At 47.5% G+C, this 264,168-nt stretch overlaps 13 protein-coding genes, 1 long non-coding RNA gene and 2 other non-coding genes across 35 annotated transcripts; 9 read left to right on the forward strand and 7 right to left on the reverse strand.

Annotated features, from left to right (window-relative positions):
* The first annotated feature begins 327 nt into the window (after nucleotides 1–327).
* On the forward strand, nucleotides 328–11,040 carry LOC113267877 (NXPE family member 3-like). The gene is made up of 4 exons (XM_026516151.4): nucleotides 328–1,118; nucleotides 5,266–5,339; nucleotides 5,446–5,658; nucleotides 7,714–11,040. The coding sequence occupies exons 1-4, from the start codon at nucleotides 328–330 to the stop codon at nucleotides 8,244–8,246; spliced, it is 1,611 nt and encodes a 536-aa protein (XP_026371936.3). The 3' UTR covers nucleotides 8,247–11,040.
* A 6,514-nt stretch (nucleotides 11,041–17,554) lies between these two features.
* LOC113267886 (paired immunoglobulin-like type 2 receptor beta) lies at nucleotides 17,555–28,070 on the forward strand. Of its 2 annotated transcripts, XM_057315226.1 has the most exons (4): nucleotides 17,555–17,783; nucleotides 18,098–18,490; nucleotides 22,306–22,500; nucleotides 25,591–28,070. In XM_057315226.1, the coding sequence occupies exons 1-4, from the start codon at nucleotides 17,729–17,731 to the stop codon at nucleotides 25,593–25,595; spliced, it is 648 nt and encodes a 215-aa protein (XP_057171209.1). In that variant the 5' UTR covers nucleotides 17,555–17,728; the 3' UTR covers nucleotides 25,596–28,070. The 2 variants fall into 2 exon arrangements, with proteins under 2 accessions (XP_057171209.1, XP_026371949.3); XM_026516164.4 differs by lacking the exon at nucleotides 25,591–28,070 and having other exon boundaries at nucleotides 17,556–17,783; nucleotides 22,306–23,957.
* On the reverse strand, nucleotides 28,071–31,491 carry MBLAC1 (metallo-beta-lactamase domain containing 1). The gene is made up of 2 exons (XM_044390147.3): nucleotides 31,156–31,491; nucleotides 28,071–30,916 (listed from the first exon to the last, which is right to left on the reverse strand). Exon 2 carries the CDS (start codon nucleotides 30,898–30,900, stop codon nucleotides 30,148–30,150), a length of 753 nt encoding a protein of 250 aa, XP_044246082.1. The 5' UTR covers nucleotides 30,901–30,916; nucleotides 31,156–31,491; the 3' UTR covers nucleotides 28,071–30,147.
* Nucleotides 31,098–44,877, forward strand: TAF6 (TATA-box binding protein associated factor 6). Of its 5 annotated transcripts, XM_044390145.3 has the most exons (16): nucleotides 35,872–36,154; nucleotides 39,934–40,149; nucleotides 40,251–40,337; nucleotides 40,464–40,617; nucleotides 40,809–40,865; nucleotides 40,975–41,094; nucleotides 41,303–41,448; nucleotides 41,555–41,632; nucleotides 41,735–41,836; nucleotides 41,942–42,124; nucleotides 42,582–42,656; nucleotides 42,790–42,915; nucleotides 43,440–43,613; nucleotides 43,840–44,034; nucleotides 44,141–44,269; nucleotides 44,831–44,877. In XM_044390145.3, exons 2-15 carry the CDS (start codon nucleotides 39,994–39,996, stop codon nucleotides 44,240–44,242), a joined length of 1,755 nt encoding a protein of 584 aa, XP_044246080.1. In that variant the 5' UTR covers nucleotides 35,872–36,154; nucleotides 39,934–39,993; the 3' UTR covers nucleotides 44,243–44,269; nucleotides 44,831–44,877. The 5 variants fall into 5 exon arrangements, with proteins under 5 accessions (XP_057171199.1, XP_044246079.1, XP_026371943.1 ...); XM_057315216.1 differs by lacking the exons at nucleotides 35,872–36,154; nucleotides 44,141–44,269 and adding an exon at nucleotides 31,098–31,143 and having other exon boundaries at nucleotides 44,312–44,877; XM_044390144.3 differs by lacking the exon at nucleotides 44,141–44,269 and having other exon boundaries at nucleotides 35,871–36,256; nucleotides 44,312–44,877.
* CNPY4 (canopy FGF signaling regulator 4) lies at nucleotides 31,586–35,856 on the reverse strand. Its single transcript, XM_026516163.4, has 6 exons — nucleotides 35,600–35,856; nucleotides 33,645–33,771; nucleotides 33,450–33,546; nucleotides 33,107–33,229; nucleotides 32,488–32,605; nucleotides 31,586–32,394 (listed from the first exon to the last, which is right to left on the reverse strand). The coding sequence occupies exons 1-6, from the start codon at nucleotides 35,712–35,714 to the stop codon at nucleotides 32,234–32,236; spliced, it is 741 nt and encodes a 246-aa protein (XP_026371948.1). The 5' UTR covers nucleotides 35,715–35,856; the 3' UTR covers nucleotides 31,586–32,233.
* AP4M1 (adaptor related protein complex 4 subunit mu 1) lies at nucleotides 44,782–48,616 on the reverse strand. 2 transcript variants are annotated; one of them, XM_026516159.4, is made up of 15 exons: nucleotides 48,513–48,616; nucleotides 48,325–48,413; nucleotides 47,902–48,008; nucleotides 47,727–47,823; nucleotides 47,485–47,595; nucleotides 47,323–47,403; nucleotides 47,049–47,111; nucleotides 46,878–46,944; nucleotides 46,721–46,774; nucleotides 46,467–46,573; nucleotides 46,271–46,365; nucleotides 45,977–46,021; nucleotides 45,681–45,731; nucleotides 45,439–45,550; nucleotides 44,782–45,299 (listed from the first exon to the last, which is right to left on the reverse strand). In XM_026516159.4, exons 1-15 carry the CDS (start codon nucleotides 48,568–48,570, stop codon nucleotides 45,078–45,080), a joined length of 1,359 nt encoding a protein of 452 aa, XP_026371944.1. In that variant the 5' UTR covers nucleotides 48,571–48,616; the 3' UTR covers nucleotides 44,782–45,077. The 2 variants fall into 2 exon arrangements, with proteins under 2 accessions (XP_026371944.1, XP_026371945.1); XM_026516160.4 differs by lacking the exons at nucleotides 47,727–47,823; nucleotides 47,902–48,008.
* A 6-nt stretch (nucleotides 48,617–48,622) lies between these two features.
* On the forward strand, nucleotides 48,623–56,325 carry MCM7 (minichromosome maintenance complex component 7). 4 transcript variants are annotated; one of them, XM_026516152.4, is made up of 15 exons: nucleotides 48,623–49,025; nucleotides 50,210–50,289; nucleotides 50,577–50,741; nucleotides 51,125–51,249; nucleotides 51,324–51,504; nucleotides 51,804–51,941; nucleotides 52,243–52,392; nucleotides 52,580–52,694; nucleotides 52,790–52,921; nucleotides 53,155–53,238; nucleotides 53,489–53,882; nucleotides 54,179–54,262; nucleotides 54,790–54,958; nucleotides 55,704–55,813; nucleotides 55,935–56,325. In XM_026516152.4, the coding sequence occupies exons 1-15, from the start codon at nucleotides 48,995–48,997 to the stop codon at nucleotides 56,134–56,136; spliced, it is 2,160 nt and encodes a 719-aa protein (XP_026371937.1). In that variant the 5' UTR covers nucleotides 48,623–48,994; the 3' UTR covers nucleotides 56,137–56,325. The 4 variants fall into 4 exon arrangements, with proteins under 4 accessions (XP_026371937.1, XP_026371941.1, XP_026371938.1 ...); XM_026516156.4 differs by lacking the exon at nucleotides 48,623–49,025 and adding an exon at nucleotides 49,548–49,595; XM_026516153.4 differs by lacking the exon at nucleotides 48,623–49,025 and adding an exon at nucleotides 49,827–49,895.
* Nucleotides 56,326–57,217: 892 nt separating this feature from the next.
* COPS6 (COP9 signalosome subunit 6) lies at nucleotides 57,218–62,647 on the reverse strand. Of its 2 annotated transcripts, none has more exons than XM_044390155.3 (10): nucleotides 62,544–62,647; nucleotides 59,415–59,540; nucleotides 59,073–59,204; nucleotides 58,661–58,749; nucleotides 58,504–58,566; nucleotides 58,154–58,201; nucleotides 57,963–58,077; nucleotides 57,779–57,871; nucleotides 57,583–57,683; nucleotides 57,218–57,478 (listed from the first exon to the last, which is right to left on the reverse strand). In XM_044390155.3, exons 2-10 carry the CDS (start codon nucleotides 59,524–59,526, stop codon nucleotides 57,338–57,340), a joined length of 894 nt encoding a protein of 297 aa, XP_044246090.1. In that variant the 5' UTR covers nucleotides 59,527–59,540; nucleotides 62,544–62,647; the 3' UTR covers nucleotides 57,218–57,337. The 2 variants fall into 2 exon arrangements, with proteins under 2 accessions (XP_044246090.1, XP_026371946.1); XM_026516161.4 differs by lacking the exon at nucleotides 62,544–62,647 and adding an exon at nucleotides 59,762–59,900.
* An 18,174-nt stretch (nucleotides 62,648–80,821) lies between these two features.
* Nucleotides 80,822–139,480, reverse strand: LOC113267890 (zinc finger protein 3). 8 transcript variants are annotated; one of them, XM_057315219.1, is made up of 8 exons: nucleotides 139,153–139,480; nucleotides 129,403–129,918; nucleotides 129,005–129,158; nucleotides 126,907–126,998; nucleotides 126,501–126,627; nucleotides 123,558–124,302; nucleotides 96,431–96,973; nucleotides 80,822–83,289 (listed from the first exon to the last, which is right to left on the reverse strand). In XM_057315219.1, the coding sequence occupies exons 2-8, from the start codon at nucleotides 129,826–129,828 to the stop codon at nucleotides 82,500–82,502; spliced, it is 2,877 nt and encodes a 958-aa protein (XP_057171202.1). In that variant the 5' UTR covers nucleotides 129,829–129,918; nucleotides 139,153–139,480; the 3' UTR covers nucleotides 80,822–82,499. The 8 variants fall into 8 exon arrangements, with proteins under 8 accessions (XP_057171202.1, XP_057171201.1, XP_048080686.1 ...); XM_057315218.1 differs by lacking the exons at nucleotides 96,431–96,973; nucleotides 123,558–124,302; nucleotides 126,501–126,627; ... (2 more) ...; nucleotides 129,403–129,918; nucleotides 139,153–139,480 and adding exons at nucleotides 85,203–85,329; nucleotides 85,601–85,692; nucleotides 86,717–86,853; ... (2 more) ...; nucleotides 92,347–92,515; nucleotides 94,879–96,146 and having other exon boundaries at nucleotides 80,822–83,569; XM_048224729.2 differs by lacking the exons at nucleotides 96,431–96,973; nucleotides 123,558–124,302; nucleotides 126,501–126,627; ... (2 more) ...; nucleotides 129,403–129,918; nucleotides 139,153–139,480 and adding exons at nucleotides 85,203–85,329; nucleotides 85,601–85,692; nucleotides 86,717–86,853; nucleotides 88,922–89,042; nucleotides 90,229–90,500 and having other exon boundaries at nucleotides 80,822–83,569.
* Nucleotides 132,845–132,951, reverse strand: LOC113268020 (U6 spliceosomal RNA). The gene has a single exon (XR_003320996.1). It is a non-coding gene; the product is annotated as a U6 spliceosomal RNA (small nuclear RNA).
* A 176-nt stretch (nucleotides 139,481–139,656) lies between the features above and the next one.
* Nucleotides 139,657–146,612, forward strand: LOC113267904 (uncharacterized). The gene is made up of 3 exons (XR_007191266.2): nucleotides 139,657–139,745; nucleotides 142,876–143,104; nucleotides 143,636–146,612. It is a non-coding gene; the product is annotated as an uncharacterized LOC113267904 (long non-coding RNA).
* TRNAK-CUU (transfer RNA lysine (anticodon CUU)) lies at nucleotides 140,773–140,845 on the forward strand. Its single transcript has one exon. It is a non-coding gene; the product is annotated as a tRNA-Lys (tRNA).
* A 26,825-nt stretch (nucleotides 146,613–173,437) lies between the features above and the next one.
* AZGP1 (alpha-2-glycoprotein 1, zinc-binding) lies at nucleotides 173,438–217,260 on the reverse strand. 2 transcript variants are annotated; one of them, XM_057315223.1, is made up of 5 exons: nucleotides 217,123–217,260; nucleotides 185,198–188,424; nucleotides 176,837–177,097; nucleotides 174,641–174,916; nucleotides 173,438–174,017 (listed from the first exon to the last, which is right to left on the reverse strand). In XM_057315223.1, exons 2-5 carry the CDS (start codon nucleotides 185,250–185,252, stop codon nucleotides 173,695–173,697), a joined length of 915 nt encoding a protein of 304 aa, XP_057171206.1. In that variant the 5' UTR covers nucleotides 185,253–188,424; nucleotides 217,123–217,260; the 3' UTR covers nucleotides 173,438–173,694. The 2 variants fall into 2 exon arrangements, with proteins under 2 accessions (XP_057171206.1, XP_026371996.1); XM_026516211.4 differs by lacking the exons at nucleotides 185,198–188,424; nucleotides 217,123–217,260 and adding an exon at nucleotides 178,856–178,991.
* On the forward strand, nucleotides 207,644–214,064 carry GJC3 (gap junction protein gamma 3). The gene is made up of 2 exons (XM_057315225.1): nucleotides 207,644–212,620; nucleotides 212,933–214,064. The coding sequence occupies exons 1-2, from the start codon at nucleotides 211,843–211,845 to the stop codon at nucleotides 212,938–212,940; spliced, it is 786 nt and encodes a 261-aa protein (XP_057171208.1). The 5' UTR covers nucleotides 207,644–211,842; the 3' UTR covers nucleotides 212,941–214,064.
* A 33-nt stretch (nucleotides 217,261–217,293) lies between the features above and the next one.
* TRIM4 (tripartite motif containing 4) lies at nucleotides 217,294–237,865 on the forward strand. 2 transcript variants are annotated; one of them, XR_003320966.4, is made up of 7 exons: nucleotides 217,294–217,911; nucleotides 223,051–223,146; nucleotides 223,770–224,000; nucleotides 228,172–228,194; nucleotides 228,431–228,528; nucleotides 232,017–234,092; nucleotides 235,128–237,865. XR_003320966.4 is itself a non-coding variant. In XM_026516208.4 (6 exons), the coding sequence occupies exons 1-6, from the start codon at nucleotides 217,519–217,521 to the stop codon at nucleotides 232,598–232,600; spliced, it is 1,425 nt and encodes a 474-aa protein (XP_026371993.1). In that variant the 5' UTR covers nucleotides 217,294–217,518; the 3' UTR covers nucleotides 232,601–237,865. The 2 variants fall into 2 exon arrangements, 1 of the variants encoding a protein (XP_026371993.1); XM_026516208.4 differs by having other exon boundaries at nucleotides 232,017–237,865.
* Nucleotides 237,866–250,515: 12,650 nt separating this feature from the next.
* On the forward strand, nucleotides 250,516–252,298 carry LOC113267896 (olfactory receptor 2AE1). The gene has a single exon (XM_026516209.3). The coding sequence runs from the start codon at nucleotides 250,663–250,665 to the stop codon at nucleotides 251,620–251,622; it is 960 nt and encodes a 319-aa protein (XP_026371994.1). The 5' UTR covers nucleotides 250,516–250,662; the 3' UTR covers nucleotides 251,623–252,298.
* Nucleotides 252,299–264,168: the final 11,870 nt, after the last annotated feature.

Consider the following 264,168-nt stretch of genomic DNA (forward strand, 5'->3'; position numbering starts at 1 on the left):
AACTGGGGATGTACTGTATGGTGACTAATATAACAAAATAAATATTATTTTAAAAAAAAGAAAGAAACATCTCAATTTCCTGTTCACCTTTAAGTTCCATGGTCCTGATATCCAACTGCTGTGTAAGGTGTGGGTTCTGTAAATGACACAACCTTGAGAAATATAGCAAAACCCACAGATATATGGTTTTAAGCCTAAGTCGGTGTCTGCATATGTGTGTGGTGGTGGCTCAGACACCAGCTTTGGTTCAGAAGCAGCATGAAGTAGGGCACGTAGGATTCCTGCCTGAGACCCACCAGGTAGAGAACTAAGTTCGGTTAACTGACAATGCCTTCCCAGAACAAAGGTGAAGGGACACAAACCATTGACAGATTCTTCTTTCTCTACCCACAGATCTTATACATCAGAGTTTCCTGGCGTGACAGCACCGTTCCTCTGCCCCCCCAGCCCCACCCAGCCCGTAAGTCTTCTGGCTCTCTCCTCCAGGAGCTCTCGGACCTAACCCATCTTCTGCACTGGCCTCCCACCCCGAGAGATGGGGGGGACCTTTTGGCGTCCACCAGTCCCCAGACCTCCACCTACCACCTGAGGGGAACTTTCAAGGCCAGCTACACCCTGGGAGGCTACCTGGAGGCCATTCTTATCGCCAGAGACCACCAGGGCAGGCCCAAGACCCATGGTGGGGATCTGTTTCGGGCACAGCTCCTGGGTCCCTACCTGAAGGCAGGAGTCCCTGGAGACATCCAGGATCTGGAGAACGGCACCTACCTGTTGTCCTTCCCCCTGCTCTGGGCTGGACAGGCCCAGGTGCAAGTGCGGCTGATCCACTCCAGCGAGGCAGTCGGGGTCCTGCGGGGAATCTGGAGAGACCAGTGGGCCACGGTCGATTTCACGGGCTATTTCCGAGGACCCACAGGATATGAAGAAATCGTGACTTGCAATGTTAACCCCCTGCTGACTGGGGAGGAAGAATCTACCTGTCACTACAGGGATGAAGATTCTGGTGAGCTCTGGTTCTGTGCTCGACCCCCCACCCTGCCCTGCAACTCACTGGTAGGGCATTCAAGTGGACATTATTGGAATGTGACCACACCACACGAGGAGGCCCTGCTGGCATGGTAAGAAACCCAGCATCCTCTGGGATGTCTGCACCCCCACCCCTGAACCCTGATCCCTGTGATTTTTCTGCCTGGGCCGTTACCCTTATTCATCTAGTCCCTTCTATTAAACACAGTTCCTACTGTGCGCCAGGTCTCCTACTAAGTGCTAACAACTTTTATGTAATGGTTGTTATCCCTGCCCTCTACAAGTTTTCAGTGAGGAGACTCATAGCCTTTGCAAACACATGGTGTGATAAGTACTTATGTGCAGTATGCATGGAGTGCTGTGAGGAGAAGGGACCCCCCACCTGGCAGGTCAGGCAGGTGGCAACTTAGCTAAGCTTAAAGGAGAACCATGGACCTCTGGCAAGAGGGAAGTATTCCAGGCCTCACTGCTCTTCTAATGGCCCTAATGGTAAGGAGAAATGTAGTGTAGAAATCACCAGCATATGTGGTCAGGGAGTATGGAGGATGGATGTGACCCCCCTGAGTGAGAGGGGAGCAGAGCCTGCAGCCTGGAAGCTGGGAATGGCTGAGAACTATCCTCAGTCTTGGGGGAGCAAGCTTCCCTGGGGGGACAGAGAATGGGAGTCAGGGAGGGGAGATGCGGCAAATAGCCTGGCTCACCGTGAGCCTACTGTCCCTGAGATCAGAGGCAGCGTGGGGGCAGAGAGATCCCAGGGAGGAGGGAGACATTTTGAGAGACCCCAAGGAGGAGGAGGCATTTTTTAAGGCAGGAGACCTGGGCATCTGGTAGGGGAATGGAGTAGGGGATGGAGGCAAAAACAGGGTCCCAGAAAATGGCTGGGTAGGGGCAGAGCAGGGGTGGGGGGTCACACACTGAGCAGGGGAAGAGAAAAGCCAGAGGTGTTTGCGGGGAGGGCTGGCAGCTGGGATGAATGCTGCTCTGCGGCCCCAAAGAGCACGGAAATTCTCACTTCTCTCTGCCGTGAGGATGGGAGGGGGTGAGCCAAGCTGGAGATGCCCGAGGTGCCAGGGTGCCTGCCGGCCCCACAAGATGCCCATCTCTGGGAGGCTCTTGGTAGCTCGATCTAGGGAATTCCCACTAACACTGACTTCCTAGCATGAGAATTTAGCTCCAGGAAACCGTGGTCTTACCAATTCTTATGCTCCCATTGGTCAGAAAAGGAGAACCACACATCGTTTTTGCATTGGTCCATTAAAAATAACTCTAAGGCTAAATGCAGAAGCTGTCTCAGGACGTTGCTCGGGGTACAGCCCTGAAGTCTCTGGAGTGAGAGTGTGTGGGTTCTGATCCTGGCTCCACCTGCTCCGACTTGCCAGCTCCTATCCGTGTGATTTCTGGGAAGTCACTTAACCTCTCTGTTCTCTCATCCGTAGAGGGCAATAATAATAGTACTTCCCTCATAGACTTGTGGTAAAGAATAAATAAATTAATATGTGTACGTGCTTAGAACAGGGACAGCATAGAGCGGTTCTGCTGGCTCTTACAATCGTGTCCCAAGTGTTTTGCTGCTGTTGAGTGGCCCCTGCTCTGTTGGACATTGTCCAAAGGCCTGGAGATCCTGGGGATGGGAGAGCAGGGCAGAAGTGGCCCCGTCCACGGGAGCCAACAGTGTGCTACTAGAAAACGGGTGTTAAAGAGATAACCACACATGTGGCGAATGTGGACGTGAATTTGCAGCCCCAAGGTCAGGTGTCTGCTTTACATCAACTTTAATCCCGTCTGAGGACCCCTGCAGCTGGGCTAGTTACCACCAAAGGTCCTAGAAAGAAACTGATACCTTGGTCATCTGGGATCCGTCCTTAGTCTTCCGTTCACGTTGGTCACCCCAAAGTGCCCGCTGTCCCAACTTGTGTAATCTTGGGCTCTGCTGGGAGGGCAGGCATCTCCACCTGGGTCCAGAGTCCTTGGAACCATCCTTCACCTGCTTCCTGAAGCTGTCACTCTCAAGGAAGGCCAGACGCAGGCATTTTTCTAGATTGTAGGAATGTTCTCATCCCCTCTCCCCCCAGGAGCAAATTCCCCTCTCCTCCTCAGACACAACCCCTTCAAGCAGTCCGTTCCTTCATTCAAATGCATGCTGAGCACCCTCCAGATGCACGGTCCTGCGGGAGGCACTGGGACTGCGTCAGTGCTTCCCTGCTCCAGTAAAGCTCACTTAAGACAGGAGGGAGGGTCAGAAACAATAAACATGGCATAAAATGTTAGAAGGAGATACGTGCTAGGGGAAATTTAAAATACACGGGAGGTGAGGATTAGGAGTATGGTGGGGACAGATTGCAGTGTTAAATAGGGGGTCAGGGTAGACCTCATTAAGAAGCTGACATCTGAGCAAAGGCTTAAAGGGGATGAGAGAGTTGACCCAGGAGGTACCTGAGAGAAGAGGTTCGAGGCAGAGGAGATGCTGCGGTGTGCCTGGTGTGTCTGAGGAACAGCAAGGAAGTCAAATAGCTGGGATGGCGCGAAGGACAAGGAGGTGGCAGGTGAAGACCAGTGGGGTTGGGGAAGGACATGTCATGACCAGGAAGGGCTCTGTAAGTACATTGATTTTTGCTATAAGTGAAAAGGGAGTCACTGCAGGATTTTGAGCAGAAGACAGGCACTCCTGATCTCATTTTTAAAGGCCCTCTCAGACCATTGTATTGGGAATGGATTGCAGGTTAAGGGAGAATCAGGGAGACTGAAAGGTGGGAGGCCTTTGCTTCGAGTTGCGGTAGTAAAAGTGTCTAAAGTGATTCATTTCTGGGTATGTTCTGAAGGCAGTACCCATAGGATGTCCGGGGAGAACACGGAATGTGCCAAAAAGTGAGAGCTCGCAGATGAGTGTGGAGTCTGGGGACCGCTCACATGGAAGGACAGTTGCCATCAGCTGGAATGACAAAGCGGTGGGTGGGGGGTAGAGAGGGGGAGTTTGGTCATGTGCATTAGACACCAAGTGGAGAGCAGATGGCTAGACTCACAAACCTGGAATTTGGCTGAGAAGACTGGCCTGGAGATCTTGGCTGAGGTGAAACCACAGAGGGAGGGAGTGTGATCCAGAAAGAGGAACAAGGGCTGAGCCCGGAGCTGTGGAGAAGGGGGCTCACACAAGGGGCTGCTAGGAGAGGGGAGGGAGGCGTCCCCAGGATCAGGGAGTGACTGCTGGTCCAGTGATGGTCAGGAGAATCCAACAGGAGTGGGCTCAGTGAGACCAAGAGAAGAGTCAGCACTTCTTGCAAAAGGCTCCAAACTTTTCCCGTATGAATCATGGTTTTGTTGTTGTTGTTGTTTTCAAAAGAGAGAGAGAGAGTGAAGGGGGGGAGGGAGAGAGAGAATCTTAAGCAGGCTCCACCACACTCAGTGCAGAGCCCGACTCGGGGTTCAATCTCATGATCCTGAAATCATGACCTGAGCTGAAATCAAGTGTCGGATGCTTAACCAGTTGAGCCACCCAGGCGCCCCTGAATCATGTTTTTAATTTCCTGTACTTTTGTGATGCTTTGACACCTAGGGGCCTTGTGGACCTAGGGAGGGGGTAGCTAGCACCGAGAGATAGCAAACAACTTGCCTTGAGCTTACCACCCAGTGCTGAGCTCCGCACCACCGCCCTGCCTCCTTTTATCAGGCTCCCACAGTCGGGCCAACACCCCCTACCTGAAATCACCCCAGGGCCAGGAACTGACAATTAGAATCTACCTCTATAGCCCAGAGCCCACTGAAATTATTCAAACGATCCAATCCTAAGCCTCCTCAGCTGCTTACCCTTCCTTGCCTATTCCTTCCTGTGAAAGTCACAACAAAGGTTTTTGCCTCTGTCCTGTGACCCCGTGGGGTGCCCTTGCTCTCAGGAACTCTGGGTAACACCTTATCTTTCTCACGTCCATCATCTCCTGATCTGTTGGCCTCCCCATACCTAAATAAAACCAAAATCCTGAGTACATTTTAAAACAGCTCTGCTTTCTGCACTGATGGAATCCCCAAGGCAAAGAGCCTGATCCCTGGATCCCTGAACTCCAGCTTCCAATCCATCTCCCGCTCCCAGGCCCTCACTCTCTCCCAGGAGCCCTGACACTGAACAGATGCCCTTGACTTTGAGAACTTCCTTTCCTCCAAGAAGCCCCATCTCACCTCAGCCCAGGATTGCTACCCATCACACATTCCCATTAAGGGCTCCCCTCTTGCCGATTGGTTTCTCTTCAGGAATGTGACAGACAAGGTCCTCCCTCAGGGTATTTCTCCAATCTGGGTGGCCAAGGAGAGCAACAAGAGTCTGGGTAAGTGACACTGGGGCTTGCAGAAAAGGCAGCGCTTACTCCATGCCTGTGGCTTTAGACTCTTCTGTACCCATAGATTGCTTTGCTTACAAATAATTATTTACAGTTCTGTCCCCTCAACAACCATGCCACCCTGGGATCCCGGGCCCAAAGCCCTCTGGCTTCTACCACCGAGCTGTGTGGCACTCACTGTCCTGCTCTGGCCGCTCCTTCTCCACTGTTGACAGCATCCTGGGCTGCCTTGCTGGCCACATCGTCCACATGATGGGGGATTCCACGCTTCGGCAGTGGTGGGAGTACCTGTGTGACACCGTGCCCTGTGAGTGGCCGTGAGGGGAGAGGGCAGGGCTCCTAGGAGAAAGAGAGAAGATCCAGGGCTTTGAGCAGGCAGAGAACATTTCAGGAGAAGGACCTAAAGGATACCTGTGGAAGGACCAGATACCTGGGTTTGAGGCAGAAACAGGAATGGGGAACAGGGTGCCCAGATTACACATAATCTCATCAATTAGGTTGATGATGGGAGGCTCTAACAGGAGGGGGGATGTGTTTGAAGAATGATGAGCGCATAACCTTAGCTAGAAGTGAGGATTTGCCAGGGGGCATACTGGAGGAATACAGTTGGAATTTAAGAAAAGTATTGTAGGGAAATCTGGAGTTTATTTTGTGACATTGGGGAGACGCGGAATGTTTTCAGAGTTTTCAGTTTGTTGGATTGATTGGACTGAAAAAGGGAAGTCCAAAGACCAGTTATAAGAGAACTGTAGGTCAGCATGCAGACTGGTGAGAGACTAAATTGGGGTCAGCAGTAAAGGAACTATTATACCGAAGGAACTGACAGCTTGTTGACTGATTGCTTCTAGAGAGAAGGGAGATGACCAGGTAACCAGGGATAACAGGAAATGGACTCAAAATGGGTCACTTGTGCCTGACTGGATGTGGGAGCAAGGGACAGCAGTGGGAGAAGATGGTGTATTTATTTTATATTCTTCATACGGGGTTGAAGAGGTGCGGGGTGGTCTTCTGGAGAGCGTGTGCGTGAGGCTTTTGAACACATGCGATTGGAACTGAAGTGAGATGTCTGAGCTCCAGACAGAGTTTTGTATTTATTCTCCGGAGGATAAAAGTCAAAAGAGGTGAGAGTATCATGCAGGCTGAGTCCCATCTGAGCCTCCAGGTTTTGTGCACAGATTCGACCACATAACGTAACATGGGGTAAGGAGTATGCTTGAACAGGGAGTGGGGGCAACAAGACAGCCAAGGAAAGAAGGAACGTCCGCACCAAGCCGCCTCCCCTACCTGCCCTGCCATCATCCCACAGAAAAGTGTGCAGGGCCCACAGAATGGGTCTGTGCTCTGGTGGAGGAGAACCCCCTCAGGCTCTCCCTTCTCACCTACAAGCATGAGAGCAGCCTTGTTGGGCTTCTTGGCACAAGATGGATGTGGGCTGCCATTTGTTCACAGAAGTTCTAAAAGTACCCACTGCCCCCACCTAGACACTTTGAGATCTGCGGGATGTTGTCTGCCCTCCTGCTGGAGGAATCGAAACCCCTTGCCTCCCAGGAGGGTGAAGGGTAAAGTCCCTTCCTTTGGGGAAAACGAGAGCTCCAGTTCCAACTAATTTGATGTTTAGGCAATCTCAAGTGACCTCCCAGGGTCACTTTGGGACAATTCTGCACATGGCAGGTGGAGTAGGTGACTTTCCTAAGCAAGAGGTGTTTCTAAAGATGAACAGCAGCTCATGACAGAATGTTGGGAAAACCAGATCTTCTGCTAGCTGATTTGACACCTTCCTGTGAAATAGAAAAAGGTACCCCCTGTGCCCACAGAGCCCTGAAGCACAAGGTGGGGCAAGCAGGCAGGGACTTCATGCAAAGAAAGGAGGGGCCTTTTCCTGCAGGTGCATCTAGCTCTCTGTCAGGGCACACAACTGAGTGAACACACCAGATGTCAGAAGCCCCTGGCCACCAGCTGGCCACCATTGCACAAGGACATAAACTGGACAGCCTTGACTCTCTAGCCTGGGGCATGTCTTCATCCAGGGCTGGCCGAAGGGAGCCGATGGACAAATCCGAGTTGAAGTGCTGGGTCAGAAAGGAGACTGCAGAGGGTGACAACATACTGCTAAGAAGGGCAGGGGCATCCAAAGGGACTTCAATGAGACAAGATGCTCCAGGGCGCCAGGGAGGCTCAGGACTGAGAATAGGTCTTGGGACTTGGTAACTGGGAGGTCACCAGCGATATTACAGATTAGGGAGAGCAAAACCAGAGGCTACTTGTGTCCTAAGAGGAAAGTGATGCTAGATCTTTCGTTTTTTTAAATGAGGAAGTACAGTCCTATGTTAACCTCTAAGCCTCCCTCTTGTCCTCCCCACAGCCCTGAAGCCTGTGGATCTGCACGCCACGTATCAGACGGGGCCCCTGATGGCAGTGGAGACCACTCGGGGCATAGTGCTGCACTGGCGGGCCCACAGCTGGCCCCTGCGCTCCCTGCGCACCCCGGTGGCCTCCCTGCACTCTGTGGTCCGGGAGCTGGGAGGCCTGGCCGGGGGCCCCCACACAGCGGTGGTGCTGGGCCTGGGTGCCCACTTCACCACCTTTCCCCCATCTGTCTTTGTGCAACGACTCGCAGGGATCAGGGCAGCGGTGGCTGCACTGCTGGCCCGGGAGCCCCGCACTCTCGTGGTCATCAAGCTGGCCAACACCGGCTACAAGTCCGTGTATGGAAGTGACTGGTTCACCCTGCAGGTGAACCGGCTTCTCCGAGCTGCCTTTGCTGACCTCCGTGTGGCTTTTGTGGATGCCTGGGAAATGACCTCCAGTCTGGCCCTGCCCGACAGGATCCACCCAGGGCGGCTTATCGTCCGCAATGAAGTAAATTTCTTCCTGTCCTTCATTTGCCCCACTTGAGCGCCTCTGCAGGTCCTGAGCTGTGTGGATGGAGAAGCTGATAGGATGATCAAGCTTGGAAGCCCTTCGCTTTGGCTCTCTGTACCTCTTCTCTTACTTTTTTAATGCCCAGGCCGTATCTCAACCAGCAAGAATGGTGGCAGGTGAAGGAAGCCTGGCAGTGGTCCAGCAACATCTATCATATTTGTGCATATAAGGATTGTCATTTTATGTGCTGGGGTCTCCATTTAGAGTGTCAACAAGCCGTGCAAAGATATGAGAGGGATTCTATTTCAGTTCATCAGAGCCACCCTACTGGAGAGCCCGACTATATATATATATATATAGTCTTTAATGGATTGATTAGTAAAACAAAATATTTCTCCTCATTGTAAAAGTAATACATGTTTTTTGTAGAAAATTTGAATAAGTACCGAAAAGTTAACAATGAAAATAAAAATCACCTAGAATCCCATGGTTGGGAGACAATCACTGTTAAAGTACATATATTTTCAACGATTCCTCAATGCGTAAAAAAATCTATCCCTCCTCCTTTTTTTTTTTTTTAATTTACTTGAGATATACATGATGGGTTTATTCTGAGGTTCTAATGGACATTAAAGAGGATATTGGTATGCCCCTTGGTCAGTCCAGGTCCTTCAAGAGGCAAGTGTCAAGACAGGATTAGAAGAGCAAATATGTTTAGAGGAAACACCTTTGAGAGATAATGCGGAGGAAGCCAGGTGAGGCTGGGAGAGCTTGTCAGACTGGATGCAAGGTTGACTTGGAGTAAAGGAGAGAGGGAAGGAGGGTTGGGTGGAAGCATCCTAGACCACAGTGCAGTCTAAGGGAATTTTGGCATCACCAGTGCAAAGTCCTTGAATCAACGTTGACCGTCAGAGGAATCCTGCATGTCCCAGGAAAGCGCCAGCCTCAGTATCCCTGCCATACTCAGCCTCCGGCTGGCAGCAACCCATGGGAAGTGCGGCCTCACTGTGAGAGATATCAGGGGATAGCAGCTCGGGCCCTTGGTCATGTACGAGTCCTGTAGTCCTCCACAAAGGGAACAAACATTTCAAATATATCATAACTCAGGAAATATAGTTGATTTTCTAAAAGAATGGCGAAAGTCAAACTTCAGTCAAACAAGAGATTACCGATATGATCCAGCAATTCCACTTCTGGGTATTTATCTGAAGGAAAGGAAAACACTAACTCAGAAATATACCTGTACCCCCACGTTCACTGACTGCGGCATTATTTACAATAGTCAAGCTACGGAAGCAACCCAAGTGTCCGCCAGCGCATGAATGGATAAAGAAGATGTGGTGTATCTGAGACCCTCAAGGACCCTGGGAACAAGGCACTCCCTGTGGACTCTCACCCTTTTCCTGCACAGCACGAACCAAGCAGCAAAGCCAGACCGCTTCAAAGTGATCCGAGACAGGATGGTCGCCAAAATTGACCTTTCACTGACTTTCCTTGTTAAAACATACCCAGAGCCGGAGACTTAACATGCAAATGAAACGTCCAGTGTATGAAGAAACGTTCTGTCAACTGCACCTGTGCGCCCACGTTCCTGGGGTTCCTGCCCCTGCATGCTTGAGCATCTTTCCTTTTTCCCCCTCAGCCCCTTTAAAAGTTTCCCTGGCTGTTGTTTCGAGAGCCAGTCTGACACCTTAGTCGTGACTGTGTCTCCCTTCAGTGGCAGCTGTTGCCCCAATAAAGCCTTGCCCGTACCTTTAAATGTGGGGTCCAGCCTTGGGGTAGCTGGGTCCGAGGACCCAAGTCTGCTAATGAGTCTGGTAACGTATATACACCGTGGAATATTAATCAGCCATAAGAAAGAAAGAAATCCTGCCATTTGCAACAATATGGTTGGATTCTGAGGTCGTCGTGCTTAGTGAAATACACCAGACACAGAGAGACAAATGCCAAATGATCTTCTTTACATGTGGAAGCTGGAGAAAAACAGCAACAACAAACAAACTCATGGGTAGGGAGAACAGAGCGGTGGTTACCAGAGGTAGGGAGGGGGCACCATGAATGGAGGGGGTCGAAAGGTACGAACTTCCAGCTATAAAATAAATAAGTCCTGGGGATATAATGTATAGCATGGTGACTATAGTTCATAATACTGTATTGTATATATGAAGAATATATGACTCTTAACAAGAGTTCTTCAAGTTCTAACGGCAAGAAGAAACTTTTTAGCTCAGCTGGAGATGGGAGTCAACTAGACTTATCGCAGTGATCGTTTCAAAATAATACAAATATCGAATCATATTGTATACCTGAAGCTAAAACAATGCTATATGTCAATTATATTTCAATTAGAAAAATTAAAAGTAGTGTTTCTCGAGTTAGTCATGTGTTAGACTTTCCCCCAATGACCTATTTCTGTTCTTAGACAAAGAAACATTGTCTAATTTGGCAGTGCTGTTGATAGAAAATAAATTATTTGGAAATTTTGATTATAACAACATATTTAGTGATTTTGCTGAAAGAAAAAGTAAATTTTACAACATAAATATATCATACTTGAAATTCCACATGTCTTTAAAAGTTCTGCAAATATCACCAACCCAAAACAGATCATCCAGCCTCCTGTAATAATAATCAACACAGTCGTATTTGTTTGGCTAACTTTCATTTGTGTAAAAACACGTTTCTCGGGGCGCCTGGGTGGCACAGTGGTTAAGCATCTGCCTTCGGCTCAGGGCGTGATCCCGGCGTTATGGGATCGAGCCCCACATCAGGCTCTTCCGCTATGAGCCTGCTTCTTCCTCTCCCACTCCCCCTGCTTGTGTTCCCTCTCTCGCTGGCTGTCTCTATCTCTGTCGAATAAATAAATAAAATCTTAAAAAAAAAAAAACACGTTTCTCAATTTTGTATTAGGAAGATATACTTCTCAGGGCAGAGAGATATTATTGGGCAGATTTTGATAACTTAAATATTTTGACATAAGGCATGGGGCTGTGGCTGGGCTCTGGCCCCCGTCTCACAACTTATAGGGGCAAACCCACCATCCAAAAGGAAGGTGGCCAGCCCACAGTGAACCTGACCACAGCCCTGCAGGGCGCGCCCCCACTGGCCAGAGGAACCCGAGGCGCCCCATGTGACTGCACCCTCCTCGCTCCCCCTGATCAGGTTCCTGCAGCTGCTCCCATTGGCTGAGCACAAGGGGGTCTCAGCCCATCAACCTGGGAAGAGCAGGTGGGACGAGCACTTAGGCGGGTGTGGGAGGGAGAATGGGCCCCTAGGTCCAACAGGAGGACTTGTGCCCTGCTTTGCTGCAGGAAGCCCAACTGTATGACGCCGCCACCGTAATTTTAGTATCCTCTCTGCCTTTCTTAGAATTGGCTTAGAATTGGCTTTCTTGGGGTGCCCGGGTGGCTTAGTCATTAAGCATCTGCCTTCATCTAGGGCGTGATCCCAGGGTCCTGGGATCGAGCCCCACATTGGGCTCCCTGCTCCACTGGGAGCCTGCTTCTTCCTCTCCCGCTCCCCCTGCTTGTGTTCTCTCTATCACTGGCTGTCTCTCTCTGTCAAATGAATAAATAAAATCTTAAAAAAAAAAAAAAGAATTGGCTTTCTTGAGCAATTCATGAATCAGGCAGCATCCCGTCAGCAAGTAGAGATGCTCCCTCTTCTCCACCTTCAGAAACAACATTCACCAATTGGTACGGAGGAACGTTGCCTTTTGCTTGTACCGGATAATTACTTTTCTCCAGAGACCGCAAGTTAATCAAGTCCCGTGACAGACTGTGTGCTGGGGACAGGACTGCGGGTGGGGTGATTTCAGCTATCGTGCCTGGACTCTGGAGAAGCTCTTCCTCCTGGGGTCCTTGCTGCGCTCGCCACCCCCCTGCACTCATCTCAGATGCAAGCTTCCCCTGTCTCGGTTCTCCTGGGTCTCACCCTCGGCACATGCTTGTGTTGTCCCCATGCGTGTTTGTTAACCACTTCCTCACAGTTATTTACCCTCCAGTGAACGCCCAGGGCCCTGAGGCACCCTGCGTCTGAACTGGGAATACAGTGAAGCCAGGCTTCACGCTGGAAGGCAGACGCGAGGGAGGGACTGTCAGGTGCCAACAGGCCAAGGACCCAGGAGACCCCTGTGAGCTCCAGAAGCTGGCAGAGGCAGGAGGGACCCTCCCCAGAGCCTTCGGGGGGGGGGCACGACCCTGCTGACACCTTGAGTTTAGACCTCTGGCCTCCAGAATGGTGAGAGAATACACTTCTGCTGTTTCAAACCAAAACCACATAAATACCACAGCCGGTGACACGCAGTGACACGAAGTTTTGGGGCTGATGCAAACTGCAGCCCCACCTCAGCTGAGATCCATTTGCCACCTCCCTTGTAAGCACAGCTCAGATGGCTAAAACCATTTTACAATAAAGGAAGGAAAAATGAGGAAGAGGACTTACATGTCAATCATAGTTCATCTTAAGTCAGAATTCTGTGAAATGCGCATAAGCAAATTCATTTCATGGCTTTTTTTCTAAATCTGCTACGTCACCTAATGACCACCCAGAAACCCCCACAGAGGGAAGTGTGCTGGAGCTGATTGTTACATTTTGGGGAATGTTGTGAGCCCTCTTTCAACACGGCCATTATTAAAATTTAAGTGTGTGCACAACACTCTAAATGTACCCCATGCCACTGAACTGTACACTTAAAAATGGTTAGAGTGGTAAATTTTTGTGAGGTACGCATGATCACAATGAAAAAATTATAATCAAGAAAAAATTAAATATAAACTCACAATACATTATATTACAAGAGAAGGAGGCGCGTCCCTCCTCCTCATTTTACCACATATTACTACTACCTGTGCTCTTGAGGTTGCTCGTGCTGCCGTGTCTGAGCGGTGGGAGTGATGGAGAGCACCTGCTGCTGCGCGCTTCCTCCGGACTCAAGTTCAGTGACTTCACACTGGGAGTGGGAGTCGTCTGCTCGGCCACCATCATGAAGAGCCACAGACCCGGTGGCTTAAATAAAAGGACTTTCTCTCAGTTCTGGAGTCCAGGAAGTCCAAGATCAAGGTGCTGGCAAGGTAGGTTGCATTCTGAGGTCAGCCCTGATGAATGGCCTTCGTAGGAAGGGCTGTGGGAGGACAGACGAGGTGGGGGAAGCTAAGCTTCTGGGGCAGTTGGGAAGAAGGACAATCATTTGGGAAAGCACCAAGCTCACAAGGCACACAGACCTGAGCGTTGTCCAAACTCTAGACCTGCCCGGTGGAGGGAACTGGAGTGGGTGAGGTGACCCGTCTGAGCCTTTGTTTCTTCCTTTGTTGGGTGGGAATAAAATTCCTTTACCTCACAGGACTGGCCTGAAAAGGAAAGGTAACAGACAAGACAGGTCCTCAACATCCGTGTCCTTGCCCCAGGGCACTGGTTCTCAAACTTCAACAGCTTGGAGTGGGGCCTGAGACCTTTCACTTTCACAAGGTCCCACTGGCGGCTGGTCCACACTGTGATACGAGGTACGTGTGTGTGTGCTTGTAGTAGGTATATGTTTAACTTCGTAAGGAATGGTGCAAATAATCGCGCCTCTGTACGTTCCCACCAGCAGTGTAGGACATGTCCGGTTGCTCACTTCCCTGCCAACAGTTAATATGGCTGGTCTTTCAATTTGAGCCATTTAACAAATATATGATGTGACCTCACTGTGGTTTTCATCCACATTTCCCTAATGATTAATGCTGTTACACATCTTTTCATGTGGTTGGGAACTGTATGTCTTCTTTGACAAAGTATCTCTTCAAATCTTTAGCTCATGTTTTCAGTTGGGATTTTTTTTTCACAAATTTTGGGGGTTCTTCATATATTTGGGATACAAATCCTTTGTCAGTTATGTGATTTGCCAATATTGTCTCCCAGTCTGTAGTTTCTTTTCATTTTCTTGATACTATCTTTTTTTTTTAAGATTTTATTTATTTATTTGACAGAGACAGCCAGTGAGAGAGAGAAGGCACAAGCAGGGGGAGTGGGAGAGGAAGAAGCAGGCTCCCAGCAGAGCAGGGAGCCCGATGCGGGGCTTGATCCCAGGATCTTGGGATCATGCTCCGAGCCAAAGGCAGACGCTTAACGACTGAGCCACCCAGGTGTCCCTTGATAGTATCTTTTGAAGAACAAATTTCATTTGAGGGGCTCCAATTTGTCAATATTTTCTTCAATGCTTTTGGTGTTGAATCTAAGAAATCTGTGCCTAACCCAAAGTCACAAAGATTTGCTCCTGTTTTTTCTTTTTTTCTTGACTTCCATAATTTTAGGACTTACATTTAAGCTGATGATTCATTTTGGGTTAATTTTCGTAGATAGTGCAAAATATGAAGTGAAGTTCACTTTTTAAATATAAATTTGTAGTTGTTCCAGTACCAATTTTTCAAAACAAATTACAATTTCTCCACTGAATTGCCTTTGCATCTTTGTTAGATATAAATTGACCACATAATTGTGGGTCTCTTTCTGTACTCCGTTCTGTTCTATTGATCTATTTATGTCTTGACACCAATACATTTTGATTACAGTAGCTATACAGTAAGGCTTAAAGTCTGGTAGTGTAAATCCTCCAACTTTGTTCTTCAATTTCATTTTTTAGCCATTCTAGGTACTTTGAATTTCTGTAGGAATTTTAGAATTGGCTTGCCAATTTCTACAAAATAGCCTACTGGGACTTGGTTGAGGTTGTGTTATATCTACATATCAATTTGGGGAGAATTCACTTCTGAGCAGTATTGAATACTGTTCATACATATGTATGAAATCTCCATTCATTAATCTTTAATTTCTCTCAGTAATGTTTTATAGTTTTCGTGTTCAGATCTTGCACATCTGTGGTATTATTTCTAAGTATTTCATATTTTGAAGCTATTATAAGTGGAACTATTTTCATTTGACTTCCATTTTTTGTCATACTTGTCATAGAAAAGCAACTGATTTTCATGTATTGCTCTTGTATCCTGTGACCTTGCTTAAATCACTTATAGCTCTAGTAGCTTTTTTTTGTTGATTCCATTGGATCGTCTACATAAACATTCAAGTCCTGTAAGTAAAGAGTTTTTCTTTCTTTCTTTCCAATCTGGATGCCTTTTGGCTCAATTCTTATACTCACAGGGTTTTAATTTATATGGGTGACTGAGTGATGACACAGAGAGGGTAGTGACACTGAAAGAAGGTTTTTATAACTTACATTTCCTGCAGAGAAGGAAAATGCCATGCCATAGAGGGCCATCTGTGGAAGCACTAGAGGAGGCAGAGGCAAGACCAAGGGGAAGGCACAGACCATAGCCTATAGTGTGTTTTCCCCTGGCAAGACAGGGCAAGGGAGGGGAAACAGCTTAGGATTGGCTCGTTTGACTAATTCTGGTAGGCTTTGGGTTACACGTATTATCTCTAGTTGTCTGGCACCTGGCATAGGACTGACTCAGGGCTGAGGAAATATTGGCTTGGTGGGTGAGAGTTAGATAAAGGAGGTGGTTTAGAATATGGGCCCTAGATTGATTAGTTTCCATAGGAAAGGCATGCTCCTAGAAATGCCCTTTGCTCTAAGAATAGGCTAGCCTTGGGAGTGGCCATCTCTCCCCAGTCAGCAAGGCCACACATGTCAGAGCATCAATAATGCAGAAAAAAAATTTTTTTAAGTTAATAAATTGCCCTGGTTGGATGAATGAATGCCAAAAACATAAATACAGAATCTAAGAAAACACAGAACAGTTTTGTTTCTTTGTCTTGCCTTATTGCATGGGCTAGAATCTCCATCACAATAAATGGAGGTAGTCAGACAGGCATCTTTGCCTTACTGCTGGTCTTGGGGGGAAAGCAGGAGCAGGGTGAAGTACTGTGGAGGAGGTAGGGACTGGGGTAGTGATGGATATAGCTAATGAGGAAGGGAGAACAGAAACTTAGGAGAACTTGGGAGAAGATCTAAGGCAGTATTCTCAAAATGTGGTCCACAGCTCATAGGCCTCATTCTGTCTCTGCTCCTGATCACGTGCTTCTGACCCCTCCCCCTTGGCCACCCTCTGAGCTATAGAGCTGCATTTAGGCTCTGTCCATCTATGAATCACAAAACTCCAGGCCCTTCTCCCAACAGAAGCCCCCTCTGTGAGAGCCACAGCTCAAGGCTGATTACTGGTCCCTCTCATTGGTTCCACCTCCAGAAGATGAGGCCACTTCCTGTGATGAAATCATGCTCTCCCATCACCATCTACTCAGTAAGCCAATGCCAACCTCATCCAGGGAAGGGAGGGAGCAGAGCCTCCTAAAACCTGCCCAGGGAGTCACCAAAGGTCCCAGCCCCACTCTCTCACCCCCACCCACCACCAGTCACAGGCTGGCAGGGCCCTCCATTGGAGACTGTCCAGGGACTGTCACCAGAGTGACTCATTACTTCTGGTCAAGGACAGCTACGGATTAGCCAGGGCTCTCAGAGCTGTGGAAGGAATCACCTTAAGAGCATTATAAAAATACAGCTTCCTGGGGCTCACCCCCTAGAACTCTGCTCTTGGGAGCTGAGGCCCTGAGGTTGTATGGGGCAACAAGGCAGAAGCACCCAAAAGGAATAGAATGCTCTGTGGACTCAGCAAGACTGGAGTTTGAATCCTGGACCTACCATCTGAGAGTCATGTGACCTGGGACAGGGCTTCCCTGAGCCTTGGTCTCCTCATCTGTAGAGTGGACGACAGAAGGCAAATCCAGTCTTGCATCCAGGGGGTCAAGGAGTGGCCTCCAGAAGGCCCGCCCTCATCTCTTAACCCCGGGGAGGGTGTGAGACTGCACAAAAGGGACTGATCAGGGCAGGGAAGGGGACTGGTGGGCCTGGGTCCTGCACAGGACTGCAGGGGAGGGACTGAAGGGGAGCCCCTGCTGGGAGAGGGAAAGACCAGGAGCAAGCTGGGTGTCCCTGGTGCTGGGGCTGGAGGTCGAGGGCATCTGACCACCAGTGGTTCCCTCCTCCTTCTCTCTAGGGGGCTGAAGCTGGGCAGAGACTCATGGCTACCTGTCCTCTTGCCGGAAGAGCTGGAGCTGGTCCTGCTGCCTCCCCTTCATCTGGGAGGACAGACAGCATCCAGGAGATACTCAGCCAATGAAAAGGGGAGCTAGAGAGACAGACACTGACTCCTAAGGAGAGGTAGAGGGATGGCTGTAGCCAGGAATCAAGGTGGGAGGGAGAGGCCACACATGGCCAAGGTCAGAACCATGGCCCTCAGGGTGAAGATAGAGGCTGGGGGCTCTGTCATGGCTCTCTGCACTCTGACCAAAAGGAAGCACTTGTGCAATATAGGAAAAGAAGAAACCAGATTGATAAAGGAAGTGCTGGTTACTCTGGGTGCGGGTGAGTTTGGGGAAGGCTCTCACCCTCCCTTGCTCTTCTGAAGGGGCCTGATCCACGCTCTCCGGGTGTCCCCTGACTCCCCGAGGAGGGGTGCCTACGGCCTCCCCTCTGGCCTTGACAGAGCTGCTGTCTTCTCCTTCCCTTAGAGGAGGGTGAGGCAATGGGTCTGTCCCTGCTGCTGTCTCTGCTGCTGCTGCCGACTTGTCTGCAGGCTGGTGAGTGTCCGGGACACCCTGGCTCTGCCCCGGGGCCCAGCGAGTCCCCAGGAAGGGCTGTGGCTGGGAAGTTGGAGAAGGGGTCTGCTGGGGTAACTGGTCAGGCCTCCCAGCCCCAGCAAGCAATGGTGCTAGGTCAGTGCCAACCCTTCACCCTCCTCCCTTCCCCAAGCCTGGCGAGGTGCACCCAGGCCAGAGAGCCAGTCCTACCACCTGTCACACTACTGGCCGTGGGTGAGGGCGCAGAAGGTCTGGGGTTATCTTCTTCATCTCTCCCAGTGGCTTGAAAGTCTCTCCTCTCCCCCCTCCTGCAGATAGCTCAAAAGAATGCGATTCAGATCCTGACTATCGTCAGATAGACCAACCAAAGCACCTCTCAGCCCCCATGGGTGGCTCCGTCCACATCAATTTCTCCTTCTATTACTGCTGGGAGTTAGCCAAGAATTCCAGAGTGAGTGTGGCCTTGAGACGGACACAATTCCATGGGGAGTTCATCTACAACAGTACTTGGCCTTCCTTCCATAAGGACTACAAGAACCGGATCTCCCTGAACTTGCCAAAGGGTCAGAAGTCTGGCTCCCTGCAGATATTGAACCTGCGGAAGGAGGATGAGAATATATACTTTTGCCGGGTCCAAGTGGAAACACGAGAAGATGGCAAGAAGGTGTGGCAGGCCCGCCACGGGACCAAACTCACCATCACCCACGGTGAGTCCAGCTGCCCTGGCAGCCATCACGCCCACCCTGCTGAGGCTCTTAAAGGCCATGGTGCCCTCATCCCCCAGGCCTGGCCCAGGCCCCAATCTTCCTGCTCACTCCTTCTCTCAAACTCCTCTCCCCACACCCACCTCCTCCCCAGGCCTCTGCCAACTTTACTCTTTCTCCTCCATCTCCCCAGGCCTGGGCTGCCCTCCTCACCCATCCCCTTCCAGGCCCCAACCCCACTCCCCGGCCTCAGCACCTTCTGGGCTCCCCAGTTATCTTCCCTTCTTGCTCCAAGCTGGGGCTCCAGCCCTGCCTCCCTACCCTCATCCCATGCCATCCCGGTGGACTTGACTTCTTCAGGATGTGGGCTGCCTTCCCTTTGTCATATGTCCGTCTGTGCGGTCCCAGCCAGCCCCGAGTCTTGCATCTCCCCACAGCCATGGGCTCAGCCCAGCACACACAGCAGGTACCCAGTGATGACCCGAGAGCCCAGGTTCCCTGGCAACACCCCATTACCTGTCTTTCCAATCTCCCCACTTCCTTCTCCTTCTCTGTTCCTCAGAACCCGACCCACAATGCTCCCTGCCCAGCCCCAGCCCTCCTCTCCTTTCCCATCTCCCTCTTCCCCTGCCTCCATCCTCTTGACCCTCCTTGCTCCCCCATCCCTACTGCCCACCTCTGCCTGTACTGTCCCCATTGTCCACTCCGATCTCGCTCCTCCGTGCTGGCTTTGAGAAGCACGTGTGCAGCAGAAATATGGCAGCTCTCGCTTACTGTGCACTGTTGGGTTGAACAACTTGGTATGCATCACCCTAGTGAACCTTCCCCATGACCCCACAGTAACAGTAGGTACTGCTGTTGTCTTCCTGTTACAGATAGGGACACAGGCTCCAAGAGCCCAAACGCCTGCCCAAAGCCACAGTCGTGGTGCAGGCGGGACTTGAACCCAGTTTAAGCCAGAGCCTCCACTCTTAACCAGTAGCTGCTCAGCCTCACCAGCTGACCTGATCATATCGTTGTCTTGACCTATCTTTCACCCAATGATGGGATGTGTCACATTAATGGATCTTCCCAGTCACTCAGCAGGCCGTGGGAACTTGAACCTAGGTTTGTCCCCAGAGCAGTGTGGGGAGGGCGTCTCTCCCAGGAGCAGGCACTGGGGGATGCACTGTCTGTAGGCAATTCCTTAAAAACTAAACATCGTAGGTTTGCCTTTTACACCCACTTGCACCGGCAGTTCTGAGCAATGCCTCACTGCTCTTGGTGGGAAGGACGCTCTCTGCGGCCCCGCCCTCGGTAACCCCTGCCCCGTAGGACCACCGTGCTGGTTTAGAGCAAATAGACAGTGGCTCACAACCTGAATTAGGCAAGACAGCCTTGGATTTATATTTCTGGCACCTTCTCCATCTTCCCTTAAATGGCCTTTCCGGGGAGATTTTGGCTCTCCTCAGACCCCTCCTTCCTCCTTCCTTAATCCTCCTAACTTTTCTCATTTCTCAGTTTCAGTCACGTTTGCTATGAGTTTCATCAATAAATTAATTTTTTCCATTAATACAATTAATTGGATATTCATGCTCATATATTTTTTTAAAATACAGGAAAGTAATAAAAAGAAAAGTTTTACCTAAGTGAAGTCCTGCCATGCAAAGACATCACCCCAAAGGGATGTTTGCAGCTAATAGAACTGATAAGTTTGTGGTTGGCTTAATAATGTTTTTTACATACAGATGTTTTCGTTTTGTAGCCAAATCTCACTGTATTCTCCTTTGTAAATTCCCGTTTTATTTCTTAACCCAAAATCCTATGTTCCATTAGGGGCTGAAAATATTTTAATTTCTTCTGACTTTTTTAAAGAATTTATTTATTTATTTATTTACTTACTTGTTTGCTTATTTGCTTATTTATTTAAGAGAGAGAGAGAGTGTGTGTGTGTGTGTGTGTATGAGCACAAGCAGGAGGGGAGGAGCGGAGGGAGAAGGAGAAGCAGACTCCCCGCCGAGCAGGACCCTGAGATCATGACCTGAGCCAAAGGCAGACACTTAACCAACGGAGCCACCCAGGCACCCCTAATTTCTTCTGATTTTTGTATGCTTTCTTTTGACAGTAAAACTCATTAATGTACTGAGGATTTCTTTTAGTATATGGTATGAGGTAAAGAACTAAATTGATCTTTTTACCAGGAAACAAATCAATCATCCCAACTGCGTTTATGTAATCTTTTTTCTCCTCTCCATTGACTCATAGGCCTGGCCTTTTTGTAGGATGGCACCCACTTCTGGTCTGTCGGCTCCATTTCCCTGTTCTGCCTTCTCTCTTGTTGCCGCCACACTGTTCTAGGGACTGTAACTTGGTCATGTTTCAGTGGCTGATAAGACTATGTCCATCAGAACCATGTTACTTCCTCAAAAACCTTATTATGGTTTTGGCCTATTGCTTCACATAAATACTAGAATAAGTTTGCCAAGTTCTGAAGAAAACAGCTATGGGTATTTTTAAAATCAGAATTACATTAAACCTATAAGGCAATTGAAATGGAAATCAGTGTAATGTCCAGTCTTCCCACCCAGAAATGGCCCCTGTTCTATACCCCTCAGTAACCTTGGGAGTGTTCTTCTAAAGACCACGTAAATATCTCACAAGATGCTTTCCTCTAAATCTTTTATTTTTATTATTAATATGCAAGATTATTTTTGAACATTCATTTTCTATAATTTTCACTAGAAAATATTGCATAAATTCTGGCCAAATGGTGAGTTATATGCACATTTACCTCCCCTCCCTACCAAACCCTACTAAAATGACAGCAAAGAGAATTTTTTAAGACAAAATCCACACGGACAAGAAATATGTGAGTTATGTGGTTAAAAACAATATTTGGGAAGCTGGAAACACATAGACTAACGTACCTGGCCTAGGAGACCAGGGGAGCTTAGCCCTAAACCAGCAGTGGGGAGACCCAGAAGAAAGGCAATTTTTACACTGCAAAACCCCTTGATGGTTCATGAAGGGTGACCCCAGAACCCCCGACAGTGGGAGTGAAAGTGGGTCAGAAAGCTGGAGGGCTGGGTGAGAATCTGTTTAAGAAGCAGGGAAACCTCTATGCCCCCTTCCCCCCGTCCCCCGCAGAGACTGGAAATTTGCTTTCCAGAAAGGATGGACCAGAGGGACTCTGGGGGCAGTACCCCAGGCATACTGGGGGCAAGGATTCACTCCTTGAAACTGAAGATTTGGTGAACTGATGAGACCCTAAACGCCTTGCCCCCCCCTTAGATGCCTCCCAGGACTCAGGCATCCCAGCTGGTATCTCCCACACAACCAAGGGCAAGAAATCAGCAGATTCTTCTCTGGGAAATCTATCTGATGGGCCCCAAAAAGAATCTAGAAATCCTAACAGATCCTACAGCCCATTAGCTGACAAGCACTTTCTCCCAGACCACACACACAGCTTCCAATCAGCTTGGCTTTGTGCACACTGGTGGCCAAGGGGGCAAGGACTTGGATCTCCGTCTTCCACAGAATCCCCCAGCCCTGAGGCTTGACCCCTCCCCTCTGCTGTGCCTGGGATGCCTGAGGCTAGAGATTTAGTGATCCCTATTTGTCGGCGATGAAATGAGGTTCGGAGGTCACAGCGCTGATGGGAGGTAGAGTCAGCATTTAAGCTGGGTGATGTGGATTCTTTACCCCCTCCCTGTGAGAGAGCTTCAGAGAGTTGCTCCCCTCCCCCAATATTCCCCAAACTAGGGAACAAGGTGACAAGTTTCATCCAGAAACCTCCAGTCCTCCAGGAGAGAATCTGCTAAATTCTCATGTCTTCTCAGCTGCCATGATGACCACCGAGGGCCCCACCAGCACTGCCCCCACCACCACTGGCCTCGGTGTCTCGGAAGGCAATGGGAGCTCAGCATCTTCACCCCTGAGTGTGGGAGCTGCAGTCGGGGTGGCACTGGCTGGTTCCCTGATCAAAAATGCAATTTTGGGACTGATACTCTACCACAGGTGGAGGAGAAGCAAAGGTAAGTGGTTCTGGGCCACGCCCCCTGCCGAGCATCATTCTGCATTAAAAAATGCAGATCCCTGCTGGGCTTGAGGTCTGGGCGTGGGAATCTGCATTTTTAAAGGTCTCTTCAAGTGGCGTCTGTGTGTGATCAAATTTGAGAACCACTGCTCCAGACCAATCCTTCTCCACAAACTGATCATTTTCCAGTTTTTGTCTTTTGACTTAATCATTTCTCATCAATCCTCACCTTTTGGTTCATGGGGATGGGAGGGTCAGCCCCGGGCAGAGTAAGGAGAGAACAGAAGGGACAGGAAGCAGCTCAGCAAGCATTGGTTGAGGGCCTATTTTCCAGGGTCTGGCTTGTAATTGGAGATAACAAATGTAAATAAAGCATAGGTCCTGCTCTCAAGGAACTCAGTGGTGGAGGGAGGGGAGAGGGAGTGACTGCCTCATTTGGAAAGAGCTGTAGTCATTTGGGTGGAAGGAGGGGAATCAGGGAGGGCTTCCCATAGGAAGTGTCCCTGCAAAAAGTCTCAGAATATGAAAATTAGCCTGGCAAATGGTGAGGGTGGTGAAGAGGTCACTATCCATGCAGGTGCAGGAAATCAGTGTGCGAACTCTAAGTAGCTCAGTGCTGTGGAGGAGGCTGGAGATAGGAGAAGAGCACCTTGTAAATGAAACCCAAAGCCTCTGATCCCAGAGGCAACATCAGCTCTGCCTTACAGATACATCAGTCTGCGGTGGAGGGGCCAGAGGGGGCCGGGTGGGGCCAGTCTAATGTGGTCGCGGTGGATGGAGGGAGAGAGCCAGATCCTGAACAGTTTAAGAGGGAAAACCAGTAGGACTTGGTGATTGGACTGGTGTAGAGGTGAGGGAGTGGGAAGAACCAGGGTGAATGAATCCATGGTGAAGCCACCGAACGAATTAGAGAACACAGGGGTCAAAGACCATGTTTGGGGGAGAATGATGGTTCTCTAGTTTGGGATATGTTAGAGATGCCTGTGTGGCATCTGAGCAGAGATGTTCATCAGAAATGTGGATGTGTGCATTTATAGCTCAAGAGGAGAGGGCTAGAGACATTCATTATTTACACCCCAGCACCCTCCAATATTGATTTGAAATTCCTCTGAAGAAGATTTTCAGGGAGAGGAGATTAGCCCCAGCAGATGTTAAAGCACAGAGGTGAAGCGCACAGAGTCCGGATGGCCTGCAGTCAGATCCTGGCTGAGTCAACTCTGGGGCAATGATACTATGACTCTGTGCCTCAACTCACTCATCAGGAAAATGGGAAGAGTAATTATACTTACCCCGAGGGTTGTCATGACAATTAAGCGTAACACACTGAGAATAGATCCTGGCACGGAGTAAGGACCATATGAGCAGTAGCGCCTGCAGTTACTAAGCTGTAATAATTAAAATGATGTGACGCTGTCATACTAAAACACAGATAAACCCATATATGAAAAGAGAAAAGCCCACATATAGGCAGGATGAAACAGATCAAAATATATTCAGGAATTTAGTAGGTTAATAAGTAGTATTTCTAATCAATGGGGAAAGATGAGTCATTCCACACACGGTGCTGGAAGAATTGATTAGCCATCTGGAGAAAATAATATTATCTCATAATTTGCACCAAAATAAATTCCACAGAGATCAATCAAAGAGTTAAATGAGGGGGAAAATAACCCCAGTACTAGAGAAAGCATGTGAGGCCATCTTATATCCATGGAGTGGAGATGGCCTCCCTAAGTATGACATAAAACCTAAAAGCCATGAATAAATATATTGATAAACTCAATGATACACAAATTGTTTTTAATTCTGCAGAGGAAAAAGCACAGCAGTTGTTTCTAGAGTGAGGATGAGGTTTGGAGATGAAGAGCTGTGACAGTCACTGGGGGAATGGAAGATGGTATCTCAGGATTGCACCCAGATGAGAAGCCAGAGCTCTGTAAAAGCATCGCTGCACATGATCATGTTTCCCCCAGCAGTATTAGCCATGCAGATTTAGAAACTTCTAGAACTTGTTGCTTAGAAGTTACGTTCCCCTGCTGGCACCAGAGACCAAAAGTAACAGGGCTTAGATAAGACAGAGTTCTTGTTTCCCCTCATATAAAAGGATGAGGAAGCAGATGGCAGAGGCCACTGTCCTCAGGCACTCAGGCTTCCATCTTCCTGCTCACTGTCCTGCCTACTGGCTTCTATCCTGAAGGTTGCCTCGTGATCCAAGACAGCTGCTCAGGCTCCAGCCATTATTTCTGAATCCAGGCAGGAAACAGGAGGAAGGAAGAAAGGATGAAAAGACCACAACTTCCCCTTGAACCATATTGGCAAGGATGTGGTCATAGGTCTCATATCTATCAGTAGGGGAGCATACGGCCACCCCAGATAAAATCAAGGTGCTGTAACTGAGTAAGAAGAAATGAATGGATATTGGGTAAGCAAATAGCATCCCCTGCCATAGGCTGCATCCAGAACTAAAGATGTGTCAGCTAAGTGTGGCAGAAAGACAGGAGAACGGGAGAGGTCAAGGGGCTCATGAGAGGGGGAGTGGAGAGTAGAGGATCAGCAGGGAGCTTGCACAGCCCGAAAGAAAGTGGATTACTAAGGGATAAGAGTTCGGGGGCTCAAAACACAGGTATAGCAAGCAGGATGATGGTAAGAGAAAGCTGGAAGGAAAGAAAGACGTAGCATAAAAATGATGCTGGCATTTAATATTTCCGAGTTCTCAGTCCCAGAGAAAAAAAACAAAACAAAACACCCCAGGGTATGGCAGAGTAGAGGGCACTGGAGTTTGGGGGACATGAGTCCCATGTGTTCAGAGGGCTGTCTCTGTGGATGACAGGACCTCCCAGGATGGTTTGGGTGGCAGGGGGGATGTCTGTGGAGCAGGGGCCAATCCTTGGGAAATGTCGCAGAGAAACTTGGGAGGATGAAGAGGGAAGAGGGCGGTGGGGAGACCGGCGGGTTTCAGTGGCGCAGGGTGGAGAGGAAGAGGCTGCAGCACAGACCCTGGTTCCAGCCATGAGGTTCCCAAGTCAGGAGAAGAATAACCGCCACTCCCCTTCCACTGTCTCACGTCCTTCTCCTTCCTTCTCGCCAGGATAAAGCTCAGGACAACAGCGGCGTCCTCTATGCCTCCCTCTCCCTCTCCAGCTCCTTGTCACCAGCAGCGCCTCCCTGCATCCCTCCCAAGGACAGCCCCCAGGAGTCGTCCCTATACTCTCTCGTAAAGGCCTGATGAGTGGGACTGGAGGATGACCTCCTTGACTAAGCTGCCCAGCGGGTCACAGCTTTGATAATAATGCCAGCCAGACACAGAAGACTCAGAGCCAGCGGGTGTGGAAGGCCACCAAGGACCGCAGAGCCATCTGCTCCACAGAGCCATCTGCTCCAATTCCCTCTCCACCTTCCCAGCCCTTGCCCACAAGAATAAAAGTACCCGCAGAATCTGCCCAAAGGCATCTAAGGAGAAAACTGATGGCATCTTCCACTTCTGTCTTCTCCTTCTCACCAAAAATGAACTATACTAAAGAGCTCACACTGAGATCCCTCCCCCAGTACTGGAGTTCGGTGACTGCCTCTGGGGACCAATAAGCCTGAAAGCTGGTAGCCAGCCCAGAACCCAGGGTCTGCCCCTCCTCTACCCGTTCTCCTTTCCCGACCATCAGAACGAGCATGTGTCCAGCGCACCACCTCATTTAAGCATCTCCAACAAGCTGACCCGGGACTGGACGCACTCACCTGAGGCGTGAAGAGAACCACAATGGTTAGCGCTTTTCTCCAGGCCACGCACCTAGTAAGTGGCTGAGCTGGGTCTGAACCCAGACCTGCCCTTCCCGACAGCCTTCTCCCAGGACTCCGGTGTCCCAGCCTTCCCAGATCCCCACGCTGTGCCAGCCTCGCATAGAAACAGGGGTGTTCCACAGGAGCAGAGGGGAGGGAGGTTAGCTGCAGGGAAGCATGTGGTTAGAGACCGACTACAGAAAGCTGGAAAGCTGTAACCTGTTTTATTAACTTGTAAACCGCACAGCTGGGACATTAGCCAGTTAACCTGTAGCCGATGAACAAGCCCCACATGTAGCAGCTTCTCAGAGACCCTCTGAGGGTCTCTCCCTGCTGCTGGCAGGGAAGGGGGTGAGAGAGGAGCAGGGAGGCAGGCGCGCACAGCTATTCCTCGAAGAAGGCCAAGGTGAACTCGCCGGCCGCATCTCCACACCGTGGCTCCTCCAGCTGCTCCGGCTCTTCTCCAACATCTTCCAGGAGTTGCTCCAGGTCCACGTCACTGGAGGCTTCATCGTCAGGGGGCACACTTCCAGCCTCCCGAGGACACTTCCAGCCTTCTTTCCCCACCACAGGACAGGCCCCGCGATGAGCTGATGGGGTCAGGTCCTTGGGCACCATTCTAGCTTCTTTGTCCTCAGACAAGCTGGTTCCTGCGGCCTCGCTTGGAGGAGTTCCTTGTTGTGTTCCTTGTTGTGTGAGCCTGTTGTGTTTTTCTCCCTCCTACAGCTTTGACCCATCAACTCTCATTCCACCCTGGAATCGGGGCCCCAAAGCCCTCTGGCAAGACACCCAAAGCTTCCTGTAGGAAGAGGTGAACAGGAAGGCCCTTGAGTGGTACCACTGTGTTTGCAAAGTGGACAAGATACTGGAACTTCTCCAGAAGCTGGGCAGGAGTGAAGTCCTGGGCAAGGAGTCAGAGATGGGCCACAGGTAACAGATGCCCAGAGAAATCAGGAAAATTGCACGTGTTTATTTCATGATGTTTACAGACAGACCACCAAGCTCTGGAGCATTCAGAGAGAGGCATTTTTCTTAGTTTCTGCTCTCAAGGGGCACCGTGTGGAGAGGACATTTCCAGAAAAAATGACTAACACCAACCATATCTAGTGCTAAGTGAATAATATAGAGAATGCGTTACAAGCGTCTAAAGTAGTGGAAAATTCAGAGGAGGTTTTTCTGTAGGAGATGAGCTGAGTTGAGCCTGGATGGTTGGGATGGTACAGCAGAGGGAGGACAGCAGGAGGAGAGGGGGATTAAAGGCCTGCGGGAGAAGGGGAGGCAGGCAGCGGGCAGTTTCAGCCAAGCTGGAGCAGAGTTGTCTTAGGACTGGGAGAGAAAGTTTGGGTTATTCTTCAGGCAATGTGGAGCCCCTGAATATTTGTGAGTAGAAGCATGTAACCATGGGTCAAGTTTTCCCAAGAGTTTACACAAAAGGCAAGTTGGAAGAAACTTCTAAGAGTATAATCACTCTGGGCCCCACCCTGTAAGACTGCTTTCCCACGGTTCCCGTGGCCTCTCTAATGGGTCATTTCCACCAGTGTCTGTATCCACCCAGGGGCTCCTCTTGTTGCGACTGAAAGCAGAAAGCAGCTCAGGCAGCAAAGTGGGGGATTAGTCCAGGTGACTGAAAAATGCAGGGGTGGGTCTGGCTTTCAGAGCACGAACTTGTCTTGATCTGTTTCTCTTCACTGCTCATTTCTGCCCCCTACTGTTCAGTTTCAGCCTCAGCCTCCACTCGGCCCCTGAGCCCATGGGCTCCTCCCACAAGGTGGCAAATAAACCTGTTCTCTCGTGTCAGTTTAAGTTTTTATTTAAATTCCGGTTAGCTAACATACAGGGTAGTATTGGCTTGAGGTGTACACATCGTGATATATGTAACTATAGTGATTCAACACTTCCATACATCTCCCAAGTCAGTCTTCCAGGAAAGAACTAGACTTTTTTCCACTAGCTCCAGCAAAACCCTAAAGATGGCCAAGCCTCGACTAGCGAAGGTGACCTGTCCAATTCCAGAGACAATCAGTGTGGCCAAAGACATGTGGTGTTCTAGATGACCAGACCTGAGTCGTGGGCAGAGGACCATGTTCTGGAAAGTAAGTCAGGACTGGAGTTTTTATTTGTACAGGTTGAAAGTGCATAGTTGTAAATAACCCCCATCTGCCCCGTTTTCATCCTCCCTACAGCCCTGAAGCTGTTGGATCTGCACTCCACATACCAGATGGGGCCCCTGACGGCCACTGAGACCTCTTAGGACACAGTGCTGCATTGGTGGGCCCACAGCTAGCTCCTGTACTCTCTGCACACACCGGTGGCCTCCCTGTACTCTGTGACCCAGAAGCTAGAAAACCTGGCCAAGGGCCCCCACACCATGGTAGTTCTGAGGCTGGGTGCCCACATTGCCACCTTCACTCCATTTATCTTTATCTGGTGACTGGCAGGGATCTGGGCAGCTGTGGCCGCACTGTTGGCCCGGGAATTCTGCACTCTGTGGCCATCAAACTGGCCAACACCAACTACAAGTCTGTTTGTGGCAGCTACTGGTTCACCCTCTAGGTAAGCTGGTTTCTCTGAGCTGCCTTGGTGACCTCCACCTGGCCTTTGTGGACACCTGGGAAATAACCCCCCCGTCAGGCCCTGCCCCGTGGCATCCACTCAGGATGGCTCATCATTTGCAACAAGGTGGACTTGCTCCTCTCCTTCATCTGCCCCACCTGAGTGCTTCTGTGGGTCCTGGGACTGTGTGGATGGAGGGCCTGGGACACAGTTGTGAAGAGGACCAGTGCCATAACAGGATTTCTAGGATACGAGCAGGTGCCACTGACTCCTCTTGCCTGGAAGACTGCAACAGTTTCCTAACCAGTCCAGCTGATTCTATTCTTGCCCCACTCCGACCACTTCTCCACTCAGAACAAGAGTACTTATTTTAAATGAGACCAAGTCATGCCTCCTCAGAAGCCAAAGCTTTCTATCTCAGTATAAATCCAAACCCCTAACGCGGTCCACAATGGCCCCGCCGAACTCTGCATCCTCATTTGCTGTCACCCTTCTCTGGCACTCTGCAGTCCAACCCCATGCTCTTCTTGCTGCTCAACCAGGTCAAGCCGTCCTGCCTCAGAACCTTGATATCTGCTGCTCCTGTGGCTGGGATGCATCTGCCAGAGCCCCATATGGCTGGCTTTCTTCTCATTCAGTTCCCTGATTTAAACAGCATCTACTCAGAGGCTTTTCCTGACCACCTTAAATAAAAGAGGCCACCTTTCCATCCAGGCACTCTACTCCCTTCTTGCCCTCCTTTTCTTTCATATCACTAAACACAATCTGTAATTATTTGGTTTACTATTATTAGTTGTCTTTCTGTCTCTCTAGAATGTAATCTCCATAAGGAACTGGGAGTTTGTCTAGCTTGCTCACTGTTGCAGCCCCATGATCTAGGGCAGTGCTTGAATCATTGCAGGTGTTAAATATTTCTAGAATGAACAAATGGATGAAAGTCAGATGACTAAGGTGTTACTTCCACGCCCTGCACCTTCTCTCGGCAAGCCTCCATCTTATGAGAAATAAGCAACTGGCCAAAGTGCCCCCCCCCCACCGTTACACTTGCTAATTACCAAATTTGCATGATTATCACTAGTAAGGATTCATATTTACTTAGGGCTTTATGATTTTTCCATGCAGTTTCCTATTTTTATTTTCCCATTTCACGGGGGCCCCAAGAGATGGCACATGGCTGAGCAAGTCCTTGGTCCAAGTTTGGTTGCAGAACCAGTGATATCCATGACTGTCCTCGCTGGAAAACTGGACTCTTGGAAGAGCTGGAAGCGATCACCCCTGACTCCTCTGACTCGGCTGACTGGGTCCTCTGGTCTTCTGGACATCAGTTCCTTGGCTGCGGGGCTTCCCTGACCACCCTAAAGGCGGCTCCGTGACCAGGCACGACCACGTCCGCAGTGCCTAAGATCCTCTTCCGGCTCCGCTCCTGGGCCACTGGGTCTTCGCTCAGCGCTTGCCATGAGTCCTCGTCTCCGTTGCGTTCAAACACATCGCCCGCCACCACCACGGTGCCCAGGACCGTGCCCGCCACCACCACGCTCACGTCCCGCTGGCCCCCATGGCCCGGCGTGGCCCACACCTCGAGCCCCGGGCCCAGCTGCAGAGGCCGCTCCTCACCTAGCCCGTGGGGGAGGTAGCGGCCCCCGGGGAGGCAGAAGTCGTGCGAGACCAGCAGAGCCGCCCCGGGAAAAAGCCCCAGGTTCCCGATGTGATCCGAGTGTCCGTGGGTGCCCACCACTAGAGTCACGTCTCCGGGGGCCACGCCCTGCCCCGCCAGGGCCCCCAGGAGCGCCTCCCGAGCCCAGGGACCTCCAGTGTCCACGAGGATGGGGCCACGGGCCGCCTCCTCCAGGGCGGTCTTCACCCCGCCGCCCTCGGGAAGGGACTCTCGGTGGCTGGAAGCTGAGCCCCAGGTCCGAGGCAGCACAAGCGTCACGGAGCCGTCAGCGCGTACCGCGTCGTCGACCCCCTCGGGCTCCGCGTAGCCCTGCAGCAGGACCACCACGGAGTAGGGGTCGCCGCACACCAGCAGAGGCAGCTCCCCGCGCAGCGGCTCGGTCCGCACCACACCGCTCATGGCTGGATCGGGACGGCTGGGGAAAGCAAGTGGGGATGTGGGCGACTGTCCAGTCCCTTTGGGTTCCCACGTGCGCCCTGCCTCCTCCAAGTAGCACCTTCCAAGTCTGTTCTTTGCCACCCCCTCGCACCCTTAAGATGGTATCGCCCCAACCCCCTTCCCTAGATGGTATCGTCCAAGCTTCCCTTAGCGTGAACCCGCCAGTCCCTCAGTGTCTTCGGCCGTCGCTACCCTTCTCATGCGGTAGGTCCTCACCCATCATCCCCCAAAGGATATCCTCTTTATTTCCCTCATTCTAACCGAGGCGCTCCCCGCCTTGGACCTTGTTTCCCCGCTTCTCCTAATTCTTGCCTCACTCCAAGGTTAGGCAGTCCTCGGAAAAGCGCGCGAGATTTTGTCCACTGCGAGCTCCCGTAAGCCCAAAGTATGGTGGCCGGGACGCACGGCCGCACGCTGATTTTTAATTGCGGTGCATTCTCCCGCACGCGCCGTGAGGGGTTGCACAGACCCGCGCCTAAATAGTTATCAGCCGAGGGACCCCTGCCAGCCTCCCTGGACTGCAAATTACAAAGCACCATTAGCTTCTAACAGCCGGCGACCAACGGCCGTATTCTCTGGGCGCTGCTGTATCGGCCAGGTATGATGTGTGCAGGGCAGTTGTTTGAAACGATGGGCCCACGTGATATTTTTAAGAAAATTTTTACTAGTGATGTAGAAAATTTGGCACCTGTGAAATTACATGGTGGGCCCTCGGTGAAATTAGTATGAAGTAGACCAAATATCTATTCCACCTAACTTATCAACATTGCCTCATCCTCATAGTGTCCCCTTCTTGTTCAGTTTATTGGCTTGTAGCCTCCTAGATGCAGGCAGTGTGTATAGGTCGTAGAGAATGTCCATGCTGGCTTCTTCCTTGTAAGGATCTAAAAACAGACCCCCGAAGGCAAAGTGCCTTTCCCAAGACCCAGGGCTCCAATGCCTTCACTGACCTCTGGGTGGGGTGGGAAGTAGTAGAGAGATTTAAAGGGGAAAGCCTTCAATACTGTCACCACACACACACACACGCACACACCTGCCAATTAAGGGGCTAGATGGCAGGCAGAGGACTCATCTGTTTGAGCAGGCCTTCCGCCTACTGCTCCCACCTTTGTCCCCATAGCCATGGCATGTTGCACCACAAGTATCCTGCCTGAGACCAGATAGGAGAGAACAGTTACAAGCTCTGGGGTGGGATCACTAACACACACACGCGCCCTTATATGGAGCAGGGAGAGCTCAGACTTCAGAGGGTTCTCCATGATTCCTGCCCCTCCTGGGGGCTCAAAGGCAAGAGTCAAAGATCCTCTGGGTCATGGTTGGAGTGCCCTGGTATGTTGATCATCTCTTCCTCCCCTTCCTCTTCTTCCTCCTCCTGATCTTGCTCCTCCTCCCCTTCTGTCTTCTCTTGCCCATCCGTGATCTTTTCCTTTCCAGTCCAAGTTTCCTGTAGACATGCTAGGTTGGGTGATAGAACACAATTTAGATATTAGTCTGGAGGGTAGAGGAGGTTGTGGCCTGGCAGGAAAGGGGCCAGCCCCACACACTTACCAGTTTCAGCAGGGGGGAGCACATGACCTTCACAGAGAAAATGCTGTAGGGGCTGCTCCTGATGATGGAAGTACCAATCTCCCACGACATCTTCATACTCCTCCAGCATCGTCTCACACTGATCAAGTGGAAGGTTCAGAAGGTTCTGCTGGGCTTTGGAAACCCTCCTCTCTGCTTTCACTCCTGTCTGCCCACCCCACCTTGAAGAGCAGGTAGCCAGGAGGCTAAACTTGGCTTACAAGATGGCGATCCTCATTCAACAAACATTTACTAGCACCTATTCTGCCAAGTAGGCTATTAAACTCTATGTCTCAGCTCCTTAATTATAAAATGGGAAATGTTAACAGTACCTACCACATGAAGTTGTTGTGAGGGTAAAATGAGGCAGCAGCTGGAAAGTATGTGGGCCCGAATCTGGCACATAGTAGGTGCTCAATATGTGGAAGTAGATATTATTAGCCTCCAGTATTACTCCTTGATATGCTCCTGGTCCCACTTCAATCAGTGACAGAGTCCTCACTCTGCCCCCTTCTCCCTGCTCAGAGGTAGACTTCCCAAGGATCTAGGTCTCCCATCAGTTCCCTTCTATTGCCCTGAGCAGTGCAGTATCCTGTCCTACCTGCTTCTTGAGGAACGTGACTTCCACACTGGGCTCGTCCCACAGCTCCAGAGGGATCCCCAGGTCCACCTTCACCCCCTTCTGCACCAGACCTTTCAGCGTTGCCATGGTCTGACTCTGACCCTGAGAGACAGGAATTTGGGATCAGCCCAGCTCACTGCCCCACCTCCTCCTTCCCCTTTCTGCCACAGCAGCATTGTCAACTACCAGAGACTGAGGGGTGAACTTCATGAGGGAGTCTAACAATGGGGAGGGGACACTCTCCAGAGCTGGAGGGAGATGGGTCCCAGGGGATACCTGTTGTTTCTGAAAAGCGGGATGCTGCCCTAGGGAAGAGTCTGACCTTGGCATATCTCAGTGAGCCCTTGCGCTCGGCATGAACACTGTAATCCAGGATCCGCTCACACAAATTCTCCAGGGCCTCTTCCAGCCTCGTCTCTCTGTGGGAAGAGGGGAAACGAAGATTTCTTGGATGCTGTAGGAGCTCCCAAGACTCCCTCAGAGGTTGGGAGGTAGAGGAGCAACAAGAAGAACTCACGAAACACTGTAAGGGATGTGTCTTTTCCTCTTGCCAGTGTCTAGCACCTGCCCCAGCTCCAGCACCTCTCGAGACCGGCCAGTGCGACTCAGCTTTTCCTGTAGCTCCAGGCTCAGCAGCTTACACACTAGAGGTCCAAAAGGATGTGAAAGATAAACAAACATTCCAGCAACTCATTCTGTAGATGAGCAAAAGCAGCAGAGCCTGATGGTTACAAGTGCAGACTGGAGCCAGACTGGCTGGGTTAGAATCCTGACTCAGCCACTTAATAGCTATGTGGCAATTATGCTGTGCCTTGGTTTCTGCGTCTCTAAAATGGAGATAACAATATAGTAGAACCTCCTTCGTAGGGGTGTGGTGAGGATTAAATACATCAACCTCTGTCAAGCTCCTAGACTAGTGCCTGGCATATAGTGACCACTGTGTAAGTGTCTGCTTTCTTTCTGCGGTTATTTACTGAGCTCCTATATGCACGAGAGCAGTAAGACCCATGATCCCTATCCACAGGACATTGCTGATGTAGTTGGGGACAGATAAAAAATAATGACAATGTGGTGTGATGGGCCCTACACTAGAGGTTAACAAGAGATTTAATCTCTAGGAAATGCACAGTTCATTCAATGGTCATTTACTGACTCGCTTCTAGCTTGTGATTTCTTTAAGGAAGAGCATTGCCTATGTTCCACCACTGTCTTCCCGCAACTAGCACCTGACCTGGCATGAGGTGGGTCCCAAGAAAGGGAGTGGCTTGTACAGAAGTGCCAATCAAGCTAAACTCAGGGCAAGTAACAGAAGTGCCTTAAATGTCCCAGGCACTATGCTAGGACCTCGGAGACACGGGTACTCTCCTTCCCTCTGAGGGCTTACAATATAGTGGGAGGTGACAGAAAAGGAAGAAGGCCTCCAAAGGAATTGACATCTAAACTGGGTCTTCAAGCAAATACAGAAGGGAGAGGGTTATTCCAGGCTAAGAGAAAAACTGCTGAGGCACAGAGGTGCAAGAGGTAAGGCAGGCTCAGTAACAGCTGGGAAGTTCAGTGTGGCTGACGCATGGGCACTTTGAGGATGGGAGTTGAGGTACAGAAATATAAGAGCGGTGGGGGCCAAACAACAAAGAGACTTCTATGCTGTGCCAAAAATGGGTGTATTCTGACCACAGCAGGAGGCCTGCAGAGGTGTTACAGCAAGGAGGAGAGGTGAGGTAGGCTCAGGTCATGCGGAACACCAATACTGAAATGCTGGGTGGAGTGGGGTGAAAGGAAAAAGGATCCAGGAAAGAAATTAAAGTCAGGAAGGCAACTAACTAGGGAACCAGGGAACTCAATGGCCCAGCTCCAAAGTGTTCCCCCCTGACCCGGTCACCACCCTCATGGAGCCACATAAGATGCTGCTCACAGTAAAATCCATAAGTACACACCCTCTGCAAAGCCTCACACGTATGGGTAACCTCCTCCATTTGTGGCCTCCTCTTTATGAGCTTCAAGGCCTTATTCACTTACCCCCAAACCCTCCCCAGAAGAGCGGGGGACTGTAATTTGAGAGCGTCTCTGCAAGGGTGGAGCAGAGGACATCCACAAGGTATGAGCCTCACACCCAGCTCCTGCAGGCTCCCCAGGTTTAGGTTTAGTGTCATGGGGGAAAACACTTTAGAAGTTCGAAAGAGTGGGCGATCCTGGGCAGATGGTCTCAACTACAATTCCCACAGATCACCGGGTCTACGCAAGCAAGAAAAAGAGGACTTCCTCTGGGTGCCCTATGGGAATTGTAGTGCCACGGTTGTGGGGTAGCGCTATACATTCCCTCCCTTGACCCCTTTCGAATTCAGCCAAGCTCCACCAGAATCTCCCTCAGGTCTTCAAGGAGATCGAGTGATCCACCCATCACGGTCCATTTGGTCCGGTCCAGACTAAGGACATGGGCAGAGGGATGCGAATAGGAGCCCTCCCTTTAGATACCTTCGCATTTGCTGGGCAAGCGTTCTGTGTCATCGTCTTCCTCCTTCGGCGTCCCAACCCAAGCGCCATACACAGCCAAAATGAAAAGCAACATTCCCAACCGCACAGGACCCATGGCAAAGTGCTGTCCACAACCAACAAGCCCTTGCCTTCAAACCAACTTCGGGAAGGCAGCGGGCCCTTTAAATTCCGAGGGGGTCGGCGGCAATTTCCATCCAGCCTGGCTTGGGAGGCGCACGCGCAGTCCTGGTCCGGAAGGGGGTGGGGCCTCATTGCGCTCCCGGCTATCCCGCCTCGGTTTTGTGGCGCCTTCTGGGGTCCTGGTCGCCGGGTAGCGAACGTATAAACTGAAGTAGTTGCAGCAGGAGGGTGTGCTCCTTGCACGTAGACAGAAAAACTCGTTTTTTTACACCACTTCAGGCCGTGAGCCTAGGAGACTCATTCCGGCTCGGGGAAGGGGCAGTGACTTCCTCTCCGTCTCTGCCAGGACCTGCTCCAGGGAGGGGGCGGGGCCAACATGGCGCCGAGCGCCGGGTGAGCGGCGCTTTGGCGGCGGTGAGAGACTTTTTTGCGTGGGGCGTTCGGCTGGCGGGGGCGGGTCTGAGTGCCCGGGACTAGGCCCTTTGAAGGGCCCGTTTGGGAGCCTGGAGGAGGACGGTGGGTTGTGTGTCCGTGCGCGTGGGGACTCTGTGTGTGAGTGTGTGTTTGCATTGGAGGATGTCGGGGGGCTGAGGTGGGCTCTGAGCGCCTTCTTCCGCGCTGTACCCATTGCTTGGGGAGCTTCGCCTCGCTTCCATGCTGGGTAAGCCACTACCCGCATCTCGTTCAAGTTAACCCTCTTCTGTGAAGCTTTTCTGCCAACTCCACGGACCTGAGGGGCTCCTGAGGTCGTAGCGTGTTTTGTGAGCTGGCAGAGGGTACGGAGGGTATTGAAGGCTTAGTAAGAGTTCGCCAGTGACCTGGGATACGACAGCGTCTTGCATACCCGCGTCAGGCACAGAGTATGTGTTGAATAAATGTGTTCCCTGAACATAAGACTTAAAACAGTGGAGGAGGAGACCAAATTCTCTTTCGCCCCCGTGCTCACCCCTCCAGCACGCCCCCATCAACACCCCGCAGTCAGTCCTAAACACTTTTGACAGTAGTCTTCCTAATGCCGACTTCAAGCGAGCCGCTCTCCTTTTGGTCACGAAGCAGGTTCCAAGCTTGGACCTATATCTTGTTCATCTTGATAATGGTGGTACCGTATATTTATTGAGCGCCTACATCTCTAAGCCTAGTAATTCACTGATTTATTCAACAAATGATTTACTGAGTACAGTGGCTCATGCACCAGTGTGGGATCTTGTAATACATCAGTGAGCATTACAGAGATTTTTGCCCACACAGTGGGGGCTGGAAGGGGAAGGTGTGGTGGTGATAAACAATTAGAAACAATACAGTGTATAATAGTAGATGTTAAATGCCATGAGAGGAAAAAGCAGAGTGGGATTGGAGTGTGGTGTTGAATAGGGTGATGGGAGTAGGCAGCCAAGCCGGCATCTGGGGAAGAGCATTCAAGGCAGAAAGAAAAGAGCAAAAGCCATAAAGCAAGAGCTTCCCTGCGAGGTTTGAACAGCAGGAGGACAATGGGGCTGGATCAAGATGGAAGAAGGAAAGAGCAGATCAGAGCTGTGATGGGGAGAGGCCAAATTATGAAGGGCCTTACAGACTGTAATTAGGATTTTGGATTTTTCTCTGTGGTAAACAGGAAGCCATTACAGGTTTTTGAGCAGAGAAATGACCCAGTCTGATTTATATTTTGACAGAATCACTCTGGCTGCTATGTTGGGAATAGATGTGGGGAGCAAGGGTGGAAGCAGGAAGACCTTGTCAGGAGACTGTTGAAGTTAGCCAGGCAAGAGATGGTGGTGACTTGGCCATGCAGTGGGAGTGGAGGAATCAGGTTGGATCACCTGGCTGATTTGATGTGAGGGCTCACATATAGAGTGAGTGCCTGGGTAGATGGCATTGCCATGAAGATGAAGAAAAATGGAGCAGGTGGGGAGAGAGATCAAGAGTTCAGTTCTAGAAGAGATTTTAAGTCGACAGTTTGATATACAAATCTGGTGTTAGGAAGAACGTTCTGGGCTGAGGATATAAACTTGGCCACCATCAGCCTATAAGTAATATTGAAAATTGAGGGTAGTTGACGTCATCAAGGGAGTGAGTGTAGCTACAGAAGAAAAGGAAAGACCGAGCTCAGGCAGCATCCTTAGGCAGATGAGAAGAGGAAGAACTGGTCAAGGAAACCAAGAGGGGGTGACCAGTGAGGTAGGAGGAAAGCCAGAGGAAGGCAGTGGAGTAAAGAGTTTTCTGGAGGGAGTAGTCAGCTATAGTGTGTGCTGTTGGCAGGTCAGGTATGATGAGAACAGAGAGTGTACCTTGGATTCGGCAATGTGGAGTCATCAGCGACCTTGATGAATGGTTTTGGGGACCTGGTGGTGTCAGAAGCCTGCTGGGAGTAGGTGCAAGAGAGGAGAGGAGAAGAATTAGAAAGTTAAGATAACTTTCAGGGAGTTTGGTTGCAAGGAGGAGCCAAAAAACACGGTATCTGTTGCCAAGAAAGTGGAATGAAGAAAATGTTTTATATTTGTAATTGTGGAGAAATACACATAAGCTCACCATTCTGAGCCATTTCAAGTATCCCGTATAGTGGATTAAATATGTTCACATCGTTATACAACCGTCACACCATCCATCCTACCAGAACTCTTCATGTTGTAAGACTGAATCTCAGTTGCCATCGAACACTAATTCCCCATTCTTCCCTGTCCTACCCCCAGCAACCCAGTTCCACTTGCAGAGTCTATGAATTTGACTCCTCTACGAACCTCATACAAGTGGAATCATACACCATTTGTCCTTTTGTGGCTGCCTTGTTTCACTCAGCATAATGTCCTCAAGGTTCATCCATGGCATAGCACATGTCTGAATCTCCTTCCTTTTTAAGGCTGAATACTATTCCATTGTACAGCTAGACCACCGTTTTGTTTTCTGAAGATGCGAGGAATAAGTCCATTTTGTAGGCTGGCAGGAATGACTGGGTAGGTTGAAAACTTGGTCTGATGTAGGGAGGAAGTGTTGGGAGTTGGTGAGGGACACAAGCGGCTTCTCTAACAGGTAGGGAGTCCCTGGGTGGCTAGGCATCCAACTCTTTTTTTTTTTTTTTAAGATTTTTTACTTATTTATTTGAGAGAGAGAGCACAAGCAGCAGGGAGGGGCAGAGGGAGAAGCAGACTACCTACTGAGCAGGGGTCCCAACGCAGGGCTTCATCCCAAGACCCTGGGATCATGACCTGAGCCAAAGGCAGACACTTAACAACTGAGCCACCCAGGCAACCCAAAAATTCAACTCTTGATCTCAGCTCAGGTCTTGATCTCAGGGTCGTGAGTTCAAGCCCCATAATGGGCTCCGTGCTGCATATGGAACCTACCTTCTTAAAAATAAAATATTTAAAGTAACAGGTTGGGGGGGGCGCCTGGGCAGCTCAGTCGGTTAAGCGTCTGCCTTTGGCTCAGATCATGATCCCGGGGTCCTGGGATCCCATGTCGGGCTCCCTGCTCATCAGGGAGCCTGCTTCTCCCTCTCCCTCTGCCTCCTGCTCTGCCTACTTGTGCGCTCTCTCTCTCTCTGTGTCAAATAAATAAGATCTTTTAATAAAGAAATAAATAAGTAACGGGTGGGAAGGCAGAGGATGTGGGCGCGGGGGCTATTAGGTTGGTGGATATGGTGGGACTCTGTGGAGGTCTCTTCTGATGGCCTGAAGTGAGGAAGGGAGGAGGTATCTGAGTGTAGGAAGGTGTAGTACGATTGCCCGGCAGCATGAGGGGTTCGTTTGAGGTTCACGGCCGTGAATTCAAAGTGAGAACTGGTCGGGATGGTTGTGTGTTTTTTCGTCACGTTCAGTTGAACGGGTGTGTAGGCTCAGAGTGGGAGCGTTGTATTTAACCGTTACTGCACGTTTGTGTCAAGCACGAATAATGGTGCAAGAAGGGGCGGGAGAGATGAAGGTATACAGTTCCTGCGAAACAACCTTAGGAAACAAGGCCTTTCCCACATCCCACATAAGGGGAAGAACCCCAGAGCTGGGAGAATGTCAGTGATTTGCCCAGATAGCCCAGCTAGGGCGTCGAGGACCAGGATTTCAGTCAAGGCCACGTCCATTCATTGTGCCTCACTTGCACAGCACCGGGCACAGAATCCGAGCTCAGTCCTTGTGTCGCACTGCATCGGATTGCTGCCTGCTTCTGTTACACCCTAAGCTGACTCACGTCTCCCGTCCCCCTGCCAGGGTCTCCATCTCTCCACCCTGGGGTATCGCTCTTTGGGGGAGGGAAAGAGGGGCTGCAGAATGGCCGAGGAGAAGAAGCTGAAGCTCAGCAATACGGTGCTGCCCTCGGAGTCGATGAAGGTGGTGGCCGAGTCGATGGGGATCGCGCAGATTCAGGAGGAGACCTGCCAGCTGCTGACCGATGAGGTCAGCTACCGCATCAAGGAGATCGCCCAGGTAACCTGACCCGTCCGCCCAGCCCTGTGTCCAATCGGGTGCTGCTCAGGCCCCCTTCTTCCTCAGGCTGTCAGGCTGGTGACTGTCTGTCTCCCCGCCAGGATGCCTTGAAGTTCATGCACATGGGGAAGCGGCAGAAGCTCACCACCAGTGACATTGACTACGCGCTGAAGCTAAAGAACGTCGAGGTGATGGAGACAGGACAGGGTGGGGGCAGGGTGGCGAGACCCATCCTCCCAGATGCTGCACCTGCCTTCGGCCGTGCCTCCTCAGGCTCCCTTCTCATCCTGGTGTCTCTCTCTCTCCTGATACAGCCACTGTATGGCTTCCATGCTCAGGAGTTCATTCCTTTCCGTTTCGCCTCTGGTGGGGGCCGGGAGCTTTACTTCTACGAGGAGAAGGAGGTTGATCTGAGCGACATCATCAATACCCCTCTGCCCCGAGTGCCCTTGGACGTCTGCCTCAAAGGTTGGGGTGGGGAGAGCAAGGTGGCGGGGAGGAGGGAAAGGGGGTGGGGGTCACAAGTGGAGAAGCCCACTGCGTGAGATTGCTGGTGAGTTGCAGGAAGTGGGAACAGGACAGAAAAGACGTTCCTAGTGTGGAGTGACTCCTCGGTGTCCATGTCCAGCCATTCAACTTGACACCTTCTTTCCTCGCAGCTCATTGGCTGAGCATTGAAGGCTGCCAGCCAGCTATCCCGGAGAATCCACCCCCAGGTAACCTTGTCCATCCCCAGAGCCCCCCCCTCTCTGTCTCGCCTCCCCTCTCCTTCCTGTCCATCCCCTGCCTCTCTCGTCACTCCTGCTGTGACTGCTTTGCCACCAGCTCCCAAAGAGCAGCAGAAGGCTGAGGCCACGGAGCCCCTGAAGTCAGCAAAGCCAGGCCAGGAGGAAGATGGACCCTTGAAAGGCAAAGGTCAAGGGGCTGCTCCAGCTGACGGCAAAGGTCAGTACTGCTAGGCCAGGCCTCTCCTGACTCCTGCCGCAAAGCCACGTGGCGAGCTGTGAGACGGCTGGGGTCTGGGCACTGGGTGAGACCTGTGGCTGGAGAGCCCTGAGAGGAGCCAGGCCCCAGGTCTCACTGGGTGGGGAGCAAAGGTCTGTCTGGTCCAAGGCCTCTCCTGTTTTCAAACCCATCTTCCCAATTCACCCAGGGAAAGAGAAGAAGGCGCCACCCCTGCTGGAGGGCGCCCCTCTGCGGCTGAAGCCGCGAAGCATCCACGAGCTGTCTGTGGAGCAGCAGCTGTACTACAAGGAGATCACTGAAGCCTGTGTGGGCTCCTGTGAGGCCAAGAGAGCGGTGAGGCGCCCCTGACCCGCTTTTATCCCGGCCTCCCTTCTCCCGGAAGTCCCACGGATCTGTCTGCGGTCTCTGCCCCCACGTCACTCGCTCCCTCCCCCCACAGGAGGCCCTGCAGAGCATTGCCACGGACCCGGGGCTCTACCAGATGCTGCCACGGTTCAGCACCTTCATCTCGGAGGGGGTGAGGAGGCAGACGGCCAGGACCTAGGATGAGGTTCCGGGCAGTGAGGAGGCGGCGGGGGAGCTCATCCGAGGGTCTCACCGCCCGCCGCCCCTCCCACAGGTCCGTGTGAACGTGGTGCAGAACAACCTGGCCCTGCTCATCTACCTGATGCGCATGGTGAAGGCGCTGATGGACAACCCCACGCTGTACCTGGAGAAATACGTGAGCACCCCTGCCCGCTCCCCTCTCCGCCCAGGGCCGGGCACCTTGCTGCCACCGCCGGGAAGCTGTTCGTCAGAATCTGCCAGCTCGCCGCGTCTTCCTTAGGTGCATGAGTTGATTCCGGCGGTGATGACCTGCATTGTGAGCAGACAGCTGTGCCTGCGGCCAGATGTGGACAATCACTGGGCACTCCGGGACTTTGCTGCCCGCCTCGTGGCCCAGATCTGCAAGCATTTCAGCACGACCACTAACAACATCCAGTCCCGGATCACCAAGACCTTCACCAAGGTGAGCAAGAATGAGGAGTGTAGGGGCGCCTGGGTGGCTCAGTCGGTTGGGGGTCCGGGTCTTGATTTTGGCTCAGGTCATGATCTCGGGGTCATGGAATTGAGCCTCCCTGCTCCCTGGTGCTCCACAGTCAGCAGGGAGTCTGCTTGAGGTTCTCTCTCTCCCTCTGCCCACCCCCCCAAATAAATAAATCTTAAAGAACGAGGAGTGTAAACAGTTTCACATCTGCACCCCAGGGTGGTGACCAGGACGAAGAGCTTCAGCCAAGCCAGGGGCGGGTCAGTGTGGCGAGAGGAAAGGGACACTGAAAACACAGGGCAGAGGGACAGGGCCTCAAACTCGGGCTCTCTCTATCATGTCTTCATGACCCACAGCAAAAGTGTGTTCATGAGACTTGGTCCTTAACAGCTAGTCTCTCAGGCCCTTTTACCCGGGTTTCTCTTCCTTCCCCTTACAGAGCTGGGTGGACGAGAAGACTCCGTGGACCACACGTTATGGCTCCATCGCAGGCCTGGCAGAGCTGGGACACGATGTGAGGCCCCCGCGGGGAGGCGGGGGGAGCCCTGGGGGAAAGGAGGTATCGTGGGTCCTAGTGGGCAAGAGCCCTACCCGGGAGACCCCGTGGTGACCTAGGACTCCTGGCTTCTCTCCTTCCTTTCCGACAGGTGATCAAGACTCTGATTCTGCCACGGCTGCAGCAGGAGGGGGAGCGGATCCGCAGCGTCCTGGACGGCCCCGTGCTGAGCAACATCGACCGCATCGGAGCTGACCACGTGCAAAGCCTCCTCCTGGTGACCAGAGCGCCCATGCCTGCCCTCCCCCTTCTTCCCATTCCCACTCCCCCACACACACACAGGGGTACAATGTTCAGCAGGCAATGGTTGTCTTTTATTTGCTCATCCCGTCTTTGCCTCGTACGCTCAGAGTCCAATACTGTTGTGCAGACGGAGACCAAGGCGCCAAGAGGTTAAGTAGGAAATGAGAGGCCCTAAGTCTCAGCCCAGGACGTGCCCTAGACGGGACTGCCCGAGGCTTCCACGTCACTGTGCTCCATTTCGTACAAGGCATCACCCTGTGGACCAGCCACCCCTTAGAAATCACCAGTGTATTCAGCGAGTCACCCAGTCACACCAGTGGGTGCTTGTTCTCTCCTGAAGAAAAGCCAGCAGTCCTCACACACACGGCTGTCCCAGCAGTCCGACCTGTGCCAGGAACATACTGAAATTTGGGGTGCTTTCTTTCTCACCCCCTACCGGTCACACTTCCTGAGGGGCCCAGCCCCCCACCTATTGGCTTGTCTTTGCTTTCTCCGCAGAAACACTGTGCCCCTGTTCTGGCAAAGCTGCGCCTACCACCTGACAATCAAGATGCTTACCGGGCAGAATTTGGGTCCCTCGGACCCCTCCTCTGCTCCCACGTTGTCAAGGCCCGGGCCCAGGCCGCTCTGCAGGCTCAGCAGGTCAACAGGACCACTCTGACCATCACTCAGGTCCGTGATGGGGGAGGAGGGGTTTGGTGAAGAAGAGGGATGGGGGGGGGGGGGGACTCAGACATGAGCTCACTTTTGGAAAACACAGGGCCCTCTCAGCAGTGTTGGGGGAGTCTGGCCCCCTTAGTGGAGGATTCCCCAACCCCAGTGAGACCCGCTGAGCAGCAACAGGTGCCCTTCCTTTTCTTAGACTTTGATGTTTTCTTCTCGCCTCTTGTCTGTGCAGCCCCGGCCCACGCTGACCCTCTCCCAGGCCCCGCAGCCCGGCCCTCGGACCCCTGGCTTGCTGAAGGTCCCAGGCTCCATCGCACTGCCCGTGCAGACGCTGGTGTCCGCGCGAGCCGCTGCCCCACCTCAGCCGTCCCCTCCTCCGACCAAGTTTATTGTAATGTCCTCCTCCAGCGCCTCCTCCACCCAGCAGGTACTGGGAGCCTCGTGGGACCAGGGATGGTGGGGAGCACGACCAGGGTTACCTTCAAGTACCCGGGGGGCTCCAGAGTAGAGCCCACTTCCCTCTGGGCCCAAAGACAGGAGCAGGAAGGGGCATTTGGAGGAGGCCCGCGAGGCCACGGCTGGTCATCCCGAGCATGGCTCTCGATACGGCAGCCTCGAGGCTCCTGAGCACGTGAACTGTTACCAGCTGTCCCACTGAGCAGGTGACTCCTCCCCCAGGCTGCGCCTTTCCTTTCTTCCCCCAGGTCCTGTCCCTCAGCACCTCAGCCCCCGGCTCAGGCTCCACCACTACCTCTCCCGTCACCACCACTGTCCCCAGCGTGCAGCCCATCGTCAAGCTGGTCTCCACAGCCACCACCGCACCCCCCAGCACTGCTCCCTCTGGGCCCGGCAGTGTCCAGAAGTACATCGTGGTCTCTCTTCCCCCCACAGGGGAGGGCAAAGGAGGCCCTGCTTCCCATCCTTCTCCAGCCCCTCCCCCATCCTCTGCCCCCTCCCCGCTTGGAGGCAGTGCCCTCTGTGGGGGGAAACAGGAAGCTGGGGATAGCCCCCCTCCAGCTCCAGGGACTCCAAAAGCTAACGGCTCCCAGCCCCCCGGATCTGGCTCCCCTCAGCCTGCGCCTTAATGCCGTTGCACACCTGCCAGTGTTCTGTCCCCGACACATACACACACACACACACACACACACACACACACACACACACACACACAGGTGGGGTGGAAGGAAATAATAGTTTGCTTCCTCCGTGTTACTTTTTTTTAGATATTGTACAGCCAGTTCCTCAGAATAAAAGTTTGATTTGTAAGTTCTGATCCACCTCAGCCCTTCCTGTGTCCGGTGCCACGGGAAGGTCGAACTTGTCGACCAGGACTGGTCTCCTGGACTCCCAGGACTCAGGACTGTTCAGCCAGATCCATCGCCACGGGCCAGAAGGGTGGAAAAGACAGTATCATCCTCTCCAGCTCCACAGACGACCATCTTTGCTGCCTGTGTCCTCGTTTGGGGAGCCTCAGATCCGGATGACATAGGCATCGCTGTGGCTTAGGTGTCGCACCCACTTGTGGGGGTTGGCGTTGCCACAGGGTCTGAACGCCAGCCTGAGGAAGCGAACCTGGAGGCCAGAGCACGTGTGCCGGGGAAGTTCAAATGAGAGGCTGGCGGGGCCCAGGCCCAGAGGGGCCGAGGTGGAGGGTCCTTGACCAGGAGGCCCAGGGAGGCCCGGAACATCCATCTGTAAGGGACAGAGGCCGGGGATGGGTACTGAGGCCCAGAGAGGACGGAGGGCAGGGAGGCCCACCGCATGAGGAGGGGCGGGGTGGGGCTGAACGTGCAGGTGGAGGAGAGGGTCTCCGAGAGGAAGCAGCTTGTACCTGGAAAAGGCCTGACAGCTGGGAGCCGCCCTGAACCCGAGGCAGGTCCCAGCGAAGGGCTCCCTCCCCCAGCTCTGCCTTCTGCTCGGGACCGCTCAGCTCCTGAGACAGGCTGGAATTTGGAGAGGCGCTGCGCTCAGTCCTGCCTTCCTGGGGCAGGCCAGTTCCACCCTTCCCAGGGCCACCCTGTTGTCCAGGAAAGCTGGTGCAACCTCCCAAGCCCCTGCAGCTCACCCACTAACCTGACCACCCCTCGCGGCAGGGGAAGGTGCAGCCTGACATTGAGAGCTTGGCTACAAAGAAAAAAGGAACAGAGTCAGTCCCTGGAAGGCAGTGAGTGACCAGTTCCCACTCTTCATTAGCATCACAGCCAGGGTTCAGCCCAAGTGCTACCCCATCCCCTTCCCAAGCCCCCCTGCCTCTAACTGAACAGGATTCCGAAGCCGGTGGATGCAGCTGAAGGCGGGAGCAATAGGTATGTGGGCCCTGGGTCCTACCCCACGTAACAGAACTAGGCTTGGCTAACCCCCGCTCGTACCTCTTTGGGGGCAGGTCACATCGTAACTTGAGGTAAACCTGGAGCCTGCGTGGAAGGGCACGGAAGTGTTACTGGCTGGCAGCTCACCATCCACCCCCCCCCCCAGGGCCTCTGTGCATGGCTGCTGGGTGGGTCGTGCCCCAGCGAATCCACTAAGAGCTGAGTCCACGTTGAGGGGAGGGTGTCTTTTTCTGACTTGTACCCTATTACCATCACTCCTCCATAATGAGTTTTGGGAACATCTTTGTCTTGGCTTAGACTTCAGAGAAGTTCTGGAACAGGAAATGGTCTCACCTGCCCGAGCCTCGGTCCCACTGCACAGAGGGAAAGAGCCGGAAGGGGAGCGGGGAGGGGAGGTCGTCTGAGAGTTGGTACCGCATCACAGTCAGCTGAGACCAGACAGGAACGGAGGTCAGTTTGGTCTCCTCGCCCCTGAACTAACTCCCTTCCCCATGGTGGATGGAACGTGCAAGGCCAGCCCGATCCTGACCTCGCCCTGTGGGGGCTGCAGGCGCAGAATTCGATGAGACTCAAATTCTTCCAGAAGCACCGAGCTATGAAATGAGACCTCATCCACACGGATCCCCGGCCCGTAACCTGGACGGAGAGAAAGTTTCCTCTTGGAACCCACGTCATGCAACAGGAGAGCAGCAGGGAAGAGCTGGGGGAGAACCTGTCTCTGTGTTCCACGCAACTTCTGGCAGTGACCTCTACGTAGGAAAGGGAGACCTACTTTCTTCTCACCTCTCAGTTCTGACTTCCCCACACAAAATTCTTCGGTCAAGCCGATGCGCATTTCTGTCAGATAAAAGAATGCCAGAAAAGGCTGCCAGATACCACCAAACGGCACCAAAGAGCCTGTCCCAGAGCCCACCCTCGGCCAAGCCTGCAGACTTCTCACCAGAGCCACTGGGAAGAAAGCTCTTGAGCCGGATCTCTCCCTGCACGTCTACCTTCAGCAGCGAGCCCTAAAAATGGCAGAGAGCTCAAGGCCCAGGGACGACACCCACCTCCCCATACATTTCCCAAATGCCATCTGTCCTCAGTTCTAGGGTTGGGGGCCCAAACTTACATTAGATGCTATCAGCACAGACAACCTCTCGACCACATCCAAAAACACTTCGTTCTTTTGGCTCTGAGGAAGAGAGGGGATTTGGACGCTTGGAGGCAGAACAGCCTGTATTCTAAAGTGGACAGGCAGAAAGGACAGGGCAGTGGAGGCTAGGACCCTGGGGTGGGGACACGCGTAAGGAAAGGAATTATCCACATCTAACAATGCCAGGATCTCCATCTCTGGTGTCCCAGAAAAAAATCAGAGGGTCCAAAACCACGACGCCCGCCCTCACCTGGTCAGAGCGGCTGGCCAGGACGGGGCGGCTGGCTGCACTGCTGGGGGCCACTTTGCTCTGTTGCGTCTCGGCCCCAAACTGGAAAGCACCCAAAGCAACGATCTTCAGGTTAGACACTACCCACCAACCCTCCTCCTCCTCCTCTTTCCCTTGACTAACCAAGCCAACGCTGCTGAGGTCAAAGAGGCTGAAGGGCTTGCTGACCACAGCCTCGGTCTGGATGAAGTTCCGCAGCATCTCCATGGACGTGGTCTGTACGTAGCCATAGTCCTGCAGGCAGAGGAAGGACAGTCCTTGGATGGTCAGCGGAGGAAAGGGGTGAAAATGAATGGACTCAGCTCCCCATCACAGCACACATCTGCAGGGCCTGGGGTGCGGTGGGGGAGATCCCCGGCCCTCACCAGCACTTCATCCAGGAGTTCGTAGACAAGAGCCACGTTGCGGGAGATGGTCCCCTCGCTCAAGGAGCCACAGTAATCACCCAGGAGAGTGGCCAACCTGAGAAACAGGACGGAGTGTGCATACACTCCCACGGTCGCATCCCCGCGCCCAGGTACCCAGCCCCGCCCTCCTCACCGGGAGAGCAGCTCTAGGAGGCTGAAGGGAGAAATGTTTTCTGAAGTCGTGGCCACCAAATAGAGGCCGCTGTGTCTGATGTGAATGAAATGACGGTCATCGTGGTGCTGAGGCAGAGGCGGGGAAGAGAGCGTTAGGAAGAGAGTTGTGATTCGGCGCCCTCGAGACTTCCTAGCGGTGGGCCTTGGGGCGAGCGAGGACCCCCCCACACACACCGGGGCCCAGCTGCCTAATGTGTCAGCGGAGGTAGCCCCCCAGTACCTACCCCGGAGTGGCGGGGCTGTGCCCGGTATAGTGTTAGCGCTCGAGAAACTGTCGCTCGGATGATTTGGCAGAAGGTACTCCCCCAAGCAGAAGCTCTCAGGGAAACAGCCTCCCACCCCCGCCCGCTGGGAGCCTACGCGAAGCCCCGCCACTGGTTACCATGACAACCGGGGACTCATCTCCGGGCAGTCCCGTCAGCTTCCGGTAGAAGAGCTCGGCCACATCGCGGCCGCCACTGTCCCCGCGGACTGATCGGTGGAAGGACAGCTAAGGAGTCGGCGACACAGGCTGGCTCTGAGGCACTACTCCCACCCAGGCTCCCCTCCCGCCCCGCAGGTCAAGGATACAATCCTTGTAGATGAGCGGGTCCCCTTTGGAGGACAGAATGAAGAACTGGGAGATCATGGCGGTTCTGGAGAGTAAGCAAGGAGACAGCGAAAGTTGGGCCTGCCCCGCCCTGCGGCCCCGGAACAAAAGGACGCGCGCAGCCTGGCCCTTTAAGAGCAATTTCTCCTCCGCCCCTGCCAGCTCGGACCGCGGGAAACCCGGCGCCCGCCCCGCCCCACTCCGCCTTTCCCTCCAGGTGCCCGCGCCGCTGCCCCGTCACTCAGCCCAGGCTCGCCCGATGATTGGTCGAGGCTGGAGCCTGCGGGCGACTGGGAGGGGCGAAGGGCCTCCTCTCTGATAGGCCCGAACGCAGCGGCGGCGGTCACGTGGGGCGCGACGTTTCGCGCCAATTTCGGTTGGTCGGCAATAGCCCGCCGCGCGGACGCTTTCTGCTGTCCGGGGAGTGAGAACCTTGAACCTGCCAACTGCTGCCACACGGGCGATGGCAGTTAAGGACTACGTGCTCGAGAAAGGTGAGGGTATGCAAACTTGGGCGGAACGTCCTGCGCGGGAAGCCTCCCAGCCAACACCTGTTGGTGTGAGCCGGCGTCCTCGGGGGCCGGACTCGGCGCGCGAGGCCAGAGGCAGGGTCGGGAGGCGGCGGGGCAGAGGCAGACGGTGCCTGGGAGGGGCGCGGGCCACCGAGGTCGGAGAAGAGCCGATGATCTTGTTTGGGGAAGGAGTGGGGGTTCGCGGGCGGGGGGGCGTGGGACACCCGGACTGGGGGCCCCAGACGGAAGGGTCTTGCCCGGGAGAGACCTAGACCTCAGGAGACCCTGTCTAAGGGCTTGCGTCCTCAGGGACGGGCACCCTGGGTCCGCGTTCCTCCGCGCCCTTAGGCATTCGGAGCGCCCGCGTCCTCCGGAGACGCGCCGGAGTCCCGGGGGCGGGCGGGCCCGGGCCGCTGCGCGCCGGGATTGGCCATTTTAGGCCAACCTCCAAGCGGAAGTGAAGGCGGGCGGAAGTTGCGCGACGTCGCTGGAGGGAGTGTCGTGTGTAAACAGTGTCCTTCCGCGCGGCGGCCTTGGAAAGAGCTGCTCGGGGTGGGGGCGTGCCTGGAACTGGGGGCCTTCGCGGGAGCCCGAGAGAGGAGGTGGTGGGGTTGGACGGAGTGGCCCTGAACGAGCCGGCCAATCGCCGGACGGGCTCCCGCCCTGGGCGGAGGAATCCCGGGCTGTGAGGCGGCTGCATCTGGGCCCATGTGCTTCTTTGTTTACTAAGAGCGGAAGCAGTGGCGGGAGAGGGGGTGGGGTGGTGGACGGGCCTAGTGGAGAGATTGGGGAGACCGAAAGAAAAGGGGAAATCTTACACCTGGAAGAAAAGCTGAGAACCTTGAGCTCGGAGTGTGTGGCGGGGTGTGGGAGGTCTTTAGGAAAGAGTCCTGAGATTTTTAAGACAGAGACTGGAATTCCTGGGGCGGGGGGTTTGGGTAATGGTCTTAACTGCCCGGGCCCCTTCTCCTTCCTTAGGTCAGAACAGGTTTGTTAGGAGTTCTGCCCTACTTGGGGAGAATTACGAAGGCTTACTTAGATGTTCATGTAAACTGATTCCTTCATACGTTTTGTAAGTGAAAGTGAGTTTTTTAGATTTATATCAAGGGGGTTCGCGGTAAAGTATCTGGAAGACTGATTCTCGTGATTTTACATTTTCCTTCCAGAAAAGGTTAAGAAATTCCTACAAGAGTTTTATCAGGATGATGAATTTGGCAAGAAGCAATTCAAGTATGGGAACCAGTTGGTGAGTCTAAGATAAAGTGGAGGGAAGGGGTGCTTGCTTAAGGAGCTGTAAGAGGTGGCTTGGTTTATTTCGTTAGATATATGCTCTAGGGTGACCCCTTCAGCGATGTATTTAATCCGGTAAGTGGATGTAATTGTACACGCATAAGATCAGACTGTTCTTTAGGAGTTTGGAGGCTGTCTTTTGAGTGCTGAGAAGCGAGTCTCCCGCTGCTCTCTCCCTTGTGGGTGGCGGATGCTGCCCAGCAGGGTAAACGTGGCTCTGTTGCTGTCTCTTCCCTACCGCAGGTTCGACTGGCTCATCGGGAGCAAGTGGCAATGTACGTAGACCTAGACGACGTAGCTGAGGATGACCCCGAGTTGGTGGACTCGATTTGTGAGAACGCCAGGCGCTACGCGAGCCTCTTCGCCGATGCCGTACAAGAGCTGCTGCCTCAGTACAAGGAGAGGGAGGTGAGCGGTTGCAGAAAAGCGGAGGGCAGGGAACAGGTTGCTTTCAGGAAGCTTCTCAGGTACTGGTGGTTTTCTGAGCTGGCAGAAAGAGGGCAGTAATTTCTGTGTGGTGCCCTTTATCAGCTTTCCTTACTTCGTCCTGCTATTCGTTTTTCTATCTTCTTTTTTTTTTTTAAGATTTTATTTATTTATTCGACAGGATAGAGACAGCCAGCGAGAGAGGGAACACAAGCAGGGGGAGTGGGAGAGGAAGAAGCAGGCTCATAGCGGAGGAGCCTGATGTGGGGCTTGATCCCATAACGCCGGGATCACGCCCTGAGCCGAAGGCAGACAGACGCTTAACTGCTGTGCCACCCAGGCGCCCCCTCTATCTTTTTTTTAAGGTGGTAAACAAAGATGTTCTGGATGTTTACATCGAGCACCGGCTGATGATGGAGCAGCGGACCCGAGACCCTGGGGCAGCCCGAAGCCCGCAGAACCAGTACCCTCCTGAGCTCATGCGCAGATTGTGAGTGGCTTCAGGGGGAAGCGTGTGGGAATTTGTTCTCCAGGACCTTCCTCATGACCCTTTTTTACCCCTAGTGAGCTGTATTTTCAAGGCCCAAGCAGTAACAAGCCTCGCGTGATCCGGGAAGTACGGGCTGACTCTGTGGGGAAATTGGTCACTGTGCGTGGAATTGTCACTCGTGTCTCTGAAGTCAAACCCAGAATGGTGGTGGCCACTTATACGTGTGACCAGTGTGGGGCGGAGACCTACCAGCCGGTATGTATGGAGCAAGAAATAGGAATGCACTTAATTGGTAGTGGTTTCCCCCAGAATTAGTTTTCTCTGCTGATGTTTGTGTTATTTGTTGTGTTCATTGTAAAACGTGACTGTGTTCACGTCTTTTTTTTTTTTTCCGGTTTGTAGTGTTCTTTTCATCCATTTTGTGTTCTTGGTTCTTATTATCAGCTTAGGATAGGTCAAGACCTTGTTTCCAGTTCGTGGTGTGTACTGTGAGCAGGAAGTGTTGACTTGGTAACGGACTCCGTTTCCTTCCGCTTTCCTTTCTCGCTTCCCAGATCCAGTCCCCTACTTTCATGCCTCTGATCATGTGCCCGAGCCAAGAGTGCCAGACCAACCGCTCAGGAGGGCGGCTGTATCTGCAGACGCGCGGCTCCAAATTCATCAAGTTCCAGGAGATGAAGATGCAGGAACATGTGAGTTTGGGGTACGTGGCCCCAGGGAAGGTGGAGCCGGGGGTCCCCTCAGGTTCTGCACTCAGTGGAAGGAAGAAAGAACAAGAGGCTGAGGCAGGGAGGTCACCTAGAGCAGGAGGGAGGTTTAAACTGAACTTTCTATTTCTAGTTGAGTTAGGAAGGAGCAAAGAAGATCTCGGGCTCACTTCCATTGGCTCGTCTGAGGCTGAGAAGTAGGGGGTGGGATGCCTGAGCCCGGAAAATGAGGTCCTCACAGGCTTCGTGTTCCTTCCTCCTTGCCCGTGGGCCTTGTCCCCTGTAGAGCGACCAAGTGCCCGTGGGAAACCTCCCTCGTAGCATCACTGTGCTGGTAGAAGGCGAGAACACACGGATCGCCCAGCCCGGGGACCACGTCAGTGTCACTGGCATCTTCTTGCCGATCTTGCGCACTGGGTTCCGGCAGGTGGTACAGGTAAGAAAGGGGCTTGAAAGGAGGAGGAAAAGATTTCTCTTTCTCCTTGTCCACTCCCGCTGTCCCCGCAGAGAGAACCGTCAATGGTGAAGTAACACAGAGGCTTTTGTCAGGACCTGCTGAGGGAGTCGGGTGAGCGGGCGAGCGAAAGGGCCTTCATCTCTGCCCTGGTGTTTTCCTGCCCCAGGGTCTCCTCTCTGAGACCTACCTGGAAGCCCATCGGGTCGTGAAGATGAACAAGAATGAGGACGAGGAGTCTGCGGCTGGAGAGCTAAGCAGGGAAGAGCTGAGGCAGATTGCAGGTGAGTGGCCTTGGGGAGCCTGGGAGCGGGAATCTCTTCCTGGCACCCACCCCCACCCCAAATCCCACCCTCAAGTACTCTCAACTGTCCCACAGAGGAGGATTTCTATGAGAAGCTGGCGGCCTCCATTGCTCCGGAGATCTACGGGCACGAAGACGTGAAAAAGGCCCTGCTGCTGCTGCTGGTGGGAGGGGTGGACCAGTCTCCTCGGGGCATGAAGATCAGAGGTGAGGGGGGGATGAGGGGGCGGTTGGGAGGGAGCCAGGATGTCAAGGACCGGTGTTCTGTGACACTGATCAAATCTGTGACGTCTGTGTCACAGAGAAAAAGAGTCAGCATCTGGGCTTCGTGGACACGGAGGGATGAGAAGAAATAACGGGTATTGGGAAGGATCTCAAGAGTGTGTGTTGTTGGGCAACTTGCATGGGAAGGTTACCTGGGGGTTCAACCCTTCTTCCAGGCAACATCAACATCTGCCTGATGGGGGATCCCGGTGTGGCCAAGTCTCAGCTCCTGTCTTACATCGATCGCCTGGCACCCCGCAGTGAGTAACCGAACCCAGGGAGCAGTGAATGTACCAGACAGTGGGGCCCCCATGCTTCCCTGTGCCTTGGGGGGTCAGGGATGGGAGGTGGTTCTGGTGCCAACACTCAATTTTCAGCTGTCTCAGGAAGGCCTGGACCTGGTGGGTCGGTAGAGCGGTTCCAGTGCGGGCCTCACGTCTGCCCTATTCTTGCTTCTTCCCTTGTTCTTTTCCTCAGCGTGTTTGCTTTTTTCCTGATCCTGCCGTTTAGGCCAGTACACCACGGGCCGGGGCTCCTCGGGAGTGGGGCTCACGGCGGCTGTGCTGAGGGACTCTGTGAGCGGAGAGCTGACCTTGGAGGGTGGCGCCCTCGTGCTGGCCGACCAGGGCGTGTGCTGCATCGACGAGTTCGACAAGATGGCCGAGGCGGACCGTACGGCCATCCACGAGGTCATGGAGCAGCAGACCATCTCCATTGCCAAGGCCGGCATTCTCACCACGCTCAACGCCCGCTGTTCCATCCTGGCTGCCGCCAACCCTGCCTACGGGCGCTACAACCCTCGCCGCAGCCTGGAGCAGAACATACAGCTTCCTGCCGCGCTGCTCTCCCGGTTTGATCTCCTCTGGCTGATCCAGGACCGGCCTGACCGGGACAATGATCTACGGTGAGTGGAGCTCAGCCCTCCAGGGCACGCACCCCGAGGGTCTGGAGGGAGGGAGAAGGTGTGGAAACTTCTCCAGTACCCTGCTGGCGGGAACTCCAGAGCCTTCTCCTCTTAACACGGGAGCTAGTCCACGGCGCTTCAGGGGATGGGGGTCAGGACTAAAACCCTAGTGAGGATTTCCTGGGAGAGCCTCCCTGCCGCGCCGTGAAGGGATGGTGAGCTGGGGCATGGGTGGGACGGGGCACGGGGTGTGTAGCCCCCAGGAAGACGTGTCCGCTTGCCTCCTCTCTCGCTAGGTTGGCCCAGCACATCACCTACGTGCACCAGCACAGCCGCCAGCCCCCAGCACAGTTTGAGCCTTTGGACATGAAGCTGATGAGGTAGGAGAGCTGGGGCAAGGCCAGGGTGCTCGACCTGCCCCCCCGTGTGGCAGCAGCTCGGGCTGTGTATGTGTCTCCTGGGACGGGGGTTTTTCACTACCACCCTGTGGCCTCACAAGAAGAACCTGGCATCAGCCCCTTTCTCACCAGGTGCCTGTCTTGGGGTGGAGGCAGGTTCCGACGTCAGCAGTGGCTGGGTGCTGCTCGCCGTATCTGATCTGTTGGCTCCGAGGGGCCCCAGCGAGCCCTCAGTTCTCCCCTTGGCCAAGTGTATTCCCCCCGCCCCCCATCCTAGGTTCAGGAGAGGGGATTTGACCATCTCTTGTGACAGATGGACTTATTCTATAAAATCCTTTCTCTGAGAACTCCCTAGAAATCATTTGTAATGTGCTATTTGGAGACCACCACCAGTGATGCTCAAGTGAATTTGTTTTTCCTACTTGAAAGTGCCCCCTCCCCATCCCCCAAGTGTTTGCTTAAATGGAAAATTCCCAGCCTTGCTTTCCCACGAACCTCGTCTCCCGCAGACGGTACATCGCCATGTGCCGGGAGAAGCAGCCCGCGGTGCCCGAGTCGCTGGCCGACTACATCACGGCCGCGTACGTGGAGATGCGGCGGGAGGCCTGGGCCAGCAAGGACGCCACCTACACTTCGGCGCGGACCCTGCTGGCCATCCTGCGGCTGTCCACGGCTCTGGTGAGCGCCCGGGCCCGCTCCGCTGGCGGGGGGCCGTTCCGACGCTCCCCGGGCAGCCCGCCCTGCTGCGCCCGCGGCCGCCTCCCTCCCGCTCAGGCCCTGCCGGTGCTAAAGTGCTGACAGTGCAGATAGCGGTCCTGCGTGCTACCGCACTGTGGGTACTTGCTGCTCCGGTAGGGCACGCACGGCGTCCCCGGAGGGAGAGGCAGGCTCCCGCTTCTCCAGCCTCGTGGGGGGGGGCGGTGAGGGGGTCGCCTTCGCTCCCCGTGTCCTAGATCCTTGCTAGAAACCTGCAGTTCTGTCTGCACACCCTGGACCTTGGTCCCGGGGGCTCCAAAGTGCTGTTCGTGCAGGTAGCGTGATTACCTGACCTACTGCTGAGCCAGCACTTCCCGAGCCCCGGGGACGCGACCTCTGCCAGTCACCTTCTTGGCCAAGCTCCCCCTGCTCTGTCTGTCGTGCTGGGGAGCCCAGGGGAGCTCCGAAGGGTCTGGTCTCCCTCACAGGACAGCGGAAGCCCGGGACTGGCCAGCGTTGCGAGGCGGAGACTTGGGCAATTGCTGGACGCTGCCCGCGCATTGCACTTGTCTCGGTCTGACAGTGCCGGCCCCGCACTGCGGCTGCTGGGCGGGGGGCTCTCCTTGCGTCTTCGGGGCCGCCCTCCTAAAAGCTAGAGCTGGGGGGCAGGGGGCGATGTTGTCCCATCCCCTCCTTCCGTGCCCATCTCTCCCTCCCTTCCCCGCAGGCGCGGCTGCGGCTGGTGGACACGGTGGAGAAGGAGGATGTGAACGAAGCCATAAGGCTCATGGAGATGTCCAAGGACTCCCTGCTGGGTGACAAGGGGCAGCCGGCCAGGTGAGCCGCCCGGGGCTGGGCTTTCCCGCCCCAGCTACTCAACCTCGGGGCTTCTGCGTCCACACGCGCGTGGTGTCTGCCTCGGGGGGCTGAGCGCGCACACCCCCGCTGTTCCCTTCAGGACCCAGAGGCCGGCGGATGTGATATTTGCCACCGTGCGGGAGCTGGTCTCCGAGGGCCGGAGCGTGCGGTTCGCGGAGGCGGAGCAGCGCTGCGTGTCCCGCGGCTTCACTCCTGCCCAGTTCCAGGCGGCTCTAGATGAGTACGAGGAGTTAAACGTCTGGCAGGTTAATACCGCCCGGACGCGGATCACATTTGTCTGATTCCATCCGGCTTGGGCGACGCTGGGGTCTACTCCGAGTTCCTTCCATGTGCTGACTTACCCGTTCCTTGGAAGAGCTCATGATGCCTCTGAGGAGAGAGGAGGACCCCCTCCTTTTCTCCTGAGCTGCACTTGTTTTATTCTTCTTTTTGCCAATAAAGTGTTTGCAGATTGCTTTGATCTCTTCAAACAGGGTGTTAGAGGAGTTTTCTAGATTCTTACCTTGTTCCTTCGTGCATGTCTTATCCCGTCCACCCCATGAATTCAGCAAGTAAGGCGCCCACTCTACCTGCCAGGTACTGTTACTCCTTGCATCCCCAGCCTAAGTCCCGCTGTGCCGAGATGACGTGGAAGCTGGATCTTCGCTCCAGTCCCCTTCTCGGTCCTACTGTGCCCCCCGGCTCTGGAGAGAGCGCGCCAGTACGAACTGCAGAAACTCCAAGCCAACAGCTCTCCTTTTCTACTTCCTAAAATGCCTCAAAGCTCAGACCTTCCCTCGTCCCCAACTCCCACTCTAAAGCTCTGTTCGGGGGTGAGGGACAGCGAGCTAGAGGCTGGCACAGGGAGATAGGACACCTCACACAGATGGCCACAAGTACCAGTCCCCATGTTCGCGCTTGGCCTCTAGTATGGCCACCAGAGCCTCTGCCTGCGAGGGGTGAGGCGCCCCCCGGGTCAGGTGTAGGTCTCCCTGTCGTAAGCACTCAGTGAGCATTAGCAACGAGAGAAACCTCTTCCTTGGCAATGAACAGTGCCCGTACGGTCAGAACTTCGGGGCTATCCAGAAAAGACAAACTCGCTTAGCGTGGACAAACGGTCATCGGTCAAGTGCGTAGGGCTGGTCTCTGCACTGCTGTCCCAGGGAGACCTCAGAGAACAGAGCTTGCTGCGGTGGAAGCCAGCAGCCTTTGGCTCCGTGTAGACGCATCCACCGGACCGGACATGGGGTCACCCCAAGTGGCAGTGAGCGCCCCATCACTGCAGGCTGTCGTGCCTGAGCGAGGCTGGAACCGAGGGCCTCTTTTTAAGATCCAAGTTGAGAAAGCTGTGTGGTGCCCAACAGAGAGGACAGAGCCACTGGAAGGGGTGCTGAGGGGCTGCTCCCCTTTTATTATCGACAGGAGGTTTCTCTAACGGGACTGAGACACCCCTCCCCTGTGGGACCATTGTCCGACCTGTGCGTCGTCCCTTCAAGTACCCTCTCAGAAGAAGAGCCCCCGCATCCGCCTGCCGATGCCTTGTCGGTCATAGAGGACGTTGAACTTGTTCACGAACTGGTTCATGGTGTTGCAGGTCTTGGTGATCGTGCCAAGGTAGGCCATGAGCCCCACGTCATTGCATTGCTGGAAGAAACGGACCAGTTGCCCCGGGAACAGCAGACCGTCCCAGGTCCTGCATACGGAGATGCCCGTAAGCCCCACCTCCCCAGCCTGGGTTTCACACTCACATCGTAGAAGTCTGTCTTGAACTTGTCCGTGCTGAGCACTGGGAGGCAGTGACACAGGGCGTAGGCCTCCCGCAGGATCTCATGGTTGAAGGGGACCTCCCCTAAAGGCACAAAAGGACTGCGTTAGTGTGGAAGCTGTCTCCTCCCCAGGAGGGAGAAGAAAAGTGGTATGAATGCCAGGGAGACCCTGTCCCACCTGCTTCAGAGGCTTTGACATACTCCAAGATGAGCTTGACCCGGCTGTGCAGCATCTTGATGGCGCTGTGCTGCGCAATCAGGTGTTCGGCCACTGCAGGGGGACGGGAACAAGCCAGGTGGAAAAGGCACATGGCGGGACTTCCCAGCGCCACAGCCAAGGAAGCCCCTCCAGCCTTCCTTACCAGTGGAGTTCTCGCCGCTGCCTGTGGCTGTCATTCGGGCCACGTGGTCGACGCCAATGCGTTCAGCTTCCTCCGTGGCCAGAGTGTAGGTCAATTCGGCAAACAGCATGGTGGCCTACAGGGCACCAAGGCAGAGTCAGAAGCAGGAAAGGCCAGGAGCAGAATCAGAGGGTGGAAGGGTAGGGCATTACCTCTCCATTGATTATATCGATGACAGACTCAAAAACACTGACGGGAAGCTGGAAAGAAGCAAAGGAGACAGCTCTCACTGACAGCGAGCGCACCTGACTACCACCGGCCAACAGTTGGGCTTGGCTCTTCCACAATAGATTTTTCCCAACTAATCTCCCCAAGGACCCACTGAAGTAAGGATAATCCCCATCTCACATGGGAGACAAAAAGCAGTTCAGGGGTTCAATGACTAATGCAAAGGCACACAGCTACTGTTGGGAGAATTCACTTCAGGTGGAAGATTCGACCCAACAGAGATGTCATAAAGGACCAGGGGAGGAGGATGAAAGAGGCACGGGGTATTACTCACATCTGTGTGCTTGGTCATAGGGTTCAGCTTAAGAAACAGAGGGCTCTCGATGATCTCGCACACCTGGAAGAGGGGATAGTGGACGTGTCAAAGCTCATCTCTCCCCCTTCCCTCACCCTCGTGCTCTGCTCCAGCACGTAATTGTGAGCACATGTACCTGCTTGTGGACGTGGATGTCGGAGGGGTCAGGCGGCCCCCCAGTGGTATACCAACCCAGAAACTCCAGCTCCTTGAACACCTGTTTGACTGCAGAGAAAGAGCCAGAGCACAGAGAATTTCTTTAAATCACCCTCCCTTAATTGGAAGCTCCTGGTATATTTTTCATCAGCTTCTCCCCTCCCCACTCAACTCCTGGCTCAATTCACAATAATTAATCCCTTCTACTCTCATCCTTTACTGTCTTTGCAGGGAATATCTAAATGTGTTTTTTTTCTGAGATCCTTTCCGCTACTCTCCTCATTCTCCCCTTCTTGTCCCATTCTCCTATTTCTTCCCAACCCTCTCCATCTTCCCCACTCTGCCTTTTTTCTTACTCCCACTCCTCCTCCCCAGGTCTATTCCCCTCTCACACTGCTCCTCCTTGGTGTAGTAATATTCCTTGTCAATGATAATCTTCTCCTCCACCGTGTGGGACAGCAGCTCAAAGGAGTTCATCACCTCGATATTTCGGCCCTCCTGCTTCCCAATCAGAGCCCCAATCACTGGGGGGAGAGAACGACACATAAAACACGAGATTAGGAATCTTGTCCCTCATCATTACGGCCCAAGGGTCGAGGTCAGTGTGAACCGAATGCTGGAGACACGGTGACCTGGGGGAGGGGGAACCGGACTCCGGAACGGAAAGGCCAAAGACCCCTATTTGGGGGAGGTGATCAAGGAGAGGAGGTGGGAGAATTACGCCGAACACGCACCCTGCATAGGCCGCCCCTCCTGGGAGCGCATGCGAATCCAATGGTCTGAAATGTTGAGAATGACGAGGGGATGAAGAGCAACGGAGACGCTCCCCGTCACGCCGGAGGCCATCACGCTGGGGACTACTGAGGGTGGAGGAAAAGGAGGGCGAGTGAGAGTCGGGGCCGCACGTTCTGCCCCGGAGCTGCGAGCGGGAGACGGCAGAGCCGGAGCCATACATCCCTCCCGCAAGTTAGTCCAGGGGGCGGTATTGCCGTCCCGCCTGCTGACTCCTCCCGGGAGTCCAGGGGGGCCTCGTCCCTCCCCGAGGGGCGTCACCAGAGGCCGCCCCCGCGAGGCCCGTTACCTGCTGCATCCACCTCCATCCCGCTGCTCCCTCCAGTCCCGTTCGCCGCCGCCGCCATTTTCCCCGCGCCCGCCAGCCTCGGCCCCGCCCCCTCCCTGCCGGCTTCCGTAGGCCGGCGGCGCATGCTCAGTGGGCGCAGGGCCTCGGCAGGCCGGCGGGGTGGGCGGCCACCGAAACGGCGGACTTTGGAAGACCTGGTCCCGCCCCTCGCCGGCAGCTGAGGGTGAACTGGAACAAGTTATTTAACCCTGTCCCCTCCCAACCCTATCGCCCTCGTCAGTAAAATTGGGATAAAACGGCCTAGTTCCTAAGGCTGTTGCAGAAGGAAAGAAAAATCCTCAGAATAAAATCCAAGCCCCCAGCCACGGCGTGCAAGGCCCTGAAGGATCCGGCCCCTGCTTGCCAGCCGGCTTGTCCAATCCTTTGCCCCTTGGTCCTCGTGCTTCGGGCACAGCGGCTCTCACGGCAGTTCCCTTCGCACGCCCCACTCCCACATGTGGGACCATCTGTGACCAACACGATACCGGACACACGGGCACCCAAATAGTTTTTCAGTGAGTGGATAATTTGAAGTGGTTCACCTGGTGTCTCCTTCCAAATACCCTATTACCTACAGTACTAGGAACATTCCCAGCACTCTCTAACCCTTCCCTCTAACCTGCCTCTGTCCTCCATCTCCAGCAGCCTTTCAAAACTCGCTTCTGGCAAACCTAGCCCTCTGCAGACCTCTCTCCACCCCTACACTCAAGCAAGTTGTACCCTGCATTTACCCCCTCTTGCTGCCCCTACAGTTTGGCTGGCTGGCTTTTTCAGTATGTGTCTATACCACACCCAATGTGTAAACTATCAGAAAGCAGGTGGAACCTGGGTCTTGACCTTGCAGAACCCACTCCAGTACCCACAACCAGCAGGAACCAGGAAATGTGTCTGGTTTATCACCTTCCTCATCTCAAGTCCAGTCTTTTAGTGGCATCTTCAAACCTCTTTGTCCCTGTTCCCTTTGTCACATTGGTTTCTCTAATAAAACCCCCTCCCTGCTTCCTCCTTATAAAGACACCTGGCATCCCATGCAGTGCCCACTGGGATAACCCAGGATAATCTCCCCATCTGAAGATCTGTAACTTAATCAGATCTGCAAAATCTCTTTTTCCCTATAAAGTAACATTCACAGGTTCCAAGGATTGGGACCTGGCTGTCTTTGCGGACCATTGTTCAACCCGCCACAGCACACGAGCCACTGTGAGGGAGCCGGAGAGCAGTGCCCTCAGTCGAATGGTCGTTGTCCTCATGATCTAGAATTATGTCAGTCCATGAAGAGAATCCTGGTGACTGAACCAGAATTAAGTTGGAATTCCCTAGGCTCCCTTTTGGCTGCAACCAGGATGGCCTGGGGTAGCCACGGGATGGGGGGAGGGAGAGAAGTGTCATAGCAAGGAATGGTTAGGGCAGAATCTTGAATTTTCAAAACAAGTCTAGAAAGCCCTCCTTTCATCCTGATCATTACTCAAGAGATGGCTGACCAGGAGGAGATGAACACCTTCAGGGGACAGCCACATTTAGTGACCAGGATGCCTGGTCTGTGGACCAGGAGGAGGTACGGAGGTTGGGATGATTTGGAGGAGGCCATTCCGGCCCTTGGCACTCAGATGCTGCGGACGGTAGGGAGTGTAGAACGTCCACCCACACCTTGACTACTGACCCATTGTTGGGTAGCTTTTGTAAGAAAAAGCTTTGTGCACCCCAATGTCAGACTCCAGATGGTCTGCAAAACCTAAAACGTGACACAGCTTAGTTTCAAGGGCATAATGATGTGGCCTAAGTCAGGGGATCAGACTGGGACATCGGCACCAAGAGAGCCCCTAGAAGGTGTCGAAGGTTCAATGGAGTCGATTTAGGTGTGGGAGGGAGCTTCTGGGCAGTGCAGGTTGATCAGCATCTTAAAAGTGCCAGCCTCATCAGAGACCAGGTCCCCACCACGGGCGTGCACAGGAGTGACTCGACTGTCAGAGCCAAGGTCTGTTCGCTGCCGCCAGAGCGTGTGCCTTTCATCTCTGTCATCCTCAAGTGGCAAACCAAGCAGCCAGGCCATTGGCTGACAGCCCAAGTCAATGAAATGCAACCAGGCTCCTGGGGGGAGCGCTGGCCAGATTTGTGAGAACAGCTTTGAGTTCTGCCCACTGAACAGAGCCCTGACATTAGGTTTTGGTTTTGGGTAGCCGGCCCTAAAGTTGGGCAGCAGCAGCATGCAGCGGACCCCACCAGGGTTCACCTTAGCTGAGCCATCAGGGGCCCTAGCCCAAGCATTCAGGGGAAACTCTGAGACTTCCGGTCCCTACTGATCCACGTCTTGGTGTCAGGTTTCTTCCCAAGCAGTAGTGCGCTTCCTGTAAAACCCCTCTGGGGCCAGACTCACTGTGCTCTTAACTATGCCATTCCTGTCTTACTAGTGAGGGCTGGTAGGCTCTTCCCATCTTGTTATTCATCAGCTCTGACTTGATTCACCCCAAAATGAGGCTATCAGGCTGGAGAGTTACCAAGTCCCCCAGGTCTGGAGTTCTTCGGGAGCAGGTGTGCCCGCTGGCTGTGTCCCGCAGGTGGCGCTGTTGCACCGCCCCTGGCGGCGCCTCTGCGTTAAGCTGTGATTTCCCTTCCTCCTCCTATGCTTCCCACCTGTGTGTCCCACTGTCACCCGCTACATACAGCAGACCCCGAATGGGAAAATCCCCTCTAACACTTACGGGACTGGAAAATCGCGAGCGTATACCCACCGGTTCCTACTTACATTTTTAGCTGTAGAAGCAGCCAAGACATCGGGCTGGGGCGGGGCGGGGCGCGAGATCGCTTGAGCTTCTCTTCTCCACTGCAAACCTTGTCCAGACCCCAGCAGCTGAATTCAGCCACATCTTCCCCTACAGGAACAAGGACCAAGGAAGCTAACCCGTTTGTCAGGGTTAGCACAACAACCCGCAGGAGACCACACTGATCCTCCAGGCCAGACCGAGAGGGCAGGGCCTGGTGGAGGCAGCACGGGGGAACTGAACCCTCAGGCTGGTTTTTTTCCCTTGGCCTCAAGCTCTGGGCTCAGCAGCCCCAGTTCTGTCCTGCCTCTGCCCTCCTGGGGGCTGCCTTCCCTCACAGGCCTGATGAGGATGGGGGGGGGGGCGGCTCCCAGCTGCCACAAACCACACTCCAAGCGTGGCTTTGGGAATAACACTGCTCACGCACCTGGGATTCGACCACGTTCCTCAGCTGTCTTACCTCAGGCAGCTGCCCCAACCCTACAGGATAAACGACCTGGAAGCTGCCCCATCTTTACGGCTTCCGCGCAGGCCGGCACCGTGGATGTAGAGGGGAAAAAAGAGCTCTAACCCATTTGGTTCACCGAGTGACACACGGTGGAGAGGGCCGCTGGCCTGTAGGAGCCGGGTCCTGAGGGCAAGACCCCGTGCTTGTCCCAAGGCCAGCCCAGGAGCAAGGGCCCTCCTCCACTCCGGCCTCAGGCAGGCACCCCCAGCACTAGGCCAGTTTCTTCTCCTCGCCCTGCCCCTCCTGCCCAACATCCCAGTGCAGGACCCAAGAGATGGATCTGAGCACCGGGGAGCCCCAGCCACGTGGAGACAGAGCAGGCTGAAGCTGTGGAGAGGGACAGGCAGGACGTCTGGCTGTGCTTCTGCGGCGCTATGGATGGGAGCATTGACTGGGGACCCCCCCAGAATCCGAACTGAATGAGGCCGATACTCCAGCTAGTTTTTAGTTGTTATTGGAAATGGATGCATGATTCCATAGTTCTCTTTCCCCTTTAAACCAAGAGCTGCACAAGCCATGGAGTAAGAGGGGTCTCTCAGTCCTCACCTTTTGGGGCCCCTTTACCAGGCACTTGCTCTGGGGAGTCACCGTGCTGAGGGCTTGCTGCCAGGAATTGGAGGTTCGGGGTCCAGGGGAGTGGCCGGTGCTGGGACCCAGGGCTTCATGGTGCCTACAACGGAGCCGGAGCCACTCCAGACTAACTCCGGGGAGAAGCGCCAAGTGGGGAAGGGAGGGCGGTGTAGGGCGCAGAGAGATTGCAGAATTCAAAGGCAGGATCCAAGTCAGAGCCGGGGCTCGTGGGACTGCCGTCCATAGCCGCTGTCTAAGCAAACTGGCCCAGCTTTCTCCCTTGTGGGTCCGAGCACGAGCCCCCCCTGCTCACCCATGAGCTCGCACACGGGACCGCAGGCTACCTCCGGAGGCACAGCTCGGGCTCGGCCACACCTTGTCTGTACTGAAGGTTTCTCGAAGGCTAGAGGAATGGAGGAACTACACTCACACCCACAGTGGTTCCCACTGATGGCCTCAGCTGGGCTGTGGGTGCAGCGGGTGGGCTGGCAGGCGAGCCCAACTCACTCGACAGGCAGTATTTTCAGCTGTGGCAAAAATTCACGTGGCCTTTGTGCAAATAATTTTTGTCCTTTTTCTTTTTTTTTTTTAGAGCAGGGGAGAGTGAGCAGGGGTGGTGGGGGCGGGGATGGGGGGGCAGAGGGAGAGAGAGAATCTGAAGGAGGCACCATGCTGGTCTCAACCCACTACCCTGAGATCATGACCTGAGTCAATAATCAAGAGTCGGCCGCTTAACCGACGGAGCCACCCAGGCGCCCCAAATTTTTCACCTTTGGATAAACAGCCACAGCCTCCGCGCGGGCGTGCCCCGTGAGGGCTCTGCGTGCAGACCTCGCTGCGCTGGAGCCCAGAGCCTCGCTGCTTCTTTTCGGTGGAGGGAGTTGCCCTCCTTCTCCCACAGGTCGTCTCCCCGTGGCCACACCTGGCCCTGCCCCGGGCACTTGTCATCTCCCCAGGCCTGCCTGCAGCTGACTGGCCCCTGCAAGGTGTCCCCTGCAACCACGGGTAAGTTTCCTCCTCTACGACCGCAGATCAGGAGATGAGAGGGACGTGCGTCCCTTGTGGGTTAGGTCAGAGGTCAGGAAGTTGAGGTAAATCAGATCAGAGAGCTTTGATTCTCTGTGAAGCAGCAGGCCCGGCAAGGGTCAGGGTCAGGGTCAGGGTTGGGGAGAACGGGCTTCTGGTCTCAGCACCCAAGGGCCTAGCGGGCTCCACGGCTGCAAGGGAGAGGGGTGAGCGGTGGGAGCAGGAGGTTGGCATGGAGATCTCGCAGAGGTAGAAGCAAGAGCGCCTGGCAAGCGATGCAGTGCCCAGGACGAGGGGCACGGAGGATCCGAAGAGAGAATGATTTTTTGACTCTCAGGGCACTGGGATCGGCTCGGTCTGCTAGTTCCTGCAACGCCCGGACCCTGCTCGCTCTCGTGTTCTAGACTCTAACTCCCGGGTGGAGGCTCACAGAGCCTTAATCAGGTAGAAAATTAATGATGGTTACTTTATAGATTGTCCTCTTCTGACCACCTCTTGGCCTAAATGAAGAGGGAACACCTTATCCTCTCTCAGCCCATCCTCCCGGACGGTGAGCAGGGGTGTGTGTGTGTGTGTGTGTGTGTGTGTGTGTATGGGTTAGTGGTATTGGGGTATGCGTGTGCAGGTGTGTGCGTGCGTGTGTGATGGTGGTTGTGATGGTCTGGGTGGAGAATTTGTAATACCTACAAGACGGGGACTGCCCACGGATGACTAGGTTGTGTGTTACAGGAATAGATGGGAGGCCGGCGCCTGAGACAGGGCTTCAGCGACCTGCAGCTGACGGGGGCACTGCCGAAAGGTGGTCTGTCCGGTCCCAGCCGAGCAACAAGACCACTCATTTCCATTAATATGGGCCTGGAGGGGGCCATCACAGGTGGTCGTAGGACAGACATTGCTCCTTTATGCCAGGCAGGGTGTCCAGACAGTCGCCTTAGGCCAGTGCCACACAAGCCAGTGGCCTGAGTGTCCCCTGGGCTGCGCTCAGCACCCAGCTGCAGCACCTGGTTCCTGCTCCGCCCCAGTGTGGCTGGCAGTGAGGGTGGGGAGCTGGGCACGGGGGTGACCCAGCTGCCAGGGACCGCAAGGTGAAATGCAGCAACATGCAATTCAGTGAATACACATAATAAAGTTGGGGAAACTGCAGAAACCAAAAATCAGTTTTAGATTAAATGGACTTTCCTAATTTAAACATATGAGAGGGACACCTGGGTGACTTAGTCGTTGAGTGCTTGCCTTCGGCTTAGGTCGTGACCCCAGGGGTCTGGGGAGCCTGCTTCTCCCTCTGCCTGCCGCTCCCCCTGCTTGTGCTCACTCTCTCTCTCTGGCAAACAAATGAAATCTTTTAAAAAATATGAGAATTGAGTTAAACAAAACAATATTTCCTTTAAAGGTTTTTGAGGAATGTCAATACTATATGATGATGTCTCACACGGCTTGATCCAAGAGCAGGTCTCATCTTTTATTCGGAGTCCGTTTCAGTGGCGGGCGCGTGACCCATAGTAGCAGGGTTGGCCTCCTGGCCAGGCTGGCACCGCGCAGGGAAGCATGTGCTGTGAAGAGGGTTTGCTGGCGCTAAAGAGCCTCATTTAGGAGCCGAGAGGAACGTGACTCAGGTCTTGCTCCTCTTCATAAGGCAATTCATTGGAAATTAACCAATTTTTCTGCAAACCTTAGTGGATTACCTTGATTTGTCTGAAGAATCATTTACAAATGTCAACAGGCCTAAGAGCTACTTCTGTGCTCTGTGGAATCCAGCAGAAGGTATTAAAGCACAATGAGCAGACGCCAGAGCCTCGTTTTGCACATCAAAGGGCCGCCTGCGATGCGAGCTTTCATCCCCCTCACACCCCAGCAGCACCGTCCTCCTGCCAACCAGAATGTTAGCCTTGGGTAGATCCTCAGTCTTCCCTGGACGCCATTCCCGGTACAGAATTTGTAATACCGAGGGGCGCCTGGGTGGCTCAGTGGTTAAGTGTCTGCCTTTGGCTCAGGGTCCTGGGATCGAGCCCGACGATGTCGGGCTCGCTGCTCAGCGGGAAGCCTGCTTCTCCCTCTCCCACTCCCCCTGCTTGTGCTCCCTCTCTCGCTGTGTCTCTGTCAAATAAAAATCTTTAAAAAGAGGAATTTAGGGGCGCCTGGGTGGCACAGCGGTTAAGCGTCTGCCTTCGGCTCAGGGCGTGATCCCAGCGTTACGGGATCGAGTCCCACATCAGGCTCCTCCGCTGGGAGCCTGCTTCTTCCTCTCCCACTCCCCCTACTTGTGTTCCCTCTCTCGCTGGCTGTCTCTATCTCTGTCGAATAAATAAATAAAATCTTTAAAAAAAATAAAATAAAAATAAAAAGAGGAATTTAGAATACCTAAAAAACTGAGGGTTCTTTTTAGTTCTTTGATTTCTGTTCTTAGGGTGAAATAGAGATACGTGAGAGAGGTTCGGTTATTGGAGACGTCTGTCCCCGCTGAGCTCCTTCCAGTCACCGGGGATTCTCCTCCCGAGCTGACATGGCCAACAGTCCTCTGGGCCTTCATTTCTTCTATGAATATCTTCCTAGTTCGTGGGACGGAGAAGCGACACCTCAACGGGATCAAGCACAGGAGCTCTGGGTTCAGTTTCCCCACAGCTAAAAATAGAAGGCTGATCTCATCTCAAATTCCTTAACTTAAGTAGCTCTATAAAGATCCTTCTTCCAAATAAAATAACATTTACAAGTTCCAGGGATTAGGGCTTGACACCTTTGGGCGGCCGTATGTAACCTACTATGGTAGCGTACCTTGAATAATGGCAGATCTATTTTTGAGGTAGGAGATGAAGCTTATTCTCCAATTCTTTTTCCTCATCTATCAAATTGGGCCCTTCTCCACTTCTCCAAATGGTGACTGCTTCCAACGTGCTGATGGCATCCCTCTGTCACCCAGAGACCACAGGTAGTGACAAAACGTGGTTTACCAGTTGGCTGTGGGGGCAGGGGTAAGTAAGACAGGCCATGGCTGGAGGTGAAATATCTTCCTGGGGGAGATGCCGCTGGAAGAGGACGGAAGCATGAAGAGCACGGAAGTGACCCTGATTATGAGTGCGGGACCCAGGGCCATTCTTCTTAAACTCTCCTCTTCCTCTTCTTGGCAGCTGCCAGAAACCCACACTGACCTCTGTGTGAAGGAGAATGTCCTTAGCAAGTGCTTCTTGTTGTTGTTTTTATTTATTTTTAAGTAATCTCTCCACCCAACTGGAGCTCGAACTCACAACCCTGGGATCAAGAGTCGCCCGCTCCACCGACTGAACCAGCCAGGCGCCCCATCCCAACAAGTGCTTCTGGGAGATGACACCAGCTACTGTTCACTGAATTAATACGGCGACTTAGGATGTCAGGTGCAGTGCTTGAGGCTTTCACGTACATTCTGTACCCAGAAGAATCTGTGAACTAGGCGTCGTGTATACCCCTATTTCACACGTGAGGAAACAGATTCGGGGCCCCCGAGAAATTCAGTGGTGGAGCTAGAATTCTCACTGAGGCTCTGTCTGCCTCCAGTGCCCAGGCTGCCTGCCCATTTATCTCAGAGTCGTGTAAACCATTCTAGACTTTTGGTGGAATGTTTCTTTCCTTTACCACAGAGATTAATGGCATTTGCCTTTTCTACTTCCTGTTATCTTAGACCAAAAACTGACAACCAGGAATCAGCTGAGTCCTCCAGGAGGGGGTGACCGTGAAGCAGCAGATACGCACAGAAGACTTGGTAAGTATTCTAAATCCACGAGCTGTTTAGAAACAGCAGAAAAACTCCACAAGAGAGAGAGAAAAGTATCCCCTTCCCCCAGGTCGTGTTCAAGCAGAGGGAAATTCTGTCTCTCTCACCGAGCACGCACACATGCTCTCTCTGTAAAATAAATAAATCTTACAAAGAAAAAAAGAAAAGATGGACCTTGCCGAGCACCTGAGAGTTCACCTAGGGGAACCCCTGAGATAGCCTCCAGGCCCAGGTCGGATTCCTTCTCACATGCAGTCTAGCTGTCATACGGGTTAGGAACCCCGCGCCAGGGCGGGCTGCAGCTGTCCAGAAACGGGAGGCGTGGTCGGTCACCCGAACTCGTACTTCAGGAAACCTGGTGAGTTTGGTGTGCCAAAAAGACTCCAACACCGCGAGTGTACTTCAGGACACTGAACTGTACACATAAAAATAGTAAAATTTATGTGAAGTATATTTTACCACAATTTTTTAAATTGCCCCAGGGGCGCCTGGGTGGCTCAGTCGGTTAACCTTCTGCCTCCGACTCAGATCATGATCCCAGGTGCTTAGCTGACTGAGCCACCAGGTGCCCCTGATCTTTTTTTTTTTTTTTTTTACAAAAAAAGGGCTAACAGATGTTTGACTCATTCTGCAACAGTGGAGTCTACCTTTGGAGGAAATTTAGAGTATGTTAAAGACAGACGATGCTTTATGGTGCCTCAAAAGTATCAAAACTGGGACTTCCTCTTACAACAGATGAGATTAATCTGAAAGTGTCTATAAATGCTCTTTAAAAATGACGTGAGATGTGTCCGTTCTGTCTAGAAAGACACCACAGGACCTGTCTGGGGTCTCTCTAAGCCATGAATTGCTCCTGGTAGAACCTTCTATTGATATGAATGGTTAGTAACGTGTCCTGAGCACACACTCCCAGCAGCCTCTAGGCAAGCTCTTGGCCGCATGCTGGCTTGTAAGCCTCACAAAACTCTTACCAAGTAATTCCTGTTCACAGAAGTGACAACTGAGGCTTAGAGAAGGTGAGTCATTTGCCAAAGGGTCACTCACGGCAAGTCAAGGGACACAGCTAAGAATATCTGACTCTCGAACCCATTGTGTTGGCTCACTGCAGACACGGACCATCTCCGAACAACGAGTCTCCGTGGTGGTGAAGCTGCCCGTCAAAGAATCTGTCTAGGTTTCTGGTAAGATAGCATCTCGAGAACAGTCTGTGAAGTCAAGACAAGTAGGAAATGGCTTGACGGGCAATGGCCATGAGGTCAAGGATCTGATCGGATAAAAGTCTGTGTCAGTTCCAGGGTGCCTGGCTGGCTCGGTGGGTAGAGCATGTGACCCTTGATCTCAGGGTTGTGAGTTTGAGCCCCATGTTGGGTGTGGAGCCTACCTTTAAAAAAAAGGGTCTCAGTTCCACAAGGACTTGATCACATTTTGAGTTCATTATGCTATTCACTCAAAATAAATAACTCAGTAAATACACCGAGTCTCTGTTGCCTTTCCAGTCACAACTAAGTAACAAAGGAACAGCCCATGTTCAGGACACATCAATTTCATTCCTAATCCCGACTTTTCTTTGCTGCTCTCCACCACGACTCCTTGGCGTCAGAGGGAGCCCTTGTCAATGGGGGTCAGACCACAGACCATGGCCACCCTGCTGAAGCCCTCCTGTGGCTCAGGTTCACTCAGGGAACAGGTCAAACCCCCGACGGTGGCTGCCAGTGGGTACATGACACCCCCCCCCACGTCAGTCAGAGGAGACACACAGACCAAGAGCTTTCCTGCGATGGAGTGGCTTAGTGATCGCAGGGGGCTGGCTGGGCAAGTCTGAAATCCATACAGCAGGCCGTCAGGAAGGGCAGGCCAAACTCCGGTTCAAGCCAAAACCACTGCTCACAGGCGCAATTTCTTCTGGGAGAGGAGCTCTGCTCTGAGCCTTTCAATGGATTCATCAGTCCCACCCAGATTACCAAGGATGATCGCACTGAGAGCTCTGACCACAGGGACAAACTACACGTCGTGGCTACACCTCCATTAGTGCGACTGAATGTCTGGGGACTGTCATCTGGCCAGGCTGACACAGGAAGCCACCACATCCCCTAACCTCTTTAACCTTTCTCCTGCTTCAGCCCCTGCTCTTTGCTGACCTGCTATTTCTGGCCCCGTTTGAACAGAGGCTCCAGGACTGTTGGATTCCCTGCTGCCCCCGGCAGGTGCTCAGTAAATATTAACTGAACAATAATGAATGTGCAACCTTTCACGTGAGGCTTCAGCCTCTCTGAACATTCCCGCCCCTGGGGCTGGCAGCTCCCTCTCTGGTCAGGCCTTTACCTCCCGACAACCTGACCACAGGCCCAAACCAGTCCCTCAGCAGCTTCCCCTCCTGGCCGCTGACCCCGTCCCTTCCCTGGCCTAGCCCTTCCCCGTTTTCCACGCGCACCTGCCCGCCTCCGCTGCCTCCCAGCCCCCATGCTCTCCGAGTGTGTCGGCCAAACCAAGTGTGATTCTCCCCGCTTGTCCCTCCTGGGGTGGAAGGGGGCTCCCACTCCCACACTGCACCTGCACAGCCTCACACCCCAGTGGCTTTGCTGTCGGGCCCGTTGTATCTTGGTGCTCAGCGACAGCCAAGCACCCTCGTGTTTTTCACAGAATCGACTTGCTTATAAGCCTCCTTTGACTTCCTGCTACCCTGGGAGAAAGTGAGCCAGTCCTCAGCTTGCCATGAAAGGCCTTTCAAGATCTGACCCTAACCAGGGTCTCCCAGCATTCTCCTGGGGGCGCCCTCTCCTGGGCCACCTGCCCTCCTTCCCCCTACACGGCTGGCCCACAGACCCTCTCCAGCCAGCGATCAGCAAACCCCGCGCTTCTCCACCCTGCAACCTCATCTCCTGGGAGGGGACTCCGCGTTGGCCGGCAGAGCCATTCTTCCCGCTTTGGTGAGTTCACTTCAGTGGTTAGAGGACTGGAAAAACCTGCCATTCTCCCCAGCGGGCCCCGTCAGCCTCGACCAGCCTCTCTTCTCTGACCAGTGCCGGCACTGAAGCCAGCTTGTCTGGCCATAAGGTGACGGCCTTAGAGAGGGAGTACCAGTCGCTGGGGGTCAGGAAACCTCTACAAAGGGGTGCATGTTCTAACGTGCCAGCAGCAGGGAAAGGACTGGATTAACAGACCGGGAAAGCGAGCACACTGTGGCTTTCCAACTTCCACGGGGGCATCGAAATCACCCTCGGATGGGGGTGGGGGTGTGTAAGGAACCTGAGCATTACAGGCCCCGCCCCCAACGGCCTGATCCTACCTGAGCGGGATGGGGGGTGTCCTCAGACCCAGAAACCCGGCTGTGCCCTGCGGGGTCAGAGGCAGCTAGAGGCGCGAGTCCTGCACTGCCGGGACAGAGGTTGCTGGGGAGGGCCACACACCCCCACACACCGCCCCCACCCCCCACCCCATGGGTCTGGAGGCCGGTCTGGCAAGGGAGGGGCTGTCGCGGCTGTCCCTGCGCTCCCCTAGCGTGCAGTAGGTCTAATGGTCGCCGCCAAGCAGGGCTTGGGAGGCCCTCTCTGGGTCGGGCAGGACGCAGGTCCCCGTCACCGGCTCGGTACCCCTCTGATCAGCCCCTCCCAGGGCTTCCCAAGGCATCTTCCCTGCCTGCCAGCCCCCTCTTTCCCATAGCACGTGCTTCCTGTCTCACCAAACCAACCTGCCCGTGAACCTCGGGAGCACACCAAGTGCACTGTCCCCACTGGACATACATGACTTTGTCTACTCAACAATCCATGAAGTAGTTACTTTAAATTTTTAAATGTTTTAAAATGAGGACGCCTGGGTGGCTCAGTTGGTTAAGGGTCTGCCTCCAGCTCAGGTCGTGATCCAGGGGCCCTGGGATCCAGGCCCGTCAGGCTCCCTGCTCAGCGGGGAGCCTGCTTCTCCCTCTGCTTCTGCCTCTCTCTCTCTCTTCCTGTCTCTCATGAATACATAAAATCTTTGAAGAACAAACCTTTTTAATGACTATGCAGTGAGTTTTTCTTCTGTTTTCCAGTTCTATGAATTTTAGCACCTGTATAGGTTCATGGAACCCTACAGAGCGGCCACACGTTCCCAGGATGGCCGCACCATTTTACACTCCCAGCAGCAACAGTTCCTCAGATAGGACACCGGGGTGGTGAATTTTACGTGGCAATGTGCCTGGGCTAAGGGATGCCCAGAGAGCAGGTGAGACATTGTTTCTGGGTGTGTCTGTGAGGGTGGTTACGGAAGGATTGGCATTTGAATAGACTCAGTAAAGAAGATCTGCCCTCACCAACGTGAGCCGGCATCATCTCGACGGTTGAGGGCCTCAACGGAACAAAAAGGCAGAGAACAGGTGCATTCTCTCTCTCCCTCTCTCCCCTCACCCCCACCCAGCCTCTGCCCTCTGCCCTCTGCCATCAGGGCTGTCCTTGCTTCTCAGGCCTTTAGACTCCGGGAATTACACCAGCTCTTTGGACCCGGACTGAATTATACCGTGAGCTTTCCTGGTTCTAGAGCCTGCAAGTGGAACGTCAGGGCAGAGCTCGGCCTCCGCAACTGCCTGAGCCAATTCCCATGATAAATCTCCCCTTCTGTATCTCTCTGTACCCTCTTTCTGGAGAATCCTAACTAATACACCCAGAGCGTAAGGAACCGAAAGACAAGTGGACAAACTGGACATCACCAAAATAAAACATTTCCAGCTTCAAAGGACACCGTTAAGAGAGTAAAAGGAGAAGCTGTAGAATGGTAGAAAATTTTTGTAAATCAGGCATATTTGATAAGGCTTATACCTAGAACATAGCCTATAACTCAATAATAAAAAGCCAACCAACTGAAAGATAGGCCAAGGGTCTGAATAGACATTTCACCAAAATGAAATACACAAATGGGGCCACCTGGGTGGCTCAGTCGGTTAAGCATCTGCCTTTGGCTCAGGTCATGATCTCAGGGCCCTGGGATCAAGCCCCAAGTTGGGCTCCCCGCTAAGCAGGGAGTCTGCTTCTTCCTCTTCCTCTGCCCCTTACTCCCCCCGCTTGTGCTTTCTCTTTCAAATAAATAAATAAAATCCTTAGGGAAAAAAAGATATACAAATGGATGATAAGCAAGTGGAAAGAGGCTCACCATCATAGCCATCAGAGAAATGCAAACCAAACCACAATGAGACTTCGGACCCAGCAGAACTGCTATAATAAAAAGGATAGTGACAAGTGCCGTTGAGGATACAGAGAAATCAGAAGCCTGTGACTTCCTGCTGGTGAGCATGTAAATGGGACGACCACTTGGGAAGACTGGCATTCCCTCAAAAGGAAGCATTTGACCCAGAAATTCCTATCCTGAGTATATATACCCAAGAGAAATGAAAACATACGTCCAGAGAAAAAGTGGTACACAACGGTCACCGCACATTATTCCTAACAGCCCAAATGTGGCAACAACCCGAATGCCCCCCAACAGATGAAAGACTGAACAGACTGGGGAACGCATACAATGGAGCGCTATTCGGCTCTTAAAAAGGATGAAGCGCAGATTCAAGCGGCAACATACACGAACGAAGCCCGACGTCATCGTGAGAAGTGAAAGAAGCCGGACACAATAGGCCACATACTGTGCCGTGGCGATCCCATTCCCGTGAAATGTCCAGAATAGGCAAATCCAGAGACACAGACAGTAGACTGGTAGTTGCCAGGGGCTGAGGGAATTACGGGAGTGACTGCCAAAGGGTATGGGGTCTCTTTTTGGGGGTGACGAAAATGTTCTCAAAGTGATTATGGCGATGCTGCACGACTCTGAAGACTGAAACCCACCGAACTGTGTGCTTCAAATGGGTAAATTGTGTGGTGTATGGACTGTAATACAGTTGGTATTTAAAAACACATGCACAGGGGCACCTGGGTGGCTCAGCGGATTAAGCGGTTGCCTTCGGCTCAGGTCATGATCCCAGCGTCCTGGGATCGAGCCCCACATCAGGCTCCCTGCTCAGTAGGGAGCCTGCTTCTCCTTCTGCCTGCCATCCCCCCTGCTTGTGCTCTCTGTCAAATAAATAATAAATCTTTAAAAAATAATAATAATAAAAATAAATAAAAACACATGCACAAATAAACCCAAACAAACAAGCAATTAAGGGAGCATAAGGCATACAGAGCCTTTGTCAATAGGAGAACCTTGGTGGAGCAGTGAGGGATTCATGCTGAGGAGAACCCTGGACCCCGGATGTCCACACAGGCTGCTTTTTTTTTTTTTAAGATTTTATTTATTTATTTGAGAGAGTGCGCTCAATTGGGGGGAGTAAGGGGCAGAGGAAGAGGGGGAGGAGAGGGACAGAGGGAGAGAATCTCCAGCACACTCCACACTGAGTGCAGAGCCCAACGCAGGGCTCAATCTCACGACCCTGAGATCATGAGCTGAGCTGAAGTCAAGAGCTGGTCACTTAAGCAACTGAGCCACCCAGGTGCCCCACGTGCTGCTTTTTAGTAGAGGCTGCCTGTGGGGGTCAGATATGGCTTGACATGCAAAGATTCATACCACCAGTTACCCTTGTGGGTATTAAGGATAGCCAAATTTTCTATCAGAATTTCAACTGGATTAAGGATCAAGGATTCTGTATGAGAAAACCCCCTCACATCTGATGATCTGACTTTCAGAATGCAGAGCCCTTCCTAGATCGTATTGCCCTCGCTGGTCCTGGAATGTGACAAGCACATTCCTCTCCAGGAGCCCAGCCCAGCTGCTGTTCCTCCCACTTAGAATGCTCCCCCCGCCCCCCCCATATTGACATGCTAGGGTTGTAGCAATCAGAGAGGGAGGAAAGGACACTGCAAAAAGAGGGAACAGCATCAGCAAAGGCAGGATGGTGGAGAGTAAGTGACACGCTCATGAGAGAAGATGCTGCATGGCGGGTCCTGGGGGCGCTGGTGAGCTCACAGGCCCTTGATGCCCGCTCATGGGGTAGGTGATGGAAATCCATGACAAGGCACCATGACCGTTCCTGAACATGTGAGAGGCATGACGAATCCCGCGCTGCTGCGGTCAGGTTTCTCTGGTGTAATTAGAGCAGTTGAGAATTACTAAGAAATTATATTTTCAATTTCAATTCAGGTACAAGACAGGTGATGTAAGTAGCTTGAAAAGCATTTTTGGGGGGGTCATTAGTTACTGTTTATGATTCTGATGGTGCATCAGGTTCTCCCTACAGAAGAGATGATCTTAAGTTCCTTCTCACTGTACTTTTCATCCTGGTGTCCACACTGCAATGAAGCCGACAGCAAGGGGAGGGGTGGCAGGGGTCGTGCATGTTTCTGGCTCAACAGTTTTGTCTTAATGACTCCTACCTGCCCACAGTCTTAAGCATCGTACCACACAGAGGAATTCTAGAGGACTATGATAGAATCTTGAGGGAAAGAGGTCACATGTTTGGGATGAAAAGAGAAATGGTTCTATTTTACCTGTCCACGATTTCAATTTAATGTCATTTCCTCAATGAAGCCTTTTGTGACCGCTATGGGCCTCGCATCTCCCCACGCAGAACACAAGCGAACTTTTTTTTTTAGTTCCCCCACTTCACTTGTAGAGACACTGCCGTGGTGTCATTAAGAGCCCGGGCTCTAGGGCCAGGCTGACTGGGGCCGAATCCCTGCTCCACCACGTATTAACTCTGTGACATCAGGCAAGTTACTTAATCGCGTTAACTCTGCTGGTGTCTCATTCTGTCTCTTATTGTCCATACAGGCTTCCTGTCTCCCAGGGGCCCAGAGTCCCCTTCGGTGCAGGAACCAGGCTTCGCTGTAGCCCCTCCAGGACTCATGGAACTGCCAGTGAAGAGCTCTAGGGACTGGTGGGAGGAGAGGGGCCTCACGGGAGGGTGTGGGGGGGTTCCCTCTGGTGGTCTGGGGAGAGTGATAAGGAGATGAAGCCCTGGCTGGAGGCTCCAAATGCCTTCGTACCTCACTGCGCCACTCACCGTGTGCCTGGGGGCTCCCCTCTCTCCCTCCTTCCTTCCTTCTTTCCTGAAGAAAGGGAATAGAAATGGGGACAATAATAGTAGCTACCTTCACTGAATTGTGATGAGGATTGAATTAAGTAACATAGAAAGTGCTTAGAACAATGCCTGACACATAGTAAGTGTTCAATGGCTGTTACTTCTTGCTACTTCTTTCTTTTTTTAAAAGATTTATTTATTTTAGGGGGGCGCCTGGGTGGCTCAGTTGTTGAGCGTCTGCCTTCGGCTCAGGGCGTGATCCTGGCGTTATGGGATCGAGCCCCACATCAGTCTCCTCCGCTGGGAGCCTGCTTCTTCCTCTCCCACTCCCCTGCTGTGTTCCCTCTCTCTCTGGCTGTCTCTCTGTCACATAGATATATAAAATCTTTAAAAAAAAAAAAAAGATTTATTTATTTTAGAGGGGGGGAGGGGCAGAGGAAGAGGGAGACAGAATCTCCAGCAGACTCCCCGCTGACTGTGGAGCCCGACGTGGGGCTCGGTCTCACGACCCTGAGCTCAATCTCACAACCCTGAGATCATGACCTGAGCCGAAATCAAGAGTCAGTCGCTCAACCAACTGAGCCACCCAGGCGCCCCTAGTTTCTTTTTCTTAGTATTTATCATTTTCTCATTAAGAAAGCAATCCTTATTTGCGGTAGAAAAGTGTGAAAATGTAGGGGGGAACTCAGCACAGCGAGGGAGTCAGATACATGAACAAGTAATGAGCAAGCACAAGAAGGCAAGTACACCCGAGATGCAGAGGAAATGAACGCGGCGCAGGGGGAGGGGGACGGGCACGATTCCTGGAAAGGTGTCACAGAAAAGGTCCCGCTCACAGGGAGATTTGCAAAGGTGAACAGGAGTTAGGTGGACAAGGAGGGGAGGGCGTTCAGGAAGCAGGACAGCATATGCAAAGGCACAGAGGCATGAAACCGCATGTGCGCCCACGTAACCCTAACCGTGGTTTTGTGTGGCTCCAGTGTCAAGTATGTGGGAGAGGCGGCAGGGGGGGTTGGGGTAAGAGGTGTGCTAGGAGGCAGGGCAGGGAAGGAGAAAGGACTAGGGAATGAGAAGCCCTGCTTCCCCATAAAGAATTTGGTCACTGGCCTAAGGAATGAGAAGGGGCCACTGGAAGGTGGGCGGTGCTGTCACACACTTGGCATTTTAGAGGGAGAGCTCATGCAGAGGTATGAAGAATGGATTGAGGAGCAAGGCTCTGGAAGCAGAGAGACGTCTGGAAGGCTGGGGCCAGAGTCCCAGAACGAGTTGAGGACAGCCCAGGCCAACGTGGGAGTCAAGGGTGCGCAAGAGAGGATGGGCTAGATATTGCCTGACAACTGGAGGCTCGGGGGTGGGGGAGGAAGATGCAGAGAACGCATCCAGAACAATTCCCAGGTTTCTGGGTTGGTTGGCTGGGAAGTGGATGATGTCAGCAACCAAAGCAGGAAATTCACACACAAAAAATAGGCTTGTGGAGAAGAAACCACTCCGGTGATCAGACTTATCTTTATGTAAAAAGTAGTCCATGTAATTTTTTTTTTTTTAAAGCAAGCTCTACACCCAGGGTGGGGCTTGAACCTATGACCCTGAGATGAAGAGTCGACTGTTCTACCGACTGAGCCAGCCAGGCACCCCTAGCCCATCTAATTTTTCATTCATTTAAAAATCTTCAGTTCTTCATTACTGACGTATTTAAAATAATACACCTGACTGGGCTTTCTTTCTTTTTTTTTTTTTTTTAAGGAGATAAAAAATTTAAACTCCATAAACAATTTATTTTAAAAAAAATACTAGGATTTTCTTCCCCACCACCACTCCATGGTCATACTCCTCCCGGCTGACATGTTTAGGTAAAACCAAGGTTTTCCCTTAGGAAACTTATCATATAATACGTGTTCTCAGAATCGAGCTGGATGTCAAGAAAGACTCAGAATGCGTGAGGAGCGTTGGGAATGAAACGGCTTTTGTCGCGACAGATACGTCCTTGGAAGTCTTGCCCGTCCCTCTCATTTCACGGATGAGAGGCGAGACCGGAAGCTACCGGTGGGAGGCCGAGCTCAGCTCAGATGAACTTTCGGCAGTGAGAACGCTCAACAGGGAACTGCCTGCCTTTCCACGGGGTCCAGCAAGGAGCCTCTCATCCCGAACAGTACAGGACGGACGGACATCCGTCAGGGCCAGCGCGGAGCTTCTGCACGGAGCAGGAGGCTGCAGATGATTTCTAAGGCCCTCCTGAAGTCTGAGTCTTATTGGCTGAGTGTGAGGAGCCCGAGGAGGACGTGGGACACCAAGTGAACAAACTCGTGGGCATGGACGTAGGTGTGGATGGACCCCGTTATCACCTTGCTACTTGATGGGACAAAGCTTTTTTGCTTGAGCAAACCAAATTCAGGGTCCTGAAACTTCTCCCAGGCCCATCTGCGCATTTGCTCATAAAATCGAGTTTTAGCAAGAACGGTGACAAGTCAGTTTACCAACAGTCCCTCATCCTCCACTGTCACCCCAGGGCGGGATCTGCTCACCCTGCCCATCTTCAGCAAGAATCCTGTTAGGTCAGTTTAACCAAAACCCTTCTTAACCCCATGGGTTTTTTTTTTTTTTTTTTCCCTCTTAGAGATTTTCCATCCCCTGACCCCTACCTTGCCCCTCGGCTGTAAATTCCCACTTGAGCAGCTATATTCAGACATGAGCCCAGTTCTATACAGAGGTCTCTTTTCCTCTATTGCAAACATACTGAATGAAATATATTTTTACCACCCTCACTACTGACCAGCACTGGTTTTTCACAAATCTGGCTCCTCTAAGTGTGAAGAGGAGCAGTCGGGGATACGGCTGTGCACATATGCAGAGACCAGCTCGAGGAAAGCCTGGACTATACGACTGAGTTCAAATTTTATTCTTGTAAGAAGGGAGAAGCCACTGAAGGAGGGACAAGATGGGTGCTGTGCTTTGGGGAGATTGAGAGAAAATAAAAAGAACAATCCATGAAGAGACTATTCATACAACCCGGGGGAGTAGTAGTAAAAGGACCTGAACTCTAGGCTTAGCAGCGACGGAAGCAAAGAGGAACGACGAAGTTGTGTAATCTAAGGGACAGGGCAAGGCGATCGCTTGGGCGAGGGTCACTCTTCACACATGCCTCCCCACCTCACATGGGAGCCGTCCAGGCCGCGGGGTCCAGCCTCCCGCCAAGTAGAGCAACCCAGGGTCTTCCATTCTCTGATCTCATGGTCATGTCTCACCTGGCAAGTTCAATGGCGTGATCTGTCAGACGGGGTTAATACTGACACCCGCCTCACACACAGCTGGCTGTGAGGATTACATGACTTAAGATCTGAAAACCACTTGGAAGAGGGCCAGGCGGAGGACAGGCCATGTGTCAGCTACCATTATTACCGCCACATGGAAATCCCACCTCCCCCACGACCTCAACTCCGAAACCCTCCCCTCCGACAAAAATCTCTCTCCACTCCGTGCCTACTGAACCTGCCCAGGACTTGACGCTGGTCAGATGTAGGATGAGAATTACCGAAGAAAACTCGGAAGGTCTGACCCTGAGTTTGCAGAAATTTTGAGAGGCGGCAGTTTATGCGAAAGATGTATCTGGTTTGAAACACCTAACTTGAAACTTTTAGAGGTCCAAGTTCAAATGCCCAGCAGTCTGCCAAAGACCCAAGACTGGAACTTGGGAGAGACTAGTACCACAGGTGCAGATTTAAAACTTACTTGCATAGATACTAGTTGAGACCACAGGAGTAAGTGGTTCCAAGGATAATGGTAAACAAAGAGACAAACTGGTATCATGACCCAACATTCAGGAATATGCAGGGACTGAGAAAAGAGGAATCATGATGGGAAATAGGAATAATCAGGAAAACCAGATGAATAAGATGCTATGGTAGCTTCAAAGATATCTAAAAAATAAATATAATTTTCATGCAATGGTCCAGATCATTCCCAGGTCTCACGGAGATGCTCTGAAGGAGGGAGTCATGCAGTCTTTGTGGGGTGGGGGGAGTTCAGCTGTGGGTAGAGAAGTGGTTGATCCTTCCTGTGTAGTGACTATCCCTCACCTACAAGTTTTCCCCGTTCAGGGGTCTTTCCCCAAGCTGCACAATCTGACCTCCACATCAGTGGCCATGCTCAGGCCCCCCTCCAACGATCCTGCCTGGAAACTCCTCTAAAACACACAATGCTTTACAAGACCTTGCTCATCTCCCTCCAGAAATATTCTCTATTCCATTACTAGTTCTTCCTTGTCAGTGTAAATTTTTAGGCTCTAACCTCAGAAATTATTTGATAGGTCTGATTTGGGGGTTCAGAAACCTGCATTACTAACAAGCAGCCTAGTGATTCTAACATGGATAGTTCATGGCCTACACTTTGAGACACAAAGTCAATCTGTACGTATGTGGTGAATCTCAAAGAAGAGCCAGAAGAATGAGTTTCATTATAGCTTTAAGAAATCGAAAACATATTAGGTGGTCAATCAAAACATATGCTCCGAGATTGTTCAGAGGCCAGTTCCAGACATTTCCCCCATCTTCTCCATGACTGGAACCTCCTCCCACCAAGGGCCCGAACAGGAAACCTCCATATGCCCACTGCGACCCAAAACCCAAGTACACGCTTGCCAGGGGCCCCACACATCCAGGAACACCTTTCTGGTTTGGGTTGCTGGTCGTAAGTATTGTACCACACACGCACGCCGCACACGCACTCCAATGCGTGGGTATGAGTGGGAGCAACCGTGTCCGTGACTGAGAGTCTGTGGCAGTATCTAGAGGACTACGACAGAGTCTTGACAGTGAGAGGTCATACGCGTGTGAAAAAAAAATAGTTCTCTGTAAAAAAAAATCTTAAAGATTAAATTTTAAAGATTCCAGTTATAGTCACGGTTTCCTATTTTAATTGAAAGAAATTTGGCTCCTGCACAAAAACACACGCAATCTCTCCTTCTAAAAAACTACTCTGTTTAATAGTGCACGTCATTGATGCTACAGGAGCAGGACTGGGAAAATGTAACGCAGGACCGTCCCTTCAGCTGGGAAAACTCAGGAGCTCCACCCTAACCCAGCAGGAGCCCGGCGCCCAGGTCGGCCAGACACTCCCTTCTCTGGGCTTTGCTCTTTCTCTGCATTCATACGTGGCTGCTGAAGTCAGAGGTGGGGTCACAAGAGGTCTGGCTGCTGGGGCCAGAGGTCACAGGTCATAGGTGACAGAGAGCAGGGCAAGCTGAGTGGGCTCCTTAAAAGCATTCTATTCTTAGCAACTGGGGGTTTGGATTAAACCACTTTTCAACGCAGGAGTGGGGAGAGAACAGGGAGAGAGGAGGACAGGAAGCAGGCCAATGCTCAATGCTTTTGATCCTCTCCCTGGGAGACTTCCTGATTATCAGCTGGATTTCCCAATGAGACCTATCACAATGGGAAGGACAAGGAGTTCTCCAACAAAACTGCCTCTCTGCTCTTGGAAGCGGGCTTGCTGCTCCACGAGCCCCCCAAAATACAGTTACCACAGAAAACCTCGTGGGGTCCCCCCCAATAAAATAATAAATCCCTCAGCACCGAACTTCCATAATTAATGAAGTCATGGAACAACAACAACAAAAAATAGCACATTCCTTATCAAAACTTAAAGCTGGATGAGGACCAGTGGCTTTGAAACACAGCCGCCATGTCCCCTTCTTAGCTAATAGCAGGACTCCCAACATTCCTTCCACTGCCTTCTGTGCGGACTATACCGACTCCAACTAGAGGAATCCTTGGAACTTTATTCCTACTGTGCTTCCATTCCCCACCTTGGAAAGAAAGGCTCCTCTGGTGTGAGAGAAATGGTCTAGTGCAAACTCCCTTCCAAAATGGAAGGTGACTGGTCCCAGAGCTTCCCTCGTATTCCCAGCACATAACCTGCCGCTGGCCTCCTGGGTCATTCCTGGGGAAACTGACCGGGTGGCTCGCCACGAGGGTGTGCCAGCATGACTTCCCCAATTTGCCCCGTCCTCTGAAGCGAAGGGTTTGAGTCGGAAGGGACACGGTCTAAGATGTTCGTACTTATACAGTAAGGCAGGAGCGCTTTAGACTCAGAGGAAGCGAGGGAAACAGGCGTGTGGCTCTCCCTCAGGTAGACTCTCTGAGATTTAGTTCAGCAGGGACTCTGAGCGAACTTTTGCTCATTCCCATTACATTCAAAGGCTTCTCTCCAGTGTGAATTCTCTGATGGCGAACAAGAGCTGAGCTATACCTAAATGCTTTCCCACACTCGCTACATTCATAGGGATTCTCCCCCGTGTGGATTCTTTGATGCTGAATAAGGCCTGAACTGTAGGTAAACTTTCCTCCACATTCCATACATTCATAGGGCTTCTCTCCAGTGTGGATTCTCTGGTGCTGATAGAGGTGGGAGCTCTGGCTGAAGGCCTTCCCACACTCGTTACATTCATAGGGCTTCTCTCCAGTGTGGATTCTCTGGTGATGGATGAGGGTGGAGCTCCTACTGAAGGCCTTCCCACATTCGTTACAAGCATACGGTTTCTCTCCAGTGTGGATTCTCTGGTGATGAGTCAGGGTGGAGCTCCAGCTAAAGGTTTTCCCACATTCATTACATTCATAGGGCTTCTCCCCGGTGTGGATCCTTCGATGCAGAATGAGGGCAGAGCTGCAGCTGAACGTCTTCCCACAATCGTTACATTCGTAAGGTTTCTCTCCAGTGTGGATCCTCTGATGCTGAATAAGATGGGAGCTCTGGCTGAAGGCCTTCCCACACTCGCTACATTCATAGGGTTTCTCCCCAGTGTGGATTCTCTGGTGCTGAATAAGGTCTGAAGTTCGATTAAAGCTCTTGCTACATTCATCACACTTATGGGGTCTGTCTCCCACAGGAAGTCTCTGGTGTGAAATAAGGTTAGAACTCACAGTGAAGCTGTTCCCAAAATCACTGTATTTCTTACTTCTCTCTCCCACAGGGGTTAGCTTTTCCTCATCTGTCACTTGACCAAAATCTTGTATCTTCCTACTCAATCTTTCTCCAGAGGAGTTCCCCAGCTGCCGCTTTAGACCGACTTCTTGTTCATAGGTATCTTCAAATTTAAGACCCTGAGAAATATCCTTTTGGAATCTTCCCAACAGCACCCCATGTGATCCTGTATCTTCGGAAAGTTCTTGACCATGCTCAGGTCTGGTCTCACCATCTGGCACAATACAAAATACAAACATCACTTGTTCCTTGTGGAAGAAAGGATCAAAACCAGAGGACAGGATAATTACAAGAAGGATGTTCACGGGGCTAAAAGCACATGCCTCTCGTCTGCGTGCAGACCTGCCCGGGCCGGGGGCAGCTGAAGCACGCTGAGAGAGCTGCGTCGAGAAAATAAGGAAGGAGAAAGGCAGAAAGCAAAATCAAAGCGAAAAGAGCTGGAAGCATAGAGAAGGCTGGAGATGGGAGCAGAGCAAGACAGACCGGGCAGGGGTGGGGAACCAAAACCGGGAGAAAGAACATGCTGTTTAATGAAATGACAAAATCCTTACAGAGGTCAGAGACTGGAAATGCAAGTGGGGAGATGGTGGCTTCCAGAAGACAGGGGAGAAGAAACATAAGCAAGCACAGAAGGTGACGGGAACGGTCGCAGAGCAGGAAGAAGTGACACGGGGAGGCCACAGTGACCGCCACAGCCCCAGGTGAAAAGAACAATCCTACCCGTAGGCCACACATGCCAAACCCATGGAAACAGGCAAAAGACGGAGCTCAGTCCGCCTCTGGGCCCTAGTCCTCAAAGGCTGAGCTAAGATCTGAGGATACATAAATCATCTTCTTGTCTGACTTCCTTATTTTCACTGCTTTGGGGTTTTCAAAGGGAGCTTTGGGCAGAGAGAATGAGTGGAAAGGGTCTAGACAGTTAGCATTTTTAGTTTGCCAATATTTTAAGAAGACAAGGCAATGAGTGTTAGAGACACAAACAGCTGTTTCTCCCTCACCTGAACAGGCACCTCTCAGGAACTTTCCGTTCTCAGTTCCCTTCAAACCCAGGGCCCTCAGCTCTTCCTTTCAATGCAGCCCAAAGATCGCGTCCGAATTCAGAAATGGAAATCCTGCCCATGGGACAAGGTTTATCCTGCTCATACCGAGTGGTCCCAGAGCTCAACTCCGCACCCAGGATTTGCAGGGCCAGCAAGGGCATGTGCAGGGAGTCTCCAGTGGGAGTGAGGGAGACACCCCCGACTGCCCAGACAATGTTCTCACTGACACTGCGTGACAGACAAGGAATTAACAGTCCACAAACTAAAGGTTAAAGACGCCAGTTGCTCTCTGAAACAAGCGGAAACTTCTGCAGGCGCCGCAGCTGCACGAGCCCTGAACAAAACAACAGTTCCCTTGAGGAGGGAGGTGGTACAACAGAGAAGGGAAGGAGGAGGAGTTCCAGAATGCAGTTGGAAAAGGCTCTAAATTATACATTAGGAATCACATGGAAAAAAGCAGCAGACCTGGAGCTGAGAGACCAGGGCTCGAGTCCTGCTACTCACTGGCTGCAGGACCACCCGTGAAGCACCGAAGACCTCTGACTTCTCTTTCCTCACCGAGAACACAAGAAGAATACCAGCGACCTCTATTACTGTGTTACTGGGAGGTTCCCACGAGAGAATGTACAGGAAGGCTCTTTATAAACTGCCAATTACTGCACAAGCAGGAGTTACTATTATTGTTGTTAGAATTTTCTGAGACTACGTCAATCCTTAGCTGATCATTTTGTGACTCAAGTGTCACTAGCCAACAAGGAAACAAAGAAACGCCAAGGGAGTTTCACTGAGAAAGCGTTAACTCCTTACCCAGCGAGAACACATTCCCGTAATTCTCCAGCATCACATCCCTATAGAGGTCCCTCTGAGCAGGCTCCAAACGCTTCCACTCCTTCCGGATGAAGTACACAGCCACATCCTCAAACGTCACCAACTCCTGAAACAACATGGTCTTGCATGCAATTTCAGGGTGAGGGATGGGACCGGCAGTACCAAAAGTAATAACTGGGGATGAGGATGAATAAGGAGTATCTAAGAGGTGGGGGAAAGGAGGTTATGGCGAGGAAGAGAGGGGTCTGCTATTCAGCAGGAAAGGACCACGTTCCTGACGGAGGGAATCACGGCTCAGGGCACTGATGAAGTCATGGCACAAACGTTTCCGTGAAATGGGAAGTGAGAGAAGAAGGATAAAGGGAACCACAGCTCACCTGGGACTTGGCCTTTAGGAGAGCAGCTGCCAACATCTCATCCCCCAGGCTGTCCTTGTCGGAAAATGCAGGAACTTTCGAGGAAGGAAGAGCTGGAGGACAATAAAAGGGTCCATGAGTGAACCCATCTGCTCTCTGGCCTCCCAACCCACAGAAAACTCACCGGGTCCTGGAACAACCTAGGACCCACTCCCTCTTGAGGTGAGCCGTCCAAAGCCCTGCTGATCCCGCTCTCCACCTGCCCCAGGTCCCTTCCTGTCCAGTCACTGCACTCTCCGGGAACCTGGCGCAGGTCCCCGTTAGTGATCAGCACCTTCTGGTCCTTTCTTCCAAGCTTGGCGAGCAACGCAGACATTCCTGCTCGCATCCCTTCCACCCTCTCCACATCTCTGAACTCAAACTCATGCACAAAGGTCTCTTAGACCAGAGGAAACCAGCAGCCTCACCCACCCCCAACGGAACAACACAATGCCCACTCTTCTCTTCACCCCCGCGTCAAATCTAAACACTAGAAATGATTCCTGTTTCTGTGCTTGATCACATCTTTTCTTCTGTCATTCTTAAGTTAACGTATCTGTCCCTTAGAGACTCTAAATCCCTAGAGACACGAGACTGCGTGCAACCACGGGGACAAAGAGATCCTTAAATGCTCTTTCCTGATAAGCATACCCTTTCAACTGCCACTGGCGTCAAAGTCGGTGGCGCAGTCGATGACAGCAAAATACAAATACTTCAGTGGCTTCATCCTTTCGCCTGTGACCTACAAAGTGATTTCCCAAGGGCCTCCCCTAAGCGCATGCTCCTGAAGAACACAAAATAGCACTAGGAGGTCGGCTGCTACCAAGCGCCTGGATTTCTGTGATTGTCACGGTTTCCTTAATCCTGCATGAGGTCCCAATGGCCCTACACAGACGCCTCAGCTATAAAGGCTACCAAGCTGTACGTTCATGATTGGCTTCAGTCAGCTTTTCCACTAGGCTGTAAGCCACTGAGTGGGAAAGACTGTGTCTTAGCCACATCTGGATTCCAGTGGTTAGCCTGGTTTCCGGTGAATGAGACATGCAGCACGACTGCTGAATGCCTGAATAAAAGAATAAACGAATTCCTATTTCTTACCACTCTCAAGCAGGGCCTGAGGTTCCTGAGATACGCAATCAGCCTGAGTTTCCATGGGCGGGGCTAGAAGCTCTGGGTCTCTGGTCTACTAGGGCAGACTCAGCAGGGAGCAGGTTCTGAATGAGAATGAGCAAGCACTGCAGAAGCAAAGTTCAAGGTTCAATGATTTATTAAAAAACAACAACAACAACAACAACAAAACACACACACAAAACCCAACCCCCTGAGAGAAGCATTTGCAGTTAGTAACCAGGACAGGTCTTCTAGATCCTGTTAAACACGTACCCTGTGATGAGATTCCATGAGCACCACAGAAAGGGCCCCTGTTCCTAGACAATATCCCCCCTTTGGCTCCCACAACAGACTGAGTGATATTTATAACAACAAAAGACGTGGAACACTGGTGCCAAATAATGATACTAACAGAATGAAATACTAAGCAACAACTGAAAGTAAAAAGCAATAAAACGAAAAAGTATCTACACATAGATTTGCAAAATGTGTATGTATTGTATCAACTTTTAAGAATGCTTGGGATAGTGCATAAAGCTAACTGTTTACAGATTTTTTATTTACTTATTTATTTCAAAGTAGGCTCCATGCTGGGCTCCAATATGGGGCGTGAACTCACGACCCTTAGATCAAGACCTGAGCTGACATTGAGAGTCAGAAGCTTAACTGACTGAGTCACCCAGGTGCTCCTATTTACAGGTTTTCTTTTAAAAAGCCTCATGAACATCAGAACTAGTAAAAGAAAAAAAATTTATTAGGTTTCTAGCTGTTATATTAAATTTAGGTGTTATCCTTTAAGGAAAAGAGGTCACAAAACAGCACCCAACAGCAGAGATCAAGAGAAACTTTCCATGAGTTCTCAGTCTCTCATTTAAAAAACCCTGGGGAAATAAGAGCTGACACCCAGAACTAGGGCAAATAGCTCAGATCTAGTAATTAAGTTAGATAAATCCTTCCTCCCCTTTCTAAGACAGCTGTCTGCTTCCAGGCTCAGCCAAAGGCAGGATGTTACGGAGGGACGGGGGCCCCTTCTGTGGTCCTCGTGCAGTGTCACCGCAGGGCGCAGGTGAATGGCCTCACCAGATCTAGAGGCCTGGCCCATCACGGAGAAGGTAGCAGCCAGCCTTCTTTCTACTTCCCTTTTCTCCTAATACATTTCCTTGGATCAGAATATAAGTCCCTAACGCAGGGACCAACACTTTTTTTAAAAAACGTAAGATTACGTATTACTCCATTTTTATCCCTACTGACATCCCCATTCCCCAGTTGCCATGACAATCAAGAGAGGTCTGTTCTCTGTGGGTCTAGTGAAAAAAACAGAACGTTGAGTATCTAGACTAAGGTTTGGATCTCAAGTAGAAGTTTCTACTTCACACTTGCACGCTGTGACAGGAATCAACAGACCAAGAATAGACGAAGCAGCCACCAGAGCTTTCTTACTCTTAGGCAAGAGCAAAGAAAAAAACCCCTGGACTTTGTCTACCCCCCTCTTTATTTATTTGCTCGTGTGACAAACTGTTGAGTGTCACTACATTGCAAGGCACTACTGAAAAGAACGTGAAAGATATTTAAGTTCATCATTATAGACCGTTGCATTCACATAAAGCATACAAAGGGGAGGGGCCTTTTCGAGTTCACAGAACTCTAGTGTTTGGGCAACAAGGGGGTACAGAATGCCCACTACCAGTGCCTTTACACAGAGAAAGGCACTGCATGAGGCGTGAGCCAGGCCCAGTGGCAATCAAGGTGACACACCCTATTGCCACCAGTGCCCTCCTCGCTGGGTCTCTCCAACTCTGTCTCAGAGCCAACCATCCTTTGTTCCTATCAACCAATGTGACGATTCCAGGACTGTTTATAAGCAGACACTGCCAACAAATCAGCTCTTGGTCCAGACTCTCTTTGGAAAGGAAACTCAGAGGTTCTGACTCCAGAGGAGAAAAAGCAAGCCTCCCTCCTCACAGCTGGGTTAACCGAAGCTGGAACTCAAAGGCATATTGTTGAGAACAAGTCCCCAGTGTCTGCATCAGTACACAATGTTTCTCATAGAAAGAAAAATCTCCATTGTGCCCCCACAGCTTCAGGTCCAGGCAGGGCCCTTCCCTGCTCCCCTGCCAACACCTCTCCCTGAAGCTGCTCCTGGGGATTGACAAGGATGACCTGGCAGTGAGAACGAGTCAGAGAAAGCTTTACCTGCTGGAATCTTTCCTTCCTTCTTTGGAGTGAAGTCCTATAAGACCAGAGTAGCAATTATCAGGAATTTGGAAGCCTCTGTGCAAGTTCCTGGGAATTCTAACTTAAGGTGCTGCCAGCGCTGTATGATTAAGGGGAGGGGGGAATTAAAAATATTCACGTCAACTTCATTTCTACTCAGATAGAGATAAGGGGAAAAAAAGAAAACATACACTAATCAACAGAATTAAGACACAACTGGTATCTGTGTTGCACCCCTGGAGAGCTGAAAGGCAACTGAAGGTTCTCCGGGTCAACCTCCCACCCATGTGGATGAAATGCCTTCTCAAGTTCCCAGTGGTCTGACAGCTAACTTGCAAGAAACTCTCAACTTCAGCACGGAAACAGTCTATTGCTGCAGATCTTCACAATCAGAGAGATCTTCGGTTGCTAAGGCGAAAATCTATCTATCCCCTTGGACCTTCACCTTACAGAGGCCTCGCGCCCTGCCCTATGGAGCTTCAAGAATAGAATCTTCCCCTTCCACACAATTGTTCCTCAAACACTTGACGCCCACTGCTCACAAACTTCTCTTCTTGAGGATAAATACCTCTAGCTCCTCTCATTATTTCATATATTTCGGGTTCATTAGCCCGCTTATCCTCTCCTGGAGTTTACGAATGCCATTTAGCCCGTAAACATCCATCTGCGTTCAATCCCACTTCAAAAGCGGATCAAATCAGGGATCTAACACAACTGAAAGCGGGAGCCAGACACAGCTGTACCATTCCCCGTAAGAGACTCGATTTACTGAGCGCCAGCAGGCTTATTCCCGGAATCTAAGTTTGCGCACACCCCCCACCCCCGACCTAGTTCCAACTGCGAACACTTCGTTGAACTCCCCCTCCTCAGATCTCAGGCCCGGCAAAGTACGAAGAGACCTCTCCGGCCACTGGCGCGAATAACTGTGTTAACACCAAATAAAAGCGTTTGGGAGAATTAAGAAGTTAGGGGAGCTGTCATGAGCTGTTCTAAAGAGAGGGGCCCGTTTACAGCCATACTGGAACTTTTAAGTGCTCGAGCTGGGCCAAGTCACAAGCCCAGAACCGGAGCCCCTTCCTCCCCTCCTGGCAGGGCCCCGTTTGGAGGAGGAAGGTCCCGGGGAAGCGGAGTCGGGGACCGGCTGCGGGGGAGGGAGCGGCGCCTCCCGGGACCCTGCTCCGGGCGGGCCTGGGGACCCCGCGGGCCGCAGCGGCGCGGACACCACCCCTTTCCCCGGCGGCCACAGCCTCCGTCTCACCGCGAGCCCCGGGGACGGCCGGACTCACCCTGGGGACAGGCACGGGAGATTTGGGGGGCCGGACACGGACCAGGCCCTGTTGGACCCTGTCACAGACCCACACACCGGGACAGAACAAAGAACGGAAGTCCTCTCTATTTCGCTTCCGGGTCGGTCCTTTTCACTACCCAGCCCAGCCCCGTAGCCCCCACGCCCACTTGTTCTCTCTAGGAACATTGGAGGTGTTCACCTCTCGGTGATTCGCTGACTCGGGGCCTAGGCCGCGCGGCTCCCGCGCCGACGCCAACGCCAACGCCGGCCCTGGCGCTCCCGCCCGCCGCCGCGCCCCCTGATGGCCGGGCCAGGCTAAGCGCCTCGTCCTTTGGCCTCAGAGCGCATGCTCGGGCGCCGCACACCGGGTGGCGGGGCGGCTGGGCGGCGGAGCTTCCCCGCCGGTCGTCCAGGGCATAGGAGAGCTCATCTTGCCAGAGCGACCCGGGTCCCGAGCCGACCCGCAGCAAAAAGGAAGACTTTTGAAGGGTTCATCAATAGAAAAAATTCGCCTTTATTTGAAATTTTCAGATAAGCCAAGTTTTTGTTTGTTTCATGTAAAAATGCCCCCTTTAAATTAAAATCCGAAGAGAACATTCCAGCCCATCAGAGAGTTCCCGTGAGGACAAAACCTGTACAAGCGATGAGAGAGGAAAGTCGGGGAAGTTACCGATGCACCCGAAGAAAACGGGCGAGCCCCCCACTTAAGCCTCCCGGCGCCGAATGTGTGAAATGCTTGAGGGGAGGAGGAGGAGGCTTCCGTGGTTCGCCCACTTTTATGTCCTCACAGGAGGAACCCTGTAAGTGCCGGAATCAGATCCTTCCAGGTCACATACAGAATGAAATCTCGTGATATCCTGAGTAACGGGGGCCCTCCTGGCTCCCCTTCCAGCCCTGCCTCCCATTTGATCCCAGTTTCCACTGTATCCCATATTTACGGCGCCCACAGTCAGCTGTGCGAATGCAACAGACCTCACTGTTCGGTGACGGCAGGCTAAGCACAGTAATTTAAATGACCAATTCCAGTAAAATATGTAAAGTGCTAGGAAAGGAGACTTTCCAGAAGTGTTGCAGGCCCCGGAGGGAACAGCCAGGACAAAGACCTGGAGGCAGGACAGAACAATGCACAAGTCACTAATACACCCTGAGGGCGGCCTGAGATGGCGGGTGCCTGACCCATCTCCAGTCCTTCCAGACCACAGTGAGAATTTGAGCAAATACGTGGCATAGTCAAGCCACTCAGGAAACTCAATACCCACCCCCCACCAAAACAAAACACACACAAAAAAAATAATAATGAAAAAAAAGCCTTACCAAAAGTCAATAGAAGGGAGGGCACTGGGGGCCTCACTGTGGTCTCAGGTCAGACTATAGCAGTCTTCAGACAAAGTATGAGCAACCTGGCAGGTAGGAATGGGGGATGGAGAACACAAATATTCTCAGAGTGTCTGTGTAGACAGCTAGTTTTGAGCGAATCAATTGCCCAGAGCCTTATATTTTCTACCTGTACACCTTTAAAATTGCTCCCTTAGCCAGGGTGCCCTCCTTCACGGCCGTCTTCCCTCCTGATGGAAGATAGGTTTCTCAAACCCAAAACTTATAGCAGTGTATTGCCCCAGGATGTCAAAACTTTTGGGGTACCAAACAAAAGGACTCATTTGAAATATTGCTACCAATAAGGATTAGGTGAACAAATCCTTTGTGATTCCAGTGGTTTCCTAATACTTCCCTCCAGTAAAGGCAGAGGACAAAACCATTTCTGTTGATAGATGACAGTGTGATTTGCCATATAAAATCAACATTGCTATCACTATACTCATTTATGTGAGCAGGATTTTTCAACATTTATGTCTATAAAAGCAAAAGTAGAGCAGTGCCTGGCTGGTTCAGTCGCTAGAGCATGCAACTCTTGATCTCAGGGTTCTGAATGTAAGCCCCGCATTGGGCATAAAGCTTACTTTAAAATCTTTTTTTTTTTTTTAAAGGAAGGAAATTTTAAAAAGCAAAAGCAAAAGTAGCAATAGATTTAATACCTTAGTAATAAGTAATACCCATCTATTGAGAAAAGCCTCTCAAATCAGCACCCAGAAAACACTTGAAAATATGATTTTCTAACCTTTTAAAAAATATTCCAAAATTCTGGGCATCTGGTCGGCTCGGTCAGTTCAGCATCAGCTCTTGGTGTTAGCTCAGTCATGATCCCAGTCGTGAGATTGAGCCCCACGTTGGGCTCCATGCTCAGCGGGGAGTCTGCTTGGGATTCTCCCTCTTCTCACTGTCTGCCCCTCCCCCCCAAATAAAAATAAATCTTAAAAAAAAGAAAATAGACTTTAAAAAATACTCCAATATTAGTGACTGGAATTATTTTTTGTATCTGTCTACTTCTCATTGTCAGTATTCCCTCTCCTCCAGCCCCCACTAGTCTCTGAGAGCAGGGACACTGTCTTATATAGCAATGAAATCCTCCAGAATCTAGAACACTGCCTGATAATAACAACTGTGTGATGACTGATAAATAAGCAAGTAAATATTTATGGAATTCTTTGTTTACCTCCAGTATGTCCTCAATTATATACAAACTATGCCCCCAGATACGGCATGAGACATTTTATTAAAAATTATTCATTGTTCACCTGAAATTAAAATTTAACAGGTCATCCTGCATTTAATCTGGCAACCCTATCTCCACTGAAACTGTCCTTGTTGAAATTAAGGGGAATGATATTTTAGCTCACTTCCCTCATTTCAAGCCATACATGTGTTCAAATTTTTCTTTCTGCTGATAGAATTCTGCAGCTCACACCCGCGGTGATAAGCTTTACGTTAGGTACACTTCTCCTGTTAATTCTTTGATTTGACAGGATCCTAAGAAATGTAACTTTAGTGACTTTGGGACCTTATGGGATCTGCTATTCTTTCATGTTAGTGAAACCATAAAGTTCTCAAGGAGGCTTAAATTTGTATTTGGATATTTTACACAGCTTTGTCTAACTCAAAATCAAAACTTAGCATCTTTTTACTACTATTTCCTTTGAATCAGAAAATACTTCCTCATCAATGTATTTATTAATTTCTGTCCTCGTCAATATTGTAAAGTAGTCCATAATACCAATGTGTTTGAATAACAAGACTCAACAGAATTACTTCTCATTCTTAAAGAGCTTCCAATGGCCATTCTTTCAGAATACTCTATACCAACTTCTCTTTGTTAATCATTGGAGACTGCCTTTTTAGACTAAGTATATGACAATCAGCCTCAGCCAATATTCTCTTTGATGTTCAAATTTTCACAACTCTGGCCGTGAGCTCATTTATTTTTAAATTTTATTTCTTTCGTTCAATTTTTAAAAAGATTTTATTTTTGTCAGGGAGAGAGCGAGCACAAGCAGGGGGAGCAGCAGGCAGAGGGAGAAGCAGGCTCCCCACTGAGCAAGGAGCCCAATGCTGGACTTGATCCCAGAACCCTGGGATCATGACCCGAGCTGAAGGCAGACACCCAACCGACTGAAACACCCAGGTGCCCCTAAAATGAGATATTTTCTATTAGCTTGGTATAAAGTTTATACATCTTTAATAAATTATATATATTTTAAGGTGTATAACATGGTAAATTTTGTTGTATATTTTATAATTTAAAAAGTTGAAAAAAATGAAGTGTGAACATATATTGGCTCTGATATTACTACAAATGTAGTAATAAGAGTCAAAATTGGCTTATTCATCTAGAATCATGTTTTCGAATCATGTACTTGGACTATACGCAAGTCACTATTGATAGACTAGATGGAGTAAAATTAAGCCATTACACAGAAATGTGGAAACGCTATGTGTTATTTCCCGTCTCAAGATAGATCAGACACATCTATCTCCCAGTAGCGGACGATGTCCACCAGACAGAATTCTGGAGGTGGGCTGCCAGGGAAGAGCTGCGGCCCTGATTTCCAGGCTAGCACTTAGAGGTTATTCTAGAATTTATAAAGTCACAGCATATTTCCTGGGATGCACAAAGCTGCCAACTCATCCACAAATATACAAGTTACTAGTTTGAGTCCCCTCAATTCATCAGATCGCCACATTTGGGGAAACCAAGGGGGTGGAAGCAGTCCTGCCCCCAAGGGCCAGGGGTAGGACTGCAAGATACAGGATGCCCAGTTACATTTGAATTTCAGATAAACACTGAATAATTTTTTAGTGTAAGTATGCCCCAAAGGTGATCTAGAATCCAAATTTAAGTCCTGTACGTTTGTTTCCATGTGTGCAAACATGTGTATATGGGTGATATGGGGGGAAGGGTTCCCACAAGCATCTTCAGGCCAAGACAGCCTCAAAGCCCCCTGGGGAGTTTCTTCCCAGTCTACCAGCGGTTCTCAACCGCTCTCCTGGAGCTAAGGAGGCACTGCCTCCTAACCACAGGTGGGACTGGGACTGGAGCAGAGCTCAGGTATACCAGTTTCTCCCATTCGTTATGTTGCTCTGTGAAGGTCCCCAGATTCAAGTACTAGTTGTCTACAGAAGCCACCAGCTCAACAGTGCACCCATTACTGGCTTTTTTCCTCCCCTCCCTTCCTGCTCCCTCACACCTGGCTTCCTGGAGTCATCTCCCTAAATAAACTATCTGCCCTCAAGCCCTTGTCGCAGGCTGTCTTACGGGAAATCCAAACTGCAACAGTTGGTACTGGAAGTGGCCCTAGAAACCGAGCCCTCAGGATGGGATTCTGGAACAGGTCACCGGCTGGTCTGATGGTTAATGAGAGGAGCCCGGTAACGAATGCGGTAGTGGTAACTTCTGGCATGCTCTACCACGGCCATTATGAAGATTCCCACCAGTTACGACAGCTGCGGTTCAGGCAGAAGGGCAAGCATCAGCTTCTGCAGTAGTCCTAGAACTTGAAACATTATTGGGACAGTGGCAATTACAAGGACTGCAGTTTCTCTCTCAAGCTTTGAAGAAAGAAAATTATAGGCTTAGTTCAGCCAACTCTCATTTCAGGGCATGTTGTGAAAGCCAAAGTCGCCCACAGACGGGATTAAAGAGATCCCCATCTTCTGCAGCAAGAGCAGGCTGGCCTGAAAACCAGGACAGGTTTATTCTGAGCGTGGCAGAACCGCAGAGACAGCTAAATGCAAAGACTTGCCAAGTCATTTATCCCCAAATTCTGGGCCCTGATTGGGAAAGACTGGGATCCTGATGCATGGGACATCTGGGGAGGTATGCTCGAGTACCTCGAGCCCCAAATTCTCCAAAACCCTCTGGCCTAACAAACGCATTGCCCTCCCCCCTTGCTGTAGGATAGTAAACTTTTCTTGCTTGGAGACCATGCAAAAGATCTCACCTGACTACAGTCAGGGAACAGACAGGATGGTCTTAAAGGAATCATGTTGGGTATTACTGAGTTGTGGAGTTTAAAAGGAAATTTCAGAGTCAGACTCTCACAGTGTGGCAGAGACAGGATATACACAACCAAAATGCACACGAGGCTGACAAATGTTTTCCATGATGTGTTCTATATGCAGAAAGAAGAAAAAAAGCACTACGTAGACCAAGATGCAGCTACGCTATACGCTGTACCCCAATTCCCCAATACACGCCTCACAAGCACGAAAAGCTCTCATTACCCCAAATCCAAATCTCCCCAAAGCTAAAACCAGTAGGAATAGTCTCCTCTCTTGAGAAGAGTGTTCAATAACCAACATACCATTTAACAGTCCTGAAGCATCATTACAAGATGTTCTAAGTTTATTCTGAATCAGATGAAATTGTCCCAATGTGGCTCAATTCTTTACAAATCGTACTTCTTGAATATGTGTTAAAACAGTTAAACAGTTTCAGTGTTTCTTCCTTAATTATACTGGATATACTCGGTTTAACTATACAAAAGGCAGTGCCAGCCTGGCTTATGGGACCCAACGCGTGGTGAGGGGACCGCACCCCAGGCGGACTGGCCAGTGAGGAGCGCTCCGCCACCCCCCAGCACATCCTTGCCACTGTGCCACCACTGAGCACCCACTCCTCAGGCACCCCTTGATGTCGAGTGAAACAAAAGCTACGACTAGAGTTTATATTGCGATTACTGGGCTTCTCCCTAGCATCCATGGGCTACAGTTTAATAGAAACAAAGCCACCCAGAGAGCATCACTTGACGGGTTAAAACACTTCTCCCTCCCCAGTGTGGACTCTCTGATGTTTGGAAAGATTTGACTTACTACAGAAGGTTTTTCCACAGTGATTACACCAATAGGGCTTCTCCCCCGTATGGATTCTGTGATGTTTATTAAAGTTTGAGCTGTGGTTGAAGGCTTTCCCACACTCCTTACATTTATATGGCTTCTCTCCAGTGTGGAGCCTCTGGTGAGAACTAAGCCCTGCGTGCTGACTAAAGCTCTTCCCACACTCATTACACTGGTAAGGTTTCTCCCCAGTGTGTGTCCGATAGTGTCGGATGAGGCTGCCTTTCCCACTGAAAGCTTTTCCGCAATCTTTACACTGGTAAGGCGCCTCTTCAGTGTGCATTCGCTGATGTTTAAGGAGGTCTGAGCTCTGACCAAAGGCTTTCCCACACTTACAGTCGTAGGGCCGGTCCACCAAGTGTGTTCTGTAATGAAGGGTGAGGTTTGAACTGTGGCTGAAAGCCTTCCCACATTTGGTGCAGACATAGGGTTTCTCCCCAGTGTGTGTTCGCCGGTGTTTGGTAAGATTTGAGCTATTGCTAAAGGCTTTTCCACACTCGGCACATATGTAACGCCTCTCCCCTGGGGCAGGTTTAGCGGGAATCAATTCTCTGCCTTTCTTGGAACCTATGTCTAGGACGGGCGTTTTGGCTCCTCTTTCCTTTTCAAGGTTTACCCATTGCCTTTCTAACCTGGCCTCACATTTACTGGCAGTAATCATGGGAATAACATCCCTTTTGAGTTCCTGAGATTCTTCAGAACTTTTCTGCTTATTTGTTGATTCCGCATTCTGAGTGTTCGAGTTACGATCTGAAACGAGAAGCAGAATAAGCGCAGGTCAGTTGTTTTGTGTTCTAAGGAGAAGCTGTTGAAGGAGAGACAGAAACGTCAGCTGACATGGATGGTGACCAGGTACCGCTCAGAGGTCACAGCATCACACTGACACAAGTAGATCTAGTTTACGGTACGAGGCCTTCACCAGCCCCCAGCAGCAGCTATGACGAGGAAGAGTACACAGCTTTCGCCGCCAGGAGAAGAACTTCATATAAGGAGGGCAGGAAGGCAAAACCAAGCCTCCCGGGACAGCAGCAAAGGAGCTGGGTGGCGCTCAGGCAGAAGGAAACAAGGAAGAAATATTACCGAATGCTCAAAGTTGATTCAGGAAAATAAAAGGGTAATTAAGGGAGACAAGGCTAGTGGCAAACTCACGAAATCCACATTCTCACAGAAGTGGAATATAAAAGTAACAAAAGAGGACATTCAGTCCACGTATGACCAGGCTAGTCCCAAATCGTTATTAATTTAAATCAAAGTGCTCACCTCCCAGGAGGGTTTGATTCCCAGCATGTAACCTACAATGACCTTCCCACCACTCTTTTAGTTCTAAATACTGCTTAAACCAGACTGAAGCCATCTATCTTTTCTAGAGCACTGCACTAAGCAGCCACACTTAAAGTCCATCTAACCCATCCACATACATGGAAAGGGGAGTCAGAGAAATCCACACTGAACTAGGGGCTCCCTGAGACCTGTCGCCCCCCCCCCCCCCGCAATGAGTACAGAAGCCTCCGTCAACAAGGTACTTTCCTCTCAGCCCCTTCCCTGGTCCCTGGCGCTCTCTCCCCTCAACCATCTCTTTCTTCCCGCTGCCGCCGGCAGCAACAGATAAAAGTCCCTTTCACTCTCGGTGATGAGCAATCACTCGGCTACACGTACAGACTTTCCTTCAAGTTGCCATGAACTATGTGTGGGAAACAAGTAACTCAATTAAGAAGCGAAGAATTTTAAATAACCTTATGAGGCAGAAGCTGAAAAGAATTTACCTGGGACCATTTCTGCATAATCCAACGCTGATTTTCACAGGTTCTTCACTCAGTCATTAACAAATGAACAAGCATCATCTTTCACTGGTTCGTTCAACCTGTCACACCTCTGTGAACAGTCCCCCCACCATTTTTTTTTTTTTAAGATTTTATTTGTCAGAGAGACAGAGAGAGAGAGAGAGTGAGCACAAGCAGGGGGAGCAGCACGCAGAGGGAGAAGCAGGCTCTCCACTGAGCAGGGAGCCCGATGCGGGGCTCGATCCTACCACCCTGGGATCATGACCCGAGATGCCTAAACGACTGAGTCACCCAGGTGTCCCTAAACAGTCCCTTTTTTAAACTCACTCTGACAAACCTTTTAAGAGTACGTCATGTCCCCATGCTAGGACGCTGGCTGAGACGCACTTGGGAGGAAAGGCACTCAGGCACTCATCCTGCCTACGCAGCCAGACCAGGCAAGTCGGTCTAGGGGGACTGCCTCACAACCAGTAATCAGAATTACTCTGTTTCTTCCACCACAAAGGCCTGGGGCACCAAGCACACAGCATGACAGACAGTCCCTACCATGACTCTTTCTCAGCTCTGGAGTGAAATCCTGCTCTTCCCCAGTCTCCTGGATGTATAAGGGCTCCCAACCTTCGCATCTGTGACTGGTCTCCACAGACTGGGGCTGCGTGCTGCTTGGAAACTTGGCTGTTTCTGAAGAGGACCTCTTCTCCCACACCTGCCTCTGTTCATTTGGAGGAGATGAGACCTAGAGACAATCAGGAATGGTGGGGTTTGTGCACAGCTCACCTCAGGACTACAGGTGACCCCTGAACATGGGTCTGAACTACGCAGGTCCACTGACACACATATTTTTTAAAGCTGCATACAATACAGTAAATGTATTTTCTCTTCTTTATGGCTTTCTTAATGTTTTCCTTTCTCTAGCTTACTTTATTATAAGAACATGATATATAACATACAGAACATACAAAATAAGTGTTAATTGACTACATTACTGGTAAGGCTTCTGGTCAACAGTAGGCTACTGAGAAGTTAAGCTTTGGGGGAGTCAAAAGTTATATTGGGATTTTCAAATGCACGTGTGCTGGGGGGGGAGGGGTTGACAACCCTAGCCCTGTGCTGTTCAAGGGGCAACTGCGGAAGGAAAGAAAGCCTCAGGAGACCTAATGTACAACCGCCAGGGAAAAGAACAGAAACACATCCATCTCACTCAATTCCCACAGCTAAAGATCAATACTGGACAGGAGAAGAAAAACAGGAGGAAACATGATCTAAGTCTGCAGAAACTTCCATTCAGCCCCTCGCACTGGATGGATAAACCCAGTCTTGCACAGAGTGCTCTACTCCCAGCCTCACAGCACAGAAGGTCTTCCCAGCCTACCTGCTGTCCTGGCTCGTCCAGTTCTTGCTCCAGATCTTCTAGGAGAGTGACGGCCTCTTCAGCGCTCTGTGGGCAGTGCTCCTGCACCCAGGCCTGGAGCTCCTGGGGCAGGATGGTCAGGAACTGCTCCAGCACCAGCAGCTCCAGGATCTGCTCCTTGGTGTGGATCTCGGGCCTCAGCCACTCGCAGCAGAGCACCCGGAGCTGGCTCAGGGCCTCCCGGGGACCCGGTGTGTCATGGTAGCCAAACTGCCGGAAGCGCTGGCGGAACACCTCCAGGTTGGGCAGGCTCTGCCCTTCCTCTTCGTCCTCATCTTTAACCACCACAGGCCCCCTCTCCCGTGGAGGCCGAGAGCCCCGAACTGCAGCCATGCCCAAAACCTTGGTCATCACACAGATTCCAGAAACAGCCTCACTAGAGATGGGACTCTGTGGAGCAGAAATATTGGTTCCTTTGGGTTTCTCGTTCTTTAGGGCTACACGTTAAACCTGAGAAAATATGGTTACCATAAATTACAAAAAGAAAGAAAGGATGCTTTTTAGGTCTTGACAGCCACACCTTTAGCACAAGAAACTGTGGATATTACAGCCACCATAAATCTATCATATAAAAATTACTGTTCAAAATCATTCAGGAGTCAGCTCAGGATATCCTACTTAACCTTACTTTGTGTCCACTCGAATAAAAAGTGCACAATGGCATACTTTTAAAATTAAATCTAAATTAACTTTGCTCCAAAAACTGTTTCAGAATCTTACAACTCCTGAGATTTCAACAGGATATCTACAGGCCAAATGCAGCCTGTCTAAATCCTATGAAAAATTTGCTAGCCAAGGGTGCATAGTTGGCTCAGTCAGTAAAGCACGTGACTCTTGATCTCAGGGGTCACGAGTTCAACAAGCCCCACAACAAACCCCCTACTTTACCAAAAAAAAAAAAAAAAAAAAAAAAAAAGCTAAACGATGGAGCTAGTCAGCACAACCAGGAATCATGTTAGAAAGTTGGAATTAACTAGAATATTTTAAAATAATTGAGTATAATTAATGATGTAATTTTAAAAATCTATTTTTCAATGATCCTATTTATTTATTCGAGAGACAGACTGTGAGCATGTGGGGGGCAGGGGGGAGACCAGCAGACTCTGCATTGAGCTCAGAGCCCCACCCAGGCTGATCCCATGACCCTGAGGTCATAAACTGAGCTGAAACCAAGAGCCGGACATTTAACTGACTGAGCCACCCAGATGCCCCAATGATGTAATTTTGAGCTTCACCTGACCCACTTTTAAGTAGGGCACACGCAAGTTTTTAAATGTCCTTCACCTTTAGGTTTCACAGAAAGACAAGCGGAATGACAGTGATTAGGTGTCACCTATATTCTTACAGAGGTATTTATTTTGATGAGATATTTATTGCTGAGAAGAAACTGAGGGGGAAAAAATTAAACCACAGTAGATGATACAAATGCAAAATGCTTAAAAGTATTTTTCTTTTAAATATTAAATACTAAATATTTCGGTCAGTTGATACATGAGAACACCAAAAACATCTGTAGTAAATATAAATTACTTCTATTTTCTTCATTTACCAAAAAAGTGAAGTCCATTCACTCAACATTTACTTGAATACCTGTCATGGGCTTGGAACTGGGAGTGCAGTGATGAGCAAGCCAGATGCACTCCCGCCCCCACGGAGCTTTCAAGTTTGTGGGAGATGGAAAATAAACGAGTAAATTGACGTCAGAATCAGACTATAATTATCAGCATTCGTTAAATCACTCTGAAAGAAACCTGCATAAATTAACCTTCCATGCTTGTGAGTGGCCTTCCCGAGCATGTTTCCAAACTGTAAGCAACACCTGTCACGTCACATAGATGTCCCACTCTGGGTGTGGATAACTGAGAGCAGGAAAACTCCAGCGGAAGTCTCGACAAAGAGCCAAACAGATAAAAGCCTATGCGGTTTACGTTACGTGAACCTATGTTGATAACAAGGGTAGAGACCATAAAAAGGAGGCACAAACGGCTTACGGAAGATGAGAAAATAGGAGTCACAGATAATCTAAATCTAAGGCATTTAAAAACTTGAGTATGAAAAAAATAAAAATGAAAAAAAACCCTTGCGAATGCTCATGTGGTTCTCACAGATCTGGCTGTATTACCTGAATACCAAGTCTCACATATGGCCCCAAACTCACAGCCAAGGAAAGGATACAACACAAACGGTGATACTGCTGGGTTATAGAGGACTGCAGTGTTTTAAATTCTTTTTTTCATTTCCCAAATTTTCTGTAATGGGTATTGTTGCTTTTATATCAGAAAATCAGAATATCTTCAAAGCCAAACAGAATGGGTTTACCACTAATGCCCAAACTTCATGGTCTTCAAAAATAAAACAGAACAACCCCGAGAAAACGACAAAGACCACGCAGAGCCCCCCCACCACAAATGTACATGTTCCAGCGTTTGTATTATTTAGTTTCACACATTTAGTAAACACACAGTAAAAACATCTATTTTATATGAATGTTCTCCTTCACTTATTTTTGTGGCCAATTCTGGTAATTTAAGAAAATAATTGAAATGGGATTCTAGGACTAGAACCTCAATATGTAATCTTTTATGAGAAATGCAGTAATTACCAGCTGCTATTAGTTCAGAATTCTAGGGATGCCAGTACTTGGGACGCCCCTCCAGCCCGCCCCCACTCTGAAGCATCCCATGAGATGTCAACAGGTGTCCTGACAGGGTGGACCTGAATCAGCACCGCCCACTCCCTCATGCTGCCCTGCACACCCAACCCGCTGCCGGAGCGCCCAAGTTCACGATAACTTGAAAACTGAGCCGGGACAGGAGCACACTGTCTCGTTTCCTAAAATAAAGGCACTAGCACTCAAGGCTAAAATAACCTCAAAATAACAGATGTAGTGGTGCCGGGGGCATTCAGTTGAAATGCTCTGAAGTAGGTCTCCCCAGTGCTGGAATACTTTTTCGTAACTGGTTACAAAATTTCACACTCCACCCAGAGAAGGGCATCCCTGCAACAGGAAAGACACTGGAATCCATCTGCGCTGCTCAGTTTCTGGGATCAAGCCTGGGAAAGTCAGCAAGACACGAGGAGTTACATAGTAACACAGGTGGCATTCAACAGGGAGTGGACCTGCTCCCAGAAGGGCATATCCGAACCCACAGATCACATAACTGCCTGTGCAAAACATGTACCCAGGGACAGCTACAGAAAAAGTTGGGGAGCCTGGCCGGCTCAGTTGGTAGAGTGTGTGACTCTTGATCTCTAGGTTTGAGCCCCACGTTGGTGTAAAGGTTACTCGAAAAAAGAAAACGTTAAGAAGAAAAAGTTTCCCTTAGATGCTGCCCACGACTCATATTCATGTGTTTGCAAAACCACAAATGAGAGCAGGGCCAAGTGCGGGCGCCCTTCATCCTTGCTGCGTCCGTTCTCCGTGGAGATTCATCCAGTCACACGGCTTGAATTACCATCTCTATACTCCCAACCGCCAACTTATCTCCAGCCTGGACTTCTCTTCTGAACTCTAGACTCAGACGACCAACTACTTGATGTCGCCACCAGCACGTCCAATGGCACCTCAAGGTTAACATGCCCCAAACCACAGTCCCCATCATTCCCCCCGCAGCTATTCACCTCAGTTTACAGCAACTGCATCATTCTGTTTTCTTGGACCCAAAAACCTAGCTATCCCAGACTCCTCCTTCACATTCTACATGTAATTTGCAAGCAAATCCTGTGAGCTCTACAGCCAAAAAACCCAATGTTCGACCACTTCTCACCACCTCCAACACTGCCACCCCATCCCCTCACCTCTTGGCCCGTGTACTGCAAGAGCCTTCTGAGTGCTTCCTTGGCTCTTGGTCTATTGCCAACAGGCAGCCAGAGTGATCCGGTTAAAATACAAGTCATATCACAGCATTCCTCTCCTCATACCTTTGAAGGCGGTGTCTCAGAGGAAAAGGCAAGGTCATCACAATGGTGGACAAGGTCTCACAAAGTCTCAGCCCTGTTGTCTCTGATTTCATCTCCTACCTCTCTCTCGTTCATTCCACCCCAAGCGCACTGTTCCCTGCTATCCCTCTGCCTAATGCTTCCTCCAGACTCTACACGGCTGGTCTGTACTCTATGCTCTTGCGGAAGCAGCCCCGGCCGCCGTCTTTTAAACCACACACCCCTCCCTCACCCCAGAACTCCTTATGCTCCTAATCTACTCTTTTCTCCACATCACTTATCTCTATATATTTTACCTTTCTTTCTCATTAAAAAAATTTTTAAGATTTTATTGTTTTTTTTAAGTAATCTCTACACCTAACATGAGCTTGAAGCCACAGATCCAAGATCAAGAGTCCCAAAGTCTTCTGACTGAGCCAGCCATGTGCCCTTTCCCTTTAAAAAACAAAACCAAACAAACAAAAAAAACCCCAAACAAACAAGCAAAAACCCCAACTGTTTCTTTCCTGTACATCAACTCTTGAGGGCAGGGGCTTTCATCTGTTTTCTTCACTGCTATTTCCAAGTATCTACAATATGCCTGGTATTTTGCAGGGGCTCAAATATCTGTGGAAAGAATGAATGTGATATATGGACCTTTGGGGCTCCTTATGGAGCAAAACCTGTAAAATCAGGCTTTAAAAAAATATCAGTACAAATTTAAGCTAAACAAATATGGCAGCATAAACTCATGCTTATTTTACTCCAGACGCAGGCGGATACAGAATTAGCTAAGTGTGTGCACGTGAATTAGTGTACAGACATTTATCTCCTAGCTGTCTGCTGTGAAGGTTAAGAAGCAATGACATCCCACCATCAGCACACCCAGAGCCCAGATCTTGGTTTCTAAATATCATTCTCCAATAACAATTACTAGAAAATGGAGAAATGGTCGATTCTCGGTTGGGGAGCATACAAAATGAGCCTGGAGCGTCCTGCAGTGACAAACAGTTCAATGATCACGGCTGAAACAATGTGAGCTACAAAATAATACAGTACTGAGTCATAACCCGAAAGGTGAAATAAATATTTCTGAGTCCACACCATGTGAAAAAAAAGGGGGGGGGGGACACTGAATAAACAGAGGAGAAGAGACAAATCTCCCATCCAGAATTATGCCAACTTATTTACGCAGATACCCCTCTGTCAAGAAGGTGGACTTCACTCCCTACCTCAGGCGTGTGGGCCGCACTTAGGGACTCACTTCCACAAGGAGAGTAGGGAAAAGGGTCGAAGGGAAGCACTACGGTGCGGAAATCTGACAAACACTAGCTCGGCCGGGTCACCAAGGTTAACATTACCGTGGTTAATGATAATGATGACAAAGGCACATTACATCTGTGGCCTTCCTCCTCCACACCCAGATTGAGGGACGTTCTAGAGAATACCTAACCTGTACTTCTCAAAACTATCAAGGTCATTAAAAACAAGGAAAACCTGAGAAATTGTCACTGACCGGGGAACACTAAGTGGACTTGAAGACGAATATAATGTGGTACCCTAGATGGGATCCTGGAAGGGAAAAAGGATATTAGGGAAAAACTAGTGAAATTCAAATAAATTGTGGAGCTTAGTTAATAGTAATGTACCAATGTTGGTTCCTTGGTTGTGACAAATGTACACAGTAATGTAAGCAGTTAACAGTAACTGGAGAAGAGGTATATGGGAATTCTGTACTACCTTTGAGCTTTCCTAGAGATCTATTCTAAACTAAAACATTTAAGGGGCGCCTGGCTGGTTCAGTCAGCAGTGCATGCAACTCTTGATTTCAGGGTTGAGAGTTCGAGGACCACATTGTGTACACAGATTACTTAAAAAAAAAAAATCTTTGGGGGCACCTGGGTGGCTCACTCAGTTAAGCAGCCAACTCTTGGGGCGCCTGGGTGGCACAGCAGTTAAGCGTCTGCCTTCGGCTCAAGGCGTGATCCCGGAGTCCTGGGATCGAGCCCCACATCAGGCTCCTCTGCTGTGAGCCTGCTTCTTCCTCTCCCACTCTCCCTGCTTATGTTCCCTCTCTCGCTGGCTGTCTCTATCTCTGTCAAATAAATAAATAAAATCTTTAAAAAAAAAAAAAAGCAGCCAACTCTTGATCTTGGCCCAGGTCATGATCTCAGGGTTGTGCAATTGAGCTCTCAGGTTCTGCACTCAGCAGGGAATCTGTTTGAGATTCTCTCCCTCCCCTTCTGCCCCTCCCCATGTGTGTGTGCTCTCTCTCTCTAAAATAAATAATGTGACTCTTAATCTCGGGGTTCTGAGCCCCACATTTGGCATACAGCTTACCTTAAAAAAAAAATCAACAGGAGAAAATCAAATTTAGTTTTGTATATACAGGGAACCACAAAGATGTGAAATTCTGAAGGCAGTGAGGAAACAGGGAGGCTTATATAACAACCTGAGCTAAGGAGAGGGGTCTGAGGATACTAAGATGAGGAAGATCACTAGCAGGAAGGTGAGAGGAGATGTTTGCAAAACAAAGGGTGCCCGATTATGCAGGTTTTTTAGGTAAAGAGGAATCTCCTGAATAGCTCTCTTTCTGGTACAGGCAGGCACTTAAGGGGAACCGTAAAGAGCCTTTCCTGAATCTGCTGGGTTTCAACTGCGTTTAACTCAAAATACTTCTCATGCTGAAGTGTCCCATCTTGGGGCGGCCTGCCCTTAGCTCCTGAAGTTCCCTCCTCTGAAAAATCAAAGTTTCACACATTATAAGTCTAGTATCAGCAGAGGTTTAGCATACAAATCTGCACATAAGCATTTTATTAATTTCTCTGTTTGGCACACAAAAGTCACAATCAGGCCTCTGCCTCCTCATACCATCTCATCACTCTCCTGCTCATTCCCTATGCCCCATCAACGCTCAGTTCTCAGGGCAGATTTCTATTTGTCTGTCAAATCTCAGCTTAATAACAAATACACAAAAAGACACTTAACCTTAGTTATAATAAAAGATATGAGAATTAAAGCTACAATGAAATGTTTCCACCTATCAGACTGGCAAAGATTTCTTAAAAATCCGATAATGCTCTGTCTTGATTTTTCCCTGCTGAGCAAAGCCAGTTACTTCACATTTGGTCATGCTGAGTTTGCCTAAAGGTTCACTTAGGAATGCCCTCCAGGTCTTGGCTTCTGATTTTTTTTTTTCTTTCTTTTCTTTCTTCTTTCTTTCTTTCTCTCTTTCTTTCTTAAAATTTATGGACTAATTGATTGTAAGCTCTATGCCCAATGTGGGGCTTGAATTCATGATTTTGAGATCAAGAGTTGCATGTTTTATCAACTAAGCCAGCCAGGCGCCCAGGCTTCTGAAGTTTTCTTAATAAAGTATTTATAAAATCAAAGCATGTGGATAGAAAACAAGAGGCTTCATTACTAAGTCCCATTGTCTTCAACCACAGTGAACTACCTTCTTTAGGTTACCTAGAATGTTTAGCACAAGAGGCTTATAAGTTCACAGTCTACTATAACCAGAAGAGAATCGTTCCTGTTTCCAGAGTCTTTTTTTTTTCCTTCCCTCTTTTATGCCCATTTCCCAAAATGTATACTACTTTATAAAAGTGCCCCAAATCCATTACAGAACAAGATAGGGTATAAATAAGCCAAATTATCACAGATTCTAACAACTGAATGGTACTTACCAACTAACGGTAGAACGTCTTTAACACATTCATTGTGTACCTGAAAACTCCTAGGCAGGCAAATTTGGTAACTGAGGCACAGAATTCTACTGTACGGTACTTACTTTCTTCATAGCAGCCTTCCAATCCCTGAAAACAATTGCTTTTTGCTTCTCAACTCTCTTCTTTACAGTTTTTTCAACTGTTCCTATTATAACATAGGTTTCCAAGGACCTCACCCACCAGATCACCTTTCTCTCAACAAATTATTTATAAATGGTAAGATAAAAATGCGTTTCCAAACTCGAGCAGATGCCTGTTGTGTGCATGCTTTCTAACCTTAACAAAGCCCAACGGTACTATTCCCTCCTTTGGATCAGCCGCGACCCGGGACTTCTAATGAGGCTCGGTTTCCCAGAGCAGGTCCCCAGGCCCCTCAGGCGTGTTCTCATCAATTAGCCCTCATCAATTAGCCCTGAGTTCGGACTTTCTGTTGAGAGCCTGGGAAATAGAGAAGGCAACCCAGGTCCGACTGACAGACGGCTCGGCTCAGAGAGAGCACAGAAAAACTGCTCTGAAACAAGAATGAGGCAGTTTCATTTGTGAAACCCCCCGGGGCGGGGAGGAAAAGGCTTTCCCGGGAGCAAGCGCCTCCATTACCTGAGGCTGGGCAGAAGCGCGGGGCTCCTCCCTGAAGACCTCCCGGGACCGGTCTGCGGGGGTTCTCCTCCCCGAACCCTTTCGGCCAAGGCTCCCTCTCTCGCCCGCCACGCGAACCAGAAATCGAGAGACGCACCGGATTTGAAACCGCTCGAAGCGCTCGGACACCTCGATGCACCCCGCTGCCGGCGCAGTCGGAAGTGCGTCAGAGCCCCGCCCCCGGGGGGAGTCTAACGGGACCATAGCGGTCCCTCTAGGAACTGGGAAAGTGGTCTCGGCATCTCGGTGTCTCGGGTTCGTAGGGGGTCGAGGCGGTTTGGGGACTGGCGGAGTCGCTCCACTACGGGAACAGGGACCTAGTTCACCCCCCCTTTTTTTAGCCAAGGAAGTGCCAACTAGGTAAAGTCTTGGGCGGTTCTCCCACCCGATCCCCGACGTCCCGGTCCAGGGAAGGGTCCCCTCGTGGACTTCAGAGCCCGGTTCGCCCGTGACCTGGGCCCGTCACTTCGTGAGAACTTGATCCACGTTTATGGACACGGAGCCCCACATTTGGCCCACGAAGTCAGAGATTGAGTAATCACTGTAAGACTTGAGTCACGGGGGCATCAATCTGAACAGAATTCTGGGCAGAAATCTCAGAGGCTGCCTTCTAAGGTGCTCCTGATGCTGGGGGGCTTGTTAGAGAAGTCTCTGCCTGCCTTTTTCTTCCTCTGCTTCTGCTCAGCTGCAGGTTTCAGACTAGATTCTCAGTGTTTCTTTCTTCATTGAGTTTACTTTTGCCTGATCCTGAACCCTCAAAAGGCACGTGAAATTCCCTGCCTAAATGCACCATAACTTTATAGAAACATGGTATCATTTACCCCCCTCTCTTTTTTTGGGGGGGGGGTCACTGAAATTTTTTAAATTTTTTATTTTAATTTTCAAAGACAAATGTAGGGAGGATGACAGTGAACTTCCATGTACCACCTGGCCAGTTCATCACATGGTCAGTCTTCTTTCATTAATTCATTCCCCCAGTGCATGGTCAGACATCTAAGATGGGTGGATTCTGGCTGCCACCTGTTAAGAGGCACCAAAAGCAAACTGGAAGGTGTGAGGTCTGAACACCATACCATCCCACCGGAGAGAATCTCGAGAATTTTTCCTTTAGGTAGGAGAAGAGGGGAGAATGAAGGACAAAGTCGTCATAGTTTTCAAATATGTAAAGAGTTGTCATTTCCAAAAGAAATTTGTTTTATAGGACCCCAGAATTCAGAACTAAGACCAATGAATGGAAATGCTAGAAAAGTTCAATATAAGGAAGGACTTCCTAATGGAGTTACTCAAAATGGCCACTTCCTGTATCAGCTGGTGCTGTCTTGAAGAAGTGGGAGAGCCCTGGGGATGGGGAGCTCAGGAGGATTGCAGAGCACATTTTTGGGCTAGAGGACCTTTAACATCTTCATACAGCTTGCCCCATACCCCTGTTAGTTTTTCCTTTTTTTTTTTTTTTTTAAAGATTTTATTTATTTATTTGACAGAGATAGAGACAGCCAGCGAGAGAGGGAACACAAGCAGGGGGAGTGGGAGAGGAAGAAGCAGGCTCATAGCGGAGGAGCCTGACGTGGGGCTCGATCCCGAAACGCCGGGATCACGCCCTGAGCCGAAGGCAGGCGCTTAACCGCTGTGCCACCCAGGCGCCCCCTGTTAGTTTTTCCTTGACCTCTAACCCTTTCACAACACTCCTTCACCGTTACCGTTCCCTCCATATACCTCCTTACAGCACTTACTATGGGCAAGGTACTGTTAAGCACTTGGTTTCCCTTCCTTATTGATGCATTAAAAACCTCAAAACTTAGCAACTTAACACAATAATCATCATTTCTCATATGATCTCACAAATCTGTGGCTTGGCTGGGTTCTCCTGCTTCCTGTGGTGTCAACTAAGGAGCTGGGATGGCTGGCAGTTGATGCTGGCCCACAGATTGGAAGTTCAGCTGGGATGTGGGCCTAGGGGTTCATCACTCCTCCATGTGAGGGTCTCTCCGTGGCTGCTTGGGCTTCCTCATGATACCACTGGCTTCCTTAAGAGGTCAAGGTAGAACTTGCAGATGTTTAGGGCCCAGCCTTGGAAGTTACAGAGCATCATTTCCACCATATTAGATTGTTAAAACAGGCCATTGGGCCAGATTCAAGGGGAAGACAAGACAGACTCTATTTCTTGGTCACGTTGCAAAAGAGTATGTGGGATGGGAGATAATGTTGTGACTATCTTTGGAAACAATCTACTACACACATATATCTTCATGATATCAATCCTATGAAATACTATAGTCCCGAGAATACTTACCCTGTGCAATATTAAAATCTCTGTTTTACAGATCAGGAAACTAAGTACCAGCGCAGAAAAGTAAGGACCTTGACCAGGGTCATACAAGTGATCTGTGGGAAAGGCAAGACTCAGACTTGGCTCTTTCTCCAAAGCCTATGCTTTTAGGCACTCTGCTGCCTCTGAGCTAGACTGGAGGAAGAGATGGTTGAAGGGAACAGAATCACTGGGAAAACCAGGAAACCCACACAATTCCATGAGCCACATGTGTGTTGATGCCTTGGTAGTGCTCTCTCCAGCCTCTTCCTCAAAACGATCTTTGCCTAGCCAGGCAACCAGTGAGCTGTGATGTTGGGGCTCGAAGGGAATCCTTCCGATTCCAAGCTTGTTGCTCTTTCTAAAGCCAAGGAGGGGTGTCTGGGTGGTTCAGTCGGTTAAGCGTCCAACTCCTGATTTCGGCTCAGGTCATGATCTCAGTGTCATGAGATGGAGCCCCACATCGGGCTTTGCACTCAGCCGGGAGTCTGCTTGAGATTCTCTGTCTCCTTTTCCCTCTACGCCTCCCCCTGCTTGTGCACACGCTCTCTCTCTCTCAAATAAATAAAGAAATAATGAAAATCTTAAAAAAAAAAAAAAAAAAAGCAAAGAGGCCCAGAGTTGGAAAATATTAATGCCAACATAGACCTTATGGATGATCTGGTTAAGCTCTTATTTTCAGATGAAGAAACCAGTGCCTGGAGAAGTCTGATCCAAGGCACATTAGTGAGCTAGTTAGAAGCAGAGCTGAGAGTAGGATCAAGATTCTCTAATTCAATCCTGCGTCCTTACTATATCTCAACAGATTTTTTTAAATAGCATTAGGAAGGTCAATATGCTATCCATCCAAATCATCGTATATTACAGCAAGTTAACTTAGGATGAGTTTTTATTTTCTTCCGTTAATAAGACTATGACCATATGGCACAACCACAGGAGAGCAAAGGAAAAGTTAGCTACCTTGCCTGGTGGCTGACCGTGATCTGTCACCTGCATTTCCTCTTCAGAGCAGTTTTGATTTCTAAGAACGTCATACTTTTCCCAGTGAATTCATTCAACAAACACCAAGAATGTGTCAGGCATTGTGTTAAAAGCAAAGGAAAGGGGGCGCCTGGGTGGCTTAGTCGGCTGAGCGTCCAACTCTAGATTTCAGCTCAGGTCATGATCTCAGGGTGGTGAGGGGGAGCCCCACGTCAGGCTCCCTGCTGAGCGTGCAGTCTGCGTAAGCTTCTCTCCCTCTCCCTCTGCTCCTCCCCCCTGCTTGAGCTCTCGCAAAATAAATAAGTAAATAAAAGCACAAGGAAAAAATGAAAAATACACACAGTTCTTGGCAGATATGTAAACAAATAATTGCAGATGTGGTCACTGAGAAGAGAGCGGAGACCAGTAAACGGTGACTGAATGTGTCATCTTGGGCAACCACAGTCTAACCTCTTGTAACATGGAAACATTCCTTCTTTGACAGCCCTCTGCTTCTAACCATTTATATGGCAGGGAGCTTACTAATTTAGAGAACAGTTCCCTCCTTTCAGAGAGTTCTAATTCTGAAAGTTCTTTCAATTAAAGCAAAAATCTGGGGCAGCTGGCTGGCTCAGTGGGTGGAGCATGCAACGCTTTTTCTCAAAGTTGTAGGTTCGAGCCCCATGTTGGGTGTAGAGATGACTTAAAAAGTAACAGGGACCCCTGGGTGGTGCAGTCGGTTAAGAGTCCCAATCTTGGCTTCACCTCAATTCATGATTTCAGGGTGGTGAGATCCGCCCTGTGCGGGCTCCGTGCTCAGTGCGGAGTCTACTAAAGTTTCTCTCCCTCTGCCCCTCCCCTTGCTCACTTGGTTTCTCTCTAAAATAAATAAATCTTAAAACAATAAAAATAATAAATTAAAACAAAAATCTATGTTCCTACAATTTCAACTCATTGACCTGGTCTTGATTGGTCCTTTTCTCTCACAAAATGCAGTTGTTCTTCTTGTCAGCCCTTTAAAATATCTGAACAGTATCGTGTCCCAGCGATCACCTACACAGTTCCATGGTCTCATCTGAAGGTTGCTGCTGAATCTTGGACTGTAAGCACTCACTTGGGCGGCACATTCACTGAATCTTGGACTGTAAAATGTTTGAGGGCCCTTGGAGGGTCCACAGTTCCTAAATGACCTCCATACTCTCCCATCTTTCTCTGCACTACCCAGTTGTCTTTTGTCTTGAAAAAGCGTTTCCCTCTCCTTCGTGGCAGAAATCTGGAAGGGGAAAAGCTACCAGTGGTTACTGTAGGCTCTGGCTTCCTCCTGACCCTTCCAGAAGCATGGGTCATGTTTCTCCCTCAAATGTGCCTTTCTAGATCTTGCTTACTCATTCTCACGTTCTACTGGCCAAGCATGCTGTCACTATGCTTGGCCAGTAGAGGGTGATCATACCTTGATCTCTCCTAGAACAGGGCTGGGCAAACTTCTCACCCATTACAGCTGTGAAAACTTGCCTTTTTATTTCCCAGAAGGAGTCTGCATGTACAGCATGTTGGGGAGCTGCAAAGACATTCATTCAGCTGAAGAAAATGAAAGGAGGGGTGCCCAGCTGGCTCAGTTGGAAGAGCATGCAATGTGCGATCTCAGGGTTGTGAGTTCGAGCCCCACGTTGAATGTAGAGTTTACTTTTAAAAAATATTTTAAAAAGAAAGAAAAAGAAAATGAAAGGCAAAGAGGATACAAGCAGAGTGATGTAGTTAGACAACCCGTAGCTTACAGCCGGGGCTCTGCGGCTAATGAGCCCTGTGAGATTTAGATCCGCAACTTGATGATCTGGAAAATGGGCAGAACACTACCTTCTCAGACAACTTTAAGAAATCTCTGCACCCAGGGACGCCTGGGTGGCTCAGTTGGTTAAGCGTCTGCCTTTGGCTCAGGTCATGATACCAGGGTCCTGGGATTGAGCCCCACATCCAGCTCCCTGCTCAGCGGGGAGTCTGCTTTTCCCTCTCTCTCTGCCTGACGCTCCCCCTTCTTGTGCCCTCTCTCTCTCTCTCTGTTAAGCAAACAAACAAATCTTAAAAAAAAAAAAAGAAATGTCTGCACCCAGTGTGGGGCTCAAATTCACAACCCTGAGATCAAGAGTTGCATGCTTTACCGACTGAGCCAGCCAGGCGCCCCACCTTCTCTGACAACTTTAAAGCATTTGGATCACACGAAAGTGAACTAGCAACTGACTACACCAACAGTAAGAGATCCGTAATCTTCAACATTCTTGGCTATAATATTATTTCTGATGTCCTCTCCGGTTTAATGTTATCCACCCCCTTCCATGCCCCCTTCCCCACAGATAGATGTGGCTGCACGTATCACAGATTCTTGTTTTTCAATTCTGCCTTCTCTGGAGAGCCACCTGACTTCTTCTTAACAAGAGAGGGTAGGGGCGCCTGGGGGGCTTGGTCAGGTAAGCATCTGACCCTTGACTTCGGCTCACGTCATGATCTCAGGGTGGTGAGATTGAGCCCCACCTGGAGCCCCTAGTCTGGGTCGTGCTCAGCAGAGAGCCTGCTTGAGATTCGTTCTCCCATTCCCTCTGCCCCTCTCCCCCACTCGAGTGTGTGCGGTCTCAAATAAATAAATCTGAAATAAATAAATAAATAAATAAATAAATAAAGAGAGAGAGAGAGAGAGTAAAGTTTCCTGCCAAGACTTTTACAAGAGTAGGTTGCAAGCTGTTCCCCTAGTTTCTGGAGGAAGCTGGAAAATTTTGCATATTCTCAGAATAGAAGGAGACCATGAAGGGCATGTGGCCCAGTCCTTCCTCACGCAAACTCCCTTCCAGCGCAGGGCCCGAGGTCCCGCAGCCAGACCTGAGTGAACTGATGCGGCTCTGGCCGGCCCCGCACAAGGTTCTTTCTTCTGCCCGTGGCTTCTGCAGAGACTACTCCTGCTTGTGCAGCCGGTGCCCCGCACTCCCCCAGGGACCACCGTTCACCTTCTTATCAGGGAGTGATCAGCGAACTGTGTGGTTGTCACAACTCACCAACAGAAGGCAGGCGAGTAAGCGTCTGGAGGAAGGGATGCCTTTTCCTAATTTGTCTGAGTCCCGAGTCCCGGTAGCAGCGAGGCTGAGCCATTTCGCTTATCTGCCTCACTCACTGCTGTATCGCTTTCCTTTCCTTATTCCTAGCGCGTGGCCTGACAATGTTTGTTGAAAACGACTTTTGTTTCTATGTCTTGGAATCACGCAGGACAAATTGAATCCCTCTTGCATCCCTCTTTAGATACTTGAGGGCAGAGACCAAGTTCCCAGTGCGTTTTCTCTTCATCAAGGACATATGAGGTGGTTTTGCTTTTGTTATCCTGCACTTGGACCGTTTCTCTTTTAACATGTGGAATCCAGAACCAAAGTTAGGGCACACAATAAAGATGACCCAGGTAGGGTCGAGTCAGACTACCACCTCCTAAGCTCAAGAATCCGGAGTGGAGGCCATGCTTTAGACTTGGGGGCAGTGGTGACTACTGGCACAGGGACATGGGTAGTTTGGGACAAGCAAGGCCCCTTAAGCCTGTGTTTCCATTATTCCAGCGGTCATCTGGCCCCCTGGAGGATCTGGGGTTGCAAAGAAACGCGCATCAGCTGAGGGAAGGGGGCAACTTGAGAGAATCCCTGAGGCCGTGTGAAATTTTGTACCTAAAATTTGGGACTGAAATGGGCCCAGAGCCAGGGTCCCCAATTTCACAAAGACCTGATTTCAAGGTTATGTGTGTTTTAGGGATTTGTGGGATGGAGGACACGCCAGCATGTTTCACTTAAAAAAGTTGAGACTTTTGTGAGGAGTAAATAAACATTCGGGAGAGAAGATCGAGAGGCCCCTAGAGGTAGTATTTTTGGCACACTTAAACGTCAGGCACTGTGGTACGTGCCTTACATGTAACGACTCATTTAATGCTTATGGTAACTCTATGCCCATTTTGCAGATGAGGTCACTAAGACACAGCAAGTAAGTGGTGGATGGATTCGATCCTAGGCAAACGCTCCACTCACAATGCCTGTGGGCAGTTAACCGTTGCGCTAGGCTGCTCCATACACTTAGCTGTGCGATCACGGAAGTGACTCGTGAAGGGAGACTTGAGCTCATAAAGGAGAACAAGGGACAACAAAGTAGTGGAAAGAACCTGGCTGCTTGAGTCACACACTTGGTCTGAAAACCAGCTCTGGGGGCGCCTGGCTGACTTAGTCAGTAAAGCACGCGACTCTTGATCTCGGGGTTGTGAATTCAAGCCCTGAGTTGGGTGCAGAGATTACTTAAAAATAAATAAGTAAACTTACAAAAAAATACAATAAAATCCAGCTCTGCCATTTCTTTTGTAAGCTGCTTCACTTCCTGGGCCTGTTTCTGCACTTGTAGGACGAGGGAACCATCTTTGTAAAGCTGATGTGTGGATTAGAGAAAATTCATTGTTATTATTCATGAGTGAAGGAGAGAGAGGGACTGAAGGACAGCCTAATACAAGCCACTGCCAACAGTTTCAAGAAAATGGCCAAATGTTCTAGAAAAGGGAGAATGAAGGCATGAGAAAATGCTGTCACGTATGCCGGTGATCTTTTGCTGCTTGGTTTAAGTGGTTGGGGAAGAGCTGAATTCCAGGAGCTTTAAGAGCGAGATCGGCAGCAGAGATGAGAAGTGGTCATGGTCCACTTGGTAGAGGAATTTAGTAGCCAAAAGGAAAGGACAAGGTCAAACGAAAGATTGCCTCACTCCTTAAAGCTACAGGTGTGTGCTTAGCGAAATGCACAACGGGTGTTTCGGGGTGAGGAGGAGCGGGGAGGCACCAGAGAGCGAGGCCAGGGGCTCCAGGGAGCAGGACGGACCAGACCGTGAGGCACGTCCCAGTGGCCTCAGGCTGCTGGGAAGGAACACTGAGGGGCATCTGCTGAGAGTGACGTGAAGCCATGATCAGCCTGGGGGTTTGGAGAGCAGGAGACGCCTGCAGCGGGAACCCAAGACTACGGCAGCGAAGATCTTCCAGCAGGGCAAGGGTAGAAGGCAGGTGCCACATCTGCATGTTTCCCTCGGGCAGCTGCGACGAAGGCTCAGGAAGAGAGGCAGGGGAAGCAGCCGTCAGGTTTGACCGGGACTGCAGACTGAAAAGGTGAGGAGGGAAGCTCCTGGAAGGAACCCTGACCCTCGACTCCTGTGGCTCTTGTGTGCCCTGCGGACTGCTGTAAGGTTCTAGTCCTCTCCATGCCCCAGGCGGGTTTTATCAGGTCAGGGCCAGAATCTGCCTCAGGGCCCATCCTCCACAGCAGTAACCAAGTTCAAGAACATACTGGATCTCTCCCCGTTTCTGCCTGCTCTGTCCCTCACTTTGGTTCTCTGGAATCACTTCCTAAAATAATCACCTGCCCACAAGCCCTCACTTCAGGTTCTGCTGTCCGGGGGGCCCAGGCTAGGACAGTGGCCCAGGAAGAGGTGAACTTCCCCTGAACTGGGATTGCACTACGAAGATCAATGAGGAAAAATACATTTCCCCCCCCACATGTGCCACCTTTTACTTACTTCAAGTTAAAAAAACCCTGCGTATTCCACTACAAATTGTTTATTCCACTGCTGCCCTGGAAAGCAAGCAGAGCACAAGTTAGTGTTCCTTAAGGACCCTGAAACCAAAGCAGATAGAACATTCTGTGCCTCGATTCTGGTTTCTAAATAGGGCGAATAAATCAATTATTTAAATGAGACAAAGTAAAAAAAAAAAATCAAATGGAGTTTGTTTCACTCTGTTATGCAATCACAAAACCAGGTTATTGGGCGAGAGGTCACCGTGTGAAGGTCTGAACTATCAGATCACATGCCGACCATTAGGATGTTCAGTGTTCTCTGAGTTTCATAAATGGTCAAAGGTCGTACTTTTTTCTGAGTTTCTAAAGGTTGTACTATAATAGTTCCATCTTCTAAGAAAATCATGTTTGGGGTGGGGGGATGACTGAAAGCTACTTTACTCCATGGTTTTTCATCTGGTTGGCCTCCTTCTGAGAAGCTACCTAGGATTCGAAGCTCCCGTGAAGGAGGAGGGCCTGCGGGTCGCGGGTCCGGTGTTTACCTTTGAAAATATGCTTTTTTGCCTCATCCGGAATGTGTGCATTTATGCAACCAAGAGTGAGAAAAAACGCATGCCGCCAACATTGCCACCTAGAAGTGATAATTTATTGTTTTACCGTGACCCAGAAGAGAAACGACATAGAGATTTATCACAATTCCCCACAATTTCCTTCCCCATCTGCTCTAACATTTGTCAGACACCACCGGCCTCCTAAAATGGACCACTGACTACAAACGCATGTAAATGGTACTTTGCTGCCATTTCTCATGATGGAAACTTCAGTCCTCCATCAAGTTTTCAAATTATTTCCAATAAAGGAGTTCCTTAGCTTTTTAAAAAACCAACCACTTGCCCTCTAAGATTCCATTATTTATTCAAAGAAGCCTTCCTAGAAAGGTTAATGAGGATTTTAAATGAACAAATTCAATTTAAAAATCACTTACTGAACATCTACCAAGCATCTGGACTCTTCTAAGACTAGCGAAATCAAAGGCCAGGTTTCAACAGCAATAACTTAATTCTGCGGGTATACAAAGACAAGTTTCTTCTTTTGGTCTAATTTATTCTAAACTAAGAAACTAGGGACTGACAAAACAGGAAAGGTTTGTCTTCTCCAGTCTACAGATAAACAAGACAATGCCTGAGTTAGCTCTCTATATAGATTTAGGCTTATCATGTTGACCTGGTTGTAATAATCTATATTTAACTACAAGTTAATAAAAATACATATGTTCATTTTAAAATAATTGCTGATTTTGCTTGCAACACCCCCCCTCCTTAGCCTTAAACTCGTATTATTTTTAGACCAATTTTCCCGCACAATCACTGTCCGCTGCCCCCTCCCCCCATCTATTTGTTCTCACGGAAGCAGCCCTGCTGCGAGCAGAAGCAGCTCTAAGCCTAACATGCTTTGTCCTTGCTAGGGCGGAAAGAAACCTTACCTAAACTGTTCAGAGGCTGAGGTGAGGGGGAAGGCAAGCGAGCAACACACCTGAGTCGGGGCGACTGCAGCTGCCTCGTCCCTTCCCTGGACCCAAGGAACTTAAAACCCAAATCTGAAACTGGAATGACATCCGAGTTTTAATGCCACCTTTCAATCATTCACAGGTCTCATTTTTTTTCTTCGTCTCTTAAAACAGCCTCACTGCTTAATGAGTGCTTGCGGAAGGGAGAAAGTTTAACTTGAAGACCAATTCGCTTTGCTGACTCCTGTGTAACTTAAGTCTTAAGTGAGCCACGATCCTTTACGTAAATGGAGGGGAGAAATCTTAAAAGACTTAAAGAAAAAAAACGCTGTTACAATAACATTGTTCAGAAGTCAACCTAATGCCTCTCCTTACCTTCCACTGTTGCAGGATAAAGAGAAAAACACGAGGTTTGCGGTATCCGCTGTTAAACAGAACCAGACAATACGAAACTCAGTTCTCATGTTAAGACATTCTGTCGAATGAGATGTCCAAAGTATTTCTCCAACTTTTGTGTGACCTGTCGAATTGGAGATGGCTTAGCCTCCCTATAACTTCAAGTTTGTTTTACAAAGCTTTGAAAAGTAAAACAGATAATTTCATCTTCAGATAGAATAAAAAAATTTGAGTAGCAAAATAAGTAACTGCTTTTAAATGTACAGTAGTGTGTCCATTCTAAAAACAAAACCTAAACCTATGTTAGGAAAACTTTTCAAATAATGCTTTTTATTGAATTCTCCAGTAGTAGTTGAAATAAAAATCTACTCTAACATCTACGAAACGATCTATTTATACCACTTAATTTCTTCTTCTCTGATTCTACGTTTCACTTTGCAACCTGCAGACCTTCATTTGGTTTCCCAGACGGGGAACCCAGCCCCCTCATAAATATTTCGGAGAAGTTGCTCAGAGTGGGACACACAAAAATATGGCTCCTCTGGCCCGGTATTGCTGTCACCGTTTGACTATGTTTTAATACTGTTACTCCAATTCGCATAATGAATCTTCCACGAGGATGGTAGGGTGAACCTGGTTAGCTAGCTTCCCATGGGGACTTCAGGGTGACCAGACCCTGGAATAAAAGGTGATCAACTCTAGGATAAAAAGGAGGAAAAAATTCCTTCACAGCTATGAATCTTCAGAAGCCTTTCAATAGTCGCGGGGAAGGAACAATCGGGGAAGGGAGTGGAGGGCAGGGAAGGTAAACAGGAGCCCAGCCAAAGGGAATACTGCAAAATGCTTCTCCACCCTTGTCAGAAAAACTTCCTGCCATGCCAGGAAGGAACTGGATGCACCCGTGCCTATTTTCCAGGAAAGAGCCCAACTTGGTGCTTTGCTACACCAAATTTCCTAAGCACGAAGATTAGTTAGTGGGGGAAGGACTATGGTTTTCACAATCTGGTCAGGTTAAGTGGTCCCACTGGCCTTGCCAGGGCACTCCCCACTCTCAATTCACAGAGAAGCCCCCCACCCCCCACCCCCGCCCAAGCTCCTAGAACCCATTTTCTTTGCCTGGAATGGTGAGCTGGCAGCTAAGGGGTCCACTTTCTGGCTTTGAAGAGAAAATGCTCAGGAAGCTGCAGACGTTTCTAGGAACTGTTTCAACTTGGAGCCCTATTAACCTGTCTCCCCTAAGGAATCTCCCAATTTCCTCTCCTGACTTGGTTAAGCACCAAACTATGAAGGTTTTCTCTCATTTTCCCCCTCCTCAGGTCTGTAAACTGACTTTTTGTCTATACCCACATCACCTCCCCTTCACTACTCCAAAACTTTGCTCTTTTGGAGTAATGTGTTCTGTCAAATAGATTAAAATAAAATACATTATCTGCTTACAGGGAATATACAGAATAACAACCGGGGTCAGAGGTACAAAACACGGACACTGACACTGTGGTCGTACAAAATATATAGAAGTCCCCAGCATGAACAATTTTGCCTTCTGTTTAGCATTTCCCCACATTTTTTTTTTCTTCTGTGGATCCTCTGGAGTTATGATTGAGCCTCCTCTGCAGTGTTTCTTAAATTCATTACATGATTGGAACATACTGACGGAATTCGTTTTCTGTCCAAAGCGATGAGTGGTACACATGAAAGTTTTCCTCACATACAATATTAATAAAGTTTATTTACAGTGTAAGCTTTCTGATGCTAAGGGCTGAGATGGGATGGAAGGCTTTGCCATACGTATCGCATTCATGAAGTTCTTCTCTGGAATGAATTCTCTGATGTATGTGAGATGTCAACTGTCACGCACGTCAAACACGGCGAATTCTCTGTACAAAAATTTAGCACAGTCTCACTTTTATGCCTTTAATAAAATACTAAGTGTCTTACCTATCGAGATGCCTCACAGATCTATATTCTCAGGCTGTAGCTTTGCCTGCCGGGAGCAGAACAAATTCCCCACGATCTGAAGAATTTCACTTCTCTCCCTGGCAGGTTTATTTAAGGTATATTCTTAAAAACCCTTCAAAGACTTCCATTAGGTCAACTAGCATGCTAATGGTTAACTACGGAGTACTTCAGCTGTTAACAGACTTAGCCGGTCAAGAACTTCCGAATGTCCCGACGCTAATGAGCTGTGTAAGCCTTTCGGACCATGACCCAGTTACACTTCGCACTGGGCAGCAGATAAATGGACGCGACGTGAATGGTTTTAATCAACGGCCGGAGCCTGGCTTCTTCAGAAAACGCATTTTCAAATGGCCGCTTGAAGGAGTGTGTCTGACTGAATTTGCAGAACACGAACGATGGCTGCATGATGTCAGCACGCAGCTGTGGCTAAAGAAAGGCCATGTGGAACCAACCGAAGTTCGCTGCCTCTCCGGAACAGTCGGCGCTCTGACGGGTGCCCAAGCTGAAGCACCTCTGTTCTCTCAGGGCCTCCCGGGGGCAAGTCTGTGCCGCCGAGCACCAGTGGTTTCGTGTGAAGCTTCCACTGCGGCTCACTTTTGGAAGAAAACCGTGACAGCACTTAAGTCTTCCACCTTCGTTTACTATAAAAAGCCAGTCAGGTTTACTCTTCTGGAGCATCTCCTCTGTTTCTCTGAAACCGGATGGATGGAATTCTCCTGGTTACCAGCGGGCTTCCCTGAAGTGTCTGCAGGCAACACTGATGGAACTGCTTAGAAGCTCCAGGGCAGTCGTGGTTGGTCCCAGTTGTAAAGACAGGCCGAAGAACGACTGCTGCGCAGAACTGTAGTTTGGTTGGAGCGGAGGCCACGGTTGCCCCCACCTCTCTGGCTCCCCAGGACGCCATGCCGTCTGGTGGGCTCGAGTTGTCGGTCAGCGGACAACTGGGGAAGGATGACAGTTTTAGTTGCCTCTTGAGGGAAAAACTCAAATGCTATGTGGGGTTCTCCTGGTAGGGGGAGAGTCTTCGGGTCTGCTCTTAGTCTAAGTTCCTGCAGGGCTGTCCGCCATCACTTGCGCATTCTCGCGAGCAGAGACCTCTCTACCCAAGTCCCCGAGGACTGCCTGTGTTGCCAATGATACCTGGGTCTCCCGTGCGTGTATCCGAGAACCGTCTGTCATTAGCTTCTAGGCAGCCGAGTGCTTCCCCCTGCACAGACGATGGAAAAGATCAGTTTCATAGCCTCCCCTCAGTCTCCAGGGACGAGAAACAGGAAAGACCCTGTGCAGTTCAACTATGATACGACCAACCGCACCTCAGCTTGTTGGTGAACTTCCCAGAGCAACAAACACGTTGGGTAATTGCCAGCTAATGGTATCAAATGCCTTTGCAAAGCTTCTGCAAAGTGTGGGGGAAAAATCCACTCTACACCTTTCCTTGTTCTGAAAATCAACAAAAAATCACATCTTCTGCACTGTATCATTTAGTTACAAATGATTCAGAAAGTGCCTAAATGATCGTGTTGTTCATCAGCTGACTTAAGAGAATTCTGGCTAAGATCTTTCACCACAGAAAGAGGTCAAGACGCGGCCTTAGTCAAAGTTCCTATTTTTCTTAAGATGATGACGAGAGAGTCGTTTCTGACATTCCGTGGTATTTACTCACAGATCTGTGTTTAGAAGAGTCTATGCAGGCAGCTAGCCAGCGGCTTTCTTTTATATTCAGGATAAAAAGAGTGTCAGACCCTGGAGCTGTAGCATGCTCGGGCTCCGAAGGTCCTCTTCAAAAGCTGGGCCAGGCTACCCAACTTCGGGTGCTCATGATCCGCACAGAGCTTTACCGTAAGCACAGAAGTCCTGGTACAAGCCAGGTATACTGAGTGCCTCTTTCGTGTTCAGCACTGTGTCCAGTGCTGTCAGGGATAGAGATCCCCTGATGATCGAAGCAGCTCTTTGGGGAGGGGGCGTGATGAAAACTTTCATACAACGAAACGGCGGAGGATTAAAAGACAGTCTACAATCAATCAAGTGCTAACTTGTGGAGAAATGCATTTCGGAGTGCGATAGTGCTAAGGGAGAGAAGGGTCTGGAATCATTGTTGCCATGTCAGTAGAATTTATCTCAGCGATGAGGATAGAACCATCTACATTTGTTGCGATCCTTTGGAACTGTAGACTGGTGCACATACCCTCTTTCAGGAAGAGCTAGAAATCTTTGGTTTGATACCGATCAGCACAGTCCTAGATTTCTATAACTTTGGCAGGCTACCAGTGATCATATATATAACTTACTGTATATATAACTAGTTTGAGCAGCATGTCCCAATGCAGTTTGTTTTAACGGTTCCTCGTTTTTGAAAAATAAGGTTGGCCAAGTAGCGCTTGTTTGCGGCAAGCAGCTTCAAAACCCCGGTATCGCTTTCACAGAGCCAATCTTAATCTTTCAATTCTACATGGTGGTTGCTGAGTCCGAGCGCGCCTTAAAGATATCCTCATTACTGAAAAGCTTGACATTTGACTGTATGTGTGCTTTTATCTTGCATGGAAATATCGTGTGGATTCTCCATAGGACTAGCTTTTCCCTGCAGGGGCCGTGTGAAGGATTACGTGCCCACAGACGACGCAAAGGCGGAACACTGCTTATGAACTACAAGGATCCTGAAGTGTGATTTTTTTCCTTTTAATCTGTTGAGGCCCTCTTTTTTTCCCCCTCCGTGGGCACACATCTCTGAAGTAATTTTGGAAACAAAAGGGGGAAATGGCTTGTTGACGAATCCTCGAATCCTCGCTTTACACACAGCTTTTCAGGAATGCGCCGAACGCGTCGAGGGAGGCGGGGCTGTACTCGGAGGTTCGCTCTCTGGTGTGGATCCTGTGATGCAGAGTGAGGGTCGAGCTCCGGGTGAAGGCCTTGCCGCACTTAGTGCACTTATAGGGCTTTTCTCGGGTGTGAATTCTCCGATGCAAAATAAGGTACGAGTTTCGGTTGAAAGCTTTTCCGCATTCACTACATTCATAGGGTTTCTCCCCCGTGTGGATCCTCTGATGTTTAGTAAGGTCTGAGCTCTGGCTGAAGGCCTTCCCACACTCGTTACATTCATAGGGTTTCTCTCCAGAGTGGATTCGCTGATGGAGAATGAGATTCGAACTGTGACTGAAGGCTTTGCCACACTCGTTACATTCATGAGGTTTCTCTCCTGTGTGAATTCTCTGATGCAGGACCAGGTTTGAGTTAAGACTGAAGGCTTTCCCACACTCGCTACATTCATAGGGCTTTTCTCCAGTGTGGATTATTTTATGGCGAATAAGGCTTGAACTCCTCGTGAAGCATTTACCACATTCATCACATCTGTGAGACTTTGCTCCCGTTGGCGCTTCTTCAGGGGCGTTAAAGTTTGAACTCAGACTGAAGCTTCTTCCCAAACCTTTACCCTTCTCCCTTGGACCTCTCTCTCCCGTGGTGGTTTTTTTTTCCTTGACTGTAGCTGGCCCCGGATCTCTTTTTTCTCTTCCAGTTTTTTCCTCAGGGTTTCTCTGCTGCCTTTCTCCTGTTCTGCCCTGCTGTTCACGTTTTTCTCCAAAATCTTTCTGGAATCTTCCTGCTGTCTCCCCATGTGACGCTGAGTCTTCTGCGATTTCAGCCTTTGAGGTTGACTCCTCATTTTCATTCCTGTTTTCACAACCTGACACAATAGAAAATACAAATGGCACCATTTTCTTTTGAATATGTGGGTTAATCAACTGACACTGTTTTCCTGGAAGCTTCTACATGCCTGCAAAATGACCTCATAGTATTAACTGGGGATAAAACTGGAGAAAAACAGGGGGAAAGAATCGGGACAACAGGGAGTAGAGCTGGGGAAGGAGAGGGCGGGCTGAGTGGGAGGACAGCAGAGGGAGCATGGGGTGAGGGCGCGGGGAAGAGAAGAGGGAACAGAACCAGTTAGGGAAGGAAGGGATGAGGAAAGAAGGAACATAAGAGGTCACAATTCACAGTTTTAGGATTTGGTCACCCAATAATTAATATGAAGGAATACACATTAAAAAAAATCATGTTCTGTTTCTAAAATATTAAGTGTGAGTTTGAACAAAGAGAATGGACAGGTCCCTTCTAGAAACGGAAAGCGTTACTAGTCCACAAAGGAAGGCATATACATAGTTAACAAAGGAAAAGTGAATACTCCGATTCTGTGAGGTTTTTATCAAGTTCACGGTTAAGGGACAGCACAGGAGCTCTGGACTTGGCGGGTTACATGGGTCTTCAGACACAGGAATTTCTCTCCTCTAGCAAGAGCAGCACAGAGCTGACAGTACTCAAGTATTAGAGACGAGGGTGAGGAAGTTGGCTGGGGCATCAGTAAACGTAATTGAAACCTTCACTGACAGACCACTGAGAATACCTGAGAACAGAAAAGAAACTGAAAACAATTCTGGATATGGGCCATGAAGGAGATGATGTAGAAAACTAAAATCTCACAAATGCAAAGCTGATCCTGTCATTTGGCCACCAGCACGTTAAGACACTGGAATGCATCTTTACTGTAGTCTGCTAGATTCCGTGTGTCATTATTTTCAAATTGAGAGTGAAAACTGTTCAATGAACATGCACTATTTTATAGCTGTTTACACTTATCTAGGAAATAGATAAATTTCCCAAGAGAAAATCCCCAAGTTACTGCGACTCTATTCTTTATGTAGTTGGCTTTAAGAGCCCTTTCCAAGTGGGTCTGCATTATCCCAAAGAGGCCCCCGAATGCAACCACGGAAAGCTGAATAGTATCTAAGCCCCGACTTTAGTGATGAAAGCACCACAAATACTGAACCAATCGGAAGAAGAGGAAATTGGTCCACTTCTTTTGAATGCCAAGCCAAAGTCCTTGGTTATTGGGATAATTCCCAGACTGTCCCCAAGTTTTGTTTGCTTTTTGAAGTTATCACGGGGTAGGTAATACCCAGCTCAGAAACACAGATCAGTTCTTTGGCTTAATTTTCAGAATCTGGTCCGAAGAGCAAGTACCAAGAAACTATCGCCCGGTTAGGTCTATGGTTCAGAACAAAACCTGAGGCTTCTTCAGTCCCCTTCACTCCCCCTCCCTCTGCCCTCCCCAGGCAGAAGCTGCACTGTGGAAGTCGCACCGTCCCACGGCACAACTTACTTGAGAGCTGCTTTGCGGTACTGTCTGCCAGGCATTGAGGGAAGGGGACAAATGGGAATGTTTGTCAATCGTGTCACCTTGTCTTATCTGGCTGATGCCTCTGAGGGCTTGTTCTTGTTCTTACTACACGTCCGGGAGCAGACCTCTCCACGGAAGATCACCGTTAGGTTGGGACACGGGGAATCCTAATCGTGAGGGAGGTCACAGGCCCAAGTCATGAGTAATTACACAAAGCTGCTGTGGAGCCACGCTCACAGGATGGAAGAAGACAGAAAGCCCACGGAAGGATGCCTGTGAAGTCCAGGAATGCGGTCCTAGGTTAGGATTAGACTGATGATCAGGTCTCGCCCGGACCTCTACCACCGGAAATACAGATGCCATCCCCTCGACAGAGGCACCTCCATTACAAGCAATGGGGACTGGAGAAGAATCCTAGGTATCAGAGTGGTTGAAGAGGTGAGAGCTCAGAACATAAAGAGTATTTTTGACTTCAAACAGCAAAAACTACCTAAAAGTGAAAAATCCACTTGGAACTGGGGACTCACAGTATCAGGCTTTGGGGGTTAAATGAACACAAACGTGCTCCTTCTCTACCTGGCCTGAAGAAAAGGGGCTCGGTAGTCTCTCAATCCTTGTCAACTCTCAACTGAACACATCAGAGATCGCACAACTAATGAAAAAAAGACGCAAAACAATCTTAGACAATAATCCTGCAACAGTCTTACCCTGGGAAAACACGTTCCCATAATTCTCCTGCCTGTTGTCCCTATTGAGATTCCTCCGAGCCAGGTTCTGACATCCCCATTCCTCCAGGATGAGGGACACGGCCATGTCCTCGATCTTCACCATTGCCTGAAATAATATGAGATCCCCACACTCAGTTCTCCCAAAGCTCAGGGACAATCCCATCACCCAAACAAACTTGGAGTCAGGGACAGAGTTGACTGCAACCTACGGGATACTGGGAAAGAAAAGGTGGTCATGCCAGGCTGTGGTGGATGGGGAGGGTGGGAGTGGGGTTACTCTGTGGGAAGGGGCATCAAGATTGTGTCCCGGGTGGAGAGAGCTGAAGAGCTCCAGGAAGAGACGCAGACACGAGGGTCTCAGGAAGGCAGGGGGCCCACTGCTCACCTGGGGGTCTGCCGCGAATAGTGCAGATGCCATCGCCTGGTCTCTGGGGCCCCCCTCGTGAGGAGGGGCAGGAACGTGGGTGGCAGGGAGAGCTGAGGGAGGAGAAAGGGGCTGTGAGTAAAACCAGCTCTACTCTGGGCCTCCCCTCCAAGAAGGGCCCAGGGCACTCGCTTTCCTGCCCCAGAATGTTCGATGTTCAGTGTTCAACTACAGAACAGGTAACTAACTACAGAGACTCTAACGAAGAAAAAGCACGACCTCTGCTTCCCCAGACTTTTAGGCAGGGGTCACAAGGAGTCCATAAAAGGGTCCTTAAAATCCCCTGGTCCAATCCCTTTAGTTTAAAGAGGGGGAAACCAAATGCCAAGGGAGTGAATGACTTGCCTAATGTCACACAGCTAAGAATGGCAGACCCAGAATTACAACCCGGCTTCCTGTCCTCCCTTACCAATGGGAGTGGGTAACTTTCGGCTCATGATTCAAGTCTGGCTCACAATTTAATTTTCTCCAGTCCAAGGAACAGTACCAGAGCGTCACAATCTCATTCAGGTGTGGAAAATACAACACAAGCATTAACAACCTTTAGGAGTAGTATCTTGAAACACAGGGCATGAAGGGGGTCTTTTCTGGTCATTTTTTGTCCTCCTACTTTTCTCCCTCACTTAGCCACAGTTTTTTGATCAAACACATACAAGGTTCAAATGTTGATGAGACATTTAGTAGTACGCAGAAGTGTGGCTCGGCACTGATCTAATTAATGCAAGACGTCTATCAGACGATCACACAAACGGCAACGTGTAAGAACAACTATACCCATTTTTAACCACAAAATTAAAATCTTCCCTTGCCAAGTAGTATTAGATTTGGAAACGTTACTGGATAAACAGATGGGGTTACTGAACTGCAAAGACATAAGAGAAATGAATTTGAAACTGAATTACTAAATCTTGTGACTATTTCAGACCATATCGTTGTAAGACAAGCTAAAGCAAAATGTGCAGAAAGACCAAGTATCTAGCATTTTAACCTTCCAAGAATTAGGAAAGACGCTGGAAGAGGAGTACTGCTGGGAGGGAATTAAGAATAAATGCATAAGGCTGAATTCCCTGGAGAACTATTTACTATCAACTCCACGTGCCAGGGTCTCTAAAACTGCTACTCTGGCGACAGGAAGCTTTAATCTGGCACTGAAAACTACAAATGGCCTCTTCAACTTTCTGATTTTCCCCTTGTGGAGTGTGGGGAGACCTCGCAAGCCCTGTCCCGGACATGAGTGGGACCGGATGGACACTGGTGGACCAATCATGTCAACGCGCTGATTTGCAGATTCCTCCAGAACACACAGAAGAGAATGTTTTCTGAAGCTCTAATATTTCCGCCTTAAGTGTCAGCACAAATGAACACACTGGTTAAGGAACGTGCCTTCTTGAAAACTGGACTTTTAATATGTTGTTTTTACTGATATTCTATGCACCTGCTTTGATTCTTAAATTGGATAAAAATATTGCTAATACTTCCCTCAAAGAAAAAAAAATTAACCGATTTTTATATATGACCTTGAAATGATTTTTTCCCTCATGTTCCTCAAACAAAAACAAGATATTTTTTCCATCCTTTCCCCACTGTTTGAAATTTCTGAAAGCTAGAAAAAGAGGCTCTACAACATTTTTATACATTTTAAATAAAATGAATTTAACAAATGATCCTTTTCAAGGTAGCTTATGACATTAACCAGAGTGTCTCAAAACCCAGGCTGGAAATATACTACCTCTCTTCCCAGCAATTTCCTATTAAAAAAAAAAAAAGAAAAAAAAATCTGCTGGGCATTCAAAATGCTAACAATTCCAAGAATAATGTAATGTCCACCCAAGTTCATGACATACATTTCATTTACCTTCTCAGTAACATTAACTCCTGAGGTTGGTCTGTAAGTTAGATATCCCCGCAATATTTTAGTAATAATGACAATAATGTATAATGATAAAAAACAATCATGCTTTTTTTTTTTTTTTTTTTTATTACAAGCCCTCAACAACACAGAGAGGGCATCCCCATCCCGAATAGTTTGCTTTTCCCCACATGAAACCTTGCTTCTTACCGCGTGACTGTAAGAGGCGAGGTTTCCGAGATGAATGCTTGAAATGGGACTGGGTGGCCTCATGATGAAGGTCAAAGCTCGAGGACTCCTGCACTGGATCCAGAGGCACCATCCCCCTTGCGAGCATCTCAGGTCCATGAACTTGACCCGGGACCTGAGGACAAACAGGGTGGGCTTATGGGTAAATCACTTTTTAAATAGGAATTTACACAAAAAGAGGGTAAGTGGGCCAGTGGATGCAGGAGAAGGCGGCCAGCACAGCTTTCCGCACCCAAGCAGAGCAGAAAGAGTAACCACCACAAGGACGACTCGTGCCAGCTTTCAACTGTAACCTACTCTTGGCTCCAGGCTTAAAGCCCATGCGCTGCGTGCACACAGTCGGTTTCACCCCTTCTTACCTGCTGTCCTGATAAATCAAGCTCCAGATCTTCCAGAAGGGTCACGGCCTCCTCCCCACTATCGGGACGGTATTCCTGCAGCCAGACTTGGAGCTCCTTGGGCAGGATGGAAAGGAACTGCTCCAGCACCAGCAGCTCCAGGATCTGCTCCTTGGTGTTGATCTCGGGTCGTAGCCACTGATGACAAAGTTCCTTCAGTCGACTCAGAGCCTCTCGGGGCCCAAATGTGTTCTGGTAACAGAAGTGCCTGAACCGTTGGCGGAAAATCTCTGGGTCGGGAGGAGGCGTCTCCTGCAGGCTGGAATCCTGCCCCCACATGTGGTCTTCTTCATCTTCCTCTTCTACCTTCACTATTACGATCCCGTCCTTCTCCTGGGCGGCCTGGGGGGACAGACCCGTGGCTTCCCTGGACTCTGCAGTCATCATTCAGGCTCAGGGGGCGGACTTGATCCAAACAGGGTCTGTGCTCTCCTTCCTGGCTTAGGAGATGTTTGCTGATATGTTTCGGTGCTGTTCCTGACACAGTGAACAAAATTATTAGTACCTTCATGAAAAGTGACTTGTGTTAGCACCTCACACAAGGCACTGAAAACCCCTCTGAACAGCAAAAGAAAAAGCCTCCAGAGGCACACTGTTTTCACTGTCACTTCATATATTAACGTTTGCAGAGGGGATCCTGGCTGCCTCGGTCGGGAGAGCAAGTGACACTCTTGATCTTGGGGTTGTGAGTTCGAGCTCCACACTGGGTGTAGAGAGTACTTACAAATAAAATCTTAAAGGGGTGCCTGGGTGGCTCAGTCAGTTAAGCATCTGACTTAGGCTCAGGTCATGATCCCTGGGTCCTGGGAATCCCAGCTCAGCAGGGAGTCGGCTTCTTCCTTTCCCTCTGCCCCTCCCTCCCTCCACCCGTGCTGTCTTTCTCTCTGGTAAGTAAAATCTTAAAAAAAAAAAAAAAAAAAAGAGTCTGGAAAGAGAAACCTCCAACAGACCAATTCCACCGTTGGGGTGTCTGGCTGAGTCTGAACACCTAACCTCCGGGGGGAGGCAGGTTATGCCACCATGTTTTACAGCACTCAGCCCAGCGAGAGCCGAGTGTTAGCAGGGTGCCAGGCACCTGGCTTCAAGCAGTACACCCATCATCTTACTTCCTCCCACAACGGCCCTAGCAAGGAGGCACAACCGCTAGCGCCATTCATAGACGGCGGGTTGCGACTGCCATCAACACCTCCCTTGGTTCAAAGCCAAACTGTCCCATGTCACCAAGTGTGTCCCAAGGAAAAAGTGGGAGCCTCCCTCCCCCACGCAGAGCTGCCAAAATGCCCTTATTTCACTTGCTCACTTTTAGGTATTGTGATATTTCCCAGTTTATCTGAGACCAGTTATGTGGAATAATGGATTCTTTTATCTGGCTTGAATGAATCCTGCCTTCATAAAAGAGACAAGTATGGGGGCTGGGCAAACTGGGTGAAGGGGGTCAAATGATACACTTCCAGGTCTAAAATAAGTAAGCCATAGGAATATAATGTACAACGTGGTGACCAGAGATAATGCTACTGTGTTGCATATTTGAATTTGCGAAGCGATCTTAAAAATTCTCATCACAAGAAAAAACATTTTGGGTACCTAGGTGGCTCCGTTGGTTTAGCGTCTGCCTACCATTCAGGTCAAGATTCTGGAATCCCAGGATCCAGCCCTGCAACAGGCTCCCCATTCAGCGTGGAGTCTGTTTCTCCCTCTGACCCTCCCCCGTCTTGTATGCTCTCTCTCTCTCACTCACTCTCTCAAATAAATAAATATCTTTAATTTAAAAAAAAAGCAAAAAAATTATAACCATGGTGACAGAAGTTAACTAGATTTACTGTGATCATTTTGCCCAAATATCAAATCATGACATTGTACACCTGCAACTAATATATTGTCATATGTCAATTATAGCTCAAAAGAAAAGAAAAAAGACAAGCAGCTTCAAGACTCTGGCAGAGAAACTACAACTTGAAGAAATACTAATTAATGGTGCAAACACACGTGAAGAAACAAATGGCACAGAGGAAGCTTCTGTCTACAGGAAGGTTTTACTCACCCAGATTAGGAAGGAAAAACCAATGTCAAGCTAAATCAAACAAGATGTCAACCAATAAGTGACCAAAGTAGCTGCTTTAGGGAAAAAAAAGGTGCTAGAAAAGACTATTCTGAGAAGAGCTGTATGCTGGGAAACAGTCTCCACTGTTATGTGATTTTAACTGCCAAAAAATGATACTAAGTATCCCGGAAAAACCTCACCATCTATACGTCTGTAAAACTTGTAAATATTTTCTACTATTTAAATAAAATCTTCCAAATGACGACTTTTATGGATCTTAAAAATCTGTTTTTTAAAAACGTAAAACACCTTTTGATTAGCTTTTATAAAAGTAGCCTCTATGGCCAGTGTGGGACTTGAACTCATGACCTGCAAGATCCTGCCCTACTGACTGAGCCAGCCAGGCACCCCGGCTTTTGATTAGTTTTTAAGAACAGGTGATTTAAAGGTATGGAAAATGGAAATGTACTAGCTGAATTTCCACAACCAAAATTTAGCATGCTGCACAGGACCAATCATGAGTTACTAGGCAGAGCTGACAATGTGTTTCTTCCACCTGAACGGACTAATCTTTGGGAGGCATCTTTTTCAGCTCAACAGCACCAAATTCAAGCTTTAGAAACACAGCATCCACGTGCTGTACCATCCAAAGCCAGAAATTTTATTTATTTTTTAAGATTTTGTTTATTTATTTGAGAGAGAGAGAGAGAGAGAGAGAGAGAGCCCACACAGGCAGGGGGAGTGAGAGGGAGAAGCAGGCTCCCCACTGAGCAGGGAGCCAGACATGGGGCTCCATCCCAGGACCCTGAGATCACGACCTGAGCGGAAGGCAGACGCTTAGCTGAGGGAGCTACCCAGGCGCCCCTAAAGTCAGGAATTTTAAACTAGCAAAGCATTTTTTTTTAATAAAGATTTTTATTTATTTATTCGACAGAGAGAGACAGCCAGTGAGAGAGGGAACACAAGCAGGGGGAGTGCGAGAGGCAGAAGCAGGCTCCTAGCAGAGGAGCCTGATGTGGGGCTCGATCCCATAACGCCGGGATCACGCCCTGAGCCGAAGGCAGACGTCCAACGACTGAGCCACCCAGGCGCCCCAAGCAAAGCATTTTTAATTACATGGCTCTCATTAAAAAGATTATTAGTAATTTTGGTGGAAAACGGATCACGTGCATTTAAAGCACAAAACTTATTTCTCAATAGCACAATTTAACGTATTTTTTGATTATATAAAATGCTGGGATACATGTATCAATTTTGTACATGTACAAATTTTGTACATGTACACAATTTTGAGAAATAATTTTTACAGAAAGGAACGTGTGTCCAAAAAAAGATTTGGAGATAACTCTCTGGTTTGTTTTGTTTTGAGCGGAACGCTTCATGAATTTGCACGTCGTCCCTGCGCAGAGGCCGTGCTCACCTTCTCCGCATCAGTCCAATTTTCGTGTATGTGCTGCCGAAGCGAGCTCTAGAGAGGCCTGTTTTAGTGCTAAAGACTATGATTCTAATCTGACATTTATCACAGGATTGGTTTTTCTATCTTACTTTTTTTGTCCTTAAAAAAATTAAAATCCTTATTAAAGTAGCAGACTATGAGAACAGCGGAGAACGTTACATTCAAAAAGGCTTTCTATATAAACTGAAAGAATGTGGGAGTTCAGTCATTTTTCTCAACGATTTTAAGTTGGCAAAGCCCCGTGCAAACCATCTTCCAGCCCTTCTCGCTGACCTCCTTCAGACCCGCTCTGCGCCCACCCTCCTCGATGCAGTACATGTATCTGTTTTCAACTTCAGAGCAGCTTTCCTGAAGTCCTTCAGTTACAATCATTCGATTTCCTAAACATCTCTCCACATCTACAATATGCAAAGTGTCCTCCTAGACTGAGGGGAATACAAAGATGAGAAGCCTTATTCCTATTTTTACACAAATAATTATAGTACAAAGCAGAATGTGCGAAACGTTCTAAGGAGGTTTCAACACCAGCGCTAGAGGAGCCAGAGAAGTAACGATGTGTCAACAAGGCAGCTTCTAGCAAGAGCCAGCCTGGAGCTGGGGAATCGGAATAGCCAAGACTCCCACAGCAATGCGTCCTCCACCAGAAGAGTCCGAGCGATCACTCTTTGGCTAGCTTCTTCCCAACTGGAGGCTAAAGGATTCCTATGTGCCTTAGTTTCTCTAATTTCATTCTGAAAAGTCAAAAGAAAGACTGCCTTTTCCTGCTACGCCTCCAACAATTACTTCCCACCACCCTAATTCAGGCTCCAGATCCCCTGCCTGACTGGTGACGGGGTCCCCCAGCTGCAATCTCCCCCAGTCCCACAAGAACGACAAACAGGTCGGTGCAGGATTCCCCACAAATGCTTCTGGTCATTCCCTCCTTCCCCTCAACTAGCGTCAGTGAATCCTTGGTATCTACCAATATCGTGTTCAAAGAACACCCCCTAGTCTACTTCTCCAGTCTTACCTCCCACTACTTTTCGTAGTAGTGACCCCCCCATATTTCAGCCTGTCTGGCCATCCACGTTCCCCACGCACAGTGTGTGATGTTCCATCTTCACGCCTCTGCTGTGCACAATTTCCCACCGTAACAACTTTGGTGGTCAAATTTTTACTTACTCTTCAAGATGTAAAACCTCTCCTGACATTCCAAATTAAACAAGACACCTTCCTCTTTTGAACACCCTCAATCTTTCTTTGATCCTATGTATGCCACATATATTCTCCTTCCGTTATCATCATTTGGGCTGCAGTTCCTATCCCCTCCCAACTAAATTCTAAGCCCCTCAAAGACGGCAAGTCTTCTTTGTACTTTACCAGCCAGAGGACCTGGCAGTTTAATTCCGTTACACGGGGCAGAAGAAATAAGAAGTACGCAAAATCTCACCGCTCCCCTGCCACTTACTTCCCTTGAGTGGCAATCAGCGATCAGATATTCTACTAGTACCTCAGTCACTAACACCCACCATCTCACCTTCCTGGACTCCTCTCCTCACGTGGATTCGGGCTCCACAAACACTCTGTGGCCTTCCAGGCACCACCCTCCAGCACCTGGTCCCAGCTTCCCCTCACGCGTCACTGTCCATCATCGATTTCCTCCCCTCTCTTGCGTGAGCCTTTTCCATCCACGAAATGAGTGTCTCCTAAACAGGCCTTGGATTCTGATCGCCATCCTTTTTTCACATCACATCAAAGCCTGGGATTTCCTCTCCCAGTGCTCTCTGGCTTTTCAAATCCTCCTTAATCACTTCAGAGCGCAGCTAAAATGCCGCTCGCCCCTCATCGCTGTTAAGAACATTCACTCAGAGGCGTAACAGTAAAAGCGGATGTTCACTGAGTGCTTTCCACGTGCCAGATATTAAGTCTTTCACCTAACAATCTTAGCAGGTAATAACTACAATTATCATCTCACTTTACACTAACCAAACTAAGGTTTGTGGACGTTAAATAACACACCCAAGGTCATACAGCAATTAAATGGTAGAGCCAGGATTTGAAATTCGGTCTGTGGGACCCCTCAGTTAACCATCACACAGAGCTCATTCTGTCCCAACACGTGGGTAAGGAAGAGCTTCTGCGCAGACACAGATTCTTTTTAGGGGGGGGGGGGGCTATGAAGGTGACTGTGAAGGACAATCACCCAGGAATGGGCCTCATCTGCTGTTTGCACCGGAGAGCGGTGTGGCTAAGGAGACACAGCAGGAGATGCGAGTAGGAATCATCTCAAATCTAACCGGGCGGGGGGGGGGGGGACCATCCAACAGGGTAACTGAGCAAGACAGGTGCGGAAACTAGCCTAGCATCAGAAATCTCTATTTCTATGAAAATGTTATCCTGTCTTGGCTATCCCAAGGAGGATGAAGGAAAGGAATCTTGATTTGTGTCCCACCTAGGCCAGGGTTTTAAAGAGTGGAATATTGGGACGCCTGGGTAGTTCAGTGGTTAAGCATCTGCCTTCATCTCAGGTCACGATTCCAGGGTCCTGGGATCGAGTCCCACATCTCCCACATCGGGCTCCCTGCTCAGCAGGGAACCTGTTTCTCCCTCTGCCTGACACTCCCCCTGCTTGTGCTCTCTCTCAGACAAACAAATAAAATCTTTAAAAAAATAAAGAGTAGAATGCTTTTTGGGGCAGTTGGCCGGCTCAGTCGGTGGAGTATGCAACTCTTGATATCGGGGTTGTGAGTTCGAGCCTCATCATGGGCGCAGAGCTTGCTTGGGGAAAAAAAAAAAAAAGAGTGGGTTACTTCTTGAGTCAGTGGGACTCAACAGGAAGAGACTGAAGAGGAAGTGAGACCCAAAGGGACAGAGATGAGGGCACGGGCACATTCCCTCTTCCACCAGTTATGACAGGTTCTCTCCCCCATCCCTCAACATCTCTGTTCCTACTCTAGGAAAGAGAGAAGTCTCAACAGCAGTGCAGTGGAAGGGCTGGGTTTTATTTTAGGTTTCTCAGATGATCTCAGCAAGCAATCTTTTCTCCTCTCTCTACACTTCTGGCCCAAATGCTCTCTGCCAAGCATCTGTCATGGAAGTTCTGATCTTTCTCTGTAATTTAATTTTTCATGCCTTCTTCCTCAACTGGAGTACTCCTAAGGGCATGCTTCTTTGTTTCCTTTTTCTTAAGTAAGCTCAACTCTACACACAATGTGAGGCTCGAACCTACCAACCTGAGAACAAGAGTCACCAGTCCACCAACTGAGCCAGCCAGGCGCCCTAAGGTAGGCTTCTCTGTACCTCTTAGACCATTTAGTACAATTCCCTGCAAACATTAGTTTTTAAGAAATAATTGATTGAATTTATGGTGTTATTATTTTTGTGCCCACTCATGCAGCACTCAATGCTGCCCTCAAATTACCCCCAGGGGTTACCGGGAAGAGTTTCAGTAAGCTGTACCACCACGTACCGGCCGATAAGTTTAGGCAGGTTAATCTCTCTCTGCATTTGTGCGACAGGGATAAAAAATGTTAACTTCCTCACAGAGTTGTTGTGAGGATTACATGCGTTAACAGACATAAGGCACTTAAAACAGTGTCTGGCATTTTGAAGGCACTAGAGAGGCGTTTTAATTTTTTTCAATACACAGTAAGAGATGTAACTGTGCTTTACAATTTTCAGCCCACTTAAAAGACTAAGCACCAGGAGAATTCCTGTAATACTGAAAGCAGCACAGGTTGGAAAAACCTACATTCTAGTCTTCCACAAAGAAGTGACACATCCCCAAATGAGTTATTTAACCTCTCCGGCACTTAGTATCCTTATCTGGCACACGGGGGAGGGGAGCAGAAAACTACCTCTGGGGTCCCTCTCAGCTGAAAAACATTGACACTCTATCTGATTTAGATAAGATTACCCCCAGCAACTGGTTCTCACCGAGGATAAATATCAACGGTTTTCTTACAAAAAGGGCTTGGAGTTACAAGCTCAGTTTATTTCAAAGGCTATTTTCTAAACATGCCGGTATATTTTCCAGGGCATAGTCTTGAAAGTTTAAACAAACTGCAACTCCCTCCCAATAATTGAAAAATCAAAAGCTTTAAAAAAAAATTAAGATTTTATTTATTTGAGAGAGAATGCGAGAGAGCACAAGGAGGGGGAGCAACAGAGAGAGAGGGAGAAGCAGGCCCCCCACTGACACGGGGCTCAATCCCAGGACCCCGGGATCATGACCTGAGCCGAAGGCAGACACTTAACCGACTCAGCCACCCAGGCGCCCCCAATTTTTATTTTATTTTTTTAATTTATTTTTTACTTTATTTTTTTTTTTAAGATTTTATTTATTTATTTGACAGAGATAGAGACAGCCAGCAAGAGAGGGAACACAAGCAGGGGGAATGGGAGAGGAAGAAGCAGGCTCATAGCGGAGGAGCCTGATGTGGGGCTCGATCCCAAAACGCCGGGATCACGCCCTGAGCCGAAGGCAGGCGCTTAACCGCTGTGCCACCCAGGCGCCCCTAATTTTTTTATTTTTTAAAAGATTTTATTTATTTATTTGACAGAGAGACAGCCAGCGAGAGAAGGAACACAAGCTGGGGGAGTGGGGGAGGAAGAAGCAGGCTTCCCACAGAGGAGCCTGACTCGGGGCTCAATCCCAGAACTCCGGGATCACGCCCTGAGCCAAAGGCAGACGCCCAATGACTGAGCCACCCAGGCACCCCCCCCAATTTTTTTTAAATATGAAAAAGCACCCTTTAAAAGACAGCTACCTACCCAAAGAATACCAAGACTACCTCAGAATGAAAAGGCAAAATTTATCATAACAATTCACCTGTATTTAGATGCAATATAAAGTTAGAAAAAAAATTACATGTTTAGATCACGCAGAGAATCAATAAAAGACTGTATATTAAGTAGCTAGCTTCCCTGTTTATACTTTAACACTGGTGAAAACTGCCTGAAATAACGAACAGGCATCTTGAACGGTAATTGAGAGACAACACAAACTTGGGAGATACATTCTGAGTCAAATTATCATTATGGTTCCCTATGTAATGTAAGCTATTTCTCCACATTTGGCCAGCATGTATACTAACAGTACTTCGTTGATCTGGTTACAATGAATTCTCCACAATTCCATTCAACAAGTATTTACTGACCACCTCCAATCCGCCTAGCACTGGCCCGTACAATAAATGCTTTCTTTGGTCCCAGGCCATGTAACAGCCACTCTCTATAATGAAAGTATCTTATTGTGCACTGGCGGCACTGCAGGAAAGGGAGGGGAGGGGCGCCGTGTCAGGCTAAACTGTAGCAGAATTTTTAGATTACACTGACCAAATAATTTCAAAGTTGGAAGGGCCTTTTGAGAAAATCGAGTTCATTTTATTTAAAGATGACAAAACTGAGAGCTGGAGAAGAGTCCTGTATTACCCAAGGTCACTCAGGCAATCAGTCTCCTCATGGCCTGGCGCAATTTCCACAAACTCCCTTCACTCTTCGCCCACTCCAAGACAAGCAGAGTAACTACCCAGAACTGGGGGGAAAAATCCAGCTAATCTTCTGGACAGATAATTTTTAAAGATCTTCAAAATATTCCGCAAGGCGGAAAGAGAGAGTGGGATGTATAAAATCTCTACTAGATCTGAATTACGTCTTTATCTACTCTAAGCTTCGAATACTCTTTAATCGCCGCTTGGGGGTGGGGGTGGCGTGAGAAGCAGGTGATTTGGAAACACGTCAGCGGCACCTCGAAACGTGTCCATTGCTCGGCCTTCCGCATATTTCACCTCGAGGTCCTAAAGGACCCCGAAAAAAAAAAAAAAACCACCTCTCATTGGAATCAAAGCAAATGGCGACGAAGGGAGGGCAGTAAAATAAGACAGGGGTCGGCTCGCTCAGAACCCGGTTCTCAGAAACGTCAAATGACGATGACGACACTGCGGGCGAGGGGCCCGGAAGGGACCCGCAGATGGCTTCTCCCTAGACCTCCGTGCACCCCCGGCCACTAGACCCTCGCCCCCTCCCCGCCTAGACCCGGGGGCGGGGCGGGACGTCTCCGGGGGACGGCGCTTCCAACCGCCGGGCCTGGGGACGGACAGGGGCTTGGGCTCTGTCCACACTCCGCCCGGGCCGCCTGGAGGGGACCCCGGGGCCGCAGCTGCAGAGCCCACCCTCACACACACACACCCTGCGGCGCCGCCCGCCCTCCCCAGAGGCCGGCCCCAAGTCTCACCGTGAGCCCCGGGAGCGGCCTGGGGGCGCTGGGCGAGAAAGGGGAGCTGACTCTGGGGCTCAGGCCGGCCGAAGGGCGCTGCACACGGACCTAGGCCCTCCCGACGCCTCGACACAGACACAATGAGTCACAAAGGCCGGAAGTGTGTCAGCACCTCGCCTTCCGGGACTGCGCTGCGCTTCCGGGTTCTCTCTAGGAGCGCAGGAGGATCTTGCATCTCGGTTCCCGAGTCGCCGGAGCCGGCTCCCGCCCTAGGTGCTCGGCTCAAACCTCCAGCCGCGAGGTTCCCCCGCCCGGCTTGTGCGCGCGGGCAGTTAACGCCGGCGACGGACAGGAGGCGGGGTTCAGACGAACCACAGGCTGCCCGGCTCACACACCAGTCCATATGATAATTCGATTTCTCCCGTCCTTTCCATCCAGTAATTATAGTTATTATCAAGCAATAATAATTCTTCGTAATTGCATGTCTGTGGCAGAGCACCTGAAACAAGGGTGTGTCAGCAGAGGAAGATCAAAATGAAACCAGGGGCGGCCGGTTTCGCAAAACTGCCGTGGTAGCTTCTCTCTGGCTCTGGAGATGTCGGCGAGTTGAGGTGCGTGGCGTTTTCAAACATTTGGCCTGTGGACAAAGGACGTATTTACACAACCAACGTTGCTGTAAGAGTCTGTTTTGCCCAGGTGGCATATGCAATTATAGCAGTTTGAAAGGAGTTTACCCTGAAAACTTTTGCCCTCAGGGTGCTTTCACGACCTACAACTCTGGCTCTCACTTCTACCTGAGAAAGTCGACCTTGCTCCACTTTCTTGTGCAAGGGTGACCGGGCTTTCTGGTTGTAAATTTGCTCTATGTTCCAAGTCAAGTTCAGGAGAGAGACTGAACTTAGTAGTGGGTGCATGACTCCTATTGCTTGGGAGAGATTACTTAAAAAACCAAAAACCGAAAACCAAACCAAAACAAAAAACCTTGAAAACTAAAAAGCAATTACAGTATCATTAAATGAAAATTGCAAAGTGGAGAAAAATAATCACTTCTAGTCCCTCCCCCTAACCGGTCTGTGATGGCTCTCACTTATCCCTTCCCTCTGTGCTTTCGTATATATGTCGTATTTTTTTTATTTATTATTTTTTAAGATTTTATTTATTTTGACACAGAGAGAGCACAAGCAGGGGGAGCTGCAGGCAGAGGGAGAGGGAGAAGCAGGCTCCCCGTGGAGCAGGGAGCCCAACATGACATGGGGCTCAATCCCAGGACCCCGGGATCATGACCTGAGCCAAAGGCAGACGCTTAACCAACTGAGCCACCCAGGCGCCCCATATCTTTTTTATTTATTATTTTAAACATAGTTCAAAACCACAGTTGTATTGGATAGGTGGCTGGTGTGCCTAAAGTAGCTGCTACATTCATGTTGCGTGACCACTTTTCAGACCAGAGTTGAACTGATTGGGTTTGGGCACCTGACAGAAACACAGCTTACATAAATCCTGACCGGTGGAAGTATGGAAATGGCCTGGCCTGAGAGCTCTAATGGAACAGCAGGGAACTAGACCATTAGATTCCCTTTCCTGGGGAATTTCAATGGGAAATACACATTTAAACAATCAGAAAGCAGGGCAAGGGGAGCCTGGCTGGCTCAGTGGGTAGAGCACGCGACTCTTGATCTCGGGGTCGTGAGTTCAAGCCTCACGCTGGGTGTAGAGATTACTAAAGAAAAATAAATAAACTTTAAAAAAATGAGTGTAGCAAAGTGTTCACCTTAAAAAAAAAAAAGCAGCGGAAGCAGAAATCAGTAATTGTAAACCACTAGGTGATAGAAGCATGAAAAATCACGAGTACACAGAGGTTTGAGGAGAGAGAGAAACTGAACCATGGGGGCGCCTGGGTGGCTCAGTCATTAAGCGTCTGCCTTCGGCTCAGGGCATGATCCCGGCGTTCTGGGATCGAGCCCCACATCAGGCTCCTCTGCTGTGAGCCTGCTTCTTCCTCTCCCACTCCCCCTGCTTGTGTTCCCTCTCTCGCTGGCTGTCTCTCTCTGTCAAATAAATAAATAAAAAATCTTAAAAAAAAAAAAAAAAGAAACTGAACCATGGAAACAAAGTGAGGGGCTGGTCACCACATGCAGATCTTGCAGGTGGCAGCCATCTAGTACTGAGGGCCCACAGCAGAATGAGGTGACAGCCCTAGTCACCTTCAGGCGGCAAATTACGTTCTGTTATGTCAGTGCAACCTGCGGCCCCATCTCCCCGCGCGTCCTCACATACAATAAATCCCTTGCCAACAAAAGAGCCTAACTTTGCTTCTTGCCACCTGGAAAAGCCCAATCTGATTGAGGTGACATCATGTGTACTGGTCTTTTTTTAAATCTTTTTTCTTGGTCAACTCTCCAACATGGAGGCGGAGGTCGATAAGCTGGAGGTGATGGCTGGAATAGGGAATCAAGACCAATCATCCTGGTGCAACAGGCAAGAAAAATCCAGTTACATTCTTAAAGGAATCGTCAGCGATAAAGTCTCGGTCTCAAACTTCCCCTGCACGCTTTAAACCAACTGCTGCAGAGCAGAAAGAGACTAAAAACCGCATTTGTGCTACTGTCAGTAAGACTATGAGCAGGATACAAGAACAGCAAAAGCACACAGACCTGGAGCTGTAACTACTGAGTAAAGAAAACTGGGACAGCAATTACGGTCTTTCATGTCAGGGGCGCCTGGTGGCTCAGTCGGTTAAGCGTCTGCCTTTGGCTCGGCTTATGATCCCAGGATCCTGGGATCGAGTCCCGCATTGGGCTCCCTGCTCAGCGGGGAGTCTGCTTCTCTCCCTCTGCCTGCAGCTCCCCCTGCTTGTTCGCTCTCTCACTCTGTCAAATAAATGGGTAAATCTTTCATGTCAGACTTAGGAAGAAATGGACTTGCAAAAGGGAATTCTAGTGGAGAAGAGATCATTCCAGAAAGATTTAAGAAGATGTCTTGTTAGCATCTGATGACTAGAGGTGGGGGGATGGAGAAGATTTGACTGGGGGGACTGGATAATGATGCCTTTCACAAGGGTAGGGACTATAAGAAGGGCGGATATCATATGAATAAAATTTAGCCAAAAGGATGGAATGGGAATAAAGAGATTTAAAAATATATATGCGCACACACTTAGTCTTATAATACCAGGCAAGGAAGTCACGTAACACAATTTTGCATTGGTTTTTCTGTAACTGGGATAACATGGATGTCCTGGCCTATCATAAAAGGATATTTATGTACGATCAGTCAGTCAGGGGTGACTGAGCATGCTTTGGAAATTAAAGGATGGAAAAATATTTGTATTACATTATATATGTATATAATTTTATTTTTGAAAATTTCTATTACAGATAATGGTCACATTATTGATGAGACCGCTAATATGTGACTTATAGTCCTCCACAAATGCTAACTTTAGTAATAATGAATTGGCTTTTCTGTGATAAAAAAAAAACTAAAATAAAATATTTTTTATTAAGTAATCTCTATGCCCAACGTGTGGCTTGAACTCACAACCGCAAGATCAAGAGTCGCACCCTCTACCGACTGAGCCAGCTAGGCACCCCTCTTGTGTGCTATTTAAAAGCTCTTAATATCGTATCATTAACATTTCACATTTTGCTTCACAGAATGGATAATTGTCATTTTAATAGCTATGTAGTATTCCATCGAGCAGCTGTACCATTAATTATTTCAGAATTCCTCTATTTCTAGGGGCTGCTCCAAGGTCAGCGGTGTTGCCACTTTTCCTTCTGCCCCCGAAGTACCACTGCCTGCTGCTGTCGTGTCCGGGCTCCCTGGCTTGGAACAGCCCCTTCTTCTTCAGCTTCCAGACCCAGGAAAAGTCCATGACACAGAAAACTGTTGTGCACAATAGATTTAATCCCTCAGTTTCTGAATAAATGAGGGAGACTATAACCGTGCAGCCTGGAATCAACTCAAGGTGAATATTTAACATTTTCAGCCATCTCAGCCAGCAGAGATTTATCCCGGGCCAGCTCTCCGATGCTTATCCCCTCCTGAAGTCCTCTTTGTCCAGAACCTTCCTCACATCCCCTTTCTTTCAGGATCCTAACAATCTCTTGGGATTTTTATTCCATTGAGCATTGACTACTTTTTATGTATGTTCAATCCGCCCTACCCCCACCCCCGCCCCACCCCCAAATGCCCACAGGTGCTTCTGATAAATGCTACTCAAATATTGGTTTGCACTGTGGGAATGCAGGTTTCACTGACAGAAACTTTCCAGAAGCATCTCTCATGTCAGGTGTGTGTGTGAAGAAGGGAGGGGCGGAGACAGGTTGGTGAATAAGACAAAAGCTTTCCTCTTTCCCAAAGATATGGAAGACATTTTCCAGAAACTGCACAGAATTGAGATGTAAAGGTTGTAAAGGAGACTGGGCTGTCTTCGGTCTTGTGTGTCCTTTTAAGAGCAAGGAAAATCTCATAATTCTACCCCCATCCCCATTCCCAGCAGGCTTTCATGACTCTTCAGCTTGAAAAACATGACATATCCGTGCCAAGAACCATCAGAGCATAGGTGATGGGATTACCACGATTGGCTAAGACTTACGAAGATTCACGACCTGGGATACAGAATCTGTGAGCTGGCTGGATGGCGAGAATCTGAGCAAAAGCAGCCAGCAGGGAAAAAATAGGACAGCTGAGCTCCTTGGGGCAGACAGGGCAGAGGTCTGTGTAGCAATGAGCAGGTTCTGCCCCACTGGACAAGAAACGGAGACATCTAGGACACTCTTCCCTGAGATACTGCCGATCCATGGGATGACTTCAGAAACTGGTGAGGCCGCCTCCAGCTTCTCCAGGTACGAGGCACAGTGTACTTATTCCAGGCGTAAAAATTAGAGTCAAAAAGAGCTGAGTTCAAGTCTCAACTCCACCATTAACAGGTTATGTGTTTGGGGCTTTAAACAAAAAAAAAAGATTTATTTATTTTTAGAGAGTGAGAGAAAGCTTGAGCAGAGGGAGGAGCAGAGGGAGAGGGAGAGAGACAGAATCTCAAGCAGACTCCCTGCTGAGCAGGGAGCCCGACACGGGGCTCGATCCCACGGCCCTGAGATCAAACCAAGAGTGGGAGGCTCAACTGATTGAGCCACCCAGGTGCCCCATGTCTGGGGCTTTTTAATAACCTCTCTCTCTCAACTTGCAGTTTTTTCATCCATAAAACGATGATAGTTAATAACTGGTAATTATAACATTTGATAATTACCGATAATAACTGGTAGCTGATAATGGCGATGCTAACCTCACAACGTCTCTGTGGGAACTAAATGACTAAATGTGTATAAAGTGCAGAGCAAAGCACTTGGCGCACGGTGAGCCCTTGATGCACGTTACTTATCTCAGTTATTGTTATCTTTATCATAATCTTGACGAGAAGAGGAAATAACGGCACTGACATCAAGACGGGGGAAAAGAGACAATAATCAAAGAAGACACTTTGGTGGCAGCACCACAGGAAAAGCAAACCATCTCTGTGCATGATCATTAAAGACAGCGCTGAGGACTTCCTAAGGATAGATTCCAAGAAATGAGATCGCTGGCCCCACAAATAGTCAGAGGGTCTACGTGAAGTCGTGCTGGTGACCCCAAGGTTCTACACCTACTGGAGAACAAGCTAATGAGATCAGGTGACATCCACACAAGAGTTTTGAAAGAACTCAAAGTATCATTGAATGTAATGATTTACTATTACAAAGAAACACCGTACTTTAGGCCTGGCAGTTTGCCCTGAACAAATAAAACTTTCTGAAGGGCACTCCAGAAACTGTGGGCTCCCAAGGCTGACTCCTGTGCTGTGAAAACTGGTGGGGTTAATACCGAAGGGACGCATGCCTAGACGTGCTGCCGACACCAGGCACTAGGGCTCTTGGGGGCGTTTTCTCAAGTGTCTAGTGATTTCCTGTTGTGAGCTCCCCAGCGTTCTCCCTGTGGGAGCCAGGTGGGGGCTGGGCTTATAGTGAGACTCTGTTTGATTCAGTCTTGTACCCAGAAACATTAATACATTGGGGTCACTATAAACTAAATTTATAGTTTATAAATTAACTGGCTGGCTCATTGGTGAAGAGTGTGACTCTTGAGCTCAGGGCTGTGAGTTCAAGCCCCATGCTGGGTGTGTAGATTACTTAAAAATAAACTCTTTTAAAAAAAGATTGTATTTATTTAAGAGAGAGAGAGCACGAGCAGAGGGAGGGGCAGAAGGAGAGAGAGAGGGACAAGCTGATTTCCCGATGAGCATGAAGCCTCACATGGGGCTGGATCCCAGGACCCCGAGATCATGACTGGAGCTGAAGTCAGACGCTTAACTGACTGAGCCACCCAGGAGCCCCTAAAAATAAACGCTTAAAAAAACGTAGCTAGAGATATTTTGGTCACTCAGGGTGATTTCAGGCACCAAAACTCTGTCAGGGTGGCCTTGGGCTTAGGAATTTTCCAAGACCCAAATAGCCACATATTCCCATGGTCTTCTTCAGTGTGGGTTTTACTCTTACTCACCTTTCAGGGTGTTGTCCTTTGAGGTTCCTAGCTTTAGGCAGAGGGCTCAGTCCCTGGCTTTGTCTCCTAGCCCCCTCACGTGTGGCCTGTTAAAACCCATATTCTCGGTGCCAGAGATGAGCAGACACTCCAGGGAAAAGTCCCTCTGGGGATGTGCTTATCCCCCTGGATTACTGCTTTCTTGTCATTTCTGGCCTCCAGAGAATTCCCTTACTTTCCCACCAGCTCATTCATGAGTAAGTAGAAGATGCTTTTTGCATGGAACCCATCATTTTTCAGTGTGCTATATGGGGAGGGATTCTCTGCTCATCTTGTCTGCCATATGGCCAGAAGTGGAAGTCTAGAAGGATATATATTTAAGACTCGTGAGTCTGAAAAATTATAGATGGCATGGTTGGAGTAAAACGGGCTTGATCATTATCTTGGAACACTAGAATGAAGGCGTTCAAGCAGAATACAAAGGACAAGTACCACGAGACAAACCATAAGAGACTCTTAATCATCGGAAGCAAACTGAGGGTTGCTGGAGGGGAGAGGGGTGGAGGGATGGGGTAACTGGGTGATGGATGCTAAGGACGGCATGTGAGGTCATGAGCACTGGGTGTTATGTAAGACTGAGGAATCACTGACCTCTACCTCTGAAACCAATAATACATCATATGTTAATTAATTGAACTAAAAAACACAAAAAACAGGGGCGCCTGGGTGGCACCGCGGTTGGGCGTCTGCCTTCGGCTCAGGGCGTGATCCACGCGTTATGGGATCGGGCCCCATATCAGGCTCCTCTGCTATGAGCCTGCTTCTTCCTCTCCCACTCCCCCTGCTTGTGTTCCCTCTCTCGCTGGCTGTCTCTGTCTCTGTCAAATAAATAAATAAAATCTTAAAAAAAAATACACAAAAAACAAAACAAAACAAATACCTGGAGATACTGCTTTATAGAGAAGATAGTGTGTTTATGGCTCTTATTCCGGGGGCACAAGCCCTCAGTGAGTGCTTGCTAATTGGATGGGAGGCAGGTAAGGGCCAAGCTGGTTCGACTTTTTAGTTGGTTGAACTACCAGTCCCAAGTTTTATTAACAAATTCACAGCAACTTTGAATGCACTCTCCAGAGCTAGCTACTACTGTGTTCTCTCCCACTTCCTGTTCAACAGGGTCCTTTCATATGTGCTTTATACGAACTGTTTCCTGTTTTATCAATGTTATATCTGGGAATGCTGGCGACAGAATGTTAGATCAGTGCATGACCCCAAGCTAACAGTGTTACCTTGTACATCGAGGGAGGAAAAGCAACTCTGGTCCCTACACCCATGCCCCAAGCAAGGAGTGGGTGTGTTAAAATGTAATAGGGCCAAAGGTTCTGCATGCAGATGGAAAAGCCTACAACACATCCCTGTGGCCACCATCCAAGATAGAACCTCAATCTGGAAAAAATAAATAGGAAAGGGCTGGATGTGGAAGATGCGGCTTTTTGACAGCAATAGTGGTGAGCAAGGCCCGGGGCTCCTCATGGGCTGTAAACTCGAGTGAGCCAGGAGTGTGGTTCAATAGCAGTTGAACAAATCTTGGGCTCCATGGACAGCGGCACAGAGTCCAAACACGAAGTGAGAGGCGTGCCTTCCTCTGCAACGATCACGCCACCCAGGCCCAGGGCTTTGCCTTCTGGGCTCCTGAACCAGCCCGAGTGCAGGGAGAAGGAGATTAGCAACACAGGAAAGGAGCAACGGCAGCTCTTCCTCGAGGGTTCTGCAAGAAGAGCACGGTCGGCTTAGATGGCAGTGGGAGCCTGGGGGGGAGACCCTGTCAGCCGGCTGGGGCCGCTAACAAGGTACCACGGCTGAGCAGCTTTAGCAACAGACCTGTATCGTCTTAGGTCTGGAGGCTAGAAATCCAAAATCAAGGTGTCAGCAGGGCTGGTTCATTCTGAGGCCTCTTCGCTTGGCTTGTAGATGGCTCTCTTCCCTTTCCCGTCCGTGTGCCTTCATGTGGCCTTCCCTCTGTGTGTGTGTCCTAAACTCCTCTTCTTTTAAGGACCCCAGACCTATTTGATTAGGGCTCACCCCAATTTTTTTTTTATTTTTTCAGATTTTATTTGTAAGTCATCTCTGCACCCAAGGTGGGACTTAAACTTACAACCCAGAGACCAAGAGTCGCGTGCTCTCCCGATCGAGCTGGCCAGGCAACCCTGTCCTTAAGTGATTTTTAAAAATTGAGATATAATTGACATATAACATTCTATTAGTTTCAGGTGTGCAACATAACGATTCGATATAGGTATATGTGGCAAAATGGTCACACCAATAGGTCTAGCTAACACCTGTCACCAGAGTCACAAAATTGTTTTCTTGTGATGAGAACTTTGACGATCTACTCTCTCAGCAACTTTCAATTATGCAAGACAGGGCTATTAGCTATTGTTGCCACGCCATACATCATGTCCCCATAACTTATTTATTTTTAAATTAATTAATTTGTTTTAGAGAAAGAGTGTGTGTGTGTGTGTGTGTGTGCAATTGGGGAGAGGGGCAGAGAGAGAGAATCCCAAGTACACTCCACACTGAACATGGAGCCTGACCCAGGGCTCAATCCCACGATCCTGAGATCATGACCTGAGCCAACATCAAGAGTCAGTCGCTCAACCGACTGCAGCACCCAGGCACGCCCCGTCCCCCCCCCCCAGGGACTTATTTATTTTATAATTCGAAGTTTGTACCTTTTACCCCTTTTACCCATTTTGCTCAACCCCCTACCTCACTCCCCTCTGGGAACCACCAATCTGTTCTCTGTATTTATGAACTTCCCCTCCCCCCAGATTCCACACATAAGTGAGATCATACATATGCCATTTGTCTTTCTGTGTCTGACTTATTTCACTTAGCATAATGCCCTCGAGTTTCATCCATGTCGTCCCAAACGGCAAGATTTCATTTTTTATGGCTGAATCATATTCCATTGTGTGAGTATATCTATTCATCTATCTGTCTTATAAATATATATACATATATACATTATATATATTTAAATATACATAAATAATATATGTACACATATATATTATACATACATAAATATATATACATAAATGTACATTATATATACATAAATAAATTAGGTTATTTCCATGTCTTGGTTAGGGTAAAAATGCTACAATGAACATAGGGGAGCAGGTATCTTTTGGAGTTAGTTTTAAAATTTAAACATAGAGATTCTTATCCTTATGCTTAAAACTGTGGTTGGACTGCAACCAGGTGACCCAGAGGGAGAAGTCAAGTCCAGCCCAGTTCTGCTCAGCTGGGACCGGCGATTGTCCTGCAGGTGAGCTGCCCCCTTGTTGACAGGCCCATTCATATCAGGGAAGGATGTAAGGGGACCCAGCTGACCAGTGGGTCCCAGCAGAAGGTCACTCTAGAAGGTCACTGTAGGGTTCAGATGTCCTTGGTTCTAATCTTATCTGTACTACGTTCTCTTAGCCTATGTTCTCGTAGTTAGGTAACCTCATAGAGCCTCAGTTTCTCTGTAGAACAGGGATTATAACAGCAGCTACCCCATCAGGCTGCGATGAGGCTCTAGTTGAACTGATTCGTGTGAAGCCACTAGCAGAGTGCCCGGCAAGCTGTGAACTATGTGGCTAGTAACGCCACTGTTACATGGTTATATTTTTGGACTCACTCACACGAGACACGAGCTGAGTTTAGGGCGCTGGACTGTTGAATGACCCTTGGGCTTAGGCTCCCCGTGAAGGCCCATCCAGCAGCTCTTTCTGCCTGTATGTCAGTGACAGGGTAGCTTCTGTCTATGGCACACAGAGGTGGCAGGGATACAGGAGGGCTCGCTACAACTCCAGTGGCTCTGGAAGGCAGCCAACCGGGGCAGGGTGGCCTTCCTCACCCTTTAAGCACCAAAGCAAAGAAGACAGTGATACCACTGGGCTGTGTTCCCGGCTCTAGGCCTTCATTTGCCCAAGTTGTATGCAAATTTTGCATGACCCTCTTTGAAATTCTGGGACTCAACCTGAGGACATAATACTAAGGCTTCTCTGATCATTGGAATGTCAATCACTGGCAAACTGAGAGTCATTTATGACACTGCCCCCGGGGGCGCCCGGGTGGCTCAGTCGGTTAAGCGTCTGCCTTCAGCTCAGGTCATGGTCCCAGGGTCCTGGGATGGAGCCCTGCACCCGGCTCCCTGCTCAGTGGGGAGCCTCCTTCTCCTGCTCCCTCTGCCCCCCCCCACTCATGTATCTCTCTCTTTGCTCTCTCTCAAATAAATAAATCTTAAAAAAAAAAACAAGAACAAAAACAAACAGGGCCTCCCCCAGATTGTCTTTGGTTTAGGGCAAGTGGCAGAGGAGAGAGAACCATGGCATAGGGATGCATCTCAGAGTTGGGCCAGAACCCGGAGAGCAGCTGAACTAACCCCAGAGCTCCCCTAAACTCCGGAGCAGTCTGTAAAGGAAGAGGAGCCTCACCGTTCCACGGAGCTTGCAGTGTAAAGAAGCACACTGTGGATGTACAGACACGTCCGGGCAGCACGGGGTGGCTGGCCATGGACTGAACTGCCGTTCGTGGCCATGTGATCCTTAAAGCTTCCGGTTCCGGGAGTCACAGTCTGATTTTACCAATCGACAGGCACTGAATGTCAAGAAAGAATAAGGAAGGACACAGGAGAGGGCTAATTAGAATTTTTGGAGGAAGGGAAGTGAGGACTTTGCATTAGGAAGAATACTTGAGAGCTTGTAAATAGCATTTTATTGGGAAAGTAATGAAAGACAGGTAGGTTGAAGGAATGATGGCCGGCCGACTTATGCGCATTGAACACCGACCAGGTTCAGTAGTTTAGGCAGGAGATGAAGGGAGATGGTGGAGAAGGAGCTAACTTTGGATTGGGACTCCGTGTGAATGTATGTCTGTGTGTACGTATGCAAGCGTGCTTTGCAAGCTGCAAAACTCAGGAAAACACATTAGTTGTTCTAGAAAGGTGGCCGCTGATGGGTAGTTTGGCAAGCAGAGAGGAGGGTCAGGATGTGACAGTGGCGGGAAAGAAGAGACCAGGAGGCGAGGCTGGTGGCCGGGTCAGGTGCAGGAGCTGGGCTAAGGGTGGCAGAGGCAGAGCTGAGGAGTATGAGTCAGTCACACAGGTCACAGCAATTTGAGCTGGACTCAAGGCACAGAGATGAAGAGAGAAAGGGAGGAGGCTGGCATGCCGCGCACTTGGGTGGTTTGGTGTCTGGGGTTATCGAAGGGAGGATAAAGTGCTAGGAAGTAGTAGCGAGGATGGTAGGTGGAGCTCAGGTAGTGGCTTCAGGGAGACACACACGGTTTGAATGCAGGGAGCCACAGCCCAAGAGGAGACAGGGGAAGGAACGTGGAGGCAAGTTCCAGAGAATTCTGTCACTTGCTTCCTCGCCACCATGATTTTGCTGGGGGAGCGGTACAGTGTGTATCACTCGGTTTCATGTGGTTGGTCCCCAGGCTCTCCATTCATCTGGCGCCCAGGGAATGCCCCATCGGGGTACCCCGGGACAGACCCACGGTCCTTGCATTGTGCCCCGGAGGCTCATCGCGATGGTTCCTGCCATGTCCCCGAGATGCAATGCTCTCTCCCGGGAGCCACGTGGTGAAAGGCAGCCACGTGTGGGAACAAGATCTCTGCACATCTCGATCTACAGCCAAATGGGGAGGCAGGGGGACTCCATGAAAAAAGAGCATGCAAACTGTAGTCACTTGGCGTCTGCCTCTTGCTGGGTGTGGGGTTTTGTGCAAGCAACCTGACCTCTCGAAATGTCCACTCCTTATCTGTAAAATAGGGATGATTTTGGCCACAGCTACCCACTGTGCTGTCTTGAGGATCATGGGGAATGGTGGCTATGACAACGCTTTATAAATTATTTTTTCAACTCCTTTTTTTAAAAAAAGTAATCTCTACACCCAATGTGGGGCTCAAACTCTCGACCCCAAGATTGAGCTGCATGCTCTAACGACGGAGCCAAGCCAGGCACCCCCGGCAATGCTTTTTAAACCACAAAGTACCTTACAGGTGGCAAACATCACCATTCTTTAAGTGCAGAAAACTGCCTTTCTCGCCATCTTGCAAAACACAAAGGGGGGAAAGATCCTGGACAATTTATCTGGTGTGGGTCTGGATTAAAGGAAAAAAAACAAAACAAAATAAAAAACCAGTACTGTTTCTACAATTTTTTCCCAAATTGTCTGCATTCCCTCTCAAAAAAGAGACACGTGTCTCAGAAAGCCTGTTGTCAGAGGGCTTCCCCCCCCCACCCCTGTCCCGGGGCCCTGGATCAGAGACAGTGCCTGACCTGCTAATGCTCCCCCACTCCGCCAGAGAACAGCCAGATGGCCACTGCCACCTCCCTCCCTGTGCAAACATCTCTCACCCAGCCGAGTAAACAGGCCTCCCCGGGGAAAGAGGCGCCTCCATGCTGCTTCTGTGTGGTGTAGCCCAGAAACAAGGAGGCTGAGCCAGGGGCTCTGCACTTGGGTTATGTTTTCAATCCGGGCCCCCAAGCAACAGGGTCATCTGTCTTGGCTCCTTCTCTGTGTAAACAGGGCTGGCAGCCCATGTGGTTTGAGGACAGCCAGGCCCTGCTCTCCCTCCTCCCTGCAAACACATTACAAAGAATCTTTGTAACTGTCTCGCAGAGTGGCCCAGCCCAGAGGAAGGCAGCCCGCATCCGGGAGGGGTGAGGGGAGAGGAGGGTCTGGGGGTGGCAAGGGGAGGTGTCCAGCAACACCCCTATACTGTATGATGTGGAGGCCTCAGCTTTGCTGTGTCTAACCACCAGGGGAGAGGATCTGTCCCCAGAAGCAGAAACTGGGGGAGGGGGGCTGAGAGAAAGGGAGGGAACTGGCCCGATATCCTGCAGTCCCAACACCTTCCCTCCCATAGCATTTCAGGTGTGGTTAAAAAAAAAGGACTGAGCCCTGGACGCCTGGGGGGCTCAGTCCGTTAAGTGTCTGCCTTTGGCTCAGGTCATGATCCCAGGGTCTTTCATGAGGCTCCCTGCTCAGCGGGAAGCCAGCTTCTCCATCTCTCTGCAGCTCTCCCTGATTGCGCTCTCTTGCTCTGTCAAATAAATAAAATCTTAAAAAAAAAAGGACTAAGCCTCCTCTCCAAGCTGCACAGGATAGAAGAAAGAATATTAGTTGGAGGGTTGAGAAAACAAATAATATTCCTGCCTCCACCCCCCAGTGAGCTGTGTGCCCTTTGGATGGTGCCTTAACGTCTCTGAGTTTCCTTGTTTGGATAAATTAGAATTATACTCTCTGCTATTCCTTAAGCCCCCTTGATGTGACAGGGACTTTAGGTATGTTAATTTATTAATCCACACCACTACCCAATGAGGTCGGAATGGTTATCCCCACTTTAGAGATAAAGAAAGTGAGACTTGGCAAGCAGAACGGACTTGCACCGAAATACACACCGAGTAGCAGAAGGAGCTCTTCTCTCTGCCAAATCCCCATCCTGCCCCTGCAACTAAGAAAGGTGGGACTTCTTCCCTTGATGTGAAAGTCGAGACTAGACAGGTACTGGCCTACTTAGAACGGTCTTTATTGCTGGAAACAGAGGCTCTGACTCAGATAAGCCCGTGGCCTGGGAGTCAGGGCTCTGGCTCCGAGCCCCCACCTTTCCCAGAGATCTCCTCCTCCGGCCCTCATTTATCACCTTGGTTAAAATCCAGGGAAAGAGAACAATCAACAACTTGTTCCACCCCCGGGGGAGAACTTGGCAGCAAGTCTTGGAGTCCCTGTTACCACTGCTTCCATTCCAAGGCAATTCATAAACGTCTATATTTCCATGGCCCATCTTGGAGGCTGCGTGGGGGAGGGAGAAAACCTGTAACCCTTATACGTACAGACAAAAATGAGCGCTAGGAGGCTTTGCTAAGGGAAGAGGAAGCCGGGTTCAGAGGATTTTTTATTTTTTAAGACTTATTCATTTATTTGAGAGAGATAGAGCACGAGTGGGAGGGAGAGACAATCTCAAGCCAACTCCGTGCCGAGAGTGGAGTCTGACAGGGGTCTCGATCTCACGACCCCGAGATCATGACCTGAGCCAAAGCCAAGAGTCAGACGCTCAACCGACTGAGCCCCCGCAGGCGCCCCAAGGTTCAGAGGATTTTGACGATAATCTCTCAACAATGATATTCCAGGAGGAGGTTCCATAAATTCCTGCCGCTGGGCCAAGTGCAGCCCGCCCCGTGTTTTTGTAGTCAGAGATCGAAGAATTTTATGTTTTTAAATCGTTGAAAAAAGGGGCACCTGGGGGGCTCAGTCGGTTAAGCGTTTGCCGCAGGCACAGGTCATGATCCCGGCGCCCTGGGTTCGAGCCCCGCGGCATCAGGCTCTCTGCTCAGTGGCAAGTCAGCTTCTCCCTCTGCCTTTGCCCCTCCACCCTGCTCGTGCTCTCTTTCTCTCTCTCTCTCTCTCAGATGAACACATAAAACATCTTCAAAAAAAATCGTTGAAAAAAAATAAAAAGAATGGTGACATGTGAAAATTATATGAAATTCCAATTTCAGTGTCCATAAATACAGAGATTTTGGAATGCAGCCGTGCTCCTTCGTTTATACAGCGCCTGTGGTTGCTTCTGCACTACGGTGGCAGAGTTGAGCGGTTGTGACATCAACCATGTGGCCCGAAAAGCCTAAAATATTTACCATCTGGCCCTTTCCAAAAGAAAGTTTGCGGTCTCCTGTTCTAGGAAAAAGCCCGTGTTGAGGGGGAGGGTGTCGCCGTCCTGGAGGTGGGTATTTATAGAATCCCTTGTTTTCCGTAGAGCACCCACACCTTAACTGGGCCCGGTGTCCTCGGGGCCAGTTGGGTCTCGTTGGCAGCCTGAGGGGCGTGGCCTCTCAGACCCACAGTCCCTCGGTCCTGCTGTCCCAGGTCCCACCCTTCAAAGGTCAAGCCCTTTTCTCCCCCACATCCAGAGTGCTGGCAGCCAGGCTTGGGCTCCTCAGGAGGGAGACTGGAGGGTTTTCCCCTGGAAAGACTGACCAAGAGACAAGATTAAGACACTGGCAGTTGGGGGGCGCCTGGGTGGCTCAGCCGTTAAGCGTCTGCCTTCGGCTCAGGTCATGATCCCAGGGTCCTGGAATCGAGCCCCACATCGGGCTCCCCGCTCGGCGGGAAGCCTGCTTCTCCCTCTCCCACTCCTCTTGCTTGTGTTCCCTCTCTCGCTGTCTCTCTCTGTCAAATAAAAGAATAAAATCTTAAAAAAAAAAAAAAAAAAGACACTGACAGTTGGGAGTCTAGTTCCCACCGGATCCCCTAAGGGAAGCTCCTAGTGGACAAAGCCTGCCCACATGCAGAGCCTTGCTGGGAACTTCCCAGAGTCCCACGCTGACATGTGTGAATGGACCGCCAAGACGGTTGAGGAAAGCCCTTATTTTAAGGATGGGTGTGGTGAGGGCCAGGTTTGGGGCTGATCAAGGAAGACAGGACACCCTGTGACAGTGCCGTCCGACGTGTTTTCCTGGGTGGAGCGCGCACAGGATTGCATGAAAGGGGCCTTGCACAGACAGCTGGAGCATACGGTGGGGGGCGGGGAGTAGGGCAAAAGAACACTCAGAAGAGAGGGGACTAGGTGGAGAGGACTTGCCTGTCTAGGTGATGTCACTCAACAGCACAGTGGGGAGCTTCTGGGTCAGGGAACCCTAAGAGCAGCATTGGCTTGGGGGCTTTTATAGTCCTGGGGTTGGTCTTATCTCGAGCTAACTGATGTTGGGTGCAGTTTTGCAAAGCAGGCAGGCTCTGCATGGCTGAAAACACGTTTGGGTGGCTATATTTAAAGCAATAGGATGTGTAAGAATTTGAGTTTAGCACCGGTGGCCTTTGAGCCTGCTGCGAAGTCAACAACACAGGGGCCATCTTTAGCCTGTTTCAACAGGCCACAGCAAGAGCAAGACCGGGAAACCATGGCAATGTGGGAGCAGAAGGAAGCATCTAACCAAACCTCTGCTGTTAATGTCCACGGAGATACGAGAAGAAATTGCAGGATGCTTTATAAAAGGAACATTCAGAAAAAAGAAGGTGTATCTTGGAAATAATATTGCAAATATCAAATAGAGCAAAAATGAAAAATTCATTGGGAGAGAAGGTTAAGGAAATAGGCCAGCAAACAACGAAAAGACCAAGAGGTTGGAAATATGAGTGAAAAACATCAAAATTGGAGAAGTCAACCCAGGAGCTCCCACAGCTAAAGTTCAGAAATTTTGGAAAGAGAATGGAGGAAGTGAAGTAGAGGGAAATCCTCAATAAAGGAATTAAGGAAAATGTCACAGAAATCCAGAACACGTACGGTCCACTGCATGCTCAGCAAAAATGAATTTGGGAAGGGAGTCTGGGTGGCTCAGTCGGTTAAGCTTCTGCCTTTGGCTTGGGTGGTGATCCCAGGGTCCTGGGATCAAGCCCCATGTCTGGCTCCCTGCTTGGCGGGGAGCCTGCTTCTCCCTTTCCCTCTGCCTGTCACTCCCCCTGCTTGTGCTCTCTCTCTCTCTCTCTGTTAAATAAATAAATAAAATCTTAAAAAAAAAAAAAAAAAGATCCTGGAGTCCCCAGATTGAACCCCCTATCAGGCTCTCTGCTCAGCGGGGAATCTGCTTCTCCCTCTCCCTCTGCTCCTCCCCTCCTCATGCGTGCGTGTGCTCTCTCTCTCTCCAACTAAATAAATAAAATATTTTAAATAAGTGAATTTGGGAAAGAAAGAAATAACACCTACTCATCGATGTGAAATTTACTACTCAAAGGTTTCCAGAAACAAAAGAAGAGGTCTCATATAGAGGACTAAGAATCAGAATGCTTCTGGATTTCTTAATGGCAACACCAGAAGCTGGAAGACAAAATTCCAAGGAAAGATAATGTCCAAACTAGAATTTTATACCCAAACTGGAAAAAGGGTGATGAGGAGAGCGAAAGGACATTTTCAGATATGCAAGGTCTCAAAATATTTACTTGGCCAGCACTCTGTCTCAGGAAGCTTATGGAAAGATATGCATCACCCAAAGAAGTTGTACTCAGGAGAGATAAGGGATCCAGCAGCAGGAGACCCAGCATGGGGTGGGGCTGGGGCTGAGCTTGGGTCTAGGGCTCCCTGAGTGCTGCTGACGGGAGACAGGTGTCATGAGGCGACGGGTGTGCGGGAGCTGGGACAGCAGCCTGGCCATTTTGGAGCAGGAAGAAAGAGCTCTAGGATTTTTCTTTTTCCCCTTCTTCCTCTCCTCCTCCTCCTCCTTCTTCTTTAAATATTTTATTTTTAAAAAATATTTATTTATTTATTAGAGGCAGGGAGAGGGACAGGGGGAGAGGGAGAGAGAGAATCTCAAGCAGACTCCAAGCCCATGTGAAGCCCAACACAGGGCTCGATCTCACGACTCTGAGATCATGACCTGAGCCCAAATTAAGAGTTGGACACTCAACCGACTGAGCCACCCGGGAGCCCTGAAAAGATTTTATTTTTTAGTAACCTCTACACCCAACCTGGGGCTTGAACTCTCAACCCTGAGATCAAAGGTCACATGGTCTGCCAACCGAGCCAGCTGGGCGCCCCAAAAAAGTGCCAGGAGTTTTCTAGAGAGTAAACTACACGGCCTGCTGTGCTCAGGTTAAGACATTAAATTGTTCTCAAAACCTAAAAATGCCATTGTTCCCCTATGGAAAAGGACTTTTTTGCATTTCTTAAACCCCCCCCCCCCCATTTTTTTGTTTTGTTGTTGTTGTTTGACAATTTTTTTTTTTTAACAGGAGAAAATCAAATTTAATCGGAGTACCTTTGGGGAATCCACACAGACAGGAAATTCTGAAGACAATGAGCCAACACAAACTTATATATAAGCTAAAGAAAAAGATAAGGGTGTGAGGACACAAAGGGGAGAAAAGTCACCATCAGGAAGGTGAAAGGAGATGTTTGGAAAAACTAGATTGGGGACTCTGTTAATACCCCTCTGGCAGGCTCTCCTTCCAATGTAAATTTAGGCAGTCGTGGGGGAGGCAGAGCACCTTTCCTGCAGTCTGCTGGGTTTTTATTCCTTTTAATTCAAAATGATCTTTTCCTTCTTTTTTCTTTTCTTTTCTTCTCTTTTCTCTTCTTTCTCTTTTTTCTTTTCTTTTCTTTTTTAAGCTGACTCCATACCCAGTGTGAAGCCCAATGCGGGGCTTGAACTCAGGACACTGAGATCAGGTCCTGGATTGAGATCATGAGTCTGATGCTTAACTGACTGAGCCACCCAGGTGCCCCGTCACTCGAAATAATCTTTATGCCAAAGTGGCACATTTTGGATGTCTCATCCTGCAGCCCTTCAGTCCCCTTGTCTGGTACTTCCCTGGAAGTTCCACATGTTACAAGTTGAGTGTTAAATAGTTGGTCTCTTTGAGCCAGTCTTAGTCCTGATGACAGGTCAGTTTAGTTAAACTCGTTTTAAGAGGTGGTGATTATTCAGCGATTTTCAAAAAGCAATCAAGTCCTTCAGGTTTTCCACATCATTTGTCATTTGTGCATCTACTTGGTAAGAGCAAGAAGACAGAACTTCCTGGAAGGAATATTCTATCATCTGGTTGTCTCTGAATGGGAGATCATACTACCCTTTGCCTGAAACACCTTAATTTTCTTCTTTTACATTATGTAGCAAGCTCCCCCCCCCCCCCCCCACCGCCCATGCACAAAACTCACGGGCTTTCCAGACAGCCTGGAGCCTGTTCTTTTTTTCTTTCTTTTCTTTTTCTTTTTTTAAAAGATTTTATTTATTTGACAAAGAGACAGCGAGAGAGGGAACACAAGCAGGGGGAGTGGGAGAGGGAGAAGCAGGCTTCCTACTGAGCAGGGAGCCCGATACGGGGGCTCGATCCCAGGACCCTGGGATCATGACCTGAGCCGAAGCCAGACGCTAAAGATTGAGCCCCCCAGGAGCCTGTTCTAAAATGCATGCACAGGTCTGGGAGACTGATGAGCGTGCGTCTCAGCCAGCCATGCTGACGCCTGGTGAGTCCTGTCACCCCCTCCGCTGGTGGTTCAGAACTTGAAAGACAGCTCTTGTCTTCCTTCTGGGCGGAGAAGAAAATAAGAGCCTCTATCTGGAGAAGGAGTTTAGTGAAAAGAGCCCGAGCCTTGAACCTAAGCTGACTTGACTCACTGGCAGAGCAACGGTCTACATCTCTGTTTCCTCATTAAGGTTCTGGGCATGATAATGCCAACCCCACAGGACCTTGCAGGATGGGTCTGGGTTTTAAAAGTGATCGCATCATGGATACAAAGTGTCTAGCAGCATTCCTGGTTCGCAGCAGGTGCCTGACACTTTGTGGCGGCTACGCTGGTTCCTGCTATACAGTTTCCACAGGGCTTTCCTCTGTCCTATCTCCCAGATCTTTCAAGTATTATGTCCTATTTAAAAACAGACAAACCAAGGCTCATCAACAGCCTAGTAGCATGGGATCGCTCCTCTGGGGCAGAGTGTGACCGGGCAATGTTCTAACACAGACAGAGCCCTTGGGAAGGGAACTTCCTTGAAAGAGCAATCATCCACCAGGGGTTTTCCCTCCAGTCCCTTTACAGCTGCAGAATCGTGTGGTTGAGAACAGACTGGGTTATAGACCTGCTCCCAGAAAGAGGGCGTTTTAATGTTCCAGGTGGGACCAGAGGGATAAAGTGATGACAGGGGACAGAGTGGATTCACAAAATAATGTTTTTATAACCATTGCCTGAAAGGCAATTGGAAAACAAGTGCGTATGAGTCACTTTACTCTTGTAAATACATTTACTACATAAATGGGGTCAGAAATACCAGGGCAGTTTGCAAGAAGGTTTGAGAAATAAGCACTAAGTCCCAAGCAAAGGATAGAGTTTGTTTATTTTTAAAGAGGCTCAGGGTTCTCTTTGAACATCACAAGGTAAATATTTGTGTCAAACCATGTTTTCAAAATGGCATATGGAAAGGGTTGTGCCACGGATTGAATTTTAAACAAATTCAGACTTCTTGAGTCCCTTAGAAATAACTTTTAAAAACCTGAGAGACTATTGTAATAACTGACAGAAAAGCAGGATTCATGTTTAATTGAGCAAATTATCTGCACATATGAGGCTTTAGTTTACTTTTCCTCTGACGAGAAACGTACAGAGAAACTAAGAAAGTTACGTAGGTAGGATCATTTCATGTAGGGCAAAGAACCCACAAGGTCCCTGAGGACACCATTGTGTAAAGGATGTGTGTAATGTTGACCGAGGCAGGAAAAATGAGTTAAATCATGTCCCCACAGGAAAGCGTCATAAATTTTAGCAAGATTTCCATGCAGAGTGATTAAAAGTGTTATTTCTCAAAACATTAGCAAGAAGCCAATACATGTGGTTTGGATGCAGAAAAAATTATGTACAACAGTTAAGTATTACAAGAGTAAAATACATATAAATGGTTATTTCTAATAAACAACAGAAATATATTCCAATAGTCTGTTTATAGATTGGCTCTTGGGAGTCCGGAGTTAATTTTCCCAACTAAACAGTGCCGCAGACATCAATTATGCCCTCACAAGCGCTTAGCTAAAACATAATGTAGCCCAAACACGGTAGACCTGCAGTGAAAAATAGCAGAAAACATTACCGTGGTTCCAGAGTCTAAGTACAAAAGGAAAACAATGCAACTGGGTTAGAAACGCTATTCCTTTTGGGGGCTAGTATTGAAGGATTCCAGCGAGAGATTACTTCTGTGAAGGCTCTGAGCGGTACTTGGGCTTTTAAATGTTTGAGGTGCTGGTAGCCCCCATGTCATTTCACATGGGTATTTGGGGTCTTCTCTCTCTCTCTCTCTCTCTCTCTTTTTTTTAAGATTTTATTTATTTATTTGACAGAGAGAGACAACCAGCGAGAGAGGGAACACAGCAGGGGGAGTGGGAGAGGAAGAAGCAGGCTCCCAGCGGAGGAGCCTGATGTGGGGCTCGATCCCATAACGCCGGGATCACGCCCTGAGCCAAAGGCAGACACTTAACGACTGCGCCACCCAGGCGCCCAGGGGGGTCTTCTCTCTTAAGACGCTTGTATCTCTGGATAATCATTGGTCAAATCAGCCATGATTAGCGTTGTATTGAAATTCACAAACGGAGTAAAGAGCGTGAGATGGAAAAGGACAGTACCTTCCCTAAGGTAAACGTCGGTGATAGAAAATGTCCATATTGCAGGGACACAGAGAGGGAGCTTGCGTGCGTGTGTGCGAGGCTGCCTGACATGGCATAATGGAATAGTGAGCAGTGACGGGCAGGAAAGGGTGGTGCTGAGGACACGGTTTCCCTGAGGGGGTGAGAAAGAGGTGCCAGATTAGACGTGTCCTGCTTTGCTCCTGCTTCTTGGTCAGAGCCTTCAGGGGTAGTGGATGAGGAGGCGGGGTGGGGCTGGGGCAGGGGAGGGTGGGAGAGGAGGAGGCAGGGGCATCTGGCTACTGTCCTCACCACATTTGTCAGGTAGGCGCTTGAAACTTGAGGACTCCCTGGACTGTGTATACTTCAATCTCATCCACCCACGCCACTTCTCCCCACACGGTTTCCCAGTTTCTGATCACTGTGCATCTCTGCTCTAGATGCAAAGATTATTATCCATCGTGCCCTCTCCTGAGAAATTAAGGGGAAAAAACCTAGCTGGAGAGGTTATGAAAGGACCAGAAGAAAGCGATGACCAGATAGTCTGCTTAGCTAGAATACGTTCCTGGGGGGTGTGACTAGCACACAGATGCTTGGTAAATGAGGAGAATGATATTAGTAAAACGTCAAGTCCTGTTGTTTTGTGTACAAGTTTTCTCAGCATGTTAACGTCTTGTGTTGCTAAGCAACAGCACCCCCCCCAAAGCAAAGCACAGCAGGGAAGCTGAATTCGGCAAGCTGTGGGGAATAGCACAGTACACATCCTTCTTCCCTCCTGTAGCTCAGGCAGCTACAAGCTTTATTTTGGAAAGGGTTATTGCACACAGTTGGCCCCAATCTCCGTGTATGTGCCCGTGTCTCCCTAACTCCAAGGCCTCAACCTCTCCTCTCAGCCTGTTCATCAAGTTATCTGCTCCTTTTATATTACACAACTTTCTTCTTTTTAATTTTAAGTAGGCTCCACACCCAACATGGGGCTTGAACTCACGACCCTGAGATCAAGAGTCACACTCCACCGACTGAGCCAGCCGGATGCCTCTGTGCCAACATTTTAAATTAGGATTGTTACTGTTTTTCTTGAAGTTCTGGTTACAAAAATATATGTGTTTTTTTTTTTAAAGATTTACTTATTTATTTTAGAGAGAGAACATGAGCGGGAGGGACAGTGGGAAAGGGAGAATCTCAAGCAGATGCCGCGCTGAGCCAGAGTCCAACATGGGGCTCAATCTCAGAACCCTCAGATCAGGACCTGAGCCGAAACCAAGAGTCAGATGCGTAACTGACTGCATAACCTAGACGCCCGCAAAATATATAGTTTTGAGAAGTCTTCCCAATTCTATTATTCTTGGTCTTATTTTGAGTGATTCTGGGGGGGCATGAAGATTTGCAGAATAGCAAGTTCTTAGGAATGCATAGATCACAGTAGAGCAAAAAGGTCTATCTATAAGCGTGAAGAAGGAAAAAAATACATTTGATTTCAAGCCTGAAAAATAAATGAAAAGAAAAAGTACACGCAAAGAAACAAAAATCTTAAAAAGCAGAATAGAAACAAAGACACCATGAAAAGTGCCAGATGTCTGGGCTGATACAAGAAAAAAATGAGAGGCATCACTTCAAATCGAGCGCAGAAAGATATAGGAGGACTATCCTATCCTAGGAGGACCTTGAGTACCTGCCACACATTTGAGGCAGGTGCTTATACATATTACCTCATTCATTGGTCCCTATTAAATACTACTATTATCCTCCTCTAGAAGCAAGGAATCTGAGGGTCAGAAAGATTAAGAAAATTACCCAATATCACACGGCCATTTAAGTGGCATTCAGATACCATTTCACCATACTGCCTCTAGAAAAAAAAAAACAAACAGGTTTTTTTTGTGTTGGCTATTTCCAGCAGAAGGGCTTTAACAATCTCTAGGGCGGGGCCTTTTGGTCACATTTTTCAATCTCCACAACCCAGCACAGAATAAACATTTATCAGAATGGTGTTGAAATATTTACCCCTCTCCTGGCAGCTCCCCCCGACCTTTCCACCTTTGTGCTTTTGCTCCAGCTCTAACTGGAACGTTCCAGTCTGGCTGGCATTGCCACAGCTCCAACTCCCACCCCTCCTTGCACTAGCAGCCGCCTCGCCAGGTTTCCCCGTCCGGATCCCCGTCCGCAGCGGCTCTACCCGCACCCCCGCGCCGGCTCGTGTGCATCTCACACATGTCAGGAGCACACCCGTCCGTTCCCTTGCTAGTGTCCCCAGGCCGGGACAGACAAGAACCTAGTGAGTCCTCACTTCCCCTCCTAGCTCAGCGCTCGGGCTAAGTGTGCTGTGAACAACGAAAACGCAAAGCCGAGGGAACCAGAGCCGGTCTAGCGGTTCAACAACCGCTTCATTTTCAAAAGGACCCGCCATGTCAGCAGCACGGATCAGGGAGGGAGCAGGTTCGGCCTGAATTCTGCAGCCGGGCAGAACGAGGGGTCAAACCGTGGACCCCGCCCCCACCGCACCCCTCGTCTTTGAAGATTCCTCGCCGGCTGGGGGCACAAAGGGAAAGCGAGACCAGAATGCGGGGACAAGTAGAGACGCGGCCCCCACAGCGGGCAGCCGGGCTTCCTCGGGGGCCCCCCAAGTGAGGCCAAGCCCGGCGCTGTGGGTTCGGGGGGCCCCCGCCTCGGCCTAGGGGTTGAGGACCGCCGAAGCACACGTCAGCAGCACCCCGGAGAAAAGCGCAGCGCAGTGGCGCCCCGCCCCCCCCTCCGGCCGCCGTCACCCTCAGACACACAAAGGCCGGAAGTGCGCCCGCAGCGGCCCGTCGAGGCGCCCTCTCTAGGACCCGGGAGGCCTCGCTTCTCGGTGGTTCCCCAAGCTCGCCGGACGCCCGGGACGGTGCTGCCAGGGCGGCATGTACCCCACCCCAGCGGCAGCAAAATGAGTCAAAAGGGAAAAAGTGGAGATCGAATCTAGCAACTCACTTGTGGGAGAGAAGGTCCACTTCAAATGTATCCAGGCCTAAGTTTCCGCAGAGGGGCTGGAGCACGGTGTATTATCGTGCTGGCTCCCCCCAGAGGAGGAGCAAACGAGGCCTGGAGAAACTTCTCTCCTGCTCAGGGTCTCCCGGGGACAGTCGAGTCAGAACCCAGGACTTGTGCCGCCACGGTCTGTGCACTTGCCACTGTCTGGGGCTGCCTCTCAACCGGAATGAACACTATAAAAATGAAAACCTATGTGTTCAAAATGGCAGGAAACATCTAACAGTTTCAAAATCGACCAAATGGAAACACACACACACACACACACACACACACACACACACACACACACACACTTTTAAAAAAATTAAAACCGAAACAAAACAAAACACCAAAATCGACCAAATGGAGTGTGCAATAATTCAGGAAGACCATCTCATACCCATTAGGATGCAAAAGAAACCAAATAGCAAGTGGAGAAATTGGAACCCTTGTGCATGGCTGGTGGGGATGTAAAAACTGCGCAGCCACTGCGGAAAACAGTATGGCAGCTCCTCAAAAAATCCAAAACAAAATTACCACGTGATCCAGCAATTCCACTGCTGGGTATATGCCCCAGAGAATTTAAACCAAGGAAATGATGAGATATTGAACACCCATGTTCATAGCAACATTATTTACAGTAGCTGCAAAGTAGAAGCAACCCAGTGTCTACTGATGAATGGATAAACTAAATGTGGTCTATATGTACGATGAAATATTATTCAGCCTTAAAAAGGAAGGAAATTCTGACACAGATCCTATTGTATCAAACCATCACATTGTACACCTTAAACTTACACTATGTTATATGTTAATCACACCTCAGCGGAGGTGGGGGGATCTATCCTCTTAAAAAAAAAGAATCAAACAAATGTGGCGCCTGACTGGCTCAGTCATTAGAGCATGCAACTCTTGATCTCAGGGTCATGAGTTCAAGCCCTATGTTGGGTGTAGAGCCTATTAAAAACAAAATCACATTAGAGGAAAACCCAAGGAGCCACTCAAATCAGGACCCTCCTGAAAATAATAAATGTGGCCAAAGTCCCAGGCATTTATCAGCACTTTCTACACATCTGAGAAATTTTACATTGGTCAGAAATCCTAGCATATGGGGGGATGCTTCCAGTTGTAACGCAAGCCTAAAGAAACATTGGAAAAGCTACCCTGGAGAAAAATACCTTTAAAGAAGGTTCAAGACTTCATTTGGGGGAAGGGCGCCTGGGTGGCTCAGTTGGTTAAGCATCTGACTCTTGGTTTCAGCTCAGGTCACGGTCTCAGGGTCCTGGGTTGGAGCCCCATGTTGGGCTCTGCACTCAGTGTGGAATCTGCTTGGGATTCTCTCTCCCTCTCTGACTGCCCCTCCCACTCACGCTCTCTCTCTCAAATAAATAAATAAATATTTTTTTAAAAAAGACTTCATTTGGCTTTAAACAATTTACAGCAGAGGAAAATGGTCACCCAAATATGTGAGAAAGCCTTCTCTCCTACCTCAGCTTTCGCCACAGAACTAGAAATGCGACTTTGTGAGAAATCATTGCATTCTGTTTGGTCAGCAGGGGTTTGGATTTGGCAATGTTCTGCCTTAAGTATCTTCTTTGGCTTAAGATTCTAGTCCTGCTTTTTCCAATATGGTAGGTATTAGCCACATGTGGCTTATTGTACACTTGACATGTGTCTAATCCCAACTGAGATGTCCTTTGATGTAAAATACACACTGGATTTCAAAGGCTTCATATGAAAAAAAAAGGAATGTAGATGTAAGATATATTAATAACATTTAAAATTAATAACTTAAATATTTTAATTTATTTTAAAGCATAAAATATATCATTTAATAGCTTAACAATAATTTAAAAATGTATATGTGGAAGTGGTATTTTGGACAGACCAGGTTAAATAAAATATAGCATTAAAGTTAATTCCACCTGTTTCTTTCCGCCTGTCAAAATGTGGCTACTGGAAAACTGAACATTTCGTATGTGCTTGCATTATATTTACATCAGAAAGCACTATTTTGGTTCTTTTGGTCCTGATGGGTTAATCAGACTGACAACAACCACAGCCAAACTGCAAGCCTGTTGATGGCTGGCATATTATTTTATTTTATTATTTTATTTTATTTTATTTTATTTTATTTTATTTTATTTTATTTTATTTTATTTTAAAGATATATTTATTTATTTGAGAGAGAGCGAGAGCTCACTTGAGGACATGCAAGCAGGGGGAGGGGCAGAGAGAAGGGGAGAGAATCCCAAGCAAACTCCCTGCTGAATGCGGAGCCTGATGCAGGGCTTGATTCCGGGACCCTGAGATCATGACTTGAGCCGATCATGACCCCGCTCGTGCTCTCTCTCTCAGATAAACAAATAAAATCTTTATAAAATTTAAACAACAACAACAACAAAACGCAGGAGCATAAGTAAGTTGCCAAGAGTGCTCACGTAGGAACTGGAAGATCCAGGAGCGGCTCCAGGGCTGACAAACTCTTGGCTGGTGTGTCCTCTTAGCTGCACGAAGCGACTTCAGACAGATTTGCGGTAACCAAAGCCAAAAAGCCTTGTTTGGAAACCGGAATGGCAGCTTTATTACTTTTTAGGCAAAGCTATTCCCAGGTAGAGAATGACAACTGAGAACTTCCCTTTCTTTCAGTAGGAAGATCTACTCAGAAAAGTAAATTCAACCCAGAAATTTCCTTTAGTTAAAAATGGACAGCAGAGACCAAGGAAATAGCTGATTTAAAGGTTTTCTTCAAATCGGCATATGTTAGAAGTAGATCCCTCTGTCACATCCTTTGCCATATGTTGGGACTGTTGTCTCAAAAGCCTGGCCTATTGATAAAACTATCTGGGTCCAACAGTCAGTTCTGGATGAATCCAAGCCCTGCTGTCCCTTAGCATAATGTCCTCAAGGATCATCCGTGTTGGAACATGTGTCAGAATGTCCTACTTTTTTAAAAAAAGATTTTATTTATTTGAGAGAGAAAGAGAGCACAAGCACGTAAGAGACAGAGGGAGAGGGAGAAGCAGGATCCCGGATGTGGGGCTCGATCCCAAGACCCTGGGATCATGACTTGAGCCCAAGGCAGTTGCTTACCTCACTGAGCCACCAAGGAGCCCCTGGAATTTCCTACTTCTTTAACGTTGACTAATATTCCATTTTGTGGCTAGACCACATTTGGTTTACCTATTCACTCTTGGATGGACACTTGCGTTATTTCCACCTTTCTTGACCTTTAAAGAAGGAAATGACATGATCTCACCTGTGTTGTCAGAGCATCAAGGATGATAGGAAAGGCCGGGGACTGGGGAGGACTGTGCCGGAGGGAGGCACAGTCAGACAGGAGCTATCTGGGTGGAGAAAAGGACCAGAGTGAGAGCGTATTTTGGTTTTGGTGACATCTAGGCTGTCTGGGTTGAAAGGGAGGGGACAGAAACCAAAGGTCTTAGTTTGGGTGGTTAGGAGGGTAAAGATGCCCTTAACTGAGATGGAGAAATCAGGAGGAGGGGGAGGGGTGAGGGGAGGAACGGGTACGGGGAGGAGGGAAAAGGGAAGGAGGGAGGGGAGAGGGATAGGGGGAGGGGAAGAAGGGAAATTGTTTTGGTTTCCTCTGGGGATGGGGTGGAGGGGGAAGATCGTATTTGAACTCGGGATTCTGAGAGGTCTTCAGGACATTCAGGTGGAACTGCAGGACAGGTGTGAAAACGAAGTGAGATGACCCCATAATTATAAAAGGGATCAGCAAACATGAAGAGAAACGCCAACCACGGTTCCCGCCAGCCCCACACGTTCTTAAAGCTGCTGGGAGGAACCTCTCCAAGTCCGTTAGCACGGTATATGGTGCCCTCTCGTGGCAGTACGGTGCAACTGCAGTCGAGCCTACCACCTAGAGAAGAAATGCCTCTGAATCCTGAAAGCGGCAGTGCTGCCCCTTAGCCTGAGAAGGAAATCTGACACTGACTCGCCCAATGTGTTTTAAGACCCTCATATTAACGGTTGGGTGCTCAAGGGTCCAGGGAAGCCGACTGCTCCCTCAGCAGGTGCTCTGAGCCTAGGAGACAGCATGGATGAGAGAAGGCAAGGCAAGGTTAATGGGGTGTAGTGAAATGAGAACAGTGTGCACATTGAAATTATTTGGGGGTCACCCTCATGCTCCCACATTTCAAATATTAATGTACAGCTATTAATATGTAATTTTCCAGCCAGGCAGCTTTAGTTTAACGAAATTGTCTCTCTGGGTGGTCCCTAAGCAGCATTACTACCTGGGAAACATTTTGCTTTTGCTTTGGGTAGAGATTTGAACAGCACGTGGCTTAAGAAAGCCTTTCTCTCAATAACAATAACCATGGTAGCAATACTTAATATAGCTAATTATTTTTTAAAGATTTATTTATCTGTTTGAGAGAGAGAGAGAGAGCACAAGCTAGTGGGGGGGTAGGGGCAGAGTGAGAGAGAATCTCAAGCAGACTCTCTCTCCGCTGAGCGTGGAGGCCGACACAGGGCTCGATCTCACGACGTTGAGATCATGACCTGAGCTGAAATCAAGAGGCGGATGCTTAACCGACTGAGCCACCCAGGCGTCCCTGCAGCTAATAATTTCTGTATGTTTATTAAATACCTGCCACTAAAGTCTGTTACCTGTGTTGGCTCACTTAACCCTCATCACATTCTGGAGTATGTACCACTGTTATTTTACAGATAAGAAAACTGAGGCAGAGAGATCACATAGTTATAAATGGCAGAGCTTCTAGTCAAAACCATTCAATCTTATTCCAGTCTGCTTGCTTAGCCAGTAACCCATACTAATTCACATGCACACTGTTTTGTACTTTTTTTTTTTTTTTTGGAGGGGGGGGTTTAGTATTATATTAAGAATTTATTCCCATATCTAAGACAAATTGTTCTCAGGCCACTGTAACCTGGCCTGTGTTTGGTTCTCCAGACCCTTTACACAGCTTGGTAGGGAGGAAGTCTGAATAGGAGATGGGGATATGCCTGACGGCTGGAGCCAGGAGGGCAGGGAGAGCCCTTCATCAGGTTCCTAAAGAGAAGTGACAAATACCAGGTTCAAGGCCAAAGGTGGGGAACTCCACTGCAAACAATAACCTGTATAAATCGGGACACCCTGATCGACCCTGAGGAAAACATCCATTCACTCCTGGGTATTTTATTTTTATTTCTTCTAAAGCGATTGTGGTTGGGTTTCCTTTTTTAATATTTCCCAACTACTTGTTGTTGTTGGTATATAGGCAATCTATTGATCTTGTATATTTGCTTGTCACCCACATTTCTGAACTCTGGCTTATTTCAGGGAATTGGCCATCGATTTGGAGTCTTCTAGGTAGGGAGGCAGAGCATCTCCTAGTAAGTGTCAATTCATTTCATGATTGTTAGTATTTGAACTTCTCATTTCCTCGTCTTAAGGAATTAACTTAGAAGTTCTAGAAAAATATTGAATAATTGTGGAAATAAGGATTCTGGTTTTATTCCTGACATTAATGGGAATGTGCTAATGTTTCGTTAAGTGAGGTAACTGCTTTTTTTTTTTTTTTAACATTATATCATATTTTTTTTCAAGTGTAACAGAAACTGTTGGGTGTTTACCTCCAAATAATCTCCCTTCTTCTTGTGTGCTAAAAAATGCCCTCTGATTTTGACAAGAATTGACAGAAAACTCTTAATCTCATGAAAGGGGCCCAGGCTGTGGCAGGTACTCAGAAACTGGCTTTGAGCAATGAGATGTAAAGGGAAGTCGGAAGGGCTGCGTAGGTGTGTCTTCCTAGGAAGGTTTCCCCCCGTGATCAAAGGCAGGAACTGGGGGGGCGGAGGGGGGAGAGGTTTTGGTCCTCACCTCAGGGCCATGCTTCCGGGCTTTGTGTCAAATTTGCGAGGACGCCTTCCTGACACCTGCTGCAGTTATTTTTTGTGACCAGTAGGGGGCGACCAAGCCCCATAGAGGGGCTGGCCCGGAGCTGAGAAAAAAAAAATCCCTCTTGCTGTTTGAGCCAACTGCAGTCAATTACGCTATTCCTTGCAGCTGAGGGGGCATTCCTAAATGCCACATTGGTTAAGCCTCCTCCTGTTACTAGTTTATTGTTTTTGCCTGAAGTTGGCGCTGGGATTTGAAGTTCAAAGCCAAACGCCAGCCCTTGAACCAGAGCGGGTGAGAGCGAGGAGTATCGGGTCAGGACTGAAGAAGGGAGCAAATAAACTCTGGGGCAGCCACGTGCAGGAGGAGCAGGTCCAAGGGGGCTTCAGGGAAGCGTTCAGTTGGATCTTTTCCTCTCTCTGCCAGCTCTTAGTTTAGGAATGTGCGATAGCAGTTATTCACCTCCCAGGTAGAAAGCATTTCTGCTTCCCGGAGCTCTGCTGTTGTGGGGAATATAAATCCAGCCACTTTAGCTTGCTTGGTTCTAGGGGTGCGCGTGCATTTCCTGGCACTCAGGCGGGAGGAGACCGCGCCCTGGTGAGCGAGACCAGCCTGCACCTTTGCCTTCCGACCACGAGGGGGCGCGTGGGCCACGCTGAAGCTGCGTCCAGAGGGCGAGGGAGGGTGGTCTGGAAGGACGGGCTCAACGCGGGGTGTGCAGGCAGGGTGGGGCCAGGCAAGGGGAGGATGCGAACGCGAGGCGAATTGGGATCTTAGCTTGCAGCTCGGGCTAGTGGGAGAAGACAGAGGTCTGAGCTGTAAGAGCGAGGAAGGACGCAGGAAGGAATAGCACGGATTGGTTTTGAGAAACACTATTCTACTATTCCGGGTGGGTCATCTGGCAAGTGTTTCCTCAGATGAGAAGCAGGAAGCTTCTAGGTGCTCCAGCAGTAGGAATCAGGTGGAGTGAGAGCCATCAAAGGGGCTGGGGCTGGGGACTGTGTGTTACAGGACAGCCTGTGGAGGAGGGTGCTGCCAGGAATGACTCAGATCCAAGACCTGGGATTCGAATTTGAGTCACCACTGCCCCCCACAGCTCATATCGAACGCATCAGCAAACTCAGGGCTCATGGGGTCCATCTGTAAGTCCTGTAGGCTTGATCTCCGGAATAAATCCTGAACTCCAGCGGCTTACTACCTTCACAGCTGCGAGGATTCCAGCCCGAGTCCTTCCCCGGGACTTGTTTCTGGTCTCCCTGTTTTCACCCTTGTGTCACCATTGTCCCTTCCTCACACAACAGACAAAGGGATGTTTTAAAAACCTAAAGCAGGGGCGCCTGGGTCCATTGGTTAAGCGTCTGACCTTGGCTCAGGTCATGATCTTCAGGTCCTGGGATCAGAGCCGGCATTGGGTTCCTGACTCAGCAGGGAGACTGCTTCTCCCTCTCCCCTTCTCCTCTTCCATTCCCTCTCCCCTCCCCCTGCTCATGCTCTCTCTCTCTAAATAAATAAATAAGTAAAATCTTAAAAAAAACAAAAAACAAACCTAAAGTAAATCCTATCGCCATTTGGTTAAAACCTACCAGATGTTGCTGTTTGCGGCAGAAACTCCTTCCCAGGGGGAACGATGCCCTGCGCGATCTGACCGCTACCTCCCTTTGCAACATCTTCTGACTCTTCACGTGTTCACGATGCTCCAGCCCACTGGTCATTATTCTGCCTTTCCAACACCACGATTGCTCCTGCCCTGGGGACTTGGCATCTGCTGTGTGCTCTCGGCCCCAAATGCTCTTCCCCCAGAAATTCCCATTGCTGATTCTTTTCCTTTCACTTGGAGAGGAACAAAAACAGAGAATGGCCTGGGATGCTGCTGAGATAGTGTGGACCCTGGCTTCACTCAATGTCTTTCTGGAAATCTTCCCTGATATTTCTGAGAGACAGCATGGACAAGTATGTGTTGGAATTAGTGATCATCGCAGTGGTCACGAGAGGAGCTAAGATGTGCGTTGAACCTCGACAGAGGGTATTGTTAAAATAAGCAGAACAAATTCCTTGCGGGAAGGGGCGGTACCCACTTGTTCTGCTTGGTCTTAGGTGTTTATTAGAGTGCCAAGCAGAAAATAAATAATATATGATTCTTGAGTGAATGCACCAATAAACGAGCAACGGAAATAGAAAACTGTAAATGTATGTTTGTTAAGTTCTAGTACAAGCCGGGCTGGAAACGCAGTGTTAGCCACACTGGAGAGGACCTTAACAGCAACTACGGTTAAGTCCCGTATCCTGTTGGCATCTCCTGCTTAAATCCAAGCCCTCTGTCCCTGCAGTCTAGCTGCTGAACTGTCTCCAGAGGAATCTCTGAGAGAGACAAGGTAGTACTAAGGGACTGAGGAATTGCCAAGGAGGCAGTTTGTGGCAATGGGGTCCTCCCGGGGTGGGGCGTCTTCAAAGTACACTTGAACTTGGTCCTGCCTGCTGGAGGATCTTTTGCTGGTTCTCTGTTGGGCGGGCAGGAGGTGCTTGTGGAAGGACCCACACCGTGGGTGTGGTGATGCCCACAGTCCAGCCCCCCCCTCAGTCATGTCCCTTGTCAGGCCCTGTGGCCCTCCCCTCAGCCATCTCACGCGTGACCGGTCACGAACAATCTTTCATCTCTTCTCGGCCAGCTGTCTTGGCCTTCACTTCCTCCTCTGACATCTGAATCCCTCCAGGAAGTTTCTCTGGGTGTCTGAGTGGCTCTGTGTCTCTCTCCTCTTCCCCCACAGCTGGCCAGGACTGGGGCCTCCAGAAGTCCCCTCCCCCTGCCCTCACCCCAACCCATGTCTCCTGCCCGTGGGGCGCAATCTCACATTCCAGTCTGCCTTAGCCCGGCCTGCTCCTGTGGACTTTGGGTTTCCTTATTGATCTGAAATTCTTCTCCTGTCACGTGGTTTTATTTGTTCATGGCTCTATTTTTCCCTCTTTTGACTATTTGGATTGTTTTCTTCTGCAGCCTCTACTGTTCAAATTGGACTTTTTTTTTTTTTTTTTTTTTTTTTTTGTGGTTCTAGAGGAGAGGAATGCGGATTTCACATAGACTGAGGAAGCTATTTCTCAGCTTTGATTTCCAAACTGGGTCAAAGTATCAAAAATAACAAGTAGAATGGTCAAATTTAGGCTTTCAAGAAAGATAGCGGTCGGCTCGGAATTCTGAGTGCTGGGGATGATTTCCTTAAGCAGCTCAGCTTGGAGGCTGGGGCTGGGAAGGGAAGAAGTCCGAGTCATACAGATGGGCTTCGTAGAAAGGTCAGATGTGAGAGCTCTGCTGTCTTTCGGGGTTTTTAAACCTGTGGATGGTGGTGGGTCACTGGGTTAAAAAAACACACACACTCAAGTGAATTTGGAAGGAGTCCAAGGTCATCCAATTCCTGTTTCCCTGGGAGCGCTTCCTGGGGGAGGAAACCTCTCAGATGAGCTATGGTCTGGGGCAGCTCCCAGGCCAGAAGTTGTGGAGCTGCTGGAACGGAGGGCGGCGTCTCACAGGAAGGAGGCAGGTCTGGGCAACTGAGGCACAGGAGAGGTATGGGTTTGTATTAAAGATGTTCTACGACCTCACAACAGAGGGGATGTCCCCAGTGAGCTCCTGAACAAGGCCCAAGGGACCAGGTGGTCCACGCCATGCTACAGTGGACCCCCTGGGGCAGGATGTCCCGTGAACGTTGCTTTGAGTTGATACCAGGTGAATTTCAGATGAATTGAAGGCTTAGAAGCACAGGATGAATGGTAACATCTACTCACATTTTTATATCATCTCAGTTTAAAAATACCTTTCTACACTGTGTGCTAGGCAAGGTGATTACTGTTGATTTGATTGACAGATTAGATAATGAGGCTTTGCAAGACAATTCAGCCGGGAGTCAGCTCAGTGGCTGGCAGTGTTCCCTGTCCTTGAATCCACCACCTGACCCCTGGCCTCACTGGTGATGCCGCGGTGATTTCTAGAGCTCATCTCTCCTGCCCTGCAGGAGGGGTGGCTACTGCTCCCGGGCGCCCTGGGAGCCTTCCGCCCTCGCTCCCTGCCACAGCACAGTGAGGGGCTGGGCCAGGCTGCTGTGAGTCACGCGGCAGGAGTAGGAGTCGGAGGCTCTGCCCTGCGGAGAAACTGACAGCACCACCCAGGACTGGTATGCGCTGTTTCCACTGGGAAGAACGTCTCCCCCGGACTCAGTCTCCTGTGTATCGTCCCCCTGAATCCAGTGCAGCTCAATTTCTCGTGGGTAGAAGCCATCGGCCCGGCATTTGAGTGTCTGAGTTTCTCCTGGGGTCCCGTGGCTGGTGATGGACACGGAGGGGGGATCTGCAGAGGGACAGAGCGTGGATATCAAGGGCCTGCCCTCGATGGCTCCCTGCTCCCTCCAGCTCTCTGGGCATCAGTGATAAGCAGAGCTCCAAGCTCTGTGTCAGCCTCCCCAGGGAACCTTTACGAAGATCAGGGAAGGCTGAAGGTTCCCAGGAACCTCCCCGCTGGATCGTGGAATGACCACGGCCGTCCTCGGGCTCCCCTGTCCCTCCACCGTGTATTGACATCTGATGGCAAGAAATTGTGAATAACCCCCATTCATTTTTCTATTTTTTCCCAAACTTCTGAGTGAGCTTTGGGGCTCCCCCGCCCCCAGTCTCGGCTCCGTGCCTTAGTTCTGCCTGTGGCTCTATTCATCAGACCTGACCCTGCTCTGTCCCACAGGACCCTCGTTCTCACTGTTTCCCAAGCCACAGTCTGGGCTTGTGACAAATCAGGCTGTGACAGGCAGGCATTGTCCACACCTGCCTTTGTCCACTGCCCAGCCGGGAGGCATCATCAGACAGACACCACCACGGGATTGGCCCCAGATGCTCCCTGGGCTCCCAGCCTGAGATCACCTTGGTCTTTCTCAGCTCAGAGCGGGGGAGCAGGACATAGGAAGCAGGAAGGGGCGTTACCTTGTCGGTCCAGGTAGGTCTTGCCGTATTGTAGGTACCCCCGCAGCATTGCCGGGCACTCCTCTTCCAGATAGGCCTTGGCCCGCAGCACGTAGACTTCTTCTGCCTCCCACTTCTGCTTGGTGTTCAGAGCTGCTGGGTCCTGGGGGACCCAGGCTGGGATTTCTTTGTTGAACTCGATGAAATTCCTTCCATCGTAGGCGTACCTCCAGAATGCTCCGCTGCTTTTGTTACTCCGGAGCTCACAGCCAAACATTCCCTGAAAGGTGTGAGACCCTGCACCCTCCCCGGCCCCCCCGGGGGAAGTCAGTCAGCCTGGCATTGACTCTGTTTTAATAACTTCCACTCCTATACGGTTTGCAGAAACAACAGGAAGCAAGGACATCTAAGCACATGGTCCCTTTATCTTGGCAAACGGGTTATAAGCCAGACAAGAAGCAGAAGAGGGAAAGTTGCTTTGGTTTGGTGCTTTAGGCCCGTCTGAGCTGCGATGCGTCCTTCCTGGCGGGGGAGGGTCAGGGAGTACCCACCACACACTCTGTCCCCCCACCTTCCTGCATCATCTCATTTAGTGAATTGCGAACCCACTGGGAGTTCTTAGGAACCTGACAGAACCACACTGAAGTGCCATCTCCAAGTTGAACAGAAATTATTCGGAGTTTTACACAGATTGCCAAATCTCTCCTTTTTTTCTCCACTCTAAGTGGAGCTGATGTCACCGCCTGAATAAACATGATGTGATCGCGGCTCCCCTCTTTTCTGGGGTCTGAGATCTTCATTACGAATCTCTGAAAATGCCCTCAGCCCAGTGAGCAACAAGTCTTGGAGCCTGGCCCCTGCGGGGAGGGGGACACAGCCGGTGTGGACCCGAAACTGATTGGTCTGTGGCCCAGGCTCTGATCTCACGCTCCCTGGGCTCACACCATGTCTCTGCACCCCGACCTGGCTTGCACGCGAGCGCGTAGTCTTCTCAGCCTGGGAACGGCAGCGGCCGCAGTGCTGCTCCGGAGGGTTGTCGTGAGCGTTACCAGTGTTTACTTACACCTGTGCCTGGAACACGGCGGGGGCTCGGAAACGTTAATGGTTCTCTCACACCCTCCCCTCCTCTCTTATCCTCTTTCCTCATAATTCCTTGCTTCGACATTGTTACTCCAGCCAATCACATGTCTGCCGGTGTCCTTCCTGGGCACCTGTGCCTCCCCTCTCCTACTTCTGATGTGCAGGCCGGGCATTTTCCTCACCAGGGCTTCCCATTCCTTATCCTTCAGATGTCTGCAGAACTCTGGCCTCCTTTAGGAAACGTTCAGATTCCACGTAGCTTGTGCTCAGAGACCCATCTTTCCACACACACTATGATGATTTAGCATCAGCAGTTCACCAGCCTGTGACTGGCTGACTCGGGAGACGGGCTGGGGGGTGGGGGTGGGGGCGGTGGGGGCCCGGCTCCTCTTCCTGCTCCTACCACAAGCCCGGGTGAGCCCTCCCGAGTCTGCTCCTTAGGGACAGGAGGGTCTTCAGGGTCCCATGTAACTCTAACAGTGTGTGGCTTTGAGTTCAGTCCCTACTGAGCTCCCGGTATGGGCCACGGTTTGTGTGAGGCACTTTCTCTCAATCATTCAACGCATCTCATTTGAGCGGGTTATTAGTGGCTGTCCCAGGTGACGGGACGACCGGGGAGCTCAAGACCGACGATGTTCTAGCCTTCCTGGAATTTGCATAGGCAAGTTTTATGGAATCTCTTGGAGGTTCCAATTCCGTGGGTTTGGATCAGATAATTAAGAACACACTCACTGTCCGATAGCTAGTGACTGGCCAGGCCACCCTGTGAACCCAGGTCTGACCGGCCCCAGGGTGAGCTCACTCTCTCCCCGACATCCCTGGGCAGGGGAGTCTGACGCTTTCTACAGCAGGATCAGCCCCAGAGAGGTCGGGGTGTGCAGCTGAGAGGTGACGCATGCCTGGATGAGAGCAGACTCTGACAGCACCTCCTGTGAGAGCGGAGGCCTGGGAGTGAGGAAGGGGACAGGATGGGGCAGGAGGAGAGCAGATGCGCTGTGGGGTGGGGGGATGCAGAGTGTCTGCGTATTTCTACCCTGCTCTCCATGATTTCCATCCTGCTGACCCCTTTCCACTCACCCCTGCAGGGCTGCCTCTTGGGCTAAGACCCTCCACCCCGGCAGTCCTCGGTCCGCTCACCTTCTTTGTCCTTGTAATAGTCCATGATGTCCTTCAGGGTCACCATGAAGATGTCCTCCCTGGCCTTCTGAAGTTCACTCTCCTTCTCCCAGTCCTCTATTCCTTCCATCTGGCTCCACGGGTAGCTGGGTATGGCCTTCCTGTCTTCACTGTCATAGTGAAAGAAATCCTGGTCATTGAGGTAGGCAGTGGCCTGGAAGCTGGGGAAGCCATCCCTGGGCCTGGACAGCCCGGTGTAGAAGAAGCTCAGAGAGTAAGGCCCTGAAAAAGAGGAGAAGACTTTGAGGTGTGGGGTCCATGCAAGGGAGGCCCAACATGGGGCGGCAGAGGGCCAGGAAGGGGGCTGTGGCCACTGGGCCTTGTCCTCCCCATCCCTGAGCCTCACCCCTCTGGAGGTTCATTCAAGTGCAAAGGGCCCTCCCTCTATTCTGGGAGGTATTCAGATACCATTCTGTGTCTTCACTCCATTGTTTCTTCTCGACACATAAGACGACGATATTTCTCAGCCTCCTCGTCCATATGTTGGGATCGTGTGATTGAGTTTTGTCAGTGGGGGATGTGAGAGGGTGTGATATCTTTCTTCTGGTCCAAGGCCCTATGAACTGGTTTGTTCTGTCTTTCTTTTATTTATGTGATGACTGTGGAGACCTCAGGATGAAACCAGGAGTCCCAAGATGCAAATAGCCCAGATTCCTGAGCCACCCCAGGGAAGACAGGAAAGTTGCCTTATCTGTATTCACTTTACACGAGCAAGAAATAAACATTTGCTGGGTTAAGCCACTAAAAACTTTGTTACTGGAGCATAACCTAATCTAAGACGTAGAATTCAAATGTGTAGGAAGAATTTACCAGAAAACTCAGGAGATGACCCAGAATGGATTGGCACAGGGTAAGACCAGGATCTGGATCTCAGAATTCCCAGGGTTGTATCTTACATTTTGGCAGAGGCTTGGAGAAGGGGGAGCATTTCCAATAATTAATTCATGATATAACTCACATTGGGGTAAATAATGTTGGAGGTCATATCGCAGATTCCTAGTTCACGTACTGAAATTATTCTAGCTAATTAGTTTCTAAATGTGATTAACTTTAGACCTCGTGTAAAGCAGATTACTCTTCATAGTGGGTGGGCCTCATCTAATCAGTTGAAGGCCACACGAAAGAAGCCTAGTCCCCCAAAGAAGGAGGAATTCTGCCTCCACACTGCCTTTGGACTCAAGACGGCAACACTCACTCTTCTCTGGGTCTCCGGCCTGCGGACTTCAATTAGGCCAGCCAGTTCCTTAAGATCCATCTGTTTCTCTGTACATACATCCTATTTGTTTTGTTTCTCTGGAGAACCCTGACTAATACAGACTTTGGTGTAGGATGTGACTAACATTTTCAAATAAAACGTATATTCTCATAGTTTCTAAGTGTAACGAGTTTCAAACATGCACAGTTTAGCTTACATTTCTTCATCCTGAAATTTGTGGCCAAGAAACAGCCTCATTTTCCTATTCTAGTGTTGACTCTGGTGCTTCCCAGATTCCAGCTGGCTTCTTTCCCCCTAACTTGCCTTCAGGGCTAAGGTAGCACTGTGGTCTGACTGTGGGGGGAGGGGACAGATCTCCTTCTACAACTTTCCAGTGAAGCTGCCTTCACATCTGCCCCTTAGGGTTGTTCCCTCTTTCTCCAAGAACCAGACAGATTCATCCAGCCATTGGAAGAAAGGAAGAAAAAGGAAGTTCCACCTGTAAGGCTCCTGCTCTGTCCTGGCTGTGTGACCCTGGCCAGGTCACTTCACCTCTCTGGTCTCAGTTTTGCTCATTTGTAAACTAAGGGTTTTAGCTTCTGATTCTCTACGGCCTCATTTAGCATGAGTCCAGAGGCCCCCTCGATGCTTCTCAAAGTTCGTGAGCTGAGTTAGGTGACAGCCTTGGACACTCATTCCCACAGTATACCCGGGAATCCCAGCTGCATTAGAGGCCCTTCTCCAGCCCATCTGTCCCCCAGAGCTCCCCTGGCTTCCTCACTCACCAGTGTGGGTCTCCTGAGGGACTGCAGGACCCAGAAGGAGTAGCAGGGACAGCAGGACAGACGCCATTGTGCCCATTGTGCCTGACCAGAAGGTTCTGGACTGCCCTGGGTTGTGGAGCTTGGAGCAGATTACTTGGAATTAAAGCCAGGTGTAGTTATGGGAATGGTTGGGCTGTGAGCCCAGCCTGGGAAAGGTGACTCCGCAGCCAATGAGTGTACAGGACAGGCTCCTCCTCTGACGGTGACAGAGAAGGATGCACGAGCCGCCCGGGACAGAGGCTGCACTCAGCCCGTTCACAGACGGTGTGCAAACTGAGCGCCAAGACGGCTGATTGCAGGCAGGGACTTTGTGTATCCCCCAGGTGACAGATGCCAGTGGATGAGGGAGGAGGGCAGGGGGGCTATTAAGTGGCAGATGCCTGGGGTGTGTGTTGCCTTTCCGGTCTGTCATGACATCTCACCCTAGGCTCACTGGGGGGATTTGGGTGTTGTCAGACCACCTCTGGAAAAACTGCAAATGGCCGAAGCCCGGGCTTGGGCAGACCCCAGCTGGGGGGGGACCCTCTCTCTTTCACAGCCGGCACACTGGAGTTCTGCATGGAGGACATTCACAATTCTGCCTCCCTCCCTTTTATTTTTTCTCTTTTCTTTCTTTCTTTCTTTCTTTCTTTCTTTCTTTCTTTCTTTCTTTCTTCTTTCTTTCTTTTTTCTTTCTTTCTTTCTTCTTCCTTTCTTTCTTTCTTTTCTTTCAAAGATTTTATTTATTTATTTGACAGAGATAGAGACAGCCAGCGAGAGAGGGAACACAAGCAGGGGGAGTGGGAGAGGAAGAAGCAGGCTCCCATCAGAGGAACCTGATGCGGGGCTTGATCCCTGAACACCAGGATCACGCCCTGAGCCGAAGGCAGACGCTTAACCTCTGTGCCACCCAGGCGCCCCTTTTCTTTTTTCTTTTCTTTTCTTCTCTTTTCTTTTTTCTTTTCTTTTTTTTTCTTTTCTCTCTTTTCATTTCTCTTTCCTTTCCTTTTTTTCCTTTGTTCATTCGTTCGTTCATTCCTTCCTTTTTCTTTCTTTCTTTAAAAAGATTAATTATTTGAGAGAGAGAGAGAAAGAGAGAGAGAGAGCATGCACACACTTACGCAAGTAGGGGCGGGGAGGAGGAAGAGAATCTCAAGCAGACTCCCTGCCGAGCTGGACGTGGGGCTTGATCGCACAACCCTGAGATCACGACCTGAGCTGAAACCAAGAGTTGGACGCTCAACCGACTGAGCCACCCAGGCGCCCCTGCCTCCCCGCACCCCTTTCTATGCTTGGGGAGTCCAGGCCTTTCCATCATAGGGGCAGAAGTTGCCCGATTGCTTTTTTGCAACCTCCTTGCAACAGAACGGGTGTGTACAGCTTGGGTTCAGTCAAGCAGGCGCTGGTGCCCTGGACACTGAGGCAGGTGTCGGTGGAGCAAAGAAGAAGGCAAAGTGTGTGGGCCTTTCTGGGGAGCTCAGCAGCGGCTGTAAGCGCCATGTCCTGGGAGCAGCGGGGCTGCAAGCTGTGGGGTGCTCCGCGCCCAGTGAGGTGGTGTCATTGCCCGTACTGTTGGCAGCCGTGTGTGTTTACAGGACTTGTTCCGTGGTGTGATTTTTCCCCGTGCTTCTCCTGCCGGATTCTGAACCAGGGTTTCTAGTCTCTCCGTTGATTCCAAGGCTACCTGATAAATCTGTTTATTTTCTGCTTCAAGTCAGAATGAGATTCTGTTTCAGCAACTGAAGATCCTGACTGATAGTGAAATTGGGACAGGGAAACGGAAGGAGGGTAACCGGGCTTGATCATGGGGCCGGATTGGGGCTGAATGCAGAGATGATACAGATGTTCTGGAAACTTTCTTGAAGGCTGTGGTTTTACTCTGTGGAGGGTTAGACACCTGACTGAGTTATCTTTTGATAATGAAAATGAAATGCTCGCTGAAGGCAAAAAGGACAGTGTGAAGGGCTTAAGGAAGTCAGGGACCAAAGTCTGGGGAGGTGGGGCCCAGAAGTGCCGGGGAGCCTGAAGAAAGGGCGTGAACTCAGCAGCAGGAATCACTGACTGAAAATCAGGCAATTCCTGTGACAGTGTGGAAAGAAACTTTTGTCTTTTGGAATTGCGAGGATGAAACAGATGAAAACCTAATACTGTAATGATTAGAACCTAACAACAGAAAATTAAGTTGTGTAAACTAATTACGAAAACCTAAGAAATCTCATAACCAAGTGTGATCAGGACTTTCCTGCCAAACTCCTACGATGGATGCGAGGAGGAAATTATCGGAGAAGGAACCCGAATCTGGAATGTCAGGGAAAGGGCAGCATGGGATGTTGTGGTTGAACACGACATGGAACAGGGACAGAAATGCCAATTTCTTTATATTTTTAACTTTGTTTTTAGGGGCATCTGGGAGGCTCAGTCGGTTAGTGTCCGACTCTTTTTTTTTTTTTTAAAGATTTTATTTATTTGACAGAGAGAGACAGGCAGCAAGAGAGGGAATACAAGCAGGGGGCGTGGGAGAGGGAGAAGCAGGCTCCTAGCGGAGGAGCCTGATGTGGGACTCGATCCCAGAACACCGGGATCATGACCTGAGCCGAAGGCAGACGCTTAACGACTGCGCCACCCAGGCGCCCCTAAGTGTCCGACTCTTGGTCTCTGTTACCCCATCGTCTCGGTCAGTTGTTCTTGGCCTTTTGTGCCATCTCCTCCCTTGCCAGTTATCCTCAAGATAACTTTTTTTAAATTTTAATAAATAAAGAAAAATATTAAAGAAAATTATTTATTTTCTTTCAAGATAATTTTTTCCTTTCTTAAGTAGGCTCCACACCCAGCATGGAGTCCAACGCAGGGCTTGAACTCAAGACCCTGAGATTAAGACCTCAGCCGAAATCAAGAGTCAGACACTTAATCGACCGAGCCACCCAGGCAAGAAAAATTTTAATGCATAAAACAAAATATGAAGGATACAGAGGAAGCCAGTTACATGGACATGCAGTTCTTCCCATGTGCCCTTTGGGGCTGATGGGCTGTTTGCAGAGTGGTCTCCCAACATAGAGCAATATGCAATTCCAAAGGGACTGAGGAATTGCCAAGGAGACAGTTTGTGGCAATGAGGTCCTCCCGGGGTGGGGCATTCTCAGAGCACACTTGAACTTGGTCCTGCCTGAAGGAGAATTTGTTGCTGGTTCTCTGTTGGGCAGGCAGGATGTGCTCATGGAAGGATCCACATTGGCTCCTCTGGGCCCCTTATCCTCCCTAGTGTGCCCAGTGATGCCCACAGCCCAGTCTTGCCCTCAGTCATGTCCCTTGTCAGGCCCTGTGGCACTCCCCTCAGCCATCTCACGCCCGACCGGTCACGAACAATCTTTCATCTCTTCTCAGCCAGCTGTCTTGGCCTTCACTTCCTCCTCTGACATCTGAATTCCTCCAGGAAGTTTCTCTGGGTGTCTGAGTGGCTCTGTGTCTCTCCCCTTGTCCCACAGCTGGCCAGGACTGGGGTCTCCAGAGGTCCCCTCCCCCTGCCCTCACCCCAACCCATGTCTCCTGCCGCGGCGGGGCAGAATCTCACATTCCAGTCTGCCTTAGCCCGGCCTGTTCCTGTGGACTTTGGGTTTCCTTATTGATCTGAAATTCTTCTCCTGTCATGTGGTTTTTCAAATTTGTTCAAGGGGCCAGAAGTTGCTTTGAAATATCACTGGCTGAATTGTTTCCTTCTGAGTTAGTTGGCTTTACTTCCATGACCAAGTATCAAAGACAGTATTTTCACGTATTGTGAAATGAGAAAATTCAGCATGAGAAAAACTGTGAATCAGAGAGAGAAGCAAAGGTCCATGCGGCTTATCCTGGCCAGTTTCTCCCTGGGGAGCTCAACATAAGGACAGAATCTGAACTTAGCCACCTTCCTTAAAGCTCAGGAGTGAGCCGGCAATGTCCCTTCCTGAAGCCAGAGCTTTTGAGAATTATTTTTAGTGGGTTAAGCAGGATTCTGAGGAACACCATTCCATACTTCTAAGCCCTCTCTCTCTTCCATTGGGTCTTCAACATGCTATGTCCCCTCTTCTCGAGGTTCCTTGGCCCTTCTCTTGCTCATTGCTGGCGAGCAGAACACAGGAAGCAGTGAATACTTAGTCCAGGTAGTAGGTGAACCCTCTGAGCACGTCAGGGCACTCCTCCTCCAGGCAGGCCTCAGCCACTGCACTGGGATGTTCTCTGATTCCCACTTCTGCTTGCTGTCCAGGGATACAGGGTCCAAGGGCACTCAGGCTGGGATTTCTTTGTTGAATTTGACGAATCTGTCCATTATGGTAGGCATAGCTCCAGAACACTACCCTGCTTTTTTTCTTTGTTTTTACTCTAGAGCTCTCAATCTGACATTCCCCAGAAGGTACAAGACCCTGAACACAGGGCCACCCCCCACAGCCTCACTTCCTGCTTTGTTCATGGCATCCTCTCTGTCTCTGTTGTGTTTTTAAAATTTTTTTATTACTGACTTTATCCTATAAAGCTATAAAAGCAGTTGAGGGTTTATTTTTTTGTGTAAAATAAATTTCCGGGGAGCACCTGGATGGTTCAGTCCATTGAGAATCCAGCTCTTGGTTTCGGCTCAGGTCATGATCTCGGGGTCGTGAGATTGAGCCCCGCGTCAGGCTCTGCGCTCAGCACGGAGTCTGCTTCAGATTCTCTCTCCCTCTCAAATAAATAAATAAATAAATAAATATTAAAAAAAATAAAATAAATTCCCAGGGGCGCCTGGCTGGCTCAGTCGGTGGAGCACGTGACTCTTGATCTCAGGGTTGTGAGTTTGAGTGCCACATTGGGGGTAGAGATTACTTAGAAAAAAATCTTTAAAAGATTGTTTTCCACATTGTTAGTTCCAATTACAGGATCTTTCCACAGTTCCTTCCTTTTTCTGTCAACTATTTCCCAGTGAAAATTCTTTACTTAAGACAGTAAGTACTTTTTCTTTCTTTTTCTCCTTCTCCTTCTCCTTCTTCTTCTTTTTTAGAAAGAGACGGGGAATGAGCAGAAGGAGAGGGAGGGAGAGAATCCTAAGCAGGGTCCATGCCCAGCGTGGAGCCTGATGCCAGGATTGATCTCACAACCCTGAGATCGTGACCTGAGCCGAAATCAAGAGTCGGATACTTAACCGACTGAGCCACCCAGGCGTCCCAAGATAATAAGTATTTTTTTAATGCTTGGTTTATGCAAAGTAATATAGTTTCCAAAATACTTTTTCTTTATTTTTCACACAATGATTTGCTTACATTTTAGCTGGTTATTTTGGAGATGTTTCTCCATGTCTCTGGATCAAATGCTTTCTTGATATTTCGGTGTCAGGCATTATATAGATATCCTGGAAGAGATGATCTACTTTCTCCCCTTTCCCAGCCTCCATCACACACTTCCGTCTCCCATCACCCATTCTCCTAATATAAATATTAAATATGAAAACTTAGATCTATTTTCATTGTTTTCATTATTATGACTATGTAATAACTTTACCGCTCTGCTATGCAGTCAACTATAATTATTTTACTTTTCCACAGAAGCTTTTGTTTCCAATGGAGCTAAATTCATTACCATTCTATATTCGTATTCAATGGCAAACTCCTCACCAATCATATTAATCTCGTCTCAACACGTGCAGAGAGTCACCAAAGATCAGCGTGTTAGCACCTGTTGGATGCAATCCTGCCTCCCCAGGAGGAGCAATCATCTTGTGAGTTGCAGAGCTCACACGGACAACTGGCTAACCCAGCACAGAGGTGGGGGTCAGGGGTGCGGTTGGGCAGGGCAATCTGCCAAGGGCCTTGAGCTCGAGCTTCCTGCATATTCTTACTGGGCATGGCAAGAATGCCAAGCCTTGTGTGATCTTTACCTGGGCCATTTCTCAGGGTAGTGTTTGCAGTGAGCAACCTTAAGAAACCTTTGGAAAAAGATCAGACTCATGACCGCTCACTAGGAAAGCATGCATTCCGCACGTTCAGTGGTCCTTGACTGTACCACAAGCCTACTGCCTACAGAGCATCCACTCGATCCTTTAGAGTTACTGTCTGGGATTTAGGGGTGCGGGGTAACCCTGGCCAACACGATGCTCATACTGCTTGCTGTGTCATGACCAACAGTCCTTTGTCTATGTCCCAGAGCTCTTCTGTTTTCTGCCAGCATCCATGAAACTGTAACAGGTTAATTTGTGGGCTCTAGTAGGGTGAAATTCCAAACTCTGACAAGCACCTGCCTCAGGGGATGGTCCCACAACCCTCCCGTCTACATTTGGATCCCCACTGGCAGAGGGAATTTTGTGCGCCAAGGTGATCAACCTACCTGTGTGCTCCGGTCTTGGTGGAGGGGGGTTGAGCAGGGAAGGCCCCTCTTGCATCTGTATGCATTGTGCAATTTTGGGGAAGCCGGTCTACCACCGCAGGGCAAACAGGATGATCCAGCCCTCACTGCTGGCCTCTCGGGGCTGCGGCGGACCCGTACACCTAATGCCTTTACTTCAGTAAGGTCCAAGACACACATTTCCACTTGGATGGGTGTTTCTTGAGTCTTAGAGGTAATATCCCATTTGCCACAAGAGGGAGCTTATCCATGGGCTGGGAGAGAGAAAACAGATCTGCAGAAGCTCCTGCATCAGTTGAACAGAATTTACTTCTTTTGATATCTTGTGAATATTGAGGGAACCAGACACAACAACAATGTTCGTAGGCATTCCAAAATCAAATAAAAATTATTTTTAATCTTTTTAGTATTTGCAATTTTTCTTTCCATTCAAGAGTTCGACCGTCCAGTTGTGTGGTTGTAGAGTAATTATGTCTGCTTCTTTATTCTTTTACTATCTGCCCCCCCAAATTCCAGAGTTCCTCATCACCCCCACCCATTTTCAGTAATGCTCCATTACTCTATCCTCTCTGAACAGCCACTCTCTGGGATCAATATAATCCCTACCTAGGGCTGCCTCTTCCCTCCTTCTGATTATTCAAAACAGTAACCCCTAATATGGTGAAAGTTTTGGTTAACGATCCAGGTTTCACAGACAGCATGTCTGGGTTTGACGCCCAGCTCCACCACCGCCTGCTAAATTTGTGACCTTCAGCAAATTACTTAATTCCTCTGTGCCTCAATTTCCTCATTGCTAAAATGGATATGATAGTAATAGCTTTATCACAGAGGTGTTTTTTAGTGAGACTTAAATAAGATCACAGGTACCTGGTACATAGTCCTTGCTTGGTAAATGCCATCTATTATAATGACCTAGTGTCCCCCTCTTCCTCTCTTTATCCATCACCTCTGTTACTAATGACTCTGAACACAACTTTTCTGTTCCAGGCAACGTCCTTCCCAGTCCTCTGTGCCTTAATCACTCCTACTCAGGAGACGTGGTCCAGGCTCTTTTCCCGATTCATCCTCCTGCAGATTCTCTGCTGCTTTTGGGGCTTTTTGTTCCCTAATCCCACTCTTTGCCCCTAATTTTGTGCCTTGGTATCAACAACTTATGGGGTCTGAGGAACTGGCCCCTTGTCTGGCTTTGCATCTGGCAGTCTGTATGACCCACAGAATTATGTATCTGAGTCTGTTTCCTCTTATGCAAAATGGCCTGGAGGATCCTTAGGGTTCCATGTGGCTGTAACAGTCAATGGAAAGGAATTCATTCAGGGAAAACTCCGAATGGACTATGAACTCTGGACCGTGTTTACTGAGAAAGTTCTAAATGCTGAGCAATGTCCTTGGCGATGGGGGAAAAGAGTGGATCAAGAGACACCCCATCCCTTGTCCACATGCACCTGACATGGGCTAGTTTTTAAAATTGGAATTCTCGCAATAACGTGAGAGGAGTCGTTGATGCCAAGGAGCCCAGATAATGAAGTCACTTGATGAAACCACTGTGAAGTATCTAGTGACTAGCAGAGTCACCACAGGAACCCTGGCCAGAATGACCCCAAAGTCGGCTCATTTTCTACCCACCAACCCTGGGAGGGGGGAGTCTGATACTTTCTAAAGCGGGATCAGCCTCACATGGGCAGGGGTGTGGTCAGATGTACCTGGATAAGAGCTGACTCTGACACCCCTTCCCATGTGAGGGCTGAGGCCTGGAAGTGAGAATGGGAATATGATGGGGAAGGAGGGAAGGAAACGCACCGTGCGGTGGGGGGCGCAGAGTGTCTGCATGTTTCTCCTTGTGTCTCTTGTTGATCATCGGGGTTCTGATATTTCCTTCCTGCTAACTCCCGTTTTCATGCCTACTAGGGATTGCCCCTTGAGCTTGTGAAAACAGCACAGTGCTCAGTTTACTGGCTTTCTCTGTCCTTGGAATAGGCCATGATGTCTTTCAAAGATGTCCTTCCTGGTCTTATGAGCTTGGCTTTCTTCCCGTCCTCCATCCTCACCACTTGGCTCTAGGGCGCCAGGGGCTTTGTGCCTTTATGATCATGGAGAAAGAAGGTCTGATTGTTGGCGGGGGGCAGTGGCCTAAAACTTGGGGAAGACTTCACTAGATCTGGAAAATCTTGTGTAAAGTCACAGAGTAAGGACCTGCCAAAGCGGAGAGGACTTTGAGGCATGGGTCAACTGTGGGTCCCACTATGGGGCAGCAGAAGGTCAAGAAGGAAAAACTCGGTGTTTAGGATCCACAGTTGCTCGTGGTCTCTGGTGCCCAGGCTTTCCTTCCTGTCAGCCTCGCAGCATTGCATGCTTGCATGGGCAAGAGCTTGCCCTTATGGTACAGAGTGCAGGAAGGAGAATATTCTGGAAATGCTGGTAATGAGCCAGATGGGGTCAGCGTGGAATAAAAACCAGGATGCTGGGGCGCCTGGGTGGCGCAGTTGTTAGGCGGCTGCCTTCGGCTCAGGGCGTGATCCTGGCGTTCCAGGATCGAGTCCCACACCGGGCTCCTCTGCTGGGAGCCTGCTTCTTCCTCTCCCACTCCCCCTGCTTGTGTTCCCTCTCTCACTGGCTGTCTCTCTCTGTCAAAATAAATAAATAAAATCTTTAAAAAACAAACAAACAAACAAACAAACAAACAAACAAAAACCCCAGGATGCTGCCTCTGCATTTCCAGTTCTTTGAGTAAACTTGCTGCTAAACTGAATTCTTGCCGTACTGGTGACTATTTGTAAATGTTACAGATTTTTAATCTCAAGAAATTATTAGTTTATATTTTTGTTTCCTCCAGATTTTCACTGATGGTGGGTGCAGCAACTGGCTCAGCTCTCTTCTCTCCAGGTCGGGCAGTATCCCAGGCGCAGAGCTCTGTATTCAATTTTCTGGGCAGATGTTTTCCTTCTTGTTCTGATGCTTTCCATCTGCTGACCCCTCCTCAACCCTTGTCCCTAGTGATCTCTCACTCTCCTCAAAACCAGAAAGCGACATCCAGCTGTGGAAAAGGAGGGAGGGAGAGAAGAAAGGTTTTCTCCTCCCATCAGAGTGGATACAGAGATGCCAGGCTTCCACACTTCTTTCTACTCCCTGCCCTTGGGTGATCGCTGCACGCCGCTGCTCCAGGTCGTGGCACATGCCATCAACACACGGCTGTGGGAGGAGGCTGGTCTCATCTGGTGGGAAGAGGAGAGACAAAGAGGGCACTGTGTGGTGGAATAAAGGAGTGGGATGAGAGCTCTCTTAACCCTCGAGGGCTTCTTTCCTGGCACCAATCCTCAGAAACTTATTGTGAAAGAGAAGTTTGTCTGGGTGCTTTAGGGTCTTGTCAGAAGCTCAGAAATAACTAGGCAAAACCCCCCTCTTCCCAACCCCTGGCACCAAACTTAGCCTCCTCCCCTGATACCCACACTGACCCGGGCATTGAGGACATTTATAAATGGAGCCATTGAGGAATCTGGAGAAATTCATCCAACTTTGAAAAGTGTCCCTATTCCCTGGGCTCTGTGCACCTCCTCACTTTCCACCCCCACTTCAGACATTTAGACAAGGACTTTGGTCACTCTGGCTGGACCATCTGCATAGCCCTGAATGCGGGGTCATAGCTCTTGGTTTCCAAGGAGATGATCACATGCTGTGAGCAAAGATGTGCTAACGGCACTTAACTCGGTGACTCCTCGAGAAGTGGTTTGGCAGATGGGGAAGAGTCTGAGCCTAGAGCTGCCTTTAGTTCCCATTCCATCCCGACCAGAAGTAAATGAAATAGAGACCAGAACGGTGCCTGGGTGGCTCAGTCGGTTGTCTACCTTCAGCCGATCGAGTCCCGCATTGGGCTCCCTGCTCAGTGCGGAGTCTGCTTCTCCCTCTGCCCCTCCCACCCACTCATGCTCCCCCTCTCTCAAATAAATAAATAAAATCTTGGGGCGCCTGGGTGGCTCAGTCGTTAAGCGTCTGCCTTCAGCTCAGGGCGTGATCCTGGCGTTCTGGGATCGAGCCCCACATCAGGCTCCTCCTCTGGGAGCCTGCTTCTTCCTCTCCCACTCCCCCTGCTTGTGTTCCCTCTCTCGCTGGCTGTCTCTCTCTCTCTCTCAAATAAATAAATAAAATCTTTAAAAAATAAGTAAATAAATAAAATCTTTAAAAAAAAGGAATAAGGACCAGAAACACAATAGAAAAGATCAATGAAACTAAGAGCTGTTTTTTTGAAAAGATAAACCAACTTAACAAACCTTTAGCTAGGCTTACCAAGGAAAAAAGAGAGGACTCAAATAAAATTACAGATGAAAGCAGAGATATTACAGCTGATACCACAAAAATACAAAGGAGCATAAGAGACTATTATGAACAACTATACATCAACAAATTGGACAATGTAGGAGAAATGGATAAATTCCTAGAAACTCAATACAACCTACCAAATCTGAATCATGAATAGAAAATCTGAATAGACCAATGGTAAGTAAGGAGACTGAATCAGTGATGAAAAACCCCTCAATAATAAAGTCTAGGACCAGATGGTTTCATGGGTGAGTTCTACCAGAAATGAAAAAAATTAATGCCAGTCCTTCTCAAACTCTTCCAAAAAATAGAAAAGGGGGAAATACTGCCAAACTCATTTTATAAGGTTACCATGACCTTGATACCAGAACCAGATAAGGATGTTACAAGAAAATAAAACTATAGGGGCGCCTGGGCCGCTCAGTCGTTAAGCGTCTTTCTGCCTTTGGCTCAGGGCCTGATCCCAGCATTCTGGGATCGAGCCCCGCGTTGGGCTCCCTGCTCGGCAGGAAGACTGCTTCTCCCTCTCCCACTCCCCCTGCGTGTGCTCCCTCTCTCTCTGCCTCTCTCTCTGTCAAATAAATAAATAAAAATCTTTAAATAAAAAAGAAAAGAAAACTATAGACAAATATCCCTAACGAACATAGATGCAAAAATTCTCAAGAAAATACTAGCACACCAAATTCAACAGCAAATTTAAAGGATTATACACCAGGACCAAGTGGGACTTATCCCTGGGATGCAAGGTCGGTGCAGTGTATACAAACCAATAAATGTGATACGATCGCATTAAAAGAATGAAAGACAAAAGTCATATGATCATCTTAATAGAGAAAAAGCATTTGACAAAATTCAGTGTCCTTTCATGACAAAAACTCTCAACAAATTGGGTATAGAAGGAACATATCTCAACATAATAAAGGCCATAAATGATACACCCTTGGCTAACATCATACTCAACAGTGACAGGGCTGAATGCTTTCCCTCCAAGACTGGAAACAAGTAAAAGATGCCCATATCACCATTCCTTTCAGCACAGTAGTGGAGATCCTAGTCAGAGAAATGAGGCAAGAAAAAGAAATAAAAGGCATCCAAATGGAAAGGTAGAAGTAAAACTGTTTCCATTTGCTGATGACATGATCCTGTGTATAGAAAAACCTAAAGACTCCACCAAAAACCTGTTAGAACTAATCAATGAGTTCAGTAAAGTGGCAGGATACAAAATCAACATACAAAAAGTGAGTTGTGTGTCTATATACTAATAATGAACTAGATGAAAAAGAAATAAACAACTCCATAAGATACTTATGAATAATTTAAGCAAGGGACTGAAAGATCTATATATAAAAAACTATGACTTTGATACATGAAACTGAAGACATGAATAATTGGAAATATACCCTATGTTCATGGATTGGGAGAGTTAATATTGTTAAAATGTCCACACTACCCAAATCTGTCTATAGATTCAATGCAATCCCTATCAAAATGCTAACAGTATTTTTCATTGAAATAGAAAAAAACAAAGGGCTATGATTTGTAAGGAACCACAAAAGACCCCAAACAGCCAAAGCAATCTTGAGAAAGGACAAAGCTTGAGGCCTCACACTTCCTGATTTCAAGCCACATCATGAAGTTTATAGTAATCAAAAGAGTAGAGAACTGGCATTAAAAACAGACACATTGACCAACGGAACAGAATCAAGAGCCCAGAAATAAACCCATGCCTATATGGCTGATTAATATTTGATAAGAAAGCCAAGCATACTCAATGAAGAAAGGATAGTCTCTTTAATAAATGGTGTTGGAAAAACTGAATATTCACTTGCAAAAGAATGAAACTGGACCTCTATCTTACTACACTGCTCACAAAAATTAACTGAAAATGAATTAAGGACCTAAACATAAGACCTGAAACTATAGCATTCCCAGGAGAAAACACAGGGAAAAACTCCTTGACGTTTATCTTGGCAATGATTTTTTGGATGTGACACCAGAAATACAAACAACAAAAGCAAAATAAATAAATGGGAACATCAAAGTCAAAGGTTTCTGCACAGCAAAAGAAACAATCAGCAAGATGAAAACATAATCTATGGAAGGCGAGAAAATATTTGCAAACTCTAATAATGGGTTAATATCCAAAATATAAAAGCAACTCATATAACTTACTAGCAAAAACACGCCCCAAACAAGCCAATTTAAAAATGTGGGAGGCACCTGGCTGGCTCAGTCAGAAGAGCGTGCGACTCTTGACCTCAGGGTTATGAGTTCAAGCCCCATGTTGGGTGTAGAGATTACTAAAACAAAAATAAATAAACTTTACCATGTACAGAGGACTTGAATAGACTTTTTTTTTTTTCCAGAGAAGATATACAAATGGCCAACAAATATACCCAAAGGTGCTCAACATTACTAATCATCAGGGAAATGTTCATGAAAACCACAGTGAGGGATCACCTCGCACCTGTTAGAATGGCTGTTATGAAAAAGACAAGGGGTAATAAATGTTGGTTTGAATGTGCAGAAAGAGAACGCTGGTGCACCGTTGGTGGGAATTTAAATTGGTATGGCCACAATGGAAAAGAGTACGGTGGTTTCTCAAAAAAAATGAAAAACAGAAGTACATTATTATTTAGCAATTCCACGTCTGGGTATATATCCAAAGAAAGCGAAATCAGGATCTCAAAGAGATATCTGCACTTCCATGTTCACTGCAGCATTATTTACAATAGCCAAGTGTGGAAACAACTTAAATGTCCATCTGTGGATGAACAAATGAAGAAGATGTGATACACACACACACACACACACACACACGCACATGCACGCACACACACACTGAAATACTATTCAGCCATAAAAAGGAAGGACATCCTGCTGTTTGCGACATGGATGGACTTTGAGGGCATTATGCTAAGTGAAATGAGCCAGACAAAAACAGACAAATACTGCATGCTCTCACATATATGTGGAATCTACAAACATTGAACTCATAGAAACAGAGAGTACAATGGTGGCTGCCAGGGGCTGAGGGGTGAGGGACATGGGGAGATTTGGTCAAGGGGTACAATCAGGGGCACCTGGGTGGCTCAGTCATTAAGCGTCTGCCTTTGGCTCAGGGCGTGATCCCAGGGTCCTGGGATCGAGCCCCACATTGGGCTCCCTGCTCGCTGGTAGCCTGTCTTCCTCTCCCACTCCCCCTGCTTGTGTTCCCTCTCTCGCTGGCTGTCTCTCTCCGTCAAATAAAAAAAATCTTTAAAAAAGAAAAAGGGGTACTATTAGTTATAAGATGAGTAAGTGACGAGAGTTAACAATATTGCACCGTATACTTGAAAGTTGCTGTGAGGAGAACTTTAATGTTCTTGCCATAACATCAACAACAAAATGGTAATTATTACCTGTGAGATAAAGGGTGTGTTAACTAACCTTACTGTGGTAAACACTCTGTAATATACACGTGTATTAAATCATCACATTGTATACCTTAAGTCGCACACAATTATATGTCAATTATACCCCAATAGTTGGGAAGAAAAGGCTGGCAAGTACAGGGAGAAAATAGACAAGCTACATTGCCGTTGGGAACGTAAAATGTTGCCACCACTTTGGAAAAGAATTTGTCAATTCTTCAAAAAGTTAAACACTGATTTTCTATAAATGAAGACGTATGTCCACACAAAAGCTTATAGACAAATATTCACCGTGGCATTATCCAAAAAGGGGCACAACCAAAATGTCCACTAACTGATGAATGAATACCTAAGAATGGTATACCCACGTGACAGAATATTATTTAGCAATAAAAAGGAGAAGTCCTGATACTACACACTGGTCGAAACTTGGAAACATTACGCTAAGTGAAAAGAGCCAGCTAGTCACAAAAGGCCACATATAATTCCATTTATGTTGTAAAGCCTAGAAGAGGAAAATCTATAGAGATGGAAAGTAGGTTGATGGTTGCCTTGGGGTGGGCATAAGGGAGCAGAGATGGGGAGTTACTATCAGTGGGTACAGGGTTTCTTTTTGGTGTGATGAAATTTTCTAAGATTACACAGTGGTGACACACAACATTTTGAATATACTCCACCCCATGGAACTGCAGACTTAAAGGGTGGATTTTATGGCATGTGAATCATATCTCAATAAAGTGGTTATAAAAACGGTAAATGGACAGCCAACTTTTGGTATGGTGTAATAAACACAATCAAAAGAGATCAAGAAAAGGCGACTTAATGCAAATCCATAAGCTCCCAACAGGTTTCTGAGCCGAGTTCGTTCTGAGCACTGTTAGTTTTAAGTAAGCTAGACTGAGGGCCTACCGACCAAAGACGCAGCTGGATCTCTGTGTGGACGGAGTCTGCAACACCGTGTCAGCTGTACGTCGTCGTGATTCCCTGAGCTCCTCCCCATAGTAACCTACAGCCATTTCCTCAAAGAAGCCACACAACAGGGAAGGGGAATACTGAAATCTGAGGACAGCTGATACATGATTTGACTTGACACTGACGAGCCTGAGGACGCTCCATCATAATGCATATGGAGGTCTGGCAGTAAGTGGAGCCCTGGTCCAGTTCTCTCTCCCAGTACATCTTACGGTCACCACTTGCTCTGCAGACCCATCTGGTAGTCATTTCCCATGTTCCAGAATGTATAAGCTTAGCATGTGGCTAAATCCAACATAGACTCCTTCATCAATGGAGTAACACTATTACGGTTGACCCTTCAAACCTACGTTGTTTGGGTTTGAACTGTGTGGGTCCACTTACATGAAGATTCTTTCTTTTTCATTGCAATATTTTTTATTTTTTAAAATTTCAAATAAATTAATTAACATAAAATGTATTATTAATTTCAGAGGTAGAGGTCAGTGATTCATCAGTCTTATAGAATACCCAGGGCTCATAACATCACATGCCCTCCTTAATGTCCATCACCCAGGTAATCCATCCCCCCACAGACCTGGAATGTTTTTCCATTTCTTTCCCTCTACGATTAGGAGTCCTTTATGGTTTGTCTCCCTCCCTGATTTCATCTTGTTTTATTTTTTCTCTCTTCCCCTATGATCCTCTGTTTTGGCTCTTAAATTCCACATGAGTGAGAGCATATGATAACTGTCTTTCTCTGATTGACTTATTTCGCTTAGCATAATACCTTCTAGTACAATCCACGTTGTTGCAAATGGCAAGATTTCATTTTTTTGAAAGCTGAGTAGTATTCCATATATACACACATATACACCACATCTTCTTCATCCATTCATCTGTCGATGGACATTTGGGCTCTTTCCATAGTTTGGCTATCGTGGACCCTGCTGCTATAAACATTGGGGTACACGTGCCTCTTTGGTTCAGTATATTTGCACCTTTGGGGTAAATACCCAGTGGTGCAATTGCTGGGTCATAGGGTACCTCTATTTTCAACTTTTTGAGGAACCTCCATACTGTTTTCCAGAGTGGTTGCACCAGCTTGCTTTCCCACCAACAGTGTAAGAGTGTTCCCCTTTCTCTGCATCCTCGCCAACATCTGTTGTTGCCTGACTTGCTAATTTTAGCCATCTGACTGGTGTGAGGTGGTATCTCATTGTGGTTTTGATTTGTATTTCCCTGATGCTGAGGGATGTTGAGCATTTTTTCATGTGTCTGTTGGCCATTCGGATGTCTTCTCTGGAGAAAAGTCTGCTCATGTCTTCTGCCCGTTTCTTGATTAGATTACTTGTTCTTTGGGTGTTGAGTTTGGTAAGTTCTTTATAGATTTTGGATACTAGCCCTTTATCTGGTAAGACATTTGCAAATATCTTCTCCCATTCTGTCAGCTGTCTTTTGGTCTTGTGGACTGTTTCCTGTGCTTTGCAAAAGCTTTTTATCTTGATGAAGTCCCAGTAGTTCTTTTTGGCCTTTGTTTCCCTTGCCTTTGGAGACGTGCTAGCAAGAAGTTGCTCTGGCCGAGGTCAAAGAAGTTTCTCCCTGTGTTCTCCTCTATGATTTTGATGGATTCTTATCTCACATTTAGGTCTTTCATCCATTTTGAGTTTTTCTTTGTGCATGGTGTAAGAAAATGGTCCAGTTTCATTCTTTGCACCATTTGTTGAAGAGACTGTCGTCTTTCCATTGAATATTCTTTCCTGCTTTGTCAAAGATAAGTTGACCATAGAGTTGAGGGTCCATTTCTGGGTTCTCTATTCTGTCCCATTGATCTATGTGTCTGTTTTTGTACCAGTACCACACTGTCTTGATGATTACAGCTTTGTAATAGAGCTTAAAGTCTGGCATTGTGATGCCACCAGCTTTGGTTTTCTTTTCAAACATTCCTTCGGTTATTTGGGGTCTTTTCTGGTTCCATATAAATTTTAGGATTATTTGTTCCAGCACTGTGAAAAAGTTGATGGTAATTTGATAGGGATTCCATTGAATGTGTAGATTGCTCTAGGTAGCATAGACATTTTAACAATATTTGTTTTTCCAATCCATGCGCATGTAACGTTTTTCCATTTCTTTGTGTCTTCCTCAATTTCATGAGTGTTCTACAATTTTCTGAGTACAGATCCTTTGCCTCTTTGGTTGGGTTTATTCCTAGGTATCTTATGGGTTTTGGTGCAATTGTAAATAGGAATGACTCCTTAATATCTGTTTCTTCTGTCCCATTGTTTGCATATAGAAATGCAACCGATTTCTGTGCACTGGTTTTTATATCCTGTCACTTTGCTGAATTCCTGTATGAGTTCTAGCAATTTTGGGGTGGAGTCTTTTGGGTTTTCCAGAGAGTGTCATGTCATCTGTGAAGAGTGAGAGTTTGACTTCTTCTCTGCTGATTTGGATGCCTTTTATTTCTTTTTGTTGTCTGATTGCTGAGGCTAGGACTTCTAGTACTATGTTGAATAACAGTGGTGAGAGGGGGGATCCCTGTCGTGTTCCTGACCTTAGGGGAGAAGCTCTCAGTTTTCGCCATTGAGAATGATATTCACTGTGGGCTTTTCATGTATGGCTTTTACGATATTGAGGTATGTTCCCTCTATCCCTACACTGTGAAGAGTTTTAATCAAGAAAGGAGCAGTACTTTGTCAAATGCTTTTTCTGCATCTACTGAGAAGATCATACGGTTCTTGTCCTTTCTTTCATTAATGTAGTGTATCATGTTGATTGGTTTGTGAATGCTGAACTACCCTTGCTGCCCAGGAAAAAATCCCACTTGGTTGTGGTGAATAATCCTGTTAATGTACTGTTGGGTCCCACTGGCTAGCATCTTGGTGAGGATTTTTGCATCCATATTCATCGGGGATACTGGTCTGTAGTTCTCCTTTCTGGTGGGATGTTTGTCTGGTTTTGGGGTGAAGGCAATGCTGGCCTCATAGAAAGAGTATGGAAATTTCCCTTCTATTTCTATTTTTTGAAACAGTTTCAGAAGCATAGGCCTTAATTCTTCTTTAAATATTTGGTAGAATTTCCCTGGGAAGCCATGCAGTCCTGGACTCTTGTTTTTTTGGGAGCTTTGATTAGCTTCAGTGTCCTTGCTGGTTATGGGTCTGCTCAGGTTTTCTATTTCTTTCTGTTTCAATTTTGGTAATTTATACTTTTCTGGGAATGCATCCATTTCTTCCAGATTGTTTAATTTGTTGGCAAATAGTTGTTCATAATATGGTCTTATAATTGTTTGTATTTCTTTGGTGTTGGTTGTGATCTCTCCTTTTTCATTCATGATTTTATTTATTTGGGTCCTTTCTCTTTTCTTTTTGATAAGTCTGGCCAGGGGTTTATTGAGCTTATTAATTCTTTCAAAGAACCAGTTCCTAGTTTCGTTGATCTGTTCTACTGTTCTTTCAGTTTCTGTTTCCTTGATCTCTGCTCTAATCTTTATTAATTCTCTTCTCCTGCTGGGTTTAGGCTTTATTTGCTGTTCTTTCTCCAGCTCCTTTAGATGTAATGTTAGATTGTGTATTTGAGACCTTTCTTGTTTCTTGAGAAAGGCTTGTATTGCTATATACTTCCCCTTAGGACCACCTTTGCTGCATCCCAAAGGTTTTGAGCAGTTTGTTTTCATTTTCATTTGTTTCCATGAATTTTAAAAATTCTTCTTATTTTCCTGGTTGACCCATTTGTCCTTTAGTAGGATGCTCTTTAGCCTCATATGAAGATTTTAAAAAAATATATTGGAAAAATTTTGGGAGATTTGCAACAATTTGAAAAAAGTCACAGATGAACCATGTAGCCTAGAAATATTGAAAAAATTCAGTAAAATGCATGTCATATGTAGATACAATCTATTTTATAATTTACTACCAAAAAAATCATGAATCTATTTTATTTTTTATTTTATTATTTTTTTAAAGATTTCATTCTTAAGTAATCTCTACATCCAACAGGAGGCTTGAGGTCACAACTCTGAGATCAAGAGTCACACGCTCCATTGAGTGAGCCAGCCGGGTGCCCCCACAAATCTTATTTTGAGAAGTTAAAATTTATCAAAACTTATGCGCACACTTACAGACTGTACGTGTGCTATTTGCAGTCGAGAGAAATGTAAACAAATGTAAAGATGCAGTACTAAGTCCTAACATCATAAATTAACTGTAGCACATGTTTTACTGTAATGATCTCATAACCACTTCCTGTTGCTACTGCGGTGAGCTCAAGCGTGAGTATCTGCTTAAAACATCAGATGCTAATCATCTCCCGGTGAGCAGTTCCTCTCTCCAGTAAACTGCGTATTGCCATAAAAATGATATCTTGCAGTTCTATTAGTGGTTACGTTTTTGCAGAGTCAGAAGTTATACATGGATTTTCAACTGCACAGGAGTCAGTGTCCCTAAACCCTGCGTTGTTCAAGGGTCAAATATCTGTTGAAAAGGCCAAGTGGACCCTCCTCCCCACAAAATCACACTAGGCTAACATAGTAAATGGAAAACAATATTACATTGTAGGAGAAACAGCAGAAATCAGTGGCATCTTCAAATAATTATGAAATGCATGGGGTGGTCTCCGTCATATTCCCACTGAATTCATCACTAATCTGGGCCCTCGAGAATGGATAACAGAACGGATAATGGCAGATGATGGTGGACCGCTGAAGAATTACCAAGTTGGAGCCCCAATTTTTCACCACTGAGTCAGAAGTAGTATATTTAGCAGAGCAAAATAACAGCTTTTGTTATGTGGTAAGTAGCTATTGATCTGATTAGTGTACCTACGGATTCAATGTTAGAAAAATGTGTAAAATCCTTATCATAATGAGCACTGAATAATGTATAGCATTGTCAAATCACTATATTGTACACTTGAAACTAATATTAACATATATATATGTTTTATATATATATATATAATGTTTAAAATTATTACTATTGATTTAGCAGAGCAAAATAACAGCTTTTGTTATGTGGTAAGTAGCTATTGATCTGATTAGTGTACCTACGGATTCAATGTTAGAAAAATGTGTAAAATCCTTATCATAATGAGCACTGAATAATGTATAGCATTGTCAAATCACTATATTGTACACTTGAAACTAATAATAACATATATATATATTTTATATATATATATAATGTTTAAAATTATTACTATTGATTTGTATTTCAAAAAGTTCAAATTTCTTTTCTTTTCTTTTCTTTTTTTTTTTTTTAGATTTTATTTGACAAAGAGAGAGAGAGTGCACAAGCACGGGGAATGGGAGAGGGAGAAGCAGGCTCCCAGGGAGCCTGATATGGGGCTTGATCCCAGGACCCTGGGATCATGACCTGAGCCAAAGGCAGATGTTTAACTGACTGGGCCACCGAGGTGCCCCAGAACACAAATATTTTCAATATGCTTCACATGGTGGAACAAAGCAAAGGGGAAATATCTAGAGAACTGTCCATCGTGATAGAAAATATTTTTTAAAAATTCTTTTTTACTAGGTTATGTTAGTCACCATACAGTACTTCATTAGTTTTTGATGTAGTTTTCCATGATTGTTTGCATATAACACCCAGTCCTCCATGCAATACGTGCCCTCAATAAAAAAAAATTCTAGCTGAAATTCTTTTTTGATAATTGTAAAAGATTACAAAATATCTATGTTAAAAGTTTGATTTTTTTTGGCTATGACCTGACAACATTAATCATGAGTTTGGAAGTATACTGAGACAAAATGTATCCAAAATATTAATTGGACAGTGTCTCTTACACTGCATGATTCATCTGAGGTTGAAGAAAAGTTCTTACTATTTTTCAATTTTGATTCTTTGGTATTATTGGAAAGGTCTTGAATTCTATGGGTAATTGTGTGGTGGCTTACTGATCTTAATCTTTCATTGTTTCGGTGAAATATCTAGTTTTTAGTCATTTCTTCATAATTTTGTCACAAAATTTCCATATTGAAATAATTTATTTTACCATCTCTCCATCTAAAAGTGGTTTAAAAAAAAAGTGGTTTCCTATTGTGTGTGTGTTTGCAAGAATTCAAGCTATTTTATAGCTAGCCAAAGTTTCTAGTGCAGATCATGTTATAAATGGCTTAAAAGCTTTTGTTGAGCATGTAATTCTGATTTTATTTATTTATTTATTTATTTATTTATTTATTTTATTTTATTTTATTTTTTAAAGATTTTATTTATTTATTTGACAGAGATAGAGACAGCCAGCGAGAGAGGGAACACAAGCAGGGGGAGTGGGAGAGGAAGAAACAGGCTCATAGCGGAGGAGCCCGATGTGGGGCTCGATCCCAGAACGCCGGGATCACGCCCTGAGCCGAAGGCAGACGCTTTAACCACTGTGCCACTCAGGCGCCCCTATTTATTTATTTTTTAAGATTTTATTTATTTGACAGAGAGAGGGAACACAAGCAGGGGGAGTGGGAGAGGGAGAAGCAGGCTTCCCACTGAGCAGGAAGCCCGATGTGGGGCTCGATCCCAGGACCCTGGGATCATGACCTGAGCTGAAGGCAGATGCTTAAGGACTGAGCCACCCAGGCGCCCAGTAATTCTGATTTTAGGTGGCTAATTCATTGATACTTTTTTGACTACTGCAAGGAAAATTCTTTCCTTTTCTTTCCTTTTCTTTTTTTAAAGATTTATTTATTTGAGAGAGAGCGTGTGTGTGTGGCCAGGAGAATGGCAGAGGGAGAGAGAGACTCCCAAGCCGACTGCCCGCTGAGCACAGAGCCCCACATGCGGATGGATCTCAGGATGCCGAGATCATGACCTGAGCTGAAACCAAGAGTCAGATGTTTAACTGACTGTGCCATTCAGGTGCCCCACGAGGAAATTTCTTACCAAATTCACTATTTGCTGAAAGTGTCCCTTAATACAGTCAACTCTATTACCTTAATTTCTTCATTAGAACAAACGAACAGCTTTTAAATTTTGCTTCACCTCAGGGAATTCCGGCTGTCAATCATTGTGAAATTGAGACATACCTCTTTCCAGTCCCTTTTCCCCCTTTTCTGGTCACAATGCTAGCTTTTTTTTTTTTTACTATTGTTTTTTTTTTGCATTTAAATTCCAGCTAACCAACATACAGTGTTATGTTAGTTTCAGATGTACAATATAGTGATTTGACACCTCCATACAACACTCGGTGCCCATCCCGACAGACAGACAAATGCGCTCTTTGATCCCCATCACCTGCTTCCCCCATCCCCCCACCTCCTCCCCTCTGGTAACCATCAGTTCATTCTCTATAATTAATTACAATGTTAGCTAGGTTCTTTATCTCCACTTGTTTCTTTTTTTTTTTTTTTAAAGATTTTATTTATTTATTTGACAGAGAGAGACAGCCAGCGAGAGAGCAAACACAAGCAGGGGGAGTGGGAGAGGAAGAAGCAGGCTCCTAGTGGAGGAGCCTGATGTGGGGCTCGATCCCAGAGCACCGGGGTCACGCCCTGAGCCTAAGGCAGATGCTTAACGACTGCGCCACCCAGGCGCCCCTATCTCCACTTGTTTCTGCATCAGTAGTGTGCCTTCATTTTAAATTTAAAAATCTATCCCTATTTTTATTGATTGATTGATTGTATTTTTAGGTAATCCCTACACCCAACGTGGGGCTCAAGCTCACAATCCCAAGATTATGCTCCACTGATTGAGCCAGTCAGGCATCTCCTTATTTAATTTTTTAAACTAGTAAAATAATTTAATTATATTATAATTAAAATTAAAAAGTACTTCAATTTAATTACCACTGTAATTTACATAGGTATCACTGTAACTCATGCTATCTGCATAAAATATATAACAAATGCATTGTAATGTTACATTGGTAAGTAGGAAATTAAATCATTGAACTGAATCAATCTATTGGCACTGGCCAGATCAGTAATAGGTTTAGGTGAATTACCAGGAACAATGCAGGTGCTTGAGCTGGATACTTGCATTACAATGTAACAATAATATGTCATACAATGCATGGTTAAAGGCAATGGTGTCCAACTGAAACAACAAAGTTGTCAGGATGCCTGGGTGGCTCAGTCAGATGCCTGATTCTTGATTGTGGCTTGGGTCATGCCTTTTGGGTAGTGAGACTGAGCCCTTTGGCAGGCTCTGCTCCGCCGGAAGTCTGCTTGAGATTTGTCCCTCTGCTTCTCCCCCTGCTCGCTCTCTCTCAAATAAATAAATAAATCTTTAAAAAACCCAAAAGTTGTATTTAACAGAAAAATATTTTATGGGGTTTCAGTTTTTAAATTTAAATAAAAATTAATTATACTTAGATTAATTTAAAAATCAATTTCTTCAATTGTCCCAGCCACATTTCATGGTGCTCAAGAGCCCCATGTGGCTTGTGGTTATGATACTGGATAGTGTAGACCTAGAGCAAAATACAATACTAATCTAGTGATCTTATAGAGGACACTGTCCTCGTAATCAAAGGAAAGCATTATTTTCAAGCATAAATATGGAATATTTAAGAAAACTGAGCAATGTTAGACCATGGAGTAACAAAATTAAAGGGCTGGAACTACAGCAATTATGTACTTTCAGACCATGATGCAATTAACATAAAGAAGATAAGCAGAAAACTCCCATACGTTTAGACATTTAAAAACGTACTTCTAAACATGCTATGCAATCGAGATGAAATAATGATGGAAAATAAAAAAAATATTTTAAGCTGAATGATAAAAATTCTACGCATCAAAACTATCATATCTGGATAGGGAAGAGTATCTTTTTTTTTTTTTTTTAAAGATTTCACTTATTTATTTGACAGAGATAGAGACAGCCGGCGAGAGAGGGAACACAAGCAGGGGGAGTGGGAGGGGAAGAAGCAGGCTCATAGCGGAGGAGCCTGATGTGGGGCTCGATCCCATAACGCTGGGATCACGCCCTGAGCCGAAGGCAGACGCTTTAACCGCTGTGCCACCCAGGCGCCCCGGGAAGAGTATCTTAAGGCAAAAAGGACACACTATTGAAGAAAAGAACTGGAAGATTTGACTGTGTGAAGAACATTTGTTATTAAAAGCCTCCATGACAAGAGTGAAAAATCAAATCACTAACTGGGAGAAGATATAACTGACCCAAAAATATCATATACAAAACAGAAAAGCCTCCTACAAAATCCTTAAGAAAAAGAAAAGCAACCCACTAAAAATCTGGGCAAAAGTCAAGAACAGGCATCATACTGGTTTCCGATCACTGCTATAACAAATTGCCACAGACTCAGTGGCTTACAATGATACAAATATATTCTCTTACAGTTCTGGAGGTCAGAAGTCTAATTCAAGGTTTTGGTTGCATTTCTTGTGAAAGCTTCAGGGAGAAGTGTCTTTCCTATCCATTTGCATTCTTTGCCTCGTGGCCCCTTCCATGTATCGCTCCAGACTCTGGCTTCTGTCCTCACATCTTCTACTGTGTACCTTTTGACCTTCTGCCTCCTTCTTATAAGGACCCCTGTGATGTCATCAGGCTCACTCAGACAATCCACGAGTGTCCCCATCACAGGATCCTTAACTTCATCACATCTGCAGAGTTTCCTTTCTGATATAAGGCAACATTCACAGGTTCTGGGGATTACAATGTGGATATCTTGGGGGGCATTATGTGGTCTACTACAGGCATTTCACAGAAAAGACTTATAAAACCCACTAGATAGGAGAAGGCAGTTAAATAATATTTTTAAAGTTCTGAAAGAAAATAACCATCGATCAAGAATTCTCTAACCAACTAAGTAACAATTCAAGACTGATGATAAAAATGAAAGCACTTTAAGACCAAAGAGGATGAGGGGCGCCTGGGTGGCTCAGCCGTTAAGCGTCTGCCTTCGGCTCAGGTCATGATCCCAGGGTTCTGGGATCGAGCCCCACATCAGGCTCCCTGCTCTGCGGGAAGTCTGCTTCTCCCTCTCACACTCCCCCTGCTTGTGTTCCCTCTCTTTCTGTCTCTCTCTGTCAAATAAATAAATAAAATCTTAAAAAAAAAAAAAGACCAAAGAGGATGAAAAGAGTTTACCCCCGACAGTTCCCTAGTAGAAAAACTACAGAAGGTTGTGTTTCCAGAGAAGAAAATTTGGCACACCCGTGTTCACAGCAGCACTATTCACAATCAGCAAGAGGTGAAAGCAATCCAGATTCCATCAGTGGATGAATGAATGAACAGAATTTGGTATATACATATATACAGACGATGAATATTAGTTGAATAGACGATGAATATTCCTTAAAAAGGAATAAAGCTCTGATGGATAACTACAATTTGGATGAACCCTGAAGGCATGAAACTAAGCCAGTCACAAAATGACAAATGCTGTATGATTCCACTGACATGACCTATCTAAAGCCGTCGAATTTAATTCCTGGTAACAGAAGGTAAAATAATGTCGCCAGGGGCTGAGGGGAGGGAGAAATGGTTACAAGGTTTCCGTTTTGCAAGACGAGAGAGTTTCAGAGATCTGTCCCACACAACGTGAGTACACTCAACACTACTGAACAGCACGCTTAAAATGATTCAGATGGTTTAAAAAAAGAGGAAAACTGAACCCAGATGGAAAGTATGGGATTCAAGAAGCAACACTGAGCAAAGAAACTGGTCAATATTGTTAAATCTAATTAAGAATTGAGTTAAGTATTCTGTTTGCAATGCACAGAATGAATTAGAGGGGGACAAATCAAGGAGAGGGGACACTAGGATGGTGTTGCAGTAATTCACTCTTGAACTAAAAGGCCTTCTTTTTTTTTTTTTTAATTTTATTTATTTGACAGAAAGAGACATAGCGAGAGAGGGAACACAAGCAGGGGGAGTGGGGGAGGGAGAAGCAGGCTTCCCGCTGAGCAGGGAGCCCGATGTGCTGCTCCATCCCAGGACCCCGGGATCATGACCTGAGCCGAAGGCAGATGCTTAACGACTGAGCCACCCAGGCGCCCCTAAAAAGCCTTCTTAGTTCAGAACTGGTACCACTGGTCAGTTGAGAAGATGTTGGTCCATGAAGGAGAGGCTGTCAGTGATGACACCCCAGTTTTTGGTAGGGAATGAGGGTGGATGGCGAAGTTAGTCATTGAGCTGTAGAACACGTAAGCAGAGGATTTTAATTTTCGTGAGGGTACGGAATTACAACGGGTTTACAACGAGAAACTCTTTCAAAGGTGCTCATTTGAATAATGCGGAAGCTAGTCATACTGTAGCGTTTAAGGGTTTGTCATCTGCAGCCACACTGCCTGTTCAAATCCCAACTTCTCCCACTCACTAGCTGGTCAACCTTGAATAAGTTACGCCACCTCTCTGTTCTTCACCTCTCTCCTCTGTAAAAGAGGATGATAATAGACTTACATCATGAGGTTGTCATGGTGGATAAGTAAATTAGTAGCCTTCTAGCACTTAGAATATTTGTCATTTACTTATTAAGTACTGAATAAATGTGACTGTAACAGGATTTAAATTGGAAAACTTGGGATTTTGAGATATAATGATTTAGAAAATACAACACGTATGACATTCTGAAGTGATTTGGTAGTCTGAGATGAAATATTTCAAGGGGGAAGAAAAGCCCCAAATAAATAAATTACGGTGATGTCATTCTTGAGTCCTGTGCCCACATCTGAGTTGTATACGAAAGCAGAGTTGCTGGAAATTAGAGAGAGGATATCTTTGGAAAGAGATACGCTGTTCTCCTCAAGGGCAAGGGGGGAGGGTGCCCTCCTGCATCTCAGGCTTCGAGAGGGGACTCAAACATGTTATTGATCCCTGCCCGAAAAATGGAAAAGGCAAGAGATAGGGTATCCGGCAGATGAATGGAAGGACATGTGGCTGCACTGGCGTTGGCCTGCATGCCCAGAGTTTTTTGGCCCTAAGGGTGCATACATACAGCCTGTGGACCAGATGTGAACATGCCAAGGAGAGAGCCAGTGCCAGCTTATCTTATGTCTTGCTTAATGCAATCCCTTGGAGGAGTGAACAGGCTCCGAGGGTTAAAAAAAAAAAAGTCCATTTGGCAAACTGTCAAGAAGATCAAATCACTTAAAATGTGAAGACTATCAAGGTGGACTTAAACTTCTCCAGAACAACGTCAAATGCTGGAAGATGGAGTGATGCCCCGAAGGCCCACGGGGGCAGCATCTGGAACTGAGGGGCCCTCCAGCTTTCCTCCTTGAAGAGTGCAGGGTTGGCTCTCGTCAAGTGTAACTCTCTCACCTGCCACCTGCTGACCCTGCCTCGCCCCTTCCTTCCTCTGGAGGGGCTCCTGGCTCTAGCAGTGGGGACAGGAATGGGTGCAGGCAGGTGTCACAGTTCTCGCAGGGCCTGGTGGAGAGGGACTGGGCTCCCCGAGTTGCTGAGGGACATGGAGCAGATGCCCATCATGCTGAGGGGAAGCCTGTGCTATTTCTCCCAGCCAAGAACACGAACACGAACACACACACACACACACACACACACACACACACATTTTGTGAGTAAACTTGTGCTTTGGGTACTTTGCCCAGGAGAGTGGGGGGCCTCACAGAGATTTAAACCTATAGAAATTCTACCTGTTGTTGCCTGTGAGCACTGCCCCTCCCCCCACATGCTGAGGCCATTGCTCTCCTTTCAGATGATTTCCAAAATCCCTGTTTCAGTGCACTTAGAAGAGGTACCCCTCACCCCCAACAACAGAGGGTTATTCTCCAGAGCCCATTCTTCACTAGCTGGGCTGCCTGCTCCTCCAGCTGCCACTCTCTTACCCTTCACTACGGCTGCCAGGAATGAAGAGGGGAGGGGGAAGACGTGGGTGGTGGCCGGAGGCAGGGCCAGGGGGAGAGCTGGGACCCTGCTGGCTCCAGCCTGAGGACTCTGTCCTGCCTCTTTCCCCTGTTGTTGGTGCTCCTGCTCGGTGCTGCCAGGTGAGTGCTGGGCAGAGAGCAGCTGGGCTGGCGCAGGGCCCTGGGGGTGGTGGGGGTGGGGCTGCCTGGGTGCTAGACTGGGATTCTCTAACTCAGATGTGCACGCCAGGGACCTGGGGGGTATTATTACAATTCAGATTTGATTTGCTAAGCCTGGATGCAGCCTGAGATTCTGGACTCCTGGTGATGCCAGGGCGTCCAGGGATCATATTTTGGGTAAAAGAATCTAGAACGTTTTCCAGGCCAGATAGGGTGACATGGGAGCAGTGAGCCGGGTCCAGTACTGCCCTAGGGGGACACCTCTTCCTCATGCCTTACTTGGCTGAGAGGGCTTCTGACACAATGGAATCCTGAAATTTTTCTCCCAAAGAATAGAGATGCTTAGAAAAATTCTTAGCAAAATCATGATGGAATTTAACAAACTTTTTTTTACATATTTGAAAATCCCCTCACACTCTGGGCTTTCCACCCCCCCCCCCCCCCAATCTTGAGCTCACGGGTATTGCTTCATCAACTAAAATCTCAACAGAGTTCAGATCCTGCCAACTCCTTCCCAAAAGATTTATTTTCAAACTATTTCTCCACTCTTAGAAACAGAGTGGTGTCCCTTCAGCTGAGCTTTGAAAACAATGCTAAGCCCTCAGCTCGCCTGGCCTGACTCTAGCTTGGGGGCTCTGGCCCCATGGGCAAAGCCGCAGATGTGTATGTGGGAGGCGGATGTGGGTCTCAAGAGAATGAAACAAGAGGGCTGGGGACGGCTGGAACAGATGGGGGAGACCACAGGGTCCCAAGAAAGCAGGGGATGAGGGTGGAGGAAGGCCTGTGTTTAGGCCGTTTTTTTTTTTTTTTTTTTTAAAGAAATTGCCTTTGGTCTGAAGACTTTGGGAGATGGAGCACAATTTTGTGTGAACCTTCCAGGAGGTGCTGGAATTTGTGCTGTTTGGTGGTAATAGCCACAGGGCGGAGGATCAGAAGGGTGCTCGGAGTTAGATATGGGAGCACCACACCAAGGGGTTCTCAGGCAAGTCCTTTTGTCCTGCTTTTTCCACTCCCTCCCTCCCAAATCTCTAAAGCTCTGTGGTGAGCTCTGGAGACCCCAGTTCTTAGAGCCTCTCAGGGGACGTTAGGTATCTGGCTATGGCTCTGGGGGTGGGCACAGGAGAGAAACAGAGATAGGGTCTCTGAGAATTACTCAAATTCCTGGGGTGCCTGGGTGGCTTAGTTGGTTGAGCGTCTGCCTTTGGTTCAGGTCATGATCCCAGGGTCCTGGGATCGAGCCCCACGCTGGGTTCCCTGCTCAGCGGAGAGTCTGCTTCTCCTCCCTCTGACCCTCCACCTCCCCTTGCTTGTGTTCTCTCTCTAATAAATAAGATCTTAAAAAAAAAAAAAGAATTACTTAAGTTCCCAACATTGGAATATGCCAAGCCTGCTATATGTTAAATCCCAGGTCTGCTGGGAATGTGCTGGAACTGCGTTTAGAGCGTGCTGGGCCTGCACTTTGAAGTGAGGTGAGGCTGAGAACCAGACTTGAGAATTTACCAAATTAGTCTTTCGTCTGGCAACGCTCCAGGAGAACCAGGGCAGAAGCCCCTGGAGCCCAGAGCTGCCTCCCCTAAGTGCAAGGACTTCCAACGCATCAGGCAGGGAGGGGCTGCAGGCTTCCTCACAGATGGGGCGACAGGGCTTGTGGAGGGAGGATGTGCGAGCAGCCTGCAAATGGGCTGATCATCATGTCCCACCAAATTAAAACCCTCTGAGGTGCTCCAGGACAGATGTCTTGCTTTACAGAGCTGGAGCGGTGACGGGCCAGTGCCACCGTAAGGCGGTGGTTCTCAACCAGGGGTGAATCTGACCCCAGGGGACATTCAGCCGTGTCTGGAGACATCTGGGGGTTGGAGGGGAGAAGTGTGCTCCTGGCATCCAGCAGACCAAGGCCAGGAACGCCACCAAACATCTCACGACGCACCCGAACAAAATGATCAGGCCCCAGATATCACTGGTGCCAAGGCTGAGACCCGGGGCCAGCACGGGAAGCTGACCTTCCTCCTGGTCCTCTGTGGAACTCAGGATCTCTCCAAGCAAAACTTAGTGAAACCTTTATGGAGAAACTGCTCTTTTTCCCAGGCACGTCACCAAGTGTTTTCTCATCCCAATAAACAAGCTAGTGATTTTGCTTTATTGTGGTCTTGATTTTTCAAATTAGGAAACAGATTTCCCTTAATCTATTTACCTTTTCTTATTTTCAATGATTCATTTTCTTCCACTGAATTCTGGAAGAATTACCTGGTGTGCTGGCCAGCACCACAATCTGATTTGCCTTCAAAGTGGATTTTCGTTGTGCTACTGGTGATCGTTCTCCTCCGTTTGTAGTGGGTTTAAACACTTAAATATCCATCGACTCTCATCTTCGAGGAGTCTCGGGAATGACGGGTTAAATCTCTATCTTCGGTCTGCCATCTTTAATCATGAGGCCAATTTTGTCTCTTTTTAAGGACTGAAAATAGAGTTCTTTTAAAAATTTTAACCCAATTTTATGGAGAAGAGTTTCCAGTGGCCTGATAATACTTCTGATTCTTCATAGTCTGTGATGGAGGTAGAAACATAGGGACTGAGAGGCAGGTAGGAGAGGTTCAAATTCTTGACACCTAGTGGGTCCAAATATGGATTCTCACAGTTGGTGGCTGGTGACATGGTTCTCTGGTCAATGAAGCTCTTTTAACAGTCCCTTGGAAGCAACTCAATCCATCCCTTCCTACTGCACAGAAGTGACCATTCTGCCTAAGCTCTGGCATAATGGCCTGTTCTTATCTATACAGGTGACCCTTGAACAACACAGATTTGAACCCTGCTGGTCCACTTACATGTGGATTTTTTTTTTTTTTTAAGTAATCTCTATGCCTAATGTGGGGCTCAAACTCATGACCCTGAGATCAAGAGTGGCATGCTCCATGGATTTAACCAGCCAGGTGCCCCAGCGGAATTTTTTTTTTTTTTTTTAAAGGAGTTGACAGCAACAGCCACGAGGCATTGATTTACAACTGCCCACGCCGTCTTCACGGGATTGAACGGAAGGCTGCTGGGGTAGGAGCTGAGCCCGCTGCCCCGAGTTCCCCGGGGAGGACTGCCGAGCACATCGGTAGCCGCCGGGGACCCTGGGCCGGGCAGGGCTGCAGATCGCGGCGTGTGCTGTTGGGGTGGTCAGGTCAAACACCTGGGTCTTGGGGCTGCGACAGGGCAGCCGGGGGCCTTGGGCTCCTCCCTGCCGGGCACGGACCCCCCCTCAAGGCAGCTTCCTGGAGGTGGGCACATTCGTGAGTGGCTGCAGCTGGCAGTGGCCACAGGCCGGCGGTGCACCTCCAGGCACGTGGGGCGGCTGTCCTGTGCTTCCGGGCTGCGGTGCCACCTGGCAGCTGCCTCCGTCCCTATCCTCCTGCCCATACATGGGTTTCTTTTTCAATATACATACGCTACTGTAAATGCATTTTCTCTTCCTTATGCTTTTCTCAGTAACATTTTCTTTTCTGTAGTTAATTTTTCCTGTAAGAATGCAGTATACGGTAGCCATAACATACAAAATGCATGTCAGCTGACTGTTTATGCTGTTGGTAAGGCTTTTGCTCAACAGAGGCTTAAATACTTAAGTTTTGGGGGGAAGTCAAAAGTTATATGCAGAGTTTTGACTGTGGAGGGGTCAGTGCCCCAACCCCCGTGCTGTTCAAGGGTCAACTGCTGTTTATAACACGAGGGCCCATTTAAACGGCCTTTGTGCGTCTTTCTGGGTATTTTAATCGGGAAGCTGATACGATACACGTCTCATTTGCTGCCGTGTCAAAAAGTTAGAAATCCAGGTTATTATTACCGGAGTTGAAAGGGAGACGCCTAAGCAAGTGCAGAGAGGAAACAAGGGTGGGTAAGTCCTTGACGCAGCTGGAGAGGCCCAAGGACGCAGGTCTGGGAGTGAGAGTGGCCTCGGGCAAGTGCAGAGTCACTTCTCTCTCTAAGATGCTACAGAAGGAAGCGGCGCAAGAGGGGGGGCTGCGCGGTTCCCCATCAAAGAGTCTCTAGTTTCCCTGTGGAATAAAAGGTTTGCAGGGTCTTCCGAGACTGAGGGGACACAGTGTAAGAGTCTGGGCTGCACAGGGATGGTGAGAAACAGCGGCTGCGCATTGAGGAGGGCTCCCTGTTGTGACAAAGGTAAAGACGGCCCACGGGCTTGCAGCAGGATGCTCCTCTGTCCTGAGAAGTGAGGGATTTCTGAAGTCTGTTCCTGACCATGGTCACCTCTCGCCATGCAGGCGAGGTGAGCCCAGGGAACGATGACAAAGCAGGGTGGAATTTCGAATTTCTATGCAGTCAGCTCTGGCTTTGCCCCACACCTCGTGACATTCCCTTAGTAGCTGCTGCTGGTTTTCCTTAAAACGTTCTCCTTTTCCAAAGCTGGCTGGGTCGAAAGAACACCAGACTAACACGGGCCTTGACACTCACTCTGTTCACCTGATCCACAGCGAGCCCCTACCCTAACCACAGCTCACTCTTACCCCCGCCATGGCAGCGGGGGCCAGACCCCCACACCCGCGAGCAGCTGAGGCTCGGCGCCAGAGAGACACGGAGGGCAAGAGAATGCATGTTCCCCCGGGTCAGCCCTGACTGTGTTCGGGCGCCAAGACAGTAGGTAGCCCCATCCGCTGGGGAAGCAACCGTCTTCGGAGGGCTCTGAACTCTGACTAGCCTTTAGGAAAGAGACAGAGAGAGGGAGGGCAGAGAGAGACACAGACAGAGCCTGGGCTTCTACCACATGGGACAGAACGGGCAGAAGAGAGCGCCAGTCCCACATCCACTCACTGTTTTACAGAGACGACTCCGTGACCTAGAATTAGGAGCCATCAGTCTCGGTGATAAATCAACCAGCTCCTTGGAGAGGAGCAAGAAGGCTCGCTTTCTCCATCCCTGGACTGACAGTGAAGAGGTGGCCTTGCCCTCCTCCCAAAGGACAGGGAGCAACACACCCACGCTCATTACTGTCCTCTGCTCCTCACAGGATGTGCGGCAGGTTCCTGAGGCAGCTCTTGGCTGAAGAGAGCAGGCACTCCACCGCTGCGGGGCGCCTCCTGCTGCCCGTGCTCCTGGGATTCCGCCTCGTGCTGCTGGCGGCCAGCGGGACGAGGATCTACGGCGATGAGCAGAGTGAATTTGTGTGTCACACTCAGCAGGCAGGCTGCAGGGCCGCCTGCTACGATGCCTTCCACCCCTTCTCCCTGCTGCACTTCTGGGCCTTCCAGGTCATCTTGGTGGCTGTGCCCAGTGCCCTCTACGTGGGTTTTACTCTGTACCATGTGATCTGGCAGTGGGAAGAATCAGGAAAGGTGAAGGAGGAGACGCCGATCCACCAAGGGGCGAAGAGCAGAGACACTGCAGGGGCGGGAAGCCCTAGGCTGCTCTGGGCCTATGTGGCTCAGCTGGGGGTGCGGCTGGTCCTTGAGGGGGCAGCCCTGGGGGTGCAGTACCATCTGTATGGGTTCAAGGTGCCCAGCTCCTTTGCATGTCGTCGGGAGCCTTGCCTTGGTAGCATAACCTGTTACCTGTCCCGCCCGTTCGAGAAGACCATCTTCCTAAAGACCATGTTTGGGGTCAGTGGGCTCTGTCTCTTGTTCACTCTTTTGGAGCTTGTGCTGCTGGGCCTGGGGAGATGGTGGAGGACCTGGAAGCACAAATCTCCTCCTTCTAACTCCTCCCCAACTTCAGAGAGCACCAAAAAACACAAGGAACCGACTGATCACTTCCCAGCGGTGGAAGCCAAAGAGCAGTTCCGAGAAGCAGGTGAGAAGGGCACTGATGTGCCTCCTTCTTCCTGCTTCTGATGTCTCTGTCCCCACGATCCCCCATGGCAGGTCCCCCTACCTCTGGGAGGTGCCACTCCCACGTGTTACAAAACAGAAAACCAGGTTCTAGGCAGACGTCTTCTGACCCCTGCTCCCAGCCCATCCCCCAACCCCCAACCCCAGCAGTTTGACGATTCCTTCCAGTGAACCAGGACCAGGGCGCTCAGTCAGTTGTACCTCCTGCCTTTCCACTTAGGCCTCTTCCTGCTTAGAAAACGTCTCAGCTCCTGCTTGATTCTCTCCTTTGCAGAGTTATGAAGCCACCTGCCCCACCTCTGAGGGAACCCTACGACTGGATCTTCTTCTGCACATCCAGTGAGTGGGGATTTACTTCCGTGACCAAGTAGAGGCCGTTGAAGCATCTCCAAGGGCCATGGCGGCCACACTGCCTGAAGCATTTCCCGGGAGGACTCCCGCTTGTGCCTTCCCTCCAGAATCTTCTGGTGTCAGCAGCACACTTTTCACAGGCTTGGTTCCAGGGTCAGCCAGCGGAGGCCTCCATAAAACTCTGCTTCTCCCGTCCTGCGCAATGAATACCACTGCGGTTGGCATTCCTGTTGCTGAATACAATCTTCCTGTCACGGTGACTCTACTTACCTCTCCTCTGTGGTTCCACATTCTCTGCTCCCCCCGGCTTCAAAGTCCTGTAACCTATGGATGTCCCAGCCCCACAGTGTTTGTCATATTCAGACCTCCCATGCATCTATAACCCGATGTCCTTTAACATTCAGATTTGATTTATTCAAACACCCGGCCACATCCTTTAGGTAGATTACTGTGAACTTGGAGGCTTATGTGCCTGGGGCCACTGCCAGCTCCGACTTCTGCTCAGTTCGTGATCTCCACTAGGCGCACAGCAGCTGTCCCCTTGTCTACAGCCTGGCAGCAACTCACATGAAGGGCCAAATTCCTATTTTAACTCATACCCCACATTTCCACCCAGAAAAGACAGGAGAGTTTTGCTGATTCAAGGGTAACAGGAAGAGAGTATGATCACGTCACAGTATGATTTGGCAGGTAATTTAAAGCTAAATATCAAGCTTCTCTGTTGAGTCTCTTCATCCCACCTGAGGGTGTCTCAGCCCCCCACCTTCCTGCGGAAACATCTTCCCCCCTCATTTCTTCCTAGCCCTCAAATTTACAACAAAGAGCAACTACCCGATTTTGTTTTCTCCTTCTGAATCCCAAATTATCCCTGGGTAAATCAGGACGGCTTGTTCCTCAGGAAAGACATTTGGTCTTCCAAGGCACCAACAACTAGAAAATCAATAATTTTTCTTTCTGCTACACAAGTGTTTTTATAAAAAATCCCTCATCTACTGTAACCAGAGAGAGTCCAGCCAAGTGACCAAGGATGAAAAAAAAAAAAAAAAAAAGCAAATGTCATCATTCAGAATTCCCTCTTGATAATCCTTTTAAAACAGCTTTATTGAGATACAGTTCACATCACATAATTCACCCAATAAAAGCATACTATTCTCACAGAGTTGTGCATTTATTAATATAATTAGGACATTTTCATCAACTTAAAAAGCAGCCCTACAACCCTTAGTTTTTACCCCCAAACCTCTGTGCCCCCCCAAACATAAGCAACCATTGATGACATACTTTCTCTCTCTATATATACATTTCTCTTTACATAGATTTTCCTATTCTGGACCTTTCATATACATGGAATCAATCATGCAATATGTGGTCTTTGTGACTGGCTTCTTTCTTGTAGCATAATGTTTTTGAAGTTTATGTTGTAGCACATATCAGGACTTCATTCCTATTTATGGTTTAATGATTTCATTGTATGGCTCACTACACAGTTTGGTCCATTTCTCAGTTGACGGACATTTGGACTGTTTCTACTTGTTGGCTATTATGAATAATGGTGCTATGAACATTCGGACACTAGTTTTTGTGTGGATATAGGTCTTCAACTCTCTTGGGTAAATATCGTATGAGTGGAATTGCTGGGGCATGTAGTAACTCTTTTTAACTGTTTTCCGCAGCAGCTGTACTATTTACGTTCCCAGCAGCAACGTATAAATGGGTTCCAATTTATCCACATCCTTGCCAACACTTGGTTATCTCCTTCCTACTTTCCTTCTTTTCTCTTTTCTTTCTTCTTTTTTTCCTTCCTTTTTTTTAAATTGAGGCCATCCTAGTGGGGTGAAGTGGTATCTCACTGTGGTATGATTCACATTTCCCTAATGATGTTGAGTATCTTTTCATGGGCTTATTAACTACTGCTATATTGTCTTTGCAAAAATGGCTACTAAGATCTTTTGCCCATTTTTTAATTGGGTTGTTTGTACCTCTGTTGTTGAGTTCTTTACATATTCTGGTTCTAGGTCCTTATCCAATATATGATTTTCAAATATTTTCGCCCATTCAGTGGGTTTCTTTCACTTCACTGATTGCGTCCGTTGATGCACAAGTTTTTATTTTGAGGAAATTCAATTTACCAATTTTTCTTTTGCTGCTTGTGATTTTGGTGTTATATTTAAGCAAGTGATACCTAATCCATGGCGGTGAAGATTGACACCTATGTTTCCTTTTAGGAGTTTTATGGTTTCAGCTTTACGTTTAGGTCTAATTGATTTTGAATTAATTTTTATATATGTTATAAGGGTTCAACTTCATTCTTGTGCATGTGGATTACCTAGTTGTCCCAACACCATTTGCTGAAAAGCCCATTTTTCTTCCATAGAATGATTTTCGGAATCCTTGTTGCAAATTCATTGCTTGTCAATGTATAGCACTATTTCTGGACTCTCAATTCTATTCCATCCATCTATATGTTTATCCCTATCCCAGTACCACGTTTTGATTGCTGAAGCTTTGTAATAAGGTTTGAAATTGGGAAGTGTGAATCCTCTTACTTTGTTCTTCTTTCTCAAGGTTGTTCGGCTATTTGGGGTCTCTTGAAATTCCATATGAATAAAACGGTGACTTAGCAGTTCTCAATATTTTCAGTGAAGAAGGAAGTCCATCTCAGGAGTATGGCAGGATAGAAACCATAAAGACCTTAAGGTGTCATGGGACTTTATGTTTGCCATTCAATACATAGGCAGACATACAGACACATACATGTTTGCATCACATTCATGGCAAAAATCAGTAACTGATGAGAGCACTTCTTCCTGCTTGGTCCATATTAAGACTCAGATTCCTTCTCAATACGGCATTCCGAGTTTCAAAGAAAATGCATTTATTTGTTGTATAAACATCTAAAAATGTAGATATTCTGTCGGACTTTTGTCAAAAACCCCAACACAGAGATCACAGGAACCCCCTTTTCACGTCATTTAATCGGACATGCAGTAACTACTTACTGAGCATATGATGGGAAAGGCAGTATCTGATATTGGGACACAAGAAGAATTTAAAATTTTCATTAATAAGAAAAGGAGTAAAGTGAGAAGTTAATAAAATGAAAAAATCCAATGAAGGGAAACAGATAATTTCCCGAATTAGACAAGCATATTGTTTGCTGAAAGTCTCAATGGATGTTTCTTGAGATAGCAAAATGGTTGCTGTTCAAGTTGGGTACCAAAAAGGATGTACCCATGCTTCCGAATCTTAACCCCACTTAAAAAAACTTATTTCCTTTCCACCCACTCTCTGGTCCCATCAGATTATTCATAATATCCTCCTTCAGACTCTTAGGGCTCCATTCTCCAGGCTTTGTCCTGGTCTCGACTCCTCAGGTAGGAGGGTCAGGAACTGCTCCAGCAGCTGGGGCTGAAGCTGCAGGATATGCTCCTTTCTAGCATCTTAGATAAGAGCCATTCAGTAGATCACCCGAGTTGGCTTAGAGCATCCCATACCCACAGACCTCCCGCGAGCTGAACCACCCAAGACACTGCTGGAAAGTCTCCTATCCAGGTAAGATCATTTAACCCTAGATTAACGTAACCCTGACGTAACTGTTAGAAAGCCCTATCTGCGCTGGGTGAGTATGACCCATGCTCTAAGAACGAGCTTCTTTTATGTTTGTCTCCTGTGTTTGGAAAGAAAGAGAGGGAAATCAAGGTGGCAGGGTGAACAGCCATCTCCCCACTAGCTCGTGGGGGCTAAACACTCCCTTTCCTGCTCCCTTCTCCGAATACTGGCTCTTCAATTCACCCAGCTCCTCCGACACCAGGAGAATACGGGGGCTTCGCGGGGGCAGTAAAAATCCTGCTTTTCCAAGAACTCAACTAGCCCTTGGGGTTGGAGACCGAGAACGAAGGCTGAATGAAAAGAACGGACTTAGGGAGAGCAAGCTTAACACGCCCAGCGCCTTCTTTGCCCCCCACCCCAGGCCCAGCTGCACAGATCCCTCTAGTTCTCCTGGCCCTCCAGGCCCTGGGGCCGCTGCAGGCCCAGAACGCCCGCCCCGGTTGCAGCTCGCCGAGGCCCGCCGAACTTAAGTCACCCGGACCGGCGAGCGGACGCGGACCTCACCTCTCCCGCCTGAAGGACAGGCCAGACTCGTTAGCGCCTCCCCGCTTTGCTCTTCCAGGGGCGGCTGGCGAGGGCTCCTCACGTCCTTTCTAGCCGTCCCGGAAAAAGTTCCGCATCTCTATTGTTGGCCGGAAGGGCAGTCCGCGTCCCGTCGTGCCCCGCGGCCAGGTCCGGGCCGCCTCGCCAGGCGCTCGCGTCGCGGAAATCCTGCGGCTGCCGGGCGCGCGCTCAGGCCCCCGCAGCGCGCGCACAAGGGAGGGCCCGGCCGGCGCGCGCGCGCGGGCTTGGTCCCAAGCCCCCGGGGGAGAGGCCGTACTTTCCCCTCCCGGCCGCGGGTAGTGAGCCGGCGGCGCCCGCGCCTCGCGTCCGACCCCGACCCCTGCGCAGAGAAGCACCATGGAAGCGGAGGACCTGCAGGAGGACCTGACCTGCTCTATCTGCCTGGACTATTTCGAGGACCCGGTGTCCATCGAGTGCGGCCACAACTTCTGCCGCGGCTGCTTGCACCGCAGCTGGGCGCCGGGCGGCGGCTCGTTCCCCTGCCCCGAGTGCCGGCAGCCGTCGCCGCTCGCCGCGCTGCGGCCGAACTGGGCCCTGGCCCGGCTGACGGAGAGGATGAGGCTCCGGCGCCAGGGCCGCGTGCCCCCCAGCCAGTGCGACCGCCACCGGGAAGCGCTGCGGCTCTTCTGCGAGGACGACCAGCGGCCCGTGTGCTTGGTGTGCAGGGAATCCCGGGAGCACCAGGCGCACACCATGACGCCCATCGATGAGGCCTTCTACAGCTACCGGGTGAGCTGGCCGGGCCGGGGCTGCAGTTCTTCCCCGGAACGCGTACACTTTACCTCATTCTCATGAAATTCCCACGAGGTGGCTGCTAGTCCCACTGAAAGTACGACCCCTCGGCCCCCAGATGCAAAGAAGTTAAGCTTCACACCGATCTCAGAGCTGGGCTTAAAACTGGGATGGGGAGGGTCTGCATAGAATTTTCAAAGTACTGGCCCCTGGGAGCTCCTAGTTTAAGACAGTCATACCGAGAGGGTGTATACCAGTGCTGTTCAATAGAAACAGGATGCGGCCCACGTAAATAATAAAACTTTCCTAGTGGTAAAAAGAAAGGTGATGCTAGTTTTAAAACTATATTTTATCGAACCCAATTATCCAAACTATTATCATTTGACAGTAAATCGCTAAGAAAAGTTATCAGTGAGATGCTTTACTTTTTCATAATAGGCCTTTGAAATCTGTGTTTACGTTTACAGCACGTGTCAGTTGAGACCATCCACATTTTGGGTTCTCACCTGGATAATGAGTGCTGTATTGGACAGTGCAGGTGTATACCTACAGGTGTAACAGACAACTGATGATTTGGGAAAAGCCAGGCTTGGAGTGATGAAGCTGGGGTTTGTTACCAGCTTCCTTCATCAGTTGGGGAAAATCACTTAATGTTTTAACTTGGAGATTATCTGTCCTATGTTGTGGGTTAAGGAGTTTCAGTTGAATAAATCAGTTTGTCTTACTCTGCTCCAGCCACACTGCCTTCTTGCTTTTGTTTCAAGCCTGTTCTCTTTCTCTACCCCCACCTTCCATCCTTTACATCTTTTTAGCTTTTAGCTTGAAGACCTTCCTTGATCATCCTTTCCAGAGTAGTCCTACCCCCTTCTATGGTGTAACTCCAGTGGTCTCCAACAGAATTGGTTTCTAGTAAGTACTGGTTGAATACACGAGTTTAATGATACAAGTTAAAGTGTTTTGTAAACTATAAAATGCTGTACAGTTTTATCCATTGATTACAAACAGGAGTTATGCAAAGTGGCGCTACAAAGTATACATCCACCCAGTAACTCGGTACTGTATGCCAGGCACTGTTCTAGGATCTGGACATAAACGGATAAGAAAGACATAGGCCTTGTCTTGTAGGGGACATAAGTATGTAGACGAGAAATTTCAGTGTGTGAGTGAATTATCCAGGTTTGTATGGAGTACATCGAAGGGCTGAGATCGATCAGTGAGTGAGAAGTGGTGTCACGGAGTTGAATGTGAACTCACTCTTGAAGGCTGAGCACAATAGGCAGGGAGAGGATATTCCGGCCAGGGGAACAGCATATTCCGCAGTGTGGTGGCTTGGCATGGCATGTGATAAATGTAATGGGACTGGAAGTTGCTCAATACTTCTGGAGTGCAGAGGGAGGAAGGACGCTGGGAATTAGAGTTGAAGAACTGCTTGGTGTTGCCCTCCTGCCCTCTGGTGGCAGTTTCTGTTATTGCAGGGAGCGAGTTTTCTAATGTCCCCAGAGTTCCCATTTTTATTCAAGGGCCCCATTCCGGGCCCTATTCAGAATCCAACTACGGCAGGGTTCCAAAAGACTTAGGTAGAGTCTTGGCATAGAACCAATGAAACAGGATATTTCATGCATACTGGAATTGTTAAGGGCTTTTAAAAAATAGAAAATTCTACTTAAAAGATTATTATTTTTTCATTATTAAGCAAAAGTGAAAACTTAAAATCTTGGTCTCATTCAGAACAATTACTTATCTGATTACAGGCCTCCCATATACATCTAATTTGACAGTGATCACAAAGCAGCAGTTATATAATTGATAAAGGAATACAATTACTTGAAATAGCTCCCCAAGTAGCATGATTATGTACCTATTTAAGTTAACAATTAGGGGTAATAAATAGATTACATAATGTGAGACAACAGTGTATTAGAAAGAAAATAGCACAGGTGATTTTGTGATGTACAAACTAATTTCATCCCCCCCTAACATTTTAATATGCAATTTCCAAGCAAACATGAAAGTTGGAAGACTTTTGTAATAACAGCAGTATACCCTCATCTAGATTCTGCCATTAGCATTTTACTCTATTTATCACCTACCTAGCCATCTTTTCTCTGCATCCACCAATTCTTACTTCCTTTTGAGGCATTTAACATTAACTGCAGACTTCCTCCTATACTTTAGCATGCAAACCATCAGTCACACTTAACACTTGTATTTTTTGAAGTAACATTTGATACAATTAAATATGCACATCTTTAGTGTACATTTGCTGAGGTTTGACAAATGCATACACCTGGGCACCCTAAGCCCTTCATAAGATAAACAGCATTACCGGGGCGCCTGGCTGGCTCAGTCGGTGGAGCGTGCAATTCTTGATCTCGGAGTTGCAAGTTCAGGCCCCACATTGGGTGTGGAGATTACCTAAAAATAAAATCTTAAAAAAAAAGATAAAAAAGAACATCATCACCCCAGAAAGTTCCTCCACCCTCTTTCTCAGTTAAGCTCTGCTTCCTCCCCCCACCCGACCACTGTTCTAATTTTTTCCCACTGAAGATTAGTTTTGCCTGTCGTGGAACTTCATATAAACAGAATCATACAGTGTGTACTCCTCTGTACAGGCCCCTTTTGCTCAGCATATTTTGAGATCCACCCATTTTGTACGTATCAGTAGCCTGTTCCTCTTTACTGCTGCGTCGTGTTATTTTCTGTGAACACGCTGCAGTTTTTTTCTCCATCTATCACTGCATACCTGGGCTGTGTCCAGTTTTTGGCTCTTACGGATAAAATGGATGTATTCTCATGCAGGTCTTTCTGTGGACGCACGTCTAGGAGTAGAACTGCTGGGCCTGGGATTGACATATGTTTAGTTTGATGCTGCGTGCCCTTCACGCAGCTACCGGCATCATATGAGAGCTCTGCTTCCGGGCTGTCACTCTCGTCAGTGATCTCGCTTTGTTTTAGCCATTGTCATTTGTAAATGGCCAGAACAGTGATACCTACTAGTTTTCATTATTCTCCTAGGGAAGGAAAAAAAAAGCTTGCCATGCTTATTTCTTAGTTCTGTTCATTTCTTTTTCTTTTAGCTTTTTATTTTGACATATGTTCACACTTAAGAAAGCTGCCCGAGGCCACTCTTCAGCATTTGACAGTCTTCACCAGTTTTTATTTAAATTTTCTCTTGCTTTGGTGTAGAAGAAACCATGCTCTCTTGGTTTTTCACCAGCCACCACTCATCTTAGCTTCTTGGCAGGATTTTCATCCTCTGCACACCCCTTAAATGCAGTTGTTCCCAGTTCCAGCCTGGATCCCCTTCTTGATAGACTCTTACTGGGGGATTTTACTCACACCCTGGCTTCACCTGCTGCCAGTGCTCTAACCCCCCAGTCTGCTTCTGCAGCTCAGATCTCTTTCTTTTCTTTTTTTAAAAGATTTTATTTATTTGAGAGAGAGCAGCATGTGTGCACAAGCGTGGGGGGAGGGACAGAGGGAGAGGGAGAAGCAGACTACCCCTTTGAGCCGGGAGCCTGACACTAGCTCAATGCCAGGACCTTGAGATCATGACCTGAGCCGAAGGCCGATGCCTCACAGACTGAGCCACTCCAGTGCCCTTTAGATCTCTTTCTTGACCCTTAACTGCTAACTGTACCCATTGGGATGTCCCCCACACAGCTCAAACTCAATTTATTCAAGTTAAATATAGTTTCCCACCTTTCATTTACATAACACTCATTTCCCTGTATTTCCGAATTTTGTAAATAGCCCACAGTCCTTCTAGTTGTCAAGCCAGAACCCAGGGGCTAAATCTGGACTCCTTCCTCCTGTAGCTATTTGGTTACCAGTTCCTGCTGGTTTTCCTTTTTTTTTTTTTAAGATTTTATTTATTTATTTGAGAGAGAGAGTGAGAGCATGAATGCGGTGGGGGGTGGGTGGCAGAGGGAGAAGCAGACGCCCCGCTGAGCAGGGATCCCAGTGCAGGGCTGCATCCCGGGACTCTGGGATTGTGACCTAAGCCCAAGGCTGACGCCTAACCCACTGAGTCACCCAGGCCCCCCATCATTCAGGATTTTAAATTATAAAATGGTAATATGCCTTTTGTAGAAAATCAAACAAAACAGAAATTTATAAAATTTTAGTCCTCCCTGCCCCAACTTCCAAGACATTTCTATTCCCCAGAAATAGCCAGTGTTAATACTTAGGTATATATTCTTCAGATTTTTCTTCTATTTAAATACAGACACGCACACAGCGGCACCTGGGTGGCTCAGTTGGTTGAGTGTCCAGCTCTTGATTTCAAGTCACGGTCTTCGGGTGGTGGGATTGAGCCTGGTGGGGGGCTGTGCGCTCAGTGGGACGTCTGCTCGCTATTCTTTCCCTATGCTCCTCCCCCTGCTCACGCATGCCTGCTCTCTCTTTCTCTAAAATAAATGAATCTTAAAAGAAAATACACACACACACAAATACATACACATTTATTCTTTTCAAAACAGAAATATGCTCTTGTCTTACCGCTTAGTGTTTTTTTTACTTAATATAACATGTCAGTATACCGAGAGCTACCTGAGGTTGGTATGGAGTAGCAATACACCGTAATTTATTTAGAAATTCCCCACTGATGGATAATGAATCATCTGCAGTGAACATTACTTTATGTATTATTTTTGCCAGTGTTTCAGTGCACAGATTATGGGAAGTAGGATTATGCACATTTTAAATGGTTCTAAATCCTTTCAGTTGCCCTTCAGAAAGATGGCACCTTTTTTTTTGTTTTGTTTTTTTCTTGCACGAGAATTTATTTTAAAATTTATTATTTTTTATTACTAATGATGTACCGTATGTTGGCTAACTGAACTGAACGTGGCACCTTTTTACAAAAATCTCTTACTGTTGCAGTGTCAGAGGCCTCGCTTACCAGTTGTAGGTATTCCTTAATCCTTTAACAGTTTTCATGTTTTGCCAAGTCAGTAGGCAGACTCTGCATAGTGTTATGAAGAGTTCAGACCAGAATGCTTTGTTTACCGAGGTCTGTAACTGTCTTCAACATTTTCTTAACCTCCTTCCCTGTTTGGATTAGATGACTTTTAGCTCTCGAGCAAGCAGGACGCCGGGGGAGAGGGTTTCTCTAATGTGTGTTTCTGCCGGCAGGAGAAGCTTCTAAAGGCTCAGTGTAGTCTGAAGGACAAGATGAAGAAAGCCATATACTTTCAGGACATGGAAGTGAAGAATGCTACCGAGTGGAAGGTAATAGCAGAAGCCGTGGGGCATTTCTTGCCCTTGAGGCCCTTTGGTGTTGCTGGGAAGAGTTGTCAGACTCCTTGCAGATAGGGTGATAGAATAGGACGTGTCTCTACTGACCTGTGGTTTTGGGGGATGGGAGTTTCACAAATTTTATCGCCATATCTCTAAGGTAGTGCCCCTCTCCTTCCCACTTTTTCCTAAATACGCTCCCCAGGTTGTCGTTGGTTTGGGTCCATGGCCCTGTGGAAAGTAAACGGGCTTTGCTTTCAGAGATGCTAGTTTCATTGGGAGGCACGATGTGCACGCGTACACACCTAAGGGTTTAACGCAACTAAACTGCAGGTGTTCTGGAGGCGAAACTAAATAATAAATGTGAACGTGTATTTTAGTTTCAAAAGTATACAAACAAGGCGTTGCCATCAGTGGTGGGGACTCAGACGTTACGAGAAGGAACTCATACTATACAGGCTCAACAGTTGAGCAGAAATCTGTGCAGGGTGGGCAGGCGCTTTCTGGAGGCGGGGATTAGGAGGGCAGCACCGTGGGTGGTTGGGGGGTCGCGTGCACGGGACGGAGGAGCAGGGGCCGCGCAGAACGAGGCCTGAGCAAATCCCCTCCGGTTCTAGGAGAAGATGAAGAATCAGCGAGTAAGATTCAGCGCAGAGTTTGCAAAGCTGCACCGATTTTTGGAGGAAGAAGAAAAACTGTTTCTTCAGAGCCTGAGCGAAGAAGAAGAAGAGCTGAAGAAGAAACAGAACGAGAACACTTTAAAGCTCCATCAGAAGATCACTTCCTTGAAGCAGCTCATCTCCGAGGTCCGGGAGAAGAGCGAGAGCCCCACCCTGGAGCTGCTTCAGGTGGGCCGGGCGGGGAGGGGGTGGTTAGCACCCCTCCCTGAGCTTCGCTTGTCTTCACAGCTACATGTCTTTCCTGGGGAGCGGGTTTCATAGAAGAAATGTTTTCTTTCTGTTGATAATTATGTGACTACTATCATTAAAGAATGAAAGATTCACCTTTCAGAAGAAATTAATGTGAAAGTTAGGTATGCTGAGCTCAGGTATTATGAAATACCTGGGTTAACTTGGTCTAATAGTTCACCTAGGATCTGAAGCACATCTAAGACTTGTCCATTCATCTTATTAGTACGTTTATAATTCTTTGTTAAAATAGTAAAACAAAGCAGACCTAAAATCGCAAAGTAGATAACTCTATCAACAGTTTCTAAGATAAATTTATCTTTCTTACTAATTTTTAAAATATATTTTATTATTGTTTTTTAAAGATTTTTATTTATTTATTTGACTGAGAGAGAGAGAGACAGCACAAGGAGGCAGAGCAGCAGGGAGAGGGAGAAGAGCTCGACGCCGGGCTTGATCTCAGGACCCTGGGATCATGACCTGAGCTGAAGGCAGAGGCTTAACTAAGAGCCACCTGGGTGCCCTCTTACTAATTTTTAATCATTACAATCATAGCTTGATAATAACTTTGCTCTTAGATCCAGATTTTGATTGGTACATTCACTTATTTATATTTTTAAAAGGATTTTTTATTTATTCATTTGAGATAGATAGCAGGAGCAGTGGTGAGCGGCAGGGGAAGAGGGAGAAGCAGACTCCCCGCTGAGCAGGGAGCCTGACATGGGGCTGGATCCCAGGATCCGGAGATCATGACCTGAGCCACCCAGGCGCCCCTGGTACATTCATTTAAATAATTTCTAATACCCAGCAACCTTTAAAAGGTTATAATTCTAATTCATTAGTACTTAGGAGTGTCTGGCTGGCTCAGTCAATAGAGCACGTGACTTCTGATCTTAGGGTTGAGTTCAAGCCCCACATTGGGCGTGGAGTCTACTAAAAAAGTAGAAAAGTGATTCATTGGCACTTAGATTTGGGACTTCTAAGCCAGTTTATTATCAGTAGTCCTTCCTTGGAGTTAACCTTTACCTTCATATCCTCAGCAGGTAAGTGTCCTTGGAGCTATTTCAGTTTTCGGATAGGATCCAGCATTTGTGACTGTCTTTTTTTTTTTCTGCTGAGATAATTCACCTTTGGTCTTAGATCCCTCAGAACCTCTCTTCCATATGTGGAAGAAATGTGGAAGGTGTGACTGAAGAGGAAAGAACCATTGAAGGGGCCCTTCAGTCTATGATTACTTTTTTTTTTTTTCCTCATCAGGAGACAACATTCTCTTCTACCTTTAAGGAAGAGAGACACTGGAACCGACTCGCCAGTTATTTTTGGCAGGAAATTGCTAGCCATGAAGTTCCAGTGACATATCCAAATGTATGCTCTGGCAGAATCTTTGAAATAACACATTTAAACGGGTTTTCAATATAGGTTTAATATCTACTCAGAATCTGAAACCTCAAAGGCACACATGAGCGGCAGGCAGAATGCTTACAAAAGAGTGTGTCAGCCAATATAGGGCAAGGGTGGGTCAATGTTTGAAGGAGACAGAACTGGATCAGAGAGTATCAGGGCCTGAGAGAACTTATTTTGCTGATCTGTTCACCCGTCCATCTATTTTTCCTTTATTCCTTCATTTTTAGCCCATAAGTCACTTCCATTCTTAGAACTATAGACACATTAAAAAAAAAAAAAAAAAGAACTATAGGAACATCAAAAAAATACTGTTGTTCCTAATTTTCACCTTTTTATTTGCACGTATTCTTGCATAATACACAGTATTGCTTTGGTTTATGTATTTTTAATTTATGCAGCGATTTAATCTTGTGCATTCTGTCTCTTGCACTGTTTTTAAGATCCATTCGTGTTGCCGTATGTACGTTGGACCCATGTGTCCATCTGCCATTCTGCCAGTTCCTTCTTCCAGTGATGGAAATCCGGGTTGCCCTAACAGCGTTACCACGACAAGTAATGCTGTGGTGACATCACTAGTATCTGCTCTTCTTGTTTTTGTTGCTAGTTCTTGAGTTTGCTCCGTAGCTCCAGCTCGTTCTCAGCCTCTGGAGTTGGCATGCTTCGCTCATCTACATTGACCCTTTCTTCCGCTGGTGAATGTTTTTAAGCTATACTTTCACCTTTAAGTATTATTTGTGTCCATGGATTCAGACAGCATCGTTTTTATCGTCATAATACAATAAACATGTTTAAAAACATTGTAAGGATAACGTCCCTGCAGAAAAATGTATAAATCATAAACTTGACAGATCATCACCAAGGGACCCATCCATGACACCACCAGCCAAGTCAGGTAATGGAACACGAGTAGCCTGCCAGACACCCTCTGCGTGGCCCAGTTAGGACCCCTTCCCTTTTCTGTGAGGCTGTTCTCCCTCCAGACTTGTCACACAGTCTCATCTTGCCTGTTTTTGAATATGTGCTGCTTTTGCTCAACATTATATTGTGAGATTAACCCATGTCTCTGTAAATGCAGTTTGTTCCCCTCACTGCATAGCACTCCCAACCTGGAGTGAGTTTGCTCCCCTGGGGCAGTGTTGGACACCTTTTGGTTGTCACAACTTGGGGGTGGCTCCTACCAGCATCTAGTGGGCGGAGGCCATGGATGCTTCCGAACATCCCATGATTGGTCGCAACACGGCTCACCTCTGCTCCCAGCAAAGACTCGTCCAGCCCCCAATGCTCATAGTGCTGAGGCTGGAAAACCCTGTGGTAGAGAATTCCGGTGTATTAATAAACCAAAACATACTACTCACTGTACTGTTAGCACAATTGGGGTTTCTAGTTTTTACTGTTGTAAAAAAACAGTTATGAGCCTGTCTTCTTTGGTGCCCTTGTGTCTATCTCTCTGTCAGTTGTGCATCTGTGAAAGCAATAAGCAGTTCCTAGTCACACGGCGTGCGTTGGCGCCTCCATAGTAGACGATCCCCAGCTATTTTCCAAAGGGGCTGCTCCTGTTGCCGCTGTTACATGCAGTGTGGGAGCGACCCGGCGGCGCTGTAAGCTCGGCAGTACTTCGCCTGGTCAGGGCTTCAGCATCAGCCATCCCGGGAGGTACAGAGTGTTACCCCAGCCCCTCAGTCAGCACCCCTGCCCTCCTCCCAAAAGATGGATGCATTTCCCTAACGACTCATGAGGTTGAGTACTTTTTCATGCGGCAATGAACCATTTTGATGCTCCTTTTTTTTTTTTTAACTTTCTTGAGATATAATGTACATCTTATAATTTACCCTCTTAAGTGTGCTTTTCATAAGTAAGTGATTTTTTTACAGTTTTACCAAGTGTGGAAGCCTTACCGAAGTCCAGTTTTAGGGCATTTCCATCACTGCAGTAAGATCATTTGTGCTTGTTTATAGTTCATCTGTTCCTGCTTCCAGCCCCAGACAAGCTACTTTCTGACTCCATAGATTTCCCTTTTCTAAATATATCTATAAACAGTCATACAGTATGTGATCTTTTGTGCCCAGAATCTTTCACTTATAATGTTTTTGAGGTACATTCATGTTGTAGCATTCATTAGTATTGTATTTGTCATCCTTTTTAAATTCTGGAATAGTATTTCATTATAGAATATGTCACAGTTTATCAGTTCACCAATTGATGGACATTTGGGTTATTTCCACCTTGGGGCTCTTAGGAATGATGCCGATGTGAACATTCGCCTGCCATTCTTTGTCTGGACAGACACTTTCTTTTCTCTTGGGTAGATGGTAGGAGCAGAATTGCTGGGCTGTATTGTATACTTATATTTAATTTTTTAAAAACTGCTAAACTGTTTTCCAAAGTGGCTGAACCATTTGGTATTCCCACCGCATCCTCACCAGCACTTGTTATTGTCTGGGGGTGAAAGAGAATAGATGGAGAAGTAGGCAAAAAGCCAGGAGAAAGAGTAGGGTTTCAAGAAAGGGATTGGTTAACATTGTCAAACAGTGCAGAGGGGTCATGTGAAGAAAGAGACACTGTGTGTTCAATCCATTGGCTTTGGCAGCATGAGATCATATGTGACATTAACAAGCTCGGCCAACAGAGAAACGCCTGCTCGCAAAGATGAGTAGCAGGTCTTGGGCAGAGGGGGCGTAACTTGCTTCTGTTTTTCTTCTCTTCACAGAATCCAAAGGATGTGTTGACCAGGTATGAGCTGCTGCTTTTCATGGGGGCCTGAGCGGAGGGGAAACAGGCCTAGGCTCCAGAGAACAGTCTGGGCACACCCTGAGAGTCTGTGGAGGAGGAATTCCACTGCTCACTTTCGCAAAGGGAAATGGGCAAGCAGTGGTCTGAGCTTTGGGCTTGGAAGCTTCAGTGGGAGTTGGGGGCCTTGGCTGTCCAAGTTGCCTCCTAAGGAGAGCAGCATTCTGTACTTTCCTTAGGAGTGACAGCCAGGATGTGAACTATTCTCCTGAAATTCTAACGATGAAGACTGTATGCCAGATACCGATGATGAAGGAAATGCTGAAGCGATTCCAAGGTGAGCAAGAAATCTTTAAAATAAGAGAATAAACACTGAGAAAAGTCTGGAAAGGAAAGAGGAAACGGAACATGCAGCTAGCCCGAGGGTCGGAGAAATGGTGATAACTAGAATACATGCACATACGCGTCGTTTAACAAGCATTCACTTAACGCATACCACGTATTATCAGGTGCTAGTGATACAGAAAGAAAACACCTATTTCTAGAAATTTAAGTAAATTGGAGAGACAGACCCCTATCACTTACTGTAACATAGTGCGATCTACTGTTTATCATGTGTATAAGTAAAATATTATGGAAAGTCAGAGAAAGAGCTCTGTTGGGGGTGAAGTAGGGAAGTTTTCACACAGAGGTGACATTGTTCTGAGATTTGAGGGATGAATAGGAGTTTGCCAAGTGGAAAATGGAGGTATACTCGTGTAAGCAGAGGGAGCAGCATGAGCTAAGCTGTGGAGAAAATGGAGGGGAAGGTATCCAATGTGACTAGACATTGGTACATTGTGGGGAAAGGCAGGAGCTGAGGTTGAGATCGTGAATGTAGGAAAGTCTGAAGATCGACTTACTGGATCTCCAGGGAAGTGCCAAGGCATGTAGGTGTTGTAAATGCTACACAGGCAGTTCCCTTGTGCACATCCCTGAGGAAGAACCACGTGCTGGATGTCTGCTTCTGGCTAAGATGAGGTAACGGGGACTGGATTTACTCTTCAGCCTGAAACTTAGCTAACTAAAAAACTAAAATAAAACAGACACAGTATATGAAATAACCGTCTTCCCAACCCTGGATATAGGCAGTACAGGACAAGGAAATGTGAAACAAATGAGGTGAGCTCTAAGATGGCTCCAGCCTCCAGCCTTAAAAGAGCTTCCAGGCCGGCATGGCGGCATAGGGGAGGGTAGTGGAGGTGGAGCCAGGTGGAGGAAGGAGCTGAGTCCAGGGAGGACAAAGCAGTGAGAGCTTGCAGAGTACTGGACAGAGCACTGGCAAGGAGAGAGCCATCCAGAGGGTGATGGTCTGCAGAGGTGCCCCCCGAGTATTCAGCACAGTACTGACCAGCAAGTGCTTGGGAGAAACTACCTGAGGCCAATGAAGGACGTGTCCAAAATGATTCGAAGGAACAGTTCCTGGTGCACCCACGGGGCCCAAACAATGCCTGTTCCTAGCAGCCACACTAGAAAACTCTTAATTCCTGGGAAAATCTTGCCTCATTAGTGGGGAATAATTAACCCTACATGAAGCACTGCTTTGGACCCACCTTATAAATCATGAACACCAGATCCAAAGGATCGAATTATTTCCAGGTTACTGAATCCCAGGACAAAGCTCAAGAAGATTTTAAAAAATGAGTACGTAACTGTCAATTCACAATGTCTGGCATCCAATCAAAGATGACCGGGTATGCAAAAAGGTAGGAAAGCATGACCCGTAATGAGAATAATTGATTGAAACTGATCCAGGATTGACCCAGATGTTAGAATAAACACAGAAGGACTTTAATACAGTTATTATAACTAGACGTGAAAGATCAAAAAAATCCCAGATCAAACCTCTGGAGATAAAATTACAGTGATTGAGAGGAATACACTGGTTGGGATTAACAGATGATTAGATGTGGCAGAAAAAAAGATTAGCAAATTTGAAGATGCAGAAGTGGAAACTACAAAATGAAACACACAGGAAAAAACCTTAAACTATGAAAAGAGCCTTGGTGAGCTGGGGGACAATCTCATGCAGTCTTATGTGTGGTAAGTGGGACTCTTGAGGAGATGAGTACGATGGGGATGAGACAGGAAAATACCCGAAGGAATAATGGCCCTGGGGTGCCAGTGTGGCTCATTTGGTTAAGTGGTTGCCTTCAGCTCAGGTCATGATCTCAGGGTCCTGGGATCAAGCCCCGTGTTGGGCTCCCTGCTCAGTGTGGAGTCTGCTTTTCCCTCTGCTCCTCCCTCCCCCATTCATTTTCTCTCTCTCTCTCTCACATAAAATCTTAAAAAAAGTCCCAAAATTTCCCAAATTTGGTGAAGACTGTAAGTCCACAGATCCAATAAGCTCAACAGCCCCTAAGCACAAGAAATATGAAGGGCACTACACCAAAACCAGTGTAAAGAGAACATTTTTGATGTAAGAAGAGAAAAAGGACATGTTACTTGAGAAAAAAAAAGATGATGTTCCACTTCTCTGAATTTACCAAACATTTAAGAAATAAATCATGAACTCTTAACAAAAAACTAAAGAGGGAACAAGGCCCAGTTGATTCTACGCAGCCTGCATTATCACGATATCCAAATCAGACAAAGACATTACAAGGGAAAAGGGCTGTAGATCAGTGTCCTTCATGGACACAGAAGAATTCTGAAGATAATTTTAGCAAATTGAACCTAACAACGTATTTTAGATAATTCATCACAACCAAGTGGGTTTTATTCTGGAAAAGCAGGGTTGGCTTAACATTTGAAAAATCAGTGTAATTCACCATATTAGTAAACTAAAAAAAGGAAAACTATATGATCATTTCAGTAGACGCAGAAAAAGCGTTTGTCAAAACCTAACATCCATTCTTGATTTAAAAAATATTGGGTGTTATATGCAAATAATGAATTGTTGAACACTACATCAAAAACTAATGATGTCCTGTATGTTGGCTAACTGAATGTAACAAAGAAAAATACGGCTCGATAAACTAGAGAGACATGGAGAGTCTGGGAGGAAGAGGATTGGGAATCGGGGAGGCCAGGGAGGAAGTCAGACAGTTGAAGTGGGGGATGCCAGAGGTCTGAATGAAGATAGTGGCAGTGGGATGGAGAAGAGGCAAAGAACCCGAGTGGTATTTCAGAGGTGGACTTGATAGGACTTGGTGACAAATAACCCATCCAGGGTCGGAGGGAGAGAGGAGTCAGATAACCTTAAGATTTCAAGGGGTGAGTGAGTGGGTAGAGGTAGTGCTCTTACAGCTCAGAGAACACAGAAGAGAAGATGTCTGCATGGGAAGGGGCAGGAGTCCCAAGAGGATAGAAGGGGACTTAGGATAGTGAGTTGCATTTTGAGTGATCTGTCAGGGGCCTGTGGAGGGGCTCAGTGAACAACTGGAACCAGTGAAGAGAAAACGTGTTAATGGTGCTACCTCTGTGTCCCAGTGCAGAGCACCAGCCTGTCAGCCATCTTGGTCTGGTCCTGGTTCAACAAGTCAGAATCTGGTAATGTTTCTCCCAATTTGATGCTGATTGTGAAGACTCAGGGCCACGAGAAATAATGAGCTCCCTGTTTTTAGATCTTAGTCGTTTAGAGCAGAAGGGAAATGAAGATTTCACTGTGCTTAGGCTGTACCATGGCCTGCCAGGCCCAGCCAGGGCTCCGGTGAGAGGCAGTGGGGAGTCTCATCCCTAACAGTTCTTGTTAGGAGACGCCTGGAACGGAAGCTGGAGAAGAGGGGAGTTTCTGGAGGAGGGTTGGTGGTAAGCTATAAATCGCCTCTCTCATTTTCTCTGCAGTGGCTGTAAGTGTGGTTGAAGACACGGCTCATCCGAAGCTTGTCTTTTCCCAAGGTGGGAGATATGTGAAAAATGGAGCATCAGCCAGTTCTTGGCCGTTGTTTTCCTCAGCATGGAGCTACGTTAGTGGATGGAGGAACTCTCAGAACACACAGTTTGTGGGAAGATTTCAGCACTTACCCTGTGTTTTGGGAAAAAACATTTTCACTTCAGGGAAACATTACTGGGAAGTTGAGAACCGAGATAGCCTGGAGATTGCCGTGGGGGTGTGCCGGGGGGACGTCATGGGGCTTGCTGATGGTTCAGAAATGTGCCCCCACGTGGGCATCTGGGCCCTCAGTTGGGGTTCCGCTGGCTATCGGCCCCTGACCAGCTCTCCTGTAAGTCCCACCAAGCAAGAGCCTGCTCTTCAGCGGGTGGGAGTTTTCCTAGATTCTGATGCTGGGGACATCTCCTTCTACAGCGCTGTGGACGGCACACATCTACACACCTTCTCTTGTCCTCTCGCCTCCCGCCTCCGGCCATTTTTTTGGTTGAGTCCATTAGCATCTTTAGTCATCCCGGCAGTGACGGCTAGGAAATGAGGCTGTTCTTCCCCAGTCCAGGGACGTGCATCCCTGGGCCCCCTTCCCTCACTTCATGCATGCTGGTCCAGGCAGCACATCCGTACCGTCCATGCAGATTTCAGTTTCACGTTTTGTTCGGCTCCCTGCGCGTGCTGTGCACAGACAGGGATGGCAGACCCCGTTGGGTGCCTTTCCAGCAGCCACTTGTTCCACTTCCCTCCTTCTCTTCTGGTCCTTCCTAAAGGAACTGTGCAGTGAGCAGCCTCCCTGCACTTGAGGAGAGGCAGACCCATGTGAGGCAGTGCTGGCCAGTGAGCTGGGGTGAGACATTTTCTCAGGTGCTTCTGGGGAAAGATTCTGTAGCTTTAAAAAAGAGGTGTTTGAGGAGACAAAGCAGATGTTAGCAGCTGTCTTGGAACTGAGGAGAGCACAGTAACAGTGGCGAGGAAGAAGAAACATGGCCTTCGTTGGCATCGTTGGACTGTTGGAATTTCCTTAATCTGAAATTTCCTATTATAGAAGATGATTGCTCCCTTACCGTATAAGGCAATTCAGGTTGCCTTTTGGTTTAGGATTGTCTCACTTTCCCTGAAATTGGATATCTTTTGTAGACTGTTTCTATTCAGTCAGGTAGTTCCTCTTCTCTCCAGGAAGTACTGATGACCTCTCACTCTTCTGGACCAGAGAGGTGAGGAAATCTTCCCTTATTCCGCCTGCACAGTTACTCCTCTTCACCTGACCATGTCTGTGCCCTCAAGTGTTCATTTTGTTATCCGCCTGTCAGATTCTTACATTGTATACACACGGTATTAACGTCACGCCTAAAATGTTGGGAGACACTTGCTAAGTACTCAGATCGTGCTGCCGGCATCCTTGGTAGTGCTCTCCTACGACTCCTGCAGAAGCTTGGTGGGAGAGGGAAACTCAAATCCTCTTCCTGCAAGTAAGAAAACAGAACTTTGGAGTAACTCAGTAACGTGTAGCTGGCAGATGGGAGTGCTGGGACTAAATGCAGATCTGTGTGAGCTAAAAGCCTGTGCTCTTTTCTAGCCTATGTTTATTTGTAAGCGTCTGTTGAATGCAGGTTGTCGGTCAGCATCACCTTTGTTTCAGGTTTTTATTTTAACATGTTTTTATCCGTATATATATACTTTCCCCCATTTTACCTTCTCTAGATTATAAGCTCTCAGAGGATTGTAACAGGTGCTGGGTAGTTATTTTAAAAACAATGATTGTTTTCTCTCTGGTTGTAAAAGTCATGCACTTATAGTAGCAAATTTGGAACATACAAAAAGTGTAAAGAAGCTGGAAGTTATTGATAATCTCACCACTTCTAACATTGTAATGTGTTTCCTCCCAGACTTTCAGTAAAGTTTCTGGCAGCGATTTAACCAGGCTTCTTATGAAACTTCCAGTAGCCTCCCTGACCCCTCCTCCTCTCCTATGTCCCTGCCCATCCTGGCTTGTTGTCTTCTTCAGCCTGAGCAACCCCCTCATTCAGTGATTTCTGGTGAGTTCTCCTTAACTTCCCAAGGTGCTTGCTGTCAGGAGTTGAATTGTGTCCTCCAAAAAGATATGATGAAATCCTACCTGTGACAATGACCTTATTTGGAAATTAAGATAGGTCATTAGGGTGGGCCCTAATGCAATATGTCTGGCACCCTGATAATTAGAGGGCAATCTGTGGATATACATGGAAATGCCGTGTTTAGACACAGAGGGAAGATGGCTGTGGGAGAGACTGGAGTTATGCTGCCACAAGCCAAAGAATACCTGAGGCTGCTAGAAGCTGGAAAAGACAAGGAAGAACCCTTCCCTAGAAGCTTCCGAAGGAGCATGGTCCTGCCAACACCTTGATTTTAGACTTCCAGCCTCTAGAACTGTGAGATAATAAACTTCTGTTATGTCAAGCCACCCAGTTTGTGGTTTGTTACAGAGTCTTAGGAAACCAGTATGCTTGTCCATCAGGACTTCCTCCAGGATCTGCCTTACTCATTTCTAGTCCTTGGGAAACTCATCACTACCTTTCCTCCAGCCTCCTTTGGGGCTGTTGAGCCAGGTCGACTGGTTCTGTTACAGAGTCTTCCTGTCTAACTTCAGGTGGGCTCTTTGAGCTGCTTGGTGAACACACTTTTTATTTTTTCATCCCCTGACTTCCTTTTACATCTCTGGTGGCAGTGATTCCAAACCATTTCCTCCTTTCTAAAGGCTTCATGAGCCCACCTTCATACTACTGTGGGGGAGGCAAACTTTACCCCGCCCAGTCTTAGGTTTTCAGCTGGGACTCTAACAAAAAGTCAGGTTAAGAAGAGAAAAACAGTTTATTAACACATGCAGCACACACCATGCAGGAAAAACCTCAAATGAAGAGTAACTCAAAGTGGAGGCTTAGAATTCTGGCTTACGTAGTATCTTTAACAAAGACCCATACCCTTGTGGAGAAATGACAGGACAGAGGAAAAACAGTCTTAGCCTTCCAAGGGTGGCAGACTGTGGGAAGGTAAATGCATGTGAGGAAACTAATGGAGTAAATGTTTGTTTGCAGATTCCTGGTTGGTGCGGTCGCCAGCAAAAGGACAATTTATATCCTGCCGTTTGGCAGAAAAGGGGGAGCTTTTTCTGGGTTCGCTGCTCTTAATTGCCTTCAGCTCAAAATGATTTTTATGTCCAAGAGACATATTTTGGGCTGACACATTCGGTTTCCTTCATTATTATTAAAGAACTTGCATCTTTTACTGAGAAAAATATTCTTCTCTTACTCTACCTATTTTATTAACGTTCTTTTTCTTTTTTTTCTTTTCTTTTTTTTTTTTTTTTGCTTCTTGGGAGTCTTGATATTGGCCCCTCTCAGAAATGGGATGGGACACCGGTATCATATTTACTAAAAATGAAATAAACTCTTATGATGCTTCTGATGTACAAACAGGATTGCGAATGAGCTTGTAATAGTTTTCAGTGTTACTTAGGGATTTCTCTGAGTCTTTACTGTGTTAATACATTATGACTTACTGGAAGAGGTAATTATTACACAGGATTTCTCAAGCTTATTTCACCACAGAAACTAGCTCAGGGAGCAGCAACTGAGACTTCCCAGAATACAGTTTGGCAACGACTATTTATCCTACACTTTCTTCAGATGATCTTGACTATCTCCGATTTCAACCCACACAGTAGGTATGCTGTGTGACCATGGATAAGGCTCTGCTAACATCTTCTCCCCTGGAGACTAGGCTCTTGTTATGTAAAGCATTCTGGGCACATTTTTCAATGATTTCTATTCCTCCTCCTGCCAGAGCCAGGAGGGCATCTTTCTCAACTTTTCATCCTAAGAATTTGGTGGGGTTCCTGGAGGTAAACCCACGAATATATGCTCTTCACCCCTCCAACACTGCAGCTCCCAGAAATTTCTTACCCTTAAGCTAGCTCACACTCAACCTCCAGCAAGTCATCAAAATTACTATTTCAGTATTCCCACAAGTTTATGGCTCCAGTGGATTTTGCTTCAGGTAAGGAGATCTCAGCTTTGACTCTGGATTTGCCTGTCTATTCAGATCTTGGGGTAGCAGTTTGCCATGCAACCTCAGTTCTCTGGTGGGTCCAAGAAAAGCCATTGATTTTCAGTTTTCTCATCTTTTTCTTGTAAGGATAGGAGTTATGACTTGTAGAAGCTGAAGCTGCAAGTCTATCAGAATAGGCTTCTTGTAGACCTCTGTAGTGGTTGTGTCCATTTTTCCGAGGGGTTTTAGACAGCTGGTAAAACATTTCTGGGTGTGTTTGTGAAGGTGTTTCCAGGAAAGATGAACATTGAATAAAAAAGATCCTTTTCACTGAAGTGGGTAGACATCATCCAATCAATTGAGAGCCTGAATAGAACAAAAAGGCAGCAGAAGGGCAAGTTGGTCCTCTGCTTGAGCTGGGACATCCATCTTCTGCCCTGGGACATTGGTACTCCTGGTTCTTGGTCCTTCAGACTTGGACTTGGACTTAGACCATTGCCACCCAAATTTTGAGCCTTTGGACCCCAACTGGAACTTACACTATTAGTTTCCCTAGTTTCAGGTCTTTGGACTTGGACTGAGTTATACCACCAGCTTCCCTGGTTCTCTAGCTTGCAAACAGCAGACTGTGGAACTTCTTGGCCTCCATGATCACGTGAACCAATGGCCACTGATCCATCCTATTGGTTCTGTTTTTCTGGAGAAGTACTGGCTTTTTTTTTTCTCCTTTAAATCATCTAGTTTTTCCATTCTTAATTGTTAAACTATTCACCTTTAAAGTTACTGTTTCTGGGGTACCTGCACCCTGATGTTTATAGCAGCATTATCAACAATAGGCAAACTATGGAGAGAGCCCAATGTCCACTGACTGATGAATGGATAAAGAAGATGTGGGGTGTGCATGTGTGTGTATATGTATTATGAATATTATTCAGCCATTGAAAAGAATGAAATCTTGCCATTTGCAATGACATGGATGGAACTAGAGAGTATAATGCTAAATGAAATAAGTCAGAGAAAGACATACCATATGATCTCACTCATGCAGAATTTTAGAAAGAAAACAGATGAACATATGGGAAGGGGGTAAAGAAAAAAAGGAGAGAAGGAAACAAGCCATAAGTGATTAATGATAGAGAACAAAATCAGGGTTGATAGAGGGAGATGGGTATTAAAGAGGGCACTTGGTGTGATGTGAAAAAAGAGAAAAGTTACTGTTTCTTTCCAACCTGGGCCCAGCAGAATGACTCCCTGAAAGAAGGGTGGTGAGAAGAAGGGCTGTTCTGTCATCAATGAGGTAGAGACTACACCATCAACATTCACAAGCATCTATGGAGTGGGTTTCAAGAAGCCAAGTGTGCCCCCTTAGGCATTCAAAGAAATCTGGGAATTTGCCATGGAGATGGGAACTCAAGATGTGCACACTGACACCAGACTCAACAAAGCTGTCTGGGCCGAAGGAATAAAGAATGTTCTATACCATATCCATTTGTTTAAAAAACATACTGAGGATGCAGATTCACCAAACAAGCTCTATATATTATTTACCTATGTACCTGTCATGACTTTCAAAAATCTACAGTTAATGTGGATGAGAGCTAACCTCTGATTGTCAAATAAAGGTATAAAACTGCAAAAAAAAAGTTACTGTTTGATATAATTGGATAAAATATATTGTTTTGCTAGTTCTTTTATATTAGTTTCATTTTTTCTAAGTTTATTTTTTCCTTTTTCTGCCTCCTCTAGTTTTATTATGTATTTTAAAAATAAAATTTTATTTCCTCTATTTACTATTTATACTTTTTTAAAGAAGGTTTTTAGTCATTACCATAGGGTTTACAGTGTACATTTTTGAAAAATGTGAATCAACCCTGAAGGAACAGGTCACTTAATGTGTGGTGAAAGACTTTATAATAGTAGACCTTGTTTTCCAGTCCTTGTGCCATTGTTATCATACATTTCACTTTTACATAGGCAATAAATACCCAATACATTGTTATTTTTAATGCTTTAAACACTTACTTGCTTTAAACATCTTCTGGTATGTTGAAAGTGTAAGGAGGTATGTACTGGCTAATAATAATAATAATAATAATAATAATAATAATAAAAGGTGGAAAGGAGACACAATGAAGAAACCCAGGTAACTGAAGACTCATAAGAGATTTTGGGAAAATGACGTAGTAGCAACAGACTACATTCCTGGGGCCAAGAGAGACCCCCAGGAAAGACAGAAAATCACAACTCCTCTGGAGTCTGGATATTGACAGTTTACTCTTCAGTTCTTCATGACCTGGCCTCTTTTCAGGGCTAAAAGAAAGAACGCAGAAGATAGGTAATTCTGAAATAGAAAAGATTTCCAGAGTCAAAGGGATCAGGGTCCTTTGAAAAAACTTGAATGTACAGTTCATCTGACTTTCCTCAGTTCTACCATTATCAGTGTCATGGTGTACTTATATGGAATGCTTCTTGACAGATCATCCCAGTTTCAGCTTCTCATTTAGCATGACACACACTTTCAGTCTTGCTTCTTTACCCATTGTAAAAATCTCTGGCTTTTAGTTGAACTGTTTAGTCCATTTATACTTAATAAAATTACTGATGTAGTTGAGTTTAAATCTATCAAGTTGTTTTAATTTTCCCCTCTTTGCTTTTTCTCTATTACTCTTTTTGTGCCTTCTTTTGAGCTAATAAAATATTTAAAAATTTTATTTCATTTCAGCTTTTGGATCTCTTTAGAGCTATACTTCTATTTAAAAAATAGAAGATTTTAAATTTGACATTCTGGTCAATTGTTCTTCAACAAGGGTGCCAAGAATACAGAATGGGGAAATTGTAGGCTCTTCAATAAGTGGTTTTTGGGAAATTGGACCCTTACACAAAAAACTTAAAATGGTTTAAAGAATTAAATGTAAGATCTGTCACTGTAAAACCCCTAGGATAAAACAAAGAAAAATCTTGATATTGGCCTTGGCAATGATTTCTTAGATATGATACCAAAAGCACAGGCAGCAAAAGCAAAAATAAACAAATGGGAGGGGAGTGGGGGGATGGGGTAACAGGGTGGTGGGTACTAAGGAGAGCATGTGTTGTGATGAGCCCTTGGTGTTATACACAACTAATGAATCATTGAACACCACATCAAAAACTACTGGTGTACTATACAGTGGCTAACTGAACATAATAATAATAATAAAAACCAAAAACAAATGGGATTACATCAAACTAAAACATTGCACAGCAAGGCAAATAAACAAAATGAAAAGGCAACCTATGGAATGGGAGAAAATACTTGCAAATCATGATCTGATAAAGGGTTAATAACCAAAATATGTAAGGAATTTCTACAACTCAATACCAAAAATCAAATAACCCTATTAAAAAAGGGCAAAGGGTCTGGGTAGACATTTTTCCAAAGAAGACATGAATGGCCAACAGGTACATGGAAAAAGTGCTCAACATGACTAATCATCAGGGAAATGCAAATCAAAACTGCAATGAGATACTGCCTCACATTTATTTGGATGGCTATTATCAAGAAAGCCAAAGATGATGGGAAAGAGTATGGAGGTTCCTCAAAAAATTAAAAATAGAACTACCATATGAGCTACAAATCCCACTTGAAACTATATATCCCAAAGACTTGAAATCAGTATCTCAGATATCTGCATTCTCATGTTTATTGCAGCATTATTCACAATAGCCAGGGCATGGAAGCAGACCTAAATGTCCATCAGATCATGGATATCATGATGAATGGATAAAGAAACTGTGATATGTACATACAATGAAATATTATTTGCCTTTTAAAACAGTTTTTTTTAAGAGAGGGAGAGAGAGTCCTAACCTGCAGGCTCCACGCCCAGTGCAGAGCCTGACATGAGGCTTGATCCCATGACCCTGAGGTCATGACCTCAGCTGGAATCAAGAGATGGACACCTAACTGACTGAGTCACCCAGGCGCCCGATGGTCCTGCCATTTTTGACAACAAGGATGAATCTGGAGGACTTAGCTAAGTGAAGTAAGTCAGACACAAAAAGACAAATGCTACATGATATCACTTATACGTATAAGGAATCTAAACTAGTTAAATTCATAGAAGCAGAGATTAGAGGGTAGGGGGAGAAATGGGGACATATTAATGAAAGGGTGTAAAGTTTCAGTTATACAACAGGAATAAGTCCTAGAGATGTGCTGTATGGCATAGATCCTATAGTTAACAATACTGTATTGTACACTTAAAATTTTGCTGGCATAGATTATAGTGATGGTTTCATGTATGTACATTTATCCAAACTTATCAAGTTTTTTTTTTAAGATTTTATTTATTTATTTGACAGAGGGAGACAGCGAGAGAGGGAACACAAGCAAAGGGAGTGGGAGAGGGAGAAGCTTCCCGCCAAGCAGGGAGCCCGATGCGGGGCTCAATCCCAGGACTCTGAGATCATGCTCTGAGTCGAAGGCAGACATTTAACGGCTGAGCCACCCAGGTGCCCTGAAACTCATCAAGTTTTATTCATTAAATACATACAGGTTTTTGTATGTCACCCATACCTCAATAAGGTGGTTTGAACACACAAAATATCTACTTATTTCTCTTCTGATTTCTCCTTTGATATGCATTAGTTATGCTATTTAGTTAATATTTGAGGTTTTTCTGGAAATCTTTCTGATTTCTAATTGTGATCTGAAAAAATACTTTGTATAACTTAAATTCTTTAAAATTTTACTGATGCTTTTATTATGGCCCAGAAAATCGTCTTTCTTGATAAATGTTCCATATGCACTTGAAAGATGTGTACTATTCTTTTGTTGAATGGGGTATTCTACAAGTGTCAATTAGGTCTATTTGGCTCACAGTGTTTTTATTATTTCCTCAAATATTTTTTCTATCCCTTCTGTCTCTGCTCTTTCAGGACTCCAATTATATGTATATTAGGCTGTTTAAGGTTGTCCTAAAGCTCACAGATGCTCTGTTCATTATTTTTTAGACTTTTTTCTGTCTCATTTCATTTTGAATAGTTTTTATTGCTACGTCTTCATACACCAGTATTTTCTTTTGCAATGTCCAATTTGCTAATTACTCTGAACTGTTTTTCATTATAGACACTTCTTCACTAGAAATGCGTGTTTGTGTTTTATCTTTCTTGTCTCTACTAACATGCCTAATCTTTCCTTTTGCATTTTGAACAGATGGAATACAGTTGTAATAAGTGCAATGTCTTTGCTAGTTCTGTCTGATCTAAACAACATAATCAGTAAGATACCTCAAATTGGTATATTGAGTATCAGTTCTGGGTTGGTTTCAAGTCACAGATTTTCTCTTTATTATGAGTAATATTTCCCTGTTTCTTTGCATGCTTGTTAATTTTTTATTGGATGCTAGACATTGTGAATTTTACCTTGTTGTGTTCTGGATATTTTTAATTCCTACAAATATTCTTAAGATTTGTTCTGGAATGCAGTTAGGGTATTGGGAATCGAATCTTTTTGGATCTTGCTTTTTAGGATTTGTTAGGCAGAACCATAGCAGGGTGTAGTCTATGTCTAATTATTCCTTAAAACCCTTATGTATATTACACCAATACTCCGAAACTGGTTTTCTGGTTTGGTGGTGGGAAAGGCACTTTTCTGGGCTGGTGCAGGTCCAAGTACTGTTTCAAGTCTTGGGTAGTTGCATCAAGCACACATGCTGGTCAATACTCTGTTAAAGTGACGCCTGGGTGGCGCAGTCATTAAGCATCTGCCTTTGTCTCAGGGCGTGATTCCAGTGCTTTGGGATCGAGCCCCACATCAGGCTCCTCTGCTGGGAGCCTGCTTCTTCCTCTCCCACTCCCCCTGCTTGTGTTCCCTCTCTCGCTGGCTGTCTCTCTCTGTCAAATAAATAAATAAAATCTTAAAAAAAATACTCTGTTAAATACCCAAGGGAAAGCTCCTGCACATCTTTGGGTTTCAGTCTCTGTGCAGTTTTCCCCTCTCTAGCATTCTCTACAAAATCCAGTAAGCTTGGAATTTTCAGACTATCAACTCTTATCTTCTCAACTCAGGGAGTTGGTTTCTTCTAGCGCTGAAGCCTGAAACTCTTAAGGCAGGGATCACTGTCCTTTTTAAAAAATCTGATGTCCAGTGTTTTAAATTGTGGTCTCATACATTTTGTGCAGTTTTTAAAGTTATTTCAGGCAGAAAGGAAAATCTCACCCACGTTACTCCATCTTCAGAAGCAGAAGTCCCTACAAGTATGTTTTAAGCAATGAGAAAAGAATTTTTCACATGCTTGAACCATCTCTTTCCCTCTTGTTCTGATTCTATTTTCACTAGACAACAGGTTGTACTTAATTGGAATTCTTGAGTACTTTAATACTTGTCATATCCTAATTAAATTGTATAACTTGAATGTGTAATATACATGATCATAAAGTAATGCAGCTATTTGAGCAGAGAAATTCAAACAGATATGTTAAATGTCTGGCTTTTTTCCTAATCACTCTTGGTAATGTGGTTATATAAAATTATCTGTGGTCATAAAACTCAAATTCTGTTTTAGGTACTGAAAATACATCAATGAAGAAAAGAGATCATTGCCCTCATAGAGCTTACATTCATTATTCTCACACAGTAACATAGTGCTTACTATGTAATAGGCACCATGACACTATTCGGTGTGTTTTAGACATATTAACTTACTGAGTTCTCATAAAACTCTGTGAAGTATATATTTTTACCATTTTTGAAGAGGAAATAAGCACAGTTGCTGAATAACTTGCCTGAGACCACAAAGCCAGTAAGTAGTAGGACTGGGATTTGAACTCAGGGTCTCTGGCCCTATAATCCTCTGCATAATCACTGCACCGCACAAGTTCTCTCAGCAGACTGATGAGAGCTCTCTTCTTATATTGGTTAAGTATCTCTTTTTCTTTAGTCTGGACTTATGTCTTTGTCCCCCTAATCTTTCTTAGACCGAGAGGTGGAATAAAGTCTTCTTCCTCCAGTGACTCTCTGTATCTCCTTGTAGTTCTTAGAATTTGCTTTATTAAGTGTTGTTGCTTACATTTCATAACTGCTGTGTTTTCACTATAGATTGCACCCATTTTTACAGTCTCTCACAGATTTAAGTTTTGGTGTTAAGTACACTTCAGAGAATACCCTTTAACATCACAGTGTTTTGTCTTTCATGGCTTTGGAATTGAATTCCCATTTTTCAGATGGTAAGATCAGAATCTTTAGTTTTTAAAATTTTCGTTTAGCTCTGCCCCTCCTTTTATTTTTAGCTTTATGAACTACTTTTTTAAGAATGACATTAAAAAATATTGCATAGAGTTCAATTTTCCTTTATGACCTAATTTGAAAATCCTTTCCTGTGAATAACTGGGGAAGTCCATTTACATTTATTATAGCCCAGCTATCTTTGTCCTGAATTCTGCTACACTGTATTCATATGTTTTCTGCTCTCATTTTTTAAATCTTTATACATATATCTACTTTTTTTGCTTTTTGAATAGTTCTGAAATTTAAGAAAGTTGTATATTTTTGTCCTAGTAGTTTCCCTCTTTAATAATTTTACATGATACCCTTAAACCTCCGTTTTAAAAAGCAGTTTTATTAGTCTTCTATCGTGAGAGTCCCTTATGCTCAACTCCCACATTAAATAAATCATCAAGTTATATTAATGGCACCCTCCTAAAATATCTTGAAATTATTCCCTGCTACAATCTTAGCCCAAAGCACTATTGTTTCTCCTTGGAATAGAGCGAAGATCTCATAAATGGCCACCTGCCTCTGTCCTTATCCACCGGCATATGTCCACTCTTATGCATCATCTAGTGTGAACTTTAAAACATGTAAGTTCTATCTTGTTACTCCCTTGCTTAGCAGCTTTCTAAAAACTCTGAATAAAATCTTCTAGGTCTTGCTTTTTCTGTTTTTGGACTCATGCTTATTTCCCTGATGTCATTTCCTACCTCTCTCCTCACTGTAGCTCCTGTCACTTTGGCTTCCTTTCAACTCCTCAGGTATGCCATGAATTTTCTCAACTCATGGATTTTACACAGGTCTTTGCCTTCATCTGGACCTCTTTTTGTTTTTAATTACCTGGTTAACCCTTACCTTGATTTAGAGATCTTAGCTTAAGGGCAACTTCTTTATTTTTTTCTTAAAATGATTTATGTATTTGAAAAAGAGAAAGAGAGAAAGGCAGAGAGAGAGAGAGAGAGAGAGTGCGTGTGCTCACGCATGAGTGGGGGGAGGGGCAGAGGGAGAGAGAATCTCAAGCAGACTCCCTGAGGCTGGATCTGATGATCCGTAAGACCATGACCTGAGTCGAAATCACAAGTTGGGTGCTTAACCGACTGAGCCACCCAGGTGTCCTGATGTTTCCTCTTTAAAGAGGCTTTCCCCTACGACTCAGTCTAATATAGTGGCCTCCCTGCTTTACTCCAGCATAGTGAATTCTTCTTTATCAAACTTTAGTAGGGGCCATGCTCTGTTTTGTCCTTTATGGCCTCTTTCCCTACTTCTGTTAAAGTCACATCTTCACAACTGCAGTTTCTTTGTGATGCCACTTTGCTCCAGATCCATGTGATTCTGGTCGTTCCGTTACCACCCTACTTCTCCAACTCTTGCAAGAGATGGGCACCTGTCCCAGGTAAGTCCATTATTTTACTTCAGGCTCTGGCACCCAGTGATTGCTCCAAGGGGTGGCCACCAGGCTAAACTGTTGAACAGATTTTTCCCTGGAGTTTTCTGAATTGGAGGTAGTGGAGCATTGGATGTGAAGCCATGAGTATGGCATCAGAGCTTCCAGCTGTATGTACACCCTTTATATAAAAATGCCTGAGAGAATATCAATACAGAGACCCAAGCCAAGATGAAAGATGGGAAAAGAAGACACTCAGATTATTCATGTTACTGAATCCAGCTGATTCTGAGATCAGTTCTATCCCATTCATCACTATGATTCCATGCCCTTCCCTTAAGATAGTATAAGTTTTGTTTTATGTCACCTGAGTATTGTCACAAGAGTACCGATTAGTGCAAACTCTTAATCCAACATGATTATTTGTTTATTTTGCTTTATCTGTAAGTCCCATGGGGGAAGGGACTATGCTTGCATGTTAATCACTATACACATGCTACCCAATACAGTGCTTGGGACTCAGCAGATACTCACCAAATATTTTTCAAATAGATTAATGAATTATATAAATGGCAGAGCTGCCTTAATTAGAGAGAGATTACATTCTGGTGAGTGAGAGCACCAGGTAAAAGTATTAGACTTTTAGTAGGTTTTTAAAAAGAATTTTATTTTTAAATAATCTCTACACCCAATGTGGGGCTCAAACTTACAACCCTGAGATCAAGAGTCACATGCTCTACTGACTGAGCCAGCCAGGTGCCCTGACAGTAGGTTTTGAAGAAAGTAATGATACAATGAATCTACTCAAAGAATAAACAACAAGCTAAACTTGGTGAAGTAAGACATTTTAGTATCTAGTTGAGATAGAGAAACAAAGAATAGCTCAACATATCCGTATAACGGAGAGGAAGGGCAGGGTATGAGAATGCGATGGTAGTAAATAAAAAGATGTACAGATATGTCATTTTCTTTTTTAACTTTTGTATCTGAAATCTTTTCACATATTAATGTAGTCTATAAAATTGGAGTTTGGCCCACAGTCAGGGTGGGAAAGACTAGTGGTAATTGCCTGCCTCCATTCCTCGACTTCTTTTCTATGATACGGCACATGGGGAAACCCTCTAAAGTGTGTTACGGGCAGCAAATAGGGACTAGATCTTTCCCAGACCGTGCTCTCAAAAGAGTTGGATGGAAAGGGACTAGAGAGATCTGGGTTCTAAGATGAAAAACAAGCCGGGACTATAGGGATTATTTGACTCCATGGTTAATTGGCCCTTGGAGAAGATATTCCCATGTTATCTTCAGACTTACACTCCTCAAATAGCTCATCCCCTGACCCCTACAAGTAAACTTCAAGCAAAGCCCTTTGGGAATGCTTATCTCGATGCATATGGCAAGTCTAATTGGCATCTAGAGTAATGGTTTCCAGAAGAGATTCAGGATGTGTCCTCTGGGTTGGGATCCCTGATGCCATATATTTAGTGTCCTCAGTTTGCCTCAGCTGACATCATAGGTCATCTGGGTTAGGGGGATGTTATATTTCTCACGGAATGCTGCTCAAGATTGGTTCATGTCAGGTCAAGTTTATCTTTATTCTAAACCCTGTGATTCCTGCTGAGGAATCATTCATGCAGTTAAGAAGGGGCTTATTCTGAAAAAGCCAGTGCTAGAAAAAAAAAAAGTCTTATTAATCAGGAAAGAAGGTATAATGCTAAGAAGAGAGTGCCTTGAATAATTAAAAACAGGAGAAAATCCAAAACAGATTTTCTTTTGACTCTGGACTCATTGATGATTAAGCTAGTGTTTAATGTAGCTTCTTAATCAGGTCACATTAATGCAAATTCTTATTGCCCAAGCTTGCATTGCCATTTTGGGATGAGCAGTGGCTCAGATACACGTTTAGAGGCAGAGGAAGCATATGCATGATTCAAAGGCCCAACTGGCAAAGGTTAAAGTTCAGTTACTTGATCTGTCCTGATGTGTACTACTGGAGTTCAAAATCTGAGCACAGATGGCAAGAGCATTACAGAATTACAGTTACTGTTGCTCCTGGTGATACTCTGTCACTAGGATAATTAGTGTCAACAATGGTGACTGTGTAGGAAAATATCTCCTATGCCATTCCACCAGTAAATGGAGATTTTCAGGATTAGACAAGGAAGTCTGATGGGCACCTCAGGAAAGATCTGTCTGAATGATTAGTAGCCAGCAGGTGAGTCAGTGTGGACCTATTCGGCCCTTCCATTCTACTTCTATACTTGTTCTGCCCACAAGCCTCTGCAGAGGGAATTCCAGGTAAGGTAATGCTGGGGCTCGAGCTGTCTAGGAAACCTTTATAAGAAGCGAGGGGCATCCTCTGGCATTGTCAGCTTATTTCCTCAACTCTTTAGTCAGAGGGTGATATTTGGTTAGTCCATGAAGAAAGTTGCCAGAGAAGGCAGAAGAAAAAGTCACGTGAGGGCTACAAATCAGAATGGGAAATTATTAGGAAATTTGCCTAAGAGAGGAAGAAAGACATGAATCAGGTGATGGAAAAGCTTACACTATGGAACCTTGTAGAGAAAGATGGAAACTGAGGAGGAAGGAGGTGGGGGAGAGTATCGATACCTAAGTAAAAGTGAAATATGTGGATGTTTTGACTGGGTTGGAGTGATTGGAGGGAGCATGGAGAGAGTTGGGCTCTTAGTCCATAAGAGGCTAAGTTTGAAATAACAATGTGAGGTGGTGGCCAAAAAGATAACCCTAGGCTGCATTAATACAGAGAGAGAGAGAATAATAAATGGGACCTCTTTCTTACCGGTCAGATTATACTCTGAAAAACACTTGAGTTCTGAGTTATCTGCTTTAAAATGTAAGCAGATAATCCGGAATGTATGAAAATCTAGGGGAATGTTCAGGAGGAAAAACACAAGGAGGGATGGTGTGGATTTTCTGGGGATCATTTGGACTATTATTCTTTTGAGTTGGGCTTCACCATGGAAACCAAGCTATCATATGCTCAGTATTCACGTAAAAATTAGATAAAGGGCTGACTGGAAAATCTGGTGGATTAAATGTTATAATCCTAGTTTTGTCAGCCTGATTTGAAGGCTCTCGGGTCTACCCAGGACATACCTCTTGTTTCTGTTCAGGTACATAAATATGGTGGCTTTGTTATGTGTCCACTTCCCACCCGTGCACAACTCTTTAAACCATACTTAATCTCCAAATAAAGACAATACCACGTTACTCTTCCACCTAACACGATACACCTATCCCATGTATAACCAAAAGCATGTTAACTTTTTCCTAAGAGGAGGTTATAAAACACACCAAGCATTTCCCCATAAGAGGATACAAAATCCCCTTTTTACCTTTAGATGAAATTCATTCTACTATCATGTATACTCCCCCTTCTATTGTATAATTTAAATACTGAGATATGAAGTTAACTATATTAATATATCTTATGTTAGAAAAAGGGACGACCAAGGGGAAGAAAACCAAAACATATGGGTAATATACATATGCAAAATGTTCGTATCAAAATAAGGAAGAAATGTCTGTAACTATTACCCTTTTTGTTTCTGCAGCTGCTCTCATGGTCATGGCAGGTGTTTATGACCATCTTCTTTTACTTCCCGTTCCACATTCCCTTTGTCCACAGTTGGTCATGGTTCCTTGTCTGTGGAGTGACCCAAACCTTCATTCCTGAAGAATCTGAGCCATTAGCAGTCCTGTCTGAGTTCGGTTGTTGTAGTTTTCCACTGACTTTTATCACAGGACATTTGAGTCCCAGAGAGGCACCCTAGAAAATATCCTACATTCCTGACATGCTCCTTCTTACCCCGTGGTGTAGTAGCAACTCAGTTTCTCCTTACTAGCCAGGATCAATCACACCAAACCAGGAGAATAACCTCCTTTGCTTGTTGATTCAGTGATACGACAAACCGAAAGAGGCAGGGTGGCAGTCTCAACTCGCAGTAAATGGAATCATTGTTGTGTTACCTCGTGGAAGAATCTCTCCCTGTGGAACTAAGACCTCTAAACCAGCTTAGGCTAAAAGTGCAAGGACAGGAAGCAAAACTTTTGCTGGTGGATCATAGTTATAGACATTATAGTGAGAGGACTCGCTCCCATTTCCACCTCTTGATTCCTGGTCCTGTGAATCCTCGTGATGGGAGGAACAGCACCATACGCTGGATGCAGTTTTAGAGCCTACAGCACATCCTGGAGGACATTGCTCCAGCTATGGGAGGTGTTGCCAACTAGCTGTTGCTGTAACTAGGTCTTCAAAAGGCCGTTCTACTGTTCTATCAAGCCAGTTGTTTCAGGGTGCTGGAGAATGTGGTAAGACTATTAGATTCCATGAGCATGGGCCCAATCCCACACTTCATGTGTTGTGAAATGAGTTCCTTAGTCAGAAGCAATGCTTCCTGGAATGCCATTATGCTGAATAAAGCATTCCGTAAGTCCACAGATGGTAGTTGTGGCAGTAGCACTGTAGGCAAGGAAGGCAAAACCATATCCAAAGCAAGTGTCTGTTCCAGTAAGAACAAAGTACTGTCCCTCTCACAATGGAAGCAGTCCAGCATAATCTCTGCCACCAAGTAGTTGGCTGATGCCCCTGGCGAATGCTGCCGTATCAGGGACTCTGTGTTGGTCTCTGTTGTCGGCTGACTGGGCACCCAGCAGCGGCTGTAGCGAGACTGGTCTTGGTGAGTGGAGGTCCATGTTGCTGAGCTCATCCCTGCTGCTCTGGCCACTTTGCTTGAACAGGAGTGACTGAAAGAGTGCTAACTGATGTCCACAGAATGGGTTGGCACTTAGATAGGATGACTTATTTTGTGTAATGGGTATTTCTTGTTTTATAGGAATATTATATTTTATATGAATATTTTGCACATTTTGGGTTGTATGCAGGATAGTTATGTTAGGCAGAAGGATGATGTTGTTGTGTTCATTGGATTAAGGAGATGTGTATGAATGTCAGACCAATAGGGGATGGGCTCCGGTGGTCTCGTAATGTGTCAGCTTGGCTAGGGTGGACTACCTTTCTCAGAATTCCCATTTTTGTGCATTTCTGGAGAAAGTTGGCCATAGGGGATCCAAGGAAGATTTAGAGGGCAGAAAGGTAGCAGCCATCTTGTAGTTTACATATGTTGTTGCTGATCTGCTGACTTATCTCACTGGTGTGAAGCAGCAACTGGGCCTGTGGTTACTCTACCTCCCCCTGGATCCTCCTTTAGCTTTTCTGACTTCTGGGCCAGGTGTGCGTGGTTAGCTTCCCTAGGAAGAGCCCCAGCTTCTGCAAAATAACCGTACCACCCATTCCAGAGGCAACAAGAACTAACATGGGTTTTAGTTTGCCTTTGTGGGGTTATTACAGCTCATGCTTGGGGGTTCCAGCCTGTCCTTGATCTGACACAGTTTATAACCATTTTCCCTTCCTTACCACTTGTCCTATGGACTTCCAAGTTCCACTATCAGACACAAAGGTGGAGAGCCTTATATAGACTGCTTAGCCAGCTTTCACGATTGTGTAAGGCCAAATTTCTGAACAACCCATTAAGTGTATATGTATATACATTTATACTTACAAAAATTATACACATCTATACTTACAAAATAGTATATATCTAATATATATAAAATTTAGTGTATATATATATATATATTTCTTCCTTAAGGAGGAGGGGCTCTTGTTTTGAAGTTTGGCACTTAATAGAATCTAGATATTCTGGAATTTCACAGTGATCGTGTTTGTGCAGAGAGATTCGAAGTTTTTTTTTTTTTTAAAGGTTATTTCAAATAATTAGAGCTGCTGAAGAATCAGAAATAGAAAAATATTCTCTTCACAAATTCTGTGGTAGATCAAAAGGTGCTTACTGTCAGGTGTGCCGAACCCCAGTATTTCTGATATCACATTTCATCTCCTCTTCCTCCTTCCCCAGAGACTGAGAAAGGGGAGATGTGGCAGAGGAATCAGACCTCTCTGGCAGACTTCATCCTTGAAGGCCTCTTTGATGACTCTCTCGTCCACCTTTTCCTTTTCTCCTTAACCATAGTGGTCTTCCTTATTGCAGTGAGTGGCAACACGCTCACTATTCTCCTCATCTGTGCTGATGCCCGGCTTCATACACCCATGTACTTCCTGCTCAGCCAGCTCTCCCTCATGGATCTGATGCATGTCTCCACAACCATCCCGAAGATGGCTACCAACTACCTATCCGGCAAGAAGACCATCTCCTTTGTGGGCTGTGCTACCCAGCACTTCCTCTATTTGTCTCTGGGTGGTGCTGAGTGTCTTCTCTTGGCTCTCATGTCCTATGACCGCTATGTTGCCATTTGTCATCCACTTCGTTATACTGTTCTCATGAGCAGAAAGGTGGGACTGATGATGGCTGTCATGTCATGGTTGGGAGCATCCATAAACTCTCTAATTCACACAACGATCTTGATGCACTTCCCTTTCTGTGGGTCTCGAAAAATCCACCACTTCTACTGTGAGTTTCCAGCTGTCGTGAAGTTGGTGTGTGGAGACATCACTGCTTATGAGACCACAGTGTATATCAGCAGCATCCTACTTCTCCTCCTCCCCATTTTCCTGGTTTCTACATCCTATGCCTTTATCCTCCACAGTGTCCTTCAGATGCGTTCAGCTGGCAGTAAGAGAAATGCCTTTGCTACTTGTAGCTCTCACCTCATTGTGGTTTCCTTCTGGTTTGGTGCCTGCATCTTCTCATACATGAGGCCCAGGTCCCAGCACACTCCATTGCAAGATAAAGTTGGTTCTGTGTTCTACAGCATCATTACTCCCACGCTGAATCCTTTGATTTATACTCTCCGGAATAAGGACGTAGCTAAGGCTCTGAGAAGAGTGCTGGGGAGAGAGATCCTCACTCAGAGACAGCAATTGCCGTTGCCCTGAATATAAGAATGGAATGGGATAGGCTCCTTAAGTTGATCTGCATAAACCTCTAAGACTTTTCAAGAGTTCAGATCCCTGATGACTACTACAAAAATAAAGTGGTTACCACATAATTTCAGTATTCTAACTTGCTCTCAGGCATCTAAGTACCAGAGAGTATTGTCTTAGTCCATTTGGGCTGCTATAACAAAAATACCATAGACTAGGTGGCTTAAACAACAAACATTTTTATTTTCTCACAGTTCTGGAGGCTGAGAAGTCCAAGACCATTCTTTAAAATTGCTAGACACTCTCTCATTTCCTTTTGATTTCTTTAAGACTGTAACCTTGCTAAAACATGCTTCCCTAAGTGAAATAAGTCAGATAGAGAAAGACAAATACCATATGATTTTACTCATATGTGGAATTTAAGAAACAAAACAGATAAACAAACTGGAGGGGGGAAATAAAGAAAAGGAAACAAATCAAAAGAGGCTCTTAATGACAGAGAACAAACTGAGGGTTGATGGAGGGAGGTGGATGGGGAATGGGCTAGATGGGTGATGGGCATTAAGAAGGGCACTTGTGATGAACACCAGGTGTTGTATGTAAGTGATGAATCACTGAATTCCACTCCTGAAATCAATATTGCCCTGTATGCTAACTAGAATTTAAATAAAAATTTGAAAAAAGAAAAAGGAAACAATACTCTGCATCTTCTGTCCCCTGCTTCTATTTTATACTACTACTTTGCATGATGTTGCATATTATATTATGTCTATTTTTTTAAAGATTTTATTTATTTATTTGACAGACAGAGAGCAGAAGCAGGGGGAGCAGCAGAGGGAGAGGGAAGGAGCCCTAGGACGTGAGGCTTGATCCCAGGACCCTTGATCCCAGGACCTTGGGATCATGACTTGAGCTGAAGGCAGACGCTTAATGACTGAGCTACCCAGGTGCCCCATATTTATTGTCTGTCTTACTAGAATGTGAGCTCCCAAAGGCAAGGACTTGACTTTGTTTACTTTTGTCTCACCAGACCCAAGAAAAGAGCCTGACATGAAATAAGTACTCAGCAGCTATTTGTTGCATAGATCAATAAACGAAAGAAACCTAGATTGTTAACTATCCCACATGACATTAATGATATTTAACTCAGAAAGGGGAAGATATTATAAATATGAATAATACAGTAGATGGTTTGGCAGACATCCTTGGTCTCAGACGGCCAGATGTTAATTCCATGCAAATACAGAGAGGCCTGACATCTCAGTGAATTTTTCTGGGGTCTAATGGTCTGAGGGATTCCAAAGTGAGGACAAATTTCTATATCTTGCTTCCCTAGTAGTTTAAAAAAAAAAAAAGGGACTATCTTCAGAAGATTGACTTTAAGTTGGAGAGCCAAGTTATGCCCTTTTTCACGAGAAAGTATTTTCCTTTTAAGAAATAGCTTTTTTTGGCATTCTATAAGATAAGCCACCAGTTGGGTGCCTAAGAATACCTAGGAATGAAGCCAAGTGAAATATTTGTATACTGAAAAGGCAACCTATGGAATGAGAGGAAGTATTTATAAGCCATATATCTGATAAGGGGTTAATATCCAGGGCATATAAAGAATGACTATAACACAACAACAATAAAATAAGCAGATTTAAAAATAAGCAAAGGGCTTGAATAGATATTTCTCCAAACAGGTTATACAAATGGCCAACAAGCACATGAAAAGATGCTTGCTATCACTAATCGTTAGGGATATGATTAGGAAAAAAATCAACTCAAATTGGATCAAAGACTTGAAAGTAAGACCTGAGACCATAAAGCTACTAGAAGAAAGCGTTGGGGGTAGGATCCTTGACATCAGACTTGGCAATGAGTTTCTGGATTTGATCCCAAAGCCAAGGCAATAAAAACAAAGACAAACAAGCGGGACTGTATCAAACCATAAAACTTCTGACAAAGAAAATTATTAACGAAATGAAAAGGCAACCTACAGAATGGGAGAAAATATTTGGAAATCATACATCTGATAAGGGGTTAATATCCAAAATGTATAAGGAACTCATCTAACTCAATAGCAAAAAAAAAAACAAAACAAAAAAACCAATCTGATTTAAAAATGGGCAGAGGAACTAAACAGTTTCCAAAGAAGACATGCCAATGGCCAACAGGTATATGAAAAGGTGCTCAACACCCTTAAGCATCAAGGACATGCAAATCAAAACCACAGTGAGATACTCCCTCACACCTGTTTGAATGGCTATTGCCCAAAAGACAAGAGACAAGTGCTGGCAAGGATGTGGAGGAAAGGACCAAAGGGAACCCTCGTACACTGTTGGTGGGAGTGTAAAGCGGTAGAGCTACTACTGGAAACAGTATGGAGGTTCCTCAAAAAATTAAAAATAGAACTATAATATGATCCAGCAATTCCAGTTCTGGGTATATATCCAAAGGAAGTGAAATCACTATCAGAAAAAGGTATCTGCACACCATGTTCACTGCAGCATTATTTATAATAGCCAAGACATGGAAACGACTTAAATGTTCATCTACGGATTAATGGATAAAGAAAATGTACACACACACACACACACACACTGGAATATTATTCAGCCATAAAAAGAAGGAAATCCTGCCATTTGCATTATGTCTATTCATTATGGAGACTGGTTGCCCACCGTGTGAAGATACTTAACACCATTGAACTGAACACTTAAAAATAGTTAAGATAGTAAATTTTGTTATGTGTATTTCATCATAATTTTAAAAAATTATGTAAAAAAATTAGGTTCGGTTGAATACAGAGCACTTTCATCACTAAGGAAATATTCATTTGGATTTTAAAAAGGTATGATCCCAAAACCTACCACGACATAAATTTTAATGGAAAAAATACCAGAAACATTCCCGCTAAAGCCAAGAACAATACAAAGCCCACAATTATTACTACTATTAAGCATTATATAATCTTGTCAATACAATTAGAAGGATAAAACTTAAGCAGAAACATTTTATTATATTAATTTTCATACCTTACATTTCCAAGAGAATCAACTTACAATTAATTGGAACCAACAAGTAAGCTCGAGAAATGTACAAGAAACAATACATTACTTAACAACCCAAATAACCAGTCAGAAAATATAACAAGACATTAATAAATAAAATGAAAATGAAAATGGACATAAAGCGTATTCCCAAGTGGGAAATTAATTGCAAGGGGGGGGTCAGTTCTTCCACAACTTAATCTTTAAATTCAAAATGATTATAATCCAAATCTCTTAGTATGTATCATGGAATTTGCCAAGACAATTCAAAAAGTCAAATCAAAGAGAAAATCTGTAAGAATACGCACAAAATAACTGAAAAAGAGCAACAATGAGGAGCAGGTGCCATCAGCTGTCAGAACATGCTGTGAAATCCAGGAAATTAAAGGAGTGTGGTATTCATTCAGGGAAAGAATCAATGAAAGAATAGAGAATCCAGAACACGGTTTTATATATAGGAATTTAGTTTATAACAACCATGGCATTTCAAATCAGGGGGAAAATGATGTTAGAACATTGATGTATCCATGGCAAGGTGTGGGGAGAGAACGCTCAAGCACTGCTTCATTTTCAGCCTTTCTAAATATTTTATGAAATTCATGACATAGAGCCCTAGAATATTTACGTTTCCTTAGTTTTTTTTTTAAGATTGTATTTACTTATTTAGAGAGAGTGTGAGTGCCAGTGGGGGGAGGGGCAGAAGAAGAGGGAGAATCTCAAGTGGACTTCACACTGAGCACGAAGCCCCCACGTGGGGCTTGATCTCACAACCCCGAGATCATGACCTGAGCCAGAATTGAGAGTCAGCTGCTTAAGTGACTGAGCCACCCAGGTGCCCCTCCCCTGGAGTTTGTTTTACCACTTAATCCTGGCAAGGTATTCTTATCTGGCTTTGGGAGAATATTCCAGCACTTTGAGGCAAAGATGGATCCTAGTAACCCAGCACTGGAAGTCAAGATAGAGATCTCTACAGCTGCCATGACCTTCCCTTAGCTGCTGTTATACACAGGGAGGAATGTGATCCAGGTACTAGAGAACACCAACATGCTGAATGTCAGGAATTTGGCTTCAGTGAAAGTGTCAGGCAGGCTCCTGGCCAAGAAAGTCAAGGTGAAGCTTGCAAGGGCCAAGGAACCCAGATACCCTATGGAAAGGTAGAACGTAATAACAGAGCCCTACTGCACACAGTGATAAGGAAGATAGGCTCAGAATGTGCATCTACGTCAACTAAAGGGGGAGAGGTTTCCAACCAGAATACACAGAAAGTCACTTGAATCCGTGAACAGATGGGGATGACAGAATTTGGTGCCCCTGATAGTAACCACTGCCTCACCTTTCTCCCTGGTGTTGTGATCTTGAAAGCCAGAACTACAGTGATGGTTTTTGCTAAAATGGTGGAAACAGCCAGTGAATATGACTCCAAATGTCATTTGTTGGAGGATGCAGGTGGCACTGTTGGGAGGGCCAGTGATGAATAAGGAGCAAAGCAAGCACAGGATGGGGGAGCTGAACAGGATGTAGTGGAGAGCTCGGTTACTAGCTTGGACATGGGAGTTTCCATGTATTTCACAAAAATCCCAAGAACCACACCTGTAAGGACAGACAAAGAGCTGCAACAGGGAGCTTCTTCATAGCCCAAGAAAGTCACGACCTCTGAGAGGCAATGGTCTCGACCACTATTTGGGTATTGATTGTTGGACACTTCATACATTGCTTCGTATCTGGCAATAAAAACAAAGGGCCATTCTCTTGGAGTCAGTGAATCTCATAAGCTCCCCAAATACTCACATTTGGCCAAACTGTAATAAGTAGATACCAAATAAAGGAATGTTACAGGGAGAAAAATTTCAAGTTAACGACGTCTATTTTTTCTTGGCATATCAAGGGCCAAGCAGCCATAATCACCTCTTTTGTTCATCCTCCATATGCAAGGAAACAAATTTTTCCTATAAACAAAAATCACACCCAACCATATCACTTAACTATAGGTAGAGTAGGACATATCCTGGATTCGGTCACTTAAAAGCAAGTGATATTTATCGATAACCTGCAGCAACACAGATAATATCCCAAGTTCTGCAGATAGAGATGACAAGACAAAAACTTTCACTGAAGAAGCTTCAAATTTACATTATTTCTGCTATCCAAGGAACTGCAAACGCATCTCCTATTCATCTTCACTTCCACTAACTTGTTCCGATTTGAATAACTTGTATTTTAACAAAATAACTCCCTAATGAGTCTCCCTGTTTCCTGTCTTGAATATTTCTCATCTCTCATCCATTCAATCACACCTATTAACGTTTCTTTCATATTACTTTTTTGCTTAAAATCCCACAATCATTCCTGTTTGGCTAGAGCAGCAATTCTCAAAAATAAAGTGAGCATTAGAATCATCTGGAGAGCTTGTTACAGCACTTTGCTAGAACCTACCATCAAAGTTTCTAATTAGAAACTTGAAATTTACATTTCTTTTTCTTGTTGAAGATTTATTTATTTGAGAGAGAGAGAGAGCACAAGAAGGGGGCAGGCACAGGGAGAGAAGCAGACTCCCCGCTGAGCAGGGAGCCCGATGGGGGATTGGATCCCAGGACCCCCGGAACATGACCTGAGCTGAAGGCAGACACTTAGCCAACTGAGCCACCCAGGTGCCCCTGAAATTTACATTTCTGATAAATTCCCCAGTAATGCTAATGCTGTTGGTACAGATTTGAGAGCCACTGTTCTTGAGTCTAAACTGCTAGCAATGCGTACAAAGTTCATTATTATCCAGGTTCTGCCTACTTCCCCTGTAGCGCCTTTTTTGGGGTGGCAAGGTAGAGAGGACAAAAAACTAAACTGAATGTACACCTGTGATATTCCAGACACTCTGCTTGATACAGCATATATCTCACTTCTCACACAACCTTGTGAGGCAGGTAGACAGTATCGATCCACTTTGCAGAAGGAAATAATTGAGGTTTGAAGAGCTAAGTAACTCACCTATGATCTTGGAGGTAGTGAAGGCAGGGCTAAGATCCAGGCAGACTCGAGACCAGGGGGCCGACTAGGGTGAAGCCAATGAGACACCAGGCGGGCAAAATTTAAGGAAGCACTCACTTTCAGGGGCCACCTGTGGCCTTGCGGGCCCCAGAGAGTGTGTGCCTCCTTAAATTTTGTATCCCAGGAACCTCACCTTACCCTAGTCTGGGCCCTATTCAGGACTATCTGACTCCAAAGCCTGTCATTTTTCCATTGCACACCTTTTGTTAACTTTAATATTCACAACAACACTTTCTCTTAAAAAGCTGTGATTCTCTTAGAGGGCTTAGAGAAGTTTCTGTATTTTTTTTTTTCTCAAGAGGAATTTCTCAAGATTTAATTTCATAGATTTATCATTAAAAAGAAAACTTCAGGCCAATCTCATTTATAAAATGCTATAAATTAATTTTATATAAAATATTAGAAAAATCTCAATAAGTACATTAAAGAAATAGCACACCACAGCCAACTGGGGCTTTTTAAATGTTTTCAAATGCCAGACCTTGAAAGAACGTTTAACTTAGAGTCAGGCAGAAGTGAGTTCATATATTGGCATCAATTTTATTTTTTATTTTTAAAACAGAGGGTTTTTTTTTTTTTTTTCAGTAATCTCTACACATAATGTGGGGCTCGAACTCACAACCCCAAGATCAAGAGTCACATGCTATACTGACTGAGCCAGCCAGGTGCCCCAGCATCAATTTTATATTGAATTATAATAAATAAAAACAATAAAATTCCTGAAGCTTTATTTTCAATTTTATGGTATCATTCAAATTGAGTGAAAATTATGTTTCCTGGAGGTTTGATGGAATTCCCATATGAACCTGTCTGGACCTAGTGCATTTTGGGGTGGGTAGCCCCTCAATATCTTTTTTAAGTTTTTAATTTTGGTTCCAGTATAGTTACCATGCGGTGTTACATTAGTTTCAGGTGTACAATGTAGTGATTCAACACTTCCATTCATCTCCCAGGGCTCATCACAAGTGCACTCCTTAATCCGCATCACCTCTCCCCCCATCTCCCCATCCCTCCCCTCTGGGAACCATCAGTTTGTTCTCTATAGTTAAGAGTCTGTTTCTTTCTTTTTTTTTTTTTTTTTTTTTTTTTTAAAGATTTTATTTATTTATTCGACAGAGATAGAGACAGCCAGCGAGAGAGGGAACACAAGCAGGGGGAGTGGGAGAGGAAGAAGCAGGCTCATAGCGGAGGAGCCTGATGTGGGGCTCGATCCCATAACGCTGGGATCACGCCCTGAGCCGAAGGCAGACGCTTAACCGCTGTGCCACCCAGGCGCCCCAAGAGTCTGTTTCTTTCAATGCTGTATGAAAATCGTAAAAGAAATCTATCTTTAAATCTCAAAATGCTCCAATATCCTCCCACTTGTGCATATAACACATGCTTTCTCTCCCTCCTGGGACACCATTTCTTCCCTTGTATGCCTGTCTAACTAACTATAAACACCTGTCTCTAACTGAGCTTGAATTATTTCACCTGGGAAGCATGGCTTGCCCATTTAAGGATTATTGACTCCTTATTTCCCCAACACATCCCTATTTCTACTTTTTTCTTAAAAAAAAAAAAAAGTTTATTTATTTATTTATTTCAATTATCTCTATACCCATCGCAGGGCTCGAACTCATGAGCTCAAGCACCGCATGCTCCTCCCCCTGAGCCAGCCAGGTGCCCCTATTCACATTTCTAGAATTACTTTTTACACTCTATTGCACTTTTTCTTTACTTGCCTGCTTATATCGCTAAACTGGAGATGTTCAATGGCAGTGTGGCTTATGTGGAAGAGAACAAGATTAGGAGTTAAAAACAGTATTCAAATTTGGGCTTGTCTGTTTACTAGGGGTCTAATCTTACTAATCAATTTTGTTAAGAAAAGATTATTCAAAACTTGGAAATAGAGGATGGCTGAATACCCTTTCAACGGCATACTGTAGCATTCAAGCCAACCCATGGCTTATTTATTTATCTAGCAGAAAGTATCTGTTTGACTTTGTGATTTACTATTTGACTAGAGCCCATGGTGCAATCACCTGTTAGCCTGATTTCTGTCTGGGAGAAAGACAAACTCAAAGATTATGGTTTTATTGCCCTGTAGAACAGTATTCATTTTTCTACCTGACCTAAAAATCTTATTCTCACATTCTTTTGTTGATGTGTTGTCAAAAATGCCTTTACTGATGAACTCTATAAATCTTTGTTTTACAAAAGCCCTTGGAAGCAGTTCTAATGATCTCCATATTACTTAACAGCTGAATAAAATCTTTGATACGTGTTTACTCTGTATTTTTGAAAGTCATGGGCTTAACTTTTAAAAACTTAAAGTAAACTAAACTCACAGTAAAATGGTAATGATGATAATACCAACCCCCCCCCCAAATTTTAAAAATTTTTTTCAAAGATTTTATTTATTCATTTGAGAGACAGACTGAGAGAGAGAGAGAGCACAAGCAGGGCAGAGGAAGAGAGAGAAGCAGACTTCCGGCTGAGCAGGGAGCCCAACTTGGGACTCAATCCCAGGACCATGGGATCATGACCTGAGCCAAAGGCAGACACTTAACCGACTGAGCCACCCAGGCACCTCTTTATTTGAGCTTTAAACACGTTTTAATACCTGGCGATAAAAGTCTCCCATCTGTCAAAATTCTCTTCCAATATTTTCTCCAAATTATTGTCTATTTCAACATTATAATATATTATGCAAAGGTCTGCATTTTCAATGAAATTTCAATATGGAAGGTATTCGACTTGCAAATTAATTTAGTTAGTTTTGACATCTTTCCAATTCTGAGTTTTCCTATCAATAAATAATGTGAGCCCTTTGTTTATTCAAAAACTGCTTTATATTCATAATCAAATTTGAGAATTTTTCTGTATATTGGACTTGCATACTTCTTATGGTTTATTAATAAATATTTTAAATGTGTTGTTACATTATTGGAATATTTTTATGCTATATATTTAATATGGTTATTACTTGCACATAGAAAAACTACTGTACTGTATACTTATTTGAGGGCTGACCTTCTTACCAAATTATGGCAAAATGGTCATTTTTGTCTTGTTCTTGTTTTTAAATAAGAATGCTAGAACCACACTGAAAAAGTTTAGCTTTTTAATAATCTTTAATACCTTAAATGGGGTTTTCTCCCTAATTACTTTCCTATATAATTATTTTCTTTGAATTGACTTTTCTTCCAGATGAAATTTAGGATAAGTTTGCCTGGTTCCAAAATATGGGTTCTGGCATTGTTATCCGTAATTTCTTTAAGCCTACCAATTATTTCTGACTAGATAAGATGTGTATAATATCCCAAATTCTTATTCTGTAAAATAAGCATATATCATATGGACAGTAGGAGGAATCTATTATATAGGAAAAAGGAAGTTCATCGAATATAGGAGATAGAAATAAGAGGACTTAATTAGTGAAGTCAGGAGAAATTGTACTTCAGAATCAGATTCGTGCATACAGAGAGAAAACTGGTGGAACTTTGCAGTGGTCTGTGCACCTTTGATGCCAAATGTGGGAAGCCAAGAACAGCAAAAACAGATGATCAAGCAAAATAAAGGTCTTTGTCAGGGGACATGATATACTGCAAGCTGCTCTGGCAATGAGACCCCAACTTCTGAGAGGGAGATTCCAATGAGAAAAAACATGCAACTAAAACCAACACTAATTCAAAGTGAGCTGTTCAGCAGCCAATGTTGCAAAGGGTTTATGGTGAAAGCGATAGGGGAAGGAAAAATCTGAGTTTACCTGGAGGATGAACTTATGCTCCTTGTATGCCTTGTACGCTCCTGAGAGCCCCTGTAACAGTCAGCTACCCTAATAATTAGTCACACCCATGGGCATTCTCTCTTTCACACTGTCATCAGTGCCTGCAAACTAACTCCAAGATGCCTGGACTAGGACAGTGAGGCATTCTCCATAAATTTGCCCAACTTGAGGAAGCTAGGCCATCTGCTGCTTTTATTACTCTCCATGCTTTCACCATGGGTCCAAGTGTGAGTGCTCAGTGGAGTGAAGAAGTCAAGAACAATATGTTCTTTCATTTAATGAAGATATAGATTGTATCTTTCATAAGTTTGTATTTTGACTATGTGATCACCATGCACTTCTTGAAGTTACCCAGAATTATATCACAACTGTTACAATCTGAGTAGAATATTTTATTATTTTATCTACTTGATTATTATTATAAAAAGAAAAATCATATTGCTGTATATCTATCTCATATCCAGGAGATGTTACTTTATTTTTTAAAACATTTTACTTAAATTCAATTTGGTTAACATATAGTGGATTATTAGTTTCAGGGGTAGAACTTAGTGATTCTTCATTTGCATACACTACCCAGTGCTCATTACATTAGGTGCCCTCCTTAATACCCGTCATCCAAATACCCCATCCTCCCCACTCACCTCCCCTCCAGCAACCCTCAGTTTGTTTCCTAGTGTTAAGAGTCTCTTATGGTTTGTCTCCCTCTCTGTTTTTGTCTTATTTTTTCTCCCCTTCCTCTATGTTTTACTTTGTAATTTATACTGTTTTAGTGGATTTTTGGAGGATTTTTGGTATAAAATGATATATTTTAATCTCTTGTGTCTTCCTTTTCCACTAATATGACCCTTTTTGTTTCATGAATTGCTGTCCTGCTCAAAACTTCAGAGCAATGTTAAATAACAGGAATGAAAGTGGACATTTTGTTTTGTCTACAAATTTAATTGCTGGTGGGTGTTTCCAGTTTTCCACTGTCTGCTGGCAATTCCAAATGTCAGCTATGGAGTGAAAAGTCTTCAGTACCAGCCAGTCTGTTGTCATTTTTCACCATACCATCCTAGACTTGCTGTTTTCTAGCCACTTTTTCTAGGCTTTTTTTTTTTTCCCCAGATCCCTGACTAGTGGGGGGGGGGGTGGGGAGAATGTGTCATTTTAACTATTTCTGACAAGGAATTTTTTCTCCCTTTATTCTGCTGATATAATCCTATTCATCTTTCAGAACTCAAAACAAAACTGCATCCTTTGTGGAAAATTCCCTGTCATTCCAAAGTAAGGTTAAATTACCTCCTACTCCCCATGTATTTGTACTTACTGCATATGCCCCTTGTGATCACTCATCGTGTTCATCTCCTCTCCCTGCCTCTGAACCGGCAGAGCACAGACATAGTAGGACATGCACATTGCACAGTGGCTGGCTCATAGCAGTGATAGAGGATACTTCTAATCATGAAATTTATCTCTGAACACTCACTTTGTGTCATGAATGGTGGGTGCTAGGCACTTGGGAAATCAAGCTCATGCAACCTTCAATGTGGTCAGGGTTTGGTTGGAAGAAACACATATGATTAAACCAAGATACTCACAATACGCATGTATCAGGTTCCATGGAAGAAACAGAGGATTCTGGGATGGTCCATAAAAATCTCTCCTTGAGGAGGTAATGCTAACGATCAAAAAGATGAAGAGGAATAAATTAGGTCAAAGGGAAAAGTATCTTTTCATAGGGAGGATTACTAACTTCAATAGTGAAATCACTGAATAAATGAAAAGAACAACTTTGAGATTCCAAACCTATTCTAGATCCTTCCAATTTTGGGGGACAAGAAGGGATAAAATGAAAGGATGAGAAGGGAAATCCCTCCAGATCTGTACCTATGCATTGGAAATCTCCTTCTCAAAGCAGTAAGCAGCCTTTCCCCATTGTGGAATTTGCCTGGATCCATGGCTACAGCTCTTGCTTGCTGCATACAGAGTAGTCTGAAGAAATCAGAGGAAAGTCTTGTTAAAATCTGCAAGTATGATCTAGTCCTGTGTAACCAGAGGACTTCAGGGAACACCAGCAAGTTTTATTTATTATTATTTTTTTCTAGTGGAATTTCTTTAATCCAGACTTTTTTTTAATAATAATATGTTTTTATTATATTATGTTAGTCACCATACAGTACATCGTTTTTTTTAATGTTTATTATATTATGTTAGTCACCATACAGTACATCCCTGGTTTTTGATGTAAAGTTCCATGATTCATTAGTTGCGTATAACACCCAGTGCACCATGCAATACGTGCGCTCCTTACTACCCATCACCAGCCTATCCCATTCCCCCACCCCCCTCCCCTCTGAACCCTCAGTTTGTTTCTCAGAGTCCATAGTCTCTCAAGCTTCATTCCCCCATCTGATTACCCCCCTTTCTTTATCCCTTTCTTCTCCTACCGGTCTTCCTAGTTCTTATGTTCCATAGATGCGAGAAACCATATGATAATTGTCTTTCTCTGCTTGACTTATTTCCCTTAGCATTATCTCCTCCAGTGCCATCCATGTTGCAGAAAATGTTGAGAAATCATTCTTTTTGATAGCTGAATAATATTCCGTTGTATATATGGACCACATCTCCTTAATCCAGTCATCTGTTGAAGGGCATCTCGGCTCCTTCCACAATTTAGCTATTGTGGACAATGCTGCTATGAACATTGGGGTGCATATGGCCCTT

This window comes from Ursus arctos, unplaced genomic scaffold (assembly GCF_023065955.2).
Source record: "Ursus arctos isolate Adak ecotype North America unplaced genomic scaffold, UrsArc2.0 scaffold_2, whole genome shotgun sequence".
NCBI lineage: Eukaryota > Metazoa > Chordata > Mammalia > Carnivora > Ursidae > Ursus > Ursus arctos.

Coding starts and splice junctions, on each gene's coding strand:
- LOC113267877 (XM_026516151.4), top strand. CDS start 328: ATGCCTTCCCAGAACAAAGGTGAAGGGACACAAACCATTGACAGATTC. Junction 5,340..5,445: donor GGAGAGCAACAAGAGTCTGG/GTAAGTGACACT, acceptor AATTATTTACAG/TTCTGTCCCCTCAACAACCA. Junction 5,659..7,713: donor CCTGTGTGACACCGTGCCCT/GTGAGTGGCCGT, acceptor TCCTCCCCACAG/CCCTGAAGCCTGTGGATCTG.
- LOC113267886 (XM_026516164.4), top strand. CDS start 17,729: ATGGGTCTGTCCCTGCTGCTGTCTCTGCTGCTGCTGCCGACTTGTCTG. Junction 17,784..18,097: donor GCCGACTTGTCTGCAGGCTG/GTGAGTGTCCGG, acceptor CCCCTCCTGCAG/ATAGCTCAAAAGAATGCGAT. Junction 18,491..22,305: donor CAAACTCACCATCACCCACG/GTGAGTCCAGCT, acceptor ATGTCTTCTCAG/CTGCCATGATGACCACCGAG.
- MBLAC1 (XM_044390147.3), bottom strand. CDS start 30,900: ATGAGCGGTGTGGTGCGGACCGAGCCGCTGCGCGGGGAGCTGCCTCTG.
- CNPY4 (XM_026516163.4), bottom strand. CDS start 35,714: ATGGGTCCTGTGCGGTTGGGAATGTTGCTTTTCATTTTGGCTGTGTAT. Junction 33,772..35,599: donor CTTGCCCAGCAAATGCGAAG/GTATCTAAAGGG, acceptor TTGGACCTCTAG/TGTGTAAGCTGCTGAGCCTG. Junction 33,230..33,449: donor GCTCACTGAGATATGCCAAG/GTCAGACTCTTC, acceptor CCTGTCTCTCAG/GGTCAGAGTCAGACCATGGC.
- TAF6 (XM_057315216.1), top strand. CDS start 39,994: ATGGCCGAGGAGAAGAAGCTGAAGCTCAGCAATACGGTGCTGCCCTCG. Junction 41,633..41,734: donor GCACCTTCATCTCGGAGGGG/GTGAGGAGGCAG, acceptor CCCCTCCCACAG/GTCCGTGTGAACGTGGTGCA. Junction 41,837..41,941: donor CGCTGTACCTGGAGAAATAC/GTGAGCACCCCT, acceptor CGTCTTCCTTAG/GTGCATGAGTTGATTCCGGC.
- AP4M1 (XM_026516159.4), bottom strand. CDS start 48,570: ATGATCTCCCAGTTCTTCATTCTGTCCTCCAAAGGGGACCCGCTCATC. Junction 48,414..48,512: donor CCCGCTCATCTACAAGGATT/GTATCCTTGACC, acceptor TCCACCGATCAG/TCCGCGGGGACAGTGGCGGC. Junction 46,022..46,270: donor TGGGACCGAGGCTCGGGCAG/GTGAGACCATTT, acceptor CCTTCCACGCAG/GCTCCAGGTTTACCTCAAGT.
- MCM7 (XM_026516152.4), top strand. CDS start 48,995: ATGGCAGTTAAGGACTACGTGCTCGAGAAAG. Junction 50,742..51,124: donor CTCAGTACAAGGAGAGGGAG/GTGAGCGGTTGC, acceptor CTTTTTTTTAAG/GTGGTAAACAAAGATGTTCT. Junction 52,922..53,154: donor TCGGGGCATGAAGATCAGAG/GTGAGGGGGGGA, acceptor CCCTTCTTCCAG/GCAACATCAACATCTGCCTG.
- COPS6 (XM_026516161.4), bottom strand. CDS start 59,885: ATGCGCCGCCGGCCTACGGAAGCCGGCAGGGAGGGGGCGGGGCCGAGG. Junction 59,541..59,761: donor GATGGAGGTGGATGCAGCAG/GTAACGGGCCTC, acceptor CTCCACCCTCAG/TAGTCCCCAGCGTGATGGCC. Junction 57,479..57,582: donor TCAAGACAGACTTCTACGAT/GTGAGTGTGAAA, acceptor CGTTTCTTCCAG/CAATGCAATGACGTGGGGCT.
- LOC113267890 (XM_057315219.1), bottom strand. CDS start 129,828: ATGATGACTGCAGAGTCCAGGGAAGCCACGGGTCTGTCCCCCCAGGCC. Junction 129,159..129,402: donor TTGATTTATCAGGACAGCAG/GTAAGAAGGGGT, acceptor GTTTGTCCTCAG/GTCCCGGGTCAAGTTCATGG. Junction 83,290..96,430: donor GGAAAAACCTTCTGTAGTAA/GTCAAATCTTTC, acceptor CTTCACTGTGAG/TTCTAACCTTATTTCACACC.
- AZGP1 (XM_026516211.4), bottom strand. CDS start 178,931: ATGGGCACAATGGCGTCTGTCCTGCTGTCCCTGCTACTCCTTCTGGGT. Junction 174,917..176,836: donor CTATTACAAGGACAAAGAAG/GTGAGCGGACCG, acceptor GGGAGGGTGCAG/GGTCTCACACCTTTCAGGGA. Junction 174,018..174,640: donor GACCTACCTGGACCGACAAG/GTAACGCCCCTT, acceptor GTCCCTCTGCAG/ATCCCCCCTCCGTGTCCATC.
- GJC3 (XM_057315225.1), top strand. CDS start 211,843: ATGTGCGGCAGGTTCCTGAGGCAGCTCTTGGCTGAAGAGAGCAGGCAC.
- TRIM4 (XM_026516208.4), top strand. CDS start 217,519: ATGGAAGCGGAGGACCTGCAGGAGGACCTGACCTGCTCTATCTGCCTG. Junction 223,147..223,769: donor AGAATGCTACCGAGTGGAAG/GTAATAGCAGAA, acceptor CTCCGGTTCTAG/GAGAAGATGAAGAATCAGCG. Junction 228,195..228,430: donor CCAAAGGATGTGTTGACCAG/GTATGAGCTGCT, acceptor TACTTTCCTTAG/GAGTGACAGCCAGGATGTGA.
- LOC113267896 (XM_026516209.3), top strand. CDS start 250,663: ATGTGGCAGAGGAATCAGACCTCTCTGGCAGACTTCATCCTTGAAGGC.